Source organism: Pecten maximus, chromosome 9 (genome assembly GCF_902652985.1).
Source record: "Pecten maximus chromosome 9, xPecMax1.1, whole genome shotgun sequence".
NCBI classification, from domain to species: domain Eukaryota; kingdom Metazoa; phylum Mollusca; class Bivalvia; order Pectinida; family Pectinidae; genus Pecten; species Pecten maximus.
This window is the reverse complement of record NC_047023.1, coordinates 21392208-21680565: the sequence shown is the minus strand read 5'-3', so window position 1 is coordinate 21680565 and position 288358 is coordinate 21392208. Positions and strand designations below refer to the sequence as shown.

The 288358-nt window shown below is 38.8% G+C and overlaps 4 protein-coding genes and 1 long non-coding RNA gene across 9 annotated transcripts; 3 read left to right on the top strand and 2 right to left on the bottom strand.

Moving 5' to 3' along the window:
- The first annotated feature begins 24039 nt into the window (after positions 1–24039).
- LOC117334410 (cAMP-dependent protein kinase type II regulatory subunit-like) lies at positions 24040–97263 on the top strand. Of its 2 annotated transcripts, XM_033894012.1 has the most exons (3): positions 24040–24279; positions 72675–72758; positions 95714–97263. In XM_033894012.1, the coding sequence occupies exon 3, from the start codon at positions 96106–96108 to the stop codon at positions 97216–97218; it is 1113 nt and encodes a 370-aa protein (XP_033749903.1). In that variant the 5' UTR covers positions 24040–24279; positions 72675–72758; positions 95714–96105; the 3' UTR covers positions 97219–97263. The 2 variants fall into 2 exon arrangements, with proteins under 2 accessions (XP_033749903.1, XP_033749902.1); XM_033894011.1 differs by lacking the exons at positions 24040–24279; positions 72675–72758 and adding an exon at positions 81121–81568.
- LOC117333927 (mucin-2-like) lies at positions 44024–46615 on the top strand. The gene has a single exon (XM_033893344.1). The coding sequence runs from the start codon at positions 44024–44026 to the stop codon at positions 46613–46615; it is 2592 nt and encodes an 863-aa protein (XP_033749235.1).
- A 2670-nt stretch (positions 97264–99933) lies between the features above and the next one.
- LOC117334411 lies at positions 99934–100442 on the top strand. The gene is made up of 2 exons (XR_004534165.1): positions 99934–100214; positions 100259–100442. It is a non-coding gene; the product is annotated as an uncharacterized LOC117334411 (long non-coding RNA).
- A 34506-nt stretch (positions 100443–134948) lies between these two features.
- Positions 134949–145716, bottom strand: LOC117334948 (activating signal cointegrator 1-like). Of its 2 annotated transcripts, XM_033894812.1 has the most exons (12): positions 145607–145716; positions 143617–143761; positions 143157–143304; positions 141656–141758; positions 140962–141080; positions 140304–140485; positions 139272–139611; positions 138414–138589; positions 137107–137228; positions 136323–136420; positions 135582–135678; positions 134949–135151 (listed from the first exon to the last, which is right to left on the bottom strand). In XM_033894812.1, the coding sequence occupies exons 3-12, from the start codon at positions 143184–143186 to the stop codon at positions 135102–135104; spliced, it is 1317 nt and encodes a 438-aa protein (XP_033750703.1). In that variant the 5' UTR covers positions 143187–143304; positions 143617–143761; positions 145607–145716; the 3' UTR covers positions 134949–135101. The 2 variants fall into 2 exon arrangements, with proteins under 2 accessions (XP_033750703.1, XP_033750704.1); XM_033894813.1 differs by lacking the exons at positions 134949–135151; positions 135582–135678; positions 136323–136420 and adding an exon at positions 136614–136669.
- A 4641-nt stretch (positions 145717–150357) lies between these two features.
- On the bottom strand, positions 150358–271500 carry LOC117333834 (myocyte-specific enhancer factor 2C-like). Of its 3 annotated transcripts, XM_033893251.1 has the most exons (10): positions 271335–271500; positions 258855–258941; positions 187568–187700; positions 174161–174364; positions 163485–163625; positions 160160–160355; positions 159475–159656; positions 158785–158896; positions 158177–158300; positions 150358–157490 (listed from the first exon to the last, which is right to left on the bottom strand). In XM_033893251.1, exons 3-10 carry the CDS (start codon positions 187619–187621, stop codon positions 157202–157204), a joined length of 1302 nt encoding a protein of 433 aa, XP_033749142.1. In that variant the 5' UTR covers positions 187622–187700; positions 258855–258941; positions 271335–271500; the 3' UTR covers positions 150358–157201. The 3 variants fall into 3 exon arrangements, with proteins under 3 accessions (XP_033749142.1, XP_033749141.1, XP_033749140.1); XM_033893250.1 differs by lacking the exons at positions 258855–258941; positions 271335–271500 and adding an exon at positions 236826–237126; XM_033893249.1 differs by lacking the exons at positions 258855–258941; positions 271335–271500 and adding an exon at positions 194305–194805.
- Between the last annotated feature and the right edge of the window lie 16858 nt (positions 271501–288358).

Below are 288358 nucleotides of genomic sequence, written 5' to 3'. Positions count from 1 at the left end.
TTAAAACTCGTAAACAAAGATTTATAGAATTTTTGACAGTATAAGCTCCGACATCGCTATTTCTTAATCCCATTTTACAATTTATAAGAAGAAATAAACATGTCACCAGCATGAACTCTACAGATATACTAGTATTCCCGTTAATTTACTGGCTCAATACACCTCCTCTATTTATTTTTCAGGACCATTTTTATTTCCGTGACATCCGTTGTAGATTTCTACACCTTTCGCAACTTCAATATGGAAGAGACCTAGAATACTAAACAGCTGTGAAATGCTGTTTTCTACTGAAGATTCGTCCTATTTACACGTTAATGTCCAATGTTTGTTTTATTTACTGTTGTGTCGGTTGTCCAATCCCACGTATTCTCCAGGTGCCAGTTTGATAAGTGTTCATCGACGTCAGTAGGCCGACTGCAGTCAAGTCCCGAATGTAATCAAACCCCGACAAAAATCATAGCCTTCACAAGTCAACGACTGGTATTTAAAAATATACTCTAAACGACCAATAATATCAACGTTGCATCAGATGAATAAAATTGGTGTAAAACGTTTTTAAAATGTTTATTAAAAATGAGCCAATACCTGTTCATTCTACCTTGGCATCCCCACAAATCACCTCGTGGTAATGCGGATTTCAATAATGAACTTATCTTCTGTTCAAATTTGAACAGCGATTGTCATTAATTCCTACAATATAAACCATCCAAGTGGTTCCGGTCACGTGACATTCATCACCTGATAATTGATACTGAACGATCTTTAGTTGTCCCGACAAACCGATAACGAGGCTATGCGGCAGAGAATAAACACAGATCTTGACACTTGGGTCCGTTACAGCGACAGTATCTCGTAGACAACGGCGATTAAATTTAATTTATTGACGCAATGTGAACTCCTGTTCATTTATGGATTATATTTACCTGGTGATACCCCATACCGGCCGCGTTGAAGTATCATGATTGCGCAGGTGAATCAACATCGGATCTTGTTGTTAGATTTGACTTGCCGCCATTCTCTCCTGATTTCCCGATAGTGATCAGGTTTCTGGATGTCATGTTTGTCTTGTTTGAACATTCGAATTAAACAACTCGACCTTTGAGAGTTACAAGTTACGCATGCGTCGGAAGCCGGCAATATTACTCATCATCTGCTGATTGCTGTAATTATTGATAACCTTCCAAAATTGTCTGTCCATATGATAGTATAAACAGCACATTTACAATCTCGAAGGTCTTTGAACACTGATATGAGGGTATAGCTAAGTTGACTTTCATCATCCAAAAACTTCAATCCATCATCAGTCGAGCTGTCTGTGCCTCGAGGACAACGAGAATAGTTGTGTGGTCTCGTGGATAGGGGATGGTTGTTATCCATATGGTTTTTATGGCCAATAACAGCCTGATTTGGTATTTTTTGTTTCTCATCCTTTTCTTTCTTTCTTTCTTTCTTCTTTCTTTTTCCCTCTTTCCTTCTTTCTTTTTCTTTCTTTCCTTTTCTTTCTTTCCTTCTTTCTTTTTGTTCGTTTTTTCTTTCTTTCTTTTATCGGACAGTAGGTAGTATGCTGTGATTCCTTGTTACTTACGGAAAAAGAGTAAGCGAACTGAGGTCCCTTCGATTTGCGTTATTTGTGGACCAAGGGAAGATCAGTGTGGCGTTTCGTTAACCGTGGACAGAGTGTAGTGTAATCTGTTAATTACAACGAAGCTCAATTTTAGCATACAGAAAACCATATTAAATAAATAAAATTTTTTTAAAAAGGCTCAAAATTGATTACGGATATATAACCAAAGTGATATGTTGACATGCTTCATTCCAAAACAATCAAACGTTATACCGCTCTTGTTTACCCTTGTATTACACATTAATTGTTTTCAGACGTCAATAACAATGTAGCAGTACCACAGAGATTTCAATTACGATGTCAAATCAGCCGAGCTGGAATTGAAATATTCAAAAGATCAAAAGGCAAGATGTTGATTGAGTAAAGCAAGACCTCCTCATCCGATTCCGGCTGTCGGTGTAAATTAAGTAGGCGTCCCCAAGGTAGTTCACTCAGTCACATTAAAGACCTGCTCCAGAAATTAGTGTCGCACAGCACACGACAAACGCATAAAGTACGCAAATGTTGAAAACAGTTAAATAGCGTTTTTACAATGCCTGCTATCATTTTACGTTAAACTTTAGCTATAAACTTGCCAGAATTAGTACTCGATTCTTGTTTGAACATCCGTATATTAATTATAAAGGAATTATTCCAATTAGTTATTACATAACATTACATAACCCTAGGGTTTAGCAGCATTGCACCAGAAAGATATATTGTAAACGACCAATATAGATTTTGTGGTTGAAAGGCGGTTTTAAATCGCATCACAGGTTTTTAAATGTTCAATCTAGCCGTAATTACTTTCACCCACAGAAACCGGAGGATCAGGGGAGACACACAAAACTTTATTCTTTATTGTCAAAAGGAATTGCAGGTTTGAAGCTTAAAAAACACCTCATCATTATTTTGCAGGTATCGATATCCTTTAAATGTAACAGGACAGGATTCTTTGACATTTCCATGTCTTCAAATTGTTAATATGATAAAAGAACGCATCTCCGTCTAAATCGGGGCAAGTTATGCGGGCGAAATAATAACCAGTGTCTGTTAGGATTCGTCTTTGTACAATGTTAATAATAATGTCTTCTAAAGAAATTGTTTCTCTTTCATGACATTGTCAGGAAATAACCATTGAGATGTGTACGTAATCCACCAATACCAAGAATCGATTCCATTCTGACACCAGATAAGAGCAGATAGGTCATGTACCGTGAGTGAAGAAATCGAAAAGTTGTGTTCTTCGCACGCTCTAAGTGACGATAAGATCATGAACATAGATTTGATAATGCCCTATCTATAACTGACAAACTACTTCAGCGAGCATGTAAACTGTCAGCACTCAATGTTTTCATGAGCTATATGCTGATTTCTATTCAATGTGCACTTGAGGAGTCTCTATTTTTCATGGTCCGATGGTTTTTGCTTAGTTACTTTCGTAATGTCACTAATGTGTTTCAGAGATCTGATACAGTTTTCTAATCTTTTTTAAAGATAATTCTCATTATGATATTATTATTTTGATTCTCCTTTGATATGCATGATCCTTTATGTATCTTTTTAGACTAGACCACGCTTATGAATATTAATTAACTTATAATGTGATGTTCTTGAGTAATTTTTCATTCAGTATTGTTGATTTTTGTTGTTTTGATACACAACAATGCCACACCAAATAACGTGAAAATATGAAAATCAGCACAGCACTTTTTTTAATCACATATTTATTGGAGTGCTTACATTTTTGTATCCTTTCCACATTGTTGTGTAGCGGTTAAGCTTTTAATTATTGCGAAAGAGCAGTGCTTCCGAATTCAAACACGTGTTCATTAAAACAACTGCAGACATAACACAAAGACGTTAAATGATATAATTAATTTGTTAAATAATGTTCATATCTTCTTATACTGATGTCACTTACCGCTCGGTTTACGACATTTTACCAACAGAGGAGAAAGCTTGTACTTTTTGTATTTACGTACCATCTGGTTTATGAGGTACTCGCGGGATGTGGCCAGCTTAAAGCCTTAACGATTGGGAAGACATATGTCCACTAGGATTTAATATTAGGAAGGTCATACATCATTACAGCGCGCGTGTGTTTTAAAGACGGAGATTAATCTAGCAAGTCATTTGTATCGATATCTCTATTTACAAATCCTACATGGCAAATATTTGTCAGCCAGGGGCCTGGTGCTCCATCAATAATATAGTACATGATGGATGGCAACGTCGATATGTACAGACCTTTTCTGAAAGATGCAAATAAAACGGGCTCATGGACTGAATCCGGGGGAGGTTATCGCAACCGCATAGAGCTATAGGAACCACAGACCAAATGATTTCCCATAGACCATAATTTTACCACCATAACTCTTTGGAAACTTCTCTTACTTGAATATCAAATCAGTAGGCCCCGCTGCATTCACCTTCGTATTAAATCTTCAGCCCAAACGGGGAAAACCCACAATCTATTTTTGATTTGGTTCTGTGGTCCCTATAGTGAGATAGTTATGCTCTAGTATGTCACAATGCATTTATTATTCAATATGGGTCCCGACAGAATGGGTGCCATTTCTTAGTCCTTGTACTAAGGTTAGGACAATGCAGTGGTCCAGTCACATTGATTTTCCTCCATCTTTTCCTTCCTACCCTTCAGACTATGTTCATGTGTATTTGCATATGTTGTTCAGTTTAATAATCAGGATCATTTGACTGCGGAATGTTAATCTTACGTGTTGAACTTGTGAAATTTTAATTCAAAAAGACATTGATTTATAACTTCAACAACACCCAACATCCTTTCACAATACTTTTGTTTATTCCAATCAATCGATGAATCTAGGTCATAAAGAGGTGTACATACATGTAGCTAAAAGCATAGATAAACAAAACACGTGTCCACCTTCATCAATGGTAGAATATTATGAAAAAAAGTAATAATGGATTTTCTTTTTACCCTTCAAGCGTCAAAAAGTAGTCACTCAGGAAGCGTCTCCTTTAGTGAACAGGAATTTCCAATAAACTATTTTTAAACATGCGTTTTCTTTTCCCACGTAAGATTAATATATATACGAATTTATATATGCATCGGAGGTCATTTAGGGACAAAGAAAACATTTAGGGAGGAAAGAGAACGTAGATTTAACGTAAGATTGATCTGTAAAATGTTGACGTGTTTAGTTCCGTGACAGATAGCCTGGGGAGGAGCATGGTGTATACATCTAGGCCACAACCAGTACCTGTCCGTAACCGATAAAATTACTGTCTTGTTTATTGTTCTCTGTTATTTTTGATTTTTTAATAATATGTAATAATACAAATTTCAATTCATATGAATATACAGGATGTGTGTTCTTTTTACCGGAAGTAAGACTCTCTAACCATGTCTAATTGATTTACGATGCTGCCCGGAAGTTGAACTCTTTAACCTTGCTTAATTGATTTACGACACTGCGCATGCGTCTAATGACTGTTCTTTCTATACCGATGTTATATTTCTGTTTCTGACTTGAGGAACAACTCCCATTCAGACAGAAAACCTTCTGTAGACGTATTTGTTATAGTAAAATCACTGTGTGCGAACTCAACTGTACGGCTACCGGATGTTGCGATAGCTGAAGCGAGGCGGAAAGGTAAAAAGCACAGAGCGAGATAAGTTTTAAAGCTGAAGTTAGGTAGTTATATTATGTATTGTACATACCCCAGCGTTACGGTGTCTCCTAAATAAACTGTTGATATTATGTAGATGTATAAGTTAAAAATACACATGGGAAATGATACTTTTATATCAAAAGATACACGTCTCCGAAATTGACAATGACATAAAGCATGATTCTATCTTGACTACGTTTTGCAAAATATCGAAATAAAGTTAGCATCGACTGTACGGGTTGTAACATAAACAAGTCTAGGATTGTGTACGGTCTATAGCGATGTGATTGGACGGTGTGTTGTGATTTATGTATGCACCAAGATTTTGCCTGGTAGTGTACATACAGCGTACAAAATTCAATACAACCGTGTCAAGAAAATGTCTGGTAGTTTCTTTGGAGGTAAACTTTCCTGACCGTACAATCTCTCGAGCAAGGCAAAAATGTCCAGAAACAGTTCATGGTCGAATTTCGCTAGGATTGTCTTTGTGTTTTCCGTGCTGTAGTATAGAAATAGTAAACTCTGTGTTTACAAAACTAACAGAATTTAAACGACGTTATACCATGGTAATGAGTAAACAACTGGTGTTGTGAATAGTTGAACTGGAAAGGGACATTTCATTTCAATAACATACGTTTTTTCCTTGTGTGGTCTTTTGATTTCATCTGTCTGTCTGGCACTGCCATCTGGCGCACAACAGCAAAGGGAGCATCTTTGAAATGAATTATCTCACATCCTTCTTCTACATAGGACAACGACGGAAAGAAAACGGGTAAAACCTTTGATACCAGTGTTGCAATGACATTGCTTTCATTTGACGTCCCGTACTCCATCCTTTGCATTGCTTCATCCCCGGAGGCCGGTTTTTCCTTTGAGTAAAAAACATTTTCATAATGTTTTTTCACCTTTTTTAAACCGTAGAATCCAAGTGCTGTCTGGGAGGTACTTTCTGTCACTTTGGCGTTCTTTCGCGTCTCTTGCCAGGCATCTGTTCATTAAGCATTGAACGGCTTTCAGTTGGCATTCATAGTCAATATGAACATGAAGCGCTAGCGCGCTTCATGAAATTTGCCTCTGTCCAGTTGGCATTCATATTGACTATGAATGCCAACTGAAAGCCGTTCAATGCTTATATTTACCATCTGCGATTTTTTTATTTGTCGTGCGATTCATACGCAGTTGGCAGTTCATAAGCTGGTGAACTCGCAACTGAATTGGTAGGGTTATATAGTGACAGTGTCATACAATGGTAAATATTGCTTAATGAAGGACGGGTTTACGCTTATCAAAAATCTTATTCTCGAAAGAATGTAAATCATTTCATTTTCCGAAATTTTGGCCTCCAGACCCCTCGCCAAAAAACAAATTCGGCTCGCGACTACGGCGCATCACCACTAAACTACTGGACTCCCCTTTTTTTCAAATTCCTGGATCCGCGCCTGCATGCCGTTTGTAATTTTGTCAACGTGACAACCTTCCTTTACCTTACAGTCTGCAGTTTGCAAACACGCTTGCTGAACATTTGCAATATGTCCCTACCAATCTTGCGAACTTGCTCCTTCTGTTTTGAAAACAGTTCGGAAAGGTATGTCACACCCCTTGCATCAAGTGATTCCAATAAATTTGCAAATGTTTCAATTAGCATTTTATCTCTCTGTAGTTCACCTTTCCGTTGTGACAATGTAGGTTCTGTTCCATAGCCCCATATATTTACATCACCTTCTTTCTGATCCATTGTACCTGTGTTGATTTGTTTACCGTCGATACAGAGTTTGAATGTATTGTACTGCTCCACGTCGTCCAGTTTTGTCATTTCTATCATCTCGTGCAATATTCCTAGCTTTACATTTCTTAGTTGTTGTGACAGCTCAATATCCTCTAGCGTGAATGATGTGCAACAGCAAAATTTATTTTCGCGTCCTGTAAACTGGTTTGTCCCTTCTGATTTAAACCCTGATTCATCCAACCTCCCATAAATCTCAGGAATTTCCCTTTGAACAGTTTCAATCCTGTTCTCCAAAACTGTTCCATCACGGCGGAATACCGCATAGCATGAGTATTGGCGTGGGAGTACTAATCCACCACATTAGAAAATAAAAGAAATGCGATATTTTTCATTGGTAATGCTTTACGGTTTAACAGGTCGCTAAATTTTACATACATATTTGTATGTTGTTTTCTTTTAAATTTTAAATAACGCCTGGGAGCATCTATGTGATCTGTATATACAGCTCGTCATTCTCTTGTCTGTGTAGAAACATCTTTAGACTGGTCATAATCAAGAAATATTTTGGAAGAAAGCGCTTAAATCATGTTTATCATCTTCATCCTCATCTTCAGAGGTATTAGCAGCAAACGATAACTGCTTGACATTCTTAAATGGCGTAGAACATCTACAATGAAATTTGCTTTACGGAGAAGCAACGCCATCATCACTTTCCTATAATATGATAGAACATGTCACTATTTACTTTTATCTCAATGGTTTTAAAGTAACACAACGGTCATCCAACCCTCTGTCATCTTTAGCGGATTAGTTACTCAACTTGCTGACTTACACGTGATAGGACTAGCTGTGTTGGCGGTACAAATCCAGTATTTTGTCCCTTTGATACTGGGCTGTTATCGTATATACATTGTTTACTCATTTGTAATCATCATTTTCAATATATGCATACTGTATATAGCTGGTAATATTTGCGGGGGATTTGAGTACGCCATATTCGCGGTAATTAGATATACCGCGAAAGATGAATATCCAACGAATATTTATGCATCATATGACTACCGTGTTTTGCCATTTCATAAATGGTTTAATTACATACGTGTAATATAACCTATCTGTGTTGTGATTGGTTCATTCGGTGTGAATTGTTTTCGTTTGTAGCTTGTGTTCTATGAAATTGACAGACCTTATTTCTATTTCTTTGCACCAATTCAGCTGTTCCTTAACAAACGATTCATACGTAAAATTAAGATAATGAAAATAAGATCGCTATTTTGTCGCACTATTTTTATGGAACGTGTGAACTTGATCGACATTTGGTTTTTAGTGATACTGTCCGTAAACGGCGCTGACCAATCAGAACACTTGCCATTCGCTACGAAATCTACGTTGGTAGACGAAGGCGATGTGATCTGGCGCTGACCAGTTGATCGATCATCTGGCTAATGACGATAAACGGAAAGAAACGAAAGTAAATATGAGTCATATGATAAATAGAATCTGTCATTCGTTTTCCTTCATAAAGGCTCACAAAAACACAAAAATGAAGAAAAAAATCAAACTCGTGTCATTAATCTAATATGAAGGCAAACGAATAAAAAAACATTCATATATATAAGGAAAGATATAGAAGTGTAGAATGTTTACAATGCGTTATTTGACGAAGTTCAATACCCGCGAACCAGTTTCGACAGGGACAACCACGAACTATCAACTGTGTGAAATGTAATACACACAACTATACTGTATTACTTATGTTTGATGATTACTGTCATCTCGTGTTGACCTGTTTAAACACGCGACATGACGTCAATATATCGATTAAATAGCTATGGCGCGAATTGAGAACGCGTCAATGTCACAACACGCCAACACGCCAACACAAGATGGCCGTAATCGGCCAAGATACTTAGTTCACATTAAAAAGTAATCTTCCTATGGCCTTCTCCTTTAATCCTTTGAGACTCATTGCTGGATAGCTTTCCAGTTGGAGGAATATTCCCCGAGGTGCATCTAAATTCTTATCAATAATGGTCTCGGTACGGAATTTGCACACTCACTTGATGAAATATATCCTGGTATTTTCCCGCCACTTTATATCACATTGTTTAGGCCTATTTGGATTTCCTGAAGCTCCCCTAGTTTTCGACACATTCAGTTCTTGGCGTCCTTTTGGAACCCTAGAATGTCGAAACGGCTGTACGGAGAAAGCATAATATAGAGCTGAATAAATGCGAAATTGGCGATACAAATTCCATCCATAGTGTAACACATCCAGAGGTTTTCACGAAGTGTTCCCCGTTCCAGGATTCTAATTGCTTTCGTGAAGCTTGCTGAATTAGAGTCAGTTTTAAAGTGAACCAAATCTATCAGATCTATTATTTCAAATAGAATTAGTAGCTTGATATCGAAAACGAAAACCAAACATCCCATTGTCTAAAGTGCATTCGGTGATTTGTTCGGTAAGTATACGACTGTAACTGCAGACAGATTTAAGAGGCTGATCTTTGCAAACCCTATCGCATGCCAAGTATGTCAAGTATGCACAAAAAACTAGGATTTACTGAATACAAGCAAAAGTAGCTTCTTTCCAAACTGATTGAATGCCCTCGTGAGCTTTAAGTAGGAATGAGAACGGCGTGACAAATGTATGGTGTTAAACTACTGATTTCCATATTTTGTGAATGAATATCATTGAGAATGGTGAAGTACCTCCCTGATAGTATATTCGGTATATGTTCGTTCGGTGACGCGATCCAGGGACAAAAGGTGCCCATTCCTTGACATTCTTAATCCATCGAAGATTTTTATCAAGATACCTGATGCAAAAACCTCGCTCAGATCTTTAAACTTATTTTCAGATATATTGCCGATAGGTTGTCTTTAAATGACAAGAAGATGGATAGTTAAGTCGATCATGTATAATCGTTTTTACTTGAAATACATTATATTAAAGATTAATCTACATTCTCTGCATAACTCGATGTTAAATAACAGCAACATTTTTTTAAAGATACTGTTCATTTTTTTGCAATCATTTATGCTTTCTTTAAAAAAACAAATTGCAATACTGCTTATCATCCCAATTCTGCTTCCTGCTCAGATTTTTATGATTCTCATTCTCATGGTTAATATTGAAATGGCATACGAAGAGTCATAACATACACACGGTTTTATGGACAAGCTTGTATTGTTTTCATACTAGTAACTTGTGTTGCACTTCACCTTCTTCCTTACATGAAGTTCTCTGTTGAAGTCAACTCACAATGTCTAACCACGTGTTAACGATATACTGTCTTTGTGTTACAATGTCTAACCACGTGTTAACGATATACCGTCTTTGTGTTACAATGTCTAACCACGTGTTAACGATATACCGTCTTTGTGTTACAATGTCTAACCACGTGTTAACGATATACCGTCTTTGTGTTACAATGTCTAACCACGTGTTAACGATATACGTCTTTGTGTTACAATGTCTAACCACGTGTTAACGATATACGTCTTTGTGTTACAATGTCTAACCACGTGTTAACGATATACCGTTCTTTGTGTTACAATGTCTAACCACGTGTTAACGATATACCGTCTTTGTGTTGCAATGTCTAACCACGTGTTAACGATTATACCGTCTTTGTGTTACAATGTCTAACCACGTGTTAACGATATATACCGTCTTTGTGTTACCAATGTCTAACACGTGTTAAACGATATACCGTCTTTGTGTTACAATGTCTAAACCACGTGTTAACGATTATACCGTCTTTGTGGTACAATGTCTAACCACGTGTTAACGATATACCGTCTTTGTGTTACAATGTCTAACCACGTGTTAACGATATACCGTCTTTGTGTTACAATGTCTAACCACGTGTTAACGATATACCGTCTTTGTGTTACAATGTCTAACCACGTGTTAACGATATACCGTCTTTGTGTTACAATGTCTAACCAAGTGTTAACGATATACTGTCTTTGTGTTACAATGTCTAACCACGTGTTAACGATATACTGTCTTTGTGTTACAATGTCTAACCACGTGTTAACGATATACTGTCTTTGTGTTACAATTTACTATCACGTTCTGATGTACAGATTTAGCTATGCGCTTGGTATTCAGGAACAGTTGCTAGATAACACTTTTGATCTGTGCAGGAAATTTTACTTCACATAATACAGCCGATCAGATGAAACAGACACCTCCTCCCCTCCCCATACCCCCCCCCCCCCCCCCCCCCCCCCTCCTTATGTACTTTAGTAAAAATAATTATTTAAAGGTCAAACTTCAAGGTCATCATTACATCAATGTACAATTAACCACAAGCCATAACTTCCGGCTTACATCTTTGCATTTGAAAGTGATTATCAACATAGCCTCTAGGCCAGATACTTCTCGTCTGCTGAAATTAAAATGATATTGATGGCCTACGCGTTTTTTTGCAATTTAAGTACAACCACTGCATTATTAAAATGTGTAACGTTGTCCTATATGCTGTCATGAATACGGTATGATGCATAACTAATCAAAAAACTATTTCCACTTTCTAATGCAGACAATATCGCAAGAAGCATATGTTTTGTTTGTGCGTCGCAAGTAATCAACATATCGGTTTTACATGCTATTATGGCGAAATGAATTAGTAATGATGTCAATAGCTGCACAGCTCACGTGACATTGTTCGTTACGTGGTATTTACTTCAGTTTCAAGCCTCATTTATCCTGATTGCCTTGTCACCTGGATACGCTTTTGTAATTACTTGTTTAAACTTCCGAACGGTGTTTAAAGAGGTTATGTTGAGGCCCAAGCTCAATATCACGTCACAATGTAGATGACTCGATTGTCGTGGAAATTTAAGCAAGGTGGCTAGCTGGTTCTGACAACCTTCAAACCAGCGTCCATCAAAATCGAGATAACATAGGTATCGTTTAATTACTGTATGATGTAATATCGTTCATCAGATTATTAACACACGACAATATTCTCAATATAGCCTGTCTGTACTAAATATAATTTACTTGAATGAAAAGAACGGTTTTAGGAAAAACAATCTTCAGCCCCTATTGAATTAAATTCTATTAGTGTCAGAAAAAACTGTAAAATGTTATTTTGACATACGGAGTGGAACGAATCAAAATCTATTTAGATCAGACAAAATGTGTTGTAATTTATGTTTTAAGATTAATTACAATTTGTGAATCATGACTGAACTAACATACCATTGAAACGTTCACGTATTTAAGAACACGATTGTTCTGGGAAAATAGATAGACTTATCTAGTGATGATCTCGTGCATAATCCCCACACACTTCTAGTGTAGGCTGATTACATCACGTTAACGTCTCTGTGGAACCACCAGACATTCAGTTAGATGTCTGAGATTAATATCCTCATGTTGATGGGGTTGATTAGATGATAGAGTTCAGCAAATTACATCAAACTTTTAATAGATATTTCAATTGATGTGGAATGTGATATGCATTTTTGCTACTTCAATACGCTGTGCTATACCACTCTCGAACCGTAGTTTAAACGTGCTGACTTCTGGATAAATATATCGGTATACCACTAGTGGTATACTGTTACCTTTCGGTCTTTTCATTGGTTGTGATTTTGAACTTTGAACCCGAACTACTGTTTACTTGTGTGCTTCGTGTCGCTTAATCTTTTGTTGACGTCATCAGTAATTGCTTCGACGTCATACCGTCGTATCCAGTGTGTGATTTGATCCATGTACAAACTGAATCTAGATCTGTCCCGGAGTCGGATACTGTCGTGTTCTCCCGACCCGATTGTAAATTATTCATGATCTATGTAAAGACTTATCCGACAAGAACTCGATAATTTTGATGTTTACGGCTTTATTTCATCAGCAGAAGTAAACATTAAAACTGTTGGTGACGTGTGAAAGTCGAGATTCCTTTCAAAATGTTCTCGGGGGGAAAGGCGACCGACCACATTGAAACAATATCTGTTCTGTTGCTATTTAGATTTTCTATATACGGAGACACATAGTAAACATAACTAACAGAAACGTCCCAGAACAATGGTCTTGAACTTCAACTGTGTTAGCGATAACTCAACATTTTGGCGGGAAGCAGATGGCATGCTTGTATATAGTTCGCGATAGTTTAGTTTAGCACTACAGAACTGCAGACATTACAGTTTGAAGGACGTCCTACTACCATTGGGTTGTCATATAGTTGTTCCTTACTGAATGAATATCGAGAGTTAAAATCGTGGAACGGCGTCCGCTGTCCGCCTGTTGTCCATGGTAACTGGTTTCTTCAGAGGTATACTGCCGAGTGCAATGGCCAACACCATCAGTTGAAAATAGGTTATTCAGAAAACGTGCATAAAACGTGTCACACAAAATTAGTTATTCGAAAATACGTTTTTATTGAAATATATATTTTGAATACTAATTAGGGACTTTTTACTTATTATGATATCACCACTCCTTATTTGAATATATGTCAGCAAACACATGTATTATACCAGGTCACAATCCCGCCGCTGTCGGCTCTGATTGTTGTGTTTAAACACATCACCCGACTTGTGGTTATTGGATATGGTATTTGTTTCTCTCGGGTTTCTTATTTTTTCCTTTTTTTTTTTTTTTATAAAAGCCATGCCCAATCACTAAACCATATACAACACCCACTGTAATCTCTATAGACCACATTCTCCCCCTTAGCGCGATACTTTTCAGGTGAAATGGGACGCCACCTCTGCAGTGTAATTCCGTGTTTTGGCTCTCCACGTAAAAAAAAGTATAAGTTTCCTCCGTTAAGTGTTAAATATGCTGTGATACTATTATTGTGCACGGTACCAATGCATGGCTTAAATTCGCGTAGTTTTGTCGACTTGCAGAAAAACACCTTATCTAAAGAAGATGAAATACTGTTATATTCGCTGCATATCTTGCCAGCAAACTCAATCTTGTGAAATATGAAATCTAAAATTTTCTCCGTGTTCTCTTTCATATATTTCATATTTTGCTAAACTGCTAAATAGTTTTCGCATATCAGGCACATTAAATGGAAATGAAGAATTATAATCTAAATTCCAGCGTGGTTCTCCCCCACTGGAACTTTACCATGGAACATCGCCAACTGTGGATTCTACCCTCCCCACTGCTTCACAGAGACTAAATACAAATATTGGGTGTTACAGTACTGTTTCTAATATATCTCAAATAGATCTTTTTAAGATTATTATTTCCCATGTCTTAAGAATTCTTGGAAATATTGATTTAATTATATTAACAAGGCGTTTTTTAAGTTTGGTATGCGGTGCTGTGGTGTAGCGGCGGCGCGTTATGTTCCGAGAGAAGGAGAAATTTCCAGGAACTAATGTCCAATTATACATTGATCAAAAGACAGCTTTTGAGTTCTTCAAATCAACTTCTGGGTACCTCAGTCTAACAACATGGCAGGGAGAAGTTTAAATAATGAATTGGGTAAAGGATGAGCAGAGTCAACGACGACAAGTTGTTTACAAGAATCATGTGAAGCTTCTTACACAAATACTTGGGATCAGTATAAACAAGTTTAAAACGTTTTGGTGCAACGTGCTTCAAAATTCGAAGGGCTAGGTTCGCGTACGATCTCTTCAGATGAGACAATTTATTGAGAACGTAACAATCAATCTTTTAGGAGCCTACACGTATTGTATAATTTGATTTCATTACTGTGTAGAGTTTATACTTTAAATTGAAATCAAGGATGTCTGACTCTCTACAGAGGAACAACAAGAACGGTTGATAACATTTAAGCGGTGATTCACACTAATTAAAACTTTAAAATAGATTTTACAGATAGTTTGAAAAGCTTGAAGTGAACATGTCTGTACAAGCCTGGCGGGTTAGTGACCAACTAGTGTGGGTTCGCGCGTACAAGCATGATGGTTCGCATGTGTTTTAGAAATATACCCTGAATATTTGTTTAGTTATTGGGTGTGACGCCACGTAAAACTGGACATATCTGAAGAAACACCTATGTGACTGCCATAGAAATGATAAAAATTATGTTTATAAGATTTACAAAAAAATAAAACAAAACAAAAAAGAAACAAAAACAAAAACAAAAACAAAAAAAACAAAAAATCAAAATAAAATGATAAAACAAAACAAAAAAACACAAAAACATGCATACATGTCAAAAGAACCTAAAATCTGCATTAATTGTCCGTCACACTTACATTTGCTGCTGGCTCAATACTTACTTTAAATAGTTTGGCCATCAGCGTTTAATCAGTTTCATATGTACAAATAAAAACTCACGATTCCTCACATTATGTGTACGAATCTGCTGCATAAGTATAGAGTTAGTTGGTACATATGTATGGACGAAGCCGGTAGCTTACCTGGTTTAAAATTTTGAAAAGAAATCAAGGCGTCAACGAAACTACATGTATTGCAGTTCCTTAAATATCATAACCGACTGATATTGTTATGAAAGGTCAGATGTCTGAAAAAAAACTAATGAAAAACATTTTAAACTAATGTGTCAGCATTTCAACGACTACTGCCATCCTTAATCGGCCAGCATTCGGGAATTTCACAGAATTAAGAAGCCCTCTCGCCTACTTGGTCACCGGATGGCGTCCCCACTACGATGAAGCAGACCCAATTAATTTTAGAATGCGTCAATGCTCGATATGTTCCATATGTGATATGAGCATGGTATCAGTACTCTAGCGACGTTTGTGTCAATGCACCAGACTGCAAATGTCATGTCCTGATGTTTACTGTCCATATATTGTCGTAGGCTGATATTGATTCAGTCAACAAGACTCTTTCTACATCAGAGTTTGTCATGTGATATTAATAATTAATTTCTTTATTGATAACATACCCATGTACATATTTTTTCACAATATCCTCCCTGGATTAGAGCTTTTATTAGAAATATTGCATGAAGTTCACACTGTAAGGATTGGAAAATTAGCACAGTAGTATTGGTCGGTACTGTAAGGTTTGTAATATTAGTACAGTAGTATTGGTCGGTACTGTAGGGTTTGTAATATTAGTACAGTAGTATTGGTCGGTACTGTAGGGTTTGTAATATTAGTACAGTAGTATTGGTCGGTACTGTAAGGTTTGTAATATTAGTACAGTAGTATTGGTCGGTACTGTAGGGTTTGTAATATTAGTACAGTAGTATTGGTCGGTAAGGTTTGTAATATTAGTACAGTAGTATTGGTCGGTACTGTAGGGTTTGTAATATTAGTACAGTAGTATTGGTCGGTAAGGTTTGTAATATTAGTACAGTAGTATTGGTCGGTAAGGTTTGTAATATTAGTACAGTAGTATTGGTCGGTAAGGTTTGTAATATTAGTACAGTAGTATTGGTCGGTAAGGTTTGTAATATTAGTACAGTAGTATTGGTCGGTACTGTAGGGTTTGTAATATTAGTACAGTAGTATTGGTCGGTACTGTAAGGTTTGTAATATTAGTAGAGTAGTATTGGTCGGTACTGTAAGGTTTGTAATATTAGTGGAGTAGTATTGGTCGGTACTGTAGGGTTTGTAATATTAGTACAGTAGTATTGGTCGGTACTGTAGGGTTTGTAATATTAGTACAGTAGTATTGGTCGGTAAGGTTTGTAATATTAGTACAGTAGTATTGGTCGGTACTGTAAGGTTTGTAATATTAGTAGAGTAGTATTGGTCGGTACTGTAAGGTTTGTAATATTAGTAGAGTAGTATTGGTCGGTACTGTAGGGTTTGTAATATTAGTACAGTAGTATTGGTCGGTACTGTAAGGTTTGTAATATTAGTACAGTAGTATTGGTCGGTACTGTAAGGTTTGTAATATTAGTACAGTAGTATTGGTCGGTACTGTGAGGTTTGTAATATAAGTACAGTAGTATTGGTCGGTACTGTAAGGTTTGTAATATTAGTACAGTAGTATTGGTCGGTAAGGTTTGTAATATTAGTACAGTAGTATTGGTCGGTACTGTAGGGTTTGTAATATTAGTACAGTAGTATTGGTCGGTAAGGTTTGTAATATTAGTACAGTAGTATTGGTCGGTACTGTAAGGTTTGTAATATTAGTACAGTAGTATTGGTCGGTACTGTAAGGTTTGTAATATTAGTACAGTAGTATTGGTCGGTACTGTAAGGTTTGTAATATTAGCACAGTAGTATTGGTCGGTACTATAAGGTTTGTAATATTAGTACAGTAGTATTGGTCGGTAAGGTTTGTAATATTAGTACAGTAGTATTGGTCGGTACTGTAAGGTTTGTAATATTAGTACAGTAGTATTGGTCGGTAAGGTTTGTAATATTAGTACAGTAGTATTGGTCGGTACTGTAAGGTTTGTAATATTAGTACAGTAGTATTGGTCGGTACTGTAGGGTTTGTAATATTAGTACAGTAGTATTGGTCGGTACTGTAGGGTTTGTAATATTAGTACAGTAGTATTGGTCGGTACTGTAAGGTTTGTAATATTAGTACAGTAGTATTGGTCGGTACTGTAGGGTTTGTAATATTAGTACAGTAGTATTGGTCGGTACTGTAAGGTTTGTAATATTAGTACAGTAGTATTGGTCTGTAAGGTTTGTAATATTAGTACAGTAGTATTGGTCGGTACTGTAGGGTTTGTAATATTAGTACAGTAGTATTGGTCGGTACTGTAGGGTTTGTAATATTAGTACAGTAGTATTGGTCGGTAAGGTTTGTAATATTAGTACAGTAGTATTGGTCGGTACTCTAGGGTTTGTAATATTAGTACAGTAGTATTGGTCGGTAAGGTTTGTAATATTAGTCCAGTAGTATTGGTCGGTACTGTAGGGTTTGTAATATTAGTACAGTAGTATTGGTCGGTACTGTAAGGTTTGTAATATTAGTACAGTAGTATTGGTCGGTACTGTAGGGTTTGTAATATTAGTACAGTAGTATTGGTCGGTAAGGTTTGTAATATTAGTACAGTGGTATTGGTCGGTACTGTAGGGTTTGTAATATTAGTACAGTAGTATTGGTCGGTACTGTAGGGTTTGTAATATTAGTACAGTAGTATTGGTCGGTACTGTAGGATTTGTAATATTAGTACAGTAGTATTGGTCGGTACTGTAAGGTTTGTAATATTAGTACAGTAGTATTGGTCGGTACTGTGAGGTTTGTAATATTAGTACAGTAGTATTGGTCGGTACTGTAGGGTTTGTAATATTAGTACAGTAGTATTGGTCGGTACAGTAGGGTTTGTAATATTAGTACAGTAGTATTGGTCGGTACTGTAAGGTTTGTAATATTAGTACAGTAGTATTGGTCGGTACTGTAAGGTTTGTAATATTAGTACAGTAGTATTGGTCGGTAAGGTTTGTAATATTAGTACAGTAGTATTGGTCGGTACTGTAAGGTTTGTAATATTAGTACAGTAGTATTGGTCGGTACTGTAAGGTTTGTAATATTAGTACAGTAGTATTGGTCGGTACTGTAGGGTTTGTAATATTAGTACATTAGTATTGGTCGGTACTATAAGGTTTGTAATATTAGTACAGTAGTATTGGTCGGTACTGTAATATTAGTACAGTAGTATTGGTCGGTACTGTAGGGTTTGTAATATTAGTACAGTAGTATTGGTCGGTACTGTAGGGTTTGTAATATTAGTACAGTAGTATTGGTCGGTACTGTAATATTAGTACAGTAGTATTGGTCGGTAAGGTTTGTAATATTAGTACAGTAGTATTGGTCGGTACTGTAAGGTTTGTAATATTAGTACAGTAGTATTGGTCGGTACTGTAAGGTTTGTAATATTAGTACAGTAGTATTGGTCGGTAAGGTTTGTAATATTAGTACAGTAGTATTGGTCGGTACTGTAGGGTTTGTAATATTAGTACGGTAGTATTGGTCGGTACTGTAAGGTTTGTAATATTAGTACAGTAGTATTGGTCGGTAAGGTTTGTAATATTAGTACAGTAGTATTGGTCGGTACTGTAGGGTTTGTAATATTAGTACAGTAGTATTGGTCGGTACTGTAATATTAGTACAGTAGTATTGGTCGGTACTGTAATATTAGTACAGTAGTATTGGTCGGTACTGTAGGGTTTGTAATATTAGTACAGTAGTATTGGTCGGTACTGAAAGGTTTGTAATATTAGTACAGTAGTATTTGTCGGTACTATAAGGTTTGTAATATTAGTACAGTAGTATTGGTCGGTAAGGTTTGTAATATTAGTACAGTAGTATTGGTCGGTACTGTAAGGTTTGTAATATTAGTACAGTAGTATTGGTCGGTACTGTAGGGTTTGTAATATTAGTACAGTAGTATTGGTCGGTACTGTAAGGTTTGTAATATTAGTACAGTAGTATTGGTCGGTAAGGTTTGTAATATTAGTACAGTAGTATTGGTCGGTACTGTAGGGTTTGTAATATTAGTACAGTAGTATTGGTCGGTACTGTAGGGTTTGTAATATTAGTACAGTAGTATTGGTCGGTACTGTAAGGTTTGTAATATTAGTACAGTAGTATTGGTCGGTAAGGTTTGTAATATTAGTACAGTAGTATTGGTCGGTACTGTAAGGTTTGTAATATTAGTACAGTAGTATTGGTCGGTACTGTAGGGTTTGTAATATTAGTACAGTAGTATTGGTCGGTAAGGTTTGTAATATTAGTACATAGTATTGGTCGGTACTGTAGGGTTTGTAATATTAGTACAGTAGTATTGGTCGGTAAGGTTTGTAATATTAGTACAGTAGTATTGGTCGGTACTGTAAGGTTTGTAATATTAGTACAGTAGTATTGGTCGGTACTGTAGGGTTTGTAATATTAGTACAGTAGTATTGGTCGGTACTGTAAGGTTTGTAATATTAGTACAGTAGTATTGGTCGGTAAGGTTTGTAATATTAGTACAGTAGTATTGGTCGGTACTGTAGGGTTTGTAATATTAGTACAGTAGTATTGGTCGGTACTGTAGGGTTTGTAATATTAGTACAGTGGTATTGGTCGGTACTGTAAGGTTTGTAATATTAGTACAGTAGTATTGGTCGGTACTGTAAGGTTTGTAATATTAGTACAGTAGTATTGGTCGGTACTGTAGGGTTTGTAATATTAGTACAGTAGTATTGGTCGGTACTGTAAGGTTTGTAATATTAGTACAGTAGTATTGGTGGGTACTGTAGGGTTTGTAATATTAGTACAGTAGTATTGGTCGGTAAGGTTTGTAATATTAGTACAGTAGTATTGGTCGGTACTGTAAGGTTTGTAATATTAGTACAGTAGTATTGGTCGGTAAGGTTTGTAATATTAGTACAGTAGTATTGGTCGGTAAGGTTTGTAATATTAGTACAGTAGTATTGGTCGGTAAGGTTTGTAATATTAGTACAGTAGTATTGGTCGGTAAGGTTTGTAATATTAGTACAGTAGTATTGGTCGGTAAGGTTTGTAATATTAGTACAGTAGTATTGGTCGGTACTGTAAGGTTTGTAATATTAGTACAGTAGTATTGGTCGGTAAGGTTTGTAATATTAGTACAGTAGTATTGGTCGGTAAGGTTTGTAATATTAGTACAGTAGTATTGGTCGGTACTGTAAGGTTTGTAATATTAGTACAGTAGTATTGGTCGGTAAGGTTTGTAATATTAGTACAGTAGTATTGGTCGGTACTGTAGGGTTTGTAATATTAGTACAGTAGTATTGGTCGGTACTGTAAGGTTTGTAATATTAGTACAGTAGTATTGGTCGGTACTGTAAGGTTTGTAATATTAGTACAGTAGTATTGGTCGGTACTGTAGGGTTTGTAATATTAGTACAGTAGTATTGGTCGGTACTGTAAGGTTTGTAATATTAGTACAGTAGTATTGGTCGGTACTGTAGGGTTTGTAATATTAGTACAGTAGTATTGGTCGGTACTGTAGGGTTTGTAATATTAGTACAGTAGTATTGGTCGGTACTGTAGGGTTTGTAATATTAGTACAGTAGTATTGGTCGGTACTGTAGGTTTGTAATATTAGTACAGTAGTATTGGTCGGTACTGTAAGGTTTGTAATATTAGTACAGTAGTATTGGTCGGTACTGTAGGGTTTGTAATATTAGTACAGTAGTATTGGTCGGTACTAGGTTTGTAATATTAGTACAGTAGTATTGGTCGGTACTGTAAGGTTTGTAATATTAGTACAGTAGTATTGGTCGGTACTGTAAGGTTTGTAATATTAGTACAGTAGTATTGGTCGGTACTGTAGGGTTTGTAATATTAGTACAGTAGTATTGGTTAGCACTGTAAGGTTTGTAATATTAGTACAGTAGTATTGGTCGGTACTGTAAGGTTTGTAATATTAGTACAGTAGTATTGGTCGGTACTGTAGGGTTTGTAATATTAGTACAGTAGTATTGGTCGGTACTGTAGGGTTTGTAATATTAGTACAGTAGTATTGGTCGGTAAGGTTTGTAATATTAGTACAGTAGTATTGGTCGGTAAGGTTTGTAATATTAGTACAGTAGTATTGGTCGGTACTGTAGGGTTTGTAATATTAGTACAGTAGTATTGGTCGGTACTGTAGGGTTTGTAATATTAGTACAGTAGTATTGGTCGGTACTGTAGGGTTTGTAATATTAGTACAGTAGTATTGGTCGGTACTGTAGGGTTTGTAATATTAGTACAGTAGTATTGGTCGGTACTGTAAGGTTTGTAATATTAGTACAGTAGTATTGGTCGGTACTGTAAGGTTTGTAATATTAGTACAGTAGTATTGGTCGGTACTGTAGGGTTTGTAATATTAGTACAGTAGTATTGGTCGGTACTGTAGGGTTTGTAATATTAGTACAGTAGTATTGGTCGGTACTGTAAGGTTTGTAATATTAGTACAGTAGTATTGGTCGGTACTGTAGGGTTTGTAATATTAGTACAGTAGTATTGGTCGGTACTGTAATATTAGTACAGTAGTATTGGTCGGTACTGTAAGGTTTGTAATATTAGTACAGTAGTATTGGTCGGTAAGGTTTGTAATATTAGTACAGTAGTATTGGTCGGTACTGTAGGGTTTGTAATATTAGTACAGTAGTATTGGTCGGTACTGTAGGGTTTGTAATATTAGTACAGTAGTATTGGTCGGTACTGTAATATTAGTACAGTAGTATTGGTCGGTACTGTAAGGTTTGTAATATTAGTACAGTAGTATTGGTCGGTACTGTAGGGTTTGTAATATTAGTACAGTAGTATTGGTCGGTACTGTAAGGTTTGTAATATTAGTACAGTAGTATTGGTCGGTACGGTTTGTAATATAAGTACAGTAGTATTGGTCGGTAAGGTTTGTAATATTAGTAAAGTAGTATTGGTCGGTACTGTAGGGTTTGTAATATTAATAGTATACATATTGTAGATGATGTTTGCTTATATGACATCCTCGTCCCTAGCTAAATGTTGATTATGTATTGAACTGTTCCTGAGTGACCGTATTAGAATACATGTATCTGTAATGACATACATGGAATCAAGCTATTTACATGTAATTGCTATAGTGTAGCTGTGGTTCCTAAATGACGATCGCCATTATAAAACGGTGTACAACATGCTTTGGTTATTCATGGGATGGCATACATTTTGATCCTGTTCTGTTCAGAAAAAATCTTTGATATCGGTTATACGACATTATACTACTAGAAAAATACAGTACAATTTCTTTATTATTAAGATTGATGCAAAAGGAATTCGCATTGATGTAGGCGATTTTTAGAGTATCTAAAAATTCACCCGTAAAGTCCGAAATCCTAGCTCCTTACTCCTTCAAAATCTATAGTACTAGTATAGTTAAACATTAACAAATGATACGTTAAAGTTAATATGATTGGCAGATATCGCTATTCTGACTGGTGAGTACCGAAACAGTTAAGACATTAACCTGTCCTTTGTCCAAGACTTAAGTATCATACCTGTATAGCAAGAGGCAAAAATGCAGCGGCAAGACCGTGATTCGAACCCGGTACCTCCATACTCTACACAGACGTTCTAACCATTCGAGCTACCAGGCCACCGGTGCTCAGCCCAGTCAAGTTCCGCCACATTCCTCCCTCCTTGAACGAAGTCTTTGACCTCGAACACACAGACAAGACCCTATTCCACCTTCCTGTGGTATATTTAGTTGGTCGCTAAATGTAGTAGAAGGAGAAGAAAGATGCAACGCCCAGACGGGGTCTCGAACGATGGACTTCCGAACTCTAGACGGATGCTCTTGTCTTTTGAGCTACTTGTCCACAGGGCGCTCAGCCCACTCCAGTTCCGCTCAATTTGGTAAGACCAGTCAATATAATTGACTTGAAGGTGTAATGTATAAGATGGACAAAAATAACGAATGAGTTAATATGTCAACAATGAATCAAAGGAATAAATTTAACATCAATATAAACAGAATAACTTCTGGAGGTTTTCTTAAATGGTACTAATTCAATCAAAGGGTATGAAATTGTCAATGAGCGAAATTAAATGATGAAAGCATGTAGGTAGAAATCCAAAATAATGAATGAAATGAAGGGTTAAATTAGTGTTCAGTTAAAGTACTATTATCATAATGGTTTTTTTTTTAATGATAATTGCCTGCTTGTGTCCATTCTGACCGAAAACCGTTTCCATGTTGGAGCGCTCGACCATGAATACAAGTCATCGATTATACATTCATAGCTAGATGTTTTCGCTTACGGATGCAAATTTTCGTAGTTATTCGGTATTAAAGTCAGCATATCCACATTGTTTCTCTAGAATATAAGGCCTTTAATGATTCTGTATCCTGTACGTACTGTACCTGTAAAATAGTTTGCCAAGTTTTTACTATTTTCTTGTTTTACATTATCTTTATGAGCCGTGTAAATGTCCTAGCACTAAGCAAGGTTCTTACGAGATGTAGGCACTCGTACGAACAACGTAACATACGTCATTGATATTAGAACTTAAGTGGTTTATAAATACAAACTCTAGTTTTCACAGCAGTGCTATAAAATCGCTGTTCCGTGGTACCTTCTCGTTCCAAACGTGCATCAGTTGTATCTTTGACGAACCCGGCTGCTGACACTGTACCAAGCTCACTTCGATCACAAGCCATCGTTCGCTCTGATTGCCTATATCGTACCACTTGTCATACCGCAGTAAGTGTTATGAAAATATTTATGATAATTAATTACTCGACTGTGTCACGTGGTGTGATCTTAACGCGATGAAATGTATTCCCAGCCACGGATGTTTGTAGACGTCTCCGGGCTGTGCACGTGGACCGTGGTGTTACAATAAACACTCCACGTCGGAATTGAGTATTTCAGCATTCAGTTTATCTTGGAACTCTCCTGTGCCGACGTTGACTCGCAGGTAAGTCTTTCATCAGTGTCCACTGTTGTGTTGTTTTTGTAGTCCCTGTGTTCGAAATAGTTTTTCATATTGAAATTACATGGATGGCCCTATAGAGACCGATCGGGTCACAGGCCTAGTAATCATACAGACACAAGAAAGGCTGCTATTGGCCTGACTTTAAGCCATGATGGTTTATATATTTGCCTTGCTCATAGGCTATAAAACGTTATGTATAGGTCGGACTCATAGGGCATACAGGTTGATATTGGCCGGACTCATAGGCCATACAGGTTGATATTGGCCAGGCTTATAGGCCATACAGGTTGATATTGGCCGGACTCATAGGCCATACTGGTTGATATTGGCCAGGCTTATAGGCCATAAACATGCCTATTTTGGCGTGGCTCATAGGGTATACAGGTTTATATTGGCCGGACTCATAGGTCATGCAGAAGTTTATACTGGTCGGACTCATAGGCCATACAGGTTTATATTGGCCGGACTCATATGCCATACAGGTTTATATTGGCCGGATTCAAAGGCCATATAGGTTTATATTGGCCGGACTCCTAGGCCATACATGTTTATCTCGACCGGACTCATAGACCATATAGGTTTATCTCGGCTATACAGGTTGATATTAGCCAGTATCATAGACCATGAAAAGGTTTATATTGACGAGGCTCATAGGACAATGAAAGGTTCATATTGGCCAAACCCGTAGGTCATATAAAAGTTTACCTTGGCCAGACCTGTAGGTCATATAAAGGTTTACCTTGACCAGACCCGTAGGTCATATAAAGGTTTACCTCGGGCAGACCCGTAGGTCATAGATAGATTTACCTTGGCCAGATCCGTAGGTCATATAAAGGTTTACCTTGACCAGACCCGTAGGTCATAGATAGATTTACCTTGGCCAGATCCGTAGGTCATATAAAGGTTTACCTTGGCCAGATCCGTAGGCCATATATAGGTTTACCTTGGCCAGACCCGTAGGTCATAGAAAGGTTTACCTTGGCCAGACCCGTAGGTCATATAAAGGTTTACCTTGGCCAGACTCGTAGGTCATATAAAGGTTTACCTTGGCCAGACTCGTAGGTCATATAAAGGTTTACCTTGACCAGACCCGTAGGTCATAGAAAGGTTTACCTTGGCCAGACCCGTAGGTCATATAAAGGTTTACCTTGGCCAGACTCGTAGGTCATATAAAGGTTTACCTTGGCCAGACTCGTAGGTCATATAAAGGTTTACCTTGACCAGACCCGTAGGTCATAGATAGATTTACCTTGGCCAGATCCGTAGGTCATATAAAGGTTTACCTTGGCCAGACCCGTAGGTCATATAAAGGTTTACCTTGGCAACACTCGTAGGTCATATAAAGGTTTATCATGGTTAGACCCGTAGGCCATATAAAGGTTTACCTTGGCCAGACCCGTAGGTCATATAAGGTTTATCATGGTTAGACCCGTAGGTCATATAAAGGTTTATCATGGCCAGACCCGTAGGTCATAGATAGGTTTACCATGGCAACACTCGTAGGTCATATAAAGGTTTATCATGGTTAGACCCGTAGGCCATATAAAGGTTTACCTTGGCCAGACCCGTAGGTCATATAAAAGTTTATCATGGTTAGACCCGTAGGTCATATAAAGGTTTATCATGGCCAGACCCGTAGGTCATATAAAGGTTTACCTTGGCCAGACCCGTAGGTCATATAAAGGTTTATCATGGTTAGACCCGTAGGTCATATAAAGGTTTATCATGGCCAGACCCGTAGGTCATATAAAGGTTTACCTTGGCCAGACCCGTAGGTCATATAAAGGTTTATCATGGCCAGACCCGTAGGTCATATAAAGGTTTACCTTGGCCAGACCCGTAGGTCATATAAAGGTTTATCATGGTTAGACCCGTAGGTCATATAAAGGTTTACCTTGGCCAGACCCGTAGGTCATATAAAGGTTTATCATGGTTAGACCCGTAGGCCTTATAAAGGTTTACCTTGGCCAGACCCGTAGGCCTTATAAAGGTTTATCATGGCCAGACCCGTAGGTCATATAAAGGTTTATCATGGCCAGACTCATAGTATATGTAAAACACTGTCAGCTTTAGTAAGTGTACAGAATAGCAACATACAGGTTTGTCCAGACTCTTGGGTAATGAGTCTCCCTTCGATAAGTTATTCTATATGCCGATTGCCTGATCACAAGGGCCTACACACGTCGTCTGTCATTTACGGTCTGTGTGTAATAATTATATATTATTGTTTAAGATTAAATATGTATGTTAATTATGCCCGCTGTGTATCCTTAGTCTACCCAACCATACGTATCTGGATAGTCGGCGTACTTTACATAATACATGAGGACTCTACCTTGGAACTGGGGCTGACTCTTGGAGCGTACAGACGCCCATTGGTACATGCTAAGAGCTCACCACTTACTCAGTAATGTAGTGAACTCGTTTACAATGTTATATGCTTTTTGGTAGCCAGAAAACCTATTAGGATGCTAATTGCATGGCGTTTAAATTGCATTAATTTGTTTTATTTACTGGTAGCACCGAATGCCATTCCTCCATAACTCCAGATAACTGCTGGGATACGCGTGTGCGCTGGAAATGGATCTGTTCATCATTTCAAATGAAACACGTGACAATTTCGCCAAGTATAATCCATAGCTATTACTAATGTCAGTGACCATAGAAAAATGTCATCTGCTTCACCATTGGAAGCAACTTTAGATTTAGGGTTACTAAGAGGGGGCCTGTTGTTGTATTAATCAGCAAGATCTATATTATTGTCATGCAGGCTCCTATCAGGCAGAATGTCGTACAATAGGGCTTTTTAACGGGGCTTTACTCTGCTACTGGACTGACCAACGACAACATAATCCCACTATTTGCAGAATATCTTACTGTGAGGCTCATTACGGGGGAGAAAATGTTGTAGCGTTGTGCTCAATTTATAAGGAATATATCGTACTTTGAGGGTTCAGATTTTTTAAGATATCGTTATGAGATACAGTAGAAGCTAAAACCAAATTAATTGCACCATACAGCTGTTCAGTCTTCATAAAAATTGTCGGTGATATTAGGGACACCATACAGCTATTTAGTCCTTCTACGACTCGCCAGTGATGTTAGGGCGATCATACAGCTGTTTTGTCCTTCTAGGATTCGTCAGTGATGTTAGGGGCATCATAGCTGTTTCGTACTTCTAGGACTCGCCAGTGATGTTAGGGGCATCATACAGCTGTTTTCTCGTAAGTGTATATTAAAGGAGGTGACAAAAACACGAAACAGACCGAAAGAAATGTTCAAATCAGAATTGATCATTTATATCTTGTACGTAATGTGTCGCTCAACAAGGCCACACGGAACGTTTACGGTAAGATCAATCAGGTAATATGATAAAGTCAAATGCATTAAGTCTGGCCTTTGTAAGGGTACATTGAGAGCGTACATTGTCCGTCTTGTAAAGTGGACATATTTTACGATTATATTCTCCAGGCGGCCATGAATGTTATGCAGATAGCCAATTGTACAATGAGTCTCGTTAGAGTGACTTTACTGAACTCGCGGAACTCCAGCGGAGGCTTGTAGTAATTGGTGATGTACAGGAATCTGTAATGGTTTCTAAACGATTGTAAATAGTAATCACACTGTCTCTTCCTTCGTATAAATTATGTGTCTTTAAAACATCTACTGAACAATGCCCTATCACATCTGATCTTCTACACTAGGTAATATATACATTATATAAATATATAACCGTTTGCAAATATTTTGTATATTGCATTTTGTGATATCTTATCTCGCCCAGCTATATTCCTTGAATGATAAACAACTAATACATATCTTGTTTCCACACAACTTGCATGAGTAAACAATTTAGTTTATCATAAGTATTAGATATCAAGAAACCTTTATTCTGTACTTAAACGTGTTGGTAAAGGTGTGCAGAATTACAGGATAAAATCGCTCCTTGTCTGTTGATTTAACTTCAAAACCAACTTCGATAATACATTTGCGTCGCTACTAACAGGCGTCATCCGGAGACGATCCGCTGTCGTTTAATCTGTTAGACTATTGATAAATGCGGCATCGCAGCAGGCACCAAACATTTCGGTTTTAGCTAGGTCGGTTTTTTCTAATTTGTGCAATTTGATTTTGTAGAGATTTCGTTGCGATTTCTAACATCAGCATGCCTTTCTCTAATGTTTCTCCTAAGCACGATGTCTCATTTACACTTTTGTTTGTTTTGAAGTGGATAACGAAGTCCTGACTCGGTTCCCAATAACGATGGTCTGACAGTAATTTAGATAGAGAACTAAGAAGTATTTGCTGACACAAACAGCAGCGCTCGTCTCAGGAAGTAAATTTGTATGAAAACCATTCCTCTCACGGAGCCATAAAGGCATGCAAATCACAGAGAAAACAGATTGAATTAACATACTGTGTCGATTAATCCATGTTTGATGTTTTGGTGCTCTTAATTTCCGAAATGTGAACATGTTGTGACGTCATTCCGCGTGATGTAATATTAAACAACGTCTACAGCGTAAAAGGGGTAGAGCGATGATGGCTTCATCAATACACGAACCAGGGGAGGACTAGGAGTGATGAACCTATAGTAATGTAACACAATGATGAACCTATAGTAATGTAAGATAGTGATGAACCTATAGTAATGTATGGCAGTGATGAACCTATAGTAATGTAAGATAGTGATGAACCTATAGTAATGTATGGCAGTGATGAACCTATAGTAATGTATGGCAGTGATGAACCTATAGTAATATAAGACAGTGATGAACCTATAGTAATATAGACAGTGATGAACCTATAGTAATGTATGGCAGTGATGAACCTATAGTAATGTATGGCAGTGATGAACCTATAGTAATGTATGGCAGTGATGAACCTATAGTAATGTAAGACAGTGATGAACCTATAGTAATGTAAGACAGTGATGAACCTATAGTAATGTATGGCAGTGATGAACCTATAGTAATGTAAGACAGTGATGAACCTATAGTAATGTATGGCAGTGATGAACCTATAGTAATGTATGGCAGTGATGAACCTATAGTAATGTAAGACAGTGATAAACCTATAGTAATGTATGGCAGTGATGAACCTATAGTAATGTAAGACAGTGATAAACCTATAGTAATGTAAGACAGTGATGAACCTATAATAATGTAAGACAGTGATGAACCTATAGTAATGTAAGACAGTGATGAACCTATAGTAATGTAAGACAGTGATGAACCTATAGTAATGTAAGACAGTGATGAACCTATAGTAATGTAAGACAGTGATGAACCTATAGTAATGTAAGACGGCGATAAACCGATAGTAATGTAAGGCAGTGATGAACCTATAGTAATGTAAGGCAGTAATGGACCTACAGTAATATAAGACAGAGATGAACCTATAGTAATGTAAGGCAGTGATGAACCTATAGTAATGTAAGACAGTGATGAACCTATAGTAATGTAAGGCAGTGATGAACTTATAGTAATATAAGACAGTGATGAACCTATAGTAATATAAGACAGTGATGAACCTATAGTAATGTTGAATCTATAGTAATATAAGACAGTGATGAATCTATAGTAAAATAAGACAGTGATGAACCTATCGTAATATAAGACAATGATGAACCTATAGTAATATAAGACAGTGATGAACCTATAGTAATATAAGACAGTGATGAACATATAGTAATATAAGACAGTGATGAACCTATAGTAATGTAAGACAGTGATGAAACTATAGTAATGTAAGGCAGTGATGAACCTATAGTAATGTAAGGCAGTGATGAACCTATAGTAATGTAAGGCAGTGATGAACCTATAGTAATGTAAGACAGTGATGAACCTATAGTAATGTAAGGCAGTGATGAACCTATAGTAATGTAAGGCAGTGATGAACCTATAGTAATATAAGACAGTGATGAACCTATAGTAATATAAGACAGTGATGAACCTATAGTAATGTAAGACAGTGATGAAACTATAGTAATGTAAGACAATGACGAACCTATAGTAATATAATACATTGATGAACCTATAGTAATGTAAGACAGTGATGAACCTATAGTAATGTAAGACAGTGATGAACCTATAGTAATGTAAGACAGTGATGAACCTATAGTAATGTAAGACAGTGATGAACCTATAGTAATGTAAGACAGTGATGAACCTATAGTAATGTAAGACAATGATGGACCTATAGTAATGTAAGACATGGATGAACCTATAGTAATGTAAGACAGTGATGAACCTATAGTAATGTAAGACAGTGATGAACCTATAGTAATGTAAGACAGGGATGAACCTATAGTAATGTAAGACAGTGATGAACCTATAGTAGTGTAAGACAGTGATGAACCTATAGTAATGTAAGGCAGTGATGAACCTATAGTAATGTAAGACAGTGATGAACCTATAGTAATGTAAGACAGTGATGAAAGACAGTGATGAATCTATAGTAGTGTAAGACAGTGATGAACCTATAGTAATGTAAGGCAGTGATGAACCTATAGTAATATAAGACGGTGATGAACCTGTAGTAATATAAGACAGTGATGAACCTAGAGTAATGTAAGACAGGGATGAACCTATAGTAATGTAAGGGAGTGATGAACCTATAGTAATGTAAGGCAGTGATGAACCTATAGTAATGTAAGACAGTGATGAACCTATAGTAATGTAAGACAGTGATGAACCTATAGTAATGTAAAGCACTGATGAACCTATAGTAATGTAAGAAATTTGATGAACCTATTGTAATGTAAGACAGTGATGAAACTATAGTAATGTAAGACAGTGATGAACCTATAGTAATGTAAGACAGTGATGAACCTATAGTAATGTAAGACAGTGATGAACCTATTGTAATATAAGACAGTGATGAAACTATAGTAATGTAAGACACTGATGAACCTATAGTAATGTAAGACAGTGATGAACCTATAGTAATGTAAGACAGTGATGAACCTATAGTAATGTAAGACACTGATGAACCTATAGTAATATAAGACAGTGATGAACCTATAGTAATGTAAGACAGTGATGAACCTATAGTAATGTAAGACAGTGATGAACCTATAGTAATGTAAGACAGTGATGAACCTATAGTAATGTAAGACAGTGATGAACCTATAGTAATATAAGATAGGGATGAACCTATAGTAATGTAAGATAGTGATGAGCCTATAGTAATGTAAGGCAGTGATGAACCTATAGTAATGTTAGACAGTGATGAACCTATAGTAATGTTAGACAGTGACGAACCTATAGTAATGTAAGGCAGTGATGAATACATAGATTAAACTAAAGGACATTGTAACAATGAATGATACAGATATGGAGACTTTGATTCTTCCACTTAACAGACAATTTTGATCGCAATGTAGAAACCGAAATTTATTATTGTAGGATTAAAACGGAATGTATGAAGTTATCGAAGATCTTTATGTTGAATTGCTGGACATCAAATCGAGATTCCGTCGTTATTGTGTACATCTTTATGCATGACGATGTCATTGTCTGTGAGGACATCTATATAAGAACATATACTGTTGAAGTTCAATATGGAATGCTCGCTTTTGATTCAAACCAACATCGTCTATCAAATGGCCAAGTCCAGGGCACAAGTAAGTGTGACTGTAGTTGCCGACCTTTTCATACTTCCAAAGCGACAAAAGACTATATATATATACAAGTCCGTCCACGTCAATGTCTATTAGGTGACGTAGTTGTCTCAGACCTTGTACACCACACTCCCAGCGCGGACAATGGAGTAACGGCCAAGTTTATATCACATGGCCTAGTTTATATCACATTGCCTACATTTAAAGATTGGGAAATGTCGATTCCTGACTACACGGAACTGGAACCGTTACTAGTAAGATCATAAAAGTGCTAAATTGTCTTAATATCTCTGTGGAGGAATAAATTGATGTGACCCCGTGTTGATAAATTTACCATTATTGATGTGCCAAGTTTATCAATATTCCTTTCTGATGTGACGCGATCATGGCATCTTGACCCTTTGCACAGAGAATACTCAAAACGGTACTCCTATTTCGAGTTCTAGTTTATCTTCCACGTGTGTTATAGATATAACGAAGTCTTGACCTACATGTTTGTGAACGTGTCTTTCGACAGAACACTTGTAGAACAGAACTTTGGCTTTCATGTAAGTTCAACGCTGCACGTGCCAAAATGCGTTGTGGTTACACTGTTTAACGTTACCTGTTTTGTACCACTACACATACATCTATAAATCAATCTCCGTTATTTCAAACGTTAATGGGGCGTATTGGCCTAATCTTACACAAATGTCTAGTTTCATTCTTCAACTCACGAACTCAACAGATTGTATCAGCTCTCGTTCGGTAACGTAGGTATGCAATATTAAACTGTGTCAGGGTATATTAATAGATACCATACCGCATTCGCTGACGTCTGTAACCAATAGATATGTTCGCGATCGCGCATATGCACCTGCTGGTTCGATTTAAATCTGTTTATATCAGGGCCTTGTTGGAGCATATGGAAAGGTTTGGATTTGTCAGGACACATTATTTACAATATGCGTCCGGATTTACTGCTCTGCTTGTAACACGTTTCTAATCTTATATAGTGTCGGAGCATCATTATATTTCCTGTATTGTAAAACATGCACAGATTCTCCATTGACCGCGATACACGGCGCAGATTAAAATATGAAAATACGTTTATATAACATGACAGCCATGTTTTAAGAATGTGTGTAACACTGATTATCTCACATAACTCCCTCACCACATAGTCAACATCACTTATAGCTATCGCCGATATGTGGTACGTCTTGTATGGGGATTAAAACATCTAAATTAATCGGCGAAATGTGATCTTAAAATCCATTTTAATCATTTGACTGCCCTCTCTGGTAATAAACCAGTGTTAATTTGCACATGCAAAGATTTTGCACAGAATCAAAATATGAATTGTAATTACTACCCAGAAGAGAAAACCGGACAATCTTATTTTTCAGTTATTATTTGATATTTTGAAGATGAAATGCAAAACTAACATATCGCCGATTGTTATGCTTGAAAATCCGAGGGTGTTAGGAAACTACCATGTCAATCTACATGTATGTAAAATCCCAGTAATGTGGCAAAAGGTAACCGGGTTGGTGTCAACGGATCCTGGTGATGTCGCAAAAGAAAACCAGTCTGCTGAAAACGGATCCAGGCAATTTCGGAAAAGTAAACCGACATATTGACAAAGGATCCGGGTAATGTCTCAAAAGAAAACCGGGTCTGTTACAACGAAACCACAAGCTCGCATAGCATCGAACATTGTACAAGGAAATAACTACTTCTTGAAGCCTTTCAATATCTGATCATCTGGCATGGGACATGGGCACATAGCACTTTGGGGAAGCATTGAGTACCTATCTTGAAATCAAAAGTTAACAATTAGGAAATCGAAACCATCACGCTTATCATGAAGCTTAATTGTAAGCTGTCCCTGTTTTAAGTAAAGATCGAGATATATAGATGATTTGTTAGAGTCTGTAGTATTCCTGATTCAATCATGTCTATGGTATACCCAATAAAATTGAAGCATTTACAAAATTATGCCTTCGCATTTAAATTCATTTTGTCTTTTTAAAAGTGGAAAATTCACCTTTTTACTATTTAAATTGGATAACTTTTTCACAATTAAAAGTGGGAAACAGCTTTTTGCCCTTTTTGTGACAAGGAATATGATACTGTAGTAAACCAATCTCTCATCCTAAATATTGACGCCATCTTCAGGCGTTTAGCTGGACGCCATATCCCCATCTCGATTTCGATGTTATTCAAGTGATTTACACAACAAACCTGCCGTTTGAGAGAATGTTTAAGTTATTTAATATATTCTATACATTGATATGCGTTATCATCCCCGTAGTTCTGTTGATACGTATACAAACTCTAACAGACGAATCGACAACGCCGCCATTGTTTATATCAGAACTACGTGTAGCTGTAGGGGGTAGATAAAACAGATGGACAACAAGATTGCTTTTATTTACAAGAAAACCACCTTCAAACCTCCTGTACAAATTGCATTCCCACCGGTCACCAGGGTCAGGAGACGTAAACTCTGACCAGACGGTCGGGCTGCAGGTGTGTGTGTGTGTACAGAGACTGCCCGGCCGGTGCGAGATTAAGGGATAAAACATCGATAGGAAGCGGCTTATGTCCGGATTCCTCACTTTCTTATTGTGTTAAGCGTGATCTAATTTCCTGGTTGATAGACAATAAGCCTTATCTATATTTATATGTTAGAGTGATGTCTCTCACTCACCCAGGTATACTTCTGGGGTTATTTCACGATTTATTCCGTAAATATATCTTCCTTTCCTAAACGGAACAAACATGTATTTTTGTTTATGACCCACAAATCATTATTAAATTTCAATGTACGCGTGATAATGCGACGGAATGAACAGAAACTAGTACATTATTTTAAGTTTCTAACCCCACAAGTCAAAATGACTGCACATCAAAAGTTCTGGATCGTCCGTCTGTGTGTCCAGACTGAAGCTACTTATAATTACCTTCAATTAAAGGCTAACAGTTTTCAGTTTGTACATAAGCATATCTCTATTCCTTTTGTGATATTGTCAACACCGCAATATCCTATACGAACACCAACAGGAGAGATTGTATTCATAGGACAATGAACGACATTATATCAATGTCAATATTCGCGTAATATGAGATCATGGTTACACACAAACATATAGATGGCGTTAGATTGTATATATCGAGTGAAAAAGAAGAGAGAAAAAAACGTAAATCGATTTTAACCACATTGTATAAAACCCGAGCATATTTTCATTCATATCTGTACGGTGTTTAAAAATACCTTCATAGAATCACTTTAAGTAAATATTAGGACAGTATGATTTTAAAACATGATCGGTTTTGTATTATGCGAGCGCATGCTTCCGTACTGAGTGCGTGGGTGAGAATTATCTGCTTGCTGTCCCCAAGCTACTCATGGGAATGTGATTGACATGTCTCGTGTAAGATATTTATTAGGGAATATGGAGGTGATCGAAATGTCCAAACTTCCTGTGTCACCCAATCACCAATAAGCAGTTAATTGTCTTTTAGACTGAGCGTTGGCTATAGAACACACTATTGATTGGTCAAACTGACTGGCCATCAACACGTGCGGTCGTTCGTCTTTGTGACCTATCCTGGGTATCAAATACAGATAGGAAATATGACAGGATTATGGCGTGTAGACAGGACACTTAGGATCGATATCAGGATCAGATCAGGATGTTCCCGGTAAACCGTTCATGCGGAATCACTCATGACAAATTAGTAAATTATAAAAGCTTCCGAAAGGCCGGAAATGGGTCATTTACCCAGACGTGCCTGGAAATGCTCCCAGCCTCTTGATGATGTGTCCGAAGTGACCAGTTTGCATCACGCTAGTTCAAAAACAAAAAAACAAAAACCACTTCAAATAGAGACACGACACCTGCATTATGCATGTCTGGACTCAACCGACAGTCTCTGAGTACATCAGACATTTCGAACTACAAAATGTAGGATAAAACGCGCGCGCGTCCAAGTGCACGCGCAGGTAGCCCGTACATCAGTAATAATATGTACCAAAGAAAGTATAAGTGCGTGCGATGTGTACGTAATCTTATACATATATACCTTCACCAGACAAAGGGCGATATAATCGTGTATATAAAATAGGTTAGCGTGCGGGTACCTACTTGAATACCTGCATACAAAACAGCTTACATGAGACTTTGAAAGTATTTGTCTACATTAAAGTAGGAACTCGTGCATTTTATAAGTACATTTAGTCAGATTTCTCGACAGAAAAAACTTTTTTTATTTACAAAATAAATGTTCATGGAAGGCGAGGCTAGGGGATGGCGATTCTGGTAGCAGTTAGCCAGGACGTAGCTTTCACATCAATATTCGTCCTCAAGTGAGGTTAGTAACAGTCTTTTGTAAAATGTATATGTCATTCAAAATTAGTCAGAATATCGCTTCTAGGCACTAGGTATAGACATCAGTCACTTACATCTAAAAAGGAGGTCGGGGACGCTTGCGCCCTTCACAGAGGCGGCTGGGGTTCGATTCCCCGATCGGACATGAAATGTAGGCCATCTATCAAAAAAATCTCATACTTTCTCCGGCTACTTAAGCTTGCCTCACACTTTCTCGTATCTTGCCAGGTAAGCGACAAAATCTACAGAAAACATCGTTACGTGGACGAAACGCCAGGGAAATTAAGTTCTATAGTAGTGGAATAAATTGTAACATACATAGTAATGGACTTTAATACGTACACATAATACCATATTTCACAGAACGCCATTTTACTACGCATACGCCGTATATTGTACTCTCGCAACTGTGTAGCGGAAACGACACAATAGCGAAAGGTGCCATTATGTTCGCCGTATATACATTGTACATACATTTGCGCTGCATGGTAACTACATATATATATGGATTTATATAATATCGTTTCGGTTCATAGGACTATGAATACGAACGAGTACAAACTTGCCTCTCGTTTAAACGAGAAATCGGTGTAGCTGGAATTATTCCCGTTAAATGGCCATATTTTATCATTTTTGGACATGATCGAATAAGCTTAACAAAATAAATTTAAAAAAAAAAATGAAAAAAAAATGTAATCAGCTGACACTTAATACATGTATCCAGAAAGATGACTCGTTTTCCTATAAACAGGTGTTCGACCAACAATAGCATAAATACATCACATGCAACGCAGTATAAGAAGCATTACCTCCAATAACAACAAGCAGGACATATTTGCATATTTTGCCATGGCTACCGCATTACTCAGTTTTCAAATTCAGCGGGCATGCCTCCGCAGTGTGACGTTACAATATTCATACGAACAATGTCATTTATGACTACGACAATTGTTCCAAGTGTGTTTACAGAACTTTAAACAAGACTAGTGCTTACGAAGAATACGTCTTAAACTGCATTCCGTTTTGGATTATATGCATATGAAACGCACTACAGGAAAACAGCATGAACCGCTAGCATCTAATATATAATACGTACATTCGTGTACCTAACATGATACGGATAAGATAAGAACGTCATTGGTACACATAGCAAGGCCTTCACAGTGGCATCACAGGCCGTGTACCAACTAAAGTGTAGGGGTACAGACAGCGTTGCTGTCACGTCACTGCTTCGTACATGTAGTTTCCGTTTTAACGATACGTAACGTATTAACCATGTATCAAAGCCGTCATGTACGTTCTACGTAATTTTAAGTACGCACTTAAAAAAGGCTCATCTTGCGTTCCAAGGGATCGTGAATTATTATACGTAGTCCGTAGGCCAAGCCTAATACGCGAATACAAAATATAATTTTATCTATTTTACAACAATATAATGATTGCGAAACAAGTTATATCAACCTATATTTATCACGCTTGTTGGCCCGGATGGAAGCGCATGAGGGGTTTTACTGTTGAAGGTAAGCGGAGTACTCGAAAAAAGCCCAAGTTATCGAGCAGGTGAACCAATATACCTTTTCCAGTGGCGTAGGAAGCGGGGGGGCAGGGGGGGGCAATTGCCCCCCCACTTTTTTCAGTGGGGGGGCAAACATATCTTTTTGCCCCCCCCCCCCCCCCCACCCCCACTTTTTGACATCCAAAATCTAAAAAAGGGGAAAAAACACGAATTTATATATTCATTTCGATAAATATCTGTATATTTTCGAACCGATAATGTTTTCTTGAAGGCAACGATAAAACTGTATCTTGTACATCCGGAACATTCCGACTTTTATACTAGTATATCAATCCTCAGACCTGTGTGTCGGTCGTCTGCAATAGCCTGGTAAGTTAATATTTATATCTTAATACGAAATTTTGCTTAACTTCATCACATAGATTCAATAAGTTGATGATAATTTGTGAAGTTAATTGAGTTCATAATGAGAACAAGACAGAAACACAACATGAATAAGAATGCGCGGTTTTAACGTGAATAGAGTGATACTAATTACCGACAGGTACGAGGAAATACAAAAAAAAATTCGGCTCGCGCCTACGGCGCTCGCTTTATCACTAAATTATTGCCCCCCCCCCCTTTCGATTGCAGATCCACAGGGGGGCTTCGCCACCCTGGGACCCGCTGGGCGGCCCCCAGACCTCTCGCAAACTTAATTACTGGACCCCCTTTCGAAAACTCCTGGATCCGCGCCTGATCCCGAATTATAGGAAATGTGCTATATTCATTTTCCGCGGAGGGCTTAGACCCCCTTGAACCCCCTATCAGGGCGCTGCCCTGGACCCGCTAGGCGGCCCCTCAGACCCCTCGTAAAAAAAAAGCAAAAAAAAAAGCAAAAAAAACTCGGCTCGCGCCTAAGGCGCTGGCATTATTACTAAATTACTGGACCACCCGCCCTTTCGAAAATCCTGGCCGGGCCTGGTGATTCATGTTTTGCCATAAATAATATATCCTGATTTGCGTAAATAACTTATTTTGTACTACATTAAATATCAAAATTATCATGGGATGTTGAAATGATAATTATTGCCTAATTTTGCGGAGATGGCATACGATTTGTTTAGTGCGTAAAATTTAAGGTTAAAAAAATTTTTGCCCCCCCCCACTTTTTGACGACTTCCTACGCCACTGTTTTCACGTACGATCTGGGAATCGAACCCTGATCGCCTAGGTGAAAGGCAAGTGTGTTACCGCTCTACCACCCGACCACCCGCGAAATGCGAGTGCGTGAGCTTGGTATTGATTGTTTTGCCTTTTTTTCCTTTGCTATCTTTACAAAGCGAACATCCTACACATACATCAGACATTGGACAGACATCCGACAGAATGTCTTTACGATGTTGGATAACTGACATAGACATCAGACATTGAGCAGATATCAGTCCAGACATCACAAAGTACATATATATTAGACACGTGACGAGTGCAGCTTGTCGACATAGGGAAATATACGCCATGAACAATGAAACAACGCGAGGTGACGAGATCTCGCAAATTGAACACAATAAAACGTGTTTACGTGCATTTAGTGTCGACGTAGCCTACCCTATCTGTGTTACACCGATACAGTACTGTTTCTATATCGAATTATCTGTCGCGTTGATTTAATTTAGATTGATTTAGTCGATGAATTATCGCATATATTCCAACGATGGTAGAAAGATTTGTTTGTAGCGAAAAAGTAAGTACGAGAACTGCTGGGTAAACTTGATTTAGTACCATTTGGGCTGCATGGGTATATCAACAACAACAAAAAAGAAACAGCATTCCGAATTTCAGCGTGGTGGTAAATGTTTCGTCAAGGATTTTTTTCTCAACTTTACAAGAAACCTGAGGTTTCGCGTGAGATTAAAATTAATTTCAATTCTAACTCGATAACAATGTTCTACATTTAAACGGGAATCGATGTAAAGCATTAATTCCTGATAAATAGGACACGCGCAAAGAGTGATAAGATCTCCCTGAACAAAGGCGCGCTTCAACGTCTATCTACTTCACATCGAGTTCTCACCTCAAGGAAAAACTCATCTCTATCTAAAGCTTACTGTACCAGCTGGTGCCCGATGAAGATATAAACTTCACTTTTCTCTATGTAGGGAGATAAGAATCGAGAGAGCTCTATGTAAAACATCCTTGCCCGCGTGCTCCTTGCGTGTATACATATTTTATATACAAACTCTTGATGTAGATTTCATTACGGACTTGCATGTCAATCCTGAGGAAAGATCCCCTTCAACAGTGTGAAAAAAGACCGGAAACAGATGATTAGGTTCACCTTAGTAATCTTGATAAAGAAAGGAAAACAAATGGCCGACGATGTTTATTTCTCAAGAGTGACGTAAAGACATGGGGTTGCCATGGTAATTGACATTAACACGACTAAAACAAAAATGAACAATTTATTGAACCTGCAGGTATGGCTGTGAAGCAAAATTTAATCAAAAACACATAAATTCTGTTGAATACATAGACTGTTAAAATATATGGGTCTTCTACGTATTAAAACTAGTGTTTTTTCAACTTACAACATAAAAAATGAACCCGTAAGATGTATGTTAGCAGTGTGGTTTCATCCCGGAAGAATCAATAAACTTTAGCTGGAAACAAGTGAGTAAGCGTTTTATATGGGGACGTGAATAGTCGTAAAAGCTATGCGTTGTATCTAAACTTTGAGACAAAGACATTTTCTCTCCTGTCACACGTTTGTCAGCACGGGTTTTGTTTAGATTAGTGTACGTCTTCGCTGTCACAAATAGACATTGTTAAAATGAAAGTTTTCTCATGTAAGGAAGTATTGTTAAACGAGAATCATTTGTCATAAACAGACATTGTTAAATGTCAATTGTTTATCACAAACAGACATTGTTAAATGTCAATTGTTTATCACAGACATTGTTAGATTTGAACCACATGTCATACACTGGCATTGTAAAATGTGAATCATGTCAATCATTAATCATAAACAAACATTGTCAATTGTGAATCATCTGTCACATGCAAACACTAAGATATGAACCATTTGTCATAAACAAATATTGTAAAATGTCAGTTATTTATCAAACATCGTAAAATGTGAATCATTTGTCATTTAGGAACAGCCATTGTTTGAATTCGAATCTTTTATCAACAACGTGCATTGTTTATCAATTACAGCTTGCTGCTGTTTAGCGTAGTAAAGTCTGGCTGCATGTACATTATCGTAAACGCAATGGCATACGGTCGGCGGATTGATACAATTCTTCAAATTTGGCGCGACGAAACTTCTCCGTTTTTCCCCACATGGGCTAGATACGTTTCTATGACAAAGAAAATGAAATGTTTGACCTCAGGGTCCGACCCCCGTATATCACAGATAAGTTACGAGGGTAGGAACACCGTCTTTCAAAATTCAAGTCATAACTTTATTTAACTTCGATTCTGGCCACAAATTAATTCTAATTCTAAAGCAAAACTCTGACTGATGCTGGAGATAATCTTAAAACTTTGACTCGGGGTATGTGATGTTCGATACCATTGAAAAAAACTTTTGAAAGCACGTCTTGAATTTTGAATCTTAAATATTACATTCTTGATCGTAGGAACCTGTCTAGCCAAGTGTTTCGTTCAAGATTTCCATGTCCGGTAACGATAGCTACAGCCCAAGTCATCCGACTGCATTTTCATATACATATGTTTTTATCTAACCACCATAGATAGGCCTATTGCATTTAAACACAACCATGGATATAAGGTCTTCTTTCGATTTACGCTTTTTCAACCAAGCTTATCACCTCTCGATGGCATGACAGAGAAATCTCTTACCCGAGGGGTGAAATTCTTAATTGTGTAACCCGAGACAAGGCTTATTTTTCTCCCATCATACTATTTTATTACGCATGAACCAGTAGTTCAAATAGCCGAAGTTCCGATTCTGTTCCAGTTCTTCAGAACGCCAGCACGTGTTACCTGAAATTACGCCCTGGAATGACAGCGAAATCTTGAACAAGTAGAACGGGAGACAGGTCTGTGGATTTTGGGAGTAATGTTGTTTAAAATTCTATTAACAAGGTTTACATGTAAGGGTGTATACTCTCGGACCAAATAAATTCTGCTGTCAATAGTGTAAAATTATCATACACTTATAACGAGATCATTTATTGTACAAGAACAAAAGTGAAATTGATTTTCTCACAATATATGTACCCTCGATTCCTGAAGTAATCTGGCCTTGTATGGTGTCTAGACTGTGTCTGGTGTGAGAAACATTGCCGGATATGACGTAGATTGACACCTGTATGGACGTAAAATAAAACAATAATGTCTACATTCGTTCGCACGAAGAAAGAGATGAATTATTCGTCGGCAAGTCGTACGGGGAGGGGTAAGTAAAATAATTATATAATCATCATGTCTGGGTCAAATAACTCAGAGAATAGCAATCGTTTCTCAAATAAACAGAAGGCTCACAGTTTGTATAACATTACATCATTTCTCAGTAGCATGAAGCTACATTTCACCGATACATGGTATGTTTCGCCAATTGGATGAGCGTAGACTATATATTTCGCTCAAATACACCCACCCTTCCTCAACGCTCTAGTTTTACTTCAGCACTCACTGTTCCTTAAGACGTGTCCTTACTTAACATCTGTCCTCCCTCAGTCCTAATTCTTCCTGAGGACCAATCCTGCAACACTCGCCCTGCATCAATACTTGTCCTTCGTTAGGACTCGTTCTTTTTAAACTGTCGCACGATATCAGCACTTGCCCTTCTTAAGGGAGTATCATTCTTCAACACTCGCCCTACCTCAACACTAACCCTACCATAAAGCCTATAACCACTTCAACTCAACTAAATAACTAAAATCACGCAAAAATCCCACAAAAAAACACATCAAACGACATCAATCCTACTAAACTCACAAACATCCTACTAACATACATAACATGTACCAAAATATACTCAAAGCACCACTCCTCAATAACATAAATAACACTCACCATCAACAGACCAACATCAACACTCGCCATCAAACTGCTAGCTCAAACTCCCTACCTCACATGCACTCAACACTCCTACTCAACACCTACCCCAAATCACCCACCTCAAATCCTACTCACACTACCCTATCAACACTCCTCCTCAACACTCCCTACTCAAAACTCCCACCTCAACACTCCTACTCAACATCACCTACAACATACCTACTCAACACTCCCTAATCAAAAATTCCAACACTCCACTAACACCACCTCAAACACTACTAACACTCCCTACACCCAACACTCCTAAACCATCAACTCAACACTCACCCACCTCAACACTCACCTACTCAACACTCGCCTACCTCAAACTCCCTACCTCAAACTCAGCCTACAACACCACCAAACACTCACCCTACTCAAACTCACCTACTCAACTTCAACAATAACAGTCCCCACAACAGCACTACCTCAACACTACCACCTCAAACTCAAACTACCAAAGCAACTCGCACTGACCAACACACCACTAATAACAACCTACCAACACTCACCTACGCAACACTCACACATCAAACTCACCTACTCATACCACTCACACCTACCTCACATCACATCGCCCCACTCAACACGCCTAGATCAACACTCACCCACCTCAACACTGCACCTACCCAACATCTCACCATTAACACTGCCAAACACTCCTACCAACACTACCTAACTCAACATACATAACACTACCTACCTCAACATCACCCTACTCAACACTCACCTACTCAACACTACACCTCACACTCAACACTCACCCTACCTCAACACTGCACCCTACACAACACTCACCACTACCATCAACACTCACCCTACCTCAAACACTCGCCCCTACCTCAAACACTTCACCTCCCAACCCTTGACCTCAGGCCTCACACTCACCCTACCTCAGCACTCGCCCTACCTCAACACTCACCCTACCTCAACACTCACCCTACATCAACACTCACCCTACCTCAACACTCGCCCTACCTCAACACTCACCCTACCTCAACACTCACCCTACCTCAACACTCGCCCTACCTCAACACTCACCCTACCTCAACACTCGCCCTACATCAACACTCACCCTACATCAACACTCACCCTACCTCAACACTCACCCTACCTCAACACTCACCCTACCTCAACACTCACCCTACCTCAACACTCAGTCCTATGGCCTCAAACACTCACCCTACATCAACACTCACCCTAACCTCAACAACTCACCCTACCCTCAACACTCACCCACCCTACATCAACACTGCATCCCTACCTCAACACTCACCCTACCTCAAACACTCGCTCCTACCTCAACACTCACCCTACCATCACACTCACCCACCTCAACACCACCCTCGAACACCTACGAACACACCACCTCAAACACCCTACCACAAACAACTCCCCTACCTCAACACTCACCCTACTCAACACTCACCCTACCTCAACACTCACCTATCTCAACACTCACCCTACATCAACACTCACCCTACACTACAACACTACAAACCCTACCTCAACACTCACCCTACCTCAACACTCACCCTACCTCAACACTCACCCTACCTCAACACTCACCCTACCTCAACACTCACCCTACCTCAACACTCACCCTACCTCAACACTCACCCTACCTCAACACTCACCCTACCTCAACACTCGCCCCTACCTCAACACTCACCCTACCTCACACCACCCTACCTCAACACTCCCCTACCTCACCTACCAACACCCTACCTCACCACCCTACCAACACTACACACCTACCCAACACCTACCAACACTCAACACCCTACCTCAACACTCACCCTACCTCAACACTCACCCTACCTCAACACTCACCCTACCTCAACACTCACCCTACCTCAACACTCACCCTACCTCAACACCACCCTACCTCAACACTCACCCTACACCTCAACACTCGCCCTACCTCAACACTCACCCTACCTCAACACTCGCCCTACCTCAACACTCACCCTACCTCAACACTCACCCTACATCAACACTCACCCTACCTCAACACTCACCCTACATCAACACTCACCCTACCTCAACACTCGCAACATCACCTACACATCCACTAACATCACCCTACCCAACACTACCTACATCAACACTCACCCTACCTCAACACTCGTCCTACATCAACACTCACCCTACCTCAACACTCACCCTACCTCAACACTCGCCCTACATCTCAAACCCACTCTCACACTCCCCTACCTCAACACTCACCCCTCACACTCCAACACTCCCCTACCTCAACACTACCTACCCTCACACTCACCTACTCAACACTCGCCCTACCTCAAACTCCCCTCAACAACTCCTCCTACCTCAACACTCACCCCTACATCAACACTCCCCCTAACCTCAACACTCGCCCTACCTCACACTCACCCCTACCTCAACACTCACCTACCTCAACACTCGCCCCTACCTCAACACTCACCCCTACCCTCAACATCGCCCCTACCTCAACACTCACCCTACCTCAACACTCGCCCTACCTCAACACTCACCCTACCTCAACACTCACCCTACCTCAACACTCACCCCCTACCTCAACACTCACCCTACCTCAACACTCACCCTACCCTCAACACTCACCCTACCTCAAACACTCAACTCCTACACTCAACACTCGCCTACTCAACACTCACCCTACCTCAACACTCACCCTACCTCAACACTCACCCTACATCAACACTCACCCTACCTCAACACTCACCTACCTCAACACTCACCCCTACCTCAACACTCGCCCTACCTCAACACTCACCCTACCTCAACACTCACCCTACCTCAACACTCGCCCTACCTCAACACTCACCCTACCTCAACACTCACCCTACCTCAACACTCACCCTACCTCAACACTCACCCTACCTCAACACTCGCCCTACCTCAACACTCACCCTACCTCAACACTCACCCTACATCAACACTCGCCTACCTCAACACTCCCCTACCTCAACACTCGCCCACCTCAACACTCACCCTACCTCAACACTACCACTACCTCAACACTCCCCTACCTCAACACTCACCCTACCTCAACACTCACCCACAACATCAAACTACTCAACAGCCACCTCAACACTCACCCTACCTCAACACTCACCCTACCTCAACATCACCTACCTCAACACTCACCTACTCAACACTCACCCTACCTCAACACTCACCTACATCAAAACTCACCTACCTAACACTGCCTACAACACTACCTACCTCAACACTCACCTACTCAACACTCGCCCTACCTCAACACTAACCCTACCTCAACACTCACCCTACCTCAACACTCACCCTACCTCAACACTCGCCCTACCTCAACACTCGCCCTACCTCAACACTCACCCTACCTCAACACTCACCCTACCTCAACACTCGCCCTACATCAACACTCGTCCTACCTCAACACTCGTCCTACCTCAACACTCACCCTACCTCAACACATCACCCCTACCTCAACACTCGTCCTACCTCAACACTCACCCTACCTCAACACTCACCCTACCTCAACACTCACCCTACCTCAACACCCACCCTACCTCAACACTCGCCCTACCTCAACACTCACCTACCTCAACACTCACCCACCTCAACCACCTACCTCAACCTAACCTAAACACTACCCTACCTCAACACTCACCCTACCTAACACTACCCTACATCACCCTCAACATAACACCTACTCACACCTACCTCAACACTCGCCCTACATCAACACTCACCCTACCTCAACACCACCCTTAACACTCGTAATCCAAGCCCACACATCCTACCTCAACACACCCTACCTCAACACTCGTCCTACCTCAACACTCACCCTACCTCAACACTCATCCTACCTCAACACTCACCCTACCTCAACACTCACCCTACCTCAACACTCACCCTACCTCAACACTCACCCTACCTCAACACACACCCTACCTCAACACTCACCCTACCTTATTACTCGTCCTACCTCAACACTCACCCTACCTCAACACTCACCCTACCTTATTACTCGTCCTACCTCAACACTCACCCTACCTCAACACTCACCCTACCTCAACACTCACCCTACCTTATTACTCGTCCTACCTCAACACTCACCCTACCTCAATACTCACCCTACCTCAACACTCATCCTACCTCAACACTCACACTTCATTAGGATTTTTGTCCTTGCCTTGCGGCCTCGATAGTACCAATTGTGTGTACTTCAAATGGTCATCAACTTTCATGACACTGCTTGTGTGCAGTTTTAATGTTGTGTGATGATACATGCGATATTCATATAAATTATCCCCTGAACGGACACCTACTAACAGGAACGTCCTGCCAGTGGTGACACAGCCTCTTAATGCCTTCTCCCCGTAGACTCTTGCCGATAATTGTGATGAATCGACATGCGTTGGCGACAAAATCTGAATAAACATCATCGTCAACTTCCGGTACATTTTGTCTGCATGACAACGGCAATTTTCCCCTTTACACGAACATTGACCACCTTGTGGACCTAAATCAATATGGTAGATCTACAGTTATAAAATACATGTGGAAACATAGAATTAGATATATATGTGTCGTTGATTATCGAATCTTCGTTTGGGTGGCATCAAGCTTTGTAGAAGTGAGTCTATTGGCGCAGTCCCTAAACAATGGAAAATAAACATACAAATGAGAGAAATAAAATATCGTATAAAGATCGAATGCGCCTGAGAATGGATTTTCATCAATTGTACATTTGTATGTCCGCCTCCATGTCCCGCGGAGTTACAAGGAGAGCTAATGAAAGCATGCCCTTGATGTATGTCAGTATTTACCCTACGTATTAGTCTGGGGGTATTAATTAGTCCGAGCCCACTTCACTACAATATCAGAGAGTCAACGGCCAAATGCTACAGTGGCTGTGTGCTTTATTCGGCTCTCTAAGACCTTCTCAAAACAAGTGTCACTCCATGTCCATGTAAGTATCAGATGTATCGACGTATTGTACAAGGTCAGACACGGCTGCCAATTAAAGCCGACATCTCCTATCATTGTCCATTTCTGACCAGACAACTCTACATCATGTATAACAACAGTTACCCGCATGCTAATCACCGATTGTGGTGCGCCGCCATATACGGGGAGATCACTTTACAATGGCGATGACGTTGAATGTGCCTCATTATAACTATAATGACGATGGGTTTTGTTATACTGATATTTCCTCGTGTGAATCAAATCAATAACACGACCCAACGGCCCGGTAATGGACATGGCGGTCAATAACACCATTCAGGTACATAAAAGATACGTTAAGATGTACCAGACAATAAGTATAGGCCTTGATTACTAATTTAACAGAAAGGAAAGCGAATAAATCCATTATAACTCTATGAGATTCCATTGAATTTCGTTTGAGAAACACTGGTGCAATTCATTGGGTTTTTTCAATGAATTCGTTTCTCTCTACGCTGATATTTTGAGATATCTTTACGTCCCCTCAAGCCGTCTGACCCCTTCTATCGGGTACGGTCGCTACCATATTGATTAGACATATCTCTCTATACACAGCCTTCCAGAACCCAGTAGTCATTGTTTATCTCTCCTAATTCCATTTTCCCCTGGACACTTCCATAACACGTTCCTTTTATCGCCTCCTATTGAAAACACGACAATCATATTTTATCAATTCGAAGCCCGTTTCTAATCTTTCCATTAGTACATAAATAACACCGGATATGTCCCAAAGGGAGATAAATCCATGTGTTATGTTTGGGAGTCAGTACCCGGCGGTAAACCGGCTTTCCTTCTATACTGAATGTTTTTGTGTACTACATGTAATATGTCGATGCATATGTATAAATGTCCTATCTGCTTGGTGATTTATACCTCGGGAAAAGTAATTAAGAAATAAAGACACATCTATTTTCAGAAATTCAATAAAAGTTGAAAGTATTATTGGCCGAGATGGAGGCCTTAATCAACAGACGACATGACATAGTTTCTATATCGTAATCATACAGTATACATGTATTTGAAACAGTTTAAAATGCATACAACATATTAAGTAACATGTCCCTGTGAAGGGGTTTATGTCGAAAATGCAACAATGTGGGGAAAAGGGGGACTAAAGACAAGGAGTGTGCATACAGCACACAAGAAAATAAAACAGGATAGATTGGTTGATATTCGAAAAGCTCAAGGTGAAGCACGACTAAAAGTTAAAACCTTTTCGACGTGAATACAAGTCTTTTTTATCCGTTTAATCGTATGTCCAAGTACTTTTCTCACTTGTATCATCCGCGTTCTCTGGAATACAGCATGCATACAAAGGCAGGATGGCATACGGATAAGATGTTATGCTTACAATTGGTACACCTTGTAAGTTGTCAATCAAAGCCAATACTCACGACCAATATAAGATATAAGTTCACTTTTCTATTGTACTTCTGTAACATACAAGGACAGCTTTTATCTATCTATCATATCGTTAGCAATAGAGATGTGTTTTTGAATTCTCGGGAAGCGACCGTAATTTAGGGCCAGGCCTTAGTTAACGTCTTGGTGTTCTGTTTCCATGAACACATCCACATCCATTCCAGCATCATTTTCGCTATAGGTATACATAAATTATAGATGTGTGACTTTTGTATCCCATGTAAATCTCATACAAACGCCATTATCTAGCATTGAAATGACATCAAATGGATTTTTTATCTGGGAATCACGTCTTGAAACAAGTTTGTCGGGGGCTCAGTGCATGCTCCGTCAATGATAACAGTAATTAAGTACTTATAACAGTAAGCTAGAAAACGCCACCTACACACGAGGCAGGGACATAAATCAACATAAAACCCTAGGCCTTCTGCTGTTTGTTGTGTTGACCATAATGTGGTGTATATTGTATATCCATTTTATAACCAAACATCAAACACACTCAAAGTTCCGTTTGAAACCGTTCCGTTCACTTTCAACATCTGTGTAGATTTTAATTCCACTTGCCGAGAAAGCACGTGCTAGTTGATGGTATAGATATCGGTAACGAGAAGAATGATGCCATCCAATGAGTTTCTCTCTCCCTCTCTCTGATGTGACGCAGTGAAAATCGCCGATCTTTGATATCAGGAGTGATAGACTCCCAGTGGAGCAGATTAAGGATAATTTGTTACTTTTCAATTATGATACCGGACATGATCGATCGATGCATTTTGCAGATCGTAAATAGATATAGTCTGTCCGAGCTGGGGATGACGTCCAGCTCCCTGACTATAATGACAAAACAATATATTCACTGTCATGTTTGGAGCTCTGCATCAGTCAATCACTGCAGTCTAGACTATGGAAAATTACTGTGTGACAAAATCGCCTTCAGCTAACTGTGTTATCTAAACGTGTGTCATATTGGAACTTCTGCTAATCGGTACAAAATGGCGGGAATTCCGACAGTTTACCGATAACGTTGAATACATACATATGTGACTGCATGCATACATACATACATACATACATACATACATACAATACATACACACATACATAAATATGTAACAGAGCGTATGATTAATTAAATTTAAATCACGTCCTCCGCTAGGGATCGAACTCGGGACCTCTGGCTTACTACTCTTACTCATAACCGATCGAGCTAAAGAGAAGATCTCTGTAGCCAAGCGGTATATTGCGGCTAGTATTTACCAGGGTTACACATACATACCTACATACACGCACGCACGCACGCACGCACATCCATCCATCCACAACCCCACCCATCCATCTCTCCCTCCCCTCCATCCATCCATACACCCAGCCATCAATCCATCTTTCCATCAACTCACATAGCATCCATCCATCCATCCATCCATTATGAAAAAGACTAAGAGTTGCACACGACCCCACAGTTGACCGGTAGCTACTCCAGGTTTTCTGATACCCAATACTACTGGTGACATTTGGAACGAATGCGCCTCACCTTTGTTATTTGTGGTAAGTTATAGCCACTTTGATCTATAATTGCCAATGGTAGGAGGTTAGACCTCCGTTAATGTCAAAACCACACGCCGCACACAGCTGTCGTATTGTTAACAGTGTGGTTTTTAATGAGTTCCGGGCTATTATGAATTTCTAGGAACAGTACTGTATAGAGTTCTGACATGTATATTTACGATCTTAAATGAAATGGTTTTGTTTTAGTATATTTATCGTAATTTTATTTTTTTGTAATGTAGTGGGAGCCCATATGCCTATACGGATGCAGTTCATACTTATGTTTACATTCCCATCACTTACCGTACACACACAAAAGACTAGAAACTGCAGAGAATACATGCCCCTGGAATGTTTGAGGTGGCGAAGCAGCCCGTAGTACGTTTCACGCGCTTTCTCCTGCAACGGAGATTTCGAAATAAGTCCATGGAAAATGGCTAGTACAAAAAGATTTATCATGAATCAATTCCACTTTTTATTCATTTGCACTGCTCTTGTCTATAAGTGATGTAAAACACACTTTGATTAATAGACGTTATTGTATATGGCATTATTTGTTTAATACGTTATATTGCGGGGGCATGTCTGTTCAATTTGAGAACTGAGTTATGCGGTCCCCATGGACAAATATGTCGGCGTCCTGCTTTTTGTTGTTTGCGGATACAATTTATGAGAATCCGAATGCATGCTATTGTTGGTCGACTACAATGTTTTTAAAGTTACGATTAATCTTTCTCCGGATACATGTATGCCGTGCCAGCTTAGTGACAATGCTGACATTTCAGACAATAGGTCTTACTGAAACAATACTCTGTACCTTCCAACATGAGCGTCTCCGCATTGCGTCGCAACCAGACGACGTTGACGAACTTGGTAATAGTATTGGAATGGCGCTTGAAATGATTATCATTGACATAAATTAATAATATTATAATATTTGATATTCGCAAAGATACTTTATATTTCCATGGCAGCCGATAGAACCTAAGCCTAACGAATTCGGAAAGCTCCTTAAATTGAAACCGAAAGTGACCGGCGGCCATGTTTGTTTTCCAAGATCGCATCTAGCTGTATTCCTACACTGACCGAATCACTGCAAATTGTAGTATACGGTCTCATATACCACGATTTGGGTTACTAAAGACAAATGCCACGCAGAATGTAAATATATTGGGTTTATAACTTTATATTGTGACACAGCAGCGAAAATGTAAATATTTCGTAATAAAAGTCAACAGTACGTTAAAATGTGCGTAGGTATACTGGGCATATTTTGTATGTTTCGCCTTGCTTCATAAAAGACTGACGAGTTAACAAGTCTCTTGCTCATTCCCCGGCTGTCCCGAAGCCAAAAAGATTATAACACATTCCGAGGTAATACATTCAGATTTGATAGCGTCTTCTGTGAAATAAATCATTTGAAATGAGGTGTGAGACCGTAATTAATAGCGCAAACAAATGATAGAAACCTGGTTGTTTGAAGTTTATATGAAATATGCACATTATGTGTGAATGGGGAAGACAGCCAACGTAAAATTTACCGACTCTTAGATTTACTAATGTTGCAGGCTTATTGTAGAAGGCAGGACAGGTAAAAGTACATATGTATCTGCGATATCCAGGGGTTGGGTCAAAGGTAAAAAGGTGGTGTGTGAGATACCAGGTATGACTTGGGGCAATAGTGAGGACATTTAGAGGGAAAGAAGAGTCCTTTGAGAGCCCAGCGGTTAAATGTAGCTAGTAGGTAGTGAGTCTATGGGAGCCCAAAGGTTTGACTAGTTTGATGAAAATTGTAAAGGGAAGCAAGGGAGTCTATAGGAGTCCGGGGTTGGACCCGCGTGAAGCAAACTGTAGAGGGAAGTACGGGTGTTTGTAGGAGTGCGGTGTGGACCAGCGTGAAGGGAACTGTAAAGGGAAGTACGGGTGTGTGTAGGAGTGCGGTGTGGACCAGCGTGAAGCAAACTGTAGAGGGAAGTACGGGTGTTTGTAGGAGTGCGGTGTGGACCAGCGTGAAGCAAACTGTAGAGGGAAGTACGGGTGTGTGTAGGAGTGCGGTGTGGACCAGCGTGAAGCAAACTGTAGAGGGAAGTACGGGTGTGTGTAGGAGTGCGGTGTGGACCAGCGTGAAGCAAACTGTAGAGGGAAGTACGGGTGTGTGTAGGAGTGCGGTGTGGACCAGCGTGAAGGGAACTGTAAAGGGAAGTACGGGTGTTTGTAGGAGTGCGGTGTGGACCAGCGTGAAGCAAACTGTAGAGGGAAGTACGGGTGTTTGTAGGAGTGCGGTGTGGACCAGCGTGAAGCAAACTGTAGAGGGAAGTACGGGTGTGTGTAGGAGTGCGGTGTGGACCAGCGTGAAGCAAACTGTAGAGGGAAGTACGGGTGTTTGTAGGAGTGCGGTGTGGACCAGCGTGAAGCAAACTGTAGAGGGAAGTACGGGTGTGTGTAGGAGTGCGGTGTGGACCAGCGTGAAGCAAACTGTAGAGGGAAGTACGGGTGTTTGTAGGAGTGCGGTGTGGACCAGCGTGAAGCAAACTGTAGAGGGAAGTACGGGTGTGTGTAGGAGTGCGGTGTGGACCAGCGTGAAGGGAACTGTAAAGGGAAGTACGGGTGTGTGTAGGAGTGCGGTGTGGACCAGCGTGAAGCAAACTGTAGAGGGAAGTACGGGGGTGTGTAGGAGTGCGGTGTGGACCAGCGTGAAGCAAACTGTAGAGGGAAGTACGGGTGTTTGTAGGAGTGCGGTGTGGACCAGCGTGAAGCAAACTGTAAAGGGAAGTACGGGTGTGTGTAGGAGTGCGGTGTGGACCAGCGTGAAGGGAACTGTTAAGGGAAGTACGGGTGTGTGTAGGAGTGCGGTGTGGACCAGCGTGAAGGGAACTGTAAAGGGAAGCAAGGAGGTTTGTAGGAGTCCGGGGTTGGACCCGCGTGAAGGGAACTGTAAAGGGAAGTACGGGTGTGTGTAGGAGTGCGGTGTGGACCAGCGTGAAGCAAACTGTAGAGGGAAGTACGGGTGTGTGTAGGAGTGCGGTGTGGACCAGCGTGAAGGGAACTGTAAAGGGAAGCAAGGAGGTTTGTAGGAGTCCGGGGTTGGACCAGCGTGAAGGGAACTGTAAAGGGAAGTACGGGTGTGTGTAGGAGTGCGGTGTGGACCAGCGTGAAGCAAACTGTAGAGGGAAGTACGGGTGTGTGTAGGAGTGCGGTGTGGACCAGCGTGAAGGGAACTGTAAAGGGAAGCAAGGAGGTTTGTAGGAGTCCGGGGTTGGACCAGCGTGAAGGGAACTGTTAAGGGAAGTACGGGTGTGTGTAGGAGTGCGGTGTGGACCAGCGTGAAGGGAACTGTAAAGGGAAGTACGGGTGTTTGTAGTAGTGCGGTGTGGACCAGCGTGAAGCAAACTGTAGAGGGAAGTACGGGTGTGTGTAGGAGTGCGGTGTGGACCAGCGTGAAGCAAACTGTAGAGGGAAGTACGGGGGTGTGTAGGAGTGCGGTGTGGACCAGCGTGAAGGGAACTGTAAAGGGAAGTACGGGTGTGTGTAGGAGTGCGGTGTGGACCAGCGTGAAGCAAACTGTAGAGGGAAGTACGGGGGTTTGTAGGAGTGCGGTGTGGACCAGCGTGAAGGGAACTGTAAAGGGAAGTACGGGGGTTTGTAGGAGTGCGGTGTGGACCAGCGTGAAGGGAACTGTAAAGGGAAGTACGGGTGTGTGTAGGAGTGCGGTGTGGACCAGCGTGAAGGGAACTGTAAAGGGAAGTACGGGTGTGTGTAGGAGTGCGGTGTGGACCAGCGTGAAGGGAACTGTAGAGGGAAGTACGAGGGTATGTGTAGGAGTGCGGTGTGGACCAGCGTGAAGGGAACTGTAAAGGGAAGTACGAGGGTATGTGTAGGAGTGCGGTGTGGACCAGCGTGAAGGGAACTGTAAAGGGAAGTACGGGTGTGTGTAGGAGTGCGGTGTGGACCAGCGTGAAGGGAACTGTAAAGGGAAGTACGGGTGTGTGTAGGAGTGCGGTGTGGACCAGCGTGAAGGGAACTGTAGAGGGAAGTACGGGTGTGTGTAGGAGTGCGGTGTGGACCAGCGTGAAGGGAACTGTAAAGGGAAGTACGAGGGTATGTGTAGGAGTGCGGTGTGGACCAGCGTGAAGGGAACTGTAAAGGGAAGTACGAGGGTATGTGTAGGAGTGCGGTGTGGACCAGCGTGAAGGGAACTGTAAAGGGAAGTACGGGTGTGTGTAGGAGTGCGGTGTGGACCAGCGTGAAGGGAACTGTAGAGGGAAGTACGAGGGTATGTGTAGGAGTGCGGTGTGGACCAGCGTGAAGGGAACTGTAAAGGGAAGCAAGGAGGTTTGTAGGAGTGCGGTGTGGACCAGCGTGGAGCAAACTGTAAAGGGAAGTACGGGTGTGTGTAGGAGTGCGGTGTGGACCAGCGTGAAGGGAACTGTAGAGGGAAGTACGGGTGTGTGTAGGAGTGCGGTTTGGACCAGCGTGAAGGGAACTGTAAAGGGAAGTACGGGTGTGTGCAGGAGTGCGGTGTGGACCAGCGTGAAGGGAACTGTAAAGGGAAGCAAGGAGGTTTGTAGGAGTCCGGGGTTGGACCCGCGTGGAGCAAACTGTAGAGGGAAGTACGGGTGTGTGTAGGAGTGCGGTGTGGACCAGCGTGGAGCAAACTGTAAAGGGAAGTACGGGTGTGTGTAGGAGTGCGGTGTGGACCAGCGTGAAGGGAACTGTTAAGGGAAGTACGGGTGTGTGTAGGAGTGCGGTGTGGACCAGCGTGAAGCAAACTGTAGAGGGAAGTACGGGTGTGTGTAGGAGTGCGGTGTGGACCAGCGTGAAGGGAACTGTTAAGGGAAGTACGGGTGTGTGTAGGAGTGCGGTGTGGACCAGCGTGAAGGGAACTGTTAAGGGAAGTACGGGTGTGTGCAGGAGTGCGGTGTGGACCAGCGTGAAGGGAACTGTAAAGGGAAGCAAGGAGGTTTGTAGGAGTCCGGGGTTGGACCCGCGTGGAGCAAACTGTAGAGGGAAGTACGGGTGTGTGTAGGAGTGCGGTGTGGACCAGCGTGAAGGGAACTGTAAAGGGAAGTACGGGTGTGTGTAGGAGTGCGGTGTGGACCAGCGTGAAGGGAACTGTAGAGGGAAGTACGGGTGTGTGCAGGAGTGCGGTGTGGACCAGCGCGAAGGGAACTGTAGAGGGAAGTACGGGTGTTTGTAGGAGTCCGGGGTTGGACAAACGCGAAGGAAATTGTTAAGGGAAGTAAGGGGGTATGTAGGGGATTGGGGGTTAGACAAGCATGCTGGAAAATGTAGACGATGGGAAGGGGTGCGATGCGCTAAAAGGAAGGTAGCTGCTGATGCGGTCTGTGAGATCACGATGGTGAGGAACAGTTCTCTGTTTAGGGCAAATGGGATGGTGTGAGAACTGCATGCTACACATTATCCTCAGTCAGTTAGTATACCAGTTTATCATTGGTATGAGACGGAAGTACACTTGTATTAACATTGCGTCCTCGTTGTACTAACAAACAATGGGAAACGAATCTACAAAATACCAATGAATAGACACATACATAAAATATGTTTCCTCATGACAGATGTCACACAGGTCGACATGTATAGTAGATTATTGGGCCGGGCACCACTGTGTACATCTCAAAGTCAGACTACACCATGTCTATACACTCTCTCTAACAGAGCGGGGTAAGTCTTTATACGGTATAGGTATTTTACACCTAATGTTGATTTATTTTATGTTATTTCATACGTCATGACTGACGTCATGTCACGAGAGATCCATTGTTTTCATTATACAGTGTACAGATATATAATTAACTCGTCTACGTCACATCTGCTTCTCGTCCATCCTAATTACCCGACTTCTATTGTCTCTGGAATAGTTTGTAAGTGGTATAAGCCAGGGATTCAGAACCATTTCCTCGGTGACCCGGATGTTTCTTGGAGCCGATGGTGAATATGTGTTGTTATGTGCCGATGATACAATGGTATTGGCTAAAACTGTGAAAGAGTTAAGATTAGTAAGAATTGTTATGTTTAAAGATTTTTGTACAAGGTGGAAATAATTCATAAAACCGTAAATGCGAATAAACATGATCTGCCATCTGTCTGCCCTCTCGGACACGTGTATATACATGTGTGGATTGATGGGTTTCTCTATAAACTCCATATGGTGTTTTACTATAGAGCTCTCTATCTTGTAAATGTTTTATCTAAATTTGCATATATTAATGAAAAGGGGACGAGCATGGATGTCGGGCTAACATTATATATATATATATATCTCAGTTTCCGGTCGGTTACATATACCTCAGAATACAATCAGGACCCTGCTACGATTTTATCCACGACGACGATGTTTAAATCACATTGGAGGTATACAATATGTGCATATCGTAAACATATTCATATTTCTGGTATTCACGAAAAAAATAAATCATATTGAAATGAAGTCGTTTTTGTTCCAATGTGACTTTTGATGTAATCAATAACAACCCATTTTCTGCCCCTCGGAGACTGAAGCCCTTCCGAGTGACGTCCTCACTGTTATACTGTCTGACAAGCCGTAACGATCTGTAAAATTCTCCACAATTACGGTAACCGACTCTGACACCTTACGGAACGGAGGTCGATATCGCACGGATTTCTGTCGCGCGTGGTCAAACTCCGACGTCCGTTACCGTCATCTCAACACGAGCAATCAGCCATATTGTTTTATGACGGAACTTCCGGTAATGGGAAACCATACAGCGAAGTGGCGATTGACATGTCATATTCCTTCGTTTACCAATCAACAAGCTACCGATGGAAGTCACAACGGCCATGTTACGATAGTATACCACACAGCCATCTAAGTAGCAAACCAGGTGATACCAATGATATATTACAAGACTATAAAGCCCTACTATGGTGCAATTTTAAGTATGTATCATGACTGGCCATGAGCCTTGCTGTTAACGTGCAATTTGTCATAGCCGTTTGTAAATTTCAATATTTACAAACATTGGTGAATTGATTCCAACCAAAGTTTAAATGAATATTATTTTTTCGATAGAATAAATAGGTCACGCGCAGTTTGGAGCAGTGCGGATGAATACAGACTGGCCACCAGGTCCAAAGATTTTTTTGTTAAGAATTGCCAAGCTTAATTCTAATACTAGATTATATGTCCCTATTTTGAAATTTGGTAGAATCAGGTATGTCCTAGGGCCCAAAATTATGAAGTTCAATTTTATTTATAATCTGAATAGATAAATACGATGGCCCTAATTCCAGCTTCAATAGACAACATAAAAGTCGGGACTGTTCTATAAATAGGTATAAACTTGAACAGGTTCGAAAACATATATATGCGCAGCACATGGAGGGTTACGCCCCATTTCCTTTACTCATGCATTCACGTATGAATATCTACAATTGTTTTACATTTTTTGCAATGTTCACATTCCGATGACGTATCGTTGCTTACATGATCACCGTTGTGTTATGCACTGCCTGACACGAAGGGATAAATTGTTGTTGTTGTAGTGTTTTTTGTTAATGTTGTTATATTTGAATGTTTGGTAAAACATCATCTAGCAATTTGAGGTATGCATGTAGTTTTATGAAAAACTTACGCACAATACCTCAAAATTCTCATCGTCAGTGCGTTCGTGATCTTAGTCGGGATCAGCTGTTAACGATGAGGATGCTGTTTTGTCACTGTATTGAAACCTAACAGCATCCACTAATAACCCAATACGTATTATATTTATATATATCATATCTATTACAGAACGTTAAATCGAATACTGCATTCACGTGTACCTTTGCTAGGACTAATGCAGTAATTCGGATGTTCCTCACACGACCTGTACTGTACTGCTGTCGCCCCGGTGCCATATATATCCGTCTGGAATAAACCCTCATAGTCGACCATGATGTCATATTTCCATATATGGAATGCTTATAAAATCCACGTTTTCAAACTATGCGTTTAATTTTAACTATCAGCGCAGGGCGTCAGTAAAGCATTTGAAGTTGAATATAACCAACTTTATCAACGTCTAGTAGACATTTCCGATTTTCAGGTAGACGGGCTTATTTTTTTTATTTATTTATATATATTTATGGGTTTTACGCCCGCCATTACGGCCTTACGGCCTTTCAGTGGTAGACGGGCTACGTATTGGGACTATATAAACTGAATGATGGTCGTCTCAAACATTATTAAATTTATACGTTATTTTTATTGACACTGTGACACTGGAGCGGAACAGTCACGTGCATTGTACACAGAGCCGAACTATAGAAGTGTATACGATACTATTGCAGCACACATCATATATATTAAGTATCCAGTCCCTGTGTAATAATATTTACATTTACACCTTTGAGACGACCCCACTCTTCGTAGTCAGTCTAATTGAAAATAGGAAATGTCTAGTAGGCCTACGGTTTGAATTCGAGGCCGCGTCACAACTAATTTGATGTCCTGTTGCGAAATGTTTACAAATGTGGGGAAAGTTTCGGTATCGTATTTTACAAATGTTTAGAATTAGTTTAATTCACGCCACATCAAATTAGCAAAGAAATGTGATTTCAGTATCCTTTCGTGGAAAACCCTATCATAATAGTTCATTTAATGGAACTATTTTTGTTTGTTTGTTAACTGATAAATTGGCGGGAAGTCTCGACATCGTTTAGCGACTGTTTTAAGAGCCTGGGGTAACCAGACGATATCATACAATTTAGACTCGTTGAGTATTCTGAACGTAAACTGAAAACAAAAAACAAAAAAACTAAAGTGTAAAAATATGGACATTAAATTAAATCAAATTAAAATATCTTCCTAGTGGTGTTATCAATGAATAAAATTCAGTATGGTATCGATAGTTGTGTCATGGACCGCTTCAATAAAAAATGTTCATATTAGACAATATTAAGAACTTTAAAAATGACAAGAAGACTGGTTTTAGGATAAAATGTTCAACCTCTGAATTTGACATAAAAGATAATATTTCTTAGAAAAAAATCCTCAAACTCCACAGTTTAACTATTTGTTTAAAACATCCTTCTTACTATGATAAGATATCTTTAAAGTATGATATAGGAGCATTTTTATTGACTAAAAACCTCCATATATTCCAAATTTGTGTAGTATTGTTGACAGCCGCCATTTGCTTTTCAAGGTAGTAACAAAATAAGTGTTCATACGTACATTAAGCTTAATATGGTCGAACAAATTCTCCTATTGTGTACTATAGAAACTTATGAGCATAACAGCATAGTTATTTTTGGGGTTTGATAATTCCTGTAACTTATAACTATTCTCTGTCAAATCTTTCCGCAAACCAACTTTAAAGAAGAAAATGTTAGCATCTACATCAAATCATTGATGATTTTGAGAAACCCCGGATAAATCGTGATGTCACTACACCCTCGGATATACCGTGATATCACTACACCCCCGGATATATCGTGATATCACTACACCCCCGGATATATCGTGGTATCACTACACCCCCGGACATATCGTGAATATCACTTCACACCCCCAGATATACCGTGATATTACTACACTCCCCGGATATATCGTGATATCACTACACTCCCGGTTATATCGTGATATCACTTAACTCCCGGTTATATCGTGATATCGCTTAACTCCCGGATATATCGTGCTATCACTACACCCCCGGACATATCGTGATATCACTACACCCCCGGATATATCGTGATATCACTACACCCCCTGATATAGCGTGATATCACTACACCCCCTGATATATCGTGATGTCACTACACCCCCGGATGTATCGTGATATCACTACACCCCGGATATATCGTGATATCACTTAACTCCCGGATATATCGTGATATCACTACACCCCCGGATATATCGTGATATCACTACACCCTCGGATATATCGTGATATCACTACACCCCCGGACATATCGTGATATCACTTAACTCTCTGATATATCGTGATATCACTTAACTCCCGGATTTATCGTGATATCACTTAACTCCCGAATATATCGTGATATCACTTAACTCCCGGATTTATCGTGATATCACTTAACTCCCGGATATATCGTGATACATAAGATGCTTTCAGATACTTTACTTCTCATTAGCACAGTAACATGTAAATATTCCAACGTCCCGATATCCGTTATGGTATTACTGGTGTTGCCATGGTTTTCGGATATCTACTTTCGTATCTCAATCATGTCAGCTTCTTATTTAGAGGAAATCTCGGATTTCCTTTACATGCATAATAATCAACATTTAATTAAGTTTATATCAGAACAAACAAATATCTGTTTTAAGTGTATGACAGACATACCTCGGCTGTACAGTATCTATAAGAAATGTGACTTTATCAAGGTAGGCTACTATAAACATATTCCATCTAGATGAATATTTTGTGTGAAATCACAATTATGTAGCACAGTCTCCTGCTACAGAATAGAATGCTTATCATCGCCGCGCGTACAAATCAGCATGTCTGTATACGGAGTCAGGAAATCAATATCGCCAGATACATTTATTGTACAAAAAAAAGAACATCTAGTTTATATTGATGGGACTATAGAAATATACGACTCTACCGGACAAAGGGTTGAAATGAAGATATTGCTGTAAGTTACAGCTGTATACAAAACCGCGATAGTCTGGTCATGCATGCATGTATATCTGTGACAATGGGTGGTGACTTATCTGTGACACTATGTGGTGACCTGTCTGTGACACTATGTGGTGACCTGTCTGTGACAATGAATTGTGACCTATCTGTGACATTTTGTGGTGACCTATCTGTGACAATATGTGGTGACCTGTCTGTAACCATGGATGGTGACTTTTCTGTAACAATGTCTGGTGACCTCTCTGTGACAATGTGTGGTGACCTGTCTCTAACAATGTCTGGTGACCTCTCTGTGACAATGGGTGGTGACCTCTCTGTAACAATGTATTGTGACCTATCTGTGACAATGGGTGGTGACCAGTCTGTGACAATGTATTGTGACCTATCTGTGACAATGGGTGGTGGCCTGTCTGTGACAATGTTTTGTGACCTATCTGTGACAATGGGTGGTGACCTGTCTGTGACACTATGTGGTGACCTGTCTGTGACAATGTATTGTGACCTATCTGTGACAATGGGTGGTGACCACTCTGTGACACGATGTGGTGACCTCTCTGTGACAATGTATTGTGACCTATCTGTGACAATGTATTGTGACCTATCTGTGACAATGGGTGGTGACCACTCTGTGACAATGTATTGTGACCTATCTGTGACAATGGGTGGTGGCCTGTCTGTGACAATGTATTGTGACCTATCCATGACAATGGGTGGTGACCACTCCGTGACAATATGTGGTGACCTCTCTGTGACACTATGTGGTGACCACTCTGTGACAATGTGTGGTGACCACTCTGTGACAATGTTTGGTGACTTATTTGTGACAACTTATCTGTGACAATGTGGTGACCACTTTTGACCTCTCTGTGAAACTATGTGGTGACCTCTCTGTGACAATGTATTGTGACCTATCTGTGACAATGTGTGGTGACCTCTCTGTGACACTGTGTGGTGACCACTCTGTGACAATGTGTGGTCACTTATTTGTGACAATGTGTGGTGACCACTTTTGACCTCTCTGTGACAATGTGTGGGGACTTATTTGTGACAACTTATCTGTGACAATGTGGTGACCAGTTTTGACCTCTCTGTGACAATATGTGGTGACCACTCTGTGACAATGTGTGGTGACCACTCTGTGACAATGTGTGGTGACCTGTCTGTGACAATGTGTGGTGACCACTCTGTGACAATGTGTGGTGACCTATCTGTGACAATGTGTGGTGACCACTCTGTGACAATGTGTGGTGACCTGTCTGTGACAATGTATTGTGACCTATATTTGACAATGGGTGGTGACCACTCTGTGACACTATGTGGTGACCTCTCTGTGACAATGTATTGTGACCTATCTGTGACAATGTGTGGTGACCTATCCGTGATAATGGGTGGTGACCACTCCGTGACAATATGTGGTGACCTCTCTGTGACACTATGTGGTGACCACTCTGTGACAATGTGTGGTCACTTATTTGTGACAATGTGTGGTGACCACTTTTGACCTCTCTGTGACAATGTGTGGTGACTTATTTGTGACAACTTATCTGTGACAATGTGGTGACCACTTTTGACCTCTCTGTGACAATATGTGGTGACCACTCTGTGACAATGTGTGGTGACCTGTCTGTGACAATGTGTGGTGACCACTCTGTGACAATGTGTGGTGACCTATCTGTGACAATGTGTGGTGACCACTCTGTGACAATGTGTGGTGACCTGTCTGTGACAATGTCTAGTGACCTGTCTGTGACAATGTATGGCGACCTGCCATTGACAATGTATGGTGACCTCTCTGTGACAATGTATGGTGATCTCTCTGTGACAATGTGTGGTGACCTATCTGTGACAATGTGTGGTGACCACTCTGTGACAATGTGTGGTGACCTGTCTGTGACAATGTGTAGTGACCTGTCTGTGACAATGTATGGTGACCTCTCTGTGACAATGTATGGTGACTTGCCAGTGACAATGTCTGTTGACCTGCCAGTGACAATGTATGGTGACCTGTCTGTGACAATGTATGGTGACCTATATGTGACAATGTCTGGTGACCTATCTATGACAATATGAGATCTAGATGGCCTAACAATGTCGGATTATAGAACATGTTTGTCCTCTTAGATTTAAATGTACGGTTATCTTTACCTGCATTTTAACCATTGGCTAGTGCTTAAGATTCCTGAGTGATATCAGGCATTATTTCATTAATAAAACTGCATTTTATTTAATATTATTATTCGTCTGTAGTGATGCTTAAAAACTGAGTGATGATCTTAAAAGCAATTCCATGTCAAATAGAGTGATAAGGAAATCCTGATGAAATATTCTCATAATAGGATTACAGTTTGAATTTAAACCCGCCCCATTAATGTCATAGTAACGCGGCAGAGCAGACACTCTCAAATCCCTAGTTGATATGCGTGGCAGTTTTTTTAGTCTGAGGATGTTATTTGAGGAAATCCTGGTATTCTGTCAGCTATAAAAGGCGTGGCTCCTCTGTATGGAAATATTCTGTCACACAACTGTCGTTTTGCCTTATATTTAATTTGTCTCAATCATTTACGTGGAACATTCATTTCTAATGTTTCCCCAACCGTGCGAGAAAATTTGCAGGCTTTATGCACTTTTATAAAAATCACAGGGACCTGAAAATTTGTTAAGTTGCATTTTTCTCAGGAAGGCATTTCAAAACTGCAATTATAGCTTGGACGATTAATTGCAGCTGTCTCCACACTCACGCATTTGCCTCCCAACACTCCTGCACTTCCGCCATGTACGAGTACTTCCGCTCCGACATTTTTGTGCTTCCGTCCCCTACCTCTCCTATTTCTACGATTCCCTTTATTCTCTCTGTCCTATAAATGTGTTTTCGTACCCCAATTATTCCTCTATATTACCCACTCATCCTGTGACTATCTGGAATGGCCTTCTATTTTATGTGGCCTGACCTAGAGAAGTTCTGACGACCAGTAGCTATTCCCAACTACACCAGTACCGCGACCGCATTATTCCCAATACATGAAAAAAAAAAAAAAAAAAGGATACAGCGGTTGTTATGCAGAAAATGGCCTTCATTCTAATCGTATGATCATGTCTGAGTAGGGGTTACATGTATAATGGTTTTTCTATGTACGGTCGATATCTCTCATGTTTTCATGACAGTTAAATAGATGGCTTACTTTGAATGGTGAGGATTCAAATGACATTTAATTCATTTTTTTCTCAATAATGCATAACATTTTTTCCTGCGTAGAATTTATCTGGAATGATGAAATAAATCTGGTCCAGAGTCTGCAGGGTTGAGATAATATTGTATACACCATGTTTTAAGAATCTGACCTATTGGTTTGAGAATCCCCGAGCGAGGCATAAACAATAAAACAGCGACCTCTGGTGGGACATAAAAACAATAAAACAGCAACCTCTCGTGGGGCATAAAACGATAAAACAGCGACCTCTGCCGGGACACTTGCTCATACTAAATAATTCATTAGAGCTGTATGAAGTAAACTATCGGCGTCTTTTCAACGCTTTATATTCAAGGAGCTAAACACTGAGCTCTCCAAGGGATCTGTATCATGTGTACGCTTTGATCTACAGCCCGTGTACGTACATGTACCTGTTACCAGATTGACAGATCAGTTACTGGATAAAAATCCTCAGTTTTACTACATGTACAATGGTCGTACAAGAACTTTGCCAGACATTCGTAAGTATAAAATGCTGTGTATGTTTGCGTGCTATTTTTATGATCTTACATCACGTGATACTGCGCCTTTAAATCACGGGTTTTTGTAAAATTCAAAGTCTGCCAGATCTGTGGTATCACAGAGGCTACCAGCTGTTTCAGTTAAAAATACCATTGGTAATATAGACATGTTCTTCGCGATGACAAAAGCGCCAAATCATATTGTAAGTTTAGTTAAAGAGACTGGTGTTCATTCAGAAGGAGAAAAAATATAACACCGACCAATATGAAAATACAAGGGCCAAGATTAACCGGGCCGACACCTACAGATGAGCTACAATAAACTCGGAATTCAAGACTGATACACGTGTAAATTGTACAGATCTATTCTCATTTCGAAAGATCATAAAACCGGGAAATCAAAAATTTCACCAAGAACAAAACCCACTCGGACAAGTCCATAGTCCCCATATATCTCCGTTGGACCACCCCCTCCCGTCACCCTTTACAAAATCTTAAAACTTATTTTGTAACGTGATATAAGAAAGGGCGAGGAACAATCTTAAAACCTAATAGCATACTATAGTATCAGAAGGAAATAATCTGAAGACGAACGAAAGCACTTGCTAGTACTGTAATTATGGGTTGATTTTGTGAGGTACATGTAGATAGAAGTACTTCTATACGTGAAAGGATGTCAATTTATTTTATGGGAAAAGGCACGTGTTTAAATGTTATACGTGATTTACACTTAGAAGTAGATGTTGAAAAAACGTTGTGGATTTCAGCTCAAAGTCTTAATTAGCGCGACATTTCTTTGGATGGTGCTAATTCCAAGTTTACGCGTATCGCACGATGTGAGGTCACTAACAACCGATTCCGTGGATTTATTTGATCTTGTGACGCAAGTTAAGCATTTTGTCGATCAAATAGAACAAAGGGAGCTGATGACATGATTTGCCAACTTTTGCCAGAGTAACGACCTCTAACTTGACTCCAAATCGAGAGTAACGCAGTTGAATTCCATACAACCCTATGAAGTTAATACCTCATCCCGAGGATAGGGTAACAGTGGGCTTGATAGATCGATATAACTTACTCGTTCTCGGGGCGAAAGATTTACCATTCTGGGAAGCAATCGGCCCAACGTATTGCTGAATCTCCAATTAAATTCGGTCATTGGTTTCTTAGCAGAAAGCAGTGAACAGAAATGAATTGGTTTGGTTTGGAATCTGTAAACAACTGTTTAGCTGTAGTCTGTGTTCACTATATTCTTCTGGGCCAGAACGGACCTTTGTCTGTCCTATACCGCTTATAAATGGACCAGTATTTCCAGTTGTAATGGGTAAATAGTGTTTTTCTCACCTACCACGCCTGCTGACATACAGTGTAATATGAACATAACTTCCGGTATGAAATGAACATGACTTCCGGTATTACACTATTTCCAGTATAAATGGAGCTAATGCTAGGACTATGGCATTAGATATGCTAAGAGCATTACTTGAGATATGCTAGGAGAATGATTACCCGGTATCTAGGAACGTGACTTCAGTATCAAAGGAACGATACTTCCGCTTTGCTAAAAGCATAACTTCCGGTTATCATGAACATGACTTCTGGGATATTAGGAGCGGAACATTCAGTATTCTTATATCAGCGTATGGCTTTTGTTGCAATAAGCATGCCAAAATCAATGTTTCTTTATAATCCTGAGATAAATGACATACGCTAGTACATGTAAATCCCCCTACATACCGGTTATCTAGTAGATAGTTTTCGTATGACAGGAGGTAACAGCAATGGAGCGTGTCATGAATTCTAAGATGTAATGTTCTGAGCTGACAAAATGGCACGTAAACCGGACAATGTTTATCGATAAATTGCGATTATAAATATGCATGAAATTGCCGAGTCAACTTTTAAAAGAGTTTTATTTTGTTTCAGTTTCCGCCGTTAGAAGCCTATTGTCACCCTTGTTGTACGACGTGACAGATTTGTTGCGCGTGAATTACTCGTGTGTTGTATTGATAAGACGGATACAGAACACGAGGTCTCATATTACGTAGTTATCATGATTGTTTCGACCAGCTGAGAGGGAAACAATAACTTTATCTGTGTGTCAACGTCTCGAAGGCTTATGGTGTATGAACGTTGTGCACAATCCGTACTCTTTCTCTTAATACATCTTAAAACTCCTTTACAGTTAAAACTGATCAACAATTATAGGTAATCATTTTCTATCACAGACTTACCAACAAAGTACCGTGACTAAAAACAAAAGGATGAACCATTACAAACAACGGTAAATGATTACGTTTCACCAATATCACAAACAATTGTTTCTGAACGGAATTCCATAACCCCGTCAGCTCTAACAGTGTCGCGTGTGACCCGCGCGTAAAATGCCCACAATTGTACTGCGAAAGGCCTACGTGCTGCTTGTGGAAGCGGTAGCACACGACTGTAAGAACAGTTTCACCCAATTACGTAATTAAATCAGCAATAAAGTGGATAGTATTAATTAGACAGAATCAGTCAAGAGAGGTTAACCATTGCTGGCCACGGAGACCGCTATAGGCAGTCCCAAGTGCTGACAGCTTTCGCCTTGCGTTAGGCGTAAGGCGTTGATGATTGCTCGAGCAGAATTGAGAATTAATGCGTTTCCAAGACAATTGACCTCACAGAGCATTCCTGGCCCAGAGTGTGACATTCTATGTTACGTTCCGTCTGTAAGAAAGTTATCGGCGTGTTCGATGCATTTCGTTATCTTAGAAAACCGTTTTCCTTTTCTGATTTTCTTTTTCAGATTTGATTAATATGATAACATTCAGCGAGTTTCCGCGACAAATAAAACAATAACCTTATCCAATGTGGGGCTGAGACATGCTACCCCTCTTTAGTAATTCAGTTTTTGTTGTGCAAGTAAACAGAAATGATGACGCAATTGTAACTTAAGTAGGGGGACGGAGGGAGTACTGAAATAAACTTAACTGAAGGAAAAGGGGGGGGGGGGGGGGGGGGGGGGTGTTCAAATAGAACAGACATAGATACACAAGACACGCGAAGATTCTTGCGTGGGAATTATCTACATTTACCATTTACAAAAATTATGCAGTGCATTCAAATAGAACAGACATAGATACACAAGACACGCGAAGATTCTTGCGTGGGAATTATCTACATTTACCATTTACAAAAATTATGCAGTGCATCATCAACTTACGATTCATTTCCTTGTTTGTTATCGGTCAAACCATTAATCATTGTTTGATTGTGACGTATACATGTATCACTTACAAAATCCCGTGTACGTGAATACATGTATGACGTATTTACTCGTCCCTGGTGATCAGTATTTCAGTATAGTTAATTAACTTGGATGTCTGTTCTAGACTTTGGCAGGAATTCACCAATTATGCAATGCATGAATTAAAGGTATCTTTAAAATAAATCCCAAGATCTGTATGAAGTGGCTATTTTTAATATCGAATCTACTGTTTCAAGTTACACACATAAAGTCTATGGGCGATTAAAATAGAACATACAGATTGCAAATCGGTACATATAAAACAAGCACGTGGTACAAGTTTTTTTTAATTGTGTTCCATTTGAAACCGGAAATGAACAGGCTTCCGTTCATTCTGAGAAGAATAATGGCTCTGTGCTTTGGTGTGAATAGTCTTTAAATATTATATGGAAAGCACGAGAGGAACGCGTTTGCTATTTTCATCATAGGTGGCGTTCAGATAAAAAGTGTAATAGTCAAAGTATTTGTATAGAACGAAATTATGTTGTGAATTGTCAAAGGAATACTGTTTCCGCGTACATGTACATGTAATGTCGCAAAATTAACTTTCACAAAAAGTTCCCTTTATCCGTAAAGTAAATGTCATAACGTGAAACTTTCGTATGAGAACGCGAAAGGTCCCTGTGTCATCTCTAAACGAGTGAACCGGCGTCTTCTAATGGGTACAGGACATGATACACATTGCAAACCCCGATATAATGGCTACAGGTTTACAGTTGTACCGCGAGAGGAAGGAAATTCAGTATATACAACGATGTGTGCAATATCTTAGTGATCCATCTTTACATAGGACAGGTGATGTATCAGGCAGTATTTTACGTTTTCAATGTGGAAAAATACTAGTAGCGTACTTGGCGAAAAGCACTGGACAACACAGCTAATCGTAAACTCTACAATATGCCCTGTCTGGTGGCCAGGCTACATCATTATGAGCGTCTTCTGTTAACGACTTAATCATTCGAGTCATCTCTATCCTGTCTGACTTAATCACTCGAGTCACCTCTATCTTGTCTGAGTTAATCACTCGAGTCACCTCTATCTTGTCTGACTTAATTACTCGAGTCATCTCTATCCTGTCTGACTTAATCACTCGAGTCACCTCTATCCTGTCTGACTAAATCACTCGAGTCATCTCTATCCTGTCTGACTTAATCACTCGAGTCATCTCTATCCTGTCTGACTTAATCACTCGAGTCATCTCTATCCTGTCTGACTCAAACACTCGAGTCACCTCTATCCTGTCTGACTTAATTACTCGAGTCACCTCTATCCTGTCTGACTTAACCACTCGAGTCACCTCTATCCTGTCTGACTTAATCCCTCGAGTCACCTCTATCCTGTCTGACTTAATCCCTCGAGTCACCTCTATCCTGTCTGACTTAATCACTCGAGTCACCTCTATCCTGTCTGACTTAATTACTCGAGTCATCTCTATCCTGTCTGACTAAATCACTCGAGTCACCTCTATCCTGTCTGACTTAATCACTCGAGTCATCTCTATCCTGTCTGACTTAATCACTCGAGTCATCTCTATCCTGTCTGACTTAATCACTCGAGTCATCTCTATCCTGTCTGACTTAATCACTCGAGTCATCTCTATCCTGTCTGACTTAATCACTCGAGTCATCTCTATCCTGTCTGACTAAATCACTCGAGTCACCTCTATCCTGTCTGACTTAATCACTCGAGTCACCTCTATCCTGTCTGACTTAACCACTCGAGTCACCTCTATCCTGTCTGACTTAATCATTCGAGTCATCTCTATCCTGTCTGACTTAATCACTCGAGTCATCTCTATCCGGCCTGACTTAATTACTCGAGTCACCTCTATCCTGTCTGACTTAATCACTCGAGTCACCTCTATCCTGTCTGACTTAATTACTCGAGTCACCTCTATCCTGTCTGACTTAATCACTCGAGTCACCTCTATCCTGTCTGACTTAACCACTCGAGTCACCTCTATCCTGTCTGACTTAATCACTCGAGTCATCTCTATCCTGTCTGACTTAATCACTCGAGTCACCTCTATCCTGTCTGACTAAATCACTCGAGTCACCTCTATCCTGTCTGACTTAATTACTCGAGTCACCTCTATCCTGTCTGACTTAATCACTCGAGTCACCTCTATCCTGTCTGACTTAATCACTCGAGTCATCTCTATCCTGCCTGACTTAATCACTCGAGTCACCTCTATCCTGTCTGACTTAATCACTCGAGTCACCTCTATCCTGTCTGACTTAATTACTCGAGTCATCTCTATCCTGTCTGACTTAATCATTCGAGTCACCTCTATCCTGTCTGACTAAATCACTCGAGTCACCTCTATCCTGTCTGACTTAATCACTCGAGTCACCTCTATCCTGTCTGACTTAATCACTCGAGTCACCTCTATCCTGTCTGACTTAATCACTCGAGTCACCTCTATCCTGTCTGACTTAATTACTCGAGTTACCTCTATCCTGTCTGACTAAATCACTCGAGTCACCTCTATCCTGTCTGACTTAATCACTCGAGTCACCTCTATCCTGTCTGACTTAATCACTCGAGTCATCTCTATCCTGTCTGACTTAATCACTCGAGTCACATCTATCCTGTCTGACTTAATCACTCGAGTCACCTCTATCCTGTCTGACTTAATCACTCGAGTCATCTCTATCCTGTCTGACTAAATCACTCGAGTCATCTCTATCCTGCCTGACTTAATCACTCGAGTCACCTCTATCCTGTCTGACTTAATCACTCGAGTCATCTCTATCCTGTCTGACTAAATCACTCGAGTCACCTCTATCCTGCCTGACTTAATCACTCGAGTCATCTCGATCCTGTCTGACTTAATCACTCGAGTCATCTCTATCCTGTCTGACTTTAGATTTTCAAATACGGGAAAATGAATAAAACTGATTTAAAAGATTTCTGTTAATTTCAGTAAACATTTTTTTAATCCGGGTATTGATATCCAATGGTAAAATTATCAATGAATTTCCCTTAGTTGGAAACGTGGAGACACATATTTCCACTACTGTTTTTGTAACCTGTTTGACACGTTTCTGTGTCAACCTAATTAAGACCACTGCACGTGACACGTTTCTATTGACAATGGTTTCTGTATTTGAAGATGTTGCGCTATTGGAGATGAAGAGTTAATTGTGTAACGCCTCTCCCCACACATTTATATTTGTGAAGGCCACGAGCTCCTGCAATGCTACACCTCCTTGATGAGGTACCGTGTCTTCTTACTGCTGTGATTTTCCATGGGCCAGGGTACGTGTCCAATCGGACTTCCTAACTGTAAATTAGTTTACACGATCTACCATGACCTCACACTACTTAATTAAAGTGTTTGGTTTAACATTCGTTCCTATTGACATTGATTTGACGCCGACCTTCATAGAGTCGTGTCATAATTTCTGATGTTGAAACAAGAGGAAAAAACAATGGATTACGCACTAGATGATGTATAGTCTATACTCAGCTAGGCTGGCTCTGACTGTAAAATGTTTAAATTATGATACATTTTGTACATTGTATGATTGTCTTATTCTAAGTTGCAAAGTACGTGGAACTAAGCTAGTTTAAGATTTAAGCTGATTTGTTCTTTACAAGCTTCAGTAAACATTGATATAACCTATCTTTTTGCAAAATAAATTGAATTCATAGTTATAGTTCTTTGCAAAAACTTGGCAGCAAGATATTTATATCTTTTCTTTGTTTCCTATCTTCTTTTGTCCCCATGATCGCTCCTTCCGGGCCCTCTCGGTGTCCGTGACCGTCATGCAGCTTGATCATATAAGACCCCCTGACCGGTCGAGTTGGCCCTCTTGGTCCCCGTGATCGGTCAATCTTGGTTTCCGTGAGCTGTCAGGCTGGGCCCTCTTGGTCCCCGTGACTGGCCAGGCTGGGCCCTCTGGGTCCCCTTGACTGGCCAGGCTCGGCCCTCTGGGTCCCCATGATCGGTCACTCATGGTTCTCGTGACCAGTCAGGCTGGGCCCTTTTGGTTCCCATGACCGGCCGAGCTTGGTCCTCTTGGTCCCCATGACCGATCGGGCTTGGCCTTTTTGGTTTCCGTGACCGTTCATGCTTGTTGTATGGAAACACAGTGAAAATGGACACATCTATGCAATATACTGGTGACTAGACCTTATTGATTCAGACCATTCCTTAGTAAACTTTGTCTTACCTGATATATATCGCAATATACAATGTCGTAACAATGTCATGTTTTATTTCAGAACCGACTGGAGAACGACTGCTGATGCAAAATCAGAAAGAAAGATTTCCTGTTGCCATGGTGTCCTGAGTTGTTACGTACGAAGGTTAGTATTATAGATAACAATGTGGTTTTCATGGATAATGAATGCTCCCCATGAAAGGATTAATTATCAAACAATTCCTCAGACGTCTTTTATCATTGATCCATGGAAACCCAACACATTAAACAAGATCATCTCAAAAACGCTTCTAGCCAAAGTGTATAACAGTGTTCAAAATAGATTTCTGGTTAGCCGGGAGTTACCTCCCTTAGAAAACACAATATCCTGTGTTATAATTAATATTCGGTGAGCTATATGGCGTTAATGATTTATTAATTTGGCGATACATGTTGACGTCATATTTACGATAACAAAGATTGTAAAGTGACCGATATCCTGTTGATGTAGTTATTGGACAATATTCCTCATCCGTTATCGATTTCACCCTCATCCATGAAGTTGGCTGTACGGTAGTGTTAGCCGGGTCGGAGACCTGATTCCTGAGACACCCCGAGGGCAGATGCATATACACATTATTATTAAAACACGACTGGAAAGTGGCACGGTAATGAGGGCATGTGGTCGTTAAGAAAGTTGCCCTTCCGGTAACTATTATTGGTGTTACATGCATGCAGATAAGTTAAATGAACACATGTACACATTTTTGTATGTATATAATTCTCTACACTTTATATGTTTATGAGAATAAAATATTGTCATTGTCATTGTCATTGTCATTGATGGATGAGAATCATTCAATAAACAGCCAGTAGATAAAACAGCGAACCCAGGATCGCAAGTGCCACCTTTTCCCGATAATAAACACAGCCCAATATTTTGGGTATATCGTATAGTTAACAAATAATGACGTCACCTTTCCGATCACGTGAGTTTAACGAAGCACACCATGTTATGCTACTGCCCTGACCGAAATGGCTTCTGTCAGTTTACCAAAAAAACAAAATGTCGATATGAATAATAAGTTCAATTCACTAAAGATAAAGATGCAACGGAAAAAAAACTTGATACGTGTATGACATGGCATGGTTACATTGACTTAGACTTGGAAAACTATCGTAGCTCTGATGATATCACGATCGATGATGTCATAGTTCTATAATGTGAAATTATCACAGTGGATGACGTCATAGTTATCTAATGTCAAATTTTCACAATGGATGACGTCATAGTTTTCGAAAGTGAAAATGTTACAGCGGATGACGTCATAGTTCTCTAATGTCAAATTATCACAGTGGATGACGTCATAGTTCTCTAATGTCAAATTTTCACAATGGATGACGTCATAGTTTTCGAAAGTGATAATGTTACAGCGGATGACGTCATAGTTCTCAAATGTCAAACTGTCACAGTGGATGACGTCATAGTTCTCTAATGTCAAATTATCACAGTGGATGACGTCATAGTTCTCTAATGTCATATTTTCACAATGGATGACGTCATAGTTTTCGAAAGTGAAACTGTTACAGTAGAAGACGTCATAGTTATCAAATGTCAAACTGTCACAGTGGATGACGTCATAGTTCTCTAATGTGAAATTATCACAGTGGATGACGTCATAGTTCTCTAATGTCAAATTTTCACAATGGATGACGTCATAGTTTTCGAAAGTGATAATGTTACAGCGGATGACGTCATAGTTCTCAAATGTCAAACTGTCACAGTGGATGACGTCATAGTTCTCTAATGTCAAATTATCACAGTGGATGACGTCATAGTTCTCTAATGTCATATTTTCACAATGGATGACGTCATAGTTTTCGAAAGTGAAACTGTTACAGTAGAAGACGTCATAGTTATCAAATGTCAAACTGTCACAGTGGATGACGTCATAGTTCTCTAATGTGAAATTATCACAATGGATGACGTCATAGTTTTTGAAAGTGAAACTGTTACAGTGGATTACGTCATGGTTATCAAATGTCAAACTGTCACAGTGGATGACGTCATAGTTCTCGAATTAAAAACTGCCACAGTCGATGACGTCGTAGTTTTCTCATATCAAATTAATTAATACATTGGATAACGTCATAATTGTCGAATGTCGAACTGTCACAATGGATGACTTCATACATATCTTATGCCAAACTATCACAGTGGATGACGTCAGAGTTACCGAATGTCAAAATGTCACAGTGGATGACGTCATAGTTCTCGAACATCAAGCTGTCACATACTCTGTCATATCAAACTATATCTTCAGCTGTGTAACTGACGTCATTGCTATGTGTTTCTAGACAAGCTATTTGACAGTTGGTGACGCCAGAGTTCAAATGGTTCTGACTGATGCAGTATTTGTCGACCGTATTTTGAAAAGTCAGCCAGAATATAATATGATTTTAAACTAATTATGTGGGTAGAAATAAAATTCTGAATAACATGAATGCTGGTAGCAAGAACGAATTTCCTGTGGAGTCGAGCTATCGCTGACGAAACCGTCTCCGTGACACGATAAGACGTTGCTCTACAATTGTAGTTTTCTCTTTGGACAATATGAAGCGCCTCTGTAAAAATGGATTTATCACGATTGAATTCAATATTGCGGATTATTTATAGATGAGCAGACAGATTTTGTATAGATCAAAACCATGCAGGTAGCAGACTGATTTTGTTTCTCGTAAATCATATCAAATAACACAAGCCATTACCTCTGGTTATAAGATACCAGGACTAGATATTGATGTCTGCATGTAATTAGCCCTTTTGATAACACGCAATACTCTGCGTGTCTCCAATACGGACTTTTACCGTTGTTTATTGAGAGCATTTATAGAGAATACCTGAAATACGGAGGGTTTCCGGAAGCAGGCAGTGACGTATACTTAGACGCGCGCGCCGAGCTATTACACGTGACTCCCTGCTGGCCACTGTTAAACCAATTTTATGCCACATTTGTCAGCGTTGATACATGTCGTGTATCTGACAGAACTTATCATGACAGCAGCGATCAGTCATCTGGTATACACTTACATGTTTCAATTGTTTTTTTTTATCGAGATTGCAAGTTTGATATGGTTTATCTACTTGTAATACTTACATATAACAACATAGATATCTTCAGCGAGCGGCAGTGATGGCTGCCTCGGTGATCTTTGTCTATGTGTATGGTGATGAGTCAGAATGTCTGAAGATTTTACACAACCACTCAATGGAACCCAGATTAATCCTCTGAAAATTCTTATAACATTCATCTTTTTATTTGTTTTTACTAATACTATTCGAGATAAAGAAGTCATTTTCCACCGAGATGCACGGTGCAGGTCTGGATAAACAGAAATTACACAGAGGAAACAGATACCTGCACTGATGTGCGGTTTAAATGCAGATACATATGTTGTGGGGTGAGGGGTATGACGCTTGTCGTGTACAACTTACAAGGGTACCTTACTTATTATTTTTTCTGCCGGGTAATGCTTTACCTGAATAATACACAAGGTAATGTTTAACCTGTGACATCCACGGTAATGATTTTACCTGTATAATACATACAGTAATGATTTACCTGTATATAATACACACGGTAATGATTTACCTGTATAATACACGGTAATGATTTACCTGTATAATACACACGGTAATTATTTACCTGTATAATACACACGGTAATGATTTACCTGTATAATACACACGGTAATGATTTACCTGTATAATACACACGGTAATGTTTAACCTGTGAAAAACATGGTTATGATTTACCTGTATAATGCATACAATTGTACAGTAATGTTTAACCTTTGACACATGGTAATTATATATCTATATAATACACACGGTAATGTTTAACCTGTGAAACACACGGTTATGATTTACCTGTATAATACACACAGTAATGTTTAACCAGTGACACACGGTAATGATTTACCTGTTTATAATACACAGTAATGTTCAACCTGCAACACACACGGTTATGATTTACCTGTATAATACACACGGTAATGTTTCACCTGTGACACACACGGAGGGGATTTTACCTGTAATACACCCTCTTTTGTTTGAGAGAGGGAAAGGTAGGTTTCGGCGATTGTGTCGTATTAATTGCGGAGTTATATATTTTTAAGGTTTTTTAGACGACTGTACAAGGGTTATAAAACATTTGACAAGTGGACATACCATAGCAATTACACCTACTTTCAGCTTCGCCAGACTTTTTGTTCAAAACCTTACAGTTTGTTTTTTAAACATTTTGACACAAGCTTAAAAACAATATTTGACGTTCAGTACAGGATGTATGATGTGCATTTTCTATTGTAACATGTTTGTTTTACATCAGTGACAGGCTTTTAGACAATCCTCATCTGTCAATACACCAAAATACAACAAAGGCGAGTAACTCAATCGGCTAGTAAAACAATCCGATTTGGGGGAAATTTTTATTGTCGACAAACCGTTCAAGATATGTCGCTAAGAATGATCGCAATGGAAAGATAGATATTTTTCTTTAATTTGGTGTATGATTCAATGTATATCATGTCTCCAGGCTTAATAAATTATCGGAAAATTGTCAGATTTCAGTTCGTCGGACCCCCATCTGTCCAATGAAAAACACGCAATCTCTGGTGGGAAGGCATGTCGACACTTCAGCTTCTTGATGGAGAAACTTAGGTAGAATACAAACTTACATATAGACTAGTATATCAACTCCGCCATGTTTTAATCTGCATAACACATTTTGTAATCTGAAAAATGTGATGCAGATTCATGAAGCCTAGCGACAGTTCTGCTGCATGATTTATTTTGATTCGTACACCACATTAAAGACTTATTATCTGTCTGTCGGTTGAGACCATTCATATCGACATGTTTTGAACGATTTCTTGACAATCACAATTTTCCCGAAATTTGGCTATTTCACTAGACCGATAGAGCTATTACCATTGTTTTTATATTGGATGTTTGACAGCTTTGGGCTAAAGTACATGTGCATCTCTTGCAGACTGTGAAATTACATATCATTAACTGTTTCAAATGTGAAAATTGCCATAACACATGCAGACAGACTGAAGTTTGTGAATTAGAAATCGAAATGAAATCCGAATAAGGTATTTGCTTATGGGATATACACTGATGTTGACTTAGGAGAAGGAGGGGAGGGCGTCTTTGCTGATTTTCCATCTCTTTGTCCAAACAATTGGGTTGTGGTTGCCTAATAAAGAAATATTGTGAGGTCAGCGATCGCAGTTAAAGCATAACTTGCTGCCCCTCTGGAGACCCTTCACACGTGTTTCTTTTCTTACCTATACATATGTATGTATCTTGCATACATATCTTTCATAGCCAATTTGAGCTATATTAGGGGCTTCTTGTTTGCTTTCAAAAGCGTCAAAAGATATAACGTCAGCAAAACGAAGACAAAATGCATTATTGCTGTAAAGCTACTGTCCAGGGCTTCTTGAATGACCACTCAATTGACCAGGTAGACTGACCGCTAACCCCTAATTAAAGCTTATCTCCACCTAGTTTGAAACTTACGGTCTGGCCAAATCAGGAATTGGACATATCCTAGATTCATTTATAATTCTAATATTATAAACACAATGGGCCACTCTATTGACCAGGGAACAGTTGCAATTTGTAATCCGGTGCCCTTTATGCACAGTTTGATTAACAACGAATTGCGTTAATTGTATTGCATTGATAGCCAGTGGCTTTTATAGACATGTTGGTTTTTTTACATCAGTAAACGTCTAGCTGTAATACTGACCCATTACAATGAATTTTTTTTTAGTCTTTCTCGTCTAACTAATGCGCCTCGCGGTTTAAGGATGTTAGTGGAATATATATCCAGCCCCAGGGTGAAACAGCTTACAATATATTATATATCCAATATACATGTACTAGACGCGAAATTATTGGGTTATCATATCATGAAAACACTGGTGTGGGTAGTTAGAAATTTGTATTGTCAATATCGAAATACGTACTTATTTCGAACAAGCTCTTACCATCGAGGTTGCCTGTCCACATGAAATACCGTCATCATGGTGGCAACTTTCTAGATTAATGCCAAAAATCAACCCTTCTTCATACTTAACCAAATGCTAAGCACAACCCCCTTCCCTCCCCCTCCCAAGTCAGCTTTTTCTTCAATAATAGCATCACAACCTTTAGCGATGCTGATGCTGAATGTGGATGTATTGCTAGTTGCTATAGTCCGTGCACCTGTCAAATGTTCTTTACCCTTGTGGTCCGTCCATGTATTTACTTACTGATGACAAGGGCGACAACATCAAGTACACGGTGATATCGGGCGATATTATTTAGATATTTCACATATCGTGTTTTTTTCTGACGATTTAGTGTTAAGTCTCTAACTGATTTGCTTTAACACGTCGTTAAAATCCTAATCTACATCACTCAGTATTCATTTTGCGTGTCTAAATAGTTTTATTTTCCTCAGCAGCACGCGAATTCTACAATATACATTTAACGGATATTATTTACGCTTTACATTTAAAAATAGGTTATCATCTTGGATATTGAGATGTCGACTAGCAGACTGTTAGGCGTTTCTGACTTATCGGAATTGAATTTTTACTTGTTATACTGGAAGTAGGTCACGCTCACAAAACGTACGTATCGAGACTCTTCTGAGACCAATAAACGATAATTGTGTTTATGACACCTGAAGCTCGAGTCTCCATAAACAGGGTTATAAATCCACGGAGTATAAAGACGGGAGATAAGGGGTTTAACCCTATAACCAAACAATCGAACGAGTAGCGAGCTTACGTCAAATCATAAATTATAGATGGAAATCTGTGTCAACCTTTGCTCAAAGTAAACCGCAATTTCTACCTTAAAAGGATTTTAGGAGATGTTTGACCATCGACTGGGCATACTGTCCATTCCCTAAGACCTTTGGGTAAATCAAAGGATGCATGTTGATTGTTCAGCATACAAATGTAAAATGTGATGTACCACTTTGACTTCAAAATCAATGAAAGAGTCTTGTTCGTTCATAACAATTGCATGTGGGGAGTATAATGGGGTGTTATGTAGTTTAAATGAACAGGCGAGAAAATGTCACATACGATATACAGTATATTAGAAGGTGGGAACCTTTCAAATCTAAAAAGAATTAATCACGATTTGTATGTTCTCTCGCCATATGAAGAAATAGATTTTGTCTATGCTAGACTCCCACGTACATTTCATTGTTCGCTGGTGTGTTACGTAGCTATGCTATGAATGCAAATTCATGATCTTGAAGCCACACAATGACGAAAGGCTTCACCTCTAATTGCCAACATAATTGGATAAATCTATAAACCCCCTAAACTACTTAATTATACCCGTGGATATACAAGTTTTTATGTATTCGTGAAATTATACTGAAACGGCATACTTTGAATTACTAGTCAACAACGAGAGTCATTTGTGCAAGCTTTCATGTAGAAAATTTCTGTTTCATAATAAGACAAAACCGCGGTATATATCCCCCTTATTATGACGTCGATAGTTGACCTCGGTAAGGTGACGTCAGTAGTTGACCCAGGTTAGATGCCGTCAAAAGTTGACCCCTGTGTGACTACGATAGTTGACCCCGGTAGGGTGACGTAGATAGTTAACTTCGGTAAGGTAACGTCAGTAGTTGACACCGATTCGGTGACATAAATGCAAATATAGTACACCTCGGTCAGATGAGGTCAGTAGTTCCTGTAAGTTGACGTCAGTAGTTGACGTCAGTAAGGTGACTTCAGTAGTTGAAGCCGGTAAGGTGACATCGATATTTGACCGCGGTAAGATTACGTCAGTAGTGGACCCCGGTAAGGTGACGTCGATAGTTGACCTCAGTAAGTTGACGTCAGTAGTTGACCTTGGTAAGGTGACGTCGATATTTGACCACGGTAAGATTACGTCAGTAGTGGACCCCGGTAAGGTGACGTCAGTAGTGGACCCCGGTAAGGTGACGTCGATAGTTCACCTCAGTAAGTTGACGTCAGTAGTTGACCTTGGTAAGGTGACGTCGATAGTTGACCTCAGTAAGTTGACGTCAGTAGTTGACCTTGTTAAGTTGACGTCGATATTTGACCGCGGTAAATTGATCTCGTGAAAGCTTTCGTAATATATACCTGGCTGGTTTGATTGTTCAATGGTAATTAAAATATCGTTCGGTTGAGAATTTAGAAAAAACTATAATCACTTATTCAAAAACGAACCAGCTGTATGCAATTAGTAATGATTTCGTCATAACGATTTATCTTTGAATGGCGACCTTAAATCCATCCGACATTTCTATCAATTCATACAACACTTCAGGCCTGCTCACAACATCGATTAGCTTTATACAGAGACTAATATATCAGTAGGCACTCATCGACATTCTCTCGCATAAAACTTTTCCTAGTCGAACGCGCTGATCCCTGACAGGGCACGTGTATATTAAGTGTAAATCGAACGACATGTTATGAGAATGTAAAATGAAGAGATCCACTCCACACATATATTATATAAACGGCGCTTTATTAAATCCCATCACGCAACTGTCGTTTAGCCGTGTTTAGTGGGACAATATCATTTCAATGCGTTGGGAGTTGTAATAGCGTTCCTGGACATAAAGCTGAGGGACGTGTAAATATACGTCACGTGGTCCGGAGACAGTCGCCCATTACAGGGTTGGGGTGCAGCAACACAACAGCTTCAGCTGACTGGCTATGGTTTTATCGGAGTTATCGACAGAACACACGGCACTTCATAGATATTATTGAAAATCAGGGTTGTGTATAGCGTAATGCTACGTCTCTGTGGGTGGAAGAGTGCAGAGCCAATCGAATGCACCCTAACATAGTGATATACTATATGGACTATCGGATAAAATACAGATTTCTGAATTTGCTTGATCGACGACTGTTCAGGTAAGACCACTTATCTTAGTAACTGAAAATCTATTATCAGATTTTATCATAGGTTTATAATGTATTTCCGATATAGCTAGATGTAGCACTGTACAGTATAACTACTGCCAGCTCGCGCTTTTGCGTCCATGTCACTTACGAATACAGTCTTAACAATTATGTGACCTTATAAGACAATATGAGTAAGGAAATGATAATGACCTAAACACAAGGAATCCAAAGACTGATTTATAGGACGTTAAACATCAAACACTGGTTCCGTTGAGCCGGAACACCATCTTTGCCGGTGTTTACAATTGGAATACTTATACAAACGCGGGTGAGGACTTTTGTTCGTTAAAGTTAATTGTTTCCTGTGCTATATAAATCAGTGTTAGGATTCACATGTAACGAGCACGCGCCTCTAACACAGTAATTAACTTAGCTGTAGACAAGCCGTCAACACTTTGCTATGAGCAGCAGATGGAACGCTACTCTCTCACCTGATATGTGTACATACCGCTGTTCTATCCGTGTGAAATCCACCTTACAGTGTAGAAGGCCGCCAATTGAACTCATCAATTTTCACATTTACGTCATAATGCAACAATAGCATGACGTCACGACCTCGGCAGTACACTGTAGATAATCTGAAATGAAGTTGCCAGATTAACTCTTAACTACACACTCGAGCTACTTATACTTATTTTTCAAACAGACTGATTTGGTTACAGGATTCGTAACATGAAATTGATATCATCCTTCAATGATAAAATATTGTACATTTTACGTTATATTGCTCGAGGTAAAACAGTTGGTAGGTTAGAATTTTATACACGTTTCATACGGAATCACATGGAAATTAATATGTATTAATGTAAATATTTCTGTTTTTACATTTATAACATGACACGGTGTGAGAGTCTTGGTTGACTCTCGCCACTGTTACCGACTGACTTGTTTCCTTATCTTACTTATTGCAGTTTTTACCTCCGTTGTGAATGCTTACTTTGATTTTTTTTTTTTTTTTTAGTTTGATGTTTCCATTTTGTGATTTTATTAGATTTTAATTGTATACTTACCTGAACTTTTATTACATATTGCCGTGGGGCTGTTGTAATGGGCTCTGCATATGTTACAGGGTGTTACTACCGTAAGTCAATACCCAGCTGCGTACGGCATTGACATTACTCTACTCGGTATGTCCACAACATTTAATTACATGTCGGTGTCGGGAGAATAATTACTACCGATGACGTGGGACATATTGGGCCGAATATCGTCTCCACACAATAAATCCCTCCAAACTAACTCAGTGTGACTGACAGTGGGTTACAACACTGCTCCTCTTTGGCTGGTAGTATTTAAGTTTACCGTAACTGTTTAATGTAAATAACGAGCTTTCTATCCGCCTGGAAGACCTTCTCCGCCTGTTAATCACAATGTAATACTTGCGTCGAAAATATCAAAAGAAAATGACGTATTGAATTAAGCTAGGGAACAGGGACGTGTATTTACTGAGGATAGCATTAACTACCAATGCTGACGAGCGCTATAATATTTAAAGGAAAATGGTTTAAACCTTTTCAATTTGAGACTCCGAATCTTTAAACTATAAATGAGTGAAGTGAGAAAAAATATTGTTTATTTAGAATGACGTGACTAATTTCCCCTGTTACGGATAGCTAGGCTATGTTTTAGCTGTGAAAACTTCAATTACACGTAATGTCTGCTCCGGCATGATTCTCATGCTCAAGGCCCAAAATATTTAATTATAAAGCAAAACAATTACAGTTATTGTCATAATAAATTCATAGACCACTCGCCACTGGAATGGCTACAATGTCAGAATGACAAAACAAATCATCCGGAACTCCTCGGTAGGTAGAGCCAACCCGAGGATGATCCGAATGGAAACAAATCCTTTTCGGATAAAACCCATTTTATATTATTGTGCTCCAATTATTTCGAATTCCTTTCCTTAATTATATATTAAGCCGTCGTATTTTACAGGCGCCCATCTGTATACAAGTTGACTTAATTATTTGCGAGTAAACAAGTTAAAAACTCTAAGAAATTTGAGTTAATACGAAATTCATGCCATGTCGGAAAGAATGTCACAATTAAATGTTTGTTTTTATGTTATTCTGTATCTAAAGACCTACTTTTCTACTTTTTAAGTGTGTTGATTAAATATATATGTTTCACTATTAGTCAGAATTAATTCGGCTGTGTTCTCCATCATTTTGCGCTCATGAATTGTTGTATAATGTGTCTTGGAATCCTAAATGCTATGTTACATTTGGAAATAAATTCAATTGAATGAATATAACTATAAACACGGGGATCGGTCCAGATACGCCTCCACTACAGGCTGTGACAGCTTATTTCATGTCCTGGTGTAAGTATTTATTGTTATAATGCTGTCCTTATGTCGTGTATAGAGACTTCTAAAATTAAATTGAATATTGTCACGAAGATTATCTATTGATCCATCAGTAAGTATCGTGGACTTGGTAGGATAACGGATATTTGGTTATCAACGAAATTTTGTCCAGGATAATTGCTTCCCCGAAGTTATTAAAACACGGGAACAAAATAGAAAACATACCGACGAGCAGATGACAAAAGCCTTCAGTAAACGTGGAGAATACTCAACACAAACGTGTATGGCATTTATCATTTGTGAATGTAGAATATGTTGATATGGTACAAGTAACGAACACCTGTTTGAAGGACAAGTGGCCTTTTACCTTGATGCGGCGTCCGTTGTCCACCGTCCTCCGTCCGGTGTCAACATTTTCCTTTTATGGCCTCTTCTCAATAACCAAGAGGCCAATAGTGAATTGGTCAGTAGTACGCTTGGGTAAAATGCCACCAAGTTTGTTTAAATAAATGACCTTTACCCACTTTTAAGGTCACAGGGGAAAATGTCAAAATACAACGGTATTTTAACGACTTTTTCTCAATAACCAAGAGACAAAGGGTCTTGATGTTGAGTCGTTAGCAGGAACAATAACTTTAATGAAGGTCACAGAGTTCAAATGTGCTAAACGCTTTACCTACTTCAGATACTAAAGGGGACAAGGTATTAAAACTAACCTGTTTGATTTTTAATTATCTTGGCCTACTTTCAAGGGGTCAAATGTGTCAGCAATGTTCTAACGACTTTTCAATCAAATGTTCAGAAAACTTGACAAAGAATCACGTTATTTGGCGAAACATGTTTGTATGAAGGAGTACCAATGTTGTGAAAAATGCGGTAACAGTCGTGATTCACATCAATAAACTCTTATCAAGTTTGAAAATCTAGTGAATTATAAGTTTTAAAAAAAATGATAAAACTGAAGAGCGTATGAGCGATTCTGGTCCATGTCCATTTGGCTTCTTGTTTTGTTTACCACTATGAGAAACATTCTAATTGAAATTTAACAAAATTTGAGAAAAGAAACTGAAATTATTTGCTTGACATCTTGAAACGTATGCTTTGTTTATTTAATTGATTGAGATATTGAAGTATATGTCAGCTTGATGGTGTTAAAACAGACTCCCGCTGTGTAAAACAGGGTCATAAAGTTCGTCACCTGTTTTGTTTACCTGTCCGTTCCGTATCCGGTCCGTGTCGTTTATCGGTCCGTTCCGTATTCCGGTTCATTCCGTATTCCGGTCCGTACTGTTAACCGGTCGTTTTCCGGACCGTTCCGTTTTGTGTCCATTCCGTATTCCTACCCCACAGATGTTACGGCCCACTTGACACCTGTTCGTCAGTATTGAACCAATGGTTATTAAGTAAGTTTGTTTAATCAATAGACGGACAAGTGAAATCGACACACAATCGGCAGTAGCACCTCGATTTGATATCGGCGATTGATAGGACAGTGACATCAAATGGAGTACAAATGTCTGTTTGTCCCTTACTTTTCAATTGAATGACAGCCAGGAACCCATTAGACACAACAATCGATGTCGCATTTCCGCCTAGTCGCATAATCATGGATCCGAACGTGCACAATACCAGCAATTAACCGGAAGTGCACCAGAGCAACGTCGGCGAGGACCGCACACGATACCGACAATTGAGGGTAGATCTATATAAAATTAAAAGAATAAATCATTCCATGCAATTGAGCTTAAGTAGAGAATACTTAGTGGCGATGTTCTTCGCTCAGGCGGCAGGCGTGCGGATTAATCACGCCGGAATGAAGACAGATTTGATCGCCAAAATATATTGCTTAAATTTCCGCCAACGACTAGATTATGTCACATCGGCGCTTGGAAACATAAGCCAAGTTTTGTAGAACATGAAACGTTGTGGGGATTTGACGCGGATCGTTATGTTTTGATGGTATCAGATTGACTGTCGTTCGCGGTTAGGAGACTTCGGGCGTATAGCGTACATTTTATGGTGATAGTTAATGTTGATGGATGTCACGGAGGACAACAAATGCACAAACGGTTAGCGCGGAGTGTTTCCTCATTACGTTTATTTCAATTAATCATCATTAAAACATTGTTAATCGACAGTTTTCTGTGTAATTTAAGTTTTTTTCCCTGTATCCACGTCACTTTACTTTTCACTCACGACATTTTAATGTCCTCAATCAACACAATCTACGCCCCCGATTGCTATTTATCCAACAGTGTCTTTTTAGTACATGTAGTATAGCTTATTGTAATCCAGTGTTCATATTCTGAGTTATGTACGGACACCAAATTGGCAGACTTATATCAAAGTACAAAAGGGAACGATCTAACTACAATCGCCGAAATATCAGAGATAATAGTGATACAGGCCTATCGGACCTCTTGCGTTGGTAATTTAAACATTGCTCTGTAACCAAGTGCTAGTATACAGTCGATATGAATACAATTGAGGTGACATGTGAATAGACTTTCGTATATCGCACCATAATCGGATGTTTACGTGACGTTTCGTTGGCTATGCTCAGTCACCTTCATCTACACAGAGGCGTAAAATGTACGACATTGTAATCGAAATCGACAGGTCATTTCGGATATACTACATGTACATGTGAATAGTGTAAAAGTGTACGAGATCGTAATCGACCGGCCATTTCGGCCAAACTACATTGTTATGTACAGTGTATATGTAAATAGTGTAAAGTTTTATTCGGCTACGCTTGTCTAGCTATTCATGGATTGGTCCCGACAGCTCTGGGTTGCGAGTTCGAAACCTACGTGGGGCAGTTGCCAGGTACTGACCGTAGGCCGGTGGTTTTTCTCCGGGTACTCCGGCTTTCCCCCACCTCCAAAACCTGGCACGTCCTTAAATGACCCTGACTGTTAATAGGACGTTAAACAAAAAACAAACAAACAAACAAGCTATTCATGGTTTTAGTAAAACGTCATAAGCAAATAAACCATCATCCCTCTTCCATTTGACTCGAATCATCGGTTATTTGGCAGCTGTCGGTTCTTTGAACTGTCTTGACATGTTAGACTATTGCCGTGGAGTTTTATTTAACATTGGAACACATTCGAACAATGTAAAGATCCATACTTAAGATGTCTAGTTATCTTCGGAGTTGACCATATTTCATTTCCATCGAGATATCTTCATGATGCCTTTGTTTTGGCATAGCGCTGACCCTTCCAGAACACCTGGTCTTTGTTCTATTTTAAGGATTACCATGTATATATGTATCTAACTAATACTTGGTTAACTTGTTATCGATTCTACGTTAGAATTACAGTATTCTGTTATTGAAAAGTCATCCGATTGGTCGAATTAAAGTCTTAGTTGTCAGACAATAGTGTCATGTCTCTTGCCTTCCTTATAGTTTGTACGCTGTGCATAAACTATATTGACACGCATACTGACGTTATATCAACAACGTTCGAGAGAAAAACAGACAAACCATGTCAAGAACAGTACTGCTTCCCGATTCAGAAGTTAGTGTTAATGCTATCGGAGACATGCCGTTTCATTATTAGGCAGTGCGCGTGTTTTATGCCTATCCATCACACTGGTGGAAGTGACATGTTGTGAAAGGCCAGGATTGTGTTTACCGGTGCTTTACTCACTCAATACGACGTGGCGAGATGTTTTCTAGCACGAGATTTGTCCCTCTTGGTAGGCACCGGGAGGTCACGGCTTATGCTAGAGTAAGTTTGCTTTTAGTGATGTAGAATTGCTGCTTTGTCAACTGAGTTTCCACAACACAAATTCCCATTAACGTCTGTCTATAACAGAAGTTCCGTTCGATACAGTTCGATGCTTTCTATAAACTTAATACACGACATCGCGCCACATTTGGAACCGTCCCGAGCCATGATTGGCTTCATAATGACGAAACTCGTCATACCAAGAGACGTACTTGGCTCGATAGACGAACTCGTTAAACCGAGAGTCGTGCTTAGCTAGATAGACGAACTCGTCATACCGAGAGTCGTGCTTGGCTCGATAGACGAACTCGACATACCGAGAGCCGTGCTTGGCTCGATAGACGAACTCATCAAACCGAGAGCCGTGCTTGGCTGGAGACGAGACTAACATTTTATCTATATCCCAAGTACGTTTCGGACGAACGTGACACGGGCTTCAAATACATAGATCGCCCATGTGTTAATGCCGGTTCATTGAACATCGATGAATATAACCATGGTGACGCTTGTTAGCAAAGACGCATGACAATGTCTCACTTTTGGCCTTTGGAACTAATAATGTCATTCAGAGTTTTCGACCTTAAGGCGTTGCCGTGTAGCCAATGAAATCGTATGATTCGTTTTTGTAGAAATGAAAACGTATCTATTGAACTGTTAGGATCTAGTTACATTGTTAATATACAATAACATCACCAGCTTGTCTCTTGAAGATTAATTAAATAGTCGTATAAACAATGACAGCTTCCCCACTGCGCTTCTTCGAACTAGTTCTGAATTCATTACAGTGTGTGTGTGTGTGTGTGTTTCAATAGACGTTTGTGGGAATGCTTTACATGGTAATTGTCTTAATTCTGTTAAAATATTGGTTATTGGTTTTGTAGGTGTTACACTTGCTGAACTTCCTTTAAAGTCTTAGAAACTTATATTAAGACAGTATGACCACCAACCATTGAAGTACATGTATTCGAAATAGGTCTAAGAACCGTACTTATGTGTTCATTTGTGAACTTCAGACAAAATAAATTGGGCTCAGGGATTATGGCCCTTTGATGCATTTAAGAAACGGGTTTAATGCTCATTGGTGTGTTTTGGAAGAGTTTCGATAAGGTTTTTTCAGACCTCCATTGGCATCGGCTGAAACCAATTATATTGGTCAAGTTCACGTGCTGATTGAATAACCTGATGCCCATGTAAAGTTCGTCTGAAGACGCATGTTGGTAGATGACTCAATGAAGGAAACTCACAGAAAATGTATAAATGTTACAAATGATACGAGTTGCCTACGAGTCAAGAAAGAGCCTTGCATAGATTTTATTAAGTCTGTTGGTTCTGATCGGTTAGATTTGTAGCTGCCTCGGGGGTACAGACAATCTACGAGCCTGTAAATGACACGTCCGGCACGTGCAGCGTAATATTAACTACACACCGCGGGCTATCATTGAATTGTATAATTTTCTCTAATATTGAAATATTTCAGGCTAAAGGTTTCAAAAAAAATCTCGAGAACTCTAATCAAATGTTTATGTGGTTTTCAAATTTACGAAACCCAGCCAGTTGGTGAGGGACATTATTCGCGAAAGTACAAGTAGAAATGTCTGTACATTCTGAAATCTCCGAGTACAACATTACGACAGGCTTGTTGTTAATGTAGGTACAATAAATGTAACTTAACTATGAAACCTACAACTGACCTAATTAAGGAAAACTGTCGCAGCCACATTGACATGATGCTGACACTGGAACTACTGTCGTGTAGTTGTTCTAGGGAATGATCTTTTCAAGATGGCGGACCATGGTATCATAGAAGGTATCATTATGGTTATCCTAACAATCTATAATATCTACAAAAACGAAGGAAAACAATTTTGAAGATTTGAAGACCAGTTCGTAACGAAAACAAAATTGTTTTTCTTGTTTTCCTTTCCTTTTCCAAATTCTATAGAGCTGTAAGCATTAATATCATCTTGCTTAAAGCGGATGTCATTTGAGATTCTCTTTGACAAAGATATACATTAGACTGTTGTATTCATTGAAGATGAGCAAAACCTCGCGGCGAATCACACCTCGATGCCGACATCAACAGTTCGCCCAAGGGAACACCAACAGACAAATATTGTAACAAAAAAAATCGAGCATTTCTGAATTAGACTTGGTACTTTTCTCTATCAATGTGTCTCTCTTAGAGCTAAGTATCAAACAGGGACCTTCAAGTACCAGTTGAACGGCTTCTTAACTGTATATCACATCCCTGGAACCACATCCTGGAAACCGCATCCTGGGAACAGAGTCCAAAGCATTTATCACAGAAAAAAATACATAGCGAAAAAAAAATGTGAAAAATGGTGAAAAAAACCCTCAAAGGTTGATTCTTTGAAATGTGTTTCACATACCGACGATCATTTCGTTCACGTAGAGTTTAAAGATACTTTTGCGTTTGAACTGACAACGAAAATGTCCGAAGATCTGAACATGTATCAGGCTCTTTGAAGGCTTTTAAAGGCGGCTTTTCTAGATAACAGTATGATGACAGAACTTTTAAACATCATTGTTTCATCTCCGTGTCTCTCCAAAGAGACAAGTAGTTCGTCCGTTTACTAATCATTTTCCGTCATGTATTTTTGAAAAACTACAATACGATATTTTGAACATGATATTCCAGATGTATATTGGCGCCCACGTTTGATAAATAAATAAAACTGATCTGTCCCCTCCTTTTCCCTTATATCCTCTTTTCTTCTTAATCATTTGATAACAAGAAAATGAAATTTAAGAAAGATGTTAGAGGAACTTTCTGAGAAATAGTTACAACAAACTTCAATTGACCAAATGTAACTGTTAGCCATTATTTTCCCGATAAGACTCAAAGTTAATATTTATTTAAGGGTTAACTGTAATATTTTTTTACGTTATTGAGCAATAACACAAAAAAACTGGGGTGTACTCTGAATAAATCGCGAAGCGGTTTATGAAAAGAGTACACCCCAGTTTTTTGTGTTATTGCTCAATAATGTAAAAAGAATATTACAGTTAACCCTTATAATTTAATTAACAACGATAAGAAACATTTTCATTAAGTATAACATGTTTATTTTACTCCAGATATTTAAAAACACATCGATAAATACAAAATCCCGTGAACAACGATTACTCCGCTGACGTCACAGTCAACTTCCGGTATAACTGAAAGTAGTTCCTTTTATTTTTTTATGTTATGAGATGATAACATAATTTTTTGAGCCAATGAAAATGCTTGTTACAAGCAAAATTAAATTATATATATATATATTATATAAGCTGGTCGTTATTGTTGGTACAAATAGTACTTGCACTCTACATGGTCGGGATTGTAATTATAAACAAATAATCTTTTTAATGAGGTGTGAGTCTTTCCTTTATATTCCCTTTACGAGAAAGACGAATGCTTTTTTTTGAAAAGTGTGAAATGTTTCCATTCTCGGTTATAAGTCCTTTGTGTATCGATAAGAACCACTGAGCGCGCCATTTATGGTACCGTTCAGCGGTAATGACGTTTTGGTGAACAATGGCTTCTACATCACACATTTCACTTCCCGTTATTGTGTATCCCATGCCTGTAATACTGAGATCAATGTCTTGTCAATCGTGTGATTCGCAAAATAAATTGATTTTATTGAGGGTCTCTCCTGCCCATGAAATTGAATTTCGCAGGTAAGATATCGTACGGTTTACTCACGGGGATATGGAAGTATATTGGAAGTCGATAGTAAACAAATATATGCTGGTGTATAGTGTTCATTGCTAAGTGAATACACAATAACCGGCCATACAATGCGGTTTACTACCAAGGCGTCTTATCTGACGAGCAGCGATGACAGGACATCAACTAGCGAACAATAGGTTGCCATATTGTAAACATTGAATCAAATTAACATATGGTTTGGAAATAATTCACGAATGTTGTTGGCTGGTAGTTGTCACAATTGACTAAATCGTGGGAAATCATAATACCCATTGTATATTGCCACAAAGGAAGATATGGATGTCGTAAAATTAAATAAACACCATAAACAATCGTTATGTAACAGTCTTTATCGCCTGACCTTGTTTTAGTCCCAGTGACCTTCACGACACGCTTTTTTTTATCCCGTCGTTCTTGTTGCTTATATGACATTTGAAGTAAAGATGTCACTATGTTGGGGAGATTCTTTGGGAATATTCTGGTCTATTTGTAACGCTAACGGGATTCGCACATGTACATGTATAAATTAAAGATCTATTGTGTTCGTGCTGTACTTGTGTCGTTGCCATATAAATTACTTGAGAACTGTAAATCACAAATAATTGTATTATTGAAGATATAGGTATAAACTGGCTACTCCTGTATGATAAAGATTGTTTGCTTGGTTTATCACCAAGTAAACAATCAGGGTCATTTTGTAAAAACTGATGGCAACCTTACTGAACAACATACGGGAGGCTCATCGCATGCCATCGTGAGTGATTGGGGTAAATAGTCTTGGCCGGGGACCACAAAACGTTAACGACACCATGGGACGCTCTATGACGTCATAAGACACACCAACCGCCACGAGTTGGGATCGAACTGTCCCGCTTCCGATCTTCTTCTGAAGTCAGATGCGCCACCGCCCCTTGATGATATAGAAATGAATATTAAAACATAAAACTGAATAGTTCCCTATTTGTCTTTGTTTTCAAGATTAACACGCATCTCAACGGGCACTGATAATGTCCACAACCCGTCGTCAACACATAGTCCATTGCTGAACGCTTCCATACCTTCCGTCTAGAGCTCTCACTGACACTCTGGCGAAATTCGCAAGTTAGCAAGATATCTATATGATACCAACAAAGTCAGAGTGTAATTAGCATACTATAGACATTTCACCTGTATTTTGTAATTTTTGTGTGGTTCAGTATTAGTCAGAAATAATTTTGCCGTGTTCTCCGCCATTTTGTATGCATGTTGGAATCCTATATGCTATGTAGCATTTGGAAATAAATTGAATTGAACTGTGACACTTTCTCAGGAACAAGCAGTTGACAGGGGTGAGGTACATGTGGATGTTGACACGTGACAGAGAACTATGATAAGACGTACTGATGTTGACACGTGACAGAGAACTATGATAAGACGTACTGAAAAGAGGGTCCTTGTCTTTATCTCCTGCTGAGCTACACTTCTACATACAATTGTACATTGATGATCCGGTAATTGAACTGTCGTTGAAAACTCAGCGTTACAGGTCACGTACTATCAGTTCGATACAGAAAACTGCCACTAATTTCATTCAGAGTACAGCCTATGATGTAATATGTTGCCGGAGTGAACTTGCACCCTGTGACACAAGCAGTGTTATTACTCTTAAAGCGTCTATTTGATTGAGATGGTAATTAACAAAATGGAGAACGGGCTTCAGAACGGCTAAACCTTGCCTTACCACGCACATGCAATTGTATAGGATAGTCTAAATCTCAATTATTTGTCTACGAACTTTTCCATCTCATTCAGTCATCTTAATATTCCATCTGTCATAAACGACTGACAAAATTGTCTGAGATGTGAGCCGAGTAAACGGATGTACTACGGCGAGTTCAGTATACACTTACGAACGGCGAGTATCGGGATGTTACATAGTAATGATTTACATGGTAGGGACGGCGACGAGGCCGTGAGGTCGGGGTGTTTGTTCATAAACGTCTGTGTCAATACATTTTAAAATGGCGTGTTGACATCGTCACGTGTTATACGAGTAATGGTACTGTATGTCACAAGTATAACTATTCTTCACCGACAGATGCTTTCTTCTATTCATGCTGTTTTTATTTTTGCCTGCAATCAAGTTGATCAGATTTGCCAATGAATGATATAGAGAATATTTGTAAGACTGTCGCTCGATACAAGGTCTATTTTTTTTTTAGCTCTTGATAAAAAGACAAAGACGGCGGGTACGTGTACCGTAATATATCGTGTAGGAAAGCACACATTGATTCTGAAATTTATGGAATAATCACGCCTTTCCTACATATCTATGCGCAATGAAATATAGTTATACAACTTGAGCTCGCCTACCCGAAGGGCAGGTGAGCTTATGCCGCGATGCGTCGTGCGTCGTCCCCGTCCGTCTGGCGTCAACAGAATTTGTTTAAATGAATGATCCAAACCAACTTTACTTGCCTTTGTTACAGGTGAGCAATACAGTCCCATTAGGGCCATTTGTTTACTACGAATCATATTCCACAAGTGGGTATGAAAGCATATCATTTCCGTCCAATAATTAATCATTTATTGTCGTTAAAATCAAACATCTGGCAATAAAGAACACAACGTCAACAACTTCCACGACATGATATGGTCACGACAAAAGTCAAAGTTAAGGTCCCCCGGTACGAGCAGTTCCGGCAAGTGCATCATAAGTGCACGAGATTATTATTGATGAAAAATAAACATTACTTTGTCGGGTGACATCCCTTTCCCTTTAGTCAAGTATGAGGTAATATACCTCAATCAACAGCAAATAAACCAATGTAGGACCAGACGATGTCGAGTTCACCAACTCCCTGTGGTAATCATTGTGTAATTACACAGTACGTTTCTACCCTCAGGGAACACGTGCATATGATTTTTCTGTGGTTGCGTTTCCCAAGTCTCGTGCATACGATGATGATGCTGTGTAAGCACCATACAGATATCTACTGCTGCAGACAAGGACAGGTCCAGACGGTCAGTTCCCTTAATCTGCACCGTTACACACAAAATACAACACACACACAAACCTATCAAATTAATTATTTATTTTACAACAATGGCGAGACAAATAATATCGGCCTACATTAACCACCCGTGTGGGCACAGGAGGAAGTGCTTGAGAGGGACCCGGAGTACCCGGGAATAAACACGCGTGGTCGGGCAGTTGACGTCATACCATTAACGTCCGTTTTGGAAATCAAACCCCGGTCGCCTTTACGATTGCTTTATTACTTTGCCACTCAAAATGATACAACATTACACATAATAATTATATAAATAATTAGCACATACATATTCATTAATTGGCCCTAATTGTCGATAGACCGTAAATCAATACAAAACTAATAATCAATTCCATGAGTGTACTTCACCGAATCTCACGAAAGAATCCAAGGTAGAATAGTTGATAATCTGTCTGTCTGTCTGTCTGTCTGTCTCTGGTGTGAGGGTATGAGGAGAAAACGTGCTTAGGGAGGGTGATCGAGGCGTCCCCATACTTTCTTGTCAGACAAACCCATTTCTGCTGAATGCAGAACCAGAAAACCTATTCCAAACGAATTTCAAGAAATCCGAAGCCATGGTACATATACTATATTATACCACGTGACCATAGCCACCATACTACATTGTTTAGGTTGAGTACATACCATTACAGTCTATTGTAATCAGTATTTTATTTAGACCTTGTTTCTCTCGATATGCTGATTGAGTTACGTGTATTAGCCCCGTAAGTCTTGAGACCTCTGCCGAGTGCCATTTACTGTAAATCTATAAATCTGCTTCTATAATAATGCTTGGAAGTGGTAAGAATGGTAGACAAGAAAAAGTACCACAGGTCGCGTGTTCCTTGGCTGGTTAACCACTGGGCTTTGTCAACCAATACACTTTAATTTAGTTTAGGAAATTGACTGCTCAGGGGAGGGATCTCCTTGCAAGGGAATGGGGTGGTGTTCTGTGTTACTGTGAATCACCCCGGAAGTGCCATTTCCCCCTAATCCGTGTAGCGCAGACTCTTGTATTGCACCGTAAACATGCGCACTCTGAAAATCAATTACGTTTTGAATTAGTTCTGCTGTTATTGTTTTACAAAATGGTCAAATAATTACATGCACTTAATTGCTTTTCAAATTAGGAAGGCTGATAATAATTTTATAAAGCATTAGCATTGTTCTATTGTCTGACAGTCTTACAAGAGATATGGTCACGCACTGTGTATTGAACCTATTAGAATGCTATGTATAGGGTATGTCAGCGTCACTATAATGTCGTTCTATTTTCTTGTCTACTTTCAGGATGTGACTATGACTAGACGGCATCCAAACGTGTGATACATTACTTACAGTTTTCAATCTCTTCATCACAAGTTCACGGAACAATTCACTACAGTAAAGTTATTGATTTCGCAGCAAATATTTCAGAGGATTTGATTGGCCAGTTAAAGGCCGTTATAAGCTTTATGTTCCTAATGACGGAGATAGTGATTGAGTGTCGTCAAATATTAATGCCATGCTAATGGTATTACTGGAATACAGGCCAGTCGCTTTGTGTCTTTCTTATCTCCGCTAATACGCGTATGAAAGAGGGAGATTGTGATTTAAATCTACAAACACTGTTCAATAGTCTGCTCTTATAAAGAGTGGTGGGCTTTTTCATTGCGATCTGTAAGAGATTTAAGGAGATAAGCATGAGTTTAGAAATACCAGATGGGCTTGGCGACCTGTTGCGGGATTTCACAGTCGCCGTTCTGCGCGATAGACCTTTGGATCTGCACGATTTCGCTGTGGATTATTTTACGAAAATTCGTGAGAAAAGGCGCCCAAAATCCATCCCAATGTATGTAATAGTCGACGATGAAGAGGAGAACTCAGGTGAGCCCGACAAGGAGGTCTTCAAACCAAAATCACAAAAATCCAACAGGTACGCGAGACGCCAGTCCGTGTCGGCCGAACGTTATGACCCGGAAGAGGATAGCGACGATGAAGACAAGGTCATTCATCCGAAAACGGACGAACAGAGGGACAGACTTACAGAAGCTATTTGTGGCATTTTACTATTCAGGTGTCTAGAACTTGAACAAATGCAGGACGTTTTAGACGCGATGTTTGAAAAGGAAGTTAGTCCCGGCGAAGGTATAATACGCCAGGGTGATGACGGCGACAACTTTTATGTCGTAGATAGCGGCATATATGACGTTTTTGTTACTTCCGGCGGAGAGGAAAAGAAAATTCATCGTTTTGATAACAAAGGCAGTTTCGGAGAGTTAGCTCTGATGTATAACATGCCGAGGTCGGCTACTATTGTGGCTGCTACTGAAGGTACATTATGGGCCATGGACCGGAAATCATTCCGCAGAATCGTTCTTAGGAGTGCTTTCAAAAAACGGAAAATGTACGAGGAACTTCTAGAAAATGTTACAATTCTTAAAACTCTGGAACCTTACGAACGGATGAATCTCGCAGACGCATTGATTTCGAAATCTTACGATGATGGGGAGGAAATCATCAAACAAGGCGAGGACGCGGATGGAATGTATTTCATAGAGTCAGGGACGATTAGAGTGACCATCCATAAGCCGGACGGCACGGAAGAGGAGGTCGGCAGACATACAACAGGCAAGTATTTCGGTGAGCTAGCTCTGATCAACAACAAGCCACGCTCTGCCAATGTATACTCTATCGGTCGTGTGAGGGTCGCCTTCCTGGAGCGCGGCTCTTTCGAAAGACTCCTCGGTCCCTGCTTAGATATAATGCAGAGGAACTCGGAACTCTACAAACAGTACTCGGAGCAAGCGAAATGAATGTGTATCGCAAATGTTTCTCCATAAAGATTTATTTCAATTAAATGGCGTTGTCAAGTATTGATCTTGCTCCGAGAGAAGCTCGTCCGATATAGGTCGGTGTATCGTAGATCAATGGCAGAGAATGTATGTTGGGGCAGCCTGGATGGTCATTACTTTAATTGGTGTTTACATTCAGGAATTGATCCGGACTTTAATTGAGAATTAGTTCTACCATAATGACCGCGATGCCTCGATAGCATGTCTCTCGGAAACTGCTAAGTGATAAAGTACTGTCTATATCATCCCTGGCCCGCCATATATACTCGTATATGTAGGCTCTGTGCCACCAATATAGTGTGAACAGGTACATCACTTGTGAGAGAGCTTGTGTTAAGTTTTTCACAATGTTAACATATACGGATGGAGTGCACTAGTGAAAAGTATTGCGTATGAAATAATATAAGTGTGTAGTATACAGGCCAATGAACCTCTTATTTAGGAATTCCAAGAAAACCCGGCTCGTCTAAGCATGGTTTCCATCCGGACTTGTGTAACTGTTTTCCATTGGACGCGTTTGAATATCATTTCAATTCAGTCTTCGGTAACTATGGTTTCCATCCGGACTTGTGTAACTATGGTTTCCATTCGGACTTGTGTAACTATGGTTTCCATCCGGACTTGTGTAGCTATGGTTTCCAATGGACACATTCACTATTGTTTCCATCCGGATTTGTGTAACTATGGTTTCCGTTGGACACATTCACTATGGGTTCCATCTGGACAGGTTTAACTGTAGATTCCGAGTGGACACACATAAGTAGTGTTTCAATCACGATAAGTTTAACTTTGATTTATATGTTGACACATTAAACTGTCCATGGGTGTTAACTATGGCTTCAATCTACTGCATGTAACCTTGGTTTCCATCTGGACTATATGTTTCCCTGGAATTACGTAGAACCAACTGTCATCGGAACGTGTTTATTGTTTTAATGAACTGAAATTGATTAGGTCGACTTAACATGCAACAAATTCCATTCCGACAGTCTCAGTTAGCCTGGCAAATCCCTTTTTTATCTTTATTTTGTTTTGTTTTTGTAGTTCTGAACAAGTCTCCAAAACTAGGCCATAAATCCATTGAATAGCTATATATATAGTGTTCTAGTTATTGGCTGGTTAATGTCCCAATGTGAGAGTTATTCCTCTTGTCACGTGTTCAATTATTGATATTACCGAAAATCACTTCTAAAACATTTTTATCCTCCGCTTTCACCGAAATAGAGGGGAAAGTGTCAATTTGGATTCCTCCGTCTGTCCGTCCGTCTGTCACGCTTCGTTTCCGTTCAATAACTGCAACAAATGTTTACGATTTTTTTACAAACTTGGTAATAAGGTTAACAGCGTTGAGGGCTCGGCCAAGTTCGATTGCCACTTTTGCCTTTCTATATTTGACGGATTCGCATGACCCCTTGATTAACTAAAGCGTCGTTTTCTGCAATTTCCGTGAAATAACTGGAATAGTTGTTAACAGATTTTCTTCAAACTTTAAAACAAGATTAATTGCCTTAGGGCCCAGGCCAGGTTAGGTTGTCGGACGCTATTTGACAGAGTTATGGCCCATTAATTAACGAAAGATTTGTTTTTTGCTTGTTCCACGCAATAACTACCACACCTATTATCCGATTATCTTAAAACTTAGTAACAGAGCTCTAATCACTTTAATTTTTGCAAACATTGTTATTTGTCGTTAAATAGGTCTCCCAAAGTTCCGAAAACTTTCTAACCTTGGAATAGGTTCAATGTATTAACGGCTCAGCCAAATTCGTGACAGGTTTGGAAATGGCAGATGAAAAGATAATTCATCATTCTGTCGAACTTTAATGACATGTTTACTATTTACCTCAAGAATGTTCACTTACAATATGTCATGAAAGTAGGAAACATCAATTCTACGAATTTGCTCTCTTTTTGTTTGTTTGCTAGTTTTTGTTTTAGTGCGGTTCCGCGGAGTAAAATTAAAATTTATCGCATTTTTGTTTGGGCGAACACTTAACTCTCACCTAGTGTCTCTTAAAGTCCCTCAGTAATGACACGTGCCAAATATTTACTCGCTAGAACTGTAAATTCTTAAGATTTGACAGTGTGGATTTGAAAAAATGAGGGATCTCATCGACTAAAGCGCGTAATTAATATGATGCCTTTACCGTTAACACGCATTCCAGGGAATATCCGTCAACTTTGAAACAAGATGATGGCGTCTTCTTCACAAGGGCGACCAGATGGACACCGGGTAATTGGTGATAATATGTTCCAGAAAAAGATAATACTACATTCTCGGAGTTGCATTATTAAAGAAATTTAAATCATGTCGATTCTACGAAATGACCTTAAGTACCAAACAGTGTATGCATGGCACATTGTAATTGATCCCAGTTATTTTGTTTATGGCGATCAAATGCTTTGACTAGAATGATATATTTCAGTTATCAAACATTGAGGAAAATCTATCGTTGCAGATCTGACTTACTTCGATATAAGATAATGTATGTTCCCCTCATGAGACAGTGTTTGAAGTGATAGTGTTTACGTTAAGTTTTCTGTACTAAATCATGATTACACATATCGTCCGAGACGTACATGTCTTCGTCTATAGCGGACATGTGACGTTCACAGGTACATATCTTAAGTTATAACCGACATGGCACGTGTACAGGTACGAATCTTACGTTATACCCGACATGACACAGGCACACATCTTAAGTTATAGCCAATATTACACGTGCAGTAGTACACATCTTAAGGTATAGACAACATGTGCGCTGGTTTACACGTCATCGAGTATAGCTCACCTGACACGTTCATATGGGTATACACGTCATCAGGTATAGCTCACCTGGCACGTGCATATGGGTATACACGTCATCAGGTATAGCTCACCTGGCACGTGCATATGGGTATACACGTCATCAGGTATAGCTCACCTGGCACGTGCATATGGGTATACACGTCATCAGGTATAGCTCACCTGGCACGTGCATATGGGTATACACGTCATCAGGTATAGCAGACGCGGTACATGCACTTGTACACATGTCATCAGCTATAGCCCAATCTATTATTTTTGTTCTTTTCAAAGTACCTGTCGTTATTTATTAAAGTAATATATCTAAAATATTTATGTGCTGAATATTACGGTGGATACTATAGTTTAATGTCAATAAAATGAAAATAATATTCTCTCAGTCACTGTTTTCTTATCATTTGCTACTACCCACGTTATGCCAGTTATCGGAATACAACGCCAGACGCATCACCTTATCACAATAATAAACAAAATAGTTGGCACTGACATTCCACCTTAATACTTCCTCAGCGTGCTTTCATATCCGGAAATAGACTTTCAGAAAGAATTCGGGACAAGTAAGCTTGTGTTCTGATTGAGCTCCCGAAATCACAACCCTTTGAAAATATCTTACTAGACATTATATCAGTATAATTTTTATTCAAAATTTCTGAATTTAAGTCACACATGTAACTTTAACGAAGAACAATTGAAGATATTGCATGTATGGCCAAAGATTATAGATAATAAACTCCGAAAAATATCCTGGAGGTGTCACCAATATCCAGCAGCGCAACCTCTCAGTCACTTCCAGTTCATCTATACTGTAGTTAATGACGTGTCCATGTATTTTTAACAATGGCTGAACTATTATACTGTATTTCTGTTAAATTTGGCGGGTCTGATATTTTACGGTCGTCCCAATCAGACCTAGTTGGTGGTTATATAATTTTGCGCACCTGCGCCTGTAAACATTGTGCAGCACATATATCTGATGGATCCTAAGAATACAGAATAGACTCACCGAACTTTATTTAGCAGGCTGTTGCACACTCCCTCCCCCCCCCCCCCCCCCCCCCCCCCCCCCCCCCCATCCCTCCATTTGCCTACGGAATGGAATCAGATGCTTACTTCAGCTTGATCAATTCAATTTACCAATACAGTTCACTGAACAATCGATCAATCTATCTATATGTACAAACCCAATGAGCTTGCAGAATTTTCATTCAAAATAATGGTACTCTACTTAAAAGTCACCTAATAGTTTTGTTTGAGAAATCCTGCTATTGTGGTTTGTACAAGATTTGACTATTTGTTCCAATTAAAGAGGAAATCAAAGTGAAGGAAGCTTCCTTAAATACTCTAATTCTTTCCTTTGGAACATTTAAGTTAAGGAATTTCTGTAAGTTCCTGTAGGTTTGCTGGCCTCACTGCAGAAATGTTCAATCTGGCTTTTGACAGACAGTATCTAGAGGAATGGAGCCTAATACGTTACAGCTCTATACAAAACCTGCATATTAACGCCTACCGTAATGCCGTCATCAAAGTTAATTGTTTATCAAGCGTTCTGGTAAACCTGTTAATTGTTACCAAGTTAACACGGTTATAATGACGTCATAAGAACTGTGTGTGTTAATTTTTTTTATACATGTGTCATAAACTAACGAATTCTACAATAAAGTCATATTAGCTATAAAGGTTTTAAGTTCCCCAGAAGACAATGGTCGTTGGACACCGAGAACCTAGTATAAACTTATGTATGTATATGTAGGTAAAACATGTATCTGTCCATTATGGTCAATGTTAATGTTACTGTGTCCATACCTGGGTTCGGTAAGATTAGATTATAACCCTGACAATCAAGTCGCGGGGAAAATATCACAATATGTTTAAATATTCGTCATTTTTTTCAATTAAATTTTACTTAATTTCATTTTTATTTGCATTTTTTTTTACGTTTGAAATTTAACTTAACTCTATTGAAGTAAATGTCATATTCAACACCCACAAGTTATGTTACCTCAATCTTCATGTATATTATGAGTTATATAAATACATACAGCTGTAAAGCATCTCCATGTGATACAGCTATGATAAATATCAAACGAGTGGAAAGTTTAAATCGGCATCAACAGAAGGAATGTGGGCATCAAGACAGAGAATACTGACAAATAATCGAAATGGTAATTCTAACTCAAAATCGATAAAACGATGTCAATATGTGATAAACTACAGATTTATTTGAAAGGGGACCAGGTGTTCTGGAAGGATCGGCGTCTTCTGCTTTATTGATGGCGACCAATGTAAACCCAGGTCAAATCCAGTAATGCTACGCTCTCAATATGAGAACCGCGGTCGTAACAACTGAACAACCAGATCTATCAACAAACATCGTACACGTCTCACTTCATATCGAAAAAGAAAGTATAATACTTCCCGATATTTTTACGCCAACCTTTAAAAATCGTCATCAACCTGCATCTCTGGAAACTATATATTGGATTTTTTTCTGCGTCTAATAACAAACCTTAATATTGGACTAGGACTTAGATATCGAATCAACTGGGACATGTTAACACGATAGATTGGAGAAACTGGGATATTACTATCCAAAAATAGAAAAAAAGGTTAAATTGAAACAATGTCGCTTACCATACAGTTGTTAACATAAAGTAAAGATTGTGGTTATCGGCTGATGAGGAGGAGGAAGCCTTTATGTTTTACAAGCTCATAATACATCGATTTTCTTTCATATCTACTGTAATACATATACATGTATATAAGAATGTATCAAAAGATACCCGTTTATAGGGCTTTAAAACATTGAGTCACGAAGAACAATACACACTAAAAACTACAGTAATGAGTTACACTTCACGAAACACACTACGACTCGTCAGTGATGCTGGGGGTGGGTGGGGAATGTAGAAACCTAACCATCAAAATATAGAAGGGGAGGTAACCCAATAACTCCATCAATTTATATTTTATATAAAAATAACTTTCTACCGTCATTCGAAAAAACTATACTGTACCAACTAGAAATGTATTTTCAGGTAAACGTGATTAAATATATAGACTGTAATTGAGATTATGTTTATTTTAGCTAGATGTTATGATCATCATCATATTATTTTTGGCACACATTAAGCAGAATATATCACAAAAACCTTTAAAGCAAACAAAAAAAGAGACTCATGAGGACTGATAGTGTCCCCTGACCAAGACAAACCGACGTCTATAAATTGACATTTGGTCCTCTCTGCTTGACTGTCGACGTTAACATTAGCGGTATATACTTGTTAGTCTTGGTTGGAAAGGTATGGAATTTCAGTGTGATAACACTATAAAATCGTCAGTCAGTTTGGGCCATCCTTTGTGTGTACCATCCTCGCGTGACCTTGGCTATAGTAAGGACGTAAAACAACCAAAACAGACCAGAACACATCAGGATTGAAATAAGACGAACCTGGAAATGTCACTCAACATTCAGAGAAACATATATTTCTGGATCTTGTAGTAGTACTTGTCTGATTCTGTTCAGAGAATCAAAATACATTAGAGTAATAGTGAGATAATATAAATTGCTCGTTAAAACATCTGCCCGAATGCGATATAATGTTTTAGATCTGCTGCACTCACAGATCACGTCTCGGTTTAATACGTCACTTCCGGTTGTTTACAGTTCTGAAAACAATACTCCTTTTTATTTTGGTACGGCGTTTGGTGATCAATCATCATCTCTCACTGCATGTACGTGTCAGTCAGTCCAACTGTTGATCCAGGATATATATATATATATATATACATTATCTTTAATTTACAAATCATGAAATCTCGAGTTCAAAGCGGTCGTTGGAACGATGTGGCGTTTCAATTCTGTTTTATTTTAAACATTTTTTAGACTGCCTATGCCATACGACAACAAAGGCTTAGATTTACACTTCAGCTCAACAAAAACCTTTCTGCCATCCAGCAGAACAGAGAGAAAAAGCGTTTTCTAATAAGAACAAACAATATTTTCCATTAACGAATCCGTTGTTTCCCGGGACAAAAAATGAAATGGCCGATATCGAATCCTACATTTATGTACGGGAATCTAACATCTGGAGGATCACATCAGTCTCCGGGAATATAAAAAAAAACACGTTCAAGTACTTGCTTCCGGTATCTTCTTTGGAAATTAAAAAAATGAAGCTTTATACATTCGTTGCCTAGAAACGGAAATCGACCATTGTTCCTAAGAGGCTTTCTCACCATGTATATTTCCGTGTGTGCCGAGAGCGACATAAATAGGAAAGGCGACACCTACACGTTCTGTTTGTTTGCTCAGATGTGATATGTCACCTGCTGGCATAAACCACAAATCTGAGGATGAGCGTTTTAAAAAATCTGCTAAATAAACATAAATGTACATGTAATATTTATATGTAACATGGCTGGTAGCCAAGCGGGTAACCAGGCAGGTATCACTGAGACATTCGTAGAAAGTCTCTTCCCTGTTTTAATAACATTAACTCCAACAGCTGTTTGTCTTTAAGGAGAGGATAACTCACTGATGATCTATCCTATACCTAGGGTAGATAACCGATGAACTACCGCATACTTCTGTAGAAGGGAGATAACCGATGCACTACCGCATACTTCTGTAGAAGGGAGATAACCGATGCACTACCGCATATACTTCTGTAGAGGGGAGATAACCGATGAACTACCGCATACTTCTGTAGAAGGGAGATAACTGATGAACTACCGCATACTTCTGTAGAGGGGAGATAACTGATGGACTACCGCATACTTCTATACCGAGGGGAGATAACCGATGAACTACCGCATACTTCTGTAGAGGGGAGATAACCGATGAACTACCGAATATTTCTATACCGAGGGGAGATAACCGATGAACTACCGCATACTTCTGTAGAGGGGAGATAACCGATGACCTACCGCATACTTCTGTAGAGAGGAGATAACCGATGAACTACCGCATACTGCTGTAGAGGGGAGATAACTGATGAACTACCGCATACTTCTGTAGAGGGGAGATAACCGATGGACTACCGCATACTTCTGCAGAGGGGAGATAACCGATGAACTACCACACACTTCTATATCGAGGGGAGATAACTAATGACCTACCACACACTTCTACAGGGAGGGGAAATAATTAATGACCTACCACACACTTCTATATCGAGGGGAAATAACTAATGACCTACCACACACTTCTACGTGGAGGGAAAATAATTAATGACCTACCACACACTTCTATAGGGAGGGGAAATATTTAATGACCTACCACACACTTCTATATCGAGGGGAGATAACTAATGACCTACAACACACTTCTATACCGAAGGGAGATCACTAATGACCTACAACACACTTCTATACCGAAGGGAGATAACTGACGGTATATACATAATTCTATAGAGGGTAGATAACTGATGACCAACCACACACTTCTATAAAGAGGGGAGATAACTAATAACCCACAACACACTTGTATACCGACGGGAGATAACTAATGAACTACCACACACTTGTATACCGACGGGAGATAACTAATGAACTACCACACACTTGTATACCGACGGGAGATAACTAATGAACTACCACACACTTGTATACCGACGGGAGATCACTAATGAACTACCACACACTTGTATACCGACGGGAGATAAATGACGGCATACACATAATTCTATTGAGGGGAGATAACTCGTGAACTACCACACACTTCTAAAGAGAGGGAAGATAACCGATGACCTACATACACTTCCATAAAAGGGGAGATAAACGATGACTTTACAGACGTCTATAGAGAGGGAAGATAACCGATGACTTATAATAGGACTGAGACCGCAATTAAGTACTTCCGGGTTCAGGCCCCACGAATGAAGTCCCCTCAAAAATGTATGTATTTCAGGAAAACAAATCAAATGCCTCTTTGAACTTGATTTTTGTTGATGAATTTAATGTGGATTTATAGTAGAGATGTCAATCTAGGTATTGTGATGTAAAATAGTAATATTGATCATTTATTATGTGCTCCAGGACCCTGTGTGATGAGTCCTGATTTGGCCTCTACCCCTGACCCGGATGTATATAATCCACGTTGGTGACACATTTTGACAGCTATCTCCAGAAAATGCCCAACATGCTGGGTTGAAACTTTTATATTTTGCTTCTCAGATGTTGGTCTTAGCCAGGTGAGATCGAAAGTTGCATATGAGATTTTGGGAATTTATTATGAATTTTAATGTTACAATGAAACATATAGCGAAGCCAATTGTGGTCTCGGTCCTAATAACGTATTACGTATATATAACATGGCGGTATATATTTACACATTCTCCTACTTTATGGCAGTCTGACTGGTATTTAACCCATAACCCCTTGGTGATACTACCCATGAATAAGTAAATAGTCTTTAACCTAGTAAGTTATTACTAATCACGTGTTTTACCCGGACCGGAAAATCTGCATATAAATTGTCCAGCGTTAATACAAACACCTACATAAAACAATGTTAACACTGCCATTTCTGGTGGAAATGACCACGTATCTTCAATAAAGAGACACAACAAGTTACGTCCCTGTCCATCAACCCATCTGTACTGGGTACTTAACCTCTATACTCCCAATAAAGGTGTTTAAAGAACGCATCGGTCAAACGCTGAAAATAAGTTAGAAAAGGAGGCTATGTTCTGATTATGAAAGCTAATTAGTTTTACGTGTCTCAACTGACATTGCCTTAAAAACCTCAACTAATTTTGTTTCAGATTCTTTTGTTTATTTTGTATAACGATATGCTATGCAAATGGTTGATTACATCCGAAACTGGATTTAGAACATACCATCTTTTTATTAGACATGGAATCTCATAGTCTTTAGGCCTAGTTCACAAGCCCTTCATTCCTGGAGAACACTTGCATTTTGCAAGTTTCCAATAATATCCACTAGTACTCTCGACAACGCGGTATTCGTTTATTTCGTCACCCTTTTAATCATTCTTAAAATAGTTAACGCTTAGGTGAGTTCTCAAACATTTGTGAACCGATCTTGTTTTCCCTGCAGTGTCAGTAGCAAAAATAATGCAGTTTAAGTTTTGTTGACCAGGTTAATAAGATGTATGAATGATGAATGATGAAAGAATTATCTCGTACGTTAGTAAGATGTGTGAATAACGAGTGGCGAGTGAATTCCCTCGTACGTTAATACAATGTTTCAATGACCAGTTTCAAGTGAGTTTCTCGTACGGTAATAAGATGTAAAAATGATACATGATTTTTGACCAATCAAACTATTTCAACCTTTGAAATAAAACTTGCTTTGCGCATTTGAGAGGACAAATACCACGAATGAAAACATGGTCGACGACTATAGGATTACCCTTGTAACAACCTGTGAGCCTCTCTTGGCCGACTTGCTTTTGTCTTCATAGACTGATTATATTGTAGAGCTTGTCAGAACAGATGGCAGAGATAATGCTTCTGTTTCAATTTTATCTCACGAAGTATTGACGATGTAATGCCTTTGAAGAACAAAAACTTTATTGACCATGGGGATGGTTTGAAGTCGAGAACACTGCAAACTCTTCAATTCTATACAACGTAACCAATCAGGGGGGTACTTACAACGTGACCAGCAGGGACAGCTTACAACTAAGCTATATACATAAACATGATGATTTTGATTTCAGTATTGTTTATTTTCCATTTATAGATAATTTAACATTCCTGCTTTCTCTACCGACGGTGTTTAAACATCCTAGCTGATTCGATATTCATCATCATTCTCATCACCACCAATTCCGTGTCGACTACATACATGTATCAATGCATAGTTTTGAGAGATTTGCAGGTTTATGAAGACCGTTAGGTAAGTTGTATCGTCAATATAATGGTATCATAAGGAACTATTCTATTTGCTGGTGTTCGCGATATGAAGTGAGACGTATTGCATGTTTGTTGATATACCTGGTGGTTCCATTGTCACCTCCCTAATTTTCGTTTAGGGGGTGTGACATAGGTGAGAGTTGCCAAATAAACAGAAGACGCTCACTCTTTCGGAGTACCTGGTTGTATCCCTCTAGTATATTATCAATCTATAATTAAAGTTTCGCTTGCATGTCAGAATTATATCTATTTATTTGTTCATTTATCTATTTATTTTATTTATTTGTGTATTTGTATGTTCATTTTGCGCTTTGATGCTTCATGTGATCGATGTTAATTTGTATGCCCCGTGGTTCTGTGGTCACCATCTCGGTTTTTCATTGTTTATCGTTATATGGATTTGACATAGATAGACATGGTAGGTGTCAGGATGAACCAGAGGGCTTTCCTTTATCCTTCCGGATCCAGATTTATTCCCGTTGTACTTTTGAAATGTCTTCGTGTAGATCTTTTATTCGCCTCGTTGTCCTCGTTTATTGATTTTGAGTTAGGATGTACTATTTTCGTTGCCATATCGATTTTGAGTTAGGGTGTACTATTTTCGTTGCCATATCGATTTTGAGTTTTGAGTTAGGGTGTACTATTTTTGTTGCCATATCGATTTTGAGTTAGGGTGTACTATTTTTGTTGCCATATCGATTTTGAGTTAGGGTGTACTATTTTTGTTGCCATATCGATTTTGAGTTAGGGTGTACTATTTTTGTTGCCATATCGATTTTGAGTCAGGGTGTACTATTTTGTTGCCATATCGATTTTGAGTTAGGGTGTACTATTTTTGTTGCCATATCGATTTTGAGTTAGGGTGTACTATTTCTGTTGCCATATCGATTTTGAGTTAAGGTGTACTATTTTTGTTGCCATATCGATTTTGAGTTAGGGTGTACTATTTTTGTTGCCATATCGATTTTGAGTTAGGGTGTACTATTTTTGTTGCCATATCGATTTTGAGTTAGGGTGTACTATTTTTGTTGCCATATCGATTTTGAGTCAGGGTGTACTATTTTCGTTGCCACGTCGATATTTTCTTGTTATTTTGATGACTACACTGTCTCACTTTCATCAGTCCAATGATCAAGATAGCTTTTATACGCCGAGGTATTAAAGACGTCGACCATATCGACCGATGGGATGCATATACCAAACATATATATAATAGAGATCGAATTGTATAAAATAAAAATCAATTCACATCAAATGTTGAATTGTGATATCGCAAAACAATTTGTATCTGACTTTGCTTTGTTAAAAACCAAGATCCGCAAAAGATTATGGTCCCCTCATCTCGATTAAGAAGATGCGGTGTAACCTACTTCTTTCACATACCGCTTGGACAATCATTCAATCCATTGATCAGTCATTTTCAACATCATTTTGTTGTATGGTATGGTGTGACATTGCTAATTTGTTTGTATCTGCGACTCCAAAATGTTCCATTGTGATCTTGTAACTTTCCTTTCCTCTGACCAACGCTGGTGAATTCATACTCTGGTGTAAAGAATGATGAGAATGAATAATGGCGTATTGGTCCTTTTGTCTTCTGTTATAGACCAATACCTTCACTGTGACATCATCCTTCTCAAATAGACGGATATAAAAAGGATTATATTGTCATTTCTATCTTCCTTTGATGCTCCTTATGGACGTTGTAGTCAAATCATTCTGTGATTCTTTCCTGATTACTCCTGTTATGTCATCAACATATATCAATGTTATAAGCTACTTTAAGCAGGCTGTCACCGTAAGAGACAGAAGTTTTATCATCTTGATCGAGATGTTCTATGAATAAATTAGCCACATTGGGATACACTGAGATGCTTAGGGCTGTGAAGAAGCGATACTTTTAAATAGAAATCTAAAATATGGTGTTGTCAGCACAAACTCTAATAAATGATGTCACACATCTGCAGATTCGTGTTATAACGCCATGATCAATCCGTTAAATACATTGAAGTGGATACGAATGGTACAGATGCTGCGTCAATGGATGCCATATCGTGTCAAATTAATTCATCCTCCTTTTATTATCAGAACCGTTGACATGTCTTCCGCAAGATCAGACTTTCTGCCTTCCGCAAGATCAGTCTTTCCTCTTATTTCCCAACTAATATCCCGAAAAACTGTTATACTACACACACGGAGACATTTTACGAAGTGTTGCTCTCTCTAGCTCCTCTCTCGCTCCTCTCTTAAGCACCTCTCTCTCTCTCTCTCTCTCTCTCTCTCTCTCTCTCTCTCTCTCTCTCTCTCTCTCTCTCCCCCTCTCCCCCTCTCCTCTCACCCCATATCACTCCCTCTCCTCTCACCCCTCACTCTCCTTTCTCACCCCTCTCACTCCCTCTCCTCTCACCACCTCTCCTCTTACCCCATCCCTCTCTTTTTCTCACTCCTTCTCACTCTCTCTCCACTCAACCCCTTTCACTCCCTCTTCTTTCACCGCCTCTCCTCTTACCCCCTCTCACTCTCTCTCCTCTCACCCCACCCTATCTTTTCTCACTCCTTCTCACTTTCGCTCCTCTCACACCTCTCTCAATCTCGCCTCTCTTACTCCCTCTCATCTTACAATGACCCTCTTATTTCTCATTCCTTCTCACTTTCGCTTCTCTCTCACACCTCTCTCACTCTCGCCCCCTCACCCTCCCTGTCTTAATTCTCAATTAATACACGGAGAAAATATCAAACAACTTGAAAGGCTGCTTCAGTTAACAATATATTTATTTCCGTACTTGTATTCAATAAATTTCGTTTGTAATTGTTTTAACGCAATTGTTAACTTGAAATTATGTTTAAAGCGTAAAGACTTTTAAAAATGTAATTAGTTGTGTGGGCACTGTAGAGTGCCCTCCCCTGGTAATTACGACATGGCGTCGAACTACGGACTAACCTAATGACTGTGTCACGTATACCTTCCACATAGCTTTATTGTATTAGGTTTTCTGAGCGAGTCAGAAACTTTTTCAATTAAATTTGTGTGACAGGAGACATGAGTACAGATGTCCATTATACCCTGGTCTCTATCAGTTACATTAAACTGCAAAACATCAATACAAAGAATGAGGCAGGCTGAACCCAGCACACAACGTCACCGGTCCTGGTGGGTTCTATATTGAAATGTCAAGTCCAGTTTGGGGACTACAGGCCTGTATGGCGGTAAGTGAGCAGAGTACTGCGTGTGGGTTACAGGTGCGTGTACAGGCCTTGTCTGGTAACTCTGGGAACTGGTGAGTTACCATGGTAATATAACCATACTCCACCATAAACAGCACGTGGGTACCTAAGTCTTAAGCACAAGTGTCCAATGTATCGAATAATTCTGTAATTATACAGTGATACTAGATAATATTTATCAATTAAATCCGTAAATTGCCTTTCCTAGTCGTCCTTATTTGGCTCTCAGCGAGTCATTCATGTTTATGGTAAAAGTATTTGATCGATTTGGTTTGTTTTCAAGAAAAGTGTTGTTTAAATTGTCATTAGCAAGCCGAAATCTGAACAATAGTAGAATTACACAATGTATCCCAAGAGAGAAAGACAGACAGACAGACAGACAGACAGACAGATAGCACTTTAGCTTCTGCATTTTAATTCCCAACACAAATTTTTAGTATATGATCAAATCATGATATCTAACATTACTGTTGTTTTAAAGGAAACGTATTCAGCATGCAATTTTATGCTGTTATTTTCTAAAAATGCTCGATTTTATGTATTTCATCTATGGTTCCCAATATGAAATTAAAACATAAACAGATGTTTAAGTATAAATCACGATATGAAAACGTTGATTAATACGAAATGTCTTCACCCTTTCAATTTATTCCAATATCTCCCTAAACCCCGACCAGCGTCGTCTTAAGATCCTATGCTTGAATGCCAGCCATTCTAGGAAGTATAAGAAGACTCCGTGTTACTGATTGGTTGTAATATCACCTTGTGTAAGGCTTTCCCTAATCAAAGCCAAGACAGAACTGCATGTGGTGTTGTGGACGACGATAATGGCTGCCGGCTGTGTCTTGGAATCCTTTGATTCCGAACTCCGTATTTTTCTCTTCCACTCCAGCAGGTCAAACCTTTTGATGGGTTGTAATTATTCACCGCCTAATGCATCCATATTCTTGAAACGTCAGATAAACTAAGGAGATTAATTGTGTCGAGTATATATGTATATTCCCCGTAGGATTAAAGACGACATTTTACATAAAAGACTCTCCCTTGGTGGTCAGACACACTTTATTGAATGGATCGAGACTGTGCAAGTCCATGCAAACTTCCTGCAAGTTCAATTAAATTAACAGACCCTTTTAAAGATTGTTGTGCGACAATCAACATAACGAGAACCCTTGTCTTTTTGGGCCGTTTTAATAGCATTTTCCTACAGATCTGGGCTTGTAAGTTTCCTAATGAGCCGAGCTTCAAAGTCCGTAATTTGTGTCCACAACGGATATTGGATAAAATGGATCTAACTACAAGCAGTTTGTATCGTAGCTGGCTCTATAGATGTAGTTGTACAGGTTCTTATTTAATCGTATCTTGGATCATTGCTTCTGATGACAAACAAGAAAATACAAAGGCAAATAAACAAACAATAGTCCCCAAAATAGTTAAAAGACAGTTAAATGGTAAGAAGAAAGAAATTGAACACGGAGACACTAGAAAAGTACAGGGAAAGTGGGATGATGTGTTTCTGACGAATCGACCGTAAGGGCCTGTTCCCAATATATCGATTTCCGTACCTATACCCATGACGAGAGATGAGCTTGACACAAACATATACATGTAGATACTATGGGAATAATTTGCGGTCGACTTCGTGTCGTCAAAATACCTCATTTCTTAATACGATACGATGTTAGTCGTGGTCGATGCTAGTTGGTATATCTAGTGGTTCCGTTGTCAACACTCTGGTTCTCATAATAATAATATACTATTGAATTTCCTGTACCTAGACTTACAAAGTGAGTGCCGTAGATGAAGTGAAAGACGCATACTCTTTTGGAACACCTGGTCTAACTTTACTCCCACTTTTTCAATGTTTCAATGCAAGTCTTTAATTTGTTCATATTTTACCATCGTTTACTTGATTCTAAGCTTAGATTACGATTTCGTTCGTCTGTATTCTACAGTTGTATCTCTGCTACATCGACGACATTCAACATATTAATCACTTCACAATCAGTACACTGAGTATGGAGGCAATGCTGAAGAAACTAACTGACGTATTTAATCATTATTAAATAATCTAATTTCGTTCAAACGAGGAAATGTAACATTTCCAATGAGTTGATGGCCAAAATACTTCTAAATACTTTTCATAAAACAGCCCCTCTGCAATCCCTTTACGTCAATAGGCGACGTCCCTCGTGAAAGGGCACCTTACTGGTAACGGCGAATGAATTATAAACTGCGTAGGATGATCAAGCAGCGATATTATTATCGAGACATGCAGAAATTAAGTTAAATCGTCATAATTTACTACAGATGTCCTCGCTGGTTACATTGTAAGAAAAGACCCATGTAAGAGCTTTATAAAGAAGATACTTTTTCCTTTGTCTTCAACTTCATAATGGTAAATATTATCTCCACACTCAATACATTCTTGTTTTACACAATACACATCATCGGTATATCAGGTAAAACTTAAGGACTTGGCGAGTTATTTGTTGGCCTGATATCATCAGGCTCATATATAAATAAAAGTTTTAGATTGGTGTTAAGCTTGTTCCTGTTAGGTAGCATGTTCGGGCATCTTGCCACCAATGTCAACAAGGATGTTTCCAACATTGGGCTCCTCGTGATTTTATTCTCATTATATATCATCCTGGCCCGCAGTCGTATATCTATATCGCCGTTCACGTTCCTCAGAAAACATCTCATGATATGAGAACAAATGCGTTCCTTTGAGTTTAGAAATTAAGTATGGTAATGTACGACTGTTCTGATAGAAGATATCCGAACGGAAATAAAATTTTAGAAAATAAAATCCGATAAAATCTTGTCAGAAATATTGTAATCGTTTGTGAAAAAACACCAAAAGGGGAATGGCAACATTTTGGTGTGATGAACAAACTTCACGAACAGATCGTTTGATAGTATAAAGTCCTTTAAAGTAAAAATCCCCGTTAATCATTGTGTTGTGACATAAAACCACCGCAGAGCACCTTATGACCATGCCCATATCCTGTTTTTTGAAGTAGACCTACCAGGTGTATCCCTTACAATAGGGGTGAGCGTTATAAACAAATTGTTTAACGACTTCACGCCATCGATTTAGAATATGGACATGTATTGCATATTCTTTTAAAGATTCTCACATTTCGTAAATCCCTAAAGTTGCAACACTGCCCTGCTTCTGCACCTGCTGTCCCCATTGCATGATCGCAAGAGACTGGCTAAATCTGGGATCTAATCTTTCTCTTCTTTGTAAATATTTTCTTCTTCCTAATGTTTCTTTTGACACTGCCTCACATTTGCCTTTAGTTGAGCGTTCGCTCCTGTGAGAAAAACTTAGAGTTCTGTCCCCTGGACGAGACAAACTAAGAGTCTTTTAAAAATGGTAGTTTCTACTCTTATTTACATGTAATGCTCATCATATTAGGATCGGGACGACTGGTTCGCCCGTACGTTGCCAGTATAATGTGATCGGGTGAGGTGCCCTGCTGGGTGTCTTCGGTTGTATGCTTCAGTGAGATAGCACTATAAAGTCGACAACAGATTCGCGTTATGGCAAGGAGACATACAAGAACACAAATACACTAGACGTATACTACAAGAAGACCTCGCCTCAAACTTGACCAGACTGTTCATGGGGCGATAAAACAAGCAAACAAACAAACAAACAAAGATATCTCAAATCGTAACAACTTAGGGCCATAGTTGTATGACGGCATCGTTTAACTTAACTGAATGTATACACGATAACCTGGAAAGTAACAGCAAAGTGTATGTGTGTTTCCTTGATACATATAAAGCATTTGACACGGTTCAGCACGAGGGATTATTTCGAAAACTCTACAGTCTGGGTGTGACCGGAAATATATTTAACATAATTAGGAATTCATATCGTGACATCACAAGTGCTATCATGACAAATAACGTGACGTCAAAAGCATTCCCCGTCACACGTTCAGTGAGGCAGGGAGGAGTTATCTCCACGTTTATGTACTTAGTCCACATTGATGACTTGCTGAACAAATTAGAAAATTCCAGAGCTGGAGCTCGTATTCTCTCCGTGAAATGTGGTAATCCGTGCCTTGCGGATGATATTGCACTGATAGCCACATCTCCCAGTGCACTACAGACGTTGATTACCATATCGGATAACTACGCAAAGCGATGGAACTTTAACTTCAACAGTAATAAATGTGCGATTTTGTGCTTTGGCCGGAGTATTACGGACCGGAACTGGAATATCGGAAACACAGTCGTCAAAAAGGAAATCACTGAAGTGCATTTAGGCGTGGTATTATCGGCGAACCTGAGAAACACTGACGCCATCACCAAAGCATGTACAAAAGGACGTAACATGATTAACGCGATTACAAGAATGGGCACGGATTGCCTACATAGCAACCCATTAAACATAGTGAAATTATACCGAACAGTGGTACTACCGGCTGTACTCTATGGATGTGAGACATGGACAAACATGTCAAAAGGTGATATACAGAAGCTATTAGTGTTCCAGCACTACGCTGTGAAACTGATTCTAAATCTTCGACCGTCAACAAGATCGGACATGTGTGAATCTATGTTAGGCCTACGAAGAATCACATCAGAAATTGATAAACGTAAACTGTATTTCCTGCAATTCCTGGCCAGCTCTAATCCGAATACAATATCAAAAGAAATATTCATCCGGAGACTATTCCGTAATTTTGATCAAGAAAGAACACAAGGCGGGTTCATACCCGATATCCTTAACATACTTGATACATATGGATTAACACAGTACTTGACCGAGTATATAGACAAACACCATTTTCCTAACAAATGGACATGGAAACGTATAGTTAAAAACGCTACAGACGTGAAAGAAGAAAAATTACTACGACAGAGAATGAACTCCGACAGTGATTTTAAACGATTTCAGTATGTACACAACACGTCGTACAGACCGTATCCACTTCTAGACAATTCTAAAATTAAACCGAATGTGAAAATGTATATATGTAAGATGTTAACATGTGTTCCCTTACACACAACAGTTTCAGAACATTGTGATAAATGTGGTGAACTCCGATCGGATATAATCAGACATTACCTGACTTCCTGTAAGGTTACCTACGCCCTGAGAGATGTGTTCAAAGACAAAATTTTAAATGAATATGGTATACCTCCATATCTAGCTGTTAGTAACATGGAAAATGAAATTCTTGTACAGACTATGTTCAAAGGCAAAATCAAAGATTGTGTATTTGATAATGATGAGCATTGTAACTCATTTCAGAATGATTGCGCGTCATTCTTGTACATGGCTTCGAAAATATATTTCCAATAATGAAAGAAAATGTCTGGTATAAACGGAAATGAATAATGAACATGATCTACAAACGTCTTTGTAAATAGTATTTACTACATTGTATTTGTACTCTCTTTAAAAGAGGAATAAAAGAATATTGATTGATTGTAACAACTCCGAGGTTTAAAAGATAAATGTCGTGTTTTCAAGCTGCCACAAGGTGCCAACACACCAAAGCTCCAACAAGACATTTTGAACACCTAATTAGCGTACATATAATGGCGAGCTATCGCGGTAAAATGTCGTGTTGGCGCTTTGGCGTGCTGGCGTATTTTATAAAAGTTAGATGATAAAAAAGCAAAGTGACTCCAATACAAATGCAAAACATCCCAGACAGTATTCGATATCCTGAATATCTGAATAATGGTATCCTTGCGTGATTTCTTGGTATTTCATACATATTGGTTGTCATGACTACTGTTAACTCAGTACATCATATTAAGTTTATTTTGAATTGCTTATGCTGTCTCGTTTTTGTGTAAATAAATACATATAAAAAATATATAATATATATAATATGTATAAAAATCTATACAGTTTAAATTGTTGTAGGGGTTATCCATGTGGTCGAATTTGGTCACCTTACTCTCCAACGAATGCATGGGAAGATGACATTGACTTCAAACCTATTGATATTCCTCATATTAAACCACTGCTTTTGTGACATGTACAAAGTGTTATCATTTAAAGTGTACGTTGTGACCTCTATATTGTGATTTGGCATTAACATGATTCTATTTCGAAACCGACATTGGAAGTACACGACTAATCCAGGCAACACCACTTTCGACAGTTGCAAAATGTGAAATGTTGATATGTTAAATGTTTGTTTATCAGCATGGGAACACATTATTGAATTATATTTAGTTGAATAGTCAATAGTTATCGGTACTAGTGAACTTAAAGCCTCTCTGCGTTTTCGTAACACATAAAGATAGGGTTTTCAGCAATGTTGATTTCCCAAAGGGGTAGGACTAAAGAAACAAGTCATTATTTAAAGTACCATTATTAATTTGGAACTTTTTTTTTTAATAGTTTGTGCAAAACAGTATGTTTTTGGTTCCAAAGAAGAATAGTAGATGGTAATTGTAATAAATTGCTTAACTGAAGTCGAAAAATAATTAAAAGTAGTTATTTTCATCACGGAGATTATAGTGTGCGTTTTCCGAGACAATGGGATTTAACAAATAAAGTTGGGCGTTAGTTTGTGAGTGATTTTATAGAAAAGTTGTAGTTTTCTCCGAGAATGACGATGAGTTCTAATCCACTTTCAGAATACTACAAACTTTATATTGTAAAACAGTAATTGTTCTAGCAGATTCTTGCTGATATTTCCCAATATGTCTCAGTCACCGAGAGAGCACCCGTTCTAAACCTCACAATATTCATTTCATTTCATTTAAACATTTTTTTTTTTTTTTTTTTTGCTATAAAACAAATGCAGGCAAGCTAATGTAAGTCCTCACAGTATTCAAATGATGGAAGAATGTAATTATTTTGGTTAAAGTTTTACAGAGCCTACGTAAATCTATTGGACAAAAATACAGATGAGATACATGTAAAACGCCATCATGAATTGGAAGGGAAACTTCTCGTCATTTAATAAACAAATCCATTCTGTCTTTAGATGTATATCAAATACTTTACTTATGAATTGTTGACGTAACTGAGCAAATTGAAGGAACAGAATAAAGATAAACCCCTAAGGGATTATGAATTCAGTTTTATGAAGCTTTACATCTATTAACAAAAACATAGAAAGGCTTTAAATGTAAATGTAAACTTTATCATTTTTACAACAATGGCGAAATAAGTTACATACGAACTTATATTAGTCACTCTTGTTGGTCCGTATGGAAGCGCGCGAGAGGTCTTAGTGCGAGTTGAGACATGCAGAAAATCCACGTGGTTGGGCATGTGACCCATGTTTTTTTTCACGTGGAGTGGACAGAAGGGTTTGGTGTACAACTGTCCCGGCTTCGTTATCCGGGCCGTTCCGCAATTTAGCGACGGGTGTCCTCGTGACCTAGATTTGTATGGCGGGTGTCCTCGTGACCTAGATTTTGTACGACGGGTGTCCTCGTGACCTTCATTTGTATTGCGGGTGTCCTCGTGACCTAGATTTGTATGACGGGTGACCTAGATGTGTATGGCGGATGTCCTCTTGACCTAGATTGTGTACGACGAGTGTCTTCGTGACCTAAATTTTGTACGATGGGTGTCTTCGATGAAAGCTTACTCTTCCGGAACATGCAGGAGTCTCCATGTAAATCTATATTTTTTCTACTACGTGGCGAATGAGCATTGATAATATCTCTAGGTGCACATTCATTTCATAGTTCTAACCTAATAGATGTCATATCAGGGAGTAAGCAGGAAAGATCTGACATGAGAGACTGGGAAAATGTTGTTATATAAATGAGATTTAGATAATGTTATCTTCGTGTCGAAAGTTGTAATTATCTATAATATTGATCGGGACATATTCGCCCATTTCTGCCTTGATCCTGTAAATCATCGCCTGATTCCGTCCCGTCCTGTAATTCAATTTATCTTCCTACTTTTGCTTACGTCACATCCGCTTTGATTCCATGTTGTTTTAGACAGAAGTTTAGAGTGCTAAGTTCGTTAAAATTGAAAATAAATAAAGACACAAACAAAGAAATAAGAAAATAGAATAAAACAATCAAGTATAATATAGTATAATAAAGTTAAGATTCTCACGTTTTCCATTTCTAGAGTTCCGAATTATGACGTGCAGACAGTTTCAAAGCTTTTGGAACGCGCTCCTAAATATTCGTATGCAAGTATCCAACCTTTTGAAGCGTTCTCACAAATATTCGGAGATCTCTCCAAAGTGTCGAAAAATTTGGAACGCGTTTTCAAAATATCATTATATGGGGAGCGCGACCCCAATACAAAATGTCAGCCTCAGGCAGATTTCCTACCATTTACTAAGTGATTGGTTATTACAAATGTTACTTTAAAAGTCACACTAAAACCACGGCTTTGCTCACTGGTTCCTAACTCTTAGTAACAACACTTTAAAACTGAGTACATTTCATATTTTGATAAATCGAAATAAGACAACAAGAATAAATATTTTTAAATATTATCATTTAACAAGAAGTGTGATTAAAACACAGGTGTGATGTCACCCATCAATACTTCTGGACACGGCAAGAAGATAGTTTTTAAGGGCAAACAATATTATTTTTTTTAAATTGTGTCAGTGAATGGTTTGTACATGGTACATCGATGTGCTATTTTAAATATGGTGTCCTTGAAGGGTTTGTTGAAGCATTGAAGCACATTAAGTTTTGTTTGCTTGCAAAGCTCTGGCATTCAAATAGATCATAAATACCATACAACAACAGTTCAACGCTTATATTTACATTTGTACATTCATTTTACTTTTTTTTTTAATTTTTAAATGCTATAATTCATATTTAAAATTCATAATTCCCGCCTTACTGACAGTCAGCAGATTTTGTGTCAGTCGTTGGAACAGCCGGAACATGGTCGTGTGCCTTTTGGCAAACAAAATAGTACATGGATTTTTTTTTTAAAGCCCTCAATTATGTTAATCATCTTATTATCAACGTAATGCGCAAATGGCATATTTCTTATAAAAAATAATGAAGACAAAATGATTAGTCGTGAAACCTAATTATCCTGGATAATGTAGTCCCGGTTTGTGCTGTATTAATACGCTGATACTTTAAGTGTAGCGCTGATGGATGGCATTTAAATGTACATCAATGCAAAAGCTCTCAAACAGACCATATAGTGACAATGCCAGACAAATGTAAATATACGGGGTACATCAATGTGTTGTTTTCAATATGGTGTCGTTGAAAGGATGGTGTCGTTGAAAGGTTTGTACGGGATACACCATTGTGTTGTTTTAAATATGGTGCCGTTGATAGGTTTGTACGGGGAACACCATTGTGTTGTTTTAAATATGGTGCCGTTGATAGGTTTGTACGGGGAACACCATTGTGTTGTTTTAAATATGGTGTCGTTGATAGGTTTGTACGGGGTACACCATTGTGTTGTTTTAAATATGGTGCCGTTGATAGGTTTGTACGGGGAACATCGATGTATTCTTTTATTATCATTTGAAACATAGCGTCGGTGAAGAGTTTACATAAGGTACACATGATATAAATATAAATGTGATAGTTTAGGGTATGTGCGAGGGAGAGATGTACTGTAAATGTGGTATCTTTAATAAAGTGTCGGATATTTTATAGATGTTGCCCTGTCTTGTCTTTATTTAATTAGTTGTAATTAACGTGAAGATTCCCATTAATATGAATTAAACAAACAATACTACATTCGGAACTGAAGACATTTCGTCACCATTTATCTTGTCGATAGAAGTGTCAGGCGGCGATAATTGTCGGGATTAGTACAGTATAGAAGTACACTGTACTGGGTTTGGGGAGGGATTAGTAACAGTGCTGGGGAGGGTGAACTGTACTTAGTCCTACCTGAGGACACAAATCAAGAGTTATCTCCTATGTACTTAACTGGGAATGAATTAAAATTTAATTGATCTTAGTACGTTTCTTTAAACTTTTGAAACAAAATTAATGTGTAAATGTTTAGAATACTTTGAAACGTTCCTAATCAAATTTGTTAAACATGAAACGCTTGTAGCGATACATAGATATATGTAGAATATATGTAAACCTGAAAAAATTGATCTTATTTTAGTATAAATGGTAGGGTTTTTGGAAGCACCGATGCGTTTTTCTTTTCAAACACTGGTGCGAATATGTACATGTACCACCGTGTAATCAAAGGTCCACTAAGCCCCAATTGGCCTGCCCTTATCATGTTAGCCCCAGTGCGAATGTAGGTTGATACAGTGTACTATATATATGTAACACTACACTTTCATCTACATTTGCAAATGCTCCTTTCACATGGCGCTACTGCTGTAACAATTGTACCACCATCGGAGGTTGCAATTATGTGGCCTAAGAGGTGAAATGGGACGGAAGAGGAGGGGGTAGTGAGAGAGGGGATGAGAGCACTTACATCGACATATAGTTTTTTAAAAGTGTTTCATTTTCGAAGTGTAAAGGGATGTTTTTTTCTTGGAACGCTCATGTCTGTATTTAAATGAGCATATTCGTTTACGATGTCCCGATTAAGCATCAAGTGAGATTCTATTATATAAATAAATGACTCGATTATGGGAGAGGGGGAGGGGTGAAAAAAAGAGGAAGAAAAACATAAACATTCAACAAATACACACAACAAACAAACAAAATGGCGCATATAGGCAAAAATAACAACATTTATTTTAAAGGAAGCCCAAAGCACATCGGGATTCGAACTTGTTACAACTTATACCTGTTCTTCGTCAACATAAAAAGTCATTTTAATCCTTTTAAAAAGTTGCATGTACACAAATGCAATATACCTATTCTCCTTTTATCAATATCGACTCGTCTGCCAATCAAAGGTCACACTTTGTCGTGCAATATAACCCGGAAACCAAAACAGCGATTTCTCTATTCCTGTTTAGTAGTTAATAGTAGACATTTCAATAACATAGTCTAAGATTTTTAAAGTGAAATCAAATCGGCTAGGAACTGAAAGTTTATCATTATTTGTGAAAAGTTTACATAAACGACAATGAGAAAACGTTTTGTCGATGTCTATTTTTTTCATGATAATAGCATATAAGATTTGATGTAAATTTAAAACCATAATTAAGTGCATAATTTTAACATAACACCAGCTATGTAGCAGAAAATAACCTTATGTTCACAATAATTTGGAGGGTGTGGCATCAGTCTGCCAACGGCGGGTTATGAACCCGGAAGTGTTGAGATACGGTAAACCTGTTTGTTAATACATCATACGTCAATTAACATATGTATACTTATATCTACCTCCCAAGAAGAGTGATGAACTTTTCGTACTTATATACCCATCTCGTGCGAAGATTATGGTCAATCAATACCAAAGTCCTTGGCAGGAACATTTCCATACATAATAGGTTAAAATTGTTTTCCCATGAAACTGATTTAGTTTTTAAAAATCGATGAGAACGAAATCATCTACAGTAATAGAATGTATGTACATTACATTATAGCATCTACGCAGTGTATTAAGTTCACATGATACATTATAAGGCATTCATATCAATTAACTTATTGAATAAATCAATTCAATTCAATTCAACTTTATTCCGTACGTTTTACAACTTATTGGATACATAAAAGGACAAAGGCACCCACTCTTACATAACAATTTAAATATTATTGATATATTAAGTAGAAAATGAATATATTTTGATTAAAATTTGATAACAAATCTTTCCGTTTACTTTCTAGTGATAAATATTTCCTAAATTGTTAAGTTCTTTTATATTTTTTTACTTTGAGTAATTGAATAAGTTTAAACATACTAGGGTTTTTAAAATAATATGGTTTAATCAAATCAATACGAATGTCTACGTCACGCTTACATTTAAAAATAAAATGGTATTTGTCTTCTATATCATTTTCGTTACATAAAATGCATTTTATTTTCTTTCTTGCCTTTGAATATCGATATATCTTCCACGTTCAATAATTAGATCATGTGCAGACATACGAATCTTTGAAATAACTATTATGTTAGCATTCTCGTTATATAAATACGTCATAAATACGTGACGTCACGCATTGTTGTCTCTGTGGTGAAGAAGTACCGGTATGTCCTTCCATCAGTCGTCGCTATATAGGGGAAACTCACTGGAATACTTTCTCCTCCACTGAAAGGTCAAAAGGTCGTTATAGTGGACGCTAAACCCATTCATGAAAATACTTCCAAAAAAACGTTACCCTATTTATGTAATTGTTCGAATACAACACTAATGTAATAATGTACTATTGTAATGGTCTACTACAAAACAAATTAAATTACTAAAAAAACTACACGTATGTACCACTTACTAATGTTTGCTAATCACCAAAAAGTTAAATCGCCGAACAATTCTTGGTAAAGTGTCTTTACTCGTATTTTCCAAATCGCAACAACTCGACCATCAAAAGTTCGTCTGCAAGTCATTAGACTAAGCTTTGAAATTAGCTGGTATACTGTAGGTCGTTCATGGGCTGGTGAAATGACACCGGTATCAAAACAACTTCTTACGAGCTGCAAGACAACGACAATATACAACAGACAAACAAATAAAACACCAAAAACAAACAATAACAACTACACCTTACAAACAACGGATTCTTGAAATATTTGAATATTTTAAAAGCGACCGTACACTAACCAAACCAATGATTGGTCATTGTGAATGCATGGATTTAAAACTACAGAAATATAATAAATTCCATATAGGATCAGTCATTGGTGTTAACAGCTTTGTTCGTATGTAACAGTGTTTGGGAGCATGCTCCGAATGTCATGGTGTTTGGGAGTATGCTCCGAATGTCATGGTGTTTGGGAGCGCGCGCTTCGAATGATATGGCATTAGGGAGCGCGCTCCGAAATGGGAAGAGCACGCTCCGAATTTGTAAGAGCGCGCTCCCAAGTTTTGAATCTGTTAGCAATCAATACTAGCGCTGTGGGTCTATACTTTCAACGTCAAATCTTGTTCTTTATCATTATATGTTTTAAACGAATATCATAAGATTGTTTTCATGCATTTTTTAAAAATACGATAACTTATTTTTCGGTCTGTTATCCAGGGATAATGTCCATGACTATTTTGTAATAGTTTTCCATATGTTACTACAAACTGTACTTTGAAACGATTTCTGTGGCTGCGATAGTCAGAAATCAATTGTGACGTCAGAATTTATACAATGACGTTACGTCATGGATCGAAGATGGCGTAACGAAATGGCTCCTTCCGACTGATTTTGTCTACCACATTTTGACTTTAAAATCTCTCAAAATGTAGGTTTTCTGAGTTATATAGTAAACACTATTTAATAGTCGTGTCCATTTCATATGACATTTTTTAACTTGTCTCTAAGAAGAAAATAAGACCCGTTTTATAAAATTCCATTGAATGAACACTCAAAGATATCTTATATAATTTGGTTAGGTACTGTACAAAGCTTGCTATATGATACAATGCATCGCTATTACATACTACCGTTAATGAAATTACTCTTTACATCTAAATCACATGACCTTGAACTTTAAATCAAGAACCAAAACCCAGTAGGACATGTTTATTGAAACTGTACTGGTGATGCGGTGATGTAGTATTGCGCGACCTTTTATTCACATCTTCTCTACTGATTTTATCAAAAGGTAAAGTTCCTTTTCTTTCAGTAGAAATCTGTTCACCACATACTATACACAGTACTATAACCTACCAACCTTAATAAAGAGTGGAATGCCCTCTTTTGCAAACTCTGTAATATGCGTTTGAATAATATTTCGGTGTGTTTTTTTAACAACATATAACCAAAATCTACTATATTTATTTGTCTCGCAATCGTACACAATGATATACAGTGCCCTCTCCCCCTTCCACACTAATTCAATCGTAAAAACGTGATACCGTTTTAAGAACACTCTATTTACAAGAAAACAAACATAACACTGGACTTTCGACCAATTTAGATTTAGGCATTTTTGTTCTCAGGTGGATAAATAAACATGTACATTGTCAGGTATTTTTAACATCTTAAATTCAACTCAACATTTCTTACTTTGTGACTCTCGACTGTGCCATGGTAAATAGTCGTTTACCTCCAATACTAGGTTCGAAATAGAGTGAAAGCATTATCTTGTCTGTAAACTCACAAAATGATTTACTCAGTGCATATAAGCTACAATCAGAGACACTAAAAACAGTTTGTTTTGAGTAAATTGCACCTTCCCAGGCATGGTAGGGTAAGTTGGCCAAATTTTGACCACGAGGGTAACTTCGACCATGTTTATTAAACACTCTTATACCAAAATATATATCAGGGAATTTTGAAATTTCGATTTTCGTTTTTGGATTAAAGGCACTTTGCAATTTTAAAATTGAGCTTTGATAAAAAAAAATATGTATGAATTTATACGGCGTTAATTGTGTTCTTACATGTAATAAAATGTACAAAAAAATAAAGATGTATTAAAGAGAAATGTCCTCCGAATCTGACCCCCTTTTGGCGTCAAACGTTCGTATGAGAAATATCTTAACGATAGCAGACGTTAATTGTCGTAATTGAATTGCGTGACGAGTTTATTCAATATTTTATCTTGGTAGTAGTATATATGAGTTGCGCATGTGTAACATGAAGGCGACCACGCCAAAGCGCCAACGCGCCAACACGCCAACCAATGAGACATTTTACCGCGCCAATACGACAACACGACATTTTACCGTGCTAACACGCCAAAGCGCCAACCAATAAGGCATTTTACCGCGCCAACACCACAACACGCCAAAGCGCCAACACGACATTTTACCGTGTCAACATGGTATTATATGCACACTAATTAGCGTGTCAAAATGGCGATGTCAATGAAGATTCTTCCTAAAGATGGATGTAGCGCCACGGTATCAGTTCATCGTTGCCTCAAACCAGGTGAACTGAAAACGATCCTTCTGTCATTATACAATATAAAAACATATAGAAAGACAATTATTGTTTGTCGGGGACGTTCTGGGTCTATATTTGACTAGGTTCCCATGCGTCTATAGCTGATTTCCCGGCGGAGACGCCACGCCCACACGACCGGCTGGTCGTTGATGGATACTTACTGTGTACGTCGAGGAGGGTTACCTCTGACCTCAACACACCCATGGCGTTATATGTGTCAATTATACCAATAATCTTCTCGTTTGTATCACTAATTGGAACGTGCGCCAGATATTTTTGGCCCCTGTAGACTTATTAGATGTAAATCACAGTCTCACGAGAGTTGAGCCATCTACACATTTTAAGTAGGTTAGCCCTCTAGTGTGAGATTTCCAACATTTTTTTACCGAGATACAAAGATATCAACATTTTTTTTTTCTTCTATAAAGAACACTCAATACAAGACAAAGGGTTCTCATCTTCCTTGTAAATTGTGTTGAAATAATGGCATGCCTGCTTCCGCCTCATAGACAACGGTATCTTACGACCGTGAGCGGAACACAATTTTGTTAAATGAGATTAATCATTTGACATGGCACGAGCTTTTAGGCAGTGCATTTTTCACCAAGGCAATTATGTGACGTCATTAAACATAATAAAAGTTGTGGAATATGCTCCTTGAGACATCTTTGACCACTACGTTTATACGCTCTTTACATCCTCCATTGCTATGCATGGGAGTGTGCAATGTGTGTTACGAGACTGGCGCAAACAGATCACGTGTCGACTATGTGGCGTCCAGAATATTATTTTGACGACACTGACTTTTTCTGTTCCAAGACAGGCGGTAATTCTGGCCGTTTGCATCTTTGTCTTCAAATGGAACCACTCCGACAGCATCTTTACTAATCAAGGGTTGCACTACGCCATTTCGAATAGAGCTTAGCATATTGTAACCCTTGGTTAGCGATGATGCTCCGACAGTGGACCATTGTATGGCGACATGGTCTCGGGGTCATTGGTTTCCGTCAAGAACGATCCCTAACCCAGATAACAACCTTAAACGTAGAAACAGGTAAGAAATGTTTGACTCCAGAAAAAATAATCATATTAATGATACTTATCAATATGATAGCTTTTTCTTATGGAAAACTAACTTAGAGAAGTTGGGGTCATGTAAAAAAATCTGTCATTTTACACGAGTAATGAGTTTCAGATAAATACTGAAATTGTTTATTTTGTTGGATATCTGTAGGGTCTTTTTCTCTATGACACAATCGAGTGGGCTATCTTCATCGTCAGTTCATGAATAGACAATGGAATGTGTTTTTGTTTTTGTTTTTCTGTTTGTTTGCTTGGTTGGTTTTCTTTTTGTTTTTTTTTTGTTTTCACAGTCTGACATCGAATCCGACGACAGCGAATCCGTGACTGGTAAAGAAAGGGGTAGGCGGTTTAACAATGAGTGTGCCAATCCCCGTGCTCGTGATGGTTAATGAGACGGTACGTAGTGGGAATAACTCAACAGGCATTACAATGTAGTCAGTAAAATATTGAGCTCCGATAAAAATAAGACCAAACGTAGTTACAGGTCAATATTCCATTTCGATGTCAATATCATGCAACAATTTCCCAATACGACGATCCAAGACCAAGTACGACAACACGAAGTCTATTCTATAGACTGATAATAGTTTGACCAGCCAGATTTTTTTTTTTTACACCGGTAGAACATTGATCGGGGATCGGACCACCACGCGACCCGCACAAACGTCACGTCGTCGGTCATGTCGTTCAATTGATTTTAGCAAGATCACGAATTCCATACGGAGCACGAGGAGACGTTCCACGGCCGTGGATATGACTAAGGATGGAATAATCAGGTGCTTTCTCATTGGGTTCCTATCCCTACCTGGTTCGGAGCATAACACGTGGACTGAAGTAATGAGATAATAAGATGGAAACTGGCGATGGTCTATACATTTATTTCGCATAAAACACACAGCAAATTTTCATAGGTTACTCTATCGTGCGACAATGATTAATTGATTATATCTATTAGTTAATAGATCGATCTACAAGGAGTTATTCCTCGGTACATATTTTGTATATATAATCTTTCCTTAGGTCTAAGCAAAACTTTCCTTCACACGATCAGAAAATGAACAAATAAAAATCCCAAATCTGTTATAGCAATTATTCCAGAGACTTGAACATTCCAATTATAGATGGTCTGTTTCAGATAAATTCCCTGTGGTTAATGGGAATGTCCAGATTATAATTATCTGACAGAATTGATCTTGCCAAATATAGAAGATTTGACCTTGGGCAATGGATGCCACACTAGGGACTGTTAGCCGGAGAAGTGATTTGAGGAGGTTGAAACAAAAGAAAGGTTATTTCCGCGAGCTAAACTTTGGACAAATATAAAATGTAACATGGTCACCTCGCTTTCAAACCCGATATCAGCTATATTTCCCTTCGATGTCAAAACCATACTCAACGGTCGTTTTTTTTTCACAAACTGTAGTCTTTTGTAACAAAATATGTGACGAATGTTGTAAAATATATGCCAATGCGTGCCAAATCGTGTGCATGATCGAGTTCCTGATTGAAAATGCCTTGACGAGTCAGTTTGGAACACAAACCTACTTTGTTAATCATGGAAACATATTTTGTTCCCACTTTCCTGAACGACTTCTGCATATTCTTCGTAGTCCCCCTCGGCTCATTTTAGGATAATCATTTCTTTTTAGATAATGCAGCGGTTTTTTTCACTTAACAGATGAACCAGCCAAATTCCCGCATACGAATTTTAAAAGGATGTTTCCCCTTGAATTTTTCAACTTGAAAAAAAAAATTAAATGAAACCAAACTAATATAACTTTTAGTTCGGAAGTTTGTACTAGCAACGTACTAGGTACAACAAACGACGATTTATATAAATATTTTAGATCCCTCTTGTCAGCAAACTGTTTTATTACTATTCTCTTTTAAAAGATGATCATCAAAGAGGAACTACGAGGGTTTTCAATTATTTGTTAAATGTATTCATCAATCACAACAGTAAAATATAGACAGTGAGGCAGACATTTTCTGAAAATATTGATTGCAAAAGATAGAATCCCCATAATTGCACGAAGTATGAAACATCAGTGACAATTTTAACTCGAGATCGATGAAACCCGAGTCAAATTATGAATTAATGAGATATATAGAGACAATTGAACATGCGCTTGGCACCAAAAATATAAACAGAGTGTAAATCTTAACAAAGTTACGTCCCGAGGAAGAGAACATTGGCACATGATGAGAAAGTTAAACCATTATGCAAACTAATGGCAGTGAAAAGCACCAACATTCATTTAATACAAAGGAACAATGACATCATGGCCATAAAACTTGCCTTGAATACCCATCAACCTGCGTCTGTCAAAATCAAATGGTTATAATGTAAGTGAAAATCGAAGAGTTTTAAAGTCACATAAGGTATTCATCCTGTATACCGTGATGATCGAAGCAACCCCGCGGGTATGGTATCAACTGCGACGTGTTAGCATCATAGGCTGAGAAGCAGAAATGCTACAATAAAGAAAAGGAAAGTTCACCACTAGAAAATCTAAATTGTTCATTAGAAAGCACCACTCCCTTTGTTACATCAGCGTATGATCCATATACTATTAAATGGGAAATTTCGAACATTGTCCAAATTGTCATTGATCTCAAGTTCTGTTGAACATTGTCCAAATTGTCATTGATTTCAAGTTCTGTGGAGTTTATACTACCGACATGGTCAATAAATTGCCTGTTACTTTGAAATAGTGCATAAACAATATAACTGAAATCAAAGGGCTTGGCGAGTGTTTTTTTTATCTGCCCTGACGATATCTTGAATAAATTGCTTCCCACTCAACCCAAGTCGTCTAAGAGCAGGGCACCATTGTTCCCATGGGTATTGTATGTCTGCCATCGCCCTGCAAGGAAGTAATGTCTAGGAACTCATGATGTTGTCGACTCACATATAAGATACAATAACTAGAGATATTTTTGTCGTATTTATTCTCACAAAATTCTATCTTCTGAATATTTCATATTTTTATTTTTTCCCCAAATTGTTATCAATGATATATCCTCAATGGAAATCCTCTCATAACAGAAGCAGGAAAACGGTTAGCCCGAGTTTCCTCTGGCCCTGACACCACCTACAGTACACCAGACATGGTGCCAGGGCCAGAGGAAACTCGGGCTAAAACAGGTCAGCTTGGTATAGGGTATAGCCGTGCACAAAATGGAAAATGTTCTTTCGATTTTATTCAAACTTCGCGATCACTAAATTCTGGTCGAACATTGAACCAGGACTAAAGATAGCAAGATGTTTAAATAAGGGTTCGTTTAGGTTACAGAATCAGTAATAAATCATGATGTATAAGGTAACAGCTGAAGTAGATCCATGCTGTTATCATTATGTATCATAACAGTATGTATTAGGATAGGTAGTATTATATATGTACAACGTGATTAACAGGTATATCGTTTCTCGAGGTAATCAGTAATGAGGTAGGTGTTTTCTTGGATCTCGAACGAGCCTTGTTATTTTCGAAATCAGGAGAAGTAATAGTGCGCACAGACAAGGATTAAGTTATCGGATGTCGGGCTAACCACATACTTGTGCTGAAAAATGTTTGGAATGGACGTGGGTGTCGAGAATTTTATTGATTTAGGTGTACAATCAGATGTGATGTAAGATCTCCGCCGAGAATATTGAGGCCTTATCAACCGCCGCCAATTACTTAAACGCATAAAAACAATTGTTCGACTATTTCTGGCATTTACTTACTTTCATTATCTTCCGATTAATCCGTGGCGACTGTCGGGAGGAAAGTATGGTTTGACAACACCCTGCACGACACGTCTAGTGGCACCGGTTCGGTATATAGATATATTTTGTAGATGTTCGCGTACTTCATGCCCTTTCAAAATAATACCATAATCATTACGGGTTAATGCACCCCTATCCCACTTTCCGGCCCAAATTAGGATTTCAAGACTTTAGGAGCCTTGTTCAGGCAATCTTCTACCAGTGCATTATATGTATAAATGGGTGTTAATTTGGTTTTTAAGGCGTAATTGGCCCTGTCGGTCCGAACGAAGGGGGCAGTGTATGATTGTCAATACCAAGCAGACGAAAAAAACTGGCTATAGGCATGTTTTAACAAATTGTTGGCTTCCAATGACATTGAATTTAACTCCGAAATCATAGAAAAATATATATGTAATCAAACAGATGAAAATATCCTAGAGCGTTTTATGGCGCAGATTATTGTATGATCGGTTCCATGCAAGATTGAACTTATCTTAACATTCTTTTTCTTTCCTTTTCTTTTGTTATAATTTCTTGTATTTTCATTGTTGTGTTAACAGAATTTAACTTATTTTGTTCAAAAGACACCGGGGAAGATACAAATGACATTTCAGAAAGATCCATGGAGTGAAAAGTAAGAAGTTAAGATAGCAAACTTCAATTGTCAATATTTATAGTGACCAAGAACATTAACATACATATACGAGATTTTGGGACATTCCTTGAACCATCTACACTACATCTACATTTACACTAGGCCACGATGTCCACATAATCTCCATGATCTTAACAGAACTTCATGAACGTGAGAGATCTCAGTAGAACGTAACAGAACGTGAAAGCATACCGTGGTGGTCACAAGAGAACGTGAGGGAACGTAGTGGAAATCGTGGCAGTTATTAACCTTAATCGTGTTGACTTCCTAACAAAACGTAACAGATCGTAACAAAACGTACTGAGAGCGTAGGGTAACGTAGAAAAAGAATAACGAATGCAACAAATCGTGGAGCTCCGCGCTTTTATGGAATCGTAGAGACCATGGCGATCGTGGCCTAGTGTAAACGCAGCTGTCAAAAACGGGACAAAGAATATGAACACTATATAAGGAATAAATGACAATCACGCATTATTCCCAATGATAAGGTACGAGAACTGTTCATAGAGGGTCCGAATTATCGCGAGACTCCTTCCATTAAATGGAATATGGATTTAAGATACTTAAGGATTCGGTTGAAGATTATGCCAGGGAATGGGTAAAATGAAAACATGCGGTATTGGATTCATTGTCGAAGTGAACTACACTTAATCCATTAGGTTCACAATTATTAAATTTCCTCTTTAAAAATCAGGCTTGCTTGACAACCAATGTAACACTTCCTACGCATTGTCCGTTTTTTCTAATGACGAAATACTGCATGGCCAATCGTTCTTCAGTATTTAATTTTTCAGCATCCCCGATATTGAGAAGGATACGATTCTACCTCCTTATCAACAACGTTTTATTGCTGGCTCGAGCCGTTCAAACCTTCATTTAAACATTGTACTACCATTCTTAGTACATGTACAATTAGTCATGACTAGTGCTTTTGGGAATTAACAGTTTACTCCAGAAACGGAATTAATTGATTGTGGATTTTGAAAAATTGCAAAGATCTTTTGATTAATATTCAACATCCGCTCCTAACGAACGTTTCCTCCACCAAAACTTTTGATTTTTGTACATTGTGACGCCTCCATTTTCTTGTAATGAGTGCTACATTACTGAGAATTATACGGGAGCAGATTTCGTAAAACACGCTAACAGGGCTCATAGAAATTTCACCGAAGATGAAATCGTGAGAATGATTGAATTTACGATCGACAACAACTGTGCTGAGTTTAATGACCCGACCTTCCGACAGACTATTAACATACCCACGGGCACAAAATGTATCCCACTCTTGGCCAACTTTTTGTTTTCACGCGAAGCTGATTAAATTGCAGAGCTTATCAGAACAGGAAACAGAGACCTTGCAAGGTCCTTCAATTTTACCTATTTACTTTTGATACGAAAATGATTACGAATTACGAAATGACGATGTATATGTATTTTCTTTGAATAACATAAAAAAAAAAAAAAAAAAAAAAAACTTGCCCATGTCGACCGAGTTTACCCTATAGAAGTTGAAATCAATGACACTACAGATTCTTCAACACCAGACGATTATTTAGATATTTACTTACAGCATATTCAACTAAGCTTTATGATAAGTAGAATTATTTCAGTTTCCTTTCTAACTTTCCATTTCTGCATTTTCTGGATAGCAACATTCCCACATCCCCTACATACGGTATCACGATTTCCGTGACAGATGTCAAGTACACAAGTTTTCGAGAAGCGGGATGAAGACCATTGTAAATTTTTATAGTCAAAATCATGATTTCATTTGGAAATACATGTATTCTATTTCCTTATCCGATATGAGGTCAGATATGTTTGATACTTGTTGATTTACCCAGTGGTTCCGTTGTCACCAACCTAACTCTCAATTGAGATTGTGACTTAACCCGGATTTGACCTAGATTTGTATGACAGATTTGACCTAGATTTGTATTGCAGTTTTGTCTATGAAGCAGGAGACGCTTACTCTTCAGGAGCACCAGGTCCTATTCCCCTTTGTATCTTTTCAGGAGTCTCCAAGCAATATACATGTATATATATAATTCATTTTTGAATTATAGTTTCCCTATTATGTCAGTATTCTCTGTTGCTTTTTAGAAAATGCATCTCAGACTTAAACAGGATAACCAAGTCTATGGAATTCATGGAACAAAACGATATGGGGAGCATACATATTGAATTTCAGAAAGACCCCCTTCTATTTCCTAGGAAATATTACTTATAAGAGTTGTTTATTAACAGACAGACAAGGGATACAGTATTCCAAAAGAAAGACAAATTTCTCCCTTTGTTAGAAGCTAGGCTAAATTGCCAATATGTAGCTTTATTATCTTTTTTACTTTATTATTTCAAAGAATATATAAGTCATTAAATGTATTGTTATCCATAACGTCAGGTCATTCGAAAATATTGGGGACAAACTTCCGAACAATATATTGCTCCGCAGGCTTCTGCATACAGCTAGCAATTATAGACAAAATATCGGCCCCCTACAGCATCAGTATATTAATAGTCTAGTTAGGACTAGGGGCTAATATTTTTCTCCAGAAATAGTAGCCAGATGTCTGTGAATGTGTGTAGATATGATAAGCATACAGATGGAGTAGGCTAATGCAACAGACATCAATCAATTTGTAGATATATATCCTTTACACATAGAACTGATTTTCTAAAAATAGAATATCTGCATTTTATTTGGTATTGTATCTTTATGAAACGTTTTGTATATGTAGAAGTTTAAACAAGATTTCTTAACCCTTCATCATCAATTTTTCGTCATAGCCATATAATATTCTTTTGGCCCGGATATGACGCGACAGGGGGCATTACTGGTCAAGATGAAGTATGTGATTGGTCATTGTAGCCGTAAATGCAAAATGCAGATATGCAGTTAAAAACGAAACAAAGTTTAGATTGAATGCAAGCTGAATAAGTGAATATATCTTTTCAAATGACACATTAATAGAATTATATTTCTGATTCAAATGCAGTCTTATTATCACCAAAATGATTCAAACTTATATAATTTTGTTATCTGTGCTGAAACGCATTAGTTCCTTAATCTATTTTACCAGCAGTTTAACATTATAACCACCTGTATCAAAATTATGCCGTTTATCTTTTTTAAAGATATTTCTTGTTTTCAACTAATTTATGCAATATTATTTTTTCATTGCAGGATGAACTTCTGAATGTAATCAAGGTCATGCTATCTTTTTCACTTCATTTCACTTTTCATCACTTTGAGATTTGTTTAGAGACACGTGCTGACTGACCACAGAGGAGAGTGATTTGATATAGCCCATATGATGTTGATGAGAGTGTAGAACTGATGCCAGGGAATAGTAAAAACAAAACCAGACAATCTATAAGAGGTAATGTTTACTTCAGCAATTCAGTTTTCTTGACACGTGTTGAAGATATCCGCATTGCTATAAATACTCTCTCTCACTCTCATTCCAAGTTCAAACTTTATCACAATAAGCGTTGTCCGTCACCATCCTAAACACCCATGCCATGTCATCTCAGTCCCTTCTTAGCTGCTTGATGTATGTGTGAGTCTAATTTATCTGGAAAAGAATAAAAAATACATATTATATAAAATCTGAAACTACCCTTTAAGATATAACATCAGAAATGAATTAGATAGCCGACATACCATCAACTTAATATCTTACATATTATGGTAATTTATTTATATCTTTGTATATCAAGGCAAAATGAAAACACAATGAGAACCAATTACCTGTGTCCCATCACCTGTGTAGGTAAGAAATTTTACGATAACAGTTGTGTAACATAACACACTCCTGCAGGTAGACATTATCCTAATTTTAGTTTAGCTCAAATAAGTATGAAAAAAAATGTATTATACATTATACCACATGTAAATTAAATCGTTTTAAGTTTTGCAAAGAAACAAATACAAGTTGTGGTAAATTTTGTATAAGACTGCGTATGTTTCATATAAATTTCTAACAACTTTATCCATCAACTTACAAATTTTGTGTTTTCCTTTGATAGGAAACTTGACCACCAGTTGCTGTGGAACTTCACAGATAAAAACATACGGAGAAGCAGACTCGCCTTCTGGAAACTGTAAAAGCAATTCATATCAATTAAAACCAATATCTATAACTGAAATGGCTTTAAAATGAGTTAATTTATGGGAAAACAACCAATCTTTTTTCTGAATTTGTTATGAAGATTTTGTATAATTCTATAAGCATGATAAAACTGACCATCAAATTTTCATAATTAAAATAATCTTTATATATACTCATTTTTCTTGGGTATAATAATTGTGCTAATGATGCATTGAATATGTAAAATTTCAAAAAAAAAAAATCTATAATTATCCCTTTTATTTTTCCCTTAATACAAAAGTGTTACAAAATGTATTTACGTTGGTGTACAAATCTTTGGCCTCAGTTTACAGTGTATTATTGAACATTCTATTCCTTACAAAAGAGAACCTATGACAGTATATTTTAAAATAGAGCCTGATTTTTGGTACATACTTGGCAGTGAGTTAAAACTGATTGGGCAATAAGCTGGTGTTTTTGTGATTGAAAATATATGTATTTGCATACAAAATTCAAGGCTTTTCCTCAAGGCCATTCTGCCTTCAAAAGCTTCTTCAAGTGGACACTTAAGATGATTTTTTATATAGATATATATCTTAAGTTGTGACAAATCTTTTTTACTTTTGTTACTTTATTTATACAAAATATGATTAACCTTTTCTCTGTATTGGTCTTGTGCCAGGCAGTCTACAACATCCACACAACCAAGGAGGCACCCCACAGGGTAATGACTGGGAAACTCTAGTCGTGGGTCTGAAACAGAAAATAAATATTGTAATGACCACACAACCAAGGCAGCATACTACAGGGTAATGACTGGGAAACTCTAGTCGTGGGTCTGAAACAAAATAAATATTGTAATTACCACACAATCAAGGGCTACCCTACAGGGTAATGACTTGGAAACTCTAGTCGTGGGTCTGAAACAAAATAAATATTGTAATTATCACACAATCAAGGGCTACCCTACAGGGTAATGACTTGGAAACTCTAGTCGTGGGTCTGAAACAGAAAATGAATTTAACCACACAACCCATAAGGCATCCTACAGGAGGTCAAGAGGTCAAATTAAATCTCGATTTTTTGCAAATGATAACACATAGGTTTATTGAGCTGTCAACTCTGTTTGTTTAAAGTTGGACTTGTCTTAATTGAACAATGAATCTTTATGACACCAGAAAAGTATTACCACATATCACAATCTCCTTTTCATTAGAGATTTGACCATAACAAAGTGTCTCCTCTCTTTTAAAGATACCATACTGATTTAACCAATCAAAACCATATGAGAGTGAGAAACAAGAAACCAGTCCAGTTCAAAAAGGACAAATACACATACATGTACAATCAGCTGTGTAAAAGTATAGGATTTTTACTGTATGTCTGACATTATATGTCCACTAGTCTCGATCGGATGTACTAAGACAATGTAAACTCACCCTTCAGTAAATAGCGGTATGTCTGTTCCACATCGGCGGTTTCCTCTGGGGTTGGGGGTTTAGCAGTGGCTGCTATCCATAGTCTCCCTCGGTGTGGCGTATACCACGTCCTGCCTTCATGCCTTCAACACATTATATTAACAAGATTTAGTTCTAATGTCCAGTAAGTGGCTCAAATTATTTTAATTTCAAAATTTCAAACCTCAGAAAAGTATACATCATCCTAAACTTAAACCTACATTTATTAATTTTTTTTCTCTTGGACTAGTTGTATTTTAAAAAAAAAACAACCTTATATTTCATGTCTTCATAAAATCTGGATCCTCCCACAAAGGAAATGTTAGCAAGTATGATGAAATTTATGTTTTTGAAGAGTGTCTATTGACTTTGCTGCAAAACATGTCCCCTACCAGTACCGGCCCCCGCTAAAAATAGTATCAGTGACCTTGACCCCAAAACACTGAAACTTGAAAGAGATCTGTAGCTTCTCATACTGAAGGTTACATACCAACTTTCACCAACATACCGTAAAGCATGGCAGAGAAAAGTGTGAGAAACCTGAGTGGACAGACTGACAGATGGGGAGGAAACCTACAGTATATATGGACTAACAATAACCCATCCCAAGTTTCAGGGGGGCACATGCAGGAGGGGCAGTTTTCCAAAATATTCCAAAATTGCCTAAAAACATCTTTTAAAAGAAAGATATCATTACACTGTATGATTTATCACTTTAAAAAATTGTACTATTCTGTGAAAGTATTCTCTCAATTTAACAAAAATTCTAAAAAGACAGAATACTGCAAAAAACATTGCATTTTGAGGATTGGTAGATCATCAATAACCATATCAACTTGATAGGTTATAGAATGTTTTCAGACAAAAAATACAGTACACAATATTTTAATGATAATTACTGAATTTCAAACTTTCTGCACATATGGTGGTAGTACTGTATGACAAAAGGATTTTCATCGTTAAAATAGGTGAAGGGGAATAACTCCCAGAAAAAAAATAAAAGAAAATGATCACGAGCACAAATCCAGTAAAATATCCATCCAACAAGGGGACTCCAGTATTGTAAAGCAGAAACCTCCAAAAGAAGTGACTTAATTGAAACAGAAAGACATTTTCTAATGCACCCATCATGCACAAAAGTTCTTTTCATATGGAGGCCTCGAGCTCCCGCAGGATGATTTTTGAGCAACAACCAGCCCCAGCCCCTCCCCCCACACTACAAAGGTAATGTTTCAGCCTGTCACACTTTTATTCATGTAGATGGGATCATCACAGACGATCAGACTTACATTTTAATGCCGCAGACAAGGAGAGACGCCCATGGCTGATGCATGCTCATACACATGCCGTCATCTGACATCTCCTGAAGCTCACGATCCTGAAGTCTCAGACCTGCCTTCTTTTTCACTTCCTCTGACCAGGCTTTGTTAGAAGTCTTCTGATTGGTTGTTACATTACTGACAAACTGAACGAGAAATGATTCAAACTAATCCAGAACCATCTGGAGACACTCATATAACATACAAAGAAATCTGAAGAACTTTTGGAAATTTGTTTGGACTTTGCTGGACATCTAAGGTCCTGCACCCAAAAATCTTCTGCGGGACCCTAGGAGTTTTAGACAGACCGATTCTTTGTTCATCTTAAAAAAGTGCGGTAATAAATTTAACAACAATCTATATTTTTCAACATAAAGCAGATCCCTAAATATCTCTATCTCATTGTTACAACAAAATTATCCGTGGTACAGCATTACACGAATCGGTGTTATTCATCACCTCTATAGATGTTGTTTTCTATATCTTTTTGTCAACCTAAATTTTAACAATAGGCATAAAATCATCAACTTTGTTTTATAACTCAAATGCTATTTTATTCAATTGGTGTACAATTTGCGTGATATGTCTACCACGTTTTCACAAATATGACACAAGTTTTTGTCTTCTGTTCAAAAGCAAACATTCAAATCTAACTTTGGCAGACAATGGGACTGACTTTATTGATGATATTGCTAGACTTTTCGATTTTCTATTCCTTGATCCGATGAATTTCAAAACATCTGCGACCATTAAGAATCTGTTTTAAAATGTTCTTGTCACACATAAGTAGACATATGAGTGAAGAACATGTACAAATATCTGACTTACCTGTGGTGATTGAACATTAATTAATGGATTGACTAAATCATTAAAGTCTGACTCCTCCATTTTGAAACCTTCCGACTTTGGTTGAACTCCATAGTGAACTTGCTGAACTACTGCATCATTCAAATCGTACATCTGTTTACCACCTTCTTTTTCAGCTTCTAATACACGCCGGCCTGCAAAGTCTAATGTCACTTTCATGTCCCTTCGTGAAGCAAATCTTTCTGAACGTAATTCTTCATTGCGTTTCCGTAGCGCCTCTCGCTGCTTTTGACTAAGCCATTGGTTGGAATCAGTTGAGAAATAATCAGACTCATCGTCTATCACTTTTGTCCTCTGTACACTAAAATGAAACAGATGAGGTGGCATTGAAAACCCAGATAATGCCATGTATGAATTTCCTTTATTATAAAAAACAAAAAGAAAATGTTTCTGCTTGTGATTGGAGAAGAAATATGTCTAACATGGCACTTTAAATCTACTTGTCGTTGGAGAAGAAAAGTATATGTATCTAATATAACAAGGCACTTCAAACCTGTAAATGTAACTATTACAGTACAACAGGCCAATTGAGAAAGGCAAACCTCATTTTCTGTTCCATAAACAATAAAGAAATAAACAAAAGTATGACATGCTCTGTATAACACTCATTTTTATCTGAACGTAATCTTCATCCTAAGCCGAAAAGGGGATATATGTGAAATTAGAAAATATGTGCATGGCAAAATCCACAACCAACAAAAATATACAAAGATCAAAATGTCTGAAATCAAAATTGATACACAAGTTATACGCTATAGAGTAGGTCTAAATGCTGTCAACGGAGCTGTCACAAAGTTTTTTTAATTATTCCTGACCTACCCGAAAAAGTACAATAAATACTATCCTATGATCATTTTTACCACTCCTAGTGATTCTCTTTATCAATTGAGCATGTTCCATAACCTAATGATTTCCATGTCATAACTTATGTAGAGACAGATTTAACAGAGACTGTATTAGGGAGACTGTAAATCTCAATGATTATAACTGTACCTTGTCTTATCGTAGTTCAGCAGCTTGTTTTTATGTTGTACAGCCTTCTCCAGTCCCGCATTGATCCGACTGTTCTGATGTGGCAGTGACTTCTCCCCGACATCCTTCATCAGTCGTTGTCGAAGCTGTTCACTCTTACGTGAGCCCCGTGATAACACTTCCTGTTCCTCCTGTGTACAAACCTACAAAAGGACATCACATGGTACAGGTTTATAAATTGTTCAGTGGTCTACCTAACACTGCAATATAAAATATGTCATTACTTTTTCCATTTTTATTTTCTTTTTTTTAAAATTTGCTCAGTGAAAAAAGTTGCTTATATATTGCAATTGACACTATTCCTAAAAAATAATCAACATATTGGAAAGATGCGAGGCTAATATCAATAATTACTGAAATTGATTTCATATCAGGAAATGCACACAGACCTAGAAGTACCTGGTACATGTAGCTCTTTCACTCAGACCTATAATATTAATACAGGTGCCTCCCACATTGTCACTCACACCTGGATATCTTCCTTATCTATCATCCAGATTATATCCATAAATAATAAATACACTGAGGATGTAGGAATGTCCCAGATTATCTGATATCACTAAGAATATAGAGAGAACAAACCATGTGGATGTAGAAACATGTGTGAGACGGTACCCACCAGATTACCGCAATGAAAACATGGTCCCGATCCCTCCTGATCACATACTACACGGCCACACTGTAGACAGTTATTAATCAACTTGTGTTTTGCAGCCTGGCACTCACAGCTGTGTCGCCCTATTAGGAAGAATTCAAATTTAATATTTACTGTAAGTTATAATTACAATGTAAATCTTTTAATATACATTACTCCTAAATGATTGTAAATTTTAACCCTTAATATCAGCAATTCCAAATAATTGAACCACCCCTAAAATGGAGTTACTTCCTTAGTCAAAAGGAGTATGTCTGTATTCATTTATTATTTGATAGTTTGAATTTCAAATCATGGAAAGAATCTCTTCTAATTTGAAAACTGAAATTGCATCTTTCATCCCTTGGACTTTTTAGACATTAAAGAAACATAAAAAAATAATCTTGATTTTTCTTCAAGAATCAAAATAAACAGTTGTAAAATTATAAATTTACAAAACTGAATACCGAGATGATTAACCAAAAGAAACTTCTCTGATTATGAGATCACACAACTTATATAAACATTTATGGTACTTTCCACACCTACAAGTTACGAAAGCTTCTTTAAGACAACTAACGAGAAATGTTCTCAACATGTAACTGCAGTATTCAAATGTTGAGATTTTTTTTCAAGAAATAGTTAGTGAAATTTTTAGGGGGAAAAAAAAGCTATGTACCTGGCAGCTGAAGTACAGATTTTTCCTGTCCCTCCTGGCTGTACAGGGGAACAAACTTGGTCTTTTTCTTCTGATCAGCAGCACTGGTAAGAGGTGTGTTGTCCTGTATATATAGAAAATCATAGATTATATACAAATATGGCAAAACATACATGTACAGTGTACAATGTATCCTTGACAAGAGGGAAAAAATTATAACATTACCATCTAAACCCTTTAGATTTGTTACAACAACCCTTCCAAACTATGTCTTAGATGACATATACAGCAAATAATTATACATTCATTTGATTCTTTAAATACATGTACACAAATTATATAACCAGCATAATTGTTGGAGTCAAAAGGTTTGAGATTAATATAATCTCAAATAGCCTAAATAGGTCTGTTCTGTCAACATGATATCTTACGAAATGTAAGAATTTGGCTAGTAAGTATGAAACTTGCTGATTGCTGGCCATGGCTAGCCAAACTCTTCCACAAACCAATGTTTGATTATTTTCCTTACATGCTTACAAATAAATGAAATATTACAGCCAGAATAAACATCAATTGGTAATTTGTTCACCAAAATCCCTTGGGGTGAAATGTGGATTTCCCAGTCACAACAATTCATTTACTTTTGGGAAACAATACAATGACATCACATATGTCCGTTAGTTGTCTTTCCCTATTCCATGTGAGACAGAGTTAAATCTTCACAAGCAACAACAGAGTCACTCTATGAAGTCTTTGAGAACTGAGAAGTGATAAATGGGAGATAACTCTATTTACTTTTGTTTTCCTTGGATAAAATCTTAAAACTACCACATCAGACTGGTTAAAAAAAAGTGTCAAATAGGGATTGAAAATGTGTACCTTTCAAAATAGGCAAACATTTATCATTTTATATTTGAACAATTACCAGGTAGATCAATATATAGCCTGCTTGTTATTAATAATGTCTGAACTAAGTTTGGAATTACCAGTATTTTCTTGTTTTATGGTTACAAGATTACCAGTTTATATGAGATAAAGGAAACTACAACTATATCATTACTGAACCTTAGTTCATATTTTCTTATCTCTCATTCAGCTTATCATATACTTCTCAACATGTCTAAATATTTTTGTCTTACACATGGTCCAATATAGCATATTGATGCATATAATGATAATTAAGACATTAAATTTTGGGTACTCAATCAAATCTATCCTCTTGACAGCCCTAAAGTCTATTTACCCATACTTCCACTACTGCTAACCACACACCCGATATGGCAAGGATATACTATAATGTGTGCACTTTCTTTCATGTTTTGGAGCTTTCAGACTATTTTGCGGGTAAAAATTCCCGTGGTTAGCTTAAGCAACAATAATACACAAAATAATATTACATACAACAATATTTGTTGTATTTATATTCGAGGTTCCAGTTTATACACAATGAACATGTTATACAGTATGTATACAAGCATTATGAAGAGGGAGAATACAAAGATGAGGAAATGACTGAACGAACCTGTAAACTCTTTACGGGAGGTTTGGACATTACCGTTGATGACGTGTTTATTGGTGGAAGGTTTGTTGCCTCGGTCGTTAATCTTCAGTTTACCTGTTCCACCTTTTCCTCCAAAGTAAATATCATTATCGGCTGATTTGCGATACACCTAAAGTACACAAGTGTAAAATTAATTAAAGTCCAGTGTACATGTATAGATGTATTTATTACGAGCTGACAATCAAAGGATGTAAATCCTGTACATATTTTATGTATGCTAGCTGTCAGAATAAATCCATGTATCTATGTATGTATTGGCTCAAAGATGCTTACGTGAATAAAGTACTTGTCAATGACTGACATTGGAAAGAAGTTAATGTAAATATATATACATGTATATCAACATTTACACAAAAGACGAATATTGAATAAGATAAATTAATTTATAATTTACCACCACTTCTGATGACTACTGAATTACCTGTACATCCTCAGAAACAGACACTGTTGAACGCCACCTGACTAACAACTCTTTTATGAATGCTAACACCTTTGGATTGCTATCTCCTAGCAACTCATGCATATACTCCTCTAAATCTTCTGCAGTTTCTATACTGAGTATGTACCTGAAAATTGAAACAAAAAATATAACATTACAGTTATGCATTGCATTGAATCATTTACATTCTGAAACTGTAAATTTACATTTTTATAGGATGCTTAATAGATGCAAGCATTAAATATACCTTAAGAGCTAATATTGGTATGTAAATACATGATATTTAACACGAGTTTCAGTAAACATGTACAATAATAGTCACAATATGACACTGATTTGTTAATGTAAGGTTCAGTATAAGATACAGTGTACTAATAATAATACCCTAAGTTTCCTCTGGTCCCAACTTCAGAGCGGGACGTTCGATATTTTGACCTACAGATATATGTATACATGGTGTGGATTGTCAGAGTACACCTCTTTATATCACAAATGGTGAATTCTAGCTAACATACAATATGGTGTCATTAAGATTTTGGGTGTTTGCATATGCAAACAAAACAAATTTGCAATGACATATAACATATCTGTCAACAAGGTATTTATATAAATATATAATGAGTCTCAAATCCCTGTTTCATTCTATCATTTTGTTCCACCTATACAGTATATATCACTGTATGCTATTCAAAATTTAACTCAATCCTAATTGATGCTAATGCTGTCATAAAAGAAACATAAACAATCCAAAATGAGAACACCATGGATCATTTTGGATACACATGTAGATTATTGTGTTTATATTGCACAACTTTTGTCGATTTGAAATGGTTGCTGTTCACTCACAGAATTGAATACAATCAATATGCTTTAATGTTTGAAATAATAATCTTTGTCCATAGCTTGAAATCCTTCAGTAATTATTATTATTATATATATATATTACAATACCCCAGAGAGATCTGAGAAGTGTCCATACCATTCAAACTCTAAGATCACCAAATTTAGCCTTCCTACAAGCTCTGCTCACCAAAATTTAAATCACTAAACACTTATGTTATATATATATCATATTAAGGTAGAAATCAGAAAGCATTTGAATCATATCTACAGTCAGAAAAATCTTCAATATCATCTGTGATGTCATTATTGTATTCTATGACATGAGCATAATCAAATGATTCTGTGATGCTCTATTTGTCTAAATCGCACTATCAACTCTTACTTCATGCATTAAATTTAGCAAACTTGTGTGTTTCTAAACTACACTTATGTTAAAAATTTGCATTGTACTGTTGACCATAAATTACACATTACACTGTGCATTGTATTTAAATACTTTAACTAAATCTTACAAAATGACAGCCCTTCCCCTAGCCCCTACATAAGACATCTGTCTAATTATCTTATATTAAAAAAAGCCAGTTGTTTTCTTTAATATAAGACTGTATATACATGTCCCTGTGGCTGTGGTCTATCTGTCTCAAAATTTCCAATGTCTGGTGTTGTTTTGTTGTGGTGCCAGAGGAAACTCTGGTGATGCCATGAGATAATTAACTGCAACTGGAATACGAATGCAATTTACATGAAATTTCTAGGATGAAAATTGTCGCTTTGACACAGCAGCCTCACAGATTCATTCTAGGCAACTTTTTTATGTTCTCAACCACATAAATAAACATAATATACCTCATTTACACAGTGTGTCATGGAAACATTGGATAACATATTTCTACAGAATTTCCCCATGCATTGATCCAATTTACTTGTTATTGTTGATGAAATTATTTACTGAGATATTGAGACATGATACTGGAAAATTGCAAGATTGCACAACCAGCTGTCCACGAGACAGAGATGAGATAGCTTCGTGACCCCGTAGATTTGTCAAAATTTCGCTCTTATGACACACTTTATGTATGACAGTTTTCAAAATTGCTATAAATGAACTGATTTAATAAATTACACAAACTTAGCATTGTCTTCTGACGCTGGCAATCCAAGCTTTTCTAGTTCCACACACAACCACTCTTCAACCGAAGTCGCCATGTTTGATCCGGAACCATTCGAAACTCTCGGGAGTATTTATACCCTATACATAGTCTGTTCAAATAGTTTCCGAAATGGACAAACACGAGCAGACGAAGTACGAAATCTATATACCTAATGATGATAATAGGACCTAATGCATCTATTAGTACCATAGACTGTCTATTCCCTGGATTTCATCGATCTTTATATAGAAGTGTGTGGTCGCTACCATGGTACCTTCATAGACAGGTGATCTTAAGTTAGATCCTTTATAGACAACGTCACAAGTTTGATATTTACAGACCTGTACAGACAGTATTTTAACTCTAAAAGAGCCTAAGGTGTGTCATATCTATAAACAAGCAAACCCTTATAGACAGATGTGTGATCTTTTTATTAGCATACCTTTATAGACAGGTATGTGTGATCTTTAATAGCACACCTTCATAGACAGGTGCATGTGTGATATTTATTAACATACCTTTATAGACAGGTGTGTGATCTTTATTTACATGCCTTTATAGACAGGTGTGTGATCTGTATTAACATACCTTTATAGACAGGTGTGTGATCTTTATTAACATACCTTTATAGACAGGTGCATGTGTGATATTTATTAACATACCTTTATAGACAGGTGTGTGATCTTTATTAACATACCTTTATAGACAGGTGTGTGATCTTTATTAACACACCTTTATAGACAGGTGTGTGATCTTTATTAACACACCTTTATAGACAGGTGTGTGATCTTTATTAACATACATTTATAGACAGGTGTGTGATCTTTATTAACATACCTTTATAGACAGGTGTGTGATCTTTATTAACACACCTTTATAGACAGGTGTGTGATCTGTATTAACATACCTTTATAGACAGGTGTGTGATCTTTATTAACATACCTTTATAGACAGGTGTGTGATCGTTATTAACATACCTTTATAGACAGGTGTGTGATCGTTATAAACATACCTTTTTAGACAGGTGTGTGATCTTTATCAACATACCTTTATAGACAGGTGTGTGATATCTATTAGCATACCTTTATAGACAGGTGTGTGATCTTTATTAACATACCTCTATAGACAGGTGTGTGATCTTTATTAACATACCTTTTTAGACAGGTGTGTGATCGTTATAAACATACCTTTATAGACAGGTGTGTGATCTTTATTAACATACCTTTATAGACAGGTGTGTGATCTTTATTAACACACCTTTAAAGACAGGTGTGTGATCGTTATAAGCATACCTTTATAGACAGGTGTGTGATCTTTATGAACATACCTTTATAGACAGGTGTGTCATCTTTATTAACACCTTTATAGACAAGTGTGTGATCTTTATTAACATACCTTTATAGACAGGTGTGTGATCTTTATTAACATACCTTTATAGACAGGTGCATGTGTGATCTTTATTAACATACCTTTATAGACAGGTGTGTGATCTTTATTAACATACCTTTATAGACAGGTGTGTGATCTTTATTAACATACCTTTATAGACAGGTGTGTGATCTTTATTAACATACCTTTATAGACAGGTGTGTGATCTTTATTAACACCTTTATAGACAGGTGTGTGATCTTTATTAACATACCTTTATAGACAGGTGTGTGATCTTTATTAACATACCTTCATATACAGGTGTGTGATCTTTATTAACACCTTTATAGACAGGTGTGTGATCTTTATTAACATACCTTTATAGACAGATGTGTGATCTTTATTAACATACCTCTATAGACAGGTGTGTGATCGTTATAAGCATACCTTTATAGACAGGTGTGTGATCGTTATAAACATACCTTTTTAGACAGGTGTGTGATCTTTATCAACATACCTTTATAGACAGGTGTGTGATCTTTATCAACATACCTTTATAGACAGGTGTGTGATCTTTATCAACATACCTTTATAGACAGGTGTGTGATCTTTATCAACATACCTTTATAGACAGATGTGTGATCTTTATTAACATACCTTTATAGACAGGTGTGTGATCTTTATTAACACATCTTTATATACAGGTGTGTGATCTGTATTTACCTACCTTTATAGACAGGTGTGTGATCTTCATTAACATACCTTTGTAGACAGGTGTGTGATCTTTATTAACATACCTTTATAGACAGGTGTGTGATCTTTATTAACACACCTTTATAGACAGGTGTGTGATATCTATTAACATACCTTTATAGACAGGTGTGTGATCTTTATTAACATACCTTTATAGACAGGTGTGTGATTGTTATAAGCATACCTTTATAGACAGGTGGTGATCTTTATTAACATACCTTTATAGACAGGTGTGTGATCTTTATCAACATACCTTTATAGAGAGGTGTATGATCTTTATTAACCCACCTTTATATACAGGTGTGTGATCTGTATTTACCTACCTTTATAGACAGGTGTGTGATCTTCATTAACATACCTTTGTAGACAGGTGTGTGATCTTTATTAACATACCTTTATAGACAGGTGTGTGATCGTTATAAGCATACCTTTATAGACAGGTGTGTGATCGTTATAAGCATACCTTTGTAGACAGGTGTGTGATCTTTATTAACATACCTTTATAGACAGGTGTGTGATCTTTATTAACATACCTTTATAGACAGGTGTGTGATCTTTATCAACATACCTTTATAGACAGGTGTGTGATCGTTATAAGCATACCTTTATAGACAGGTGTGATCTTTATTAACATACCTTTATACATAGGTGTGATCTTTATTAACACACCTTTATAGACAGGTGTGTGATCGTTATAAGCATACCTTTATAGACAGGTGTGATCTTTATTAACATACCTTTATAGACAGGTGCATGTGTGATCTGTATTAACACACCTTTTTAGACAGGTGTGTGATCTTTATTAACATACCTTTATAGACAGGTGTGTGATCTTTATTAACATACCTTTATAGACAGGTGTGTGATCTTTATTAACACACCTTTATAGACAGGTGTGTGATCTTTATTAACATACCTTTATAGACAGGTGTGTGATCTTTATCAACATACCTTTATAGACAGGTGTGTGATCTTTATTAACACACCTTTATAGACAGGTGTGTGATCTTTATTAACATACCTTTATAGACAGGTGTGTGATCTTTATTAACATACCTTTATAGACGTGTGTGATCTTTATTAACACACCTTTATAGACAGGTGTGTGATCTTTATTAACATACCTTTATAGACAGGTGTGTGATCTTTATTAACATACCTTTCTAGACAGGTGTGTGATCGTTATAAGCATACCTTTATAGACAGGTGTGTGATTGTTATAAGCATACCTTTATAGACAGGTGTGTGATTGTTATAAGCATACCTTTATAGACAGGTGTGTGATCTTTATTAACATACCTTTATAGACAGGTGTGTGATCTTTATCAACATACCTTTATAGAGAGGTGTATGATCTTTATTAACCCACCTTTATATACAGGTGTGTGATCTGTATTTACCTACCTTTATAGACAGGTGTGTGATCTTCATTAACATACCTTTGTAGACAGGTGTGTGATCTTTATTAACATACCTTTATAGACAGGTGTGTGATCTTTATTAGCACACCTTTATAGACAGGTGTGTGATCTTTATTAACACCTTTATAGACAGGTGTGTGATCTTAATTAACACACCTTTATAGACAGGTGTGTGATCTTTATTAACATACCTTTATAGACAGGTGTGTGATCTTTATTAACATACCTTTATAGACAGGTGTGTGATCTTTATTAACATACCTTTATAGACAGGTGTGTGATCTTTATCAACATACCTTTATAGACAGGTGCATGTGTGATCTGTATTAACATACCTTTATAGACAGGTGTGTGATCTTTATTAACATACCTTTATAGACAGGTGTGTGATCTTTATCAACATACCTTTATAGACAGGTGCATGTGTGATCTGTATTAACATACATTTATAGACAGGTGTGTGATCTTTATTAACATACATTTATAGACAGTTGTGTGATCTGTATTAACATACCTTTATAGACAGGTGTGTGATCTTTATTAACATACCTTTATAGACAGGTGTGTGATCTGTATTAACACACCTTTATAGACAGGTGTGTGATCTTTATTAACACACCTTTATAGACAGGTGTGTGATCTTTATTAACATACATACTAAACTAGATGTAGTCCATGATCATAATGTTGTGTATAGAGGTGATTGTAATTTCTAGTCTTCTGTCTTAAAATTCATTTCCTGACCATAATCTTCCAATTTAAAGCAATCTATCACTGTGAAAACTTTTTAAAAGAACTTGGTCGATGGCTGTCTCATCATTTACTTGATCACATCCAATCGCTGTCTTATTACTTCCTGGTGATATTATCCAATTACTGTCCCATCAATAACCTGATGATATTATCCAATCACTGTCCCACCAATAACCTGATGATATTATCCAATCACTGTCTCATTGTCCCATATCAATAACCTGATGATAGCCAATCACTGTCTCATCACTTAATTGAAGATAGCCAATCATTGTCCACTAGCTCACTAATCTGATAATATCCAATCACTGTCTCATCACTAACTTCCACTGTTTATGTTCATACTGACTCCCCTATGTTTGGTTATCAGGTTAATACGACAGGTCATCATCAATACTTCATATGTACAGTCAATAAATCAACAACAAAGAAAATTGTGTTACAACAATTTAATGACCAGGATATTTTGCAATAAAAACAGGTACAACACACAGCAATATGTTGATCCATAAAAATAGTTATCTAATGGCCACAGACAAAATGATGACCTACAGAGACGGTGGTACAAGGGTAAGGCAGAACAGCTTTGTGTCAGTTACCGTCCCAAAGTGTCTGTGCAGTATCTAAGGCATCGGACACAACACAGTGTGTGAATAGTCGTTGATGAACTCACACTAACAGGGGAAGTGCTACCCTTCAAATAATCCTTTACAAAAAAAATCATATACAAACCATGTGATCCAGCATATGTATAATTATACATACTCAAACATTTGATTTCTTTTTATCCCAGAATACAAAGTGACATTTTTATACAATGTAGATATAGCCTTAATAAAAATACCAATTGATTATGCTAATTTGTTATCTATATATAGAACATCCTTTCAATCACTTACTATACCACTGTAGACACACAATGTCAAATTATAAGCAGTTTAGTCAGCATTCAGTCACAGTATTACACGAAAAAATAGTCTCATTGTTTAAAACCAAAATTTTGAAACAAAAATCATTCTATGATCTATCCCATATGATAACCAACATTAAATACATGTATACTCTTCAAATTTAACATCCGAAACAATTCCATTTAAAGAAATTTACAATAAAAACTTAACAATTTTAAAACTTTGTTGAAGTTAAAACTTTAACCCTGATCATCTGAACAAAAACACTTTTTTGAAAAACTTGTCGTAGAGGCAAACAATTTTAGCCTGCATATAAAAATATCATTTTTATGCAATAAAATGATTAAGACCTAAGAAAAAACCCTGACAAATACTAGACTGTATCAAATAACAAACTTAGACTTATTTACCAACAATAATATAACACAGCCCAGTGAAATCTCTAAAATCAAACACTCTGAAAACCGATCAATCAAGATATGAATGTGGTATACAACATCATCAAATCTCACCTGTATGTCAGTCTGACCAAACTTATTTAAGGATCTATGCTATTTAACTCTAATAAAACCTCCACTCTAAAAGAGTTCCACTAAGAAACAAGTAATATAACTTGATGGAAATATAGATTTTACGTTGATAACTGGTGTCGCAAGAGTTGAAAAGAATGAGCTGATAATGCTCTTTTTTCTGTGTAATTCTTAATTTGATTTGAAAATCATCAGTTTTAAAGGGTATAGTAAAAACAAGAATGATTTGTTGGAAATATCTTGTGCGACCATTTGATGGTTCTGTAACATCACATTTCAAAATCATCTAATCCCTGAACAGATCAATCAAAACTTTAAAAATTTTGAATTAAAGCGACCCTGTATAACATAGGAGTATGGCACATGCAGAGTTATACTTGAAGTAGTCCCCTTTGCAAACATTACTTGTTACTGAATTATCAATCTGAAATTTTATCAATCAGATATTTCTGTTATTACCAACTCTAACCCCAGTGTGATAATTAAGGCATGTATCTAATGAACACTTCATTGATATTCCAATGAACATTTCTTGAGAAAACTGAAATTTTCAGCTGAAAGTGAGTCCTAGCTAACAACAACTTAAAGTACTAAACCACAAAACTAACATATATTTAATAGCAAAATAATATGTAAAAATGAAGAAAAACAAACATAAGTCCAGCTTATGTCACACATTACACATACAATTGTTTTCAATATTTGACTGTTACATTGTCAACATAGTGGAGCTAACTCTCAAAGGTAGATAACTCTTGTCAATGTGTAGATAAGTAGGGGAGCTAACTCCTCAAAAATCTATACTATGTAGAACAAACTGGAGAGAGCTCCTCACTCATTTATACATGTGTAGGAGCCACTCCTGTCAACATGATCACATAAAAATGATACCTAACTTCTTTTGAGTTACCAAACAATATGCAGAAAAATATATTTCCTGCATGAAATGAATTGACCTACAATAAATTAAGTATCAAGCACAAATATATTACAACTTGCAAAGAACTATAAGTCACTATATCACCTTATAGTGCCACATTCTAGTGATACAGTGTACAATCAACAACATGGATGTATTTCTGTATTCGTGTAATGAGATGATCAAGATATACATGTACCCAATAGTCAAGGTAAATACAGCCATCTGTACACACATAAATATTACATCTACAATGGCACTGGATTTGCAGGGTAGTAGTGGTACGATATGCGAAGTACTCATACGATATGCTAAATATTAATCAGTTTAATACATGAATGTGGGGGCACCGGTACAATATCGAAGGTAGTCGTACCAGTCAAAGGAACAATATTTAAGGAATTTAAGTATGTGGAGATGTGATAAGAATTACCATTAAAAGGGAGCTGAAACAGTGAACATGTGGGGAATTGGTATGATGCACAAGGCATTTATTCACACCTTATTGATGATTGTTTTATAAAATGGCCTACTACAGTTTCATTGGTAGAATATTCACCTGAAAGTTCTGTTTGGAATATCTGCTATTTCATATTGTATACAAGTCTGCACTATTGTAACGAAAGAGGAAAAATGTAGTGAGTAGACTGGGACTCGAACCCAGGACCTCCAAACTCTAGACAGATGCTCTAATCATATGAGTTGCCTAGCCATCGGTGTTCAGCCCAGACCAGTTCCGCTACTCTTTATTCTTACGAGGGGCACCACCACAGAGGAGGAGTGTAATGCGATCCATCCTATAGAACATTTATGACCATGTGGTTGACCATGTAAACCCTGGAGGTGTGACTTTGTTAACAGAGGCCAGGTACTGGAAGGGTCACTGTTGTTTCCCACCGTGGTACAAACACTCCATGTACAGTCAACAAAAATAGTTAAAGGGACATTTATCACTACTGCTCCCAAATGACAAATTTCAAAAACAAAAAAAACTTTGTATACACATTTCTGTAAAATATTAGTTATTTATTTTCATTACTTTTTTTTTAAAATATGCAGTTGTTGTTTGTGGGAAATTAAGTTAACCAACGCAGTGAAAAGGTGATTGACAATTCACAATAACAAACGAAAGTGTCTCTGTTGACCTTAAAATGTCAAATACATGTTAACCTTGGCCTTTAACCTTTCCTATAATATTTTTAAATCAAAAGTTCACTTGTGAGTTGGGTATTCTTTTTGTATTTAGTGCATACATTTATCATGGGGTTGACCAAAATAATATACAGTACATTGCTGCATGCCAGGCTGGTGGCTCTATAGTACAGGGCATTTGTGTTCAAGTCAAACTAATGGCTATTGTGTAGCCCATTGGGCATGCAGAGTGAGGGGTAAAGGTCAGACCTGGGTGGGGATATATGCTGTAAGTGAGGGAGGGAAGTCAGGATTGTGACTATAGGATTTGGGTAATGGTAGTTTGTGAGGAATGGATCAGGTCAGATTATGGTGAAGGTTTATGATATTGGTGGTGACCTAGAGGTCAAGGTCAAACTTATGGATGAGTGAGCAGTTAAGGTCAAACTAATGGATAATATATGGGTATTTGTGGAGGGTGGTCAATGTCAGAATCGTGGCTAGTGTACAGCTGGAGTATTTTTGAGAAATGAGGATAGCCTGTCTTGTGAGGACTTTTATGACACGGGGTATACATAAAGCTTGATGATATGAGCTAGGAATACTTTTCTCTAATTATAAACTGATATTCGAGGATCTCTTCAAAATTTATACATTTGGCACAAAGCATAATTTCTGCATTTGTTTTGAGAAAACATGATGATCTAGTTTTTGATAGTAATATATGTATGAAGATGCTGTCCACAATTACACATACATACATACATGTACACATGTGAAATGACTAGCCAATCTACACTCCACATGAATAAGCCTACAGTTGTTGTGTGTACATACAAAATTATATTGATATTTGTTTGTTTAATATAAATAGATTTTGATTAAGACAATTGGCTATGATACCTGAGGCCTATATTAGTATTCTAAGCCCCCATCCCTCATTACTGTAACAAACCCAAATACTTATATTTATTTTATGAACTTTGGTACACTTGTACTTACCAAATTGCAAATCTTTTAATATCCAAATATTTATCCAAGATTATGACACTCAATTTAAATGGGACTGACCTTGTAATTTAACATCCTTTTGACATTGAGGTGATAGGTCTCTTAAAAAATTTGTATGATGATGAAATGTCTACTTTGGAAGCTTCAGGGTTTCTCTGTCCCCATGGCGACCATGACCCATTGATATGTTGACACTATTGACTTCTGGTGGGTGTAATATAATCGAACAGATTTAGTAGCACTTCTTATTTTTTTTAGCAGGCACTTGTGAGAAATATTTTGATCCTGCAATATAAAAGTGTATAACAATGTAATATATACAGGTTTATGTTTAGATGAGGGCTTTAAGAGATGTCAAGGGAACCACATCACCAAAGAGGCACCACATTACTGATAGGAACCACTGAGGCACCACATACTAGTGGGAACCACATCACCACTGAGGCACCACATACTAGTGGGAACCACATCACCTCTGAGGCACAACATTACTGACAGGAACCACATCACAAATGATGCACCATATACTAGTGGTAACTACATCACGACAGAGGCACCACATGTTAGCGGAAACCACAGCACCACTGAGGCACCACATGTTAGCGGGAACCACATCACCACTGAGGTACAACATTACTGACAGGAACCACATCACCAATGAAGCACCACATTACTGACAGGAACCACATCACCACTGAGGCACCACTTGACTGATAGAAACCAAATCACCACTGAGGCATCACAGACTATTGGGAACCACATCACCACTGAGGCACCACAAACTAGTGGGAACCACATCACCTCTGAGGCACCTTATTACTGATAGGAATCACTGAGGCACCACATACTAGTGGGAACCACATCACCACTGAGGCACCACATTACTGATAGGAACCACATCACCACTGAGGCACCACATTACTGATGGCAACCACATCACCACTGAGGCACCACATTTCTGATCAGAACAACATCTCAGTGAGATCCCACATTTATAAAAGGAACCAAATCACTACTGAGGCACCACATCAATAATGCCACATGTTACGAATGGAAAGCACTTCACCAAAGAGGCACCACACCAAAGACAAAGTACCATGAAACATAACCAGTACCACAACACACATAACAGTACAAATAACTACCTGACTATGATAGTTTACCCTTGACATGGTGTACTCAGTAAAATTATAAATATTTAAGTATGTAGTCACTCATAACCTGCAGTATTCACATCACAAACTTTTAGAATTGCAAATACACTCCAGAACAATAAACTAATGAAAAATTTTACCTGTTAAGGTAAACTATAAACAGTAAACAAACAAACAATACCCCCAACCCAAATTAAGTCTGTGGTAAAGAATAATCATGTAAAAAAAATCAAGATTAAACATTTTAAAAAAAAATCATAAATTAATCACGATTTACCTGAATTGTAAGAACATGATTTCATCATACTTATAGATTTGTTGATTGAATGGTATTGCCAGTAAGATATAATACTCTGGTCAATTGTCAGATGTAAACAGGTAACTTCCACCTTACTTACATGGTATAATTGAGGAAATATTTGAGGATAATGTCAGGGCCAAATTGTGTGAGGTATTGCCATATAACACAATATCAATACAACACCTTCCTGACACCACCAACTATAATGTGCAGGGGGCCACAACATCACAGGACAACTGCCATCACAGAATTGATGAAACACCTCTCAATGGATTGTCTCATTAACATCTTTCAATTTCCATACAAAAATAGGCAACAAAACATTTCTCATATATTTCATAACATTTGATTAATGCAGATTTTACTTTTGGCAGCATGCACTTTCAAATAGCACTGTGTTTAGGAAATATCTGTTTATTTTATAGAAGCACTATTAAACAGCTCAAGAGACATATCCATCATATTTACATGTAAAATCGATGATAGCCAGCCAATCTCATCAGGCCGAACCATCACAATAACGGCTTCATAGATGTACATATATTATCCTACACAAATGTTTAAATCTTAATTTTCACATTAAAAACATCTTCATTCAATATTTAAACAATAACTGTTTTAAAAATTTTGAAGGAACATTATTCAACCATGCATATGCATTATGGGATAGATTTTAAGGTCATAGTGACTACACATGTCATTAACACGAATACCTACAACACATCTATTACAAAGTTATCTCCCCTCACTAACATAACATATACAACCATTATGGCGGTAGTGACATAGAACCGTGTTGGTCCATTCATATTTTATAACTGTAGATATGGCATTATCTTTCTAATTGTCTTTTTTCCTCCACAAAATGAATTATAAAGCTGATCTAGATACCAAAACTTATGGCTGGTGATAAGTGAAGGGAACATTGTCGACAGACATGGTTACTATATACAATGAAATACACCAGGATGAAGGCACATGCACTTAAAAATGTAACCATGGTAACACAAAAAAATATATGTAGCAAAGGGGTCCAAATCTCTTTCTTCCACATGGTAAAGGCCAAGGTCAAATCAAGGTCAGGACAAGGTCGAGTATCCAGGTATGTACTCTGGGTCTTACCCAGCAATCTTTCTATATTATATACTTTTATATACATGACAAACGCCCTGCAGACTTCAAGAATCTGGCAATCTCACACTGTTTATACATCACGAGATGCAGCAATCTTGGCACCCATTGTCACTCTCACATACAAGTTTATTTATAGATATATATTACAAACGAGAGACATATTTGACCCCTATATTTGACACGGGTCTCAAGTTGTCCATCCATGGTCTACACGAGTCCGCTTTAATAAAGGTCCATCATATTCCAGAGGCTGTGAGTTTGTGTTAGGAGATGAATTGTTACTATGCGTGTGATTCATGTGTACAGGTGATAGATGACCTTGACCTGATGAAGGAGGTCGCAGTGAATGGAGATTTGATGGTGTTGTTGAGTCACGCGGCGGCGATATTGGCTCACTCTTGATGTGCATCGGCATGTTGTGATTAATGGTGTTGATAGCCAGAGGAGAGAGGTGTCCACCGCCAGGGTTGTTCGACCTGTAGAAAACACATCATTATTGTTTTACAAATAATGGGGTTGTTCAACCAGTAGAAAACAATTTTTTAATTGTTTCACAAATAATTTTAACTCCTCACAAATATTGATTAGTGCACAAGTAAATGTTACAGTATCTTAGAAGAGTTATGCCCCTTTAGTCAACATTTGCAGTTTCTCAAGACTAGTTGCTGATCCTGAGTTTGGTTGGTATTGGTTCCAAATTGGAACATGTTACACTGAGAAAAGTTTTTTGTTCCTTTTTGATAATTTATCCACTTTTGTTACATATACATTATGTGAAAGACTGTTTACAACAAAATCCTCTAGTGGTTTCTCCTTGCAAAGAACCATCTTAACATGTTTGATATGGAAGTCATAAACCTAAAACAAATCATAGTGCCTTGCATCATGGAGATGTAACCATTACTCCTTAAAGAAATGACGATAAAGTGTCGTCAATAAGCTTAAACCAAACAACACCAAGACTGATTCTTTAAATATATGTCCCCCGAGCTTTTTAACAAGTATCCAATTAAACAAGCTAACCAGTCTGAATGTCTTTATGACAATTTATGATATGAACTGTATATTCTCGATAGTACTGGTATTAAAGACAAAATAGATTTTTTCCCTTCGTTTTTCAGAAAGCCATGTCTATGCAAGTTACTAGCTATAGGAGACCTACCCTGGCGGTACTTGTAGGCCCCCGGGAGGTATCCCTGAACAAAGTGACCCTTGTCCACTCCAATGTAGATGTGAATAGTTGGACATTGGAACACTCATGTCGGAATTGTTTAAAGGATAATCATCTGAAACAATAACCAAATTCGATAATCAATATATATACATATGACAGTATTTTAGTACATAATTATGACAATATTTTAGACAATGTTCTACATAACTATGCCTACACGGAACATTATATCTAAACAATAAAGAAACTTTTAAAATATCTATAGTAAAGTAAGTCAATTCTGTACTCGCACAACGTTAAGAGTTTTGTTTTTCTAAAATTTTCATAATACTATGTACACCAACAATGGACCACACCATGTTTAGATGAGATACCTTTGTAATGTTTGGTTGTGTGAATTGACTTCCAGTCATTTAGGATTGGTGAGCGTTTGATACCCACAGCCAATAGGAGATGGTGTACCATATTTTTTTCACATGTTTAACATCATAAGGGCAGTTGAATAGACCTTCAAGGACATTTCAGCTTTAGAAAACTAATGTTGAAAACATCTAAATTCATCTTTTATAAATTTACAATAAGAAGTGCAGACTTACTCGAGTGGTACGTGGTAGGGAGTGGGGACGGATAGTTAGAACCTTGAATACTGGGTGTTGTCAGGGATACGGCGGGCGTGTGCATGGAGGCGTTCGTAGGTCTGGCTTGTGGCTAGAAAAGATCAATAATATAGTTTATCAACAAAAATATATGTAAAACATGCAACGAAAAATCTACACATTTTTATGAATTCTAGAATGTTATAAAGCAAACACAAGCTCAACTTTACAATGATACACAATGTTAGTATATAGCGATGCATATATAGTAAATGTCTTTATCTTAGGATACAAACAGCAGGCATTACTTTGCATTTGAATTCATGTATCCATCTACAGGTCCCTTCTACAGAGTATTAGATCAATAATTTTCAATATAAAAGCAAATTTCATTATGCAGATCTAAAATTAGTAAAAAAAAAAAAAAAAAGTCTGCTATGAAAATTTCCCGTCAAATAATAATCCTCAGTCAGCACATGTATGTAAAATGTATGTTTTTTACTCAATGCTGTCAGAGCTAAGTGACATTTGAAGACTGACAGGTGTACATGTACACTGCTTATCTTACAAATTGAATTTTATATCTCACAGCAATCTTTGCTACAATTGCCAATCACAATGGTCATTACAAATGTCATCCCTCTATGAAGGAGAATTTTCTGGTAGACAACAAAGGTAGACAACTCTTACGTCTGGGCTCATCATGTCGTTTCGGTTACTGTGGATCATGGGTCGTACACTGTGTGGTCCTCGTGAAGGGGGTGACTGTCGAGACATGCCTTTGTTTCCCATTGCCCCAGGGGAGGGGCAGGGAGAGTTGTGATGGTGGTAGCCGTTAGCTGGGGAACTCACCGACATATCAACCATTCCCCCTGTAAGAGCCAGTCACAGTGTTTTATTTGATAAACAAAAACACATTCACAAATTAATCTACATCATAATTTTCAGATTCAACAATTCAATATTAAAACCTCCACAAATAATTTACTCCACCTAAGTTTGATACAAAATTATCAGTACTTCCTCAATATTCTGTATTGTTGTCAAAAGAAAGAAAATTCACTTTCAAGATTCAAAACTAAAACTACATTATAAAATATTTATACTTTTCAGACGCAACAATTCAACATTAAAACCCCCACAAACAACTTACTGTACTGAAGTTTGATTATCAGTGTTTATCAATATCGAATGGACAAATTTTGTCAAAATAGAACAGAATCATAACTGAAGTCAATCCACGTAGTTATAAACAACGAACCAATAACATTCAGGCTTCCGAACCCGAACCCAAATTACAACATTTAATCTACTGTGATGAGTTAAACTGATAAACAAGTTTTGGGTGTTTTGAGTGATCGTGAGGTGTACATACCTGTTGAGTTTGGTCTAGGGCTGCCACTAGGGTGGACCACAGGTGGGTGGAGCAGGTTAGGGTTTCCATTCGGGTTGGGAGACATCCCGTGGCCCTGAGGTATAGGCGACGGACTCATGTAGGTGGGATTGTGTATAGGCATCCCGGATGTGACACCAGGAGGCATGCCTGGGTTAGGGTACGGTGACATTCCGTGCTATAAAACAATTCATTTACAATTAAGATGCGAAGGAAGTTTTTATTTACTGTTAATTTATCTCGGAGTGATAATTTAAATTTGCCTTAAGTAAACGTTAACATGGCATGAGTGTTGGAATGACAATACAGTTAAACCTGCCCTAAGGGCCATGGAAGCCCTTCCATAACAAATACATGTACAAAACTGTACATGACAGTAAATGTCACCTCTGTATAACAAGCACCTGTCTATAAAGATCACCTGTTTCTGTTCTTTAATCATTTCATTGTATTATAAAACCCCCTGTATAAAGGCCACCTGCCTTTAAAAGCCACTTTTCCCCCACTCTCTTGAATGGCCTTTTAGACAGATGCATTAATGTATGACTGTATATTGATATCATCTATTAGTTTAAGCCTACCGGTATGTGCTAAACCAAATTTATTAGAATGATATTGTTTCATTAGTGACTTGTATTGAGGTATGAGTTACATTAATCATGATTTGTTTTAGAGGGATACTGTTTAAAGTTTGGTCTTGGGTAAGTTCGGTCAGAGTATATCAGATTTCTCGGGGACAGATACTGTTAATCATAAATCCGATTTGTTAAGCAAGGAAGGTATGTAATCGTTCTTGTTCAAAAAGCTATTCCCCTAGAACGTGTTTTCAAGCAGAAATGCCAGGTGCGTGCATGTCAGTTTTGATGGTCTACTGCCCACTACATAACATTGTTTACTGAACACTAAATGATATACAAAAAACATGACAGGATCAAGTCCCCTGGCCCCTAATTGTCCCAGGTAAACAAAACCTGTCCCCCTTCAATCAGTCACAGGTAAACACCAAGAACACCTCTGAGTCAATATTTCCCGAGAGTGTGTACATGCCTCTTCTGGCCTTCATGTTCTTTTCTTGAGTTAACAAAGAATTCTCCACCCTCCTAGGACACTCAACACCTAAGTAATCCTGGTGTCCAACCACAGGCCAGATCACCCCTCAAAAAACACACTGACAAATATTTACCTTTGTCACTGTAAAATATTTACAAGAATTTTCATAGTGATTTTGTTCTGTGGCCTATTAAAATCCACGTGGTTTAACCTTATAATCATTGATTACACAATAGACTAATACTTTATAGCCATCCTTCCTAAGTAGTGCTTCCCCCAGGGGACTGAAACAGGCCATTGACCCCCTGAGCCCAAGTATGTCACTTAAACATTCAGACAGATGGAATTGCCCTCTATAATGACACTAGAAAGTGATCAATATGATATGTAAAATTAACATCCGTTATTTAGTTCTTACTAGATTAATATTTGAATTGTCAGACTTATGAGGACTATATCATTATAACCAAAACATAGATAGTTGTACATGCCTTGTGTTGTACCTTCTGTTATTAACATCTGCTTTGCTTGCATTCCCTTCTTTCAGCCTCTGTACCTCTAGTGCTGTACCTACCCTCATTGAGATCTGATATTGTACCTACCCTCATTGAGATCTGATATTGTACCTACCCTCATTGAGATGTCTAGTATTGTACCTACCCTCATTGAGATCTGATATTGTACCTACCCTCATTGAGATATCTAGTATTGTACCTACCCTCATTGAGATCTGATATTGTACCTACCCTCATTGAGATATCTAGTATTGTACCTACCCTCATTGAGATCTGATATTGTATCTACCCTCATTGAGATATCTAGTATTGTACCTACCCTCATTGAGATGTCTAGTATTGTACCTACCCTCATTGAGATATCTAGTATTGACATACCCTCATTGAGATGTCTAGTATTGACATACCCTCATTGAGATGTCTAGTATTGTACCTACCCTCATTGAGATGTCTCTAGTATTGTACCTACCCTCATTGAGATGTCTAGTATTGTACCTACCCTCACGGAGATGTCTAATATTGTACCTACCCTCATTGAGATGTCTTTAGTATTGTACCTACCCTCACTGAGATGTCTAGTATTGTACCTACCCTCATTAAGATGTCTAGTATTGTACCTACCCTCATTGAGATGTCTAGTATTGTACCTACCCTACCCTCACTGAGATATCTAGTATTGTATACCTACCCTCATTGAGATGTCTAGCATTGTACCTACCCTCATTGAGATGTCTAGTATTGTATACCTACCCTCATTGAGATGTCTAGTGTTGTACCTACCCTTATTGAGATGTCTAGTATTGTACCTACCCTCATTGAGATCTGATATTGTATCTACCCTCATTGAGATGTCTAGTATTGTACCTACCCTCATTGAGATATCTAGTATTGTACCTTCCCTCATTGAGATGTCTAGTATTGTACCTACCCTCATTGAGATGTCTAGTATTGTACCTACCCTCATTGAGATATCTAGTATTGTACCTACCCTCATTGAGATATCTAGTATTGTACCTACCCTCATTGAGATGTCTAGTATTGTATACCTACCCTCATTGAGATGTCTAGTATTGTACCTACCCTCATTGAGATGTCTAGCATTGTACCTACCCTCATTGAGATGTCTAGTATTGTATACCTACCCTCATTGAGATGTCTAGTGTTGTACCTACCCTTATTGAGATGTCTAGTATTGTACCTACCCTCATTGAGATCTGATATTGTATCTACCCTCATTGAGATGTCTAGTATTGTACCTACCCTCATTGAGATATCTAGTATTGTACCTTCCCTCATTGAGATGTCTAGTATTGTACCTACCCTCATTGAGATGTCTAGTATTGTACCTACCCTCATTGAGATGTCTTGTATTGTACCTACCCTCATTGAGATGTCTAGTATTGTACCTACCCTCATTGAGATGTCTAGTATTGTATACCTACCCTCATTAAGATGTCTTGTATTGTACCTACCCTCATTGAGATATCTAGTATTGTACCTACCCTCATTGAGATGTCTAGTTTTGTACCTACCCTCATTGAGATATCTAGTATTGTACCTACCCTCATTGAGATATCTAGTATTGTACCTACCCTAATTGAGATATCTAGTATTGTACCTACCCTCATTGAGATATCTAGTATTGTACCTACCCTCATTGAGATGTCTAGTATTGTACCTACCCTCATTGAGATGTCTAGTATTGTACCTACCCTCATTGAGATGTCTAGTTTTGTACCTACCCTCATTGAATTCTGGTGCATGACTCTTTGGTATTCCTCATTCATACGACTGTACTTCTCCTCCGGGGTCAGTGGGTGGCTGTATGGGTCTGTGTCAGGTTCTGGACTTTCGCAACCTTTGTGGTCCTTTTTGTTTAATGACTGCAACATATAATAATTCCAGTTTCTGTACTACAGCACCTAATGATAATTGTCCTGATTTATCTTTAATTCATAGTCATCACCTAAAGATCATATTACAGCGGTTTCCTCAGTACCCTTTACATCTAAATAGTCAGATGCATTTTAGTCTTAAATGTCTAAATCATCCAACTTAACACTCAGTGACGTGCCTCCATTTACACTAATGGACCCTGTATGGATATCACCATTTAACTGTGTTGAATGATGTTTATTTTTCATATTCACAATTCAGTATTACAACAGAGTTTAAGGACACCATCCATAATGAAAATGAATGACTTGATTAACTATAAACTAACTTGGTGTCATGTCTGACAGCCTAGGAACACTTCCGTAACCCACCAACACAATCACATTACGAAAATTTATAGACTAGCATGACCTGGAACTCTCCTCCCTCAAATTTGACAAGGCGGTGTTCCGCTATCATTACTTCATCAGGACTAATTTTCCTCCATTTGTATTCACTAATTACAGAATAATGTGGCAGGTATATATATCCATCACTGAAACCCACTGACTAATGAGTCCTCCTAATTGTCACACACCGTTAGGTGACTTATGGGTGCTGATCATATGCATATTAACACCATAAATTTCCGGCTTGTGTCTCTGTAAAATAAACAAACAAGAGGTCCATTACAATGAGAATGATGGCAAATACGACACCTGAATACAAATTGCCATTAATCTGTACTCTCCCGAGTTCAATCTTGCTCCATTAAAGGTAGATAACAATGGTTGAGATGCCATCATTGTAATTACCCAATTTGATAAGCATTATAAGAATTAATAATCATTTCAGAGTTTTGAAAATTTTTAAGGTACGTATAACAGTTATGTTGAAAACAAGTTTGATGTGAATCAATAGGCATGATTTTAAAAGTAGAGAGTTTAAGGTCACCTTCCTAGATCAGGGTGATGGAAATTTCCCTTTAGCTTAGTGGTAGGATGTTTGCCTTATTTAAGAGCAAGAGGTCTCTAGCTCAAAGCAAGCATGGGCTGTGTATTTTTCATTACTCCTTCCTATTACATAACTATGCTCTTGTTTAGGATAAGAAATGTCGGCTAGAGGTAAATGGAGATTCAGTAACTATATTCCAATGCTACTACAACCCACTGAGCAATTAGTAGTTGTAGTACATATTGGAAATATTTGCTGTCAGTTTCAGATAAATATTTCGCTGAAATTGTTAAGAAAATTCATTGGCTTTAGATTGGAAAATAAAATTACTAATTTTAGGTGTGACAATTTTTGTGGACATTGTGCCATGAAATTGATAAATAGAGCTGTGCCATGGCTCACAAAGGAGCACCTAATTTTAATCATTAAGTCATTCCGAAACCAGCCAGGTGGAATCACCAAGCACCATAAGCTTGTGCAATACTGAAGCTAATGCAAAAATACATTAGCGGAGAGACAGGTTCTGAGCGGCGATAGATCACGGCAGCACTGAGCATCAGCCACATAGTCGCCGGCAAAGGCTCTGTCAAAGGTCACATTAATTAGCACCACCTATGTCCCCATCCAGGGGACATAACTCACATTGACAAGTCTTTAGGATTGGACTTGTGCGTGGCAATATGTTATTCGTCAGAACGCCTTCCTGGGGAGGGATAATTCCTGGCTGGTGTGAAGATAATGTTTTTGTGAGTTAAAGCTACAAACTTAATTGTTGCGGTGATGAAGGAATTAAGCATTGTAATTTCTACCAGTGTTGCTGCCCAAGTACACGTGTCTGCTTTCTGGTAAAAACAATGGAAACTGCATTAAGACTAATGTAACACACAAGGAAAGATACCTTGATGGTGGAATAGTTTACATTTCAGATAGGATATCTATCACTTGTAATTAAGCAGGCTTTTATCTACGAATTTTACATTTTCTAAACAACAAAAGAAATTTCTCCTTTAGATTGTCCTTGCCAAAGTGCCTTGATTGGTTACAAAAGATGTTTTACCACACTAGACCAGCAATTCCTACGACAAAGATTTCGTGCTGGTAATTAACACTTACTGACAGGAAGTTTGAAGGCCTGGGTCAATCCAATCATAGCCTAGGACATAACGATAAGTGTCCTTGAGGATAAAAGCAAACCAGTATTTCATTGTTTTTTATCTGACAACAAGCAGCAAGAGCTAAATAGTTGAAAATTTTGTTAATTTTTGCTAATTCTTTTAAGATTTTGTTACATCTAGAAAGGTCATATCTTAACTGAGATGGCTATAAGATAGCTTCTGTAAAATTATTCGTACAGAGTGACACCATAAGACTGATGGCCTATTCAGGTTGACCCTCGAAGGCAACGATAGACCAGAAATGATTAGAGTGCCAGTCACGTTACCTAAGGTGAAATTCTGAGGTGGGTAGTCCGATGCTCCCTAGCCCATGTCAGTTTGTATTTCCCAGGAAGCTAGAAACAGGTTGGTCTGTGATGTCATGGTTGTGTCAATGGGCAAGATGCTTTACTCTAATTCCTCTGGATGGCATGCGACAGGCCTCCTGTATGTTGTTCAGTCAGGAGGTTACTAACTACTACAAGGATTCCCCGCCTCAAAATGACCCTGGCAGTTCATGAGGCAAAAAACCCAGCAAACAAACATACAAACAAACGATAAAATTGTTGTAACCTGGCTGCTTTACACTCTATATCATGTAACACCTCAGAAAGAATGTCAAAGTCTTTCAAAATCATGGCAGAAAATCAATCACTCAGTCATGAATTGTCAACTGGGGATTCAAAATATGAAGTTTGGGATGAAATAACAGCACGCTAAAAACATATGAATATGATATTAATGCCATATTACAGCTTGTAGTTTATTTGGTCTCTTAACAATGTACCACAGAACCCTCGTCTGCACCTGGATTGCCATCATATAGTTTGCTTTACTGCCATGCATATCAGTATAATTTTCCCTGTGTATAAAGGCCTCGGACATGATGTACATCAATATGAAAGAGTATTCTATGTAATAAATCTAGGGTAAATCTAGGGTGCCGCCATGTGCCCGTCTTAAACATGTACTGTACGTCTGTCAGAACTAGGTTAGATGATAAGATACCGAACTTTCAGAACAACATCCTATTGAGTGGCCGACTAAATTCTCTGATAATCTCTGGAAACAAAATAAAAAAACTTGGATGGAGTGAAGGGGTACAACTCTTGAAATCAGAAATGAATCTGTCGAAAATTTTCAGGGACAATGAAGTTTAATAATATAACGCACAGAACGGAAAAGTATGAAGGAAATCCGACAATAAATTTCGACGTTACCTATGGAAACCACAAGCATACACAGACAGAGAGGACATCAAATTATTTGTATGTTCTTCATTGACAACTAAATATTTATGACCGTGGTAATTTTTTTATTTGTAACATGATAATTAAACCTTGAAGTTCATTAAAATGAACCACTTCCAAGGGAGGCAATATATACATATATTTTAATCCAGGCTCAGGTAACTAGAACAGAAAATAACATTGTGAGGGTGAAATATGGTCAGATATAAGAGTGAGTCACTTAAGTCGGGTGGGCACTTAAGGCAGGTTTGACTGTATATCTCTGTAACAGAATATCTACCGGTATATAATACATGTTCTTACAATCGAATAAACCTCGCGATCTTTATAAACAAACATGGTTTTAGAATGAATCAAGCAATAAATAAAGGACCCCTATATGATATTACCCCTATATGATATTACCCCTATATGATATTACCTCTATATGATATTACCTTTATATGATATATTACCTCTATATGATATATTACCTCTATATGATATATTACCTCTATATGATATATTACCTCTATATGATATTACCTCTATATGATATATTACCTCTATATGATATTACCTCTATATGATATTACCTTTATATGATATATTACCTCTATATGATATATTACCTCTATATGATATATTACCTCTATATGATATATTACCTCTATATGATATTACCTCTATATGATATATTACCTCTATATGATACATTACCTCTATATGATATATTACCTCTATATGATATTACCTCTATATGATATATTACCTCTATATGATATTACCCCTATATGACATATTACCTCTATATGATATATTACCTCTACATGATAATACCTCTATATGAAGGCCATATATAAAATACGTAATACTCGAGGAAAAAAGAAAACATTTAATTTTATCAGTGTAATAACGAACATTTATATATAGGTATAGTTTGACACCATCCAGAAGAATCCTCCACACAGATAATGTAATGACAGCTAATTGATTCATTACATATTGTCAAATTACTGACGATCAGCACCTCATCAGGAGCACACCTGCTACGGTAGGGAGACACGTGACAGGTGTTAATGAGAAGGTACCTGGACCGATGGCTATTTCGCACAAAACTGCAGCAAAACATGCACGTAACGGTGCAGCAAAAACAAACACATGCACCAGATAGTCCGCCTCCCACAAATGTTTGAGTCACAGGGAAGCTATTTTAGACATCCGAAACTCTTGGGTGTATAAATAGATGGAGCTAAGAACTGCAGTGCCTGTTTTAGGTCTCAGAGCTTGCACTATCTTGGCAGCTATCTGTGTACAAGGGATCTGTTGGTTACTGGTAATGTTAAAGCAAACTTATATATAGTTACTCCTACAAGCTATATTAAGGTGCTAGTTATTTCTGTCGCCCCAGTTTCCAAATTTTCTTTATTGCATATCGAGTAAATCATTCTGTCATAATGGGTAAGACTGTATACAAACACAGGGCTGTTTGTACCGAACTGCCTTGTCATAAAACAACTGTTTTAACCAGGTGAGTTGAATACCTTGTATATAATGTTCCAGTGGCGTTTAACAAACACATCACACAAATCTCTGTCAACACAAACAATGATTACACTATGGTGAATATGGAGTGTTTAAAAACTGTTTCAATAAACAACATCAATCAACAACATTTATCCAATTTACATTTTTGTTACCTTAATTGTCCAAGTCTTGAATACATTACAAAATAGTCAACATAAGACTGGTTGTTCTTTGAAAATCATATTTCACAGAAGACAATTTTGTTTAAGGATATTGAATAAATCATTTGCAAGTAATTATATTCATTGTGACTGTAAATCTTGGAGGAGAAAATTAATGAGGACTGTTTTGACAACATAAATCTTAACATTATCATATACATATATTCCACTCCCTACAGCGTCGAGTCTATATGTTCGAAATTGGTTTATTAACGAGCAGATCTAATATACTAAATACTTTTAAAATTATTAACAGTCAACATATATATTTTGTGAAGAATTTCTGTTAATAACTTAAAAATGAGATTTCAAATATGTTATCATTTCTTGTGATTTGAAACGTGGTATTTGTATTAGAGTTGTTCAAAATATTGACAAAACCTGTTTGAAGCTTAAAATTGCAAAACGTGGGGTAGATTGCCTCTGACCTCATCAGTTGTGTATTTGGAGGGATGCATGACTTGGGTGGGGATACACAGTGTACACTGGCCACTTAAATACCACCTAACTCTAGCCATAGCCACTTCAGGTGAGGGAGAGTCGTGATTTACAGGGTTACTCTACTCCAGTTCCCACCAGGCTGGGATCAGCTCTCACCTGGTAGATATGTAACTTGTGAGTCATACACTTCTACGCCTGTTTCTTCCTCTCAGGCTCTGAATCTTCTGAATCTCTGTTTTAACAATTTTTTTCCACTTTTTAATATTGACAGAGATCAAATATACACATTTAATTTTACATGTTAAATTGACACTTTTGGTAAGATTTTACAAAGTGCGTAAACATTTTCGTTTTCAAATGATGTATGTATTCTTTAATCAAAAACAGCAATGGTGTTCTCAATTCAGACTTCATCCAACTCAATGCTCTGATACGAACCTGTATATAAACACAACATGTATTTACGTTCTACATGAACAGCTTTTATCTAATTTTGAATTGCATATTGGAAACCCAAGCTTTTTAGCAGTTTTCTGGCTACATTTATTAAGAGTAATATATCATGGCTTTGCTTTCAAATCTGGAAAAGGATTGTGGAAGGATTGTGGCAAGGTTATCAGGACTGGAAGGCACTGCTTGATTTGGAATTTTAAGGCACAGACTTTAAATAAACAGAGCTGTTATCTAGGAGAAATAACCAGTGTTAAAGAGTGTGATGAATAAAAGGGTTGATGTTTGGGAGAACTACGGCAACATCCTGTTTTACAGGACCATGGAGGGCACGTCTACAGGGCTATAGACTGGGTTACAGTAGGGTTACATTGATACCAGGGTGTGCTTTGGGTTATTGATAGAGAATAGGGTGTATGTTTGGATTATAGTTAGGGTATATATACCAGGGTGTATGTTTGGGTTATAGTTAGGGTATATATATATACCAGGGTGTATATTTGGGTTATAGTTAAGGTATATATATACCAGGGGGTATGTTTGGGTTATAGTTAAGGTATATATATACCAGGTTGTATGTTTTGGTTATAGTTAGGGTATATATACCAGGGTGTATGTTTGGGTTATAGTTAGGGTATATATATACCGGGGTGTATGTTTGGGTTATAGTTAGGGTATATATATACCTGGGTGTATGTTTGGGTTATAGTTAGGGTATATATATACCAGGGTGTATGTTTGGGTTATAGTTAGGGTCTATATACCAGGGTGTATGTTTGGGTTATAGTTAGGGTATATATATACCAGGGTGTATGTTTGGGTTATAGTTAGGGTATATATATACCAGGGTGTATGTTTGGGTTATAGTTAGGGTCTATATACCAGGGTGTATGTTTGGGTTATAGTTAGGGTATATATATACCAGGGGGTATGTTTGGGTTATAGTTAGGGTATATATATACCAGGGTGTATGTTTGGGTTATAGTTAGGGTATATATACCAGGGTGTATGTTTGGGTTATAGTTAGGGTATATATATACCAGGGTGTATGTTTGGGTTATAGTTAGGGTATATATATATACCAGGGTGTATGTTTGGGTTATAGTTAGGGTATATATATACCAGGGTGTATGTTTGGGTTATAGTTAGGGTATATATATATACCAGGGTGTATGTTATGGTTATAGTTAGGGTATATATATACCAGGGTGTATGTTTGGGTTATAGTTAGGGTATATATACCAGGTTGTATGTTTTGGTTATAGTTAGGGTATATATACCAGGGTGTATGTTTGGGTTATAGTTAGGGTATATATACCAGGGTGTATGTTTGGGTTATAGTTAGGGTATATATGTACCAGGGTGTATATTTGAGTTATAGTTACAGAGGCTGATGACCTTAAGGGAAATATTTCCAAATTGAGGTGAAGTTTTGGAGTATTATGGTAGCACCTTTAGATTGATGATTTTGGATACATTATGGTAGTTCTATACAGCTGGTAGCTTTAGGTGGCTAGCTGGCAGCTCGCCTAGTTTACATGCCTTTCTGATTTGTGGTGGATTATGTTCCCCTGTCTATAAAACAACAAGATACCTTCTGTTTTCTCCACAGTTCCCAAGTTAAATGTGTGCCTTCAATTAATCCTACACTTGAGATATCATCATTGTTCACAAAAGTTTGCATTTATGTAATGTTTACATTCAACCTGCCTTGTCTCCCCCTTCCCCTCCCTTCCCACCTCCCTCCCCCTCCCCCTCCACACTAGAACCCTGAGATGTTGGCTCTATCAATTATGCAATTTCCAATAGACTATGTTTCATAAAACTCCAATGAAAATTGATGACACTGCCTACAACATGTACTGGAATGATACACTCCTTTCCATTTCCTGTTCCAATTAACTCCACACTACATAACCATGTGAATTAATTGGCAACATTAAGATATAGTACATCAAAAGTTTCTACTGACAGATGAGCAAATTCATGACATATCTCCGTTGTCCTCACAGCTAGCTCACTAAATGGTGAGCTTTACATATCTCCAGTGTCCTCACAGCTAGCTCACTAAATGGTGAGCTTTACATATCTCCAGTGTCCTCACAGCTAGCTCACTAAATGGTGAGCTTTACATATCTCCAGTGTTCTCACAGCTCACTAACTAAATGGCAAGCTTAACACACCTCCAGTGTCCTCACAGCTCACTAAATGGCAAGGTTAACACACCTCCAGTGTCCTCACAGCTCACTAAATTGGTGAGTTTGAGATAAATCTCCAGTGTCCTCACAGCTCACTAAATTGGTGAGTTTGAGATAAATCTCTAGTGTCCTCACAGCTCACTAAATTGGTGAGCTTAACACATCTCTATTGTCCTCACAGCTCACTAAATTGGTGAGTTTGAGATATATCTCCAGTGTCCTCACAGCTCACTAAATTGGTGAGTTTGAGATATATCTCCAGTGTCCTCACACCTCCCATATCTTCATTTTGTTTATATACCCTCTAAGGATCTTCATTTTATTTCTCCACCTTCCAAGGATATATAGACAGACATATTATCATTTCATGCCTATCTCCACATCTTCTGGCACCAAACAGGTTCCCTTCAAAATTATGGAGCCTACTTAGATATGTCGGAATCTGAACATACCACAAACAGTGGAAAACTAGATTTGAATTACCTAAATGAGTTTAGTGAGCCAGAAGATAAGCCTTGATAGGAACTGAGGGTCAGAACTAGGAGGATCAGTGGGTACCAAGTAGTAAGGAGATAGGCACAGAACATTGGATAATTACCGGCTACATGTGTGCTCAGTATTACAGCCAGGTCTGTACCTTCCAAAATTGATTTGTCAGATAGCCCCGTGTGTCAATCAGGACACCTTAATGAGTATAGATGGCATTTCCGAACACATCATCTCATGGCTTTCTAATGCAATACTTTTTTGCATGAAAACCTAGTCTGGCACTCCCAGATAATACATCATCAACACACAGACTTCTGTTCTCACTGAGATGTTTATGAAATAACCTTGGGAAGAATGCAGAATCTGCAAATTTTAATTCATATGTGACTGCTGTGGACTTTTTGACTTTGCTGAAGTACCACTTTAGGTAACAGTGGAAATGGATAGACAAAACACCAACAGCAGAGTTTCAATGATCCTTGTAATAAGCTATATGCAGGAATTCAAATGTGCAGCTGCAGTCATGTGAGGAAATAGCTGATTTTAATGTCAATCACAACAATAAACTGTTAATAATCATTAATACAAATACAAAAAGCCTTGAATACCACAGCCACAACAGTCAAGTCCTATTACAGCCATGGTAATGTATTAATCAATCACAACAGTAAGCCCTGATCATGGATATGCTTAATAAATATGTACATGTGACTGTCACAGGTGTTTCTTTCCCAATTAGCCAAACATTGTACTCACAATCAGAATGACACAGTGTAACTAAAGTCTCCCGGAAGGGAGGTCCTTCCTGTTTGTAATAATGTACATGGAAGACTAGCCCCCGAGGGAGATCTCTCTCAGTTGGTGACAGACAGGCTGTCAGAAGGGGACCTCAAACCTGTGACAGATCTGGAGAAAAACTGTTTATTTAGGAATAATTTATCCCATGCTTTCAAAACCAGACTAAATAGCAATGACATTTACTTGATATGTATATACATAAACCTTGAATTTTGTTGCTGACATCATGCAGCTCTCCACATCTATATTGTAGGAAGGTGCAGATTCCATCAGCCTTCCACAGTTTCAAAAGGTACTAATTCCCATTGGCCCTCCATGGAAGGAGATGCAAATTTCCCTCAGCCCTTCACTATATTTGAGGGATATCGTGATTCCCCTAGCCATCAATAGTTTGAGAAGGTGCCAATTTGCCGCAGCCCTCCATCATAGTTTGAGGGAAATGCTGATTCCTCCTAGCCCTCCAATGTTTGAGGGATGTTATGAATGCCTCAGCCCTCTACGGTTCGAAGGATATGGCGATTCCCTCAGCCATTCACTGTTTGAGGGATATAGCGATTCCCTCAGCCATTCACTGTTTGAGGGATATAGCCATTCCCTCAGCCATTCACTGTTTGAGGGATATAGCAATTCCCTCACAGACATTCACTGTTTGAGGGATATGCTGATTCCCTCAGCCATTCACTGTTTGAGGGATATGCGGATTCCCTCAGCCATCTATGATTTGAAGGAAATGCCAAATCCCTCAGCCATCAATGGTATGAAGGACATGCCGATTCCCTCATCCCTCCATGTTTTGAAGGAGATGCTGATTCCCTCATCCCTCAATGCTTTGAAGGAGATTCTGATTCCCTCATCCCTCCATGATTGGAAGGAAATGCCGATTACTTCAGCCTTCCACTGTTTGCAGAGATGCTGATTCCCTCAGTCTTCCAGAATTTGAGGGATGTACTGATTCCCTCAGTTCTCTGTGTTTTGAAGTAGGTGCCCCGACTGCAGTCATGATTTCGAGAGAAAAAAGGTATTTGATGGATTCTGCAAAAGAAATATAACAAATACATGACTACACTCAGTAGAAAGCTTACCTCGATGATGTCTTTGTTTGTGCGACTTTCGTGTGGTTCGTTGTACTCCGTGTACTTAAGGAGGACTTTGTCCATATCAGTACTGGCATACTGAAACAACTTGTTGGCACTGTTGAATATGATGAGAGCAATTTCACAGTCACACAAAACACTCAACTCATAGGCTTTCTTCATCAGGCCGAACTTGCGCTTTGTAAATGTCACCTACAACACATAAAATTCACAATTTGTACAATGCATGTAATAAACTTTGCATTAATTTTCAAAATATATTATCCTTTATAACATTACCAGGAAAATGCAATGTCACAAATTCCCCTTGTGATGGTTTCCTTCGATTAGTTTAGACATTCACAAAGTGTATGATAGTGCATGATTCGGTTGCGTACACAATAAATTAGATCCCTCATTAATCTCAATTAGACGAGAAAGTTTCATTAAAAATTATGTATTGTAGTCTTAATTGGGGAGTTTCTGTGTTAAATGACAGTAATACACATAAAACAATGTATTTGATCCAATTTACCAGAGTTTAGTACAGGGAAGTCAGAGGGAGTGATCAGTATCGGAGTATTCAGATTCAGACAGCGGTTAAAGACGCTGACTTCTGACGACTTCTGACTGTGGTATGTCATGGCGGCCCTTTATACCACACATACATGTGTCTTGATGAAATGATATTAAATATGTCAGAAGATGACGATCTTATTACCATTTTATTAGCTAATAACTCCGAGGTTATATGAAGAACTAGTCTATTGATAAAACTCATTAGAACCGAGGAGAATGGGCTTACATCCAGTATAATACTCTACTGATATTGTTGAGCCATTATGTGTATTTGTATATGTATTGTCATCAAATTACCTACATAATTAGAATAGTGCAATAAACATTTGCATTGAATTTGAATCTGAAACTAAAACAGCTCATACCAGTATATTGTCAGTAGGTGAAGTCAAATCATTGCTTAGCATTAATTGATAATTTTAACATCTTGGACAACAATTACAGAGTTATTTATATTATTGATCAAATAACGGTCAAACATTTTCCTGTAAGCCACATCACAACAGTATCATACTGTAGTTTGATTTCAGAACTACAAACTCCTCAAATCTAAAAACAGCTCGAGGCAGGTCTGGCAAAGAGCCCTACTAATATCTCTGATAAGAAACCTACCTTTTATTGTGTAATAAACAAACATTAATATCTACACACGGCACACACTACCGGATTATAATGTTAAGACTTTAATTTTCGATTTCAATTCGAATCAATTTAATACATGCAATCTTCATGCTTAATCAAGTAGAAATAAGTCCAGCTTTCAAATAAATTAAATTTTACACAAACATGATTTACAAGGCCGTGTATTATTTGTTTAGTGATGTAAGGCTGTAGTTTTGTAGTGTCGTGACACCAGGCCGCATGCTTTTCATAAATAAAACAGAAAACTCTATATATTTATATGGCACTGACTGCCAAGTCAACCAGTCAAAAAGTTATCCTATATAATGAGATTTCCTGCCACAGGTACATATACCTTATATATCCGCACCTGGTAAAACATGGTGAGTTAATCACGGAGTTAAACACCGGATTTGCGGGAATGTAATACCCATCGGATCATGTGTGTACGACCTTGGCCTCCACAATTCATCACGTCTTAGGTATCAAGGTTAATCAATATTTTCCAATAAATCAACTTTAACGTAATCTTTTCCAATTTTTTTTGTGAAATAACTAAGGATTTAGTTTAAAGTTATCAGCAAATTAATTTCTTCTTAAAGGATAAACAAAATTGAACGAAAAGGCTCTTTTGAAAAGCCTTAAAACCATTTTCCTCAAAACGAAAAATAATTTGATGGCATTTGTGTTTCTGCCTTTCATTTATCTTTTTGAATTTCCAGCTCAGCTATAGAGTACGTTAAACGGAAGGACATGTACATAAGGATACAATTACAGGTTTTGAGTAGGTTTTAAGATTTTATCGATGTGACTGTGCATATCTAGTTCAAAAGAGTAAGTGCAGAGCTTTTCTTATTAAAAAATGTGCACAAGATCTGAAAAATTCAGAAAGAAACTCTTCTATCTAGAGTACACAGGCATTCCCATTAAGTTATAAACAGGGAGTTGTCCATCTCTGTAATTCCCAAGGCCAAACAGATATCTGAGAAGTCATATCTGACGACTTTAAACTTAGATTTAAAAAAATAGATATTGCAGCATATTTACTTCACTTGTAAAGTGGTTTTTTTTCCGAAAACAAAATCTAACTATAAAGTGGGAAATATTTGGCTTAATAAACAACCAACCATTGTATTTGTCATTGTCTCCTCCCCACCCCACCTACAGCTGGTGTCTCCTCCCCACCACACCTACAACTGGTGTCTCCTCCCCACCACACCTACATCTGGTGTCTCCTCCCCACCACACCTACAGCTGGTGTCTCCTCCCCACCACACCTACAACTGGTGTCTCCTCCCCACCACACCTACAACTGGTGTCTCCTCCCCACCACACCTACAACTGGTGTCTCCTCCCCACCACACCTACAACTGGTGTCTCCTCCCCACCCACACCTACATCTGGTGTCTCCTCCCCACCACACCTACAACTGGTGTCTCCTCCCCACCACACCTACATCTGGTGTCTACTCCCCACCACACCTATATCTGGTGTCTCCTCCCCACCCCACCTACAGCTGGTGTCTCCTCCCCACCACACCTACAGCTGATGTCAGTCCTCCCCACCCCACCTAAAGCTGGTGTCTCCTCCCCACTACACATACAGCTGGTGTCTCCTCCCCACTACACCTACAGCTGGTGTCTCCTCCCCACCACACTGGTGTCTCCTCCCCACCACACCTACATCTGGTGTCTCCTCCCCACCACACTGGTGTCTCCTCCCCACCACACCTACAGCTGGTGTCTGCTCCTCCCCACCCCACCTACAGCTGGTGTCTCCTCCCCACTACACCTACAACTGGTGTCTCCTCCCCACCACACCTACAGCTGGTGTCTCCTCCCCGACACACCTACATCTGGTGTTTCCTCCCCACCACACCTACAGCTGGTGTCTCCTCCCCACTACACCTACATCTGGTGTCTCCTCCCCACCACACCTACAGCTGGTGTCTCTTCCCCACCACACCTACAGCTGATGTTTCCTCCCCACTACACCTACAGCTGGTGTCTCTTCCCCACCACACCTACAGCTGATGTCAGTCCTCCCCACCACACCTACAGCTGGTGTCTCCTCCCCACCACACCTACAACTGGTGTCTCCTCCCCACTACACCTACAGCTGGTGTCTCCTCCCCACCACACCTACAGCTGGTGTCTACTCCCCACTACACCTACAACTGGTGTCTCCTCCCTACCCCACCTAAAGCTGGTGTCTCCTCCCCACCACACCTACAGCTGGTGTCTACTCCCCACCACACCTACAACTGGTGTCTCCTCCCCACCCCACCTACATCTGGTGTCTCCTCCCCACCACACCTACAACTGGTGTCTACTCCCCACCACACCTACATCTGGTGTCTCCTCCCCACCCCACCTACAGCTGGTGTCTACTCCCCACCACACCTACAGCTGGTGTCTACTCCCCACCACACCTACAACTGGTGTCTCCTCCCCACCACACCTACAGCTGGTGTCTCCTCCCCACCACACCTACAGCTGGTGTCTACTCCCCACCCCACCTACAGCTGGTGTCTACTCCCCACCACACCTACAGCTGGTGTCTCCTCCCCACCCCACCTACATCTGGTGTCTCCTCCCCACCACACCTACAACTGGTGTCTACTCCCCACCACACCTACAGCTGGTGTCTCCTCCCCACCACACCTACAACTGGTGTCTCCTCCCCACCACACCTACAACTGGTGTCTCCTCCCCACCACACCTACAGCTGGTGTCTCCTCCCCACCACACCTACAACTGGTGTCTCCTCCCCACCACACCTACAGCTGGTGTCTCCTCCCCACCACACCTACAGCTGGTGTCTCCTCCCCACCCCACCTACACTGGTGTCTCCTCCCCACCACACCTACAACTGGTGTCTCCTCCCCACCACACCTACAGCTGGTGTCTCCTCCCCACCCCACACCTACAACTGGTGTCTCCTCCCCACCACACCTACAGCTGGTGTCTCCTCCCCACCACACCTACAACTGGTGTCTCCTCCCCACCACAACCTACAAGCTGGTGTCTCCTCCCCACCCACACCTACATCTGGTGTCTCCTCCCCACCACACCTACAGACTGGTGTCTCCTCCCCACCACACCTACAACTGGTGTCTACTCCCCACCACACCTACAAGCTGGTGTCTCCTCCCCACCACACCTACAACTGGTGTCTCCTCCCCACCACACCTACAACTGGTGTCTCCTCCCCACCACACAAACAGCTGGTGTCTCCTCCCCACCCCACCTAAAGCTGGTTTCTCCTCCCCACTACACCTACAGCTGGTGTCTCCTCCCCACCACACCTACAGCTGGTGTCTCCTCCCCAATACACCTACAACTGGTGTCTCCTCCCCACCCCACCTACAGCTGGTGTCTCCTCCCCACCACACCTACAACTGGTGTCTCCTCCCCACCACACCTACAGCTGGTGTCTCCTCCCCACCACACCTACATCTGGTGTCTCCTCCCCACCACACCTACAGCTGGTGTCTCCTCCCCACCACACCTACAGCTGGTGTCTCCTCCCCACCCCACCTACAGCTGGTGTCTCCTCCCCACCACACCTACAGCTGGTGTCTCCTCCCCACCACACCTACAACTGGTGTCTCCTCCCCACCCCACCTACAGCTGGTGTCTCCTCCCCACCACACCTACAGCTGGTGTCTCCTCCCCACCACACCTACAAGCTGGTGTCTCCTCCCCACCCCACCTACAGCTGGTGTCTCCTCCCCACCACACCTACAACTGGTGTCTCCTCCCCACCACACCTACAGCTGGTGTCTCCTCCCCCCCCCCACCTACAGCTGGTGTCTCCTCCCCACCCACACCTACAGCTGGTGTCTCCTCCCCACCACACCTACAGCTGGTGTCTCCTCCCCACCACACCTACAAGCTGGTGTCTCCTCCCCACCACACCTACAGCTGGTGTCTCCTCCCCACCACACCTACAACTGGTGTCTCCTCCCTACCCCACCTACAGCTGGTGTCTCCTCCCCACCCCACCTACAGCTGGTGTCTCCTCCCCACCACACCTACAACTGGTGTCTCCTCCCCACCACACCTACATCTGGTGTCTCCTCCCCACCACACCTACATCTGGTGTCTCCTCCCCACCACACCTACAGCTGGTGTCTCCTCCCCACCACACCTACAGCTGGTGTCTCCTCCCCACCCCACCTACAGCTGGTGTCTCCTCCCCACCCCACCTACAGCTGGTGTCTCCTCCCCACCACACCTACAACTGGTGTCTACTCCCCACCACACCTACATCTGGTGTCTACTCCCCACTACACATACAGCTGGTGTCTCCTCCCCACCACACCTACAGCTGGTGTCTCCTCCCCACTACACCTACAGCTGGTGTCTCCTCCCCACCACACCTACATCTGGTGTCTCCTCCCCACTACACCTACAGCTGGTGTCTCCTCCCCACCACACCTACAGCTGGTGTCTCCTCCCCACTAACCTACAGCTGGTGTCTCCTCCCCACTACACCTACAGCTGGTGTCTCCTCCCCACCACACCTACAGCTGGTGTCTCCTCCCCACCACACCTACAGCTGGTGTCTCCTCCCCACCACACCTACAGCTGGTGTCTCCTCCCCACTAACCTACAGCTGGTGTCTCCTCCCCACCACACCTACAACTGGTGTCTCCTCCCTACCCCACAAACAGCTGGTGTCTCCTCTCCATCCCACCTACATCTGGTGTCTACTCCCCACTACACATACAGCTGGTGTCTCCTCCCCACCACACCTTACAAGCTGGTGTCTCCTCCCCACCTACACCTACATCTGTGTCTCCTACCACCACCGCACCTACACTTGGTCGTCCCTCCCCACCACACCTACAGCTCCGATGTCTCCTCCCCACCACCACCTCAGCTGGTGTCTCCTTCCCCACCCCCACCTACTAACTGGTGTCTCCTTCCCCACTCCCACCTACATCTGGTTGTCTCCTCCCCACCACACCTTACATCTGGTGTCTCCTCCCCACCTCCACCTACAGCTGATGTCTCCTCCCCCACCACACCGACAGCTGGTGTCCTCCTCCCCATACACATACAGCTGATGTCTCCTCCCCACCACACCCTACAACTGGTGTCTCCTCCCCCACTACACATACAGCTGGTGTCTCCTCCCCACCACACCTACAGCTGGTTGTCTCCTCCCCACCACACCTACAACTGGTGTCCTCCTCCCCACCACACCTACAACTGGTGTCTCCTCCCCACCACACCTACAGTGGTGTCTCCTCCCCACCACACCTACAACTGTGTGTCTCCTCCCCACACACCTACAAGCTGGTGTCTCCTCCCCCACCACACCTACAGCTGGTGGTCTCCTCCCCACCCACACCTACAGATGGTGTCTCCTCCCCACCACCACCTACACTGGTGTCTCTCCCACCACCACACCTACAGCTGGTGTCTCCTCCCCACCCACACCTACAACTGGTGTCTCCTCCCCACCACACCTACAAACTGGTGTCTCCTCCCAACCACACCTACAACTGGTGTCTCCTCCCCACCACACCTACAACTGTGTCTCCTCCCACCCACACCTACATTGGTGTCTCCTCCCCACCACACCTACAACTGGTGTCTCCTCCCCACCACACCTACATCTGGTGTCTCCTCCCCACTAACCTACAGCTGGTGTCTCCTCCCCACCACACCTACATCTGGTGTTTCTCCCCACCACACCTACAGCTGGTGTCTCCTCCCCACCCCACCTACAGCTGGTGTCTCCTCCCCACCACACCTACATCTGGTGTTTCTCCCCACCCCACCTACAGCTGGTGTCTCCTCCCCACCACACCTACATCTGATGTCCCCACAGCCTTTGTTGATGTACACAGTGACTGGTTACACAGTATACACAATAGCTTATAATCTACTATATATATATAAGTCCCCCAGTAGGATGCTTTTAGACAGCTACTCATATATACTTAGCACATGTATATCAAAATAGATTTATTCCTATAATAACTTCTATTTGTAGGAGTGATATCGGCCTATTCATATGTCTAATGAAGTGTATGAATGGATATATCTGATACACCTCTACAGGAGCGTGTCCTTAACTCTACTGTACTTTTGTTCACGGTAGTTGTATTCACATACTGATTTTGACCTTATGCAAATTCAAATACAATGCCTTTTCAAAAGTAAATCAATCATTACATAAATGAAGCATTATCGGTGAAGCTGGAGATTATCGGCTAACCAATATTACACGTGTAGCAGCAGCTAAACACATGTCCTCACGCAGTCCGAGGGTCAATATTGTATGATTTTATGGATTCTATTCCAGAACTTGTCAACCTTCCAGGCTGCTATTGACATGAATGTCATGCATTACTGTGTAGGTCCACAAAGAAACACGATCAGCCAATTACAACCATCATTTATTAGGACCAGTAAAACAGAGAATATGCTGCAACATTTAAATAAATTACTGATTCCTATTTTTTTTACTCAAAATGATGAAGCTGGATTACAGTGACTACACAGAGAAAACAGACATGTGCCTGGTACAATCCACAACAAACAGCTTCAAATACCTGAAATGTTAATCTGTGACACCATCAAATACATCAAATACTGACTCAGGACACCTTCCACACATCAAATACTGACTCAGGACACCTTCCACACATCAAATACTGACTCAAGACACCTTCCACACATCAAATACTGACTCAGGACACCTTCCACACATCAAATACTGACTCAGGACACCTTCCACACATCAAATACTGACTCAGGACACCTTCCACACATCAAATACTGACTCAGGACACCTTCCACACATCAAATACTGACTCAGGATACCTTCCACATGAAACCCTACTACAACTTCAAATACATCAAATACTGACTCAGGACACCTTCTATATTCAATTCTTAACTGCAGCTTCAAATAAATTAAATGCTGACTCAGGACACCGTCTCATTTTAAATCCTGCTGTAACTATTATAGCACAGTACTGACCATGTGTAAAATGCTACATGCGGGGGAAAAAAGTATGTATTGGACAGAGGGATGGACAGAGAATAGGGATGGACAGAGAGACGGACATAGGGATGGACAGAGAGACAGACATAGGGATGGATAAAGGGAAGGACTGATGGATGGACTAATGGAATGACAAATGAATTGACTGATGGAAAAATTGAGGGGTGGTCTGTCGAGAGATGAACAGTTACATGGACAGAGGGATGGACAGATGAAATGACAAGGATGGTGATAGTTGGATGGACAGAGGGATGGACAGATGAATTGACAAGGATGGTAAGAGTTGGATGGACAGAGATGGACAGATGAATTGACAAAGGGGTGGACTAAGGGATGGACAGATGAATTGACAATGGATGGACAGATGAATTGACAATGGATGGACAGATGAATTGACAATGGATGGACAGATGAATTGACAGGGATAGACTAAGGGATGAACAGATGAATTGACAGAGGGGTGAACAAAGAGATGGATAGTTACATGAAGATGGCCAGAGGGTTAGTCAGATGAATGGACATGGGGACAAACAAAGTGATAGACAGGGTGATACACATATGGACATATAGATTCAGACCCTTAGGGGTGAGACATGGGGATCTCAACTTGAGGAGAAAAATTCTTAAGTTGACAAACGAAAGTTTGGCAGCTTAAGAACCTTACCCTGATGTCTGAGATAAACCGATTCCAGTGTATATATCCCTGCTAGGTACTCTAAATAACAACTGTGTTTCATTAAAGACATAGAACAACATTCTAATTGGACACATCAAACAACTGCTTCACTTGCCTTTGGTGTGTAATAGAGAAGTATTATAATACAACATTACTGGATAACTCCCAATCTTGAGCCAATGTTTTACAATTTCTCTATCTATCCATTAAATCACTGAAAATGAATAGCACTGCAGTCCAAATGTCAGAACACCCATCATCTTCAGTTACAGGGACCTTGGTTCAAATCTCAGTCTAGTCTATTACATTTTAATCTCCAGACAGATTAGCTTGATGCCTGCATATACTGTATGTAATGATAAGGAGTTCGGAGGTGACGGAAACGTCTGCCCGATCAATAGACTAGGCCTTCCAGCATCAGCAGCAGCAGCAGTACATTTCCAACACTGCCACAACAATATCACATTCTTCAACTTGGTATTTTAATGAAATTAAAAAAGAAAGAATGAAAGAGAACTAACGTTTATTAGGTAAATAGACTCCTTTACTCACACAGGTGACTTCCGCATTTATTCAACAATACTGTGACATAATTTCTACAATGAATGTCGAGTGACAGAAATCACGGCATCCTTGCATGCGGGACCAGTATACACCAGTAACTACCCTCATACATGGCACTGCTTGTCTGCCAGATCTCCACCATTTTCAGTTTAAGCTTATTGATGTTGACATACAACGCATTAACACGAATTTGTTAATATGATGCTGAATTTCACAATAGTGGCCTCAGCTTTGTCTGACAAAGTGCTCCCATTCTCAATACTTCAAGTTCAGATTGTAAAACTGGCAAAAGTTAAACTTCTACAAGATCTTCATCCAAGACTGTATTTTATTTGCCATCTCACAAGACAAACATTTCTTGAAAATCATTTAAATATCAGGAAGAATTTACATGGAATCTTTTACCAAATCATATGAGAAACAGTAGTTCAGTTTTATCTATCAAGAAATCAGCAGGGGAATATTTTATATGTAACACTAGAGAGGAAATGTGTAATGACCAGACCGGGACTTGCACCCAGAACCACCAAACTCTAGACGGACGCTTTAACCATTTGAGCTAACTTGCAAATGGTGCTCAGCCCAGTCCAGTCCTGCTACAAATATATATGTACTGTACATTGTATGCGCACTGTTGTGTTTTTATTTGTAAATATTGTACACGTTATGCGTTTTATTTCAACCATATGGAAGATGCCTATTATTGTTATCGATATTACCATTATTCTATTTTATGCATTCTTACAGTATCATAGTCATATCTATGTAAACTTATTAAAATCCATGATGTGTTCGTTCAAATTTTGCATTTTGATAAAGAAATTTTGTTCTGCTTAATATGCAGTAAAGAAAATTGTTTTCTAACTTAGTTTACATGGTAATGTCTGACCTAAGGCCATCTGGGACTTTGACCATACAGGATATAATCAAATCTTTGAAAATGTACTGAATAAACTATGTCCTGGTGATAAAATACCTAATTAATTATTCAACTTGGTGAAGCGGAACTCTTCAGATAACGTAACCTGTTGGAGGTACATAAGTAAAGCAGGGGTGCCTAATTAAATTGTATCAAACAATTAGAATTTGTGACGGGATAAAGCCGTGTACTGGGTGCCACCCTGATATCAAATCACGGGTCTTAACAACAAGTCTGGACTCCATGTCAGGGTGTTATATTCCAAACCCTAACGAGATGAACACTCGCATATCAGGTATATTATGCTCGGCTCAAGTAAGATATAGGAACTTTGAGCAGACTGACACAGGTTATTTGGTGTTGTAACACTAGTGTCGGTTAAGTGGGGCGTCAGTATAAGTTGTCAACTGGTGCTTGGTGGTGGTGGTTCAAGTACTCAGTGGAAATGCATTAGCGTTTTTTTTGTTTTTTTTACATGTTATGTATAAGATGTATAAAATATCAGAATGAAAAAATATCATCATGTCCAAAATAGGTTCTTTTGTAATTAATTATTAACATGATATTCATCAATTTTAGACATCTGTAATTTGATATGGTGGTTGGTTGGACAGTAGTTTGATATGGTGGTTGGTTGGAGAGTAGTTTGATATAGTGGTTGGTTGGAGAGTAGTTTGATATGGTGGTTGGTCGGACAGTAGTTTGATATGGTGGTTGGTTGGAGAGTAGTTTGATATGGTGGTTGGTTGGACAGTAGTTTGCTATGGTGGTTGGTTGGTTGGAGAGTAGTTTGATATGGTGGTTGGTTGGTTGGACAGTAGTTTGATATGGTGGTTGGTTGGACAGTAGTTTGCTATTGTGGTTGGACGGACAGTAGTTTGCTATGGTGGTTGGTTGGACAGTAGTTTGATATGGTGGTTGGTTGGACAGTAGTTTGATATGGTGGTTGGTTGGACAGTAGTTTGATATGGTGGTTGGTTGGACAGTAGTTTGATAAGGTGGTTGGTTGGACAGTAGTTTGATATGGTGGTTGGTTGGACAGTAGTTTGATATGGTGGTTGGTTGGACAGTAGTTTGATATGGTGGTTAATCAGCTGATCACTCATACATCTCAGTGCTAACTTCCCAGCAGTGATAGTTGCGCAAGTGGCATTGTTCCGGCTCGTTCTAACAGAATATCGCTCATTATAAATGTACTAGATTAATCTATTTACACAACACTAGTTTGATATGATGTTTGGTTGGACAGTAGTCTGATATGGTGGTTAGTCGGACAGTAGTTTGATATGGTGGTTGGTTGGAGAGTAGTTTGATATGGTGGTTGGTTGGACAGTAGTTTGATATGTTGGTTGGTCGGACAGAAGTTGGATATTGTGGTTGGTTGGACAGTAGTTTGATAGGATGGTTGGTTGGACAGTAGTTTGATATGGTGGTTGGTTCGAGAGTAGTTTGATATGGTGGTTGGTTGGACAGTAGTTTGATATTGCGGTTGGTTGGACAGTAGTTTGATATGTTGGTTGGTCGGACAGAAGTTGGATATTGTGGTTGGTTGGACAGTAGTTTGATAGGATGGTTGGACATTTTGATGCAGTGGTTGGTTGGAGAGAAGCTTGATTTGGTGGTTGGTTGGAGAGTAGTTTGATATGGTGACTTATTTGAAAGATAGTTTGAAATGACAGACACCTAATTGACCAGGAAGATATAACAGTATGATGGAGCTACATTGATTTGACAGTGCAGAGATCCAGTTCCGTTTCAAAACAGGTCTAGGTTAACCAGACCAGGGATACTGCAGACCGGGGATACTGGATTGTTTTCTGCCACACAACCGTCCATACATCTTGCATCATCACACCGGGCGACGGTTTAGTCCAATATCAAATGGAGCAGAGAAGCCATGCTATTTCTGCTGATTATTCTTTAAGTAATCACAAACATCAGAATTCGTGAATTAAGATAACATATTTTACTGCAGAATGCCATGTTTTGCTTCAGGTGTTTGTGATGCATCAAGTCTGTGGTAAGGGTTTGTCGCACAGTGACATTTGTCAGGCACAGGTTTATAAGACGCAGGTTTGTAAAGACCTGGATTGAACTTCCTGTTCTATGCTATATGATACTATTCAATATCTTTAATCAATATGTTGCAATGAAATGTTGATACCGCAATATTATAGGTTATGAGCCATTCCCTGAAGCCTGAAGCAGACGGACTCATTTTGCCTTTGGTAGAGAAGTGTCAAAACAGTGTTTTCTAACCTGTAAGATTCTCTATACCAGGTTTGTCCTCATATGACCTTGTGTGCAAAAATCATTCCCATGATACTAAAATCTTATCAGGCAATAGAGATAGCAGTATGTGAAACTCACAGAGAATACATATACTCAATTCAAAGTTGAGCAAGTGCTTCATGTATGAAATTATCATAAACTGATAGTAAATGTCACTGTTGACCTTCTCAACAAAATAAGTCAAATTTTAAACCTGTGATAATGGAAAAGGGGGTTTACCGCAAACTGATATAAGTCAAAGTCAGATATGGTCAAGGAATTTAACTCTAGGTTTGGTGGATGAAAATTATTCATAGCGAAGGGATTAACTCAAAGTTCAGCTGATGAAGCCTTTTAAAGGGGATTAACTCCAGGTCAATTTAAGAAACCTAACCATAATCAAGTTAGTTAGTTCCAAGTTCGGTTGATGAAGCCTAACAATAGTCAGGGGGGTTAACAAAATTAGGTTGAATAATTCGAACATCGTCATGGTCAAGGGAGATAACCAAATTCTAACTAATTCTAGCTTAAAAACACCTTCGCATGACCAAGGGAGCTTACTCTAGGTTAGAATAGTGTAACCTATAGCCATGGTCGAGAGAGGGATATTCATTATGCATATATTTGATGTTCAAACCTAAAACATATTACATCAGTCAGCTTCGTTCAAAATCTTAAAAACATTTTACAAGAAACTGTCCCAGTTCTGGTGACAGGTTAAGTAATTGAACCAAAGTAAACAATTGGAAGAAATTCTTACCTGCCGGTTGCGTTCATCGCCAATGCGGGATATCTGTATTTTTTTACGTCCCATCCTCACCTTGTCCACCCCACTCCCACTGTTACTGCGTTCTTGAGCCACTATTGACGTTTCTCCTACAGAACTTACAATCCTGAAAAAAACAATGGGATATTGTTAAACAAAATAGGCATTACACACCATATGTACCATTACTGATACAGACATATTACACACCATATGTACCATTACTGATACAGACATTACACACCATATGTACCATTACTGATACAGACATTACACACCATATGTACCATTCCTGATACAGACATTACACACCATATGTACCATTCCTGATACAGACATTACACACCATATGTACCATTCCTGATACAGACATTACACACCATATGTACCATTACTGATACAGACATTACACACCATATGTACCATTACTGATACAGATGTTACACACCATATGTACCATTCCTGATACAGACATTACACACCATATGTACCATTACTGATACAGACGTTACACACCATAGGTACCATTCCTGATACAGACATTACACACCATATGTACCATTACTGATACAGACGTCACACACCATATGTACCATTACTGATACAGACGTTACACACCATATGTACCATATTACTGATACAGACGTCACACACCATATGTACCATTCCTGATACAGACATTACACACCATATGTACCATTCCTGATACAGACATTACACACCATATGTACCATTCCTGATACAGACATTACACACCATATGTACCATTACTTATACAGACGTTACACACCATATGTACCATTACTGATACAGACATTACACACCATATGTACCATTACTGATACAGACATATTACACACAATATGTACCATTACTGATACAGACACATTACACACCATATGTACCATTACTGATACAGACATTACACACCATATGTACCATTACTGATACAGACATTACACACCATATGTACCATTCCTGATACAGACATTACACACCATATGTACCATTACTGATACAGACGTTACACACCATAGGTACCATTACTGATACAGACATTACACACCATATGTACCATTACTGATACAGACATATTACACACCATATGTACCATTACTGATACAGACACATTACACACCATATGTACCATTACTGATACAGACATTACACACCATATGTACCATTACTGATACAGACATATTACACACCATATGTACCATTACTGATACAGACACATTACACACCATATGTACCATTACTGATACAGACATAACACACCATATGTACCATTCCTGATACAGACATTACACACCATATATACCATTACTGATACAGACATTACACACCATATGTACCATTACTGATACAGATGTTACACACCATATGTACCATTACTGATACAGACATTACACACCATATGTACCATTACTGATACAGACGTTACACACCATATGTACAATTCCTGATACAGACATTACACACCATATGTACCATTACTGATACAGACATATTACACACCATATGTACCATTACTGATACAGACATTACACACCATATGTACCATTACTGATACAGAATTCTGTTACGATCACAAATAGAATGCACTTATAAGAATACAGATTTCTTCAGATGTCTGGGATGAAAGATATATGGATCACCTTTTCAACCTCATCAAACCGTGATATGAAAAACTGTTGAATGTTATTGTAAGGTTAGATTGGTAATAGGAAGGTTATCTAACTGTGACGACCATTGTTCCAGCCGACCATCCTACACTATTGGTCTGGTATACCTACACATGTAATAATGACTATCTAGGTTGAAGACAAACATCATTTATATTTCTATAGTAACCAGGACATCGACGTGTCCAAAACCCATCATCTATCTGTCCACCGAACACACCAGTCAATAATGTTCAAGACAAATTTTAACGATGAAGTAAGAAATAATGGAATTTTGAGACTAGTATTTTAAGTGTGGTGTTATAGATGTTCTTATATAACATCTAGTGTCAGGGTCCAGTATCAGAGATATCAACATTAGGCTTGTTGTGACACACGCACATAGACACCGAGATTCTGTCCATGATTTTATCAGTCAAAATGCAATGGATTATCAAGCTTTTATCGCAAAGGAAGCTGACATCTAAACAGACATTGTGACAGACTTGTCGCCCGGGTGATACAGTGGCCGGAGGGTTTGTCACAGAGATAGTTTCCAATAGAGACAGTCTCCACTGACGTAAACTAACCACAGGTTCATCTCTACAGAGTTTATTAGTTTTACAAAATGGCTATAGATTTAATTAAATTCTTTATTAACCTTTAAATTGGATTAAATTCCTTATTGACTCTTGTGTCTAGTAAGTCTGATTTCTGCTGTATCAGAACAAACAGGGAGTGGAAATGGAACCTCCCACTCTGTCAATACACGTAATCCTGTTGTCCTCGATCCCTCTGCTCCAGGGTTTCACTAAAGAAAGGGCTCTATACCTACATTAAGTTTACGTCTGGACATCATGTACACCAGTGACCACCACCTCTATTAGGGCTTATATAATTGACTAGGAGGAATATATTCATTGTGATGCTCTGATAGATTGTACTCATTATAACATTACACATATCTCAGTTCACGGGATGACATAATGGAGGCCATGAGGGGTCAACCCCAGTATAATTGGGGTTAGTCACACCACACAGCATTTTACATCCACCTAACAGTACAAATTGTCCAACAACTGGTTCATTTGGTGTGACCTTATAGTACTGTGATCTACTGTATTGCCAAACAATATGGCACAGTAGCCATTACAGTATAAAAGTACAGATTAGCTCCTATAAATCCTCTATAAAAACCCACTGGTTTACAGGGATCAAGCCACACAAATATCCTTGGTATGAACATCTTGTCTGCTGGTTCTAGGTCATGACCTTCAATTAACCTGAAGATTTTGACCAATTTAACAGAGGCTACCATAACTGTTTTCCCTTTTCAACACTGAAGGCAAGCTGAACATTCCAAGACCCCAATTCTTATCACTTTTTACCACAAATGTATAATAATGGCTCGTTCTATATATACTGCGAAAATCCTCCACTACAATTCCATGTTGATCTAGATACTAATGCTGGAGCACAGATCCTGTTTATGCTTAGTTTTCACACATACCTACAGCAGGATTAAGTCCTCATTTGACGTTAACTCAAATGGTTCAAGCTGTGATACCATGAGGAGGCTGTTTTTATCCAGTTGGACATCATATGTAATAAGTCTATAAATATCACAGGTAATGAGTCTATAAATATTACAGGTAATATAGTCTATAAATATTACAGGTAATGAGTCTATAAATATTACAGGTAATGAGTCTATAAATATTACAGTTAATATAGTCTATAAAAATCTCAGGTAATAAGTTCATAGATATCACAGGTAATAAGCCTATAAATATCACAGGTATTAAGTCCATATACAGGTTATAAGTCTAGATATCACTGAAAATCACAGGAGATATATTTTTAAATATCACAGGTAATAAGTCTATAAATATCACATATAAAAAAGTCTTTAGATATCACAGGTAATAAGTCTGTAAATAGCACAGGTAATAAGTCTAAATATCACAGGTAAAAGTCTATAGATATCACAGGTAAAAGTCTATAGATATCACAGGTAAAAGTCTATAGATATCACAGGTAATAAGTCTATAGATATCACAGGTAATAAGTCCATAGATATCACAGGTAATAAACTAAAGTCCATAAAGACTGGCTTTGTACACCTGACAAAAAGAGTTGCAGAAATACAAGATAACAGCTAACGAGATCTTCAATGTAACACTCTCCTAATACCTGCACTATTGCAAGATGACATCCAATAACTGCATACTGAAACAATCTCAATTACCAAAATCAGCCATGGAGGTAAATGCTTACGAAAACTCCTGCAGAAGTAAAGGTATCACATTCTCGGTATCTCGTCACTATACAGAAACAGAATTGTAAGACACAAACTAGTTAATAAATGGTTCCCTTCCCAAACTTTTGTTAAAAAATAGCCACATTAAAGAAAATTGAAATGTACAGCAAGTGATAACATTATGTAGCAAGGTTTCAGCAAATTTTTTTTTTTCAATGCTTTTACATGATTCTTTCTGATCATAATGAATGAATGTTAGGTTGAAGAAGATTGGCAAAGCTCCCTTAAAAATTACTCGATGAAATTAAATAGTTGCAGGTGCAAAACTTCACAGTCTGATGATTATATCTGTGAAGTATCACAAAATTCCAACAGAAAATATAGGAGGAGTTGTACAGACAACATCTGACAAATAATTGTGAAGAAGGGAGATAACTCCAATATAGATTGAAACATAGCCCAGCAGATACACACCCACTGGCTTTTCTGTTGGACAGGTGAGCTGTACAGAGTACTGGGCATGCATATCATTTAACGATTCAACAGCACCTTGAGAGTTAAACTTGCTAGAACCCCTGCACACCTTTCCCAAGCCCCAACTAAGTACCATTATTTGTCATAAGTTAAAAGTATCCCTTTTTAATGGTACTGCTGTTGCAAAGAGTTGTTTTTGTAAAACACTCCAAGCATTAACAATTTCTATACCTATTTTAGTAGAGTGTGGAAATGTTGACCACCATAAACCAGAAAGATGTTAGTCCTGTACAGGCAAAGTGTGCAGCACAAAACCGAGGATTAATCAACAAAACGTGCAGCATAAAACCACCGATTACAGGACACAGTGATACCATCAAAAACATACCTCAGTATCCTTGCACAAGTCGTGTTCCATTACCACCAACCACATGATTTATCATCGACTTTTGTTCCAACAACTCTCAGTTTTGTTTAAAATGAGTTTGACAGGATATGTTATCCTTAGTCATTAGCTAAAGTGTTAGAAGCCATGCTGGGCCAGTCGATGAGAAGGTTACATTTTAAATTTGATATCTTTTATTGCGGACATAAAATTCATGTCTGCATGTATTTTTCAATTATAAAATCAACATGTATGTCATTGCATTTTTTTGTTCCATTATGTCTGCTCTGAATATCGGATAGTGTATCTCCCAATAGATTTATTCAGGGATAAATCTGTCATCTTTTGGTTGTATTTGAAGAGAACTGTTCAAATTGAAATATCTTTGAGTGAACAAGAAAAATTCCTCATATCATAACAACATCGAAGCGATTTTACCAATAAATCTTTTAAATACAAACAGAAATTTTCTCATGGACAAACCAGTTAACCTTCAACTTCCCATTCCATTGGGGTGATGACATGACATTTGACCTCAAAACAATGACAACAGAAACTGTCAACATACGCAAGTGATCTGCATCTCAATAGATTTACCGTGTGAGTTTCCGTGTCGACCTCCATTGACCTTTGTCACGGTGGCTGGCAAGAGGTGACACCTCCCCACACAGTAATAAAACCCTCAATCATTCCCCTCTTCACTATACCTCACATCAAAAAACCTCATGAATATTCAGTGGCTATGGGCCACTGATAAATTAGTGTTGATGTGTGGAGGGCTGGTGGCTCTCTCTATGAGGACTGTCACCATTACCCATTAACTTGTACTAACCAATGTTTTAATGAAGGATCTAACGAAGGACATGGAACTCCTTTGATTTATCTGGCCTTCAGTGACAGTTCTGACAGATGTCAATCAGAGAAATTCTTCCATTGGTACACAAAGTATCTCATTCACATCTGTATAAAACCTAGCTATATATTCTTTATATATTTGTATACAACATCAGTACTATATTGACCGCTGTATGCATATTCAACTGCATGACCATGGTCCGCATCTTACCAGCTATTATATCTAACAGTAATTGATTAATACAATCCACTAACTGGCCATTACATCATACAGTATTATAACTGATCAATTATATTGCACTAATCGGCCATTACATCATACGATAATTGAATACCATCCACTAATCGGCCATTACATCATACGATAATTGAATACCATCCACTAATCGGCCATTACATCATACAGTAATTGAATACCTTCCACTAATCGGCCATTACATCATACAGTAATTGAATACCTTCCACTAATCGGCCATTACATCATACAGTAATTGAATACCTTCCACTCATCAGCCATTACATCATACGGTAATTGAATACCATCCACTAACCGGCCATTACATCATATGATAATTGAATACCTTCCACTAATCGGCCATTATATCATACGATAATTAAATACCTTCCACTAATCGGCCATTACATCATACGATAATTGAATACCTTCCAATAATCGGCCATTACATCATACGGTACATTCACCAGAGGATACTACTGTTAACATAGGTATGATTGATTACTACATTCCATTAACCGATAGACAGATGGACATCCTATACTGACCACTCCATATTAACCAATCCATACTATACTGACCACTCCATATTAACTAATCCATCCTATACTGACCACTCCATATTAACTAATACATCCTATATTGACCACTCCATATTAACCAATTCATGCTATACTGACCACTCCAATCTACAAACCACTTAACCACTAGCCATCTTACTGACCATGTGCACTTGACCACTCGATTCTACTGGCCATACTTCCAAACCACATTTCTAGATGACTGCCAATTTCAAAACACAATGTAGTAGAGAAATAGAGATTGGGAATTACAAGTATTGATGGTTGAAATACCTACATTGAGCTGGTAGAGTTGGCAGGCACAATATATATAAATCTCTGAACAACTTGTTACGACACCAGCTCTAAGGTTTTCGATATCAAATTCAAGTCATCTGGAGCTGTGCATCCAAAAAAGACTGAATAACCACTCTGATGATTCCAGTACGGAATGATACAGTGTTGATGACACAAAGCTTCTCCACGTCTACACACTGACTGAATTGTTTTTTACACAATATAATCCACACTGAAAATTAAAGATATAAGTTTTCCCACAGGGCCACCAATGCTTGATTGATCCCTGATTGGTGACACTGTTAAATGTCCTTTAGACTGGCTTTTAAAGTTTTCCAATAATCAAAAATATTCTTGGATCAGCATTTTCAGAATAGCAGCTATATATCCTATGTTGGTGATCTGGTATCTAGATCCAAGTATTGTAGAATGCTGTCCGGGATTTGTTTAGAGCAGAAAATGTCCTGTTATATAGCTCAGCAGCTGTGATAGGTGACTGTGTCCTGATGCTGGTCTGGGAAAGGACTGGGGGACCTATGTACCAGACCTATGTATGTATATACACCAGATTGTGAGGCTGACCCATATTACCTGGCCACTCTTACCTGTTGGCTCTGATACTTGTATCAGCTCAGCCCAATCTTTCACGTTTCTTATCTACATTCTCCTCATTGTTAAATCTGGTACACATCTTCGACAAAGTAAAGGTTTAGCAAATAAAATGTGCTTTCCTACAATGTACCTGCTCACCCAGAATATTATAATAATTTTCACCCTGATTCTTTTTTTGCTCCTCCGAATTTCAGGTGATGTATCCGCTTTCTCTGTGGGTTTCGACACAAATTGATACAAATTGACATGTAGATGATTAGGGAGACCCCCACCAGACCTGTCTGCAGGCCTACACTGCTCCTTACTCATACCTGAAAAAAACACTAATTACTTCGGGCCTCCCTATACTCCCTATCTGACTAACATCCCTAGTGTTGCCATCTGGTTCAATCCGTCTTATAAATTTTCCATTTATTTTATACAGAAACGAATGGAAAGTTTTTTTTTTAATATGATGAACTTTTAAACCTTCCATAATGGTAGAATACATTTTTTTTTTTTTAAATACAGCAGACACATTCCTGTATAGGAAGATTTATTTGCAACATATAGCATTCCAGGGTTGTATACAGGGAGAACATTTTTATCTGGCAGTAGGCATTGTAGTCATTAGAAAAGTGGTATATTACTAGCAGACATTGATGACCTGATAGCAAAACAAGTATATCTGTTCCAATCAATATCCCAATTTCTATACCTATATTCTACATACCTCTACAGCTTAACATTCTCACTAAAACTTCCAGATCAACAGACATTAATGGCGGCCAAATGATTCACAAGTACAAATCACACTTTAACTAATTGATACGTCATATTTTGTAAAATTTTGACTATAATGATAGTGGATTGTGTACTGTTGGAAGCTGTTAAGTTGACCAGCCATTAACATCTGTGACATGACCCTGAGGTAAGAAAGCCACATTGTGTACCACATAAAAATCAGTCAGCCAGGAAAATATGAAATTTTGATAAAAAGGCCCTCTTTCATCCCAAATCATTCCCCTCCAGTTAATCCACATGACACACAGCCATGTTTACACTACTGATGAAGGTTTGCTGTTCTTACAATACAAACTATTTCATATTACTCACTAGAGTCAATAATTAGCTCAAATGTTGGTAAGATACATCAGAAATATATGGAGATGTTGCAATTTTAAAGGGAATGAAATATGAGTCTGAATTCCTGCCTACACACACAATGTACATGAAGCTCACTGATGTCTAAAATCCCTGCCTATATAGCTCACTGATGTCTGAATCCCTGCCTACATAGCTCACTGATGTCTGAAACCCTGCCTACATAGCTCACTGATGTCTGAATCCCTGCCTACATAGCTCACTGATGTCTGAATCCCTGCCTACATAGCTCACTGATGTCTGAATCCCTGCCTATAGAGCTCACTGATGTCTGAATCACTACCTACATAGCTCACTGATGTCTGAATCACTGCCTATATAGCTCACTGATGTCTGAATCTACATAGCTCACTGATGTCTGAATCTACATAGCTCACTGATGTCTGAATCTACATAGCTCACTGATGTCTGAATCTACATAGCTCACTGATGTCTGAATCACTGCCTACACAGCTCACTGATGTCTGAAACCCTGCCTACATAGCTCACTGATGTCTGAATCACTGCCTACATAGCTCACTGCATGATGTCTGAATCCCTGCCTTCATAGCTCACTGATGTCTGAATCCCTGCCTACATAGCTCACTGATGTCTGAATCCCTGCCTATATAGCTCACTGATGTCTGAATCCCTGCCTACATAGCTCACTGATGTCTGAATCCCTGCCTATATAGCTCACTGATGTCTGAATCCCTGCCTATAGAGCTCACTGATGTCTGAATCACTGCCTACATAGCTCACTGATGTCTGAATCACTGCCTATATAGCTCACTGATGTCTGAATCTACATAGCTCACTGATGTCTGAATCTACATAGCTCACTGATGTCTGAATCTACATAGCTCACTGATGTCTGAATCACTGCCTACACAGCTCACTGATGTCTGAATCTACATAGCTCACTGATGTCTGAATCTACATAGCTCACTGATGTCTGAATCACTGCCTACACAGCTCACTGATGTCTGAATCACTGCCTACATAGCTCACTGCATGATGTCTGAATCCCTGCCTTCATAGCTCACTGATGTCTGAATCCCGGCCTACATAGCTCACTGATGTCTGAATCCCTGCCTATATAGCTCACTGATGTCTGAATCCCTGCCTACATAGCTTACTGATGTCTGAATCCCTGCCTATATAGCTCACTGATGTCTGAATCCCTGCCTACATAGCTCACTGATGTCTGAATAACTGCCTATATAGCTCACTGATGTCTGAATCCCTGCCTACATAGCTTACTGATGTCTGAATCCCTGCCTATATAGCTCACTGATGTCTGAATCCCTGCCTACATAGCTCACTGATGTCTGAATCACTGCCTACATAGCTCACTGATGTCTGAATCACTGCCTACACAGCTCACTGATGTCTGAATCACTGCCTACATAGCTCACTGATGTCTGAATCTACATAGCTCACTGATGTCTGAATCCCTGCCTACATAGCTCACTGATGTCTGAATCTACATAGCTCACTGATGTCTGAATCCCTGCCTATATAGCTCACTGATGTCTGAATCTACATAGCTCACTGATGTCTGAATCACTGCCTACATAGCTCACTGATGTCTGAATCACTGCCTACATAGCTCACTGATGTCTGAATCCCTGCCTATATAGCTCACTGATGTCTGAATCTACATAGCTCACTGATGTCTGAATCTACATAGCTCACTGATGTCTGAATCACTACCTACATAGCTCACTGATGTCTGAATCCCTGCCTTCATAGCTCACTGATGTCTGAATCACTGCCTACACAGCTCACTGATGTCTGAATCTACATAGCTCACTGATGTCTGAATCTACATAGCTCACTGATGTCTGAATCACTGCCTACATAGCTCACTGATGTCTGAATCTACATAGCTCACTGATGTCTGAATCCCTGCCTATATAGCTCACTGATGTCTGAATCCCTGCCTACACAGCTCACTGATGTCTGAATCCCTGCCTACATAGCTCACTGATGTCTGAATCCCTGCCTATATAGCTCACTGATGTCTGAATCCCTGCCTACACAGCTCACTGATGTCTGAATCCCTGCCTACACAGCTCACTGATGTCTGCATGAATTAATCCCTGCCTACGCAGCTATAACTTTTTCTATAAAGTGCCTAACTTTATGGATGGTGGTGTAGTAGTTGTAGCAGTGTAACTGATACTACCTATATATTGTATCAATCTACAGCATTTGGGGAAGATCACTGATCACTATCTTAGGAAAAATGAAACAATGTCTTAAAAACAAAGAGCAAGATAACAAGACAATTCATCATATTCCCTCATACACACCCCTTATACTGTACAAATCCCAGTAGACAGTGCGAGTTGTCCCGTCATATACCCGCCTTATACTGTATAGTACTGGTAACTTGTACCGCCCTCCATACAGAACCACATCACCATTTTGAGATTAATCAACCAGGACATAGATTATCATGCTAAATTTAATTTCCGTCCTACTTAGTTATGGCATTGGAAAAGCTTAACCATCCAATATACGACCCTCCACACACGTATACATTAACATGTCCAATGTAGGACCATCCTAGACTATACACTTAAAAATCTACATTATACAGTAACAGATTTTGTAACTCTATAATATTCTCTCTAGTAGATTTGATACTCTATAATATTCCAGTAACATATTTGTTACTCTATTATATTCTTTCCAGTAGTAGATTTGTTACTCTTTAATATTCCAGTAACAGATCTGTTACTCTATTATATTCCAGTCTTTCAGAAACTGATTCACTTGTATAGTTACTCTAATTACGGAGTAATGGAGTTTAAAATTCAGAAACATATTACATCTACACATCAGTATTATCAATATGACAACGAGTGTATATAAGTATGATATGGACATTATTATGATTGTGATATACTACAAGGTCATCGTAAGGTCACCCTGCCCTGTATGTTGTTTACATAGAGGTCTCATCATGCAGGAAAGTAAAACAATACTATTGTATAACAACAGTCAGACAGGATACAGCACAAAAACTACTGTGGTGTCAGAAGTTCAAACTCGAAATACCAATCAGCATTCGCCCTCACAATTCACATGGTGGTCGGAGATCTATATCGTTTTACATACTATCACATTATTTGGGAAACTAAAAAAAAAAATCTCAATAATGTGGAACTGAGCTGCAATATGGTTGCTTGGGTGGCTATCGCAGTGATAGAGTTTAGGTGCTGTGTGATAATCGCAATGTGCAGTGTATACCTGTAATCTATGGAAAAAACAAAGCATTTCCTTGGAGTATGTGTACATGTGCAGAAATGGAATGTTTGTTTCTAAATATGACTTAAGTGGATTCTAAAAATGATTTCAGCAAAACCGTGATGTCCAAATTTAGATATGTTATCTTAGGAATAGATAGGTTATATATTTGAGAATCTCGAGGTTTAACTACCATAGGACATCTCTACATTGTATTATTGGGGTTACAACAGGGAATCATTCAGTCTGATAAGGGTAGTATTATCATGGCCTGAGTAAACCCAAACAGGAAGTCCGTCCTCCAACTTATATCTACATCACAGGAAACTGCTCCTCCAAGCAAGGTCTTGTCACCAGTGATCACAAAATAACATCTCTCCAAGATATCAACACTCAAATGCAATCATAATCACTTAATCCCTTCCCCAAAGTTCACTCGAGTTTAACTAATATATTTCTTCATTCAAAGTTCACTATAGATCGTAATCTGAAGCTATAATATCACCACCACTACATCCTAGAAAGTTCACTAACATATTCCTAAACTTGATATATCATTCTCACTTATTAAAAAGTTCACCGGTGTATTTCTCAAGTTATCGATTACCTCAAAAAATTATTGACAATGGTACCATAACTTTACCACATAACAAAATTACTTTAAAAATTCACTAAGATGTTATCAGGTTTGATATCTGCCTCTCTCAATATCTACCAACACTAGCTTCCTTAACACGAATATGATACTGTAATTATTGCATTTTTCTAAAAATAGACCTTCCCGAATTTTGACATTTAGATAAAAATTTACCTGATCAACCTCAAAAGATGATGTCAAGTTTGACATCCACATCTCAATATTTACCTCTGCTGGTTCTCTCACTAGACTCAAGTTAATTAATATAATTCATTTACCTGGTATCTCAAAGGTGGGCAATTGTGTTGTAAACTTACAAGATTGCTTTGTCATACAGTAAGTACAAAAGGCATTTTGTTTACAACAAAATATTAACATAATCGTGGTCTCTTCTGTAAAAATATTCACATATTCATAATATTTGTATTATGACACAAGATTTAAAGATCAAAGCTTAAAATGTACAAGCCAATATATTAAAAATATTTAGTTAAAATTATTAAAAAATTTGAAATTTGAAATTATCTGATGAAAGGTATTCTCTCTTTTTTATTCTAAAATATTATTAAATGTAAATTATGTGAGCGGTTTAAAAACTTAAAAGTATTTCATTAGCAAACATTCCGCAGTAACACATTTAAGAATCCTTCCACTTTGTTTTCATTGCAAAGTCATACCTCTCTATTTTTTTCATTTGTTGCAGGTGATACGGTTGTACATGTGGCATTGAAAAAAGGGACATTATAAAGAAGACACATGTGGCAGTCCTGTGTGGCATCAAAAGGATGACAGGTGGCATAAATAAGGAATATGTGGCAGCATGTACGTGTAGCACCTAAAAGGGGAAGTGTGGCTCAGTGACAGTCGTGGCAATATTACCATGACTTAATTAGGAGATAGTTATTACTAATGATAAACATATTATACATGATGTGCCGTGTATCCTGTGTGGGTTGATGGGATTTCCCATCAAGTGTCCTCAGGCTGAGCTTTAATACACTCAAGAAGGTGATCACCAGGGAAAGTTTCCAACTATACACATCATGTTGACAGGTCAGAAACTATGTCTGTGTACAGATCGCTGCATAGGTAGGATTTTAAATGGCTTTGAAAATATACCACCGATCACCTCCTATATTTACTTTAATATTCAGGGCAAGAAGGGGGAGCATAGTAGGGCAAGTATGGAGCGATGAGCGTGGAGGGGTGAGTGTGGAGGAGCAAGTGTGGAGGGGTGAGCATAGAGGGGCAGGTGTAGTGGGGCGAGCGTTGAGGGGTGAGTGTGGAGGGACGAGCGTGGGGGGAGGGGGGAAAGGGGCGAGCGTGGAAGAGGGGCTTTAGGAGAGGTGGAACCATGGCAGGCTAAATGTCAGTAAAATACATCTTTCCATTTTTAATGCTCATAAAACAATGTCAGTGTTTGGTTGAACATTTCCACAACATAAACCATACAACACCAGCAGCACACAGACACCTGATGATTGGTCGGTCTTATCCTATTTCTTCAGTTGTGGAAGATTTTTGTTGATTCAAGGACAGACCAGAGATTATGTAAGATGATGCTTTTCTTTTTTTCCCTTCAGTACTCCCCACCCACAGTAGTGTGACCTTGCCATGTCAAGGTCACCACAAAACATCTGGATCTGATTCATATTTTGTTGCCAGGTGGTAGATTATGACCATTGGATGCTGAAGCTGTTCTGACAGCCATTAACATATCTCAGGTACTATTTTATCATCATCATTATAAAACAAACTAATTGTTGGTCATCAGGTAAGTTATTCTTCCACATAAAGCTGACCAGTACTGTGTTTAGTGTGGGCTACAGGTCCACAGGTACTAAGACATGAGTTGGAGGAGTATCCTGTATCATCAACAGATGTCTGATGCTGTATAACACATGGACATATGATTCATCAGTAAGGATAGATCCCCTCTGCCCACAGTATTACTGATAGCCTGACAGACAGGGGTGGCCACCTCACCCACCTGTGTTTGTGGGTGGTACCTCGAACCTGATATTACCTACTGTCACAGGTGTAAAGAATACCTTCTAGCTCATCGTGGCAAAGCCAGGCTCATTATGATAACAATTTTATCTAGATCAAAATGATTTGCTGCATTTAAACTCATAATTTACTGCACAAATAAATTAGTCTTCTCAAAGAAAAAAAACATTTCTATAACTGAGAAAACATTATTTATTCTTTATGTTGTCAAGCATTACTGAACATATGTCTTTGCGATGTAACTGCGTTCTTAGTCAGGTATAATGTTTTTCCTTACTTTTGGACTTAGCCGGGTAAAATGTTTCTCTTTTTTGTTGGAATTGCTCCACTTAATTTTAATACTAGATTATCTCCCCCTAGTTTGAATCAGATATATCCTAGAGACCAAAATCATACAGGTCAATTTTATTTATAATCTTAATATTCTAGAGACAGGGGGCCAGTCTACTAACTGACCTAAGTCAGGTAAAATATTTCTCTTTACTTCTGACCTAATTAATTCAGGTAAAATATTTCTCTTTACTTCTGACCTAATTATGTCAGGTAAAATATTTCTCTTTACTTCTGACCTAATTAATTCAGGTAAAATATTTCTCTTTACTTCTGACCTAATTATGTCAGGTAAAATGTTTCTCTTTACTTCTGACCTAAGTCAGGTAAAAATGTTTCTCTTTACTTTGACCTGAGTCAGGTATTTTTTCTTTTCTTCCTATCTTATCTAATCTCTGTCAAGTGTAATACTGAACATGTCTTTGCTGTCCTCACTTCTTGTTTTACATTTGGAATAAACAATTAACACACAGTTTACACTTTATGAGAAAATAATGAGGTGCCTATCCTGTGAATTCCCTGAAAATTGAGTACGAAGTCATGATTTCCACAAATTTCAATATTTTGATGGCGGATCAATTTGCACATGAATATGATATTGCCATTAATTTACACTTCAGTGCTAGCCAGTGGTATGTTTGCAAACAGTCCTGTCACATTATCCGTTACCTAAATTGGTGACAGCTTAGTATCTGTGGTTAGGCCCTAATAGGATGGCAGTAACACCCACACACCACGCTATACCAACCATAATTGGACACTGCACGAGTGCAATGGAGACTACGTGTGCTACCTATTCAATATGATGGCTCTGAAATAATTGTGACTGGGCAGAGGTGGCAAGGCGTAATTAGGGTAGAGAGTCACGTAGGAAGTAAAACTGTGGCTGACAGGAGTCTGGTGGACTACTATAATCAATAACACTCCTGTCCTATCATCTCGATGTCTTTCTGTCCAGGTTTATTGTCAAAGTAACATTTACAGAAACTGGGTACCACTGCAAGAGTAATGTCATAGAAACAATGACATTATCAGGGTAACATTGACATGTGTGTAGTAATGTCCTCATTGTCATAGTAACATTGACATTGTCATAGTAACATTGACATTGTCATAGTAACACTGATATTGTCATAGTACATTGACATTGTCATAGTAACACTGATATTGTTATAGTAACATTGACATTGTCATAGTACATTGACATTGTCATAGTAACACTGATATTGTTATAGTAACAATGATATTGTTATAGTAACATTGACATTGTCATAGTAACATTGACATTGTCATAGTAACATTGACATTGTCATAGTACATTGACATTGTCATAGTAACACTGATATTGTTATAGTAACACTGATATTGTTATAGTAACATTGACATTGTCATAGTAACACTGATATTGTTATAGTAACAATGATATTGTTATAGTAACAATGATATTGTCATAGTAACATTGACATTATCAAAGTAACATCAATATTGTCATAGTAACATTGACATTGTCATAGTAACATTGACATTGTCATAGCGACATTGCAGACATTTATGCTATTATGTTGACATTGCAAAACCTTTGAGTGTCAATGTAAGTACAGATCATAGTCATTAAACAGGGTTAAATTGACAAAATAGGTACATACTTTGACAGTGTCAGTGTAAATAGAGGTAACTTCAGTCACAGAGGAGGTAAGCATGTTAACACACATACCATGACAAACCTATATTAGCTGTGACCAGCATCATTTACACTGTGTAATCACCGATATTAGTAGTCAGTCATGTCGATATTAGTAGTCAGTCATGTCGACCACAGACTGTTTTAACATCACTCAAAACCAGTGGTTGTTGCCTGCAGCAGTACAGTACTTGATAATTTGCAAATGCATACACAGAATAAATTCAATACTGACAAACACAAATGAAATGAAAATTGATCAACAAATGTAATTATAAAGAGAAAACCAATGAGAAAGCTTGAAATGAAAACTACAGAACTATGACTATAGAAACCTCATTTAGAATCCATATCAAGTGAAGATTTATTTCAACTTCCATTAAACAAATCCCAATTAACTGCTTGTTTACAAGGCACGTTGGTGATACCAGAACACAAAACATATCATTGATGCCACACCATAGAGCATGTCATTGATGCCATACCATAGAGCATGTCATTGATGCCACACCATACAGCATGTCATTGATGCCACACCATAGAGCATGTCAGTGATTCCACACCATAGAGCATATCATTGATGCCACACCATACAGCATGTCATTGATGCCACACCATAGAGCATGTCATTGATGCCACACCATACAGCATGTCATTGATGCCATACCATAGAGCATGTCAGTGATTCCACACCATAGAGCATGTCATTGATGCCACACCATACAGCGTGTCAGTGATGCCACACCACAGAGCATGTTGTTGATGCCACACCATACAGCGTGTCAGTGATGCCACATCACAAAGCATGTCTGTGATGCCACACCATAGAGCATGTCAATGCTACCACACCATAGAGCATGTCGTTGTTGCCACACCATACAGCATGTATGTGATGCCACACCATACAGCATGTCAATGCTACCACACCATACAGCATGTCAATGTTGCCACACCACAGATCATGTTATTCATGCCACACCATAGAGCATGTCAATGCTACCACACCATAGAGCATGTCAGTGATGCCATAACATAGAGCATGTCAGTGATGCCACATCATACAGCATGTCAATGATGCCACACCACAGCATGTCAATGATGCCACACCATACAGCATGTCAATGCTACCACACCATACAGCATGTCAATGCTACCACATCATACAGCATGTCAATGATGCCACACCACAGCATGTCTATGATGCCACACCACAGCATGTCAATGATGCCACAACATACAGCATGTCTATGATGCCACAACATACAGCATGTCAGTGATACCACATCATATAGCATGTCTATGATGCCACACCACAGAGCATGTCAATGCTACCACACCATACAGCATGTCTATGATGCCACACCATACATCGTGTCAGTGATGCCACACCACAAAGCATGTCAGTGATGCCACACCACAGAGCATGTCAGTGATGCCACACCACAGCATGTCAGTGATGCCACAACATAGAGTATGTCAGTGATGCCACACCACAGCATGTCAGTGATGCCACAACATAGAGTATGTCAGTGATGCCACACCACAGCATGTCAGTGATGCCACACCACAGCATGTCAGTGATGCCACACCACAGCATGTCAGTGATGCCACACCACAGCATGTCAGTGATGCCACAACACAGGGCATGCCAGTTTGGCAATTTCATCTCAGTATGGCTACACTACTGAGACAGACATGACAGTGTTAAACTGGAAATTTAAAGTAACATCAAATTTTTCACAAATTAGTTTTTTATTATAAAGTTGGCTAACCTCCTACATTTTTCTTGTTTTCACTTCAGAAGGCAGGCAGACCGGTGGTGACTCATTAGTCAGTATATAATACTTCTGACAACCAACAACAAACTCACATCCTAGAACAACTGTTCCTGTAATATGTCTGTCACTGCTAATGTCACCACAACTTGTCTGTGATTCTCTACAAATAGTACCTGAAATTTCAATTGCTGGATCATCTGTGAGAGATACATACATTATAAGTTTGATCCACAGAGGGCTTTTAAAAAAAAAAAAAAATTCTATTGTTTTATGTGTATATTTTTTTTGTTTTTTTAATACTTTTTTATGTTGTGTAGTTTTTCATTTATTTTTATTTTTTCTATTGACTCTTTTAATTATTGTCTGTCACCCTTGCTGGGAACTTGAATAATTCATTCTTATACAGGGACATATAACTAGGATATCTTATACAGGGACATATACCTAGTATCTCTTATACAGGGACATATACCTAGTATCTCTTATACAGGGACATATACCTAGTATCTCTTATACAGGGACATATACCTACTATCCCTTATACAGGGTCATTTACCTAGTATCTCTTATACAGGGACATATACCTAGTATCTCTTATACAGGAACATATACCTAGTATCTCTTATACAGGGACATATACCTAGTATCTCTTATACAGGGACATATACCTAGTATCTCTTATACAGGGTCATTTACCTAGTATCTCTTATACAGGGACATATACCTAGTATCTCTTATACAGGAACATATACCTAGTATCTCTTATACAAGGACATATACCTAGAATCTCTTATACAGGGACATATACCTAGTATCTCTTATACAGGGACATATACCTAGAATCTCTTATACAGGGTCATTTACCTAGTATCTCTTATACAGGGACATATACCTAGTATCTCTTATACAGGAACATATACCTAGTATCTCTTATACAAGGACATCTACCTAGAATCTCTTATACAGGGACATATACCTAGTATCTCTTATACAGGGACATATACCTAGAATCTCTTATACAGGGACATATACCTAGTATCTCTTATACAGGGACATATAACAAGTATCTCTTATACAGGGACATATACCTAGTATCTCTTATATAGGGATTGATGTACCTGGAATCTCTAATATAGGGATTGACGTACCTGGAATCTCTAATATAGGGATTGATGTACCTGGAATCTCTAATATAGGGATTGATTTACCTGGAATCTCTAATATAGGGATTGATTTACCTGGAATCTCTATATAGGGATTGATGTACCTGGAATCTCTAATATAGGGATTGATGTACCTGGAATCTCTAATAAAGGGATTGATTTACCTGGAATCTCTATATAGGGATTGATGTACCTGGAATCTCTAATATAGGGATTGATTTACCTGGAATCTCTAATATAAGGATTGATGTACCTGGAATCTCTAATATAGGGATTGATGTACCTGGAATCTCTATATAGGGATTGATGTACCTGGAATCTCTATATAGGGATTGATGTACCTGGAATCTCTAATATAGGGATTGATGTACCTGGAATCTCTAATATAGGGATTGATGTACCTGGAATCTCTATATAGGGATTGATGTACCTGGAATCTCTATATAGGGATTGATGTACCTGGAATCTCTAATATAGGGATTGATGTACCTGGAATCTCTAATATAGGGATTGATGTACCTGGAATCTCTAATATAGGGATTGATGTACCTGGAATCTCTAATATAGGGATTGATGTACCTGGAATCTCTAATATAGGGATTGATTTACCTGGAATCTCTATATAGGGATTGATGTACCTGGAATCTCTATATAGGGATTGATGTACCTGGAATCTCTATATAGGGATTGATGTACCTGTAATCTCTAATACAGGGATTGATGTACCTGGAATCTCTATATAGGGATTGACGTACCTGGAATCTCTATATAGGGATTGACGTACCTGGAATCTCTATATAGGGATTGATGTACCTGGAATCTCTAATATAGGGATTGATGTACCTGGAATCTCTTATACAGGGATTGATGTACCTGGAATCTCTATATAGGGATTGATGTACCTGGAATCTCTAATATAGGGATTGATGTACCTGGAATCTCTATATAGGGATTGATGTACCTGGAATCTCTAATATAGGGATTGATGTACCTGGAATCTCTATATAGGGATTGATGTACCTGGAATCTCTATATAGGGATTGATGTACCTGGAATCTCTATATAGGGATTGATGTACCTGGAATCTCTAATATAGGGATTGATGTACCTGGAATCTCTAATATAGGGATTGATGTACCTGGAATCTCTAATACAGGGATTGATGTACCTGGAATCTCTTATACAGGGATTGATGTACCTGGAATCTCTAATATAGGGATGTATAAACCTAGAATCTAGAACATACTAACATACCTAGGGCAAACCATGGCTATCTCACAAAAAGACACACCTGAAAAAGTTCCAAAGTAAACGAATTCACCGACAAACCTGACATGGAAACACCATTACTGGATGTGACATGGTGCCCCCTTTGGACCCCATAATTGATGACCTGGACCTGTGGGGGCCCCATTAGGGATGTACAACACTGTTAGATGGCTAACTGATGAGTAGGATTACAGGAGGACGGTCTGCTTATCTCTCCTCTCTAACCCCACAACATGGCAGCCACCCTGCACTACAGAGCTGATCACATCTAACCCTGACACAGGCCTCACTTCTCTGTCTTCTTATCCACCAATCTCAATATTACATATTTATCTACCTCAAATTTTCAAAGTTCAAAACCACTCTTTCTTTTACTTGTCTCCTCTCAAATCTAATTACTGTTTTTTATACCATGCCCAAGTATATACTGATTCCACTTACAAAAAAAAAGCTTAAAAAAGATCCATGCAGTGAAGTTTTTGATAGATTTCTCTGGATATTTACAACACACATCCCCAGACTACTCAGTAACATGTATTGGAGGAGCAGATTCCACTATAAGCCTACATTCTGATTCCTCTGATCTGTTAGCTTATGTCGACTTACAATATTTCACCCTGCCTGGATCCTTCTCATAACAATATAGGGCAATATAACTGTATTCTTAGTCAGGTAAAGATTTTCTCTTTACTTCTGGACTTGGCCAGGTAAAAATTTTCTCCTTTACTTCTGGACTAAGTCAGGTAAAATGTTTTTCCTTACTTCTGGAATTAGTCAGGTAAAAGTTTCTTTTTAATTCTGGACTTAGTCAGTAAAAATGTTTTTTTCCTTACTTCTGGACTTAGTCAGGTAAAATGTTTCTCCTTTACTTCTGGACTTAGTCAAGAAAAGAATTTAAACCTTAGCCAGGATTTATTCTTTGCAAAAAACCCTCTCATAATACATGTAATTACTCAAAATGCTGCAACTTCTGCTTCACTTCAGACATTAAGTTTGTAAACTTCTAATTCCATGTATTATCGATGTACAGTAAAAGGCCATCTACACTATATGTAAATATTGGTTTTCTAAACTCCTAGACCTTCGTCTCAATTCCGCAGCCTTAAATACCTATGTATTCTACTAGCATGCTCTAATCAAGACCTCGGCCACGATAAAAGATATACCCTCTACCAGCCTAAAACCATTATATTTTACTTGACCTCTCCCAGTATTTTCAGCTTCTTTCCACCTTTAGATAGGAAGTAGCTATACCAAATGAGAGGTTTGGTTTAAAAACTTGATAGCCTGGTTTTAAAAACCTGATTGCCTCCATGCAGTATAATTAGCGAATGAGTGTGTAAGTAACGGTAAGTAAAATCAATAAGTTAATGGCTCCTAGGTATATACAGGTCGACTACTAATACCAAAGTGGTGAGCATTGTAGGTAAATCTGGAGGATTTAACAGAGATGAGGTAATCGAGCGTGAGGGAGAACACAGGTTAATCAGGTGGACACAGAGAGGTGGGCGCCAGCTTGTCACATCATCGAAAAACATTGACCTACATCTCTTAAGTCAAAATATATTCAGGACAGGTGTAACACAAACCCCAGTTGTATATTTTCATGTTAAGACAATTTTCTTCTACATTGGATAAATCATTACGGTTTACCACAGGTATTATCACATAATAACTATAATCACCATTCACCTCTAGTAAAATTGAAAGGTGGCGTTTATACAAATACTAGACCTCACAGCCCATTTCCCCCTCACCAGCCTATATTCACATATCTCCCCTCCCTCACCATACCCTACCCATCAACTCCCCTCCGTCACTAGACCCTACCCATCAACTCCCCTCCCTCACCATACCCTACCCATCAACTCCCCTCCCTCACCAGACCCTACCCATCAACTCCCCTCCCTCACTTCAATCTACCCATCAACTCCCCTCCCTCACCATACCCTACCCATCAACTCCCTCCCTCACCATCCCCTACCCATCATCTCCCCTCCCTTACCATACCCTACCCATCAACTCCTCACCTTCATAAGACCCTACCCATCGTCTCCCCACCCCTACCCATCAACTCCCCTCCCTCACCAGACCCTACCCATCACCCCCTCCCTCACCATCCCCTACCCATCAACTCCCCTCCCTCACCATCCCCTACCCATCAACTCCCCTCCCTCACCATACCCTACCCATCAACTCCCCTCCCTCACCATCCCCTACCCATCATCTCCCCTCCGTCACTAGACCCTACCCATCAACTCCCCTCCCTCACTAGACCCTACTCATCAACTCCCCTCCCTCACCAGACCCTACCCATCAACTCCCCTCCCTCACCATACCCTACCCATCAACTCCCCTCCCTCACCAGACCCTACCCATCAACTCCCCTCCCTCACCATACCCTACCCATCAACTCCCCTCCCTCACTTCAACCTACCCATCGACTCCCCTCCCTCACTAGACTCTACCCATCAACTCCCCTCCCTCACTAGACCCTACCCATCAACTCCCCTCCCTCACTAGACCCTACCCATCAACTCTCCTCCCTCACCATACCCTACCCATCAACTCCTCACCTTCATCAGACCTTACCCATCGTCTCCCCACCCCTACTTATCAACTCCCCTCCCTCACTAGACCCTACCCATCAACTCCCCTCCCTCACCAGACCCTACCCATCAACTCCCCTCCCTCACCAGACCCTACCCATCGTCTCCCCACCCCTACTTATCAACTCCCCTCCCTCACCATACCCTACCCATCAACTCCCCTCCCTCACCAGACCCTACCCATCAACTCCCCTCCCTCACCATACCCTACCCATCAACTCCCCTCCCTCACTAGACCCTACCCATCAACTCCCCTCCCTCACTAGACCCTACCCATCAACTCCCCACCCTCACTAGACCCTACCCATCAACTCCTCTCCCTCACTAGACCCTACCCATCAACTCCCCTCCCTCACCATACCCTACCCATCAACTCCTCACCTTCATCAGACCCTACCCATCGTCTCCCCACCCCTACCCATCAACTCCCCACCCTCACTAGACCCTACCCATCAACTCCCCTCCCCCACTAGACCCTACCCATCAACTCCCCTTCCTCACTTGACTCTACCTATCAACTCCCCTCCCATAAATTATCCCCTCCCTCACCAGACCCCTCCCATCCCCTACCCATGAATCTGCCTTCCCTCTTTAAGACCCTACCCATCAAATCCCCTTCCTCACCAGCTCCTTCCTCTTATAAAATGTTCACCTATACTCATTCAGTAACCACAGATCCATCATTCTCCAGTCAGTTCATGTCCCCTACAGTGACTTTTATCTACATCTCCGAGGCAAGCCTTTCATTTTAACTAATCTTTCTAAGATTGTACTGAACTAAAATTTTGGCAAACTTACATTATTTGAACCTTCTTAAATTGTTTCTCCTGGCCTATAACTAAAAGTATATTAGATAAATTTAGCCAAATTAGTATTTATCATTCTCAATTACTGTTAATGAACAAAAATCTCCTTGTTTGAAGTGTTGGAGGTATGTATATCTTGTGTGAGGTAAGGCATCCTGTCGTACTGTAAGCTGAGGTAACTTCCTACGCAGCCTACAGGCTTTCTCTTACAATTAAGACACTTCAGTCAGATATTCAAATGAAAAAATATTGCTGTAAGATGAATGAAGATTTTTTGAATGAATAAACACCTTTAAATATGTTAAGTGTACTTGTTTGTTCAGCATGTACCACATAATTCACCCTTATGGAAAATGATTTACATAAATATTCAATTAAGTATAATCGGTCCTCTAGAATCACTACAATTACATCCTGGTTGTGTTCAAACTTCCTCAACATAGTCACACCATCCAACAAACTCTACATTAATGTCACACAAGTCTTATCACTTGACCTGATGTATGGTGCCTATCACCTGACCAATTTACATGTATGGTACCTGATCACCTGACCCATTAAGATGTATGGTACCTATCACCTGGCCAATTAACATGTATGGTACCTGATCACCTGACCCATTAAGATGTATGGTACCTGATCACCTGACCCATTAAGATGTATGGTACCTGATCACCTGACCCATTACGATGCATGGTACCTGATCACCTGACCCATTAACATGTATGGTACCTGATCACCTGACCCATTAAGATGTATGGTACCTGATCACCTGACCCATTAACATGTATGGTACCTGATCACCTGGCCAATTAACATGTATGGTACCTATCACCTGGCCAATTAACATGTATGGTACCTGATCACCTGGCCAATTAAGATGTAATATATGGTACATGATCATCTGACCAATTTACTTTACCTGATCATGTACTTGAATTACATTCAGCAAGACTGTTTCATTTTACATAATAATTAGTTGATTATTCTATACATTTATTTCTTTATATTTCTAAACAGTTCATGAAAATGTCCTGTGTTTAACAATTACAAAGAACCATTCCCTTAAACATCACAGGCCTCCAATTCCCTGGCAACTCCCAACAAAATCTAGCTCGCCAATCCAGCAAAGTTTAAATTTGCAAAGTCACTAACTATCCCAAACAGCAATGTATAATAAAGGCCTTGTGGGGGTTACCAAATCTGTATGGTTACAGCTTTAGGTTGACCTTGCAAGGTCACCAACTATCCAATACAGTGATGTGTAAGGTCTTGCATGATCTGTATGTGTTACAGATTCTGGTTGACCTTGTGAGGTCACAATTAAGGTCTCCATATCTGTACGGATACAGATTGATACTGGCCTTATTAGGTCACCAATTACCTTGTGAGGTAACAAAGTAACCATGGCTCAAACCTTATAGGGGTCACCCAACCTGTATGGCTACAGGTAATGATTGACCTTGTGAGGTCACAAAGTATTCGTGGCTACAGGTTTGACCTTGAAGTAACATGAGCATGTAAGGACATTGATATAACAATGCTACATGTTCGGACTGACCATGTGGGGTCATCTACATATATGTGTGTGTGACTTGAGCCACATGCTGTCTCGTTTATCTCCAGGTAACAAAACATGATAAGTAGGTACTACATGTTTAACACCTGAGTGTTCAACGATTTTTAACTGAAATCTCGAGTCAAATTTAGGAGGTGTTTTATGACTTAATGTGACAAATACTGGCTGAAAACATATTTAAACAGCCATAATGTTTACTGGGGGGATAATTTTACAGGCGGTTAAGTCCCTGTATGGTGTGTGTTGTTAGGTTTTGTGAAGGGTTTTCACAAAGAAGAAATCAGCTGAGCAGGGTGTTAGCTAGCAAACTACTTGAGAGGTGGGTCTCGTTCATGAGGCCATGTAATGGGGATACCACCAGATAGGGAAGAAAAACAGGAAGCACATCCTATCCTCACACAGGCACCATGTCAGTAGTTAGTTCAGTATAGCAGACTCACAGTAAATCAATATGAAGCTGGAATATAAACAAATAATGGCAGATGAGGTCAACTAGCAGTAGAAGAGGAATTACATACATGTATAATAAAACAAGACAATTATCTGGCATAAAATTCAATAATACTGATCAATAGTTGTGGTAAGTGTACGAGAGTCTGCATGTCTATGTAGGGATCACGGAGTACAGTTTATGTGTCGCTGTACCACTACAGGGCAACTCCATAAAAACTCCAACAAGCAGGCTGACCTCTACTGACCTTCGCACTCTCAAGCCTTTTTTGCAAGTTGTGTCTTCCCACAAAAGATGGCTCTAAGGTATTCTCCAGATTCAGTATTCATCACCATAGCAAACATGCCAACAAGAAATTATATTAATCTTTCATTCAAGATATCTTCCTATGACGTCAAAATATGTCATTTCTTAAAAAAAAAAAAAAAATTCTATAGACGATAGTTTGCGTCATAATTTGGCCTGTGGTATAATATTTGATTATGTTTTTAAATTCGGGGTTATTGTACAGCACGAACAGTACAAAGATATAATTAAATTCTGGCTCTCTGACAGTAAATGTAGATCAATCAAGCTTGTATATGTGCCTGACAGTGGTGAACTCCTTTGAAATCGGCATGTTAAACAATCAGAGAAGAAACAATACAACAAGGCTAGTTTATCTGATATACAACCTTCTGTATATACACCATCGTTCTGCTTGGCTGAGTAAATACGGTCAGAGTCTCCCCATATAGACAAGGCGGCTTCTAAACTTAGACGAAATCTCCCCAAAAATAGCTTTACGCCCTGGGTGACCCTGTTACTGTATATACTTATATGAATTTGACAAGCTCACAGTCTAGTAGCTATCATCTGGTAAAGGTCAACACTTATATTTAGACAAATACACACTCCAATATTCAAATCTAAATATTTTGAAAGTTGTTCTTTATGGGCAAATAAATCTGTGTCTGGGTGCGCCTACCTGAACTGACATGTAGATTTCTGGTCAAAAGCTTGTCATTTCATTGAATGACATTGCATTTTCATAGGTGATTTATTGTGAACACAGCGAAACCAAAACCTCTGTGAAACATTACTAATACACTAACAAGAGGCCCCAAGGGCCTATACTGTCACCCGAGTTCTGAAACATTTCAGTCAATTTGGCCTGTTTTGGCCTTATCCATCAGCCCCTGGGGCCAATCAGGAGCTACATGGGCATACCACCAAATTGCCATACTATAGTGATAATTTAAGTCAATTTTGAGGTAACCTGAACACTGTACAGGAGTGTACAGACTACAGACAGGTAACCTGAACACTGTACAGGAGTGTACAGACTACAGACAGGTAACCTGAACACTGTACAGGGATGTACAGACTAGACAGGTAACCTGAACACTGTACAGGAGTGTACAGACTAGACAGGTAACCTGAACACTGTACAGGAGTGTACAGACTACAGACAGGTAACCTGAACACTGTACAGGAGTGTACAGACTACAGACAGGTAACCTGAACACTGTACAGGAGTGTACAGACTACAGACAGGTAACCTGAACACTGTACAGGAGTGTACAGACTAGACAGGTAACCTGAACACTGTACAGGAGTGTACAGACTACAGACAGGTAACCTGAACACTGTACAGGAGTGTACAGACTAGACAGGTAACCTGAACACTGTACAGGAGTGTACAGACTACAGACAGGTAACCTGAACACTGTACAGGAGTGTACAGACTACAGACAGGTAACCTGAACACTGTACAGGAGTGTACAGACTACAAATTAATTAACACACATTAAACTGCTATGGATCAATAGGTAATTTAGGTAGCAAAGCACTGTCAGCTTGACCAGGGCTGTAAATCTGTGAGAGAAGTTGTCATGCCCGAGTACCAGGGACAACACATACTTGTGATAAGACACATTGATCTAGACGTTATGGTGTAATATACAGCAAACACCCTCTGATAACAGTATAACCCCATGGACTGACGATTCATATATTAATTAAATATTTCACGTCACAATTTACACAGTCTACACTAAACTGTAACTCCAGATTTTATCGCTGATTTCTTACATGCAATATAATTAAAATGATGAATAATCTACATGCAAGATCACTAAAATGTCTAATTTTACACATTATTACATAATTTGTAAAAGTGGAAAGCATAGCTCAAACTTGTGGGAATTTCCCTTTAGTCTATAGGTTGGATGTCCACTTAGTGAGCGAGCGTGGGCAAGATATTTTTTAATTAATCCTTCGTATAACACACTTAATCAATACTGCAGGAATGGAAATCACATATTAAAGGCAAGGATATTCTGATTTAAATAAGAAGATATCTATTTTCCCCTCTTTAATGATGGAAACAAATAAAATAAGTTCTTGCTTATTTCATAGGAAAGTAGACCATAAGAATCTGATGGGACCATCAGAAGGCATTACCTGGTGCACGACACTACATTTATATACATTAAGATATTAATTGGCTTTGATTAATGAATCTGGTGTTTCTAATTTTTGGCAATATTACTACCCATTAATCCAACTTTAAATAAAAAATGTCCTTCCTACAGTTATACCAATATGTAATTTAGCTATATAACTTAAATACAATCTCAGAATATTTATATTTCCACTCAATTCAGACTCAATGAACCTACCACAGTTAACTCGAGTCATTTTTCAATGAACTATATCAAGTCCGGCGTAGGAATACATTTGTCGAGCTTGGACTATATTTTGTTTAATTCCTTTTCAGTGTTTATATGAAATAAATTCCTTTAAAACTAATATTTGTTTTAATTCGCTATTAAGTTTGTTCACGAAATAAATCCTAAAAGTATTAACCATATGTAGACGAAGAGTGATGATGTACATTTTGGTAAGTTCTGTGGTAGACTTGCACAAGTCCCTATTTGTCAAAGACAAAATATTGTACAAAATATCAAAAAAATATAAATATAAGGATTGAATAAAGTTATGTTGAGGTGTATGGGGGTATAAACCTCAATAGGTCTTGAGACAAATTTGCTTCGCAGTTCATCATAAATTTGTCTCAAGACCTATTGAGGTTTATACCCCCATACACCTCAACATAACATTATTCAATCCTTAATAATAATTTATAAGAATTTTTTTTTTTTTCAAAATAAATTCCATTAGGTAAATTGAGTTTGAAATATTTCTAAAGACATTCGGCTTGGCAAATACAAATGTAAACAAAAATATGTGTGTCAGGTAGCACTATGATAGCTGTAAATATACACATATAATCTATAGTTGTACCAAAATTACCACAACCTAAGTAGCATGAGCTAAATCTGCCCGCAGCCAGGGCTAAATATACACACACTGAGATCCTAAAATAAAGCCTGATCTCTGTAACAAATATCGCTTACTACTATACCAAAATAGCATGTAAGATAAATATATATCTATTCTCTTTCTATTTGTGTCTATATAAACGTTTGGGCTGACATAAAGAGACTCACTAAAGCGGCGAAGGAAGGCCGGAAACAACATGGCTGTTTCTCACAGGTAGGTTCAGGTAAAATGCTCCTTCCGTAAAACAAAGGTGTCCAGCTCAACTTTACCAGATCACAAACTTGACTTCAATAGGATTTAATAATCCACAGTGTTAAAAATGTGTATCCTCTCAAATGGTTACTGCAAGCAGCGTTTTTTCCTTCTTTTTACAGTGGAACTGTGTCAGATTTAACAAGGAATAGTACTCTCTTGGAGGAAATATTCTGTCTGTAAGGAGATAGTCAGCGTATGATGCAGAACTACGCACTTGGATTGCCAAACACTCTCCCTCACCTGATTTCTATGGATCACAGCCACATATCACAGAATTCAGAGAGAACCTGTTCCTCCGCAGTACCACAGTACAATTAACAGTTTCCCACAACAGTAGTGAATATGTGCATCAAAACAGTGGATGGCGTTGTCAAGTGTAATGTTAGATTTGAGCTGATGTACAGATTGGGGGAGAGCAGCAGGGTTGGGGCTGTAAGATTTGTTAGCGCTAACCCCCTAGAGCTGTTCTACATCATGCTCTAGCTAATGTTGGGGGCGCCATGGAAATTCCTCAGCCTGGCATCTCACAGACAGGAACTCAGGAGGAGTGGAACAGTCCCCTCTAATTACCATAGACAACAACAGTGTTATCTAGCTATCTCTGCCAGTCATTGACTCTATCTCCTCATCACTAGGGTATCTATCTCCCAGCTACCATCACTAAGGTATCTATCTTCCAGCCACTGTAACTAGGGTACCTATCTCCCAGTGTCTGTAACTAGGGTGTCAGCCTCCGTCACTAGGGTATCTATCTCCCAGCCACTGTAACTAGGGTGTCAGCCTCCATCACTAGGGTATCTATCTCCCAGCCACTGTAACTAGGGTGTCAGCCTCCATCCCTAGGGTACCTATCTCCCAGCCACTGTAACTAGGGTGTCAGCCACCATCACTAGGGTATCTATCTCCCAGCCACTGTAACTAGGGTGTCAGCCACCATCACTAGGGTATCTATCTCCCAGCCACCATCACTAAGGTACCTATCTCCCAGCCACTGTAACTAGGGTACCTATCTCCCAGCCACTGTAACTAGGGTACCTACCGCCCAGCCACTGTAACTAGGGTACCTATCTCCCAGCCACCATAACTAGGGTACCTATCTCCCAGCCACTGTAACTAGGGTGTCAGCCTCCATCACTAGGGTATCTATCTCCCAGCTACCATCACTAAGGTATCTATCTCCCAGCCACCGTAACTAGGGTTCTATCTCCCAGCCACCGTAACTAGGGTTCCTATCTCCCAACCACTGTAACTAGGGTACCTATCTCCCAGTGTCTGTAACTAGGATGTCAGCCACCGTAACTAGGGTATATATCTCCCAGCCACTGTAACTAGGGTGTCAGCCACCATCACTAGGGTATCTATCTCCCAGCTACCATCACTAAGGTATCTATCTCCCAGCCACTGTAACTAGGGTACCTATCTCCCAGCCACTGTAACTAGGGTACCTATCTCCCAGCCACCGTAACTAGGGTACCTATCTCTCAGCCACTGTAACTAGGGTGTCAGCCTCCATCCCTAGGGTACCTATCTCCCAGCCACTGTAACTAGGGTGTCAGCCACCATCACTAGGGTATCTATCTCCCAGCTACCATCACTAAGGTATCTATCTCCCAGCCACCGTAACTAGGGTTCCTATCTCCCAGCCACTGTAACTAGGGTACCTATCTCCCAGCCACTGTAACTAGGGTACCTATCTCCCAGCCACTGTAACTAGGGTGTCAGCCTCCATCCCTAGGATACCTATCTCCCAGCCACTGTAACTAGGGTGTCAGCCACCATCACTAGGGTATCTATCTCCCAGCTACCATCACTAAGGTATCTATCTCCCAGCCACCGTAACTAGGGTACCTATCTCCCAGCCACTGTAACTAGGGTACCTATCTCCCAGTGTCTGTAACTAGGATGTCAGCCACCATAACTAGGGTATATATCTCCCAGCCACTGTAACTAGGTTGTCAACCATCATCACTCTATCTCCCAGCCACGAGGGTATTCATTTCCCATGCAGTCAGAATTAACTATGAAATTTCATCAATTTACTGAGAAAAAAATGAAGCTAATTTTGCATAAATATTTCTTTGTCAGCTATATAACATATCCTAAATCAATGTAAGTCCTCCAGTATTAATTCACACAATATATATTATTTAGAGAGTTTATCAGATTATAATATAAAGTAAAATGTGCCTAAATATTAAGTTGGTAGTGAATAAAATCATTTTAATTGATAAGGAGGTTACATTTAACTGATACATGAGAAATACATTTAATTGATACAAATGATTGCCTTTGATTGATAAGGAGGATTTCATTCAATTGATACATTAAAATTAATTCAATTTATCCATGAGAATGATATTCAATTGATACAGGAGACTAACATTTAATTGATAAGTAGAATTACATTTAATTGATATGGAGAATCACATTTAATAGATATGGAGAATCACATTTAATTAATAGGTAAATTTACATTTAACTGATAAGGAGAATTACATTTAATTGATATGGAAAATCACATTTAACTGATAAGGTGACTTACATCTAATTGATAAGGAGATCTAATTCCATATAATTGATAAGGAGAATTCCATATAATTGATAAGGAGAATAACATTTAATTGATATGGAGAATCACATCTAATGGATATGGAGAATTACATTTAATTGATATGGAGAATTACATTTAATTGATATGGAGAATCACATCTAATTGATATGGAGAATTACATTTAATTGATATGGAGAATAACATTTAATTGATATGGAGAATAACATTTAATTGATATGGAGAATGACATAGATGTACAGTATATATATGGAGTATGTCTTTGGATGTAGAGTCACCAAGATACAGGAGACAGCGATGGCTGACAGATATCACCTACAGTAGAAAGCTTAACACTGGCAGATAGATGATCCTTACCAAGCTTCTCCAATCCTAGTTAACTGTGTCCATTCACAAAAACTAAAAAATCAATAATTTGTTGCTTCTTGTCAGAGACACTGGCATTAGTCGTGAATGCTACTAAAAACTAAAGGCAGATTTTAGAAAAAAATATTGGTAAAAACTCCTATATAAATTGGCATGTCATATAGGGAAGATCATGGAATTGTCATATGTAAACGGAAGTCGGAAGTCAAAGGAAGCAGCAAGCGACAGGCATAGAATACTGTCAGTAGTGATGAAGTAATGGGAAACAGAGCAGACGAAAGGTCTGAGAAAGACCTTAATACCTTAAGCCTCCCAGCAGGACCAACCTGGCTGTGGCGACCAGATTCCAAGACCAACCTTACTGATGACAGAATTCCAATAGAGACAGGTCTCTGACAAGGGAGGATGGGAAACTGTACATAGAGACAGATCTGTGACAAGGGAGGATGAGAAACTGTACATATAGACAGATCTGTGACAAAGGGGGATGGAAAACTGTACATAGACAGATCTGTGACAAAGGAGGATGGGAAACTGTACATATAGACAGATCTGTGACAAAGGAGGATGGGAAACTGTACATATAGACAGATCTGTGACAAAGGAGGATGGGAAACTGTACACAGAGACAGATCTGTGACAAGGGAGGATGGGAAACTGTACATATAGACAGATCTGTGACAAGGGAGGATGAGAAACTGTACATATAGACAGATCTGTGACAAGGGAGGGTGGGAAACTGTACATATAGACAGATCTGTGACAAGGGAGGATGGGAAACTGTACATATAGACAGATCTGTGACAAAGGAGGATGGGAAACTGTACATATATAGACAGATCTGTGACAAAGGAGGATGGGAAACTGTACATATAGACAGATCTCTGACAAGGGAGGGTGGGAAACTGTACATAGACAGATCTGTGACAAAGGAGGATGGGAAACTGTACACATATAGACAGATCTGTGACAAAGGAGGATGGGAAACTGTACACATATAGACAGATCTGTGACAAGGGAGGATGGGAAACTGTACATATAGACAGATCTGTGACAAAGGAGGATGGGAAACTGTACATATAGACAGATCTGTGACAAGGGAGGATGGGAAACTGTATATATAGACAGATCTGTGACAAGGGAGGGTGGGAAACTGTACACAGAGACAGATCTGCGACAAGGGAGGGTGGGAAACTGTACACATATAGACAGATCTGTGACAAGGGAGGATGGGAAACTGTACATATAGACAGATCTGTGACAAAGGAGGATGGGAAACTGTACATATAGACAGATCTGTGACAAGGGAGGGTGGGAAACTGTACATATAGACAGATCTGTGACAAGGGAGGGTGGGAAACTGTACATATAGACAGATCTGTGACAAGGGAGGATGGGAAACTGTACATATAGACAGATCTGTGACAAGGGAGGATGGGAAACTGTACATATAGACAGATCTGTGACAAGGGAGGGTGGGAAACTGTACATATAGACAGATCTGTGACAAAGGAGGATGGGAAACTGTACATATAGACAGATCTGTGACAAAGGAGGATGGGAAACTGTACATAGAGACAGATCTGTGACAAAGGAGGATGGGAAACTGTACACAGAGACAGATCTGTGACAAGGGAGGATGGGAAACTGTACATATAGACAGATCTGTGACAAGGGAGGATGGGAAACTGTACATAGAGACAGATCTGTGACAAGGGAGGATGGGAAACTGTACACAGAGACAGATCTGTGACAAGGGAGGATGGGAAACTGTACATAGAGACAGATCTGTGACAAGGGAGGATAGGGATTTTATCAGTTTACCATGCTGGACAGTTACAGCACTCTCTATTTCCATTTTAACCAGTACATGAATTGCAAAGCTTAACAACATACATCCAGTCTGGTGTAATAGTATACTTGATATTGTATGTACATAAAGCTTGATAGTGTACCCAGGGTTCCTCTGATATAGAAATATTACCCTTGACCTTAGGAAGATGTTACATTTGTATTCTGAGACAACCAATCATAAAGAGGGGCAGACAACTCTTACAGTTCTGAATACTTGTAATAAATGTACACACATTTGTTGGTCCTGGGATAGATCCCTAGTACAGGCCCTGAAAAAACCATAATGGTCTCCGCTACTTTACATATTTTGTTGATTATGTATGAAAAAAAAAATCATTAAAAACATTTCTGGCGAGGAAAATCTCTCATAAATTTTCAAAATGTATATGCTACCAGGTACCTACATGGATAGAGGTTGAGGGTCCAGGTTTTGAGTCTGGCCTTGTTGAATTTTTCCTTTCCCGTTACATACCTGTTGCTATCTGACCCATAATATGATCTTCTAATTCTGCCAAGTTTAATTTTACACATTCACTTTTAAACTTCTAAATATAGCCCAGATTTACCTCCGTATGGAACAAGATTTAGGTAATTTACCATGTTATACAACAGTGCACTAAATACCCCCAGAACCCTGAAGATTTACACACAATATTTAAATGTAACCAGGGACAGAATGATTTCAATAATGATATGAAGGCATACCTCTGGCATTTTGTAATTAACTACTCAAGCTGAGAAACAGCTTCATTGTACTAACAAAGAAAAACATCCCAAGGACTAAATGACTATGTTATGCCCTGACCTCAGAGGAAAACGACCCTCGGACTAAATTACTATGTTCTGACCCTACCTCAGAGGAAAACAACCCTAGGACTAAATTACTATATTCTGGCCCGACCTCAGAGGAAAACAACCCTAGGACTAAATTACTATGTTCTGGCCCGACCTCAGAGGAAAACAACCCTAGGACTAAATTACTATGTTCTGGTCCGACCTCAGAGGAAAACAACCCTCGGACTAAATTACTATGTTCTGACCCTACCTCAGAGGAAAACAACCCTCGGACTAAATTACTATATTCTGACCCTACCTCAGAGGAAAACAACCCTAGGACTAAATTACTATGTTCTGACCCTACCTCAGAGGAAAACGACCCTCGGACTAAATTACTATGTTCTGACCCTACCTCAGAGGAAAACAACCCTCGGACTAAATTACTATATTCTGGCCCAACCTCAGAGGAAAACAACCCTCGGACTAAATTACTATATTCTGGCCCAACCTCAGAGGAAAACGACCCTCAGACTAAATTACTATGTTCTGACCCTACCTCAGAGGAAAACGACCCTCGGACTAAATGACTATGTTCTGGCCCGACCTCAGAGGAAAACAACCCTAGGACTAAATGACTATGTTCTGGCCCGATCTCAGAGGAAAACAACCCTAGGACTAAATGCCTATAGATGTTCTGGCCGAACCTCAGAGGAAAACAACCCTATGTCTTAACGGCTGTATTCTAGCCTGACCTCTGACAATTTTCTGGTCATGAAAAGTAATTAACCGAGTACAGATGATGAAAAAAGATGGAGCAGCTAATCAGGTCAGAGATCAATGTCCTAGCTATCACAGTAGCTGCCATTTCTGTACCCAGCCTATCCCTGTATCACCAGTACTGTTTTTACATACACAGTGTATCACAGCCTAACACTGTGGTACTAATAGGTGCCAAGGTAGCTTCCTGTAATAACTAACAGATATCCACCTGCTGTATGGTATAGAGTTAAGCTCCGTTAAACCATTCTCAAATAGTCTAGTTCTCACTCTATCTGGTCGCGAAAGGGGCCGCGGTGGCCGAGTGGTTAAGGTGTCCCGACACTTTAACACTAGCCCTCCACCTCTGGGTTGCGAGTTCGAAACCTACGTGGGGCAGTTGCCAGGTACTGACCGTAGGTCGGTGGTTTTTCTCCGGGTACTCCGGCTTTACTCCACCTCCAAAACCTGACACGTCCTTAAATGACCCTGGCTGTTAATAGGACGTTAAACAAAAACAAAAACTATCCGGTCGCTAACTTGCGTTAACAGATTTACGCAACTTTTTTTCTTTTGTACTGTTAATGCATTTGTCTTGGATTTTGTTTCCTGCCATGACGTTTTCGGAACACATTGCATTTTCTCCTAACTAAAATGGTCCAAGAATCCGGCCAGCTGGTTTCTGCAATTAATGACTATTCGTGAAGAAAACCTTGGGTGGATGTTTTTTTTAATATTTTGTTGCATGGTAATGTTGATATTTTGATGTTTGATGTTGATGTATTGATAATGCAGGGTAATCTAAACTGATAATCTGTATGCTGCTTTACGACAGGGTATAAGCTAATAATTTAGATTAAAACAGTGACCCTGCCTGGTTGATATTTAATTCAGATCAGTTGTTATGGATTTTGTCATGTCAACAGTCAATAAATCATAATTTTCATAAAGAGATCCAAAATTTATCAATTAATTATAAATTAATAAAGACTTAGTATTCATCATATTGTCTATAATATACCCTGGTTATTTTAATGTGATTTCTTGGATGAAATTTGTGATATTTTCTTGGTTGTATTTTCATACATTTTCGTATGGGTTCATATTGAACCATTTTTTTCCTGAATTAAATTTCTTGCTGTGTTTGCACAATAATTACAATATACAAACCACTTTTTCATTTCAACAGTACATCATAATGCTTCAATGCATGTAGATCTAGGTATCGGCAGATCTACATTTACATAATTATGTAGTTAACAGAAACATTAATTCAGTAGGCCACCCTTGCTGACTGGGAGCTGAGGTGGCCATCTTAACAAAGCTCAACTTCATATTCCACTGGAGGCACATCTTCAATGGAATTTATTTTCGTGTTGATATTGAGGAGAGCCAATCTCAAATTAAAAACATTTGCAAATTATTTGTACAAAAATAACACCTTCGGATGGCCACCAAGCTATCGGTGACAGATATGGGAGTCTTGCAGTGTCTGTGACACTATAATAGCTCATGATTAGCTAATTTAAAGTCATTTGTAGATCCGAGTTCATTAAATGCGAGATTCACAAAATCTAAGCGATTTACAGCATCATGGTTTAATGTAACCAAGCATAACCTGGCAGTTCATATCGTAACTATAGGTAAATTATTTCAGGTAAAGTTTTGTTATACAGGTATATAGAGGTATTATAGAAAGCTGTATATACCTATTGTAGGATTTCAGGTAGAGTAGAATGTTATATAGGTACGTTATACATATATACAATTACCATCCTCAAATAAGACCCTCACCTTGTGTAAAAGTTTAGTAATAAAAGTTTGTGGAGAATTTGTTCGTAAACCACTTTTATTTAGTTTTCAATTTCAAAATGGATGATTCTGCAAAAATGAAGAAGAGGATTTATTTGTTGGGAGTGGCATATGTGTGGACAATGGCTTATTTGGGGACAGTGGCTTATTTGTGGACAGTGGCTTATTTGTGGACAGTGGCTAATTTGTGGAGAGTGGCTTATTTGTGGACAGTGGCTTATTTGTGGACAGGGGCTTATTTGTGGACAAAGACATTTGTGGACAGGGGATTATTTGTGGACGGGCTTATTTGTGGACAGAGGCTTATTTGTGGACAGTGGCTTATTTGTGGAGAGTGGTTCATTTGTGGACAGGGGCTTATTTGTGGACAGGGGCTTATTTGTGGACAGGGGCTTATTTGTGGACAGGGGCTTATTTGTGGAGAGTGGCTTATTTGTGGAGAGTGGCTCATTTGTGGACAGGGGCTTATTTGTGGACAAACACATTTGTGGACAGGGACTTATTTGTGGACAGTGCTTATGTATTTGTGGACAAAGACATTTGTGGACAGGGGTTTATTTGTGGACAAAGACATTTGTGGACAGGGGTTTATTTGTGGACAAAGACATTTGTGGACAGATGCTTATTTGTGGAAATGTCTTATTTGTGGACAGGGGCTTATTTGTGGAGGGGGCTTATTTATGGACGGGGGCTTATTTGTGGACAGAGGCTAAGTATTTGTGGACAAAGACATTTGTGGACAGGGGTTTATTTGTGGACACAGACATTTGTGGACAGAGGCTTATTTGTGGACAATGTCTTATTTGTGGACAGGGGCTTATTTGTGGAGGGGCTTATTTATGGATGGGGGCTTATTTGGAGACAGAGGCTCATTTGTGGACAGGGGCTTATTTGTGGACAGTGGCTTATTTGTGGACAGGGGCTTATTTGTGGACAGGGGCTTATTTGCGAGTAAATACAGTATGTTATAAAACTGTGTGAACAGATTTCATTAGGTAGCTGTACATTCTGGTTGAGGTATTAGATATAAGAGTTGGGCTGTCATATATTATCACAGAAATTAAAAGGGACTGGTGTTTAACGATACTGTCATACGATACTATCACACAGCACCAGGATTAGACCTTGTTACATGATATGTAACCAACACACAAACTTGGCAATGATATTAAACCAGGCATTGGAATATGTATCTATACTCATATTTGTTAAAAGTATCCAAATAATCATAACAAGGTTGAGATCATGTCTGTCAATGTAAGGTACTGATATCCTAATACTTTAGGACTGAATTGGAATGGGCTTTATAAGAGTTATCCTCTCTCTGGGACCAGACAGGAGAGATGTCCTATCTCTGGGACCATTCGGGGGAGATGTCCTATCTCTGGGACCTGTCAGGAGAGATGTCCTATCTTTGGGACCAGTCAGGAGAGATGTCCTATCTCTGGGACCAGTCAGGAGAGATGTCCTCTCTCTGGGACCAGTCAGGAGAGATGTCCTATCTCTGGGACCTGTCAGGAGAGATGTCCTATCTCTGGGACCAGACAGGAGAGATGTCCTCTCTCCGGGACCAGTCAGGAGAGATGTCCTATCTCTGGGACCAGTCGGGAGAGATGTCCTCTCTCTGGGACCAGTCAGGAACCAAACAGGAGAGATATCTTATCTCTGGGACCAGTCAGGAGAGATATCCTATCTCTGGGACCAGTCAGGAGAGATGTCCTATCTCTGGGACCAGTCGGGAGAGATGTCCTCTCTCTGGGACCAGTCAGGAACCAAACAGGAGAGATGTCCTATCTCTGGGACCAGTCAGGAGAGATATCCTATCTCTGGGACCAGTCGGGAGAGATGTCCTCTCTCTGGGACCAGTCGGGAACCAAACAGGAGAGATGTCCTATCTCTGGGACCAGTCAGGAGATGTCCTATCTCTGGGACCAGTCAGGAGAGATGTCCTATCTCTGGGACCAGTCAGGAGAGATGTCCTATCTCTGGGACCAGTCAGGAGATATGTCCTATCTCTGGGACCAGTCAGGAGAGATGTCCTATCTCTGTGACCAGACAGCTGCGATAGATGTCAACTCAAATCTATGACTTGAAATGTCTGATCACTGGATAGTATCTATGATAACATGCAGGAAGCACAGAGAATATAAAGAGTTGATGATAGAAAATAACCTAAGGAATAAAAACTGAAGTTGTATAGGACAGCCTTTATGAATAACATGAAAAAATACACAAATTATAAGGAATATTATAAATCTAACCAAGAAAAACAGCTCAGTATAAAATCTAAAGGCCCAGAATAGGCAGAGTGCATGGGCAGAGATGTACCTGTGGACAATGTTTACATGATATGTATAACAAGCAGGATGGGAGAATCACACTGAGGAATCGTGATATAAAAATATTACTGAGAATTGCCTAGTCTTATGTATAGACAAACAAAACTGGTAGAATTTGTGTACAGTGATGTTGGACTGAAACATTGGTTAACCAACACAGATCCATAGCCTCAACTCTGCAGCCACACAGCTGGCAGACTGAGGCCACTATACTACCTGTGGGGGGAACTATACCCCTGCCTAGGCCAACATCAGGCAATGTCAGTCAAGGTCAAAAACATGACATTACCCTTCCTAAGGATCAAGGTCAATCTGACCATGTAAAGCTAATCTGACATGAAACCAGGATCCATACTACTACCCAGACTTAGTTTAACAAGCCTGACACAAGGAACTATATCTCGGTCAATGAGGGGCTTCAAGGAGTATTGTCGAACACAGAACTACAATTTATGTCAACAGGATGGAGGCTTAAAATTAATTGTCCCAATAGGGAACTGCAATCCAGACCAACAGGAGGCTTATCCCAAAAGTAACTTTAATCCCGTTCAACTGGAAGCTTGTTCCAAAATGAAATATAATCCAGGTCAACAGGAGGCTTGTCCCATAGGGAACTACAATCCAGGTAAACAGGAGGCTTGTCCAGAAAGGAACAACAATCAAGGTCAATAGGAGGCTTGTCCCATAGGAACTGAATGTAGGTCAATAGTACTACTCAATAGGGCTAGTCTAATGGATCAATGACCATACAGCATGCAGTTGAATCATTTCTATAGCCAGGCAATTTTAAATCGATTGCAAATACAGTGATGACCTTGATCATTTGACCTCCTAACTATCACTGCTGTAGAAAAACACATGCATATACTGTACTGACTGATTATTGGAATTCAAATTTTTAATGAAAAATGGTTTTTAATTAATGAGTTACTAACTTTTTAGAGATAAAACTTGTTCAGCAGAAAGATTGAAGAAGGGGCTCAGGTGACCCTGACAAATTGGGAGAAAACAAACATCCCATGCAATACAACCATTGCAAAAGGCGTGTGACCGGCAGTGTGTAACACAGTACCATTCTCGACCACCCCTTGATTATCAGCCATATACTGCCCATCAGAACGGCACGCCTAGGTTATTCACCCGAGGTTTCCATCCGATACACGACAACCAGACCCAGGCCCATACTGGTACACATTGTGTTGTCTAGTATCTCCTGTAATTAGGACGACACTAGTCTCACTCACTTCACAATCACAAATAAAACGCTTCATAACAACAACACATATTTAAATGGAGATTTATGAGAATTTTTTACTACACGGCTCTGTTAGCTACTTACTGTAATGGTATTTCTTAGGTTTTGGAAATATGGTAGTCATTTCAGAATGACATTTTAAATTGATTATAGATCACCCCTTTAACACATAATTTTGTGTAATCTGATCACGTTTTGAAGGAGCTTGTGTGTGAGTTAAATGGCTACTGTAAGGTACACAGATTTTACTATCTCTTACTTTCACAAGGATCGGACTCAGTGGAGTGGAACATGCTAACATTTCAGACATACCAATATATATATCACCATGACATTGGGTCACAGGACATTGTCACCTTGACGATAAACCACAAGGGGAGATAACTCATATATGTACCATAACAAATCAAGTCGTCCTGTAGAACAAAAGGCACACAATATTATAGTGTTCCTTGAGAAATGATGGAAGTTAAAAAAAAAAAAAAAAAGAAGAAGTAAGTATCCTTAAGCCTAATGGCTCATAAACTCTATAGGCACTTTGGCCGTGGACCATTACACCAGCAACTACAACCCTAATAAATCTGAAACGTGTGTAACTAAAACACTGGTTGTCTTCCGTTACCTGACACTGGCAGATTTAGCCAATACGATTCTGTATTAAACCATTGGGTGAGTTAAAATTGATCTCCATGTCAGTAAAACACTGAGGAATTGGTGTAAAGGAAAAATTTATCTGAGAATGTTAAAGTTCATGGATTACAACATTGACTTACTACACCAATTTATGCAGTGAGTGAATTTACATATAAGGATCTGGTTGGTTAGATTATTGTAGTGTAGCCTAGCGAAACTGAATTATTATTGGTCAATTTTTTTCACTTTCATCTTTATCAACAAATTCAACTAATTTCTAATTTTTATTTTTTTTTTATTTCATTCATTCTTTTTTTCCATGGTGTTTCCATGGTTTCATTAGTAATGATACAGAATACCATAAAGTAAATGATCAAGTTGATGAATTTTAACAAGAGGTCCAGTAGACCTGTATCACCAATCTGCTTCTAATGCAACTTCAAAATTGATCTTTGTCATTTTTGTGCATGCTAATTATAGCTGATTACTGCTTTATTCAAATAAAAGAGTAGAGTTTTCATTTCAACAAATTTTATAGTCCTTCATCCTAGCATACAACTGGCCCAATATGATAGGTGAATTAAAGATTGTTTAACACATTTGACCACTGTGACCTTTAAAGTAGGCCAAGGTCAGTCATTTGAAGGTAGCCCTTCATCCCAGCAAGCTACTGGCCCAATATCACCTAAGGTGAGCTAATGAATAATAAAATTAGATAAGAAAAAAAAATTTAATTAACAAGAACATACACCATCTTCAACTCATTAATCTAATTTTCACCAATTGTACAGCTACAATAAGAAATTTGTCATATGTGAACCATGTATACAATGTCTAACATCTCTGATATATATGGTATTGTGGACCTACAGGATTAACAGCCATCTACAATACAGGATCAATGCTGAAAGCTGGTTCTGTGGTCTGTATTTCACACCAGTCCATCACACCCCAGACAAGGACAAGTTGTAGATATTGAAACTGTGAAACATCTGGGATCTAACTAATGATTATCATGCGACAGTGTTTAACTGTTGTCTGTAAATGTACCATAAAATATAAAATATACTTAACCTGAATACTTGAGATATCGGTAATTTTTTCATGGCCTACCTGACTCCGAGATAACGAAATTTGACAGTATAGATACATGTATACATGTATATTCCATCTTTATCGGTTTATTTACTTCAGTTTGGAGGAGATTATAGCCATCAAATTGCTACTGTAATTATAAATGTTTTAATAAAGTTGAATTGAATTGTATAAGACTTTTCATTTATAATGTACCAGGACATTCCGACTCAATTATCTGATAGAAACAGTGTTTTAAGTCTGTCTATAATATCACAAGCAGATGTTTAAAATGCTCTCCTTAATACCTTGTTAACGCTATGATGTTTTACATTAAAACTTTTCATCAAAATGTGAAGATAACCATGACAATAGCATGCTGGGTTGAACAACTTTAATCAAGTATACGTTGACAAGTTTTGACACAGTACAAGCATGTCATCATTAGGACACAAACAAACACGGGTCTAGGTTTACAGAAAAATCATCATCAATATAATAATCTTGGTTATAGATTTTACTGAGGAAGGCATCACCATGTGATATGACAGGTGACATAACAGGAAAAAATCTTATTTCATTGCATGGACTGACCAAGTCATTAACCAAACAAAGGGTTGACATTTCTAGAGAATATTACAAGCCCCCTCTGATTGGTTATGACTTAGTATAATGAAACTGGTCAAGAATACATAAATTGTTATGTTCAACTGTTGTGTGGCTTCTTTTCACATGAGAAGAAGTATTGTAAAACAGTTTTATAATAAATGGTTTGATTAACAATGAATTTAGATGTAAATGATGCATTTTCCTGGATCTCTCGATTTCTCAGCCCTGTGTATTAGAGAACTATCTCCCTGTCCTAACAGCCTCATTAGTCAGCAGTTCTCTAGGTTCTCCATGTGTGTTAGAGAACTATCTCCCTGTCCTAACAGCCTCATTAGTCAGCAGTTCCCCAGGGTTTCCCTGTGTGTTAGAGACCTATCTCCCTGTCCTAACAGCCTCATTAGTCAGCAGTTCCCCAGGGTTTCCCTGTGTGTTAGAGAACTATCTCCCTGTCCTAACAGCCTCATTAGTCAGCAGTTCCCCAGGGTTTCCCTGTGTGTTAGAGAACTATCTCCCTGTCCTAACAGCCTCATTAGTCAGCAGTTCCCCAGGGTTTCCCTGTGTGTTAGAGAACTATCTCCCTGTCCTAACAGCCTCATTAGTCAGCAGTTCCCCAGGGTTTCCATGTGTGTTAGAGAACTATCTCCCTGTCCTAACAGCCTCATTAGTCAGCGGTTCCCCAGGGTTTCCCTGTGTGTTAGAGAACTATCTCCCTGTCCTAACAGCCTCATTAGTCAGCAGTTCCCCAGGGTTTCCCTGTGTGTTAGAGAACTATCTCCCTGTCCTAACAGCCTCATTAGTCAGCAGTTCCCCAGGGTTTCCCTGTGTGTTAGAGAACTATCTCCCTGTCCTAACAGCCTCATTAGTCAGCAGTTTCCTAGGTTTCCCTGTGTGTTAGAGACCTATCTCCCTGTCCTAACAGCCTCATTAGTCAGCAGTTCCATAGGGTTTCCCTGTGTGTTAGAGAACTATCTCCCTGTCCTAACAGCCTCATTAGTCAGCAGTTCTCCAGGGTTTCCCTGTGTGTTAGAGAACTATCTCCCTGTCCTAACAGCCTCATTAGTCAGTCGATCTCTAGGTTTCCCTGTGTGTTAGAGAACTATCTCCCTGTCCTAACAGCCTCATTAGTCAGCAGTTCTCTAGGTTTCCCTGTGTGTTAGAGAACTATCTCCCTGTCCTAACAGCCTCATTAGTCAGCAGTTCTCTAGGTTCTCCCTGTGTGTTAGAGAACTATCTCCCTGTCCTAACAGCCTCATTAGTCAGCAGTTCCCCAGGGTTTCCCTGTGTGTTAGAGAACTATCTCCCTGTCCTAACAGCCTCATTAGTCAGCAGTTCTCTAGGTTTCCCTGTGTGTTAGAGAACTATCTCCCTGTCCTAACAGCCTCATTAGTCAGCAGTTCCCCAGGGTTTCCCTGTTGTTAGAGACCTATCTCCCTGTCCTAACAGCCTCATTAGTCAGCAGTTTCCTAGGTTTCCCTTTGTGTTAGAGAACTATCTCCCTGTCCTAACAGCCTCATTAGTCAGCAGTTTCCTAGGTTTCCCTGTGTGTTAGAGAACTATCTCCCTGTCCTAACAGCCTCATTAGTCAGCAGTTTCCTAGGTTTCCCTGTGTGTTAGAGAACTATCTCCCTGTCTTAACAGCCTCATTAGTCAGCAGTTCCCCAGGGTTTCCCTGTGTGTTAGAGAACTATCTCCCTGTCCTAACAGCCTCATTAGTCAGCAGTTCTCTAGGTTTCCATAACATTAATATTCAAGACAATAGTTAGACTGTTCCCAACACTGCCATGGATCGGCTATGTTATAAGATAAAACATCTGCGAGGCATTTTCTTGGTTGGCTGGAAAATGGAACTTTTATCAGTTAAACAAAGATTTGCTATACAAATTAAAACTTGAGAATGCACCACAACTAGTAAAAACATACGTAACAACAGCTTCTTGTTCTTCGGTACATAGTGTAGGTTTATATAACAAGTCGGTAGGACAGGAGACAAGGCAATGAATTCTGGGTATTGACAAGCGGTATTTAATTGGAGACTTTGGGATTTAAAAGGTTGGTTATACCAGAATTAGTCTAGGCAGGGATTTACAGATATTCAAAGGGCCATGCTCAATTGAATGATCTAAGAATTGAAAGCACAAATTTGACAACAGAATTTGACGAGGGGTCAACAGGGGTCAACAGGGGTTGAGAGGAGGTTGACAGGGGGTTGACAGGGGTTGACAGGGGATTGATAGGGGGTTAAAAAGGGGTGGACAATGGGTCAACAGGGGTTGATGGGGTTGACAGAAGGTGGACAAGGTGTTGACATCTTTGACAACTGGTTGAGGTTTACAGGGGTCGACATTTGGTTGACTGAGGGTGGACAAGGGGTTGACAATTAAAAGAGGTTATCAATGGGTAGACATTAGGTTGCAGGCGTTGACAGGGGTTGACAGGGGTTGAGAGTGGGATGATTGGGGTTTAACAGGGGTTGACAGGGGTTGTGAGTGGGATGATAGGGTTTGACAGGGGTTGTAAGTGGGATGATAGCGTTGACAGAGGTTGACAATTGGTTCACATGGGTTGACAGGAGTGTGGCAAGAGGTTACAAGGGTTGACTGGGGTGAAGTCCAATAGCTTCTGAAAGGCCACATCAAATGAATTTATAACACACCAACATCTTCTGTGAGGCCACATCAATAGATGTGGCACATCAACATCTTCTGTAAGGCCACACCAATAAATGTGACACACCAACATCTTCTGTGAGGCCACACTAATAATTGTGGCACACCAACATCTTCTGTAAGGCCACACCAATAAATGTATGACACATCAACATCTTCTGTAAGGCCACACCAAATAATGCATGAAGACACAAAAGCATCTTTTGTGGTCTGATATCTGTGTACAGGATCCATTTGATTAAGAATGCATAAAATTAGCATTAGCTTCATATATTAGTCTTATTGATCACAAACTATCATTAAGGAAAAAGAACAAAATATATCATAACAATAGAAAGTTAAACAGGTATTCAATGAAAACTTACAGTTTTGTAAAAAAAAAAAAAAATTTAATCTGTCATATTGCCTAATATTCATGGACGTAAGTGAAATGCCACAGTCAGGGTTGGGGCCAACAGTTGAATAAGTAGCTGTCAATCATACTTGGCTCAAGGTGAATTTCATCAGTTTGCAGTGACTTGTATAAATGACTTCCGTCAATCAGGCTGGTTAGAAATAATTTTTACAGGTCGCTACAAATTAACATAACAGTAAAAATCTGGCTTTTGACACGTTTAACATTTATTATAACCATTGTTTGTCCAATGTCACACTACAATACACCACAAAAGCTTAAATGGATCCTTCAGATTGCTTTAAAATCTTGTCTTTCAGATAAAAATTAATCCCCTCCCCCCACCGACCTTATATCATTTAATACATGTATATCACTGTTGTACATACATCTATAATTATCTTCATACAAGACTCTACCTGTATCCCTGTATAATAAAGCTATCTACAGTCATTACACCTGTACCATATTTCAGCCTGGTAAATTACTGGGTACTGGCTGATGATGGTAACTTCCTTATTATTACAGAAAGATGGGATCAATGTCAATCATTGTGTGTATAACTGTTGGGCACCATTTGTCACTTTGACTGACAGTGTAACCGTCAACAATGTGTCGATGTAAGTCTATGACACAATGTGTCACTGATGTGACATTATGTGTCACTGATACTGTGACTGACTCTATGTGTCACTGATACTGTGACTGACTCTATGTGTCACTGATAATGTGACTGACTCTATATGTCACTGATACTGTGACTTACTCTATGTGTCACTGATACTGTGACTGACTCTATGTGTCACTGATACTGTGACTGACTCTATGTGTCACTGATACTGTGACTGACTCTATATGTCACTGATACTGTGACTGACTCTATGTGTCACTGATAATGTGACTGACTCTATATGTCACTGATACTGTGACTGACTCTATGGTGACTCTATGTGCCACTGATACTGTGACTTACACAATGTGTCACTGATACTGTGACTGACTCTATGTGTCACTGATACTGTGACTGACTCTATGTGTCACTGATACTGTGACTGACTCCATGTGTCACTGATATTGTGACTGACTCCATGTGTCACTGATACTGTGACAGATTCTATGTGTCACTGATACTGTGACAGACACAATTTGTCACTGATAATGTGACTGATACTGGGACTGACTCTATGTGTCACTGATACTGTGACTGACTCTATGTGTCACTGATATTGTGGCTTACACTATGTGTCACTGATAATGTGACAGACTCTACAGAGATCTACTACCCACAGAGACAACAAGCTTCCCACAGAGACAAAAAGCTTCCCACCGGGACATAACATGATTCGTACAGAGACATAACAACTTCCCACAGAGACATAACAACTTCCCACAGAGACATAACAACTTCCCACAGAGACATAACAACTTCCCACAGAGACATAACATGATTCGTACAGAGACATAACAACTTCCCACAGAGACATAACAACTTCCCACAGAGACATAACAACTTCCCACAGAGACATAACATGATTCGTACAGAGACATAACAACTTCCCACAGAGACATAACAACTTCCCACAGAGACATAACATGATTCGTACAGAGACATAACATGATTCCCACAGAGACATAACAACTTCCCACAGAGACATAACAACTTCCCACAGAGACATAACAACTTCCCACAGGGACATAACAACTTCCCACAGATAGATAAACTGCTACCCACAAAGACATTTATTTTTATATTCCCCATGTGACAAACTAGCTATGTGCTGACCAGCTTCTCCACGGATGACATGATATTTTTGCTACTTAACACCCGGTGTGACATAAGACACACTTCTCTGTTCATTACATAATACGCTTCCTAGTATGAAATAAGATGCTAATCCGCTTGGCATTCCACTGACATTCCTGCTGTACATTTTGCAGGTGACGGATGCTGTTAAGTCGGTATACATTATATAATGCCTACCCTGGTTAGCATATACCCAGACTAGTAAAGCACTGTTCTCGGTGTAGTACCACTGACTATTACATGTGTTGACGCTGGGTTAGGTATACACACAATATATACATAATGTGTACACAGTTTTTACACCAGAATTGTCGTCTATGGATGAGTGTTTCGCCTGGCCTTAAATAAAGCCTAGGTTGATGGCTTTAGTCTTATGTAAACACAACATACCCCTGCTCCAATGAGGTGAGCAAAATTACACTACTTACACTAACAAATCAAAGCTCTGGTAAAATCTATAGCAGGGTTGCTGAGTAAAACAATGCTAATTTATCACAGAAGCCTGGTTTGCCAGGCCAAAGGGTTATGTCATCCACACAGACAGCTAACATACTGGTGAAGGAAAGAATATAGAAATCAATTTGAAATAGCACCTATAGGCCTGGTCAGGTGGTACCTACATTAACCTACTGGAACACCATACAGACAAATATTAACCTTATCATGAATGAAAATTTGATATATATTTGTCGGCAATGGAAAAGTGTGTGGGAAAAATGGTACGTACCTTGCCGTAGACTCCAGTTTATATCAGACGGTGGTCAGTATGTGTTAGATTCCATGTAAGAGAGACTGAGGACTGATGAGCACGGTATACACAGGTCTGTGTGTCTTAGTAGGCTGACTACAACACTATACCTACGTATGTACCTTGTGTGTATACCAGCCTGCTATCTACCAGGCTGCTAGCTCATGTGCCGATCTATGACGTCAAAGGAAAAACAAGGTCAGAGAGCCCATACCTAATCAACAGTGCTGTATTATTAATGACTCTAATTGCATACACACTCCGGCTTACCTACACACTGCTCTCACACATTACTTATAGTCTGTTCCAGAAAACCTCAACATTATATACAAGTTTCAATCCATGTAATATCAAGTATTAGACTTTGCAGTGTAAATACTGTGGATTCACGAATCAGCTGTGTGGCCTGTACAATGGATGTGATCAAACTAAGGTATGCCCAATAAATCTGTGTGGAAAACCTAACGGTGATGATAAACCTGTTTTAATTCTCTCATTATTATATCTATGTGACTGTTGTACACATAATCACTGCCGATACATAAAGATAAGAAATATATCTTTAATTCAATATACCGACCTTTACACTGCCTTATTGACATTGTAATGTCCCATTAAATTCATATTAAATTTATAGCATCAATCAAACAAATTTTAAATGCTTGATTTGAAATTCAGTATATAGAAATGTTTACATCTGAAAATGATATTCTTATGCATATACATAACAATTATGACATTGACATCAACTTTATAGAAAAGAACCTTCAACCTATAAAAAAAATAAATTCCTACTTAAATATCTTTCATGCTCTTAATATAATTACCACATGCTGCATAGAAAAGGCCTTTATAAAGTAAACATGGATCAGATGTATTATATAGAAGTACAGCGAACTGGTTGGTTAATTACTTGAGGCTAATGTATTGTAACACAGTGCAAATCTGCTTAAACTTCAACGTAATCAGTGTATAATATATTCCAAATGGTGATCATTAATTTGTTATTAAAAATAAAGACCGAGTTCCTTGTAAAAAGAAAAAAACAACCAAGTGGCCGAATGGGCCTGTACCCCTCACCAATTATTCATCTCACTATAATGTACTGTGAATCAATTTGAGTAGCTTTAAAATCATTAAAATCTGTAAAATCATTTACTCTACACATTATGTAAATCCTTTCATATATGAATAAGTGTACATTTGTACTGTATACCTATCTATGAATCTTATTGAATTTAATTAATTTGTTTAATGCAATAATGAAAAAAAAAGTTTAGAAGCAAATGATAATTAAAGCCTTCCATTCCAGTAGTTGGCCAAATCTCAAAGCCCTGGGCCCAGCTTTGGTTGTTTAAAATGTTCAACACATTTCATCCCTATGACCATGAAAGTGGGTCAAGGTCACAATGTAAATGAACTTGATGTGTCCTTGTCAGTACACTACAAGATGCTTATCAGTTCGGTGATGGAGGATATGGAGAGACAGTAATAACAGAAGAATGGACAAACAAAAGAGACAAACAAGACATCTGAGGTATTGGAGGAATGGACAGCTATTGGAAAACTGGAAGCTGAAGATAGAGAGAAGGAGAAAGGATGCTGGAGTCTGATACATATATCAGTGTACATGCGAGGCTGATATGAGGTCCATTACAGGAGATCACTACAGCAGTATCAATAATAGATGAGACCCACACCTCTGTTCCACACCAACCTTGGGTCAATACCTGCTAGCACATCTGACAGTAAGCCTCCCGTCTAATTAACGACAACCTGTACAACAGGCCCACTGAAGTATTTTTAATGTTTAAGTATAAAACTGTTTGGAAAAACTTAACATTGCAATCTAATTGTAATTATCCTAGAAGTTTGCAATCATTTCTCTCTCTGTTATATATATGCATTTCACAAAAAACAGATCTTGTTCCATTAGATCAACATTTTATTTTCAGTGTAAAATATTTGCCAAATTGAAACATAAAATACAATACTGTAAAACCTGTCTAATCTGACATATAGAGAACAGACTTATATAATATGACACACAAGGGACACAATATACAGGTTAGATAAACCTGTCTAATCTGACACATTGGAAACAAGCTTATCATATCTGACACACAAGGGACACAATATACAGGTTGGATAAACCTGTCTAATCTGACACATAGAGAACAGACTTATCTTATCTGACACACAAGGGACACAATATACAGGTTACTTAAACCTGTCTAATCTGACACATTGGAAACAAGCTTATCATATCTGACACACAAGGGACACAATATACAGGTTAGATAAACCTGTCTAATCTGACACATAGAGAACAGACTTATCATATCTGACACACAAGGGACACAACATACAGGTTAGATATACCTGTGTAATCTGACAGACTGGGACCGACATATTGGTCAATTAGACAAGATGCTGGTATATACAGCTTTTACTTAGACATATTTTCAATTAGAAATAATAATTAATATTCAGCAGGATTTTGGAATACACTGCGTCACATCATGCAGGTTTCACAATAATGGTCACCATGCAAACGTAGAAAAGCTTGTGGTGTATCTTGTTACCTCACTCGTGGTGATGAAGGCTGTAATGACCGCTGTATCCATCAATTTGTTTAGAAAGGTGCTAATACCAGGTATATCTTCTGTACAATCCTTCATAGGATTACATCTGGAGTACTGTACGGTGTATACAGACTCTCATTTAGGTTTTCACCAATAAACATCCATTTTTACTTAATATCACAATTTCTATTATAACTGACACATATAACTGATATTATGGGAGTATTTGGAGCCTCCCAAGCTCCATTAAATGTATGTGACACAATACATAGTGTCAACTTTCTCATACGGATATCATATCCGACACAAAATAAATCAGCTCAGATGGCTTTCCTGAGCAAGAATAGGAGGGATTAATCTGATGTTTACCTGATCAGGTAAGTACAGGGCAGATTACTCTGATGGCTTACCTGTTCAGTTAAGCTCTGATGGTTTACCTGATCAGGTAAATTATAGGACAGATTACTCTGATGGCTTACCTGATCAGGTAGGAACAGGACAGATCACTCTGTTGGCTTACCTGATCAGGTAAGCTTTGATGGTTTACCTGATCAGGTAAATTATAGTACAGATTACTCTGAGGCTTACCTGATCAGGTAGGAACAGGACAGATCACTCTGTTGGCTTACCTGATCAGGTAAGTACAGGACAGATTACTCTGATGGCTTACCTGATCAGGTAGGAACAGGACAGATTACTCTGATGACTTACCTGATCAGGTAGGAACAGGACAGATCACTCTGATGGCTTACCTGATCAGGTAAGTGCAGGACAGATTACTCTGATGGCTTACCTGATCAGGTAGGAACAGGACAGATTACTCTGATGACTTACTTGCTAAGGTAAGTACAGGACAGATTACTCTGATGGCTTACCTGCTAAGGTAAGTACAGGACAGATTACTCTGATGGCTTACCTGATCGGGTAAGTGCAGGACAGATTACTCTGATGGCTTACCTGATCAGGTAGGAACAGGACAGATTACTCTGATGACTTACTTGCTAAGGTAAGTACAGGACAGATTACTCTGATGGCTTACCTGCTAAGGTAAGTACAGGACAGATTACTCTGATGGCTTACCTGATCAGGTAGGAACAGGACAGATTACTCTGATGACTTACCTGCTAAGGTAAGTACAGGACAGATTACTCTGATGGCTTACCTGCTAAGGTAAGTACAGGACAGATTACTCTGATGGCTTACCTGATCGGGTAAGTACAGGACAGATTACTCTGATGGCTTACCTGATCCGGTAAGTACAGGACAGATTACTCTGATGGCTTACCTGCTAAGGTAAGTGCAGGAAATATTGCTTTGATTGCTTACCTGATCAGGTAAGTACAGGACAGATTATTCTGATGGCTTACCTGCTAAGGTAAGTACAGGAAATATTGCTTTGATTGCTTACCTGATCAGGTAAGTACAGGACAGATTATTCTGATGGCTTACCTGCTAAGGTAAGTACAGGAAATATTACTTTGATGGCTTACCTGCTAAGGTAAGTACAGGACAGATTATCCTAATAGTTTATTATTTACAAGTTAAGTACAGGAGAGATTATCCTAATAGTTTATTATTTACCAGATATAAACGGGACAGACTGATTTGGACAGGTCACTAATCAGGACGAGTGACAATTGACTCTTCAATCATTGAAATGATTTGTATACACGCCCACGATCAAATCAACGTGCTGGCTCCTCGTACCAACTGAACTGTATAGGTCTATCAGGGTACCTCGATCTGTGTTTACCTAACAATTGTGACCAGGGCGGCAATAATACCGCGACACATCCGTAGTTTAGGCTGCCCTTTTCAATAAGGGTGTCATGTTTAAAGAATTGACTGACAATCTATACAAGGTCAGCTGAGGTACTGGGTTTCCTCTACTGACGATACAAGTTTTAAAGCCACACTTTACATCGTGAGAGGAAATATGCGAGTGAATCAAGTGTACTTTACAGGTTTTCTACTAATTACCTGGCAACAAGAAAATACAGGTGATAGGTATACTCTAAATAATCTCCACTTTCTGCTGTGTAACCATCGTGTATGGCACTGCCACTCAAAAACATAACAACAACAACACCTGAGCACTTTACAACAAAACTTCTTTCTTAATTTTGTTTACAAAGGATGTTTAACTAAATCTCCTTACTTCTAGTTAAAGAATTCCTTTATTTAAGACTTAACTTCAGAATTATCTAAAAAATCTGATGTATGAGACGGAAACATAAGTCAACACGAAAAGCAAAAAATGAAAAACACAAAAAAATAAACGAAACAACAATGTCACCCGACAGAATTGATTTTTGATCGCTAAAAAATATTCCTATATAATATCAGCAGCACATCACTATTGATAAACCAACAATACATAATGCCTCCAACCAATTCGTGGGGAGGGCATAAAAAACCAGAAATCCTGTAGAGAAGAATGGTTAAACAAGTATGTTTTGTGGCCATACTACAGTACACAAAGCTTACAGTCTGACCCTCACCCCTCCTTGACCACAGTCCTCTGTGTAGACAGCCTGTCACACACAAGGACATCAAGCACAAGATGGTACCCCCAGGGACTAGATTTAGTACGTATTTACAGATCTCTGAAGAGCCATAATGTTGGACCCTACAGATTTTAGTCTACTGTATGATAGAAATCTAACTACAGTTTGAATCTACCTCATAGCTTTTTCCTCTAAGAAATTTCATAAAAAAAATTGAAAATTTTCCCTTTTCAAATATACTGACTCAGCAGATAGAAATATTAAAATAACTAGCAAGAATTACCCCCACAGCATTGAAAAACACATAAAACACCACCAAAACACAAAACACAACACACCACCTACACACAAAACATAACACACCAAAACACACAATAACACACCACCTACACACAAACATAACACACCACCCACACACAAAACACAACACACCCACCTACACACAAAACATAACACACCACCTACACACAAAACACACACCACCTACACACAAAACATAACACACCACCTACACACAAAACATAACACACCACCTACACACAAAACATAACACACCACCTACACACAAAACATAACACACCACCAACACACAAAACAACACACCACCAACACACAAAACATAACACACCACCACACACAAAACAAACCACACCAACACACAAAACATAACACACCACCTACACACAAAACATAACACACCACCACACAAAACATAACACACCACCAACACACAAACATAACACACCACCTACACAAACAACACACACACACACACAAAACCACCGACCCCCACACCAAACACACCCACACACACAACAACCCACACACACACAAACAAACACCACCAACACACACAACCACACACACCCAACACCACAACCACCAAACCACCACCATACAAAACAGACACAACAACACACCACCCACCAGACAACCCCACCAACAACACCACCACCTACACACACAACACATCACACCACCTACACACAAACATAACACACCACCTACACACAAACCATAACACACCACCAACACACAAAACATAACACCACCTACACACACCCAAAAAAGAAACACTAACAAAAACACAAAAACATGGCCCACCCACCTACAACAAAACATAACAAACCCCCCACCCCAAAACAAAACTAACACACCACCTTACACACAAAAAGAACACACACCACCTACCTACAAAAACAGACAACACATCCCACCTACACACAAAACATAACACACCACCTACACACAAAACATAACACACCACCTACACACAAAACATAACACACCACCTACACACAAAATATGAGCCTAATACAATTTTACTTTCAAATGTGTATCTTCCTCATATCAATTTCTATAGACAAATAATTGATGAATGTATGTGGTTTATGAAGGATTTTTTTTCAGACAGAAAGACAGATAGTTTTAGTTTGGTTTTGTAGACAGCAAGTTACTCAAGTCTAATGTTTAGTCAAATATGTATCTTGCTCAGGTATGATTTTGCAGACAAATATGTTTTGTTGCTTATGTAGTAGATGGTCATCAGTTGCATTTACAGTGTTTACACAGTGTAATCAGGACAGACATCAGCCTATGATTCTACATCAAAGAGAATGATGTTGAGAGTAAAAACCACCTACATGTCTCAATGAAGTATGGGCCTCCCAACGCGACTAAGGTATGTGTAAATCATACAGATCTAGCTCGTAGATTCTACCTTACAAATTGTATACCTTACCTTGAGAAAGACTTAATCGCATTTATCAACAATAGTCCAGCATATCTTGTACAATGATACTGTGATGTTCACTCAAACAGAAGAAAACCTGTTATTACATTGCCTGTTTATGAAACAAACAAAAATTGAAGAATAATTCAAAAGTGACATCAATCTCCAATTGATCGGACATTAAAATCTGTTACTACATTGGGAAAGGTCTGTTCTTGAAACAAACAAAAATTAAAGAATAATTCAAAATCGACATCAATCTCCAACTGATCGGACATTAAAATCTGTTACTACATTGGGAAAGGTCTGTTCTTGAAACAAACAAAAACTAAAGAATAATTCAAAAGTGACATCAATCTCCAACTGATCGGACATCCTGGCAGAAATGTGAAGGAGAAATAATACAGAGTGAAAATGGATATAGGTTGTACAGGTTCTGACCTTGCATTTAGGTAATAAGTCTCCCTCCTAACCATGTTAAGGTTTTACAGTATCCCATGGTAATCTGAAAGAACACCAGTTCTCCTTCACACACATTCATCTGCCTGACAGTTATAGACGTGTTCTGCCTGCTCTACAAGGCCTGAGCCCTCAGTCCCTGAGAAAAAGTCATGATGTATCTTTCAAGCCCCTATGCTTTGAAGGTTTAACTCCTTAGCTACCAAATCTGTGTCAAGACAAATTGACCTTGCTATCAAATAGACTGAAATTTAGAGTAAAAACTACGAAAACCAGCATGAAGGATAGGTCCTAATAGGCAGTTGGATGTCAAGGCCTTCTGCTGAATCAAAAATCAGCATTTAAAACAAAGGTAGAGAAAGTGGCGAGTTGTACAGGACCTATGGGATGCCTTTTACATCACTCACAAATAATTGCATCCTGGGATACCCTTACATCAATATACGGCACCCTGGGATACCACTCACATCAACATACTGCATTCTGGGATACCGCTTACATCAACACACTGCACCCTGACATATTAGTAGCCGATACTATCGCTAATCTAGTTCAGTTAGACACCATAAAATATGACAAGACTCGTTTGATTATCATCTGGAAAAAAAGTGTAATTCTCCAAGGGCAGAGAACACATGTATCTATCAGTAGATCTATTGTCTCTATGGACAATGAAATAACTCATCCATAGAAATAACTGCTGTAATGAAATTTTCATCCAAAAACATTAAAATAAAACTTCCAAAAGAAAGATTAATGGCAGCAAAAAAAATCTGAAATTGATGCTAAACAATGAAGCAATGATATTGGTTTCTGAAATCTCTCAAAATATCAAGTCCAGAAAGTTATTGTATTTTGTAAAGTAACATCAGGGAAAAATTGAAAGTCATCGTCAAATATCAATATTGTAACACACAACTGGGTATATTCAAGCCTTTTGTATATGATTTATGCAACCAGATATCATCGATGCTGATTTGAATTGTGCAGTATATCCAATATACTTGTGTGGTGGGAAACAATATACTGGTTGTGTGGTGGGAAACAATATACTGGTTGTGTGGTGGGAAACAATATACCGGTTGTGTGGTAGGAAACAATATGCTGGTGTGGTGGCCGGGAAACAATATACTGGTTGTGTGGTGGGAAACAATAAACTGGTTGTGTGGTGGGAAAAAATATACTGGTTATGTGGTGGGAAACAATATACTGGTTTTGTGTTGTGAGACAATTTACCTGTGTGGTGGCCGGGAAACAATATACTGGTGTGGTGGGAAGCAATAAACTGGTTGTGTGGTGGGAAACAATATACTGGTTGTGTGGTGGAAAACAATACACTGGTTGTGTGGTGGGAAACAATATACTGGTTGTGTGGTGGGAAACAATATACTGGTTGTGTGGTGGGAAACAATACACTGGTTGTGTGGTGGGAAACAATACACTGTTTGTGTGGTGGGAAACAATATACTGGTTGTGTGGTGGGAAACAATATACTGGTTGTGTGGTGGGAAACAATATACTGGTTGTGTGGTGGGAAACAATATACTGGTGTGGTGGCCGGGAAACAATATACTGGTTGTGTGGTGGGAAACAATATACTGGTGTGGTGGGAAACAATAAACTGGTTGTGTGGTGGGAAACAATACACTGGTTGTGTGGTGGGAAACAATATACTAGTTGTGTGGTGGGAAACAAACTGGTTGTGTGGTGGGAAACAATATACTGGTTGTGTGGTGGGAAACAATAAACTGGTTGTGTGGTGGGAAACAATACACTGGTTGTGTGGTGGGAAACAATATACTGGTTGTGTGGAGGGAAACAATACACTGGTTGTGTGGAGGGAAACAATACACTGGTTGTGTGGTGGGAAACAATAAACTGGTTGTGTGGTGGGAAACAATATACTGGTTGTGTGTTTGGAAACAATATACTGGTTGTGTGGTGGGAAACAATACACTGGTTGTGTGGTGGGAAACAATACACTGGTTGTGTGGTGGGAAACAATAAACTGGTTGTGTGGTGGGAAACAATAAACTGGTTGTGTGGTGGGAAACAATATACTGGTTGTGTGGTGGGAAACAAACTGGTTGTGTGGTGGGAAACAATATACTGGTTGTGTGGTGGGAAACAATATACTGGTTGTGTGGTGGGAAACAATACACTGGTTGTGTGGTGGGAAACAATATACTGGTTGTGTGGTGGGAAACAATATACTGGTTGTGTGGTGGGAAACAATAAACTGGTTGTGTGGTGGGAAACAATAAACTGGTTGTGTGGTGGGAAACAATACACTGGTTGTGTGGTGGGAAACAATAAACTGGTTGTGTGGTGGGAAACAATACACTGGTTGTGTGGTAGGAAACAATATGCTGGTGTGGTGGCCGGGAAACAATACACTGGTTGTGTGGTGGGAAACAATATACAGGTTGTGTGGTGGGAAACAATATACTGTTTGTGTGGTGGGAAACAATATACTGGTTGTGTGGTGGGAAACAATATACTGGTTGTGTGGTGGGAAACAATATACTGGTTGTGTGGTGGGAAACAATACACTGGTTGTGTGGTGGGAAACAATACACTTGTTGTGTGGTGGGAAACAATATACTGGTTGTGTGGTGGGAAACAATACACTTGTTGTGTGGTGGGAAACAATAAACTTGTTGTGTGGTGGGAAACAATATACTGGTTGTGTGGTGGGAAACAATATACTGGTTGTGTGTTTGGAAACAATATACTGGTTGTGTGGTGGGAAACAATACACTGGTTGTGTGGTGGGAAACAATACACTGGTTGTGTGGTGGGAAACAATACACTGGTTGTGTGGTGGGAAACAATAAACTGGTTGTGTGGTGGGAAACAATATACTGGTTGTGTGGTGGGAAACAATATACTGGTTGTGTGGTGGGAAACAATATACTGGTTGTGTGGTGGGAAACAATATACTGGTTGTGTGGTGGGAAACAATACACTGGTTGTGTGGGGGGAAACAATATACTGGTTGTGTGGAGGGAAACAATACACTTGTTGTGTGGTGGGAAACAATACACTGATTGTGTGGTGGGAAACAATATACTGGTTGTGTGGTGGGAAACAATACACTGGTTGTGTGGTGGGAAACAATATACTGGTTGTGTGGTGGGAAACAATACACTGATTGTGTGGTGGGAAACAATATACTGGTTGTGTGGTGGGAAACAATATACTGGTTGTGTGGTGGGAAACAATATACTGGTTGTGTGGTGGGAATCAATTCACTGATTAAGATTACAATATTTCATCATTTTATCATTAATATACTTCATCCATTTTCTATGAATGATTTTATCGGTATAACCCATCCTGTCTCTCCTTCTTCTGCACATTTAACTATTGTCTATATAACCATCTCATACTCCCTTCCATTTAATACTTCCACTCCTCATTTCAATTTAACCCTTCCATTCTTCCTTCTACTTAAACCCTTCCATTTTAATCCTTCCATTGCATCCCTTTTATTCCTCCTTCCATTGTAACCCTTCTATTCCTCCTTCCATTTTAACCATTCTATTTTAACCCTTCTATTCCTCTTTTCATTTTAACCCCTCCATTCCTCCTTCCTATCCTCTTTCCATATTCCTCCTTCTATATTAACCCTTCCATTCCTGTCTTTCCATTTCGTACTTTCCCTTTCCTTGTAAACAAACAAAAACGATCAGATATCCAATATCAATACAATTACCTGAAACAAGATTATTTTTCCTCTGATTTCATTTTGTGTTTTTCTAAACAGGTTTTTGACAAGACTATCATTTTAACTCATAAGCACTTATATATGGCATATAGCAAGATTCTATTGTGAAAACATTTTTGTGCATAACTCATAATTATAAAAATTCTTGTTTAGTTTTTTTTTCTACGAATGAATCTTTAGAGATCTGAGATAACTAGTGTCTGTTTTAATCTCACCGATTTATAATGTAAACCACATTTTTGTTTGTGCAATAACTTTTCATTTCACACACCGGTATCAATTTTATGTATTTCTGTAAAATGATACTTACATGCATGACTGCATTTTAGTATGAAATTGTTCATTCTATATTTCTTTAATTTTCTTACAAATAATGCACAAGTTTACAATTTCACATTGATCAGTATGATAATCATGGTTATACCATATGATTTAAGCGATGATTTATTCCGATTAATCATGGTTATACCAAATGATTTGAGTGACGAATTGGTCCAATTAATCACGGGTTTACCAAATGGTTTGAGTGACAGTTTATTCTGATAACTCATGGTTATACCAAATGGTATAACACATAATTTGAGTGAGGATTTAATCCAAGGTATACTAGATTATTTGAGTGAAGGTAAAGTCCAATTAATCATGGGTTTACCAGACAATTTGAATGAGGTTTAGTCCGATTAATCACTAATAATCATCTGACTAATTACATCATTTCCTGATATTGGACATTCATTAGTACAGAAGATCAATTAAAATATTAAGTACAACAGAAGCTTGTATATACATAAAATCTTTGATTTGGTTTATGTGGATTAGGACTGTTTTCAACGTGCAGTACCTCAAGCATACCATACATCATTCTTTAAATCTTAATTAATTTGTGGCCAATTCTAAGAGATATCTGGTTCAATATCTGAATATTCAGTATTTAACACTAAACATAAGAAATGCTAGAAGCAATAAACATTTTTAAAAAAATGATTCAAAAACATGATGTGATGTATGTTTGTCAACATTCGAATTACTGATTAAATGTCTAGATTTAAGGAGTATCTTTATTCAAATGTAGCCATCAAAAATATCTAATTTTGTTTATACTAATGATTTATTTCAAGGCAATTTTTTAACAGTTAATTACATTATTTTAAAAATAAGTCACCAGATTTTTATGAGTCATTCCAGGATAGCCTTCTTTTAGTCTTTAAAAGTCACACACTATAGGATATTCATGTGAAAGATATACATGTATGTCCATTTTTCCAGGAAACAACTCTTCAGTTGAATTAATTAATTAAAAAAACATGTTGCTTTGTTTTAATGTCATAATTATAATTAAGAATACATTGAAGATTGTTTTTCACCATTTCAATGTTTTTATTCATTATATATTATATGTGGTTATTATCAACTAAAAGAGAAAATGGAGAATCCTGAACATGCTGAAGTGTTTGTTTTCAAGATTAGTAATGCATTCTTATGTATAATGCTGTTGCTCTAAATTCTGAACAGGTATTTTAGAATCAAATAAACAAAAGGTCAAATGGGCCTGTTACATCGCTCATCTGATATTCACTCCTTTGATAATTAATTGATTATGTTAATTAATAATAGGAGCTTGTTTCTATGATTTGGCAAATTTGACCTCTGTGACATTGAACCTGGTTCAAGGTCATTGCAACAAATTTTTGTTGGGTATAATTTCAGAAACTTACAAGCAAATGTTTTGATTCTAGGCATTTTTATGAACTGACCAGCCAAAGATTTAAGGTCTTTTAGTTAATCACAAGAAGTTGTTGGAGTGTTATAACTATGCTGACCCTGATGTCCTTGAATATGGGTTAAGGTCATTTCTTTTTGCAAACTTTTGTTGGCCTTTGCCCAAGGAACCTACCACTGAAATATCTTGTTTCTATAGGCCTTTTAATTAGTCTGAAAAAGTTGATTGTAGACCTTTTTGTTTTTGAGAAGAAGTTGTTTAAAGGCATGCAGCTAACTTAGCCCTTCAGGCCAGCCAAGCTAAGAATTACTATCTCAAGGGTCATGACAGATGAGGTAAGAGTATGTGTATCAAGTCAGAAGTACTCTCTCACAATACAATAAAGCCCCTTATCGTAAACTATAGTATTTTCTATTGCTAACTCCTGAAATTACCCACAAATAATTTAACCACCAGTCTGACTTTTACAGAGTGCATACATCTTACTCCCAGTCAATCCTCAGATAATTTATTTTAAATTCATTTACATAATAAAATTTGCATATGCATTGCCGATATATTTGAAATTTAATGTTTGCCATTTGTCATAATGAAGTATCACTTTGTGTATTACGATCAACTAGATGTTGTTTTTGAAAGGTTTATACATTCATAGTTTTTATGGTTGTACTGTTCTGGATTTATAGCGTAACTGAATAAAGTTTGAAAGGTAGCAAATCTAATTTGTATCATTAAAATATTATGTAAGTAATTATAAAATATAATGGAAAATATCAGGGTTGACAAACTCCGAACAGAAGCAAACAAAGAAATAATTCTTACACTTTCTACAGGGAGAGATCACAGACAATCTTGGTCAATTGTCACACAGAGCACCGGCTACGTAACTTCGGGTGAAGATCCGAGGTTTGTGGTTCAATACTCCCTATCTGTGTCGGTTTGTTTCTCGGGAAGCGTAGAAACAATCCAGTCTGTGATGTCATGATTGTGTCCTTGTGGCAAGATACACGACACTAAATGCTCTGGATGACATGTGACGGGCCTCCGGTATGTTGTTCAGTGATGTAGTCACTGACTACTACAAGGCGATCGCCTCAAAATGACCCTGGCTGTTGACAGGACAATAAACCCAGCAAAACAAACAAATAAACAATTATATGATCTTTTTTGGTCTACTCCTTTGTTCTATTTCATTTCCTGTTGTGTCAATTGACATCATCGTCAAGAGTAAATGAGCAATTTTTTATCTTCTTTTCAAGGTGAAAATATCACATGATTTGTTGAATAATTAAGTAACATGTGAAAAGCTATATTTCTAATACCTGTTAACCAAAGTATTCATCTGATCTTTAATAAAATTGCAAATTTTCCTAGAAGCCATTTTTTTTTTTTTTTGCAGTCAGTCTTAAAATCAAATGTACATAATTAATTACCAAGAAAGACCTATGCAAGACATTTAAGATTCATCAAATGCTTTTTAATCTTCCTGTGTCAAAATAAAAATAACCTACTGTTCTTTCAATCTGTTCCAAAAATGAACATACACACCTGGTAGGGACCTACGGGAGAGTTGACACATATTTTAAGGATTATATCGTCAAGAGTTAGTGACAAATAACAAATACAAACTGTCAAAGTCAAAGATGGCCACAGGTAAGTTTTTGTTGTTTTTTTTTAAATGAACATGTATATAGCTAGGTACAAAGATTCATCCAGTTCTCGATCAGAAATAACAATATCAAACTACCAAAATCCAATATGTCACTCATTTTTCTGACTCAACATCAGAAATCCACAACTAAAATCTGACAAGGAAATATAAGTAAGACTGTCAGCTAGTGTGAAAAACAGTCACGACAAACTCAAACTGTTAATTCTTAAACACCTTTCAAGAAGAATTTTTATCTGATCAGTCGCACACATACACACATGTACAAATGGGGTCCAAAGGAAAGCTTTATTTGGAAAAAAAAAATCTGAACATTTTTTTAAGGACTGACAGACAATGGAAACAATTTACCAACCGACCATCTGATGATATTGGGGTAAAAATCACCGGAAATTTGTTATACAATACTACTACATACAAATAACACAATTAAATTGCCTGAAATATTTTGAGCTGAATACAAGCAGGTTAGGAATATGCCAAGGTGAGAAGTTAATTCATTAGTAGCAGTATTAAGAACAGGTTCATTCTATCTTGTAAAACTGTGCAATTAAATTTTACATTAGTTATCGACAAGAAAAAATTAACGGAGCAGTCACATTAACTTCAAATTAATTTAACATACATTTCATTTTCAGGGAATTTTTTGTCGCCAATAGTTTGTGAATATGCAGATTATAACATATTGTCTGTCTTCTAACAAATTGCAGCTGGTTTTTTTATGCAAATGTATATTGACGGTTGTCGTCTTAAGATATTTACATAATAAGGGCATTTCTATATTGCATTTGATCTGGGCACTAGTCATTAATCACTCGAAGACGAGGTGATCAGGTCGGCAGTCTCTAGGTATACTGTCTGGCCCCTACCTCACATAAACACATACATCATAACTAGTCATATAAACAGGCCGATCAACTATAACTCCCTGTGCAGTAACAATCCCCCCCCCCCCCCCCCCCCCCCCCCAACCCAACAAATTATAATATTAATAAATATAAACTTTCACTGAGGTAGGACACAGTACATAAATGTCAACTCTATTTATTTTACAACAATTGCAAAACAACATAGTGTGGGAGGTAGGAAACTGGAGTACCCAGAGAAAACCTACGTGGTCGGTCAGAAACCTTTTCATGTCCAATCGAGGAATGGAATCCTGGCCACCTTGGTGAAAGTCATGTGTGTTAGCTACTGTGCCACCCGACCACCCTAGAAAATTTTTAACTTTTACCCAGTAACCCATTCAAACGAGACCCAAATTCAAAGTGCAAGTACCTCTCTGCATTACCAAAATAAATGAGCTTAAAAAATATTATGAACTGTTAGTTGGTATGTAACATAATTGGCCTGTTATCCAGGCAATTGGCCAATGTAATAATTTTCTAGAGCGTTTTTATTGGCTAGCCAGTCAGAAATCTATTGTGACATCATAATATGTATATTGCCACTATGTCATAAAATGAAAACAGTGCAACAAAATGACTGCCTCCATTTGATTTCGTCTTCCTAATTTTCCCTGAGTTTTAATTTTTGCCCAGCAAGGCTCATAAACTAGAAACTTTGTAGTCTTGTTCATTAAAATCTTATTTCAAATGAAAACTTGTTCAAGATCCTCTATATATGCGAAACAAGGACATTTATACTCCTTGGACAACTTCAATAGCAATACTTTACAAAGGGCCATAACTCTGTATATAGTTGGACATGAGATCCAATTTCAGTGAGTGGCACTGCCTTACATGACATCACTGGGTGAATGTTAATAAAAGGATTCAGGTAAATGATTGCTGATATCCACTAGCCAGCCTACCAGGTAAACAAGAGGCCCAATTGGTCTGTATCGCTTATCTGCTTATAATGCAACTTTGAAGTTGATCTAGGTCATTTATGCAGCTGCTAAGCTGATTGAAACTTTATTCAAATATAAAAATAGGCTCGGTTTATTCACTTAAATAAATTGTGTTGCCTTTACCTCAGCTTGCTACAAGCTGAATTTCAGGTCTCTGGTCTATGGGTTATTGAGAAGAAGTTGTTTAAAATGAAAAGCTGATACCAGCGGTTGACACACCATGGCACAAGCTCACTTGGCCTTCGGGCAGGTAAGCTAACAATATTACCCGACTCTCTAAGTAAATGTAATTTTAGAATTTTCGACTACTTCCCTTGAACATTATTTCAAAATGTAACAGCCAAAATTGTGGAACATCTGATCACACCCATGCATTCAAATGATTATGATTAAGCATCAATCTGATCAGGATTGTTGGCATAAACGGTATGTCCGCTTAACAAATATTGTATGAAAGAATGTCATTTTTAAATGTTCTGGTTAAAAAACCATTGTTTGATGCCTTAGATACCAGTCAACAGGAAAAGCTATTGCCCTTTATGTCTTCACTAACCTGATAGCCTGTTTCTCAGGGCATGATCAAACAAGGGCCCAATGGGCCCGAATCGCTCACCTGCTATCCAGTGATCCTTTTTACACAGAAAAACATAATTAAGAACAAGTGTATCAGAGACCAGATATAAGATTTCAGGTTCTCCCAGTTATATGAAATGGTGTTTTTTAAATGTTTAGGTCAATAAAACTTTTTCAAACTTAAATTATGTCCAAGGTCATTCCTTTGAACAAACATTCTAGCCTTCACCCAAGCATGCTTCAAGCCAAATATTAGGTCTCTGGGAATTTTGGTTATTAAAAATAACCTGTTTAAACATTTCAGGCTATTTAACCACTGTTACTTTGAATGTTAGTCAAGGTCATTCATTTGAACAAACTTGGTAGCCCTTCACCCTAGCATACTACAGACCCAATATCAAGTCCCTGGGTCTCTTGTTTTTTTTAGAAGACTTTGTTTGAAGATTTTAGCCTTTTTAACCCTTGTAACCTTGAATGTATGTCAAGGTCAATCATTTTAACAAACTTGGTAGCCCTTCATCCCTGCATGCTTCAGACCCAATATCAGATCTCTGGGCTTTTTGATTTTTGAAAAGAAGTCATTTAAAGATTTCAGCCAATTTGACCCCTGTGACCTTGAATGTAAGTCAAGGTCATTCATTTCAACAAACTTTGTAACACTTCACCCCAGCATGCTACAGACTCAATATCAACTGCCTTGGACTCTTGGTAATTGAAAAGCATTTCAGCATATTTGACCCCTGTGACATTGATAGCAAGTCAAGGTCATTTATTTGAACAAATTTGGTAGCCCTTTACTTCAGCATGCTACAGACCCAATAGCAAGTCCCTGGGTCCATTGGTTATTGAAAAGACATTGTTTTAAGATTTTAGTCTATTTTACCCCTGTGACCATGAATGCAAGTCACGGTCATTCATTTAAATAAATTTAATAGCACTTTATCCCAACATGTTTCATGCCTAATATTAGGTCTCTGGGCCTTTTGGTTATTGAGAAGAAGTTGTTTAAATAGAAAAGTTGACACTGGACAGATGGAAGGCTGGACGATGGATGAACGGCGGATGCCGCACCATGGCACAAGATCACTTGCCCCCCCCCCAACCCAAAGCCCTCAACCCTTAAGCCCAAAAGCCCTCAACCCTTAAGCCCCTAACCCGATAGCCCCACAACGTCACAACCCCCCCCCCCCCCCCCCCCCCCCCCCCCCATCTACTAAGTCCCACAGTCCCCAAATCCCACAGCCCCCTACCCCACAGTTCAACCCCAAACACTTAACCCCCCCCCCCCCCCCCCCCCCCCTGCCACCACCACCACCACCACCACCACCCAACCACACAGTAGCACAGTCCCTCAACCCCACAGTCCCTCCACCCCACAGTCCCTCAACCCCATAGCCAGCAACAGTTAAAGTCTGCCCCACCATATTTCACTGACAGTCCAAAAATACTGCTAACATACCTCCACCATGTCCTGATATTAACATGGAGATTTGCTATCACTTATGTAGCTGTCAACACAAAATCACCATGGCAATCAGCAATAGTGTACAACATGTGTCGTTAGATAGAGCTAATATCAATGATCACCACACCCCTCATAACTATACATCATAATTTTCATCTTTCCGTTTATTGTCTGAGTATCATGTGAATGTTTAATATTTCAATAGTTTTAGTGAAATCAGTAAAGGTAAGGTGTGCAACTTTTATAAAAAAAAAAATCAAAACATTTTAGAGCATACTTCTTAAAATATTTTACACATCTTAAGACATTTTATCTAAATTAATCATTGTGTTCCACATTTATAGTGAATCCATGTGTGTTCTATAGCTACAGTGAATCCATGTGTGTTCTATAGCTACAGTGAATCCATGTGTGTTCTATAACTACAGTGAATCCATGTGTGTTCTATAGCTACAGTGAATCCATGTGTGTTCTATAACTACAGTGAATCCATGTGTGTTCTATAACTACAGTGAATTCATGTGTGTTCTACAGCTACAGTGAATCCATGTGTGTTCTATAGCTACAGTGAATCCATGTGTGTTCTATAACTACAGTGAATCCATGTGTGTTCTATAGCTACAGTGAATCCATGTGTGTTCTACAGCTACGGTGAATCCATGTGTGTTCTATAGCTACAGTGAATCAATGTGTGTTCTATAGCTACAGTGAATCCATGTGTGTTCTATAACTACAGTGATTCCATGTGTGTTCTACAGCTACAGTGAATCCATGTGTGTTCTATATAGCTACAGTGAATTCATGTGTGTTCTATAACTACAGTGAATCCATGTGTGTTCTATAGCTACAGTGAATCCATGTATGTTCTATAACTACAGTGAATCCATGTGTGTTCTATAACTACAGTGAATCCATGTGTGTTCTATAACTACAGTGAATCCATGTGTGTTCTATAGCTACAGTGAATCTATGTGTGTTCTATAACTACAGTGAATCCATGTGTTCCATTTTTATAGTGAATCCATGTGTGTTCTATAGCTAGAGTGAATCCATGTGTGTTCTATAACTACAGTGAATCCATGTGTGTTCTATAACTACAGTGAATCCATGTGTTCTATAACTACAGTGAATCCATGTGTATGCTCTACCTAAAGTGATTTGTTCAAAGTTCCTCTCTGTCTTTAACATGCGAGACCTCAAGTTTCTTTTCTTTTCATCACTTGTCATCAACCTTGCATGTTTGGTATGTTTTGTGTTTTTATTTTAATCATACATCAAGTTCCTAGTTCTGTGATTGTCATCTTGACAGACTGGTTCTATGATGTTTGTATTTATTTCTAATTTATGCCTCTACTTGTCATGCTAGGACCAGCAATGTGTCACCACTTTCTCTGTCACAAGGCATCAGGTGTAGTCAATGACTTGAGATGTATTCACACTTTTGCTCATGCATTAATACTTGTCTCCCCCTCAGGCAGAGCCGAGGGATTTCCCAGTTAAAACAATGACATGACGTCATGGCAACAATGTATGACCATATATTGGCCCAATATGATAGGAATTATGTGTAAGGGAATGGACATCCTTTTACGATTTTAGGGCTGGACCTTTTTGGCCTGATTTGATAGCAATTATGGGTAAGGGAAGGGACATCCCTTTTTGATGACGGGGTTGGACCTCCTCGGCCTGATATGATAGCAATTATGGGTAAGGGAAGGGACACCATTTTCTGATGATAGGGTTGGACCTCCTCGGCCTGATATGATAGGAATTATGGGTAAGGGAAGGGACATCTCTTTTTGATGATAGGGTTGGACCTTCTCGGCCTGATATGATAGGAATTATGGGTAAGGGAAGGGACATCCCTTTTTGATGACAGGGTTGGACCTCCTCGGCCTGATATGATAGGAATTATGGGTAAGGGAAGGGACATCCCTTTTTGATGATAGGGTTGGACCTCCTCGGCCTGATATGATAGGAATTATGGGTAAGGGAAGGGACATCCCTTTTTGATGATAGGGTTGGACCTTCTCGGCCTGATATGATAGGAATTATGGGTAAGGGAAGGGACACCATTTTCGGATGATAGGGTTGGACCTCCTCGGCCTGATATGATAGGAATTATGGGTAAGGGAAGGGACATCCCTTTTTTATGACAGGGTTGGACCTCCTCGGCCCGATATGATAGGAATTATGGGTAAGGGAAGGGACATTCCTTTTTGATGACAGGGTTGGACCTCCTCGGCCTGATATGATATGCTTGGTTTTGCTCAAGCAATGCATGTCCCTACCGACCTCTGCTAAATAGTAACAGTGACCTTGACCTTGACCTAAAACCCTGGAGCACGAACTTACAAACAGTTACCAGGTAGATCACTTCTAGTGCAGGTCTTGAATTTAGAGATCCTTAGAGCCAATTATGATCCGTTTGTTTTGGCCCATTGATGATAATTTATTTTAAGCCCAATATTTCACCATTGGGCCATGCAACTCTGACCTCAGGCTGAGGATTGGAGGACATATCCTCTATTCATACAACAAGTGTAGCCTTGAACGGCATTCCCTCCAGGGGTAAAATTTAGTCAAAAGCTGTTCACTTGTTCTAGAGAAATTGTTTTTAAGAAAAGGATACCACCACTACATAGATGAGATCCACAAGGTTCTTGGCCCATTGCGATTTGGACACACCACCTTATTACACTTATAGCGGTCAAGGTCCAGTTTGTCAAAACAGTTAACATGTTTCTACTTTTGTACCAGTGCTATAAATAGCACACTTTGCCATTAACAGGTGACAGCAATGACCAGATAAAAAATGACGGATTCCTCCTTAGGTACATGTGCTTCGTCTGACCCACAAACTTCGGTTGACCATCAAACTGTCAGCAGACATTCCTACAAACAACTTGGCCAGAATAATAACAACATTTACCTTTTCAGGAGAGTTCAGAAAGTTCAGGATTCCATGACAATTTACATTTGTCATTAAATTAAGCCATTAAATAAATGTAGCAAGTCTAAAAAAAACATGGTAACTTTGGATCCATTTCCAGGGACAAGTACACCCATATAACAACTTTGGTACCACAAGGATACAACTTCCAGGCCTGTGCAGTTTCCCATAGGAAAACATTGCAGAATTTAAGGAAAATCCCTTTGCTAATTTATTAAGAGGTTTTCTTTAATCAACTTAAGTTTTCCTGTGGAAATGTAAGGAATTTCCTCATGTAAAGTTACGTTGATGAAACAGGTCTAAAGCATCGATCATGAGCACTATTTTTACAAACATGTATCTCACATTTCTAGAGGAAATACATAAGTTATAAGTGTTAATTAATTAGAATGCATAATTAATAGGAAGAAATAATCACAAGGAATGTACATTCAGTAAAATACTGTCCAAAGGTTTAAAACAACTTATTTAGATCTATTACTCCTGGAGTCAGTAACTAGAGGTCAGATGCATATTTGACTTACATTGTTTACAACTTCTGGCATACCAAGGTGTACTTGTATACAGTCAGTACCTCCAGGGGAAATCATACAGGTGATTCGGACACAGTCCAAACCCCTACTGCCCTCTGGTGGTACAGTAGAGAATTAAGATGTCTGTATATAATTATATATGTATCTGACTTCGACCGTCATATAGATGAAGCCAGTACATCAATACTTCTTATTTAGCAATAAAATTGTTTGAGATAAAATGTACTCACTTTGTTGTAAGTGTGCAGGAACTTGACGGGATATGTCAGGTTTCTAGGAACAAATGGTCAAGGTCACTTGCAAGGTCACTGCGGAATCTACAAAAAAAATAAATAATAATGAACATATACTTACTGGACATCTATCATGGATATCTATCTTATATACTAGTCAACTTGTGACATAACTAGTCAACACATGACATATTAAAGTAATATTGTGACATATACTAGTGGTCTGGTGACAAACACACGGTTTAATTGGATGCATAAAATCAATTATTTGGCATTAAACTAGTTTAAGGTAAAATCCCAGTAATACAGACAAATCTTTGGTCATTCCTTATCTCGGAGATATCCTTGAGTAAGAGATTTAGTTTATATAGGGTTTATCTATTCTATAATTGTATTATATCCTTGAGTCAGAGTTTTACTTTATTTTGAGTTTTATCTAGTCTATAATTTTATTATATACCTAAGTGCAATCTCCTGTCATCTTTGCACCTCAGTGAAAGTACATGCATACATTTGTATGCTTCTAAAGAAAAACAAATTTCTCAAAAGTTTGGTATTATAATTAAATACTTCTAAGTATATTGTGGGGAAATTATATAGAATGTTAGGTTTTGTTTGGCTTTATCATCCATCTTGCCCTTGACCTAGGAATCTTTTTTATCATAATGCTCTTGTCTGTCCTTGATTAACAGACACCTAGCCAGGTGACAGAACAGGTTTTTACTCCTGATAATTAATTACGTGTTACCTTGAACTATTCTACTTTTAATCATTCTCTTCCCTGGTTGAAAATTAAGAAAACAAATTTTTCATTTTTTTTAACAAGAATATATGACCCGACAACAGATTTTTATTGACAAAGTGTAAATCTAGGATTCTGCTACAACAGCTATGTAACCCTTGGTGACAGCTAAGTAACCCTTGGTGACATTGTTTGCTCTAATGTACTAGCCTTCATCTTAATCAGAAGGCCACAACAATCCTGGGAAGAGATAAAATGATTTCTACTCCAGGGTTAATTCTGTTGGTTATTTATGTAGTTTGTGAATGGACTAGGAATTCCCCGTGTCTATATACAATACTACAATAGATCAGCTGAAAATAAATGTATATTTATATCAACAAGCTTACTATATCTCTGCTCTGCTATATATAGAAGGTTAAGTACAACACTGTACACATCAACACTGTCTCACTAACACAACAGCCCAGCATTTCATTAAATACAACTCGGTACCTATTGAGAATTGAAGAGCTTCCAAAATACATGTCAAGGCACACTGCAAGTACAACGCATTCCCAAGGTGTATATAACTATCCTAGTATCTATACATCAAAGGGGCATGCTAACTCCTACTACTCTTCTCACCACACCTGCCCAGGTAAGAAACAATGCCTTGTTGAGTGGAATACACTAATTAGAATCCATTGTTATGACCATGTTCTATCTGGAAGCTTTCATCTTATCTGAGGTTTATCAGAAACATAGCATGACTGATACCGGTAAAGAAAACTGGAAACCCTTTTTTCTTTCATCATAATTAAGTCTAATTAAATACATATTTTAAAACACTGATGGTGAAATCTCTATATCCTGCAATGATTCAACTGTACCTAAAAAAACAAATACAATGTAACTATTTCTTGAACTAACATGGTGCGATTAGATGATTTGAAGGTGACATATACACAATTCTTTTTTTTTCTATTTAAAACCATTTTGCATTAAGTTTATAATATACAATACTGTTAGTTTTACGGGGAGAATGTCTGTTGAAATTTTCAAGTCAAAGTGAGTACATTTAAGACCTTCTTTTTGATAGCTTAACACCATAAATCTACTAAATTGAAGCTACATGTTTTTCTAGACTAACTGAAGCTATGTTTTTTAGACTAACTGAAGCTTCACGTTTTTCTAGACTAACTGCAGCTACACATTTTTCTGTAGACTAACTGAATCAAGCTACACATTTTTCTGTAGACTAACTGAAGCTACACATTTTTCTGTAGACTAACTGCAGCTACACATTTTTCTGTACACTAACTGAATCAAGCTACACATTTTTCTAGACTAACTGAAGCTACACATTTTTCTAGACCTAGCTAACAGTTGTTTTACCAATTTGTTTTACCTGAATATCTACTGATGGCTGTATATTCAAAAATAAGCACTGTTTCCACAGGACCATTATGTGTTGAAATAGCTCCCATTTAAAACAGTAAATGTGAGGCGTTGTATGCTCTTAGCTCCCGCATTGACAGAAAATGGAGTTTCAGCCACAGTTTAGAATACGTCACAGCTTGAGAAAAAAGTGCTTCAATTTCCAGTTTGACTGTACACTAGGTAATGTTTAATCCCGATGGAGCATTAATGCAAAATATCAGCTTCCCATCACTATAGAGGAATGGACTGTGAACCTAATCTTTGTGGACAGATGGTAATGTTATACACGCCTACAACCACTTTGTCAGAGGCGGCATGAAAATTACCAAAAATTCAACAAAAATGGATTTTATCAAAGTAGATGTGTCACATGCATGGACAAATAAGTTCAACTAGCTCAAGGAAACACAAGTTATTGTGCGATCTTTGACCTTCAGACCTGTAAAAAATTTTCTCCAAAATAAGCACTATCAGTATAAAGTAGGAATGGTCAAAGGGAACTTAGCACATGAGAAGTTGCTTTAAAAGAAGGAAATTTTATATTTATAGATTATATAACAACGATTTTAACCTTTCTCCTGAAAAGAAACAAGAAACTAATGAATGACAACAATGGATCCCTCACGCAGTTTGAGCTTCAATGGACCACAGGAATATTTTGATGAAATATTTCTTGAACAATGCAACAAAATATTGTCAACATGGTGAATCAATGATCGCCAAGCTCACCAATGGGAGTCATCATCAAGTGTTTACACTTCAGTTTTAGAACTTAGAATATAAAACCTAAATAATCCCAAATTAACACACAAACACTAGATATATGTAAGTGTAGTTGAAACAAAAATCAAAAAGTAATCTAAACACATTAAGTCTTATATGTCCAGTGGTTAAAATCCAAATTATGGTAAAAATCAGAAAAAAAAATTCTCAGTAAATATGTTCAAGTACCACTTTTCATTGCATCATATAAATATCTTCTTCTTTCAAAACTGGGTATGTTCTTGGAAGCCTTTCAAAAACCTACCTCCAAATTTTTTAGGGTTTTTAATCTAAAAAAAATGGTCAAATTTGGAGCAAAAATCAAAATTAAACTATAGTTGCATCACTCATAGATCAATAGTGATGGTAACTATACATAGACCAAGAGTGATGGTAAATATACATAGACCAATAGTCATGGTAGCTATACATAAACCAATAGTCATGGTAACTATACATAGACCAATAGTCATGGTAACTATACATAAACCAATAGTCATGGTAACTATACATAGACCAATAGTCATGGTAACTATACATAGACCAATAGTCATGGTAACTATACATAGACCAATAGTCATGGTAACTATACATAGACCAATAGTCATGGTAACTATACATAGACCAATAGTCATGGTAACTATACATAGACCAATAGTCATGGTAACTATATATAGACCAATAGTCATGGTAACTATACATAGACCAATAGTCATGGTAACTATATATAGACCAATAGTCATGGTAACTACCAAACAGTAGGGATGTAGAAAGCATCCTTTTGACCTGCATGCTTAAAACAGAAATTATTCCCAAAAACCTTCAAAGTTTTGGGACCCGATATGCAGACATAGGAGGAAAGCGTCACTTTAACCATACATACCTGTATGTACTTTTAATACAATGTAACATGACCTTTGAACTTGTGTGTATCCGGTATGCAATGTCATTGTTCTCTAACTTAACAACGCTTTACCTCCCACCTTAATATATTATGTGCTGCATGTACAGGGACCGTCATCAAATCTAACATCATAACACTTCATAAATCATCTAAAACACTCACATCTGCCTTTGTTGGAGTTCTAGTATAGAAATGCAAAGAAACACAAAATTGTTCAATTTGAAACACTTTTCCCATCAAATTTGGAAAAAAAAAAAGAAAAAAGAAAGATAGATGTAAAATTATATTCTGATCATCAGGTTTATTACCCCCTGAAAGAGAGAATGAAAATCAACCTTCACTAACAAACTATAGAATTACAGGTTGTTTTCTTACTGGTTTAGGAAGGGTACATTTTGTCTCATTTTGGGAAGAAAATTGGTGATTTGGGAAAGATTTTATCAGGAGTAAAATGGCTTTAAAATGAAATAATTTCAACTGGGAATGGGGCCCATTAACAGCCCCAGAAAGCCCTCAGCAAAAGCCCTGTAGATATCAATGGAATGGAGTCCATACAGACAACATGTGGACATAAGCAAAACCACCCATATGTGTTGATCTGTCGAGTCGGATCGCCTGAGTTTCTTGCGCGGAGGAAAATATCACGAGTGTGCGGAGCACACGAGTGATATTTTTCCTCCGCGCAAGAAACACATATGGGTGGTTTTGCTTTTATCACATACCTTTATTAATTACAACTTTCCTTAATTATGAAATCCATTTGCGGTTTCAAGTGACGTCACATCACTATGTATTATTTTCGTTTTCAATGCAGAAAAAAAATCGTCATCTCGTCATCATAAATTCGCCAACTGATTAAAAGTGTAGGCCTAGTTGACAGATCTAGCCAGTTACACTTTATCAATATTTTTGTACTGATTAACTCCTTTCTGTTTTCAAACTGATAATGTAAAGGAAAATCACAACACTAATTGATGCAAAATCATTTATTTGCAATCAGATAACGTTATATGTTAATAAATTCTCCCAACTGTCAGTGAAAGTGTTCAGCATTTAATTATGATTTAAAATACAACATCGTTTACTTCAAGCAGCAAAATTTACAAATACTGTTTAATTTAATTTGATTTAGCATTCGTTAAGCATGGATATAGTAAAAAAAATCAAATTAATTTAAACCTATATATCGATGGCATCAAACACATTCTCCATACCTAGACATATAGCTAATGTGCTGTCGTTGAGCGACTACATCACAGCGCGTGCAATTCATTCACATAAACAAGCGACATGTCACACCGAGTCATCGTCAGAGTCAGTGATTGGTAGGATTCTACGATATTTCCTAGGAGGAGATATAACTTGAGAGGAAGATTGGGAAGATATTTGAAAGGAAATGTTAAATGTGCCGCCAGTAATATTTGCCCCAGAAAACATTCCCGTGGCAAGATTTTGACAATCTCTAGATGACCTTGGCATTGAATTTTCACTGGTTCGACCACGTTTTCATTTCTGGAATTTCTCTTTGCCACTTCACTACGAGAAATTGTCGATCGGACAGACTTTGTTGACAAAGATGTTTCGGGGACATTTTGTAGAAGTTCGCAAATGACCTCTGGTGAGTTGAATTGCCTCCATGAGTTTTCGTTGATCTTTCATTAAATTCCTCGTTACCACTTCATCAAATATAATATCATGAAGAATTTCAAAGTTAACGTCATAATGTTCCATGTTATGATGATAGACTATGAGCTATCAAACAGACTAGCAGACGACAGAAATGTCGGAGGACAATATTTATTCAAGAGAAATAAACGTACATTTAAAATATTCAAGTAATTGATTTTTACTTGTAATTAAATGCATTTATTTCAAAAAAATGTTTTCATAATTTTTAATCAATGTTGTAAGATACAGCTTCACTTTATTTCTTCCAATGAACTGTCTATTTTTAGTTTCATGGAAAAGGGAATTCCCCTTAAAAGTAGTTCCGGCTAGAATGGTGATACAACATCTTGTATCACACATGTGTGATACAAACCGACAGAAAACATCCACCGAAATTTTTTGTATCACTATTGTTAGATTACATAGGTATGTGTTAAAAAAGTTTATCAACATTTAGTCAGTTTTTGAAGTCTCCTTGAAAATCAACAAGAACAGTTAGGTTGACCATGATTTTGAACTTTGACCTTACTTCAAACTGTGATAATGACCATTGAACCTAACTATTGCTATTGACCATTTAACCTTATTACACCAATCTTCGACCTTTGAACATAAGTCCTGAAATTATGTGATGAAATTACTTCTGTGTTGAATATAATATCTCTTTATGCAAACCTTTTTTGAACTTTGTCCTCAGTTTGTGATATTAGCATTAAGGGGGATGTATAAAAAGCACTGCTTGCCAGACTTTGTTGTGTTAGTACAAATTTTATGATCGATATATTATGTCTTCTTACTTATCATCTTGCTCTTCAATTACACTTGGGACCCCGACACTCTGAGCCATTCTTCATAAGATTTTTCATATAAGTACGGCAAGTTGACGTAATATATGTAAACAAGAGGCTAGACACCTAGATATACAGTGTAGTTGTTTTTATTATTTATATATGTACCAGGTAAACAGGATTTTGTTTTTGTTTTTATTCTTTTTTTTCAATTTTAATGCCAAACCAAGATTAACAACAGTATATGTAATATGATATTAAGACAGATATTACTGATTTTGCAGACTGTTGAAATCTCAGCAAACTTGATCACTAAGGATCTTGTCAGGTACAGGAGCCAAATAATTTAAATAACTTCATAAAATGGCTCTAATGACTATGGAATGTTCCTATATTTTATCAAAATCAATTCAGGTTTTTTTTTTTTTAATTGCAGCTAAAGTGTATTGAAATAACACTCAGTCAATATATATGTTGATGCCAAATTCAAACAGACATCATTTTCAAATTTTGACCTCAGCCTGTAACCTTGACCTTGGGATGACAGTTCTCAAAATGACCCGTATGTCACAATGCCAGGTGATTTAATACAGGTATGTTATAGTGTATTGAGTTTTATTAAAAGTTGTAATTAAACGTGGCTCAGACAAAGAAAGTCTTCTTTTATTTTTGATTGAATATATACTTTTCTATGAAGATCCCAAAATAACTGGATGTATATAAGTTGAAGAATATTTTCGTCAGTCATCCAGAATTGAAAATGAAATGTCAAGAGATGGATGGATTAGAAATTTTACCTTCTCTATGAGTCTAGCAAACGGCTGTTGAATGGTGTCATTGACCTAACAATGGGTAATCTGTCTGAATTTTTATTACAATATCTTCCGTTAAATTATACTCAAGACAAGAAAGTGTCCTTGAAGGACAAATATTTACTACTATAAGTAAAATCTACCTTAACATTTTTACACTTAAGTGTCCATGGGAGTTATGACACACTTACTTACCTACCTCCAACAGTATTATACAGTTCAATACATATTTAAATAAGTAATATACATTTACATATCTTATAAGAATTAAAAATTGTTTGGAATACTGACGTTCATGCTGGTAGGACAGAAGTGATGGGTAGGTATGTTAAGTATACTGTAATCACCAAACATCTATCATCCTCTAACGATTGATCTCCATTACAATACAACCCTGTCAACAATAAACCAGGCGAAATGACAGTTTAACTATTCAGTAACAATCCTCATCATATTCATCAATGAATACGTAACATGCATCAGATTTTATTTTTTCATTTTTTTTAATTTTTAAAATTGAGTACAGGAACTTGCCTACGTGTCAATGTATGTATCACACATTCTATTAAACCAGTTAAATAGCTTGTAATGTCACGAGCCTTTACGAGATCGGCATACTAAATTATTTTAAACTAATTTCCGCATTCACTGCCATTACAGTAAAAAGAGTGTAAAACTCCATTTATCACCTATTTCAAATTTATGAAAAAAATTTAAAAGAAGCACTCTAAAATTTATTCCCCTTTGGGCTTAAAAAACTATTACCAGAGAGCAATGTACATTATACATATATATACCATCTCATCTTCACCTATGACCAGATGACTTTGACCTTCAGTCTGTTGACTTCTTGTTTAATCATGTTCCACTTTGTTTCATTAAGTCATAACAAAATGTTCTTCAATGAAAAGACACAAAATTTCACCTTGCCACATAACCTTTGGACCGTTGACTTTGATCTTTGACCTGGACATTTTGTCATTTGAATTATTGTTTAATGACAACCAAGTTTAACTTGTAATGCCATAACAAAATGTTCATTTTTAAAAAGCTACAAAATTTCACCTTGAACTTTGACCCAGTGAACTTGATTATCTGACCCCATGTTCTATTGGTCAGTTGATTCCTTGTTAAATTCTGTCTAACCTTGCTTCATAATGTCAGCAAGATATTCATCAGTGCAAATTTACAACTTTTGACATTGACCTTTGGACCTAATGACCTTGAACCTTGACACTGTTACACTTGACTTTTGATCAATTGATTTTTTTTTTTGTTAACCTGACCATGCAACTCTTCTTGATAATGTCATTACAAAATGTTCTCCAGTGATGAGATCTAGCATTTCTGTGAAGGGATGTACAAAATTTGACCTTGAATTTGTCCTTGGCATTTGACCAAATGTCATGTTAGCAGACAGACAGTGATCTTTTACTTTAGGGTATTTGTATCTCAGATATGGAAGGGCCTCGATAGCTCAGTCAGTTGGAACACTGGCCACATAACCTTTGTGTGAAGATACAAGATATGTGATTCAAAGGTACCTACCCGTCGGTTTGTATTTCTCCGGAAGCTGAGAAATGGCCAGTCTGTGCTGTCTTGGTTGTGTCCTTAGGAAAGACACTTAATTTACCCTAATTGCTCTGGATGGCATGTGATGGGCCTCCTATATGTTGTTCAGTGAGGCAGCCACCAACTACTACAATGAGACTCTACCTCAAAATTACCCTGGCTGTTCTAGGAGTGATAAACCCAGCAAACAAACATCTCCATATATGGTGCCCTGATTAAAATTACTGACTTAACCTTGGTAAGCTGTTAGTCAAAAAAATATGGCTTAAATTGCCTTGACAAACATCTAAGTGGTTAGATTTTTTGAGGGAACAATAAAACTTACAGATAACAGATTTAGACAGAAATCTAATTATCATAAGTATTTGTATGTAATGGGTATTAACTTGGATGGAGTTTTGATAGATGACCTGGAGGAAGTTCCCTTTTCTGACAGATATGAACAAAGCCGATATCTTTCTGACAACCTTGAATATTTCTCAGACTTTCCTGAGACAAAGTTGTCAAGTACATCCAGACATGTAAAATATGTAAGAATTTGTTTTTGAAAGAAGTATCTTAGTAACCACCTTTGAAAAGTTCTCTATCGATCCTCTGTAAGATTGGTATGTTTTCATCATGCCTCTCCTCCTCATCTTTACCTTTTGTTACATATATCATGTTGACTGTGCTTTATTTAGTCTTCAGTTTTAATATAGAACTTGTACAACTAGTGACAAAGTACAACTAGTGACAATGCACAACTAGTGACAAAGTACAACTAGTGACAATGCACAACTAGTGACAAAGTACAACTTGTGACAAAGTAAAACTTGTGACAAAGTACAACTTGTGACAAAGTACAACTTGTGACAAAGTACAACTAGCGACAAAGTACAAATAGTGACAAAGTACAACTAGTGACAAAGTACAACTTGTGACAAAGTACAACTAGTGACAAAGTACAACTAGTGACAAAATACAACTTGTGATGAAGTACAAATAGTGACAAAGTACAACTAGTGACAAAAGTACAACTAGTGACAAAGTACAACTAGTGACAAAGTACAACTAGTGATGAAGTACAAATAGTGACAAAGTACAACTAGTGACAAAGTACAACTTGTGACAAAGTACAACTAGTGACAAAGTACAACTAGTGATGAAGTACAAATAGTGACAAAGTACAACTAGTGACAAAGTACAAATAGTGGCAAAGTACAAATAGTGACAAAGTACAACTAGCGACAAAGTACAACTAGCGATGAAGTACAAATAGTGACAAAGTACAACTAGTGACAAAGTACAACTAGTGACAAAGTACAACTTGTGACAAAGTACAACTAGTGACAAAGTACAACTAGTGACAAAGTACAACTAGTGACAAAGTACAACTTGTGACAAAGTACAACTTGTGACAAAGTACAACTAGCGACAAAGTACAACTAGTGACAAAGTACAACTAGTGACAAAGTACAACTAGTGACAAAGTACAACTTGTGACAAAGTACAACTAGTGACAAAGTACAACTTGTGACAAAGTACAACTTGTGACAAAGTACAACTAGCGACAAAGTACAAATAGTGATGAAGTACAACTTGTGACAAAGTACAAATAGTGATGAAGTACAAATAGTGACAATGTACAACTAGTGTCAAAGTACAACTAGTGACAAAGTACAACTAGTGACAAAGTACAACTTGTGACAAAGTACAACTAGTGATGATGTACAACAAACAAAGAAGAAACCACAATAGACATTGGAAATATTTAGTGATTAATTTCTTAGAAATTGTGATTTTTTTGCACTTCATCTGTCAAAATCATAGATTTAGACCTGTTAGGTTTTTAATTTTCTGATAAGTCTCAACATTTCACTTGCACAATTAGGGACCAAGGGAAACCTACATATGAAAAATATTCATTTACTACTTTCTAAGAAATAGCGGTTACAAACTTCATCTGCCAAACTTCCTGTGAGCCATTTTGTTTTCTAATCAGTCTCAAAGTTTAGCAAGCACAACTAGAGACAAAAGGAAACATACATATGAAATTTGAGAAAGATCAATTAAGGGTTTGGTGAGAAATTTTTAGCAGTAGCCTATCAGCCATTTTGTTTTCTGATCAGACTCAAAATGTATCAAGCAAAATTAGGGATCAAAGGGAACCTATGATGAAGTCTTAGAAAGATGCAATGAACTCTGTCTTAGAAATAGCAGTGTCAATGATTGTTTACAGAAGGACGGACCACGGACCATCCACAAGGCCTATGTGATATAAGAGTGAACTAAAAATCAACCTAAATATGATATTTTTATCCAAAAAACCACTGTTCCTGAAAAGTGACAAGAAAATACATGTGATATTTCTTATAAAATATCTTGTTCAAATTTGATTATAAATTAATTTGTAAGTCAATTGCAGAAGCAATAAAGATATTTCTCTAAAACTAAGTCTTCAACCCCAAACTATGCAAAAATTAAAACCCTATGTAATCAATATGGTGGGTTGAGATTTCCATACTTATGTAACTAAATTCTAAATTCAGCTGATGAGAAAAAAATGCTGAATTTCTAAGTAAGCCTGATCCCCATACCCAATACCAGCCCCACCCATCCCCAACCCCAACCCAACCCAACCCACCCCATACCCCATACCAGGCCAACCCATCCCACACCCCAACCCAACCCACCCCCCTACCCCATACCACCCCACCCCACCACAACCCCATCTCCACCACACCCTACCCAAATATCACCCCTCCACCCCACCCCCACCCTCACCCCCACCTCCACATCCATACCCACCCCACCCCACCCGAAACCCACCCCACCCCAACCCCATCACATGGTATCATAATTTAGACAGGTATCAACTGTTTATATGGTATCATATTTCAGACAGGTATAAAATGTTTAGATGTTATGATATTTCAGACAGGTATAAAATGTTAAGGTGGTATCATATTTTAGACAGGTATAAAATGTTAAGGTGGTATCATATTTTAGACAGGTATAAAATGTTAAGGTGGTATCATATTTTAGACAGGTATAAAATGTTAAGGTGGTATCATATTTCAGACAGGTATAAAATGTTTAGATGTTATGATATTTCAGACAGGTATAAAATGTTTAGATGTTATCATAATTCAGACAGGTATAAAATGTTAAGGTGGTATCATAATTAGGACAGGTATAAAATATTTAGATGTTATCATATTTCAGACAGGTATAAAATGTTAAGGTGGTATCATAATTCAGACAGGTATAAAATGTTAAGGTGGTATCATAATTCAGACAGGTATAAAATGTTAAGGTGGTATCATAATTAGGACAGGTATAAAATATTTAGATGTTATCATATTTCAGACAGGTATAAAATGTTAAGGTGGTATCATATTTCAGACAGGTATAAAATGTTAAGGTGGTATCATAATTCAGACAAGTATAAAATGTTTAGATTGTATCATAATTAGGACAGGTATAAAATATTTAGGTGGCATCGTATTTCAGACAGGTATGAAATGTTGACAGGTATGAAAAGTTAGGTGTTAATTATCATTTAAATAGTTGACTGGCATTGTACTTAGTAAACTAAGAATTTTATGTTTAAAGATTAAAACATGATAGCCAAACTTTATATTTTATGTATTAATATATACAACAGAAAATCTTTGAAAACTAGAAAGTTATGCATGCATAATTAAAAAAAAAATAGGTAATACTCCAATGATCAAACATCGTGAAAACTGGCATCACCACGGTGATGAGACATGGTATCAGCCCAGTATCATCAGCAGCAAGATAAAAGATGAAGCTTTAACATACCTGAGAGTTCTGTGTCATTGGTGGTAGCAATTTCCCTTCAAAATTATCCAGCTTTTACCTCCAACCTGCAAAATATTCAAAGTAGTGTTGATCACTGGAGAATAATTGGGTAGGTTTCACAGCTGGTTGACTGCCATCAGTCACAGTTCAATAAGTCCCAGTGCAAGGATCACCCGCAGATTGGCAGAGATCGGATACACTGTTATGCACCAAAGGCCGCAGCTCTCCTACAGTTTCTAGAACCTCTTAATAAAACACATATTTGGTGTACTTTAATTTCTATAATCCAGACAATTGTTAGTTTTTGTTCACTCTGAAACAAAACTTCTGCTAAAAACTGAAATGACAGCTGCATTAAAAACCAAGTCTGTCTACCATGACAAAGCAAATAAACACTTCTATCTGTTTTCCTCCATTTGACAGGTCAATAATAAAAATCAATAAAATGTAAATATTAATAATTCATATGAGGGCATCATGACAATATAAACAACTTCCTAGTAATTATTTTCTCTCCTAAGACTTTAGCACTTTATTACATTTTTCATATGCCTAGTTATGTAGTAAATTTTTTTATTCATTAAAGTACTAAATTATTTAAATAAACAAGCAAATTTCATCAAATTCCATGATTAAGAGAAAATGAGATAAACTTTACATAGATATAAATATGCGCCCATGTAGTGGACACCAAATGTTTTGGAAACGTTGAGCAAGATTATCCTAATCAATTATACAAAGTTTGTAGAAACTCAGAAAAATTTACTGATCCAATGTCAAGTCTATGAAATCTGATGGAAACTTAACAAGTTCATTAAATTTGTCCAACATCAAAGTTACCAAATTTGACGGAAACTCTGACAAGTTCATTTAAAGTTTATCCAACGTCAATTTTACCAAATCTGATGGAAGCTTGAAAAAGTAACCCAAGTTTATCCAGAGCTGACCACCAACATGTACAAACTGTACCACAGCCTACCTAAGGACAGGCGATCGCTGACCAACAACTCTGGCCTACAGCGGCCCATAGAGGGATAAATCAGGCTCTGTCATACTAACCTCAGCACAGATATGATTAATGATAAAATATAACATTAACAAGTTGGCACACATGCATCAATTCAGAATACTCAAATATTCTGACAGAGTAGAGCCTGGTTCCTGGTAAAAAACACTTGAATTTCTGATGAAATATGATGTATGAATGTGCCCGCTCCATCAGCACATCTTTGATACTTGCATAAATTGTAAATTAATTTGAAAATTTGCAGTAAAGAAAATTTGGAGACAAAAGCTGAGCAGATGCATCATTGAGGGTGTTGTTAGGCCACTGGACACTGGCCATTCGACCGTCTGACCACCTCTTACACCTGTCCTCTCCTGGGGTCAGAGGACACGACCAAGGGTCACAGATTGCAGTAATCTTAATTAACCAGGAGTACAACACAATAGCAAACTTTCGCCTGTGATAAAATGCTCTACAACTCATCAAATTTTTGTTGTATCTGTCAAGTGGCAGTAGTTGTGACAAGTGGGGCGTGAAAATGGGCATAAAGTCATTGGTTAATTACAGGTAGTTCTCGCGTGGCAGGGTCGCAGTTATAATCACAAGGACATGTGACAATCAATGGTGATCAGGCTCAGCGTTCTGCTCACAAAGAAAGTGAGAGTTGTTCCAGTTAAACTGTTGCCTTCTGGGGACAATGACGGTGAATACTGTCCCTGTTAAACTGCTGACCACAACCATGTAACAGTGATGATAGCCCATCTGTCTGACCTGTGACCAGACTAACCTCTCTGTCAGACTGCCTCTCCTACCCTCACCCCTTCTCCCCCTCCCCTTGTTTGTCCGTCCCTGACCTGTGACCAGACTAACCCCTCTGTCAGACTGCCTCTCCTACCCTCACCCCTTCTCCCCCTCCCCTTGTTTGTCCGTCCCTGACCTGTGACCAGACTAACCCCTCTATAAGAGGCTGCCTCTCCTACCCTCACCCCTTCTCCCCCTCCCCTAGTCTCTCCATCCCTGACCTGTGACCAGACTAACCCCTCTGTCAGAGACTGCCTCTCCTACCCTCACCCCTTCTCTCCCTCCCCTAGTCTGTCCGTCCCTGACCTGTGACCAGACTAACCCCTTTGTCAGAGCCTGCCTCTCCTACCCTCACCCCTTCTCTCCCTCCCCTAGTCTGTCCGTCCATGACCTTTGACCAGACTAACCCCTCTGTCAGAGGCTGCCTCTCCAACCCTCACCCCTTCTCTCCCTCCCCTAGTCTGTCCGTCCCTGACCTGTGACCAGACTAACCCCTCTGTCAGAGCCTGCCTCTCCTACCCACACCCCTTCTCTCCCTCCCCTAGTCTGTCCGTCCCTGACCTGTGACCAGACTAACCCCTTTGTCAGAGCCTGCCTCTCCTACCCTCACCCCTTCTCTCCCTCCCCTAGTCTGTCCGTCCCTGACCTGTGACCAGACTAACCCCTCTGTTAGAGGCTGCCTCTCCTACCCTCACCCCTTCTCTCCCTCCCCTAGTCTGTCCGTCCCTGACCTGTGACCAGACTAACCCCTCTGTCAGAGCCTGCCTCTCCTACCCTCACCCCTTTTCTCCCTCCCCTAGTCTGTCCGTCCCTGATCTGTGCCCAGACTAACCCCTCTGTCAGAGGCTGCCTCTCCTACCCTCACCCCTTTTCTCCCTCCCCTAGTCTGTCCGTCCCTGACCTGTGACCAGACTAACCCCTCTGTCAGAGCCTGCCTCTCCTACCCTCACCCCTTCTCCCCCTCCCCTTGTTTGTCCGTCCCTGACCTGTGACCAGACTAACCCCTCTGTCAGAGGCTGCCTCTCCTACCCTCACCCCTTCTCCCCCTCCCCTAGTCTGTCCGCCCCTGACCTGTGACCAGACTAACCCCTCTGTCAGAGGCTGCCCCTCCTACCCACACCCCTTCTCTCCCTCCCCTAGTCTGTCCGTCCCTGACCTGTGGCCACACTAACCCCTCTGTCAGAGCCTGCCTCTCCTACCCTCACCCTTTATCTCCCTCCCCTAGTCTGTCCGTCCCTGACCTGTGGCCACACTAACCCCTCTGTCAGAGCCTGCCTCTCCTACCCTCACCCTTTATCTCCCTCCCCTAGTCTGTCCGTCCCTGACCTGTGACCAGACTAACCCCTCTGTCAGAGCCTGCCTCTCCTACCCTCACCCCTTCTCCCCCTCCCCTAGTCCGTCCTTGACCTGTGACCAGACTAACCTCTCTGTCAGAGCCTGCCTCTCCTACACTCACCCCTTCTCTCCCTCCCCTAGTCTGTCCGTCCCCGACCTGTGACCAGACTAACCCCTCTGTTAAAGGCTGCCTCTCCTACCCTCACCCCTTCTCTCCCTCCCCTAGTCTGTCCGTCCCTGACCTGTGACCAGACTAACCCCTCTGTCAGAGCCTGCCTCTCCTACCCTCACCCCTTTTCTCCCTCCCCTAGTCTGTCCGTCCCTGATCTGTGCCCAGACTAACCCCTCTGTCAGAGGCTGCCTCTCCTACCCTCACCCCTTTTCTCCCTCCCCTAGTCTGTCCGTCCCTGACCTGTGACCAGACTAACCCCTCTGTCAGAGACTGCCTCTCCTACCCTCACCCCTTCTCCCCCTCCCCTAGTCTGTCTGCCCTGACCTGTGACCAGACTAACCCCTCTGTCAGAGGCTGCCTCTCCTACCCTCACCCCTTCTCCCCCTCCCCTAGTCTGTCCGTCCCTGACCTGTGACCAGACTAACCCCTCTGTAAGAGCCTACCTCTCCTACCCTCACCCCTTCTCTCCCTCCCCTAGTCTGTCCGTCCCTGACCTGTGACCAGACTAACCCCTCTGTAAGAGCCTACCTCTCCTACCCTCACCCCTTCTCCCCCTCCCCTAGTCTGTCCGTCCTTGACCTGTGACCAGACTAACCCCTCTGTCAGAGTCTGCCTCTCCTACCCTCACCCCTTCTCCCCCTCCCCTAGTCTGTCCGTCCATGACCTGTGACCAGACTAACCTCTCTATCAGAGCCTACCTCTCCTACCCTCACCCCTTCTCTCCCTCCCCTAGTCTGTCCGTCCCTGACCTGTGACCAGACTAACCCCTCTGTCAGAGCCTGCCTCTCCTACCCTCACCCCTTCTCTCCCCTCCCCTAGTCTGTCCGTCCCTGACCTGTGACCAGACTAACCCCTCTGTCAGAGGCTGCCTCTCCTACCCTCACCCCTTCTCCCCCTCCCCTAGTCTGTCCGTCCCTGACCTGTGACCAGACTAACCCCTCTGTCAGAGGCTGCCTCTCCTACCCTCACCCCTCCCTCCCCTAGTCTGTCTGTCCCTGACCTGTGACCAGACTAACCCCTCTGTCAGAGGCTGCCTCTCCTACCCTCACCCCTCCCTCCCCTAGTCTGTCCGTCCCTGACCTGTGACCAGACTAACCCCTCTATAAGAGGCTGCCTCTCCTACCCTCACCCTTTCTCTCCCTCCCCTAGTCCGTCCCTGACCTGTGACCAGACTAACCTCTCTGTCAGAGCCTGCCTCTCCAACCCTCACCCCTTCTCCCCCTCCCCTAGTCTGTCCGTCCCTGACCTGTGACCAGACTAACCCCTCTGTCAGAACATTCCTCTCCTACCCTCACCCCTCCCTCCCCTAGTCTGTCCATCCCTGACCTGTGACCAGACTAACGTCTCTATCAGAGCCTGCCTCTCTTACCCTCACCCCTTCTCCCCCTCCCCTAGTCTGTCCGTCCCTGACCTGTGACCAGACTAACCCCTCTATAAGAGGCTGCCTCTCCTACCCTCACCCCTTCTCCCCCTCCCCTAGTCTCTCCATCCCTGACCTGTGACCAGACTAACCCCTCTGTCAGAGACTGCCTCTCCTACCCTCACCCCTTCTCTCCCTCCCCTAGTCTGTCCGTCCCTGACCTGTGACCAGACTAACCCCTTTGTCAGAGCCTGCCTCTCCTACCCTCACCCCTTCTCTCCCTCCCCTAGTCTGTCCGTCCATGACCTTTGACCAGACTAACCCCTCTGTCAGAGGCTGCCTCTCCAACCCTCACCCCTTCTCTCCCTCCCCTAGTCTGTCCGTCCCTGACCTGTGACCAGACTAACCCCTCTATAAGAGGCTGCCTCTCCTACCCTCACCCCTTCTCTCCCTCCCCTAGTCTCTCCATCCCTGACCTGTGACCAGACTAACCCCTCTGTCAGAGCCTGCCTCTCCTACCCTCACCCCTTCTCCCCCTCCCCTAGTCTGTCTGCCCTGACCTGTGACCAGACTAACCCCTCTGTCAGAGACTGCCTCTCCTACCCACACCCCTTCTCTCCCTCCCTTAGTCTGTCCGTCCCTGACCTGTGACCAGACTAACCCCTCTGTTAGAGGCTGCCTCTCCTACCCTCACCCCTTCTCTCCCTCCCCTAGTCTGTCCGTCCCTGACCTGTGACCAGACTAACCCCTCTGTCAGAGCCTGCCTCTCCTACCCTCACCCCTTTTCTCCCTCCCCTAGTCTGTCCGTCCCTGATCTGTGCCCAGACTAACCCCTCTGTCAGAGGCTGCCTCTCCTACCCTCACCCCTTTTCTCCCTCCCCTAGTCTGTCCGTCCCTGACCTGTGACCAGACTAACCCCTCTGTCAGAGCCTGCCTCTCCTACCCTCACCCCTTCTCCCCCTCCCCTTGTCTGTCCGTCCCTGACCTGTGACCAGACTAACCCTCTGTCAGAGGCTGCCTCTCCTACCCTCACCCCTTCTCCCCCTCCCCTAGTCTGTCCGCCCCTGACCTGTGACCAGGACTAACCCCTCTGTCAGAGGCTGCCCCTCCTACCCACACCCCTTCTCTCCCTCCCTTAGTCTGTCCGTCCCTGACCTGTGGCCACACTAACCCCTCTGTCAGAGCCTGCCTCTCCTACCCTCACCCTTTATCTCCCTCCCCTAGTCTGTCCGTCCCTGACCTGTGACCAGACTAACCCCTCTGTCAGAGCCTGCCTCTCCTACCCTCACCCCTTCTCCCCCTCCCCTAGTCCGTCCTTGACCTGTGACCAGACTAACCTCTCTGTCAGAGCCTGCCTCTCCTACACTCACCCCTTCTCTCCCTCCCCTAGTCTGTCCGTCCCCGACCTGTGACCAGACTAACCCCTCTGTTAAAGGCTGCCTCTCCTACCCTCACCCCTTCTCTCCCTCCCCTAGTCTGTCCGTCCCTGACCTGTGACCAGACTAACCCCTCTGTCAGAGCCTGCCTCTCCTACCCTCACCCCTTTTCTCCCTCCCCTAGTCTGTCCGTCCCTGATCTGTGCCCAGACTAACCCCTCTGTCAGAGGCTGCCTCTCCTACCCTCACCCCTTTTCTCCCCTCCCCTAGTCTGTCCGTCCCTGACCTGTGACCAGACTAACCCCTCTGTCAGAGACTGCCTCTCCTACCCTCACCCCTTCTCCCCCTCCCCTAGTCTGTCTGCCCTGACCTGTGACCAGACTAACCCCTCTGTCAGAGGCTGCCTCTCCTACCCTCACCCCTTCTCCCCCTCCCCTAGTCTGTCCGTCCCTGACCTGTGACCAGACTAACCCCTCTGTAAGAGCCTACCTCTCCTACCCTCACCCCTTCTCTCCCTCCCCTAGTCTGTCCGTCCCTGACCTGTGACCAGACTAACCCCTCTGTAAGAGCCTACCTCTCCTACCCTCACCCCTTCTCCCCCTCCCCTAGTCTGTCCGTCCTTGACCTGTGACCAGACTAACCCCTCTGTCAGAGTCTGCCTCTCCTACCCTCACCCCTTCTCCCCCTCCCCTAGTCTGTCCGTCCATGACCTGTGACCAGACTAACCTCTCTATCAGAGCCTACCTCTCCTACCCTCACCCCTTCTCTCCCTCCCCTAGTCTGTCCGTCCCTGACCTGTGACCAGACTAACCCCTCTGTCAGAGCCTGCCTCTCCTACCCTCACCCCTTCTCCCCCTCCCCTAGTCTGTCCGTCCCTGACCTGTGACCAGACTAACCCCTCTGTCAGAGGCTGCCTCTCCTACCCTCACCCCTTCTCCCCCTCCCCTAGTCTGTCCGTCCCTGACCTGTGACCAGACTAACCCCTCTGTCAGAGGCTGCCTCTCCTACCCTCACCCCTCCCTCCCCTAGTCTGTCTGTCCCTGACCTGTGACCAGACTAACCCCTCTGTCAGAGGCTGCCTCTCCTACCCTCACCCCTCCCTCCCCTAGTCTGTCCGTCCCTGACCTGTGACCAGACTAACCCCTCTGTCAGAGGCTGTCTCTCCTACCCTCACCCCTTTTCTCCCTCCCCTAGTCTGTCCGTCCCTGACCTGTGACCAGACTAACCCCTCTGTCACCCCTCCCCTACCCTCACCCCTTCCTAGTCCCTTTCCATCCATTACCCTGACCCTACATTATTATACCATTTCCTGCATCACCGAAGCAGCAAATGTTTAATCATCTGATGAAAAATATTCTTGATTATTATTACTTCATGAGTATGAAAGATCTATCTAAAATTTCATCCCACTTATGTTAACAACAACAGGTCCAATGGACATGTATCTCCACAAGGTCACAATCATTAAAGTATGATCTTTGTCAACCTAATTATTCTATACCTATTGAAGAATTAGTTGCAAGACTTTTATTACTTTTTTATTTACTTTTCAGCTTAGTTAACGGATAACTCAACGTTACTCAACGGATAACTCATGTTGATCCCCAGTTGACACCCCTCATTGTGTTGATCCCCCAGTTGACACCCCTCATTGTGTTGATCCCCCAGTTGACACCCCTCATTGTGTTGATCCCCCAGTTGACACCCCTCATTGTGTTGATCTCCAGTTGACACCCCTCATTGTGTTGATCCCCCAGTTGACACCCCTCATTGTGTTGATCCCCCAGTTGACACCCCTCATTGTGTTGATCCCCCAGTCGACACCCCTCATTGTGTTGATCTCCAGTTGACACCCCTCATTGTGTTGATCCCCCAGTTGACACCCCTCATTGTGTTGATCCCCCAGTTGACACCCCTCATTGTGTTGATCCCCCAGTTGACACCCCTCATTGTGTTGATCCCGCAATCAACACCCCTCATTGTGTTGATCCCCCAGTTGACACCCCTCATTGTGTTGATCCCCCAGTTGACACCCCTCATTGTGTTGATCCCCCAGTTGACACCCCTCATTGTGTTGATCCCCCAGTTGACACCCCTCATTGTGTTGATCCCCCAGTCGACACCCCTCATTGTGTTGATCCCCCAGTTGACATCCCTCATTGTGTTGATCCCCGAGTTGACATCCCTCATTGTGTTGATCCCCAGTTGACACCCCTCATTGTGCTGATTCCGCAATCAACACCCCTCATTGTGTTGATGCCCCAGTTGACATCCCTCATTGTGTTGATCCCCAGTTGACACCCCTCATTGTGTTGATCCTCCAATTAACGCCTTAATTCTATCGTCTCCCCTGTATCTGACAGTTGTCATTCCCAGCCAATGATAATCCCTCAATTCTATTGTCACCCCTGTATCTCATCTTAAGTTGCTTCATTCTATCGTCACCCCTGTATCTGACAGTTGTCATTCCCAGCCAACGATAATCCCTTCATTCTATCCTCACCCCTGAATCTGACAGTTGTCATTCCCAGCCAATGATAATCCCTTAATTCTATCGTCACCCCTGAATCTGACAGTTGTCATTCCCAGCCAATGATAATCCCTTCATTCTATCGTCTCCCCTGTATCTGACAGTTGTCATTCCCAGCCAACGATAATCCCTTCATTCTATCGTCACCCCTGTATCTGACAGTTGTCATTCCCAGCCAACGATAATCCCTTCATTCTATCGTCACCCCTGAATCTGACAGTTGTCATTCCCAGCCAACGATAATCCCTTCATTCTATCGTCACCCCTGTATCTGACAGTTGTCATTCCCAGCCAACGATAATCCCTTCATTCTATCGTCACCCCTGTATCTGACAGTTGTCATTCCCAGCCAACGATAATCCCTTCATTCTATCGTCACCCCTGTATCTGACAGTTGTCATTCCCAGCCAACGATAATCCCTTCATTCTATCGTCACCCCTGTATCTGACAGTTGTCATTCCCAGCCAACTACCTATAATGTATCACTAAACGTGCGGAACGTTTCCCAGAACTATTTTATCAAGCATTATCATGATAATCAGACCATTCTCTTTCTCTATGAATAAATGGATCAGTGTAAAACATTAATGAAACACCAGGACTGTAAGCACATAAACGTTGATCTACCCCACCCTAGGTCCTATCTCTGTAGACTCACTAATGCTGTACATACATTATTGAAGGAAAGCATCACCTGTGTAACTTGTACTGTAACAGTATGGCATGCCCCAAGGAGTCAGTCAGGAGTGACCGTCCAACCATGGCCATGCTTTTTACACAGTTTTATGCATCAATAAGTTACTTGCCCAAAATTTATGAGTATTTTTGAGATTCCTATACAGTTTAAATGTATTTGACAGCTATTAAACCTAGGTGTTCATATCTTTTTAATGAGTGTAAATCTGTTGGGATTAACTGACAGAATCTTTTATTATTACTCCGTGACATTTTCCTGTCACATCAGAAACATAAGCCGGGACCCACGGATGAGAGAACACAACGGTCGCATGATGTGAGCTGATACTTTAAAACTTGTAACAACGTACAATGCATACAGGTTTTCCTTGATCTTCCAGAAAATTTTCATGTTATCATTATCATCATTATGATTCAATTCTATATATAGAATATAAATCTAATGTAGTAAGGGAGGGGGACATACTAGTATAACTAAGGTAGAAGGGGAGGGGGACATACTAGTATAACTAGGGTAGTAGGGGAGGGGGACATACTAGTATAACTAAGGTAGTAGGGGAGGGGGACATACTAGTATAACTAAGGTAGTAGGGGAGGGGGACATACTAGTATAACTAAGGTAGTAGGGGAGGGGGACATAGTAGTATAACTAAGGTAGTAGGGGAGGGGGACATACTAGTATAACTAAGGTAGTAGGGGAGGGGGACATACTAGTATAACGAAGGTAGTAGGGGAGGGGACATACTAGTATAACTAAGGTAGTAGGGGAGGGGGACATACTAGTATAACTAAGGTAGTAGGGGAGGGGACATACTAGTATAACTAAGGTAGTAGGGGAGGGGACATACTAGTATAACTAAGGTAGTAGGGGAGGGGGACATACTAGTATAACTAAGGTAGTGGGGAGGGGGACATACTAGTATAACTAAGGTAGTGGGGGAGGGGGACATACTAGTATAACTAAGGTAGTAGGGGAGGGGGACATACTAGTATAACTAAGGTAGTGGGGAGGGGACATACTAGTATAACTAAGGTAGTAGGGGAGGTGATATACTAGTATAACTAAGGTAGTAGGGGAGGGGGACATACTAGTATAACTAGGGTAGTAGGGGAGGGGGACATACTAGTATAACTAAGGTAGTGGGGAGGGGGACATACTAGTATAACTAAGGTAGTAGGGGAGGGGGACATACTAGTATAACTAAGGTAGTAGGGGAGGGGGACATACTAGTATAACTAAGGTAGTAGGGGAGGGGGACATACTAGTATAACTAAGGTAGTAGGGGAGGGGGACATACTAGTATAACTAAGGTAGTGGGGGAGGGGGACATACTAGTATAACTAAGGTAGTAGGGGAGGGGGACATACTAGTATAACTAAGGTAGTAGGGGAGGGGGACATACTAGTATAACTAAGGTAGTAGGGGAGGGGGACATACTAGTATAACTAAGGTAGTAGGGGAGGGGGACATACTAGTATAACTAAGGTAGTAGGGGAGGGGGACATACTAGTATAACTAAGGTAGTGGGGAGGGGGACATACTAGTATAACTAAGGTAGTGGGGAGGGGGACATACTAGTATAACTAAGGTAGTAGGGGAGGAGGACATACTAGTATAACTAAGGTAGTAGGGGAGGGGACATACTAGTATAACTAAGGTAGTAGTGGAGGGGACATACTAGTATAACTAAGGTAGTAGGGGAGGGGGACATACTAGTATAACTAAGGTAGTAGGGGAGGGGGACATACTAGTATAACTAAGGTAGTAGGGGAGGGGGATATACTAGTATAACTAAGGTAGTAGGGGTGGGGGACATACTAGTATAACTAAGGTAGTGGGGAGGGGCACATACTAGTATAACTAAGGTAGTAGGGGAGGGGGACATACTAGTATAACTAAGGTAGTAGGGGAGGGGGACATACTAGTATAACTAAGGTAGTAGGGGAGGGGACATACTAGTATAACTAAGGTAGTAGGGGAGGGGGACATACTAGTATAACTAAGGTAGTAGGGGAGGGGGACATACTAGTATAACTAAGGTAGTAGGGGAGGGGACATACTAGTATAACTAAGGTAGTAGGGGAGGGGACATACTAGTATAACTAAGGTAGTAGGGGAGGGGACATACTAGTATAACTAAGGTAGTAGGGGAGGGGGACATACTAGTATAACTAAGGTAGTAGGGGAGGGGGACATACTAGTATAACTGATACATAAGTCTGATATACAAGATCAAATTTTACAATATTGAATGGTACCTTTCTTTTTGTCACAAAAAAATGGACATGTGTTCACATGAATTATCACATGTAAAATGACAATAGAAATTAATAAATGTTTACCACAATAGACGTTTACCACAATAGACGTTTACCACAATAGACGTTTACCACAATAGACGTTTACCACAATTGACGTTTACCACAATTGACGTTTACCACAATTGACGTTTACCACAATTGACGTTTACCACGATAGACGTTTACCACAATTGACGTTTACCACAATAGACGTTTACCACAATAGACATTTACCACAATAGACGTTTACCACAATTGACACTTGGAGCAGTACGTGTCTTAAATGTACCCTTACTCAAGGGTCACAAGGGAAGTCTGTGTGTCCCATAGAAATAGTGCCAAATGTCTACCGTTCAGACAAGGAAATTGATGTGCAAACACTTGAGGTCAATATAAATATGTAAAAGTATTGAGGCAAAAGACAATAGTATTGACCAAAAGATCAAAGGAAAGCAATACCACACCAAGGTTTTTTTCTGTAAGCCATACAGAGCACAATAGCAAAAGTTATTTCAGCAAGAATCGAAATATAAATCAATATCATGATTTTCAATATTACATTTTAAACTAAAGTTCAAATTATGAAGTGTAACTTCAGAGCCACACATGAAATGTATAAAGCATAACTTCAGAATCACCCATTCAAAATATAAAGCCCAACTTCAGAATCACCCATTCAAAATATAAAGTACAACTTCAGAATCACCCATTCAAAATATAAAGCCCAACTTCAGAATCACCCATTCAAAATATAAAGCCCAACTTCAGAATCACCCATTCAAAATATAAATCCCAACTTCAGAATCACCCATTCAAAATATAAAGCACAACTTCAGAATCACCCATTCAAAATATAAATCCCAACTTCAGAATCACCCATTCAAAATATAAAGCCCAACTTCAGAATCACCCATTCAAAATATAAAGCCCAACTTCAGAATCACCCATTCAAAATATAAAGCACAACTTCAGAATCACCCATTCAAAATATAAAGCACAACTTCAGAATCACCCATTCAAAATATAAAGTACAACTTCAGAATCACCCATTCAAAATATAAAGTACAACTTCAGAATCACCCATTCAAAATATAAAGCACAACTTCAGAATCACCCATTCAAAATATAAAGCACAACTTCAGAATCACCCATTCAAAATATAAAGCACAACTTCAGAATCACCCATTCAAAATATAAAGCACAACTTCAGAATCACCCATTCAAAATATAAAGCCCAACTTCAGAATCACCCATTCAAAATATAAAGTACAACTTCAGAATCACCCATTCAAAATATAAAGTACAACTTCAGAATCACCCATTCAAAATATAAAGTACAACTTCAGAATCACCCATTCAAAATATAAAGCACAACTTCAGAATCACCCATTCAAAATATAAAGCACAACTTCAGAATCACCCATTCAAAATATAAAGTACAACTTCAGAATCACCCATTCAAAATATAAAGCACAACTTCAGAATCACCCATTCAAAATATAAAGCACAACTTCAGAATCACCCATTCAAAATATAAAGTACAACTTCAGAATCACCCATTCAAAATATAAAGTACAACTTCAGAATCACCCATTCAAAATATAAAGTACAACTTCAGAATCACCCATTCAAAATATAAAGTACAACTTCAGAATCACCCATTCAAAATATAAAGCACAACTTCAGAATCACCCATTCAAAATATAAAGCCCAACTTCAGAATCACCCATTCAAAATATAAAGTACAACTTCAGAATCACCCATTCAAAATATAAAGTACAACTTCAGAATCACCCATTCAAAATATAAAGTACAACTTCAGAATCACCCATTCAAAATATAAAGTACAACTTCAGAATCACCCATTCAAAATATAAATCCCAACTTCAGAATCACCCATTCAAAATATAAAGTACAACTTCAGAATCACCCATTCAAAATATAAAGTACAACTTCAGAATCACCCATTCAAAATATAAAGTACAACTTCAGAATCACCCATTCAAAATATAAATCCCAACTTCAGAATCACCCATTCAAAATATAAAGTACAACTTCAGAATCACCCATTCAAAATATAAAGTACAACTTCAGAATCACCCATTCAAAATATAAATCCCAACTTCAGAACCACAAGTGAGGTAAAATTTCAGAAACAGTACAAGTTAAAAATATGAAGTTAACAAAGCTTTAGAAATACAAAATACACATATTAAGCATTCAAACATTAAAATTTTAAAAAATCAATAAATATGTTGGTTAGTATAATGCATAATTCATTTGATAAATATATAAGAAAATCATTAATTGAATTTTCTATTAAAAAAGTAAAACTTACCAGTAATAATTTGCCAGGAGATATTTTGAGGCTAAGTGTTTGTCGACAGTAAAAGTAAATATGATACCCTCCAACAGTAGACTAATGACAGGTTTTTAAACACTATATCATAGAACATTGTCCCCCACAGTACTACTCATACCCACACTTCCCCAGGTCACTGCCCAAACCTATTCTCCAGCAAACAATTGGCACCACAAAAACTTTAACCTTCAACAAAAGGTGTGGAAACTGTTACATTTCAACGGATCCTCTTCCTCTTAAAGAAACTGTTATATATCTGTAGTTTTTTCTCTCTGTCATAAGACAGTTTTCATATACTTGGCAGGTTAGCGTCAATACCAGAGGTCAATGACCCAGGTACAGTCAGGTAAGAGACACTTTCTCTGGTCATTTAAATGCTAATTTAACTGATCGAGCGGGCATTGTCGCAGACAGTGGTCAATTCTATTAAAATGGATTGGGTAGGTGTAGAAGTTTTATAGGTGAGTGATCACGTAATTGACCCAGATCTATATTCTCATTCCAGCCAGACATTGCATGAGTTAGTAAAATGAATTACTAGATATTGTGAGCGCCAGCAATCACAGTAACATATAAAGAAAACAATATGACTATATAGAAATAACTATGCATGATTTGAGGGACAGCTAAAAGGAACAGAAGTTGCTGTATGGAAACTAAAGCATAAATGTAATTATATTTTTAATAACCAATCCTATGACCTTTGACCCTGAAAAACAATCCCATAAAACCACTCCACACATGCCAGCTATATGGTCAAAACAGGCCAATAAGAACAGAAGCTACTGCCCAGAAACCAAGGGGTCAGTTACTGTCAATCAGTTTCTGTAACAGGTCATGTGACCTACCTTTTTATTTTCACACTTTCTGTGCTGATTTACTCTGAATGATGATTTTTTTCCAAAATTACAAATATTATAATAAAATAATCATGATATCATAAAATTTATCCAATGCTGTTGTAATTGGCCTTCTATACAGAAGCAATGTTTGAAATTTGGATTTCATCAACCCCATTGAAACTTAAAATTATCTATGTATAGAATGGTGACCTTGACCTTTCATACTCGGACCAGGTAAGTTATATCAAGCAAGCACTTTTAGAAAGGAAGCACAGAATGAATATTGATTTAAAAGAATAAACTTATATCCATAGGAAGCCATTGTTCAGATGATGAAAACAATGATATCACTTTTTCAGAAAATCAACATTAAAATTACCAATCAGCAATGATGAACTTGCTCAATTAAACCAGCTGTTAAGATATATATCATTTCAGAATAGATGTTGTGTAAGGGCACAATGCCTTTAATTTGGTCATTCTCAAGCATTTTCGGATAGCATTTTCGGCTGCCACATATATATTACAAGAAGTCATAGCATTGTCCTACACAGGTGTAGAAAACTGATATGATGTCTTCCAAAGCAGTTACCATACAGGGTCTACCAGTAGTATGTCAACCCCAAAACTGGTTCAGATGATTTAACAAAAAGTTTATTTCTCATACAAATGAAAAAATTGTTATGCCAAATAAGCTAGAACACAATACAAACATGTAAATGGAATAAGATGAGGACAAAATTATCTATTTAGATAAAGACCCTTGAACAAGAGGCCCAGAGGGCCTGTATCGCTCACATGGTTTTCATGATATGTCAATTTATATCATAAGCATTTTATATGGGTACATGTTTTATTTTAATACTAAAAATGCCAAAAAGTGCATTAATCCATGAAATGAAATTGACTTTTGGCGCGACCCCATAGGGATGCTACCACACAAATGTGAGTGATATCCATTGCTTAGTTTCAGAGAAGAACTTGTTTAGACCAATTGACCCCTTTTGACCCTGCTCTCTGCCCCCTGGGGGGTCAGCACCTTCCTTTATGCAATTTTGAATCCCAAATCAAACCATTGCTAAGTTTCAGAGAATAAGTTGTTTAAATCAATTTAGCCAAATTGACCCCAGAGGCCCCCAGAGGGTCAGCCCCATGATTTGTACAATTTTGAGTCCAAAGCATTGAACAAGAACAAGACCAGGTGTTTCTGAAGGATAAGCATCTTCTGATTCATAAACAACATCTGCTGTACATCTTCTGATTCATAAACAACACCTACTGTATATCTTCTGATTCATAAACAACATCCGCTGTACATCTTCTGATTCATAAACAACACCTACTGTACATCTTCTTATTCATAAACAACACATGCTGTACATCTTCTGATTCATAAACAACACCCGCTGTACATCTTCTGATTCATAAACAGCACCTGCTGTACATCTTCTGATTCATAAACAACACCCGCTGTACATCTTCTGATTCATAAACAGCACCTGCTGTACATCTTCTGATTCATAAACAACACCTGCTGTACATCTTCTGATTCATCAACAACACCTACTGTACATCTTCTTATTCATAAACAACACATGCTGTACATCTTCTGATTCATAAACAACACCTGCTGTACATCTTCTGATTCATCAACAACACCTGCTGTACATCTTCTCATTCATAAACAACACCTGCTGTACATCTTCTGATTCATAAACAACACCCGCTGTACATCTTCTGATTCATAAACAATGCCCGCTGTACATCTTCTGATTCATAAACAACACCGGCTGTACATCTTCTGATTCATAAACAACACCCGCTGTACATCTTCTGATTCATAAACAACACCTGCTGTACATCTTCTCATTCATAAACACCTGCTGTACATTTTCTGATTCATCAACAACACCTGCTGTTCATCTTCTGATTCATAAACAACACCCGCTGTACATCTTCTGATTCATCAACAACACCTGCTGTACATCTTCTCATTCATCAACAACACCCGCTGTACATCTTCTGATTCATAAACAACACCTGCTGTACATCTTGGTCAAATGCTATTTCCTTAAATTGAAAACCAGGGTTTTGACAACAGAACCACCAGGCATGTCACCAAGCATTAAACTTGTCTAACTTCACATCATAACTTAACTTGACAATATTCCCAACTAAGGCACATGAAAAGTTCATTTTGGTTGATATTCTGACAGCTGAAGCATACATAGTTGATTATGTG

Coding starts and splice junctions, on each gene's coding strand:
- LOC117334948 (XM_033894812.1), bottom strand. CDS start 143,186: ATGTCCAAACCTCCCGTAAAGAGTTTACAG. Junction 141,759..143,156: donor CTCCCGTAAAGAGTTTACAG/GTTCGTTCAGTC, acceptor CTATATATACAG/GACAACACACCTCTTACCAG. Junction 135,679..136,322: donor AAGACCAATACAGAGAAAAG/GTTAATCATATT, acceptor TTGCTTTTACAG/TTTCCAGAAGGCGAGTCTGC.
- LOC117333834 (XM_033893249.1), bottom strand. Junction 159,657..160,159: donor CCCTAGACCAAACTCAACAG/GTATGTACACCT, acceptor TGGCTCTTACAG/GGGGAATGGTTGATATGTCG. Junction 157,491..158,176: donor GGCCTACAAGTACCGCCAGG/GTAGGTCTCCTA, acceptor TGTTTTCTACAG/GTCGAACAACCCTGGCGGTG.
- LOC117333927 (XM_033893344.1), top strand. CDS start 44,024: ATGGCCTCAAACACTCACCCTACATCAACACTCACCCTAACCTCAACA.
- LOC117334410 (XM_033894012.1), top strand. CDS start 96,106: ATGAGTTTAGAAATACCAGATGGGCTTGGCGACCTGTTGCGGGATTTC.